General features: G+C 52.0%; 1 protein-coding gene across 2 annotated transcripts; it reads right to left on the bottom strand.

Moving 5' to 3' along the window:
- Positions 1 to 68,987: 68,987 nt before the first annotated feature.
- NLGN4X (neuroligin 4 X-linked) lies at positions 68,988 to 203,497 on the bottom strand (the record flags this gene model as incomplete). Of its 2 annotated transcripts, XM_084258030.1 has the most annotated exons (6): positions 68,988 to 69,837; positions 77,223 to 78,012; positions 81,931 to 82,116; positions 138,246 to 138,398; positions 141,955 to 142,014; positions 203,026 to 203,497. In XM_084258030.1, 6 exons carry the CDS (start codon positions 203,495 to 203,497, stop codon positions 68,988 to 68,990), a joined length of 2,511 nt encoding a protein of 836 aa, XP_084114156.1. The 2 variants fall into 2 exon arrangements, with proteins under 2 accessions (XP_084114156.1, XP_084114157.1); XM_084258031.1 differs by lacking the exon at positions 141,955 to 142,014.
- Positions 203,498 to 265,379: the final 61,882 nt, after the last annotated feature.

Raw genomic sequence — 265,379 nt, forward strand, 5'->3', positions numbered from 1 at the left:
GGGAACCTGCAGAGAAACACGCCGTCAGCGTGTCCCGGGAATGGTCTCCACGTTCCAATGATACCGCCTGGGCCGACAACCCGCGGGAGACGCAGCCCTCTCTGCAATGAGGAGGTGCCCGGCAGGAAGGCACAGCCCAGAGAAACCCATAAGTCCCTTCCGAATCGTATTTATTTACTTTTTTTTTCAAATAGTATTTCGCAATCATTTTTCTCCTAACTTTCCTCTGTCCTTGTCCCCAAGGAGAGGGAGCTGCACAGTGGAAAGGCAGCTCCAGTCTGCTTCAAAGGCTCTACCCACCGCCAGTAAGTAAATAGTTGGTTTCTAGGAAAAATAACAGAGGGGCGAGAGAGGACACTTTCCTTTTATTTCATTCTGAAGGAACGTGGAGATCCCTTCGGGCGTCTCCCCAGGAATCGCTCAGTCTATAGTCTTCGATCGATCGTTAAGGGGTTTGTTGATTTTGAGATGACGGACGGACGCGTGCGGAGCGGGCATGACAAGTGGCCATTGATCTTTGGGAGCGGGCTCTGCTTTTTGCGTGCGGAACGAGGTCGTTTGCCTTGAAAATCAAGTCCACGAGACCCACAAATTCAGTTAGTTCTCAGAGATGAAGTTAGACCCTCAAAGCCAATAACCGGACTATTGACTGCCCAGTGCCCTGCCTTATAGAGGCTTAATAAATGCCTTCCAGGGTCCATTTAATAACACAATATCGAGTTGGAGGGGGGAAAAGGAGAGCCGTCATTTTTCACTCTGCATTAAGCTGACAACTACAGAAATAATAGAACACATGAGAGGATAATGCCACCCCATTTCACTTACCTTGCACGAAAAGGTCATCTTCTGAGAGTTTTCAAATGCAGCCTCTAGATGCCCAAGATGAATATTTTAAAACTGAAAAAGTGGAAAAAATTCAAAGGGTGGCCGTGTTCTGATGAGGAAGGTCTTGGTCCTGATGCAAAGTGTCCTCAGATCGTTTGGATAAACGGTCGTGATGCTTTCGCTGTCACTCGCTCACGGAATCTGAAGAATGAGGTTTTTTTTTAAGGTTTATTGATGCATACAAGAATTGGGGTGCGGGCCAGAGTGTGGGGGTGAGAGGACTCCCCAGAGACAGAGTGGGGAGCAGAACAGGTGCATCTACTGAAATCCACTGCTGAGGGGAGCAGCAGGGAGACAGGAGAGGTCTGCTGCGCCCTGTGGGCTGCTCCCTGGCCGGGGTTCGAACTCATAGCTTCACAGTGCTGGGCTTAACCCCTGCGCCCCCCAGGGAGGCCCTGAAGTCCTTATTTTATCATCTGGGTGGACGTCTCTGCTCCAGTGTCTTCTGCAGGAAATGGGGGAGGAGCTGCAGGACAGAGTTGAGGGACAAGTACAAGCGTGGACAGATCCCGGAGAAGCAACAGGTGCCAGCAGTCCCCTGGCAGGAGACACACAGCCCGAGTACATTTCGGCACATTTTTGCTTTTGCTTACGTCACCCCCATTCAGAATTTGGAAATCGGTGCCCATGACGGGGTCTAGTTGCTGAAGAGACTCCCAGAGAACTCAAGGGAAGTGTGGAAAGCTCTCAGACGTCTGAGGGGCCCTGGTTGTGAGCATTGTGTGATCCCACATATCTGAAGAGGTGTGATCCTGTGTGCGTTGGCCACAGGCAGTGCAGGAAACCGAGAGGATCTCCGTAAAAATAATACATATGGGACCAGGAAAAAGAATAACTATAAGAAAGTGAAAATCAAAATCAACAAAAAACTATGAACCAGAGACACTCTATGGGGGGTGGGGGGCGGAAGGGGAGGGATTGGGGTCAAAATAAGGGGGTTGCAATTGTATGGGGAATATAAAAATAAAATTTATTATAAAAAAATAATACTAAGTCAAAAAAATAAAATAAAATAAGAAAAATAAATAAATAAAATTAAAAAAAAAATACATATGTTGACAAAGAAGCCCAGCATCGCGACGTAAACAAAAGCACTGAGAAAGATAAACGTCGCCTTAGGTTGACGTTGACGTCTCTTCAAAATCACTCTTTCCGTCACTGGAATTTGAGGGGCACGAAGCCAAAGGGTGGCCTCAAAGAACAGCCGCATGCAAATTCCAAGGATGATGGATGCGTTATTCCCGCAAAGAGAAGAAAATGTTGTTGCTGCGAAATAAATTTTGAGAAACATTGAGTACAATGAAAAGGTCAGTTCTCCGTAGGTGAGTTATGAGTCGTCTTATAGCTTTGGAAGTTTAATTTTAAGCAGTCGTCGTGGACTTTGAGCGGCAAACGTGTATGTTATGACTCTCAAGCATCGGGACAGACGATCGGATACTTACCAGATAGTGGGTCGGGCCTCCCTGGTGGCGCAAGGGGTTAAGACACAACCTATGAAGCTGTCCGCAGCCTCTGCAGCACGAGTTCGGTCCCCGGCCAGGGAGCTACCCACACGGCACAGCAGACCTCTCCTGGGTCACCTGCTGCTCCCCTCAGCAGTGGGTTTCAGTCGATCCACCTGTTCTGCTCCCCACTCTGTCTCTGGGGAATCCTCTCACCCCCCCACATCTCTGGCCTGCACCCCAGTTCTTCTATGCATATATAAATGAATATTTAAAAAGCCAAAGTAGTAGGCAGTTGGCAGTGACCACGTGTTTAAATGTAATAGAGAATTGAAGGTCCCTGCTTGCCTTGGCCTCCGCGTGAGAAACAAGGGATCGAAACCTCCACGATCCAAACAGAAAGAGTCGGGTGGTGGATGGAGTCGGCTCTTGCCTCCTTAGAACGGAGACACTTTGTGTGAATGAACGAATGTCGCTCATGAAAAATTGAGCCGAGAGCGTTGGTAGGGTTTCGTAATTAAGAAGGGAAGGCCCTTGGGGTCTGGCGTTGCTGCATCTCCCGGGTGGCCCCTAATTCCTTTCATTGTAGATGGGATATGCCTGTGCAAGAAGGTCGTGGGTGAGGGGGGACAGGCAGGAGGGGAGAGCAGAGAGAGAGAAAGGAAAGCTGCAGAGAGAGAGTCTGCATTGGATCCGAAGGAAACCACAGAAATGATTTGGGCGTTGACTCCCTCAGATGATGCACCCGGTTGGGAAGTCAGGATGATGCTTGTCATCCCCTGCCTGTCAGCTCCCTACTGGCTGCTTGTTAAGCCGTCACCGTAATCCACAGAAACTGCAACGTCCGCCCAGGCTCTCCGCCCACGGGGGTCGTCCTGCTGTGGATCAGATGACGGACACCCCTGGACACAGACCTCAGCGCCTGTAACTACGATAGTCTTCAGGATGCGGGGTCTCCAGGGCGGCGAGTCTCCCTGATGCCTGGCAGGGGAAGACATGGCTTGCGATTCCCATCACGCCCTTGGAGAGACCAGAGCAAACAGCTTGGGAAGACGGAGCACGCCCAGCGGGAGGCTGGTGGGGGCTCGGGGGGCCAGCAGGCCTGCAGGCAGGAGGCTGCTCATCCGGGATGACCCTTTGCTTTCTGGGAACTTGGGGCTACCTCTCACTTTGCCTCCGCGGAGACGCCGGGCCTCGTGAGTCGTGCTTCAGGACGGAAGACACAGTGGTGGGCCTTGGTGTCCTTCCTCTCTGCTCCCTGGACACGGGATCGCGGGGTCGCGGCTGAGCCTGCTGACCCTCCGTGGGATCCTGCTGGCTCTTTCCTCATTGCTGTCGTCAGCACTGGTGTTGCGCAGCCGGCGCGCTGCCTCGCGTGGTGTTTTCTTGCCTTGCAACTCTTTGTTTCTCTCTCATCAAATTCATACTATATCCATGAGCTGGGTTTCAGGGGTTCCTCACTGAGGATCCCCCACACCGCCCCGTCAGTAACCATGACCTGGTGTGAGAATACAAAAGTTTTGACACCAGCTGTGGCATCTCACAAGATACACGAGTGAGTTATTCTTCTATAGCCTTGAGGCTTATCCAGGGATGCAGGTTGTGCAGTTGGGTAAAACGCAGCTGTGACATATTTTATCAAAAATGTGCAATTTTATCCTCTTTGACGTGCAGTTTTATCGACTCGGATGAATGTTGGCCAGTGAGCAATGGCGGATCTTTTTGTGCAATGCCGGGTTATTATGCCCTGATTTGGGGGTAATTTCACGCAAACCCAAGCAGCCTCACGATGGGGAAAATACAATAACGTTCCCTAAAGATCAAAACCATCCGGCAGTTACCTCAAAAACAGCAACCAATACCCTTTTTGACGTTCTGCTCAGCCATGTAAGCCATCGTGCGGTTTGCAAGAGTGAGGAAGAGGGTGGAGGTTGTCTGGCGCGATCACACACGGTTCCTGGACAAAGGACTTTCTGAAATCTGCACAGCGGCTCCAGCGAGGACCGTTGAGCGCCTGCTGCACCTTCTCCAGCTGCGTCGGGCACCGCGTCTTGTTGAGAGGCGTGTGCTTGGACGCCAGGCTCAAGTCTGTAAAGGATCATTGTTAAAAGCCATCGTGGTAAACTGTGTCATCACCACCCTTCATGGTAAGAGATCAGTTTCTATATTTATTTAAAAAGCAAATAAACGCTCAAGTCTGTAGAATTCATTCCCTCGATATGTCAAATGTCTTAAAGTGTCAAATTCTTAGAGAAAGCAGGTGAGGGGCAGGGCTTGGGACAGAGGGTTTGGGGAGCAAGACGTACAGGAGGGGGACATGAGAAAGTTCTGGAGACGTGGAGTCCGAGACGCCCCAAAACCATCCTGGAAAAAATGGTTGAAATGGTAGATTTTAGGTCATGTCCTCAAAGTGTATTATAAGTAACGTCAGCCTGTCCGCAAATTTCCCCAACGTCATCCACGGGGAGATGAAAGAGAAACAGGAATGTGTGCACTGGTTTTTGGTTGACGAAGCCTCAAAGATGAGTCAATTATTATTTTTTTAATTTTTTCTATTTCTATATTTTGGACCCAGTCATTATCTTTGCTGACATCACTGAAACCTCCCTCGCCCCACCGGCCCCGTGCCCAGCTGAGTCCGCAGCGCCGCCCCTCGGGGACGCCGTCGGAGAATTGTCAGACTTTCATTGAATCGCGGGTCTTTCCACGAGCGTCTTGCACCCAAAAGTCCATCCTGCGCATTTCTATTCAGGCCAGAAGCCGGAGAGCTGTGGGGAACGTGTTCTTCATTTCTCATTAAGGCAAAAAAAAACCCTGAAGTTTTTTAGTAGCAGAATTTATTCCAGGCAGAAGCAAACTGCCCTTTGTAAGAAAGATCACTTTATCTGAGCTCTTAAGTGAAGCATAAAAATATCTCTGGTAATACCACCTTTCATCTTTATAATGCTCTGGAATTTACATACTGCTTCACCAGCATTTTCTCTTTTTATTCTTGCAGTGGAAAAAAAAAATATCGGAGGCGGATAAGCATTATTAGCTGCGTTTTGTAGATGAGGACAAGCAGGCCCAATTCATTATGAGTCTTGTACAATCTGGCCCTAAAGCTAGAAGGAGCAACCAGGCTTTCTTGGACAATTTTTCCCCCACTCATCTTTGGCCCCATTCATAAAGCAAACTCTCCTGTGTACCCCAATATTGCTCGGATTTTGTAGCTGTGCATTCTGCTTGCAGAGTCCTTCTTTGTTACCCACCGCATGGTGTTGGGTGAATGTTGGGTGTTGGGCGAGAGGTTGGGATGAAGCTATTGGTTGCACGTGGAGACGCTGTCCTGCTGTGTAAACGCAGACGTGATTTGCAAAGTCATCGCCGGAGAGAGAATGTATCCTGGACCGGGCAGGTTGGGTTGGGAGGCAAATCAGCATCTTCCAGACAGCAGCTCAGTCACGCAGGAGGAGCAGACGTCGTCAGAAGGACAGGGCAGAAAATCAGGGGCCGGTTCCTGGAACTAAGAGGGTTGGCTGGGGCCAAAATCATGAGCCACGATGACTTCAGACAGAAGGGCAGCTCCTTCCTCTTCCACGCGTTACCCTGAGATGTTGATGAGTCGGTTGCATTTACTCAGTGGGTAACTCTTGCAAACTGCCTGTTTGTTGATGATCAGTAAAAAGGTCTCAGCCATAAAGCAGAGCCCGGCCAAGGTGTGGTTCTAAAATTCCAGGGAATCACCTTCAATGTTGGTGCTGACTTGCTCTTCGCCGTCTCTGGGCTCGCTCTCGTCAGCCGCCAAGCGCTACGCAACTTGATCCGGGGTGTTTCTTGCAGAGAATATAGGAATTGCTTTCTTGAAAACAAAGAGGATAGAGCAGGGGTAATAACAGGGTTTCGTTCCCAGACTGTTTAAAACGAGTCACGTCCCGTGGAGCTATTCTTTTTCTATTATTATTATTATTTTTTTTTTTTTGCTTTGACAGTGTCTTGGCCGCTTTTGTACTTACTAGTTCTTCCATCAGGAGGAAGGGAGAGGAGCTGGAACTATCACCTGTCAGTTTGAGACACGGAGTCTCATATTACACCTATCACTGCTGCAGAGTGTCTAGACAAATTCCACTCCCCTGAGGGCCTTCCGAGTCTCCAGTCCTGCAATTTCTCTACAAAACCACAGTCCCCGCCGCACAGAAACCCAACACATGTACCAGGGCGTGCTTCCTTCCCTGTGTGGTCACTGCATTTTGGCTTTGCCCGGTGGATGGCATGAGAACATTACAGTAGACGGGTTGGCAGTGAAATTACTAGAGACACTTATTGGCTAATGTGGCTGCCGTCTGAAATATAATGCAATGATATGCAAACAGGGAATCAAAAATATTTCATGAAGAAAAGATAGTCTCTTCCATAGATGGTGTCAGAGAAACTGGATAAACAGATATGAAAGAATAAAGCTTGCAGCACTGACAAAAATTAATCAAAAGGGGTAAAGGCTTCCCTAGGATACCTGAGGCCGTAAATATCCTAGGAAAGAATACAAGGGATGAGTTCCTTGATAGTGAGGTTTTGGGTATGTCACTAATGGCTCAAGCAGCAAAATTTAAACGGATACATAAAACCACATCCAACAAAAAGTCTTCTGTGTGTCAGAAAAAGCCACAAACAAAAGACATCGAGGGCTTGGGAGAAAATTGCGTGCAAACCACATTTCTGCATATTCTGAATATACGTCCAAAGAATATGCTTCCAAAAATATATAAGGAAAGCACACAAGTCAACAGCAAAATCCAAATAATCCAGTTAAAAATTGGACAAAGTTCTCTGATGGACAGTTCTCCAGAAAGACATCCCAATGGCCGACAGGTGCATGGGGAGGGGTGTGGCATCTCCAGGTATCAGGCAAACGCCACTCAAAACCACCATGAAGTAGCATCACAATCTGTTGGGATGATTTTTTAATAATTTTTTTTTAATTTTGACATCACTGTTCAGTTTTAAATAATATTTGCTTCCCCCACCCCCTGAGGTGTAATCCCTATTGGATTTCCTTCACCAATTGCACCCCTGCACCATCACCTCAGTCCTCTATGCTCCTCCCTCCCTCCCTCGGATCCCTGTCCCTCCTCATCCCCTGCAGGGTGTCTCTGGTTTACAATTGTCTGTTTTTGCTTTCTTCTGTTTTATACTGTTATTATTTTTTTACTCTCTTAGGATGACTCTTGTTTAAAAGGCGAGGGAGATCCAACCACTATGGAGAGCTGTGTGGAGACTTCTTGACCTACTAAACATAGAGCTTCCATAGGATCCAGCAATTCCACTCCTAGGTATTTACCCAAAGGACACAGAAACATCCATTCCAAAGAGCACCTGCACCCCTATGTTTACAGCAGCACTGTTGACAATAGCTAAGCTTTGGAAACAACCCACATGCCCAAAAATAGATGACTGGATCAAGAAGATGAGGTCCATATACACCATGGAATATTACTCAGCATTCAAAAAAGATAAACACATGCCATTTGCAGCAACATGGATGGCGCTGGAAGGGATCATGCTCAGCTAAATAAGCCAGAAAGAAAAAGTAAAATGCCGGATGGTCTCACTCATAGCAGGAATCTAGAAAACTTAAATAAGGGACCAGGAAAAAGAATAACTATAAGAAAGAAAAAATCAAAATCAACAAACAACTATGAACCAGAGACACTCTATGGGGGGTGGGGGCGGGTTGGGGAGGGATTGGGGTCAAAAAAGGGGGTTGCAATTGTATGGGGAATATAAAAATAAAATTTAAATAAATAAACAAATAAATCCTAAAAAAAAAATAAAAACAGACAGGGAGAGGTTTGTGAGTAGGAATACAAGTAGAAGGCCCTGTTGAAACATGGGGCGAGCACTCAAGCACTTAAAAACGCATTGACCATGTGATCCCCCAACCCCAGATCTGAATATGCATCCAAAGAATATGCAATCCCTACCTCAAAGAAATATCTGGGCCCCAGTGCACTGGAGTATTAGATACAACAGCCGAGACATGGAGCCAAGCTGAGTGCTCAAAAGTGGTTGAGTGGAGAAGGAAGCTGTGATATGTGTAACTCATTATATGTCGATATTTCTGTAAATATACATAAATAACATATACACCCACGTACAACACACGCAGAATCCATGAGAAATGGGATAGATAGCTACTTCATACATGTGCGCATCACTCTGTATGAGAGTGGCCTGTTGGAATATTATTCAGCCATGAAAAAGAAGCCAGTCTTACCAGTTGTGTCAATATGGGTAGACCTCAGTAGTCCTCGAGGGTGTTCCGGTAAGGGAGATAAATCAGAAGGAGAGAGACAAACACGCCCTGATACCACTTGTATGGGAAAGCTGAAAAAGAAATTTAAAAAAATTATGAAATAATAAAAATACACAGTATTTTTTACTTGGAAGGGGCAGCTTGGGGTGGGGGGAGTTGGTCAAAACACCCAGACCTCCGGGTAGAGATGAGCAGTCCGCAGGCCAGCACGCCCAGCTTGTGACCGTGGTTGTAGGGTAAAGAAAATGTCAGGCTTTTCTGCCCTCCCGCCATCAGGATAGATGATGGATCCTTGTCCTGAATGCATGCCTGATGGCGGGCACCTGGAATAGGGTGTGGGCCTAGGTGGATGGGATTCAGCTGAGCTAAGACTGTGCTTTTAAGGGCGGCGTCATGGGGACGCCAGCAGCAGCAGCAGAAGGAGCAGCAGTAGAACCCGAAGCAGAAGCCGAGAAGCAGCAGAACGAGCGCCAGAGAATCCAGATAGAGTGAAGACTTGCTGGGGGCTGGGGGGCCTGCCAGCCCCCCAGCCTCCCAGCCAGCACTGTGTCCAGTTCCTGGCCTTACAGTGGTGAACAACTTGTATACTTGAAATTTGCTTAAAAGCGCTCACCGAACACATAAAATGGTAATTAGGTGAAGTGATGGATGTTTTAGCTAACGTTATTGAAGTCAAATATACTGTATGCCTTAAACTTCTGCAATATTACAAGACAGTGTCAGCTAACCCTCAATAAACCTCGGAAAAATGACAAATAATTAAATTTCGAAGCCGGCATCTGATGGTCAGGCCCTAAACTTTGTAATTTTAATGGAAGCTCTCCGGGTGGCTAACCAACAGATGGAGCCAAGCTTTCAGAACTGCTAGGAAGACGCATTAACTTGGGGTGGGGGGTTGCTTTCAATCCATTTCCTTTGCAAGTTTTGTTGAACGGCAAACAAAAATTGCGCTAAGATTCGTAAACGCACAAAATTTTCTCAGGGCACCACCTCATCTCCAGCGATAGTTCTATTCAAGGTGTCCTAATTAATATACGTTCGTTGGAAATAGTTGAGCTTTGAGACATTTTCCACTAGCGCTAATACGTGTAATGAGCTTCCTCCCACAAAGGATTTCATGCAGACGCGTGAAATAGCTGTAGTCACTCTCCAGCAAGAGATCCGAGTTCTAAGCGGCAAAATTGAACACTGGGCTTGTCAGCAAGTGGGGTAAACGTGGGGTAAAATCTCTTCACCAGCACCCAAGAGCTTGGCTGAGAAGGTTTGTGGGTTTGTGGGAAGAAACTTTCCTCCCTGAGATTCAACAATCACGCAGCAGCCCCATCTGAAAGACCTGGGGTTCTTAGGGTTGCCCAATTGATTGGAAATCTGTGTCTCAGTAAGATTTACAATAAGTCAAACTGAGTTTAAAAAGAGCAGAAAACACAACTTCTGGGAGCAGGGAATATATATTTGGGGTGACAGCAAATGGAAGAAATGTAGATTACCACTTCTTATTAAAGAGGGTTTGGTTGATGGACTACACCTGACTTGTTTGATTTTAATTGTTTAATTTGTATTGAGAGAACATTTCCATTTGATACCATCTGCATTTTATTTTTTAAAGATATATTTATTGATGCATAAATAAATGCATGAATGGGATGACCCAGTGTTTGTCTTTCTCCTTCTGATATTTCACTCAGCATCATCCCTCCAGTTTCGTCCGTGTTGTTGCAAATTGAAGTCATCTTTTTCATGGCTGAGTAGTATTCCACTGAAGCCTGCAATCCACTCATCTGTCAAAAGGCACTTAGGTTGTTTCTATAACTTTGTTGTTGCCAACAGGGCTACAATGAACGCAGGACTCTGTGTGTGTGTGTGTGTGTGTGTGTGTCTCCTTTCAATTAGTATTCTCCCATCCTGTGGGTAGATACCTAGGAGTGGAATTGCTGAGTCATAGGGCAGCTCCATTTTAATTGTTCTGAGGAGCCTCCATACTGTTTCTGTGGGGTTGCCCAGCCCACATCACCCCCCCCACCTGCCCACAATGGACGAGGCGTGTTTTCCCCACACCCTCACCAACAATTGCTGCTTCTGATGTTTTGATAGGGGCCATAATTTCAATTATTTGAAATTCTAAAAAATAATATTTCCCAGTAAATGTCCCTGCCTCCCTCATCCTTTTGGAAAACAACACTATGTTCAAATTCCAAAAATATCTATAAATCCCGCCGTTAGATTTGCTGGAGAAATTCAGGCTGTTTCTCCATCCTCATTTTGGATGTTTTTCGGTGAGCACTGAGAAGCATGAAATTTTAAATAGTAATATTTCAGCATGGTTTATGCCAGGGGCCATGCCATCCGTTGCAGGACAGGCCCTAATTGAGCTTTCTAACCTTACTTGTTTTTCTCCAAGCAAAATGCAAAAAATGACAATAACCACCACACGAATACGTGGTCACTGCGTGACTTAGAGAGGAATTTCTCATAAAGATTGAAGTCAAGGTGGACATCAAGGAGAATAAAACTTAGCCAAAATTCCTAATATTTGGTGTTTAAAAATATGATAAATTGCTTGATAGGATGAGCGTCCGAGGAGGAAAACATCTGCATGTATACATCAAGAAAAGATTGGAGGAGCTGAAAGCCAGGAGGAGCCAGATAAAATCCATTTCTTGCAGATGCATTTGAAAACTGAGATGAAAAGGGTGATGTGCTGCGTGTGCATGTTTTCCCCCAGGAGAAGTAGAAACTGGAAACTGACTAATTATAAACTCCCCGAGAGACCCAACCTCATGGCCGGCCTCACCCCGTCTCCCCTCCAAGCCAGCGTTTCCAGATGGTCTGACAGCTTTTCTCCATGAACACAAGATTTATCTGCGGATCGCCACGCTGGCTGAGAACATAAAAAAGGATTTCGAAATCGTTCCCAATTTTTATTAGGAAGTGAGCATGGCATGGCCGTGAAATCCAAGAAGTTGGCACCGACGCGCACCCACTGACAGAAACCCCACACCCACGAGCCGGCAGATCCAGGCGGCGGGAAAGAGAATGCAAGTTGCTGAAATGATCTGTGCGTGTCTGTTCTCAGTTGTCCTGCGCTCATTCCTGCTCCACGCTGGCTGCTGAAACAACCACAGCCGGGCATGAGCACCGCTCAGGGATGCCTGAGCCCGTCTGCTCGTGCAGGTCAGCGCCCTGCTCTTGGGTTTGCCGTTCCAAGGGGACAACCCACCTGACAGAGCCAGGCCTGCAGGTGCCTCATTTTCTATCAGTGCCGTGTGTGCCTTGGACATGCGGACGAATAAGTTGTGACACATGACACAAGGCCACATGGTTCAGCCTTAGAAAGGAAGGAGGTGATGACACCTGCTGCCACGTGGACGACCGTGGACGTTGGACATGATGGTGGGGAGAGGAGGGGGGGCTGGAGAGTAGCTGGCGGGGCAGGGATTGGGGAGCGGCGTGGGGAGCACGTGCCGCTGATCTCTGTGTCATGCAGGGATGGACAGTTCATGCTCAGAGTCGATGGAAACCCCAGACACCACCTTATTAAAAGCACGTCTTCCCTACGGGAAATGCGTCCCCATCCTAACGGGCCTCTGCGTTGCCAGCAGGTGAGGACGAATGACCAACAGGTGGTTTTCCCGCCTCCTCCCTGCTGGGGCCGCCCTGTGTGTCTCAAAGGTGACGAAGGAGGAGAAGAGGGTGAATTGATACTGAGGGGAGTGTTCGCTCCTGCGCGGAAATGAGGAGAGATGCTGGAAGAATGCAGCTCGTGGCAGGCACATCTCCAATCCCAGCTCTGAGATGGACCTTTTGAGAACAGAATGGACATCACAGAGCAAACACACGTGCTATTTAAGGTGGTACCTGGCGCGATACCATTTGCTCTGAGCCAATACAATCAATTTTGCTGCCGTTGGGGCCCAACAGCGAGAATTGCATCGGCAGCAGAACAGGGGGAGGTCACTGACTTTTCATAGGAGTGAAAGGCAGGAGGGAAATATGAACAGGAGCATTAAGGGGCGGGTGAGGCGCTTCACGATGGCCACACGGACCCAGTGCAGGACGCGGGACGCCTTCTCCCTCCCGAGGCGGCGAGTGCACGTCTGAAAATTCTACAGACTAAATAATGCAACTGGCGCAAATTGATTTATGTTACTGTCCCAGAATTCCATTAAAGGGAGATTAAGGGATTTTCCATGCACACTATCAAATAAAAAATGAAAGTCTAAACAATTTCAGGGGGGGAATCAAGCCTTCAGACAAAGACGGGGTTCTGAGTGAAATATGGATGAGACGCAGCCTGCAGAGCCTTCCAGACGGCAGGAGCAGCTTGGGCGGGGGGCACAGAGAGCTCACCCTTCACTGAGAAATCTGCTTCGTTTTCATGGACTCAATTCTGTGACTCATTTCCCATCGTTTCACTGAAATAATTAAAAATAAAATAAGGGGAAGGGGCTGGGACTGTCCTTTCTCTGTAGCTCTGCGTTCCAGGGGAAGATTCCCCATTTTGAGGTCAAAGCACAGCAACTATTTCCAGGCCACATCACTGCTACGTTTGCCTAAGGTTTAGGCAAATCAGGGAGGAAACCCAAGATGCTTTTTTCTGGGGTGACTGTCTTCGGAGGCGTGTGTATTTCTGATGAATTGAAGTTGTCTCCACTCGCGCTCACGTGGAAGGCGTAAGGACCAAAAATAAAGTGTGCTCTTTCTCCATCTTTTTTTTTGGTCTAACACTTATTTTTAACTTCACAGAAATATATATGATAGGATTAACAAAACACCATAGAGACAGCTGCTGATGTGGAGGTGGATATTTTAAAGAAATTGTAAAGCTTTTGTGGAAAGTAGAACACGGTTCCGTTTCCACCACCTGCCTTACCTGAATGCCGCGGCCCTCAGTAGACGCACCTGCTGCTCCACGGCTCCGCGGGGCGTGCGCATGAGCACGGTGCTCTGTTAGGACACGTCTGTCACGGGGTCGTGGGGTGATGAGCAGGTTGGATTGCTGTTTTCTGGGGCTGACTTGACATCTGAGAAATATTTTTCTGAAATAGCCGTTCCATCCAATTCCCCCTGCCATGGACAAGGTGTGAGGTTGACCAGTCGGACAAATGTCGCGACAGCCTTGGTCTGTTCCCAATAAATTTCATTCCCGTAATACAAGGGAAGGTCCGTGAGTGGATGGGGTGCTTGGATAGACTCTACAATGTGGGGTTGTGCAGGAAAGTAGCTTTCAGGGGTTCCCTGCAGGTAAATTATTTTTTTATTTAAGATTTATTTATTTATACAAGCACTGGGTACAGTCAGAAGCACGGGAGGGCGAGAGAATTCACCAGAGCCAGAGCGGGGAGCAGAGCAGGCAGAAGGACCGAAGGACACTGCTGAGGGGAGCAGCGGGCGGCAGGAGAGGTCTGTGCGCCATGTGGGACCCTTGCCTGCTGGCTGGTGCTGCAGAGGCTGCGGGCAGCTTCACAGCCCAGTGCTCAACCGCTGCGCCACCAGGGGAGGCCCTGCAGGTAAATTCTAGAAACAATTCTATACCGAGCATCAGAGTGTCTACTCCGAGATAACGGACTTGACTTTTAGCTGAGATATTGATTAGCCCGTCCCCCCTTGACACTTAACCCAAGTGACTCAAGATTTTCTGGGCTTTTCTATGTATTGCGAGCTTTTCTCCACTTTTCCCCTCTCCACACGTAGACCAGGCAGAAGAGTCCATTGTCTCGCTCCGTAGTATTTTATCTCCTCTCCACGTCTCAAGTCACTGCGCATGGACTCTTGCAAGGGCGTGTCCCTGAGGATGTCTTCTTAGCCACAGTGCAGACCAGCCGTGGGGACCATGGAGAAGGCACCGTTTCATAGGAGAGTCAGGATGGTCTTGTTGTGTCATGGCAGACGCCTGGGTCATGGTGATGGCCTGGAGCGAAGGCGAGGCGAATCCCCTGCCTATAGATGTCAGGTCGGGATAGATGGTCGAGGACTTGGTAGAGAAGCCAGGGGTCTTCTTCTCGTGGCAGAGCTGGAGCTGGGCCTGCCAAAGGCCTTCACACACCTGTCCGGATCCTTTTCCTTTCTTCAGCTGCCCCATTTTCGTGACCCATTTTCCTCAGACTCATTTTCCTCCAGACTCATCTCACACAACAAATGATGAACTCCCGGATGAAAAGAGAAGGTCGTTTTACATTTGCCCAAGAAATGGCCGCTTCTGGCTCGCGGGTCGGTTTCCATCCGGTCGTGTTCCCTTCAAGACAACTTTGTGATGATTTCTGGCGATTTATGTTTCCCTGGCTAGACATGATGACAGCTTTAATGTTTGGGATATAAAACAATTTTCATTTTCCATCTTGTTTGAAGGGTAATTATTTTGCACACAAATGTATCCAAGTTGTTTTTTTTATTTCAGCCTTTTTTTAATCAAGTACCAGTTTCTTTTTTTTTCTTTAAGATTTATTTATTGATGCATGCAAGAGCTGGGGTGCAGGCCAGAGCTGCGGGGAGTGAGAGGACTCACCAGAGACAGGGTGGGGAGCAGAACAGGAAGATCTACTGAGGGGAGCAGCGGGGAGACAGGAGAGGTCTGCGGCGCCATGTGGGTTGCTCCCTGGCCAGCTGGGGATGGACCTCGTGCTGCAGAGGCTGCGGACAGCTTCACGGTGCTGTGCTTAACCCCTTGTGCCACCCGGGAGGCCCACAGCACCAGTTTCTTGCATCCTTGTTAATTTTTTGACAGTGTCGGATTTCTCCCCTCAGCTTGGTCACCCCCTGCTCTCCCAGCACCAAAGCACCCGGGTCTGGACTCGTGTCCCGTATTTCTCTCCTGAGTTCTGGTACTTTGTGTATTCCTAGGACTGTTCCCGTTTTGCCCCAGATTTGCGAGCCGTTGGCCAGGGTTTTCTTCTGCCAACATTTCCATCCCGGTCACACCAGCATTTTAGGAACGTGCTTCTTTATTCCTCCTCGGTCTGTCCAGGAAAAGGATGGTCCATTGTGTTGATCTTTTCCAACACGCGACTTTCGGGATGTGTTGATATTCTGTATTGATTTTCATTTGTGTGTTTTGTTGCTCTCCACCGTCTTCCTTATTATGATTTCCTTGTGTTATTTTTGCTGAATGGCAGTGCTAGGTCGACGGCTCTTTTTTTCCCTTTGGAGACATGTTTTTATTCCTAACAGAAAAAGCGAGAAATGGTCATTTAATGCAACATGTCAGAAAACGCAAAGGGAATCCAGCTAATGAAGACGTGGCGCTTTAAGCCGACAATTTGCTATGTAGAGAGAAAGACTTTTCTGGAGTTTATCTTAAGGGTCAATCCCACAAAAATGACATCTCAAGAACACCCCTTGGAGACCAGGGCGTTAGGGGATGTATGGAAAAGTCTCAGCAGATTGCAGACAACTCCGGAGAAAGTCGGTATTAATGAGGCAACAGACCGTCGGCTCTCTGAGTGCACGTGAGTTAGGTACCTTCACCAGTCCTGTCAGAGCCATCAATCAGAATTTTTTGGCCAGAAATTTCATTTCTGGCGACCCCTTAGATCTGATCTTATAAAATCCCTACTCAAGTTGACGGTATCAAAAACAGCCACGAAGCTCATGTGTCCATGGCATCTAGTAAATTCCCAGGACGGTGATAATTTAGTCATTTCAAGCATTTCAAGTGAACCATTTTTCCGCCCTCTTTAAGTTCTTTCCAAAGAAATTTACCTCTTTTTTTTTTTTTTTTTTCCATCATGGCTGTCCATCTGGGGCAGATTTCCAAAAACGCTGCATAATTGAAACCGCCGCTGTATGATAATGAGGAACATTGCAATCACTGGGGAGTTTTTGCAAGAAGCAAATGAAAATGGTTCTGATGTAAAAACCACGATAACAGACATTCATGAAATGCTTCTTTGCATCCTTTCCCCTCTCCGAATCCTCAAAGCAACTCTCGGAGGTAGGAGTTGGCGTTGGTTCACGCTACGCAACCATAGCCACGGATCTGAAATCTCAGCTCAATGATTTATACCTTTTATGTAAAGAGATGAACAAAATAAGCTCCTTGCTTGTTCTGGGCTCGTATATTTGTGCATCTGTTGAGTGAGGACAAAAGCAAGACCTATTTTTCCTTAACCATCTTCGCATCTCATAACAATTTATCACAAAATGTGTCAAGGCACCTGCTGCTGGAAACTGGGGCTCCCTCTCATTGAAACTTACCTATGAAATGAGTGTGGGGTGACAGAAATTAGCTGCTGGTTCTTAATGAAACAGTCAGTTGCTGAATAAATTGAAGGAAAAAGAAAATAGGAGAAAATCTCCAAGTAGAAGAAGTGAAGATAGAAGTTTGGAAGAAAGCAAGCAGAAGGATATTTAATATTACATCCTTGCTCCTTTTCAACCAGTGTTAGCGTCCCCCGCTCCCTGATGCTGTCCCCGTAGAATTTCCCCCACCATTGCAGTCTGCACCATCACCACAGTCCCCTGCAAGCTCTGAACGGACAGCGTTCCCTGGCCCTGGTTTGGGGACCAATGGGGGATGCAATTGCACAGGTGTTTGACTGGGCTGAACCTCAGGTTTTCTCACCTGTGTAGCCGGAGGACGTGATTTATGATTGTGTTTTTTTTTTTTTAATTTCTGCCCCAAAATACTCTATACTCTCTCCTCCAGGTGTCATTTTCTGCGGTCCAGCTTCCCCGATTGCTGTGGGTGCCAAACCTGACTTGGTAATTGCCGTAAATAATCATCCGCTCCCATCTTTGTGAATATCTTGGTTTCCTCTGAGCTCAGGAATGCTCGACCGATATTTTAGTCAGCGGGCGTGCATGGCCCTGAAGGCAAGTCACTAAACACCCTGTATCAGGACTTGTTTCCATGGTTATGCTTAATTCTTACCAACACATTCTATGGGTTTATTAGTATCAGAGCCCCCACCGTAAACAAAAGTAAGACAAAATGATAGAAGGTTATAATCAGCTTTTATCAAAGGGCAGGATGGAAGCTCTCCTCTCGGTAAATTCAGGATTTTAATAATCACATTTCGAGTCAGGATACATGTTGCTCTCAGACATTCAAACACACTGAATTATATCTGGAGTGCACAGAAGCACGCTTCGGCTGATTTTTTCTTTTTTTCAAGTTCATTTTTCTTTTCTGCACAGGCTTTGAAACACCCAGTCCTCGGCATACTTCTAATTTTAACACATCACAAAGCTCACGGTGACCTTCAAGGAAGCTATTTCTGGTCGCATCAGAGGTGCAATATGGAATACAAAATTAAAATGTGAGATGTGAAAATATTGAACCATTTATCTGCCACGGTCCATCACTCCCGGGCACTGGGCTTCTTCATCAAAGTTCTAAATGACTACCTGCATGCGAGCCGGCCTGCCCGCGAGGAATGGTAAATTAGCAACGTGCACGAAATTCATTGCTTCTCCACCGTCACTCCAATCCCTTTATTAATTATCTCCCGGGAGGGCGGCCATTAGCTTCCTCGCTTGCAAAGAAAGGGAACGCGAGTAAAATTGGTGAGTCATCGCCACCTGCTTCCCCAGGACGATCTCCACCGAGGGGGCTCCGTAGGGAGGTCCGTGCTAAGCCGGGTCCGTAGACCAAGTCGGGTGGAAACAAGTGTTGAGTCTCCTGAGTGACTTGCGTCTAGAACAAAGGGAAGGCAAGACTTTTCTCTACTCATGGACGCTAACACCGGCTCCAGCTTGTTGGGCAGCCAACGCTTCATCTCCTTGAGACAGAACACGTGGTGACTGGGAAGCTGTCGGGGGCAGGCACACACCTACGTGACTCACACCCAGGGGCAGAGTCTACCCAGGACACAGCGTCCCGTCCACACCAGGGAAGGTGGCCAGAGACAACAGAGACAGCAGCGCTTCTTCCACGAGCTTCCCCAGCTCAAGGCGCCGCCGTGGGTTTCACACGTGTCTTCATTTTCTTGTGTCCGTGCGTGACATTTAGGTGGGGGGTTTGCCTTACAAGGAACCTCACGGAGGTTTTCCTTTTCTTTTTTTGAGTCAAGAATGAGTTTTTATGCACGTGGCCGCAGCTCGACACTTGTGAGTCCACAGGGGACGTCTCGTAGACGCGCGTGTGGTGAGGCCGGCTCTGCCGACCTGCTCCGCGTCCTCCTCTAGCAAACCGAGCGGTTCCAAAAATCTTGCTTTGAGAAAGTGGGGCCCGCTTGGCTGTGAGGACCTGTGCGATGACAAGAAGGAACGTGGGGTTTCGTGAGATGGTGTGACGGTTCCCCGGAGAACGCGGCGCAGATCCCGCCCGCCTAGTGGGCGTCTTCCAGGACGGAGATGCTGGACACCACCGACGCCTTCTCCGCGGCCTGGCCATGGGCAAGACGTGGCTGTTGTGGAGAAGTCGGCTGTGGACTTCGGCCACCTCAAGTTTTTTGCGTCTGATTTCCCATATTCTCTGAGCAGACGCCTGGCCGGGGTGCTGCTGGGCCCGTGATTGCCATTTTTCGCTGGTCAAGGGATCGTCATGCCGTTTTCTTTAAAAATGATTTGCATTTTCCTTATAATCAGCTGCACATTCTTCCCACACCGCTCGCCTCCCTGCCACCGCCCAGACTCCACAGGCCCGTCCACATCCTAATGGCCGACGGATGATTTCTACACGGGCTGAATTTCACCATATTTTTTTAAGAAGCTACTTCAGCAGCTAAAACAGAGCAGCCTCTTTCCCTTTCCCTGCACTCCTGCTTCTAGGCTGTGTCTCCGTTTATCCCACTTTAATCAGACGAGTCTCGACAGCTCAGGTTTTGCCTCCACGGCTGCGTCTCCCCACCGAAGCTGCACAAGAAGAACATCATGGATGCTTCCTTTTGGCTGCCACCCGGAAAGTTCTCTCCGCCCCCCGAAGCCACCTGCCGCTGACCGTCCACGCGGCCACACACCTGCAATTTCTTACTTGGCAAACGTCGTCATGGAGGTGATTCGAGAAAACGTCCTTGAAATCAGGTCTGCTCTCCCCTCCGGGGCTCGCGGCGGGATTTCATGACAATAACTAGGTTTCTCCGTGCCTGGCGGGCACCAGGATGGAAACTTGACGACGAAATTTCATTTGGTTTTGTCCCCGCCATCGAGAGGACCCGGCCGTGGGGCTGCGGGCAGGTGGGTAGAGCAACGAGCAGGGTCGGGAGCAGGGAGGTGGCGGGCAGTTAGGGTCCAGGTGCCGGAGGACGGCTGCTGTCCACAGCCAAGGACCTGGAGGTGGATGCACTGAAAGGTCAGGTGAAGGGCGGGGAGGCGTGTTGACAAGTATGGGGGGCGATGCTGGGTTCTTCCCTGCACACCCGCAGACAGTCACCCCCTGATCTGCTGGCTGCCCCGGGAGGCTGCCCAGGGCGTTTGTTTCTGCCTATTCCATGCAGGAGTGGAACAGGGTTCCGTCCCAGCTTCCCTCACACTCAGCGTTTGCGTCGATTTCCCCAGTGGGGAGCTTTGCTAAGAGATCAGAGGACGGGGGTGAGGGGAACATGAGTTGAGGCTTTTATTGTCCTGGTTTTCTCCCTGTGATGCGTCTTGGGTCTCCCAATCAAGGGCAGCTCTCAGCAGCAGCCCCTGCCTCCAGGACAGCCTCCACTCAGTCCTGGCAGATGCTCCTGCCTTCTCCCTGTTCTGTTGACACAGCCGGGTCTCTGCCATCAGGAGCACTTGCTGCTTCTCGTGATTCCCCAACAGCCCTTCCACCTCTTTGCACACGGCCCTTCCGATAGCTCAGGGGGCCGCAAAGCTCTCATATTCTCCCCTAAAGCTATGGCTCTGCAGGGTTGCACCCGGAAAGGGGCTGTGCTGATGTGATTAAGGTTCTGGGTCTTCAAATAGGTCTGTTGAATCCACAAAAGTCCTTCCAATGGAGGTAGGAATGTCAGGGGGCAGGAGGATGTGGTGATGGAGGACGAGGTGACATGTGGAACAAGGAGCATCTGAGATGGAGCAGAGGCCACGGCTGGGGCATGTGGGCAGCCTCCGGTGTTGGAAGAAGGACATGAATCCCAGGACCCGCAGAAGTGCAGCCTGCCCTCAACTTAGCTGGCTTCTGCCCACTGGAGTGGCAAGGTAGACTGACCCAGCCCCTGAGAAGCTCTGGAGGTTTGCCAGGATATCAAATGTAGATTGGGCACGTGACCCAGCAATTCCGCTCCTGGCTGCTGACCCGCAGGACACTGCCTGGAAGGTTCCCCAGTCTGGTTCCCCAGCTCTAGTCACCGAACCAGGTTACGGGAATGAGCCACGGCTGAGACCGAGTAGATGGGAGACGTGGCCTGCAGGCTGGTGGGATGCTCTCCCGTCAGAAGGAGATGAACTCTCGCCATCCACGTGCAACAGCCCGGTGGACCCGGAGGGGCTGGCGCTGCATGAGATAAAGCAAGAGACTGGCACTGGGTGGTTCCCTCCCCTGCAGCACACGGAAACCCAAGGAGCAGACAAATGAGACCAAAGAATCCCTAGAAATCCGGCTGTGCACTTAGGGTACCAAGGGGATGGTGGTCTGTAGGGGAAGGTTATTGGGGTTTGGAGGTGAGTGTGATGTGCTCTGCTCACACACGCAAGGAGGCATGAACCTGTCCCCCTAAATCATACAGCGCCGCAAACCCAATGCCACCTCCATGAACATATTCATCTCAAAAAAAAAAAAAAAAAAAAAGAAAGAAAGAAAGAAATTCATGTGAGTTCAGAGCAGTGGGTTTTCTTTTTCCACTGCTAGGATGGGCTCCTCGCGCTGTCAGGGAGCTATTAGGGGTGCTGCCCTTTAATGCTGGCCTCCCCCATGGCCTGTGACATGACGCCTACCTTTGTGACCGCGTGGGTGACATCACCACCACAGCACTGGTTACCAGGGAGACTGAGGCTGGACGGAGCGTCTGGGCAGTGAGGGCAGACGGCTGAGCAGGACAGGGGGGGACTAGAGGATCCCCCATGTGTTGAACGCAGGTGAGTTGTGTCTGAGATGCCGCAGAGGCCTCCGAGGACATGGGGGCTGGCAGGGCTCAGTCTTTTATGCCCGTGACCGGGGAGGAGCAGACCTTTGGGGGTTCCTTTCTCCTACTGAGCCAGTGGCGACTCTCTCAGAGCTGCTGAAGTTAACAGTTTGGAAAGGGGAGGCCAGGGGCAGACAGCGGTGGACACTGGAGGCCAGGGGGAGAAGTAGGTGGACACAGAAGGCCAGGGCGAGACAGCGGTGGACACTGGAGGCCAGGCGGAGAGGTAGATAGACAGTGGAGGCCAGGGGGAGACAGGGGTGGACACTGGATGCCCGGGGGAGAGGTAGGTGGACACTGGAGGCCAGGGGGAGACAGAGGTGGACACTGGAGGCCAGGTAGAGAGGGAGATAGACAGTTGGGGGCCAAGGGAGATGAAGGTCCAGCTCAGACTCATGGTCTCTAGGCCAGCGAATGCCCAGGCTACCTGCCAGCACTAGACCAGGCAAGTAATATTCATCCTCAGGGCTTTGCAAGTGCTGAGATTTGGGGTTTCTGTGTCCAGAATGGTGAGCGGCTCCTGCTGGCAGGTCATGACCATCACCCGGGAACAGTGCCCTCCTGGTCCCCTGCTCTTACCTGGAGACCCAACAGTCTCCAGCACTCTGTGGAGCCCTCGAATACACCTTTCCCCGAAACCCTCCACACCCGCGCCCTGGTTGGCACACCTGGCCGGCCGCCAGGAGCACTCTCGAGGGATGCTGCCCGAGCAGCTCCCGCTGACGGCTCTGGAGACACGTGGCCCCGCGGGCGTCTTGTGGTCGGCGTTGTCGGAACATCCACCTTCTTCTAAGTGTCTTTAGCACACGGCAGTCACTGCACAGGAGCTCCAAGGGCCTTTCCAAACACGAATTCGTCTCGAAAATGGTAGGCGCCGTTACTTTCTCCGACTCTCTCAGGAATCCGGCAACTCCTTTCTCTGCACCGAAGCGGTTCAAGAAACAGGGGACGTTTATTCATAAACATGAGCTCTCGGGAGGTCACCGTGCGCCCAGCCCTGGAATTATGGGCTGTTAGGTCTCGTCCCAACCCTCTTCTTCCTGCCGTCGCGTTAAAATAGCCCTTCAAGTGTGATCCATGTGCCCTTGTATTCCGCAAATTCATAAAGAGTTGGGAAAATATTTATGTCTGTAGCATTGCAGGACGCCTCGTGCAGCCAATAAGCAGGAGAGTCATTTTGCACGCCCGGGAGCGGCCGGCCCTTGGCGAAAGGAATCACCCTTTGAATGTTGCGTGTCGTCATCCGTCCATCAATTCTATATTTCGTCTTAATTCCTCACGCACCATCTTACGTGCAAAGAAAGATCCGCTTCCCGAGAGCGATGAAGATTAAACCCCACCACGGCTGCAGACGTGCAGCCGCGGTTTGCACGAGTGCATGGAGCCGCGCAGGCCGCGCCGTCAAATCCCTCGAACTCAAAATAAGCGCAGACGCCCATTCGCGGCTGGTGCGATGGTTGAAGCGTCTCCTCCGGGCTCCACGGCTGGGGTGAAGGCGACAGCCACGGGCGCCCACCTCGCCTGCAGGCGTTCTGAGCTCGGGGCCAGGAATGCACTGTGCGGGGCTCTGTGTTGACCTCCAGGGGCCGCCTGCCCGGCCCCAAAGCCTGTCGGTGGGTGACACTCAGCCGAAGGGATCTGCAGATGGGCCGAGCGAGGGGTCCGAGCTGGGGCGACGAACGTGCGTTATCCAGTTATGCAGAATGAATGTCCAGCGTGCTCCGCAGACGGAGGTGGTCGGGCGCCGGGGTGAGGATGGAAGCCGAGGTCTGAGGGTGGGCGTTGCAGACGGAGCTGGCCAGGCAAGGGATACGGATGCTTGGGAAGCGAGGAGACATGAGGGAGCGTTGGGAGCAAGCTGGGGTGTAGCCAGGGATTCCCAAAGCTGCCCACTTGAAGAGCAGACAACCACGCCCTAGTGCCCAAGATCGTCCACAGAGAAGGCTCCACCCAGCTAGTGCCATAGACAGAGGAGGGAGGACAGGCTGCCAGGACAGCCAAAGGTGCCCAGTTCGCCCCTGGGGACCCCACAGCTCTACAAACCCACACCATCTGGGCCCTAGGACTTAGGGGTGGGTGGGGAGACAGCCCCTCCAACACCCTCCCTGATCAATGCCCAGAGCCTCTTCCTCCTCGGGGATGTGGTGGTGGATCTGTGCCTGCACCGGGCGGTCACAGCAGCCCCAAGACAGAGGGCCCCCCAATTTCTCCAGGCACGCAGCCCCGGTTGGATGGCGGTGCACTGCCTCGCCCTTCCCAGCAGCCCCGGGCATCCAGCCTCTGCCACCTGCTCCCGTGTGATTAAGGCCAGGGCCCCCCATTTCTCCTGGCACGCAGCCCCATTTGGATGCCGGGCGCTTGCTGCGAGGCCCACGCCATCCCCAGCCTCTCAGCAGCCGGGGGTCGGCGGGTCTGCTGAGAGGGCACCTCCCCGTGCAGGCTGCACTTATATGAGAGATGCAGGCGCCCCTGGTGCCCCAGCAGGTGAGTCTTTCAAGCACACAAGAGGCGCCCCAGTTGGCCCTGCGCACGCCCAAATAATTTCAGGCTGGGGAAAGCATATTCTGTCTCGTGCCTGTGTCTCACACTAAGAGTATTGAAGCTCTTCCCATCGAAGCTCGTATGCACCAGGTTATATTTGTGCTGATGTGGCCGGTGGTGGAAACTATTTAGAGCAGGCAGGTTTGGGAGTGCTGGGGTGCCCCTCCCTGGGCTGTAACACACCCATCCCATTGTAACCACCCCTTGTGCACAGGGGTTTGTGTCTACCATTTCCATCTCGGTGCAGCTGTGCAGAAATACAAACACGACGTGCATCTACAAGCTCAGAGGTGGGCAGAGGTGGCCGGGGTGGGTGCATTCCCGCCAGGACACACCCCTTCCCCAACACCCTCCCCGGGGTGTCCCCACCGATCCCCTGACCTTTCTCGAAATCGCTTATTCTGAGTCCTCCCCACGGGCCTTGCTGTGGAACCGGCATTTGCAGAGAAAGGCTCGGGGTCTGCCACGTCCTTGCTCTGACCTTCACCGCAGCGGCGTCCCGGTCGTGTGTGCGGAGTGACCGCTGCCCTGCGCTGACCACAGACCCGGCCGGAGCTCCGTGGCCGAGTGTCTTTTTCTTCCTTGAATGTCCGCTGCGTGAGCAGCTCCGTGCACGTCTCCAGCTCGGCTGCTCCACGCACGTCCCCGAGCTGAGCGTGAGCACCGCGCTGGCCCGCGTCCGGCCACGGGGGATTTGACTCTGGCTCCGGATACGGCGTGGTCCGTGGTCACTAATCGTCGTTTCCTAAGCGAGAGGCTCCCCACCCTCCACGGCGCGCTCAAGAATGGGTTTCTAGGTGGGAAATGAAAATGTCAGCTCCCCACCACCTCGCCGGCTTCGTGGCGTTGTCAGGAAACAGCACGTGGAGAAGGAACACGTGTAACCACGTGTAACGGTCCCTTCTGGATGTGGCTCCAGACCCCGTTCTGGATTTTGTGGGAGGAGATCACGTCTGCCAAGAGCAGTCGGCCATTCGGGGCTGAGCCAGCATTTTCTTAGAAAACGTATTTCTTGGGATTTTTTCTTTTTTTCCCCGCTGTGGGGACGAGGGGCTCTGATGAGGGTTTCTGCAACACGGGTGGGTCCAGGGAACCTCTGTAGGAGCGGACACCCAAAACCACATGAACACATCTGTCTGTTCAAAAGAGAAAGAACCGGATACCGGAGACGCCCCAAAGTAGCCCTTCACCCCAAACTCCTGCCCCAGGCTGCTGCTTTCTCCCCTCCCACCCTGACTGGCTGCTTCGTTTCACTTCCAGGTGACACAGAAATGCAACTCCAGGTGGTCCCCACTCACCTGCGCCCTGACGGGTCAGCATCAGCCCAGCAAGTGCCCCCACATGCTTCCAGCTAGACACACACACCCCTGCCATCTTGGACCAAGTCTCCCAAACCGTGGAGGAGTGCATGGTCCTCCCCAAAGACGTCTTCTGGGCTCAGGCCACAGCACACCTGGGCAGGTGTCAGGTGAAGGCGGCGGATGGAAGCGGGAGCAGGTGTGTGTGCTCCGCGTGGACACCAGCGGGGGAAGAGCAACTCCAACCAGATGGAGCCCCGGGGCACAGTGATTGTGGATGAGCCCCGGCTGTTTCAGAACCACCGTGGTGAGCATCGATCTTATTTCCTACCGGCAGGAGACAGGATGATGGGCCGTGGCAGAGATGCCGTTGATGCTACTCCGTTCGTCGGCCACGTGAATGTGCCACGTCCATCCAGTTGATGGTCACCATCAACTACAAGTCACTAAAAAATAAATGTGGTGCTGATGCTGCTCTTGAGGGTCGGGAGGAAGAAGCAAAACAAGGAAAAGGAAAACCAGCTGCCTTAGAATCAAGACTTGATGTCCGAGTGGAATCGCTCGTGAGAGGCTGTGTGTGGCCGCGCTCAACCAAGTTCAGCTGAAGCTTCTTCAGCGCAAGCCACCACGGGGCTCCCCTAAGGGAGGAGAATTTCTTGTAAGGAGAGGAACCCCGAAGATGGGGTGTCATGCCACATCCGCGTGCCTGCGTTGTGCCGATGGATACCATTGGGCGGGTTTGAAGTCTTTTTCCCGCGTCAAGGCATCGGCACGTTGCAATCCTGGGCCGCACGTGTGCAAATCCCCCTGGAAGGCGTGTCGCTGAGCAGAAAGGACTCCGCTTCGTGCTCACCCCGACACCTGCTTTCCGAGTAGACTCCAGACCAAGGTGTGGTATTTGGAGCTACCCAGCGGGTGGGGCGCTGGAAATCACAGAACCAGGTCAGGTTTGAAAAATTCAACTTTATTCTCCAGTCTAAAGGAGTCTCAAGCAGCATAAAATGAAATCTTAGCCAAAAAAAAAAAAAAATTGGAAAATGAAGTTTTAGCCTCAGGGGAAATACCAGAAAATAACTAATGTGATGAAACAACACAGCTCGGATGGAGAGTGAAGGAAATACAGAAAAGGAATAAAATCGCTCATCAAAAATGTATGACCTCGTTCTCAGTAATAAATGATGTGTGGACTCGGGGCTGATGTGTGCTGAGGTGCGGGCTCTCGGGCTGCCCACCTGGGCAGGTTCTTGACCGTCCACCACTGGCAGGGACAGGGGGCTGGACTCGGGCAAGAGGGTGGCTCCTGGGACCTGTGGCTGGAGTCCACGCGGAGCACACACACCTGCTCCCACTTCCATCCGCCGCCTTCACCTGACACCTGCCCAGGTGTGCTGCGGCCTGAGCCCAGAAGACGTCTTTGGGGAGGACCACGCATTCCTCCAAGGTTTGGGTGAGTTGGTCCAAGATGGCAGGGGTGTGTGTGTCCAGCTGGAAGCATCTGGGGGCACTTGCTGGGCTGAGGCTGACCCATCAGGGAGCAGGTGAGTGGGGACCACCTGGAGTTGTGTTTCTCTGTTACCTGGAAGTGAAACGAAGCAGCCAGTCAGGGAGGGATGGGAGAAAGCAGCAGCCTGGGGCAGGAGAGTTTGGGGTGAAGGGCTACTTTGGGGTGTCTCCAGCATCTGGTTCTTTCTCTTGGGCAAAGGGAGATGCGGTCATGCAGTTTTGTTGTTTAGGTCTCTCCCGGCTATTCTAGAATCATAGGGCAGAGTAATGTGGCCGTGAAACGTACTGCGATGTGGACTTAGTTGTACCTCTATTTACTTTCATGTTGATTTTGTTATTTGATGTCTATGAAATCTAGTCTTTGTGAAGCAAAATGAGGTGCGTCCCTCGGTGATTTTTTATGCATCCCTGTCTTGGTTAATGCCATGAATATTCATCCTAAATCCGTGCCTGATTCTTGGTCTTGGCAAATCACCACAAGTAATAGCTGAAGTCCTTTAGCTGAAATAATACTTGTGTCTATACAGAGTAGATGAATAACAACATATATTGTAATTTTTTATAATTTATATTTAGGGCTAAACATATTAAAATGAAGATATGTTGTTAATTATGCACTGGAATTCATTAGAATTAAAATATATTGTTAATTGTATATTAGAATAAATATATGGTTAATTATTGGAATTAATACATATTTATATACAAGAATGAATTTGAATGAATGCATATTTTATATATTAGAATTATGTTTTATATATACATAATATATATTTATATAGTAGCATTTTATATATTTATATATTGAATTGAGCATTAAAATATATTGCTAATTATATCTTAGAATTAGAATTAATATATATGCTTGAGTATATGTAAGAATTAATTAGAATTAATACATATATTTTATGTACTAGAATTAATTAGAAGTAATATATGGCTGATTTATATACTAGAACTAATTAGAATTAAGATATTTATTAGATACTAGAATGAATTGGAAATAATATATGGTTAATTAAGAAGAAAAATAATTGTTAATTGTATATTAGATCAAGAGTTAAAATACATTGTTAACTCTATATTAGAATTAATATATACAGTTAATTATATACTAGAATTTAGAATTAATATATTTTATATACTAGAGTTAATTAGAACTGATATATGGTTGATGATCTACTGGAATTAGAATCAATATATATTAATTGTATATAAGAATTAGAATTTATATTAGTAATTTCATATTATGTGTATTAGTTATACATGATTATAATAATTACATAATGAGATTGGAGTGTGTGTCAGAAAGGTTGTACATGTAAATTCCAATTGTGATTGATCAGAACTGAAAATAAAGAAACAATCGCATTTAATAAAGAAATGACTGTGCCTTGCAGACACAGCCGGGTTCTCCTCTGGGGCCTGGACAACCTCGGTTACGTTCTCTGCTCGTGTCACCCTCCAGCCCCGGCCCACTCCGATGCAAACTCACTGTCCTGGCCGGACTCACTTCATTGTCCGCTGTGGAAATCAAAGCCCTGAACGTCCTCAGCCTTTGTGGACCAGAAATGTGTGTTAGAATAACTGCGAAAAATCCCATGAATTCAATGACTCTGCTCATCAGCCTGAGCTAGTGGGGCATGTTGGAATATTTGGGGCAGGAAAACCCTCATTGACGATATTTATGGACAAAGATCATCGAAATATGAGTTTGCTGAATTCTGAGCTCGCGCGTCCACCGTTGGGACACGGACAGAATAATCGACCGGCCAGGAGTCCCACCAAAACACATATTTGGACGACGATGTTTTTAATCATCTAATACAGATAAATCGCACGCAGTTAGGGGAGATTTATAAACCTCCAACTTCATTTGTAAGCCTCTGTCCAAGGGGCCCAGATAAAATCTAATCCCTCTGGGTTCTTTGAAGATTATAAATCGCTTCCGAGGCTGCCCGTCCTCGGGACTTGCTTAGTCACTGTCCGAGGACGGGCGATAAGGGCCGGGCCCGTGGCTGATAGCAGAATAATGTGCACAGTTGATAAAAATCAGGCGCCCCGCTGATACCGATGGCGCGATCCCACAGCTCCCGGACACAAATCGCTTCGCAGGGGCCCAGGCATCAAACAAGCTGAGTTTCTTAAGGGGGAGTGATTATCCAGTCTGACCTTCCAAGACGAGGCCGGCCTTCCCGTGCATGAGCTGCCCGCAGGCATCTGGGGGACTACACTGAGCCTCCCGCAAGTCCCAGAGACTTGTAGGGTCCCACTTGGGAAGTCTGCACCTGTCTCCTGCATTTTCTTGCTGTAACAGAAGTGGGGTTCAGAACAACACCAGTGGGTGGGGATTCCCTCCCAGTTTTTGGTCACCCCGTCACCATTGAAGAGTGATTCCTAGCGAGATGGCGTAGCAAAGGACATTGTCAGCGGTGTCCCCTCTCTGTCAGGGGGCCTCTGTGACTCAGCCTGAACTAGTTGGGGACAGGTTGGTAGCTTCTCCCTAAAGAGAGCCAGTTTCTTTCTCCTTTGCCCTCGTTTCCCTAAGTCCTATGGGCACATTTGCGCTATTTGCTTTTCTGACCCAGTCATTGGCATCATTTCTCGGCTTCAAATTGGTGATGGCCTCCTCCTGAGAAATTTGGAGAAACTTGGGAATAGATGGAAATAATGGATGGATGGAGAGATGGACGATTGGTCAAAACATAGAGATGGATAAATAGATATAAATTAATGAATATAAATGAATAAATAGGTGCATAGAAAGATATGGATAATGGATGGATGATGGATGATGGATGGATGATGATGATGATAGATGGATTATAGATGGATGATGGTGGATGGTGGATGGAGGATGGATGATGGATGGATGGATGATGGATAATGATGGATGATGGATGGCTAATGATAGATGGATTATAGATGGATGATAGTGGATGATGGATGGAGGATGGATGCATGATGGATGGGTCAATGGGTGGATGATGGATGGATCAATGGGTGGATGATGGCTGGATGGATGATGGATGATGGATGGGTAGATGGATGGATGATGGATGGATCAATGGATGGATGATGGATGGATGATGGATGGATGGATGGATGATGAAAAGATGGATGGATGGATGGATGGATGGATGGATGGATGGATGGAGATGTCTGTATGATTGGCTATTTATCCATCTACCATCCGTCCATCATCCATCCCTCTATCATTCTATCCACGCATCCATTATCCATCCAACATGCATCCACCATCTATCTATCCACCTATTATCTATCTATCTGTCCGTCCATCACCCATCTACAAGTCACTTATCATCTATCGACAGCTCTCCATCCATCAATCAATCCTCTCTGTATCATCTCTATATGTAGCACCTCTCCTGTATGCATCATCTGCCCTTTTGCACGCTGAGAGCACATCAGCAACATGAAGAACTTTCGCTCTGGAGATGATGTCTATTTCCTCAGCAGGCAGGTGTTCCCAGGAAGATGTTCACCTCCTCTGCACCATGCTGATGAGAACTGCAGGCCAGGCCACTCCCTCAGTGGTCCCTTGGAGGGCTTGAGGGCACCTCTAAGGGACAGACACTCCATTGCCTTTGCTACTAAGCTGGACACGGAGAGAGACGAGCCGTCCACCTCTTGGTCTGGAGAAAAAGCCTGTTTTAAGACCCAGGGCAGAGAAAGCAGCCGGGTGTTTCAGGTACCCATGTTTGCAGGTCTTGCTGGGGAGTGAGCTCTGCTTTGCAGCTGCTGGTGCCTGAGCAGCTTCCCCTCTGCCCCCTCCCTGCTCTGGGCCAGCCGCAGGGAAAGGAGCAGGGGGTTTAGATAGTAAATGATCCTCCCAGGCGCTGCGGGCACGGCCAGCCAGTCAGTAAGTAAAATGCAATCTTGGCGCGCGGCGTGCTGTGCAGGACGGATGTGTCTGTCTGCCTGGAGACAGCCGTCCTGTCCTATTTCAATACGAGGAATGACATTCCCCATTCGATGATTTGAACACGGAATACTGTATTCTTGAAATAATGGCGTGGCCGAGAGTGGTTGAGTTACAACGCCCTCCCCCGTTGTTTCAGGAAAGCTCACGAAGTCAAGACGTAGTCATTCGAGATGAAATGTGGCAGAGAACAGACACAGATGAGCTGGCCCAGAAATGCTGACAGGGGAGCGCAGGGGCTTGTGCGGAATGCAGAAGTAGGAGCTCGTGTGCGGGAGAGACGCAGCCAGCCGGGTCTTCCAGAAGTTTGTGGATCTTAAAGTAGGGGGAGATGAGGCCGGCGGTGAGAACGCAGTGGAGGAGAAAGAGGCTTCGGCTTCCATTTATTTTGTTCCCGTTAAGGGAGACCCCTTGTGCGCTGCTGTCCACGGTTGCCTTCGGAATAATCCTTATATCCGACTTAAATCAAAATGTCTTTATTGAGCTGACATGACAACACTGACCTCCAAATCGGCTCCCTCTGTGCGTTCCTACACCCCAGCTGCCCCTGTACGAGCCACGACACTATTGTCAGAGTTGAAGGGTTTGCTTTTCTTTCGGTGATGTTTTTCCCTTGTTCATAGTCCACCACGGAGTGAAGTCAGACGGGATTTGTCTTTCTCCTCCCGATTCATTTTACCCCCCAAGCGCCATCCATGTTTTTGCAAACGGCAAGAGTTTGCCTTTTTCATGGCTGAGTAATATTCCACAACGGCTACATGCCACATCTCAATCCACTCATCGGTCTTTGGACACTTGGGTTGTTTCCATAGTTTGGCTACTTTGAATAGGGCTGCAGTGAACATGAGGGTCCATGTATCTTTTGGGATGGGCATTTGCTTTCTTCAGGTAAAAACCCAGAATTGGATACTTGCACCCACAGCTCATGTGCAGGTTTGTAAACTAAAGTTGCCTCAATAAAGCGATCACACTGTAATAGGGGGGTCCCCAGGAAAGGGGGAGGTTCCAGGTTCCCTACCCCACCCCAAATGGAGGGTGGAGCTGAGCAGGGAGAGAAGCTGCAGAGGAGACTGAGGAAGGAGGGAAGCAGGATGGAGCCAGGAGGAGCCCTGGAGGAGGCGCATGGAGCCGAGAGACACGTGAAGAAACTGTGCTTGTCTTTTGGTCGTGGACGGGGTGACACAGATGTGGGTGAGACCCGTGGGGAGGTGACCATCGCAGCTTTTATCTTGATGTTGATTTTGCTCTTTTCCTTCTGGGCTTGTCTGGTTGTTCCTGACCCTTTTCTGTGGGTCCCCACTGGAAGATGCTTTGGACTTGGGGCAGGCTTTGGGGCCTTGCTCTGGGCCGATCCCATATGGATGGACTTTTACCCACGAGGGGACGGGTCACTTCGGGTGCTTCATTTAGAAACTAGACTCTTTGCCTTTCCTGTCCTGTTTCCTAATTGTATTAAAGTTCCTTCCCACTAAAGTCTCCTATGTTTTGTGTTGATGCGGCGGATGGCAGAACCCATTTAGACCAGGCAGGTTTGGGGGGGTCTGGGCTGCCCCGCTCCCTGCCCTGTAACAATACCAGTTAAGGAAAGACGTGTTGGAGAGCAGACCTCTTAGGTATGCCAGTGTTCCTCAGAGCGCTCATTCTCTGGAGCTCACGCCCTTGGGGTTGGTCTACGAAGTCATCCTCATTTTCTTACCAGTGGCTCATCATGTTACAGGGCAGCCCCGATATTGAACGGGTGGCCTGGCTGTGGGTCCTCACCCGCGCGCTTACAAGGGCCTTATGAATACTCCACTGCAGGACACACAAAAGGTTCATAAAAGGTTTATTTACAAGGGAAAAGGAAATAAGGAAAATGGACAACTCAGGGAGAAAACAGGGAAATAAAGTCTTTCATGCGTCCTACCCGATCCGCCGACCTGGAAACCCAAAGGCCCTCTCCGAGCTGGCCGGACGCTGCGAGCTGGCGGGGAGCCAAAATGGGGGACCCCCCCCCAAAGCCCACGTGTCTGGCTTTATCCCCACCTGGCTGCTGAACCCCACCCTCAGGTCCCAGCCACCTTCCCTTGGGTGGGGATGGGATGTGGAGTCCCCAGTGTCTTTGGCTTTGGCCTGGGGTGGGGGTGAGTTCACAAAGCCTGTATGGGATTCGCTTTAGGACAGCCTTTTCCCCCTAACAATCCGTCTGCCATCAAGGGGGTGAGGGGGGTCGAGTCTTACAGCAGAACAGGACCCCCAGCTGGTGTGATGGTTACTTGTGGGGGGAAAGTCTCTTTCTGTCCCCCATTCCAAGCCCTGGAAGACATTCATTGATGGGCTGCAGATCAATAAAAGTGCTGCGTACAATAAGCACAGAGCTGTGCCCCATCGGTAGCATTTATTGCGAGGAAATTTACACAATCATCGTTTTATGGCATTGTAACGTTCTGTAGGATTCCGCTGGGCATCCTTACAAAGGTGCAGGTGTTATAGGACAGGGAGAGGGGCAGGACCACCCTGTTACACAGGGACGAGGTTCAGGTCCTCCCCAAAAGTCCAATTCTGCCCTCCTCCCTAGAGTTCATCCTTCACCCCACTTGCACCCTCCAGCCTCTTCCTTCTAGCGACCACTAATCCCCTTATGGCTTCACAGTTCATGCTGCTCTTCCTCAGTCTCCATCTGTCGGGGCCTTTCTTTGGAGATGTGGGGGTCTTTGCTTTCTCCTCTGCCAGTTCAGCCAGCGGAGCCCCCCAGGTCCGGGGTGTTGCGGCCAAGGCGGGGTGTCCCTTTTCTCTGGAGCTGGGCGGCACCCGCCCCTCCGAGTCACACCTCCTGCTCCCCCTCTCCTCCGAGCCTGCAGGCCGCCGACTTGGGTCGCCGTTTCCAAATGCTCATCCATCAGCGCCGCCTCCGACCGGGAGCTCAGGTTTCTTTGTCGCCAATTTATGGTTTCAATCTGATTTTACGCGCCGGATTACTGGCCGCGGCCTGCTGTGACCCACGGGGAAGGAAGCGGAAGCGCCGGCTGAGGGATGATGCAGATCAGGTGTTTCTTGGCGGAAGGCAAAGTTTTATTGTGGGAATCATTGCATCTATTTCTTGAAAGTCACAGACTTCAGAAAGATGAAAGTGGTGTGTTGTAAGCCAGATTGACTTTTCTCCTTTTCTTTTTTTTCCAGCATTGCAGGTGCGGGACTAAAGCTCGGATCCCTGGCGCTTTGAGGCTTCCTCCTGGAATGTGGTTTTGGGGAGAACCCCCTTTCCAGCAGTGGAGTCCCCCATACCTCCCTACTGAGCTCCTTTGTCTTGCAGATGCTGGCGGCTGCGCCCACTACCATTCATTACTTTCCCTTCCCCCACCCCTTCTGCGCCCAGGCCTTAAATCCCCCTTTTGTGATTCAAATTCAGCAACAAAGAGCAAGCCGGCCGAGCTCAGGCTCAGCCACACGGAAGCCACCTACACTCAGGCACACCCCTCATCCAAGGGGCTCACCCGGGGACCAGCCCCTTCCTCCACCCCAAATTCCTGCGGATCATTGCTGAAGGGCATCTCGCAATCCTAATAAGAACCCTAAGAGCTGGGCCCCTGAGGCTTAACAAGAAAGAGAATCCCTGGGAAGCTTACCTGCACCAGGTGAGTGCCCGCAGGCATCTCTAGTTGAAGGGACCTTGATCACTGGTCAGCAAGTCCCTTCAGTGTTTGTTAAGCACCTATAGAAGCTGCTGGAAAGGAGAGTCTAGCCCTGAATTTCTCATTCAAACACGAACCACCTTAACATGAGCCTTAATGGATTTGGGGGAGTCCCCAGGGAGCCTTAGACATGGGGGGGCGCTCGGGGCTCAGGGGACCTGCTTTGGGCCACCCCTGCTTGACTGGACATTTGCCCGCGAGGGGATGTGTAATTTGGGGTGTTGCATAGGGAAACTTTTGAGCTCCACTGTTTGCGTTCTCTCTTTTGCACACTCGATGCCTTAAAAGTTCCTTTCCACTGAAGGTCTGACCCACGGAGCATGTCCGCCTTGATGAGGCGCAGGTTTGCAGGTCCAGGGTGCCCCTGCTTGAAATGTCACTGATGATGCGCTTCTACAGAATGGGATAAGGGTAAAGGGGTTGAGAAAAGTGGGGGTGGGGGGCAAATCTCCCCTCTTTTTGCTGAGTTTCTCCCTGGCAGCATCCTTGAGCAGACACCAAAGTCCAAGAGTGAACTGAGGCGCCTTTGCAGTCGGGCCAAAGTCAAGTCTCCGCTCAGGGCGGCTGTGCCACTGGCTGAGTCATCAGTCCCTACTCCTGTGAGTCCTCTTCGGGCCCCAAAATAATCAAACAAGCCTCAGACAAATGGATAAGAAAAAAGTCAGACGTTTAGTGACAACGAAACCCTCCTGTCCGCACGGCAGACACCAGCCTGACTGAGCAGGACTTCCGAGGGCATCTTAACGAGCTTAGCACAAAACAGAAGGATTTGGGGGTGGTGGGGGGCAGAAAGGGAAGGTCAGATACCGGGTTTCTAAAGGAAGCCACAGCTGACAAAACAGGTGCAGCTTTTTAGGTTCTTTTCCCATTGAAAGCGCTAAGGAGGTTCCCGCAACCGCAGCCGCCCTAGGCAGAAAACCTTACATACACCCCAAGTTTTCCAGAGCAGCCTCCCCTCAGCATTCAGAGCCCTTTCCGTGAAATCCCCTTCTGCTCAAAAAGCCATATTTTGCAGAGGCAGATCCGGGGTCCCCGACCATAGAGTCTGCCTGCACCAAGGGTGCCGCCATATTGAATCGCCTCTTGCACCCCCATCCTGCCTCCAGTGCGCCTGTTTCCTCTTCCCGCCCTGGTAGGCTGGGCTGCCAGAAAGTCCCTGCATCTGCCGCGTATCCCTGTGCTCTGGAGATGTCCGTCCTTATATGTTCTAGATGAACGGGCAGGTGAAGAAGGAATGCCAGGGCGGTGTGTGTAGAGGGCCCTCTAAACGCTGCATCTGCTGGTGCCTTCCCATGCGTGCAGCCCCCTGCCTCCATCATGGAACAATAGCTGCACTTTGTCGAATCGCATCTGGTGCCAAGAATGTCAGCTTCATAGCTCGGATGCTCACAAGGGCCCAGAAAGTGAGTGGAGTTTAGAGGTTGGGCGGTGAGGGCCAGCGCCGGGCACTAGTGCGGGGTGTCTGGCTGTTGTTAAACCTGGAGGGTCCGGGTTCATCCATGGTTCTTTGGGGAGCTGCGGGAATTATTTATTGAAAAACGGATCCCTATAGCCCCAAATCACCGTGGTTCAATATAATGAAACCCTGAGCTAGTCAGCGGGAGTCCAGAAACCTCCTCTTTGTTCCAGCCACAGCACCTGCTCCGACAGCCTGTTTATGGCCTTATTAACACGGGTTCTGCTTTGTACGGCGCCGTTCAATGTCTCCTCCGAGGGACAGGTGTCCCCGGGTCCAGGTTTCTTTGCTCGCATCAAACAATGAAACCGTAACGACCATAGACTAGTCACTGAACACAGGTGGGTAAACCGTTTTCTGGTGCTGGCGGCTAATTGTTTTTCCCTTTGGTGTCTTTCCAGCATCTCGAGGGCATCAAAAAATGTGAACTTTCGGAACGCCGCCTGGAATATTAGCACATTGTCCTTGTCCTGTGAGTGATTTACAGCCGGTGGGACTGAAACCCTGCCGAGCGTTCGTGGTGCAGGGATGTTCCCAAAATTTTGCACCACCGAATTCCTTGCCTTTGCTTTAAAATATGTTTTTTGTCAAAGCCAGAATTCTCTAGTAAATGGCCCAAGCAACAATCACCGTCGGTGCAGCTCACTTTGCTTCTAAGTAATTTATGAGCCCCGGCGCTCCGTAATAAATGAAGTTGGGAGTTAAATTCAAGACACTTGAAATCATTCCATTTGTATTTTGAGAGGGTTCCCAAGATGGATTTCCTATTTATCTAATTTTGTCATAATCCATTTGATTCTCTCCTCTCACCCTGATTTGCTCGGACTTCGCTCATCTATTAGAGAAACCGGAATCGTTGGGAAATTATTCACACCCCAGGTGATAATGAGAAATTAATATGCCCCGATAAATTTTCTTTATTTCTTCTGAAGTTATACTCCAAGATACAGATGAGGGGCCAACAGTCAACGGAGTTCGGAAAGTAATTTCCTCCAGGCGCATAAAGTTGATTAGCGATGGGAGTTTCTTGATAAGGAAGAGACTACTGGGGTCTGGGCTTTTGTTCCTATCAGCACTTGCTTTGGTTCTATTTTTTTTTTCTTTTTTTTGGCTTGTATTGGGAGCACGTGGCGGCGACATGAGCTCTGGATGTACTTTACGGATGCACATAAGCCAGAGAAGACCCATGTTAGACAACAGGTGCCCCCTGGGATTCCATGAAAGCTGCATTTTTAAATTCAATTACAATTTTTTAACTCCCTTGATGACCCCGAGCTTAAGAGAAAAGTAGAAGCTTATTCCATGCCCCTTTGTTACGGTTTTGTAGAGGAATGAATTTCCTACAGCTGTTTTCTAAAGATGACCAAGCTGCACTTGGGGTGGATCTGAATTGAGCTCCTGCATTTAATCACGTTTGGCGACTCCTGATATCAATCAAGTGTCCTTCTTGTCGGTCAGAGTGTGTCGTTTCAGTCACTGTGACTCCCATTCAGGCTGGCACTTGAGTGGTTTGGGCACTATCTTGGAAGGCCTGGCTTTCCAGCAGCCTCCTGAGTGAATAAGGGGAGTTGGCTTTAGAGAAGCACTCCAAGCGGAAACGGAACATGGGTAAGATCACTATTTTCAGCCATTTATTAAGTAATGGATGTATGTAATTGTTAGGGGGAAAAGGCTGTCCTAAAGCTAATTCCATACAGGCTTTGTGGCCTCCACCCTCACCCCAGGCCAAAGCCAAAGACACTGGGAACTCCACATCCCATCCCCACCCAAGGGCAGGTGGCTGGGACCTGAGGGTGGGGTTCGGCAGCCAGGTGGGTATAAAGCCAGACACGTGGGCTTTGGGGGGGTCCCCATTTTGGCTCCCCGCCAGCACGCAGTGTCACAGCTCGGAGAGGGCCTTTGGGTTTCCAGGTCGGCCGATCGGGTAGGACGCATGAAAGACTTTATTTCCCTATTTTCTCCCTGAGTTGTCCATTTTCCTTCTTTCCTCTTCCCTTGTCAATAAACCTTTTATGAACCTGTTGTGTGTCCTGCAGTGGAGTATTCATAAGTCCCTTGTCAGCGCGCGGGTGAGGACCCACAGCCAGGCCACCCGTTCAATATCGGGGCTGCTCTGTAACAGCATGAGGACACATTCTTGTAAGAGCCCCAGCAGGCAGCCAGGCGTTATGTAAACCCTGTGGGAGAGTCCAAGACCACTTTTGAAGCAGCCTTGCTAAAAGCTAGGACTTAATTCTGGCCCAAATGGTAGCTCTTGTGTTGGTTAACCCTTGAGCAACATATAGATAGATGAGGGGCACCAAACCCTGTGCCGTAAATAATCCATGTAGGACTTTTGGCTCCCTGAAATTTTCACCGCTGAGAGGCTATTATCAATAACTCCCGGTGAACACGTTGTCATGTTGTCTGCACAAATTGTGTATTGTCACAGGAGACTAAAACAGATAAGAAAATGTCATCGAGAAAATCATACATTAGGAAAAAATATATACTATTAGGTCGCCCCTATTGATACTGAGAGTTTATGATGCCTGTGCACGAGATAACTTATGTATAAGTGGACCCACCCAGTTCCAACTCACATGGTTCCAGTTCCCGGGTCACTGGGGTCATCCTTGCTGACATCACCTGATAGGGAGTTCCAGAATGGCAGTGGTCCACTAAGGTCTGATAACTTGAAGCAAAAGGCCCTCTGCTTTATTCTCTATATCAACCCAATTTGCCTATTTTCATTGTTTTCCTTGGTCTGTCTTTCTTTTATTTTTCTACTGCAGTCATCTCTGTTCTCAACACTGCAGATGATTTGGGGGTACAGGGTCATACCTCTTTCCATGGATGTCCCCAGAGCATCCCCACCACCAGCACCCAATCATCCTCCACCACAGTCCATGGTGGCCCTCCCTCCACCTCAAGTCTGCACTCAGATTTCTGAGGTTTTCTTGTTTGTTTGCTTTTGCCTGTCTTTGTTTGCTTCCTGTTGCATTTGTAAATGAAATCACGAGGTATTTGTCTTTCTCTTCTTGTTTCAGCCCCTCAAATGCCAGCCATGTTGTTGCCAAGGTAAGATCTCATCTCTTTTATAGTTAGTCATTAAAATCCATGTTTTTTATTTGATTTCACCAATTGTCTCATTGCATAAATACGCCAGCACATTCTACTAGAGGTTACCAGACTTCGCTTTGTTTTTATGCCTCTAGTCATCCATCGGGGGAATACACAGCATTTATGTGTTACCATAACGGCGACAGGCACCACACATTTTTTAATATTTTTTTTTCCAACCGATAAGGAATATAAACCCCGTGACTGTTAAATACCTGTTCTGTATTTTCACAGAAATTAATCAAATAAGTGGCTATATTACAGATAATTTATCCAGCCCTGTAACTCCAGACACTAGACAGCTCAAGTGTCTTTTATACACTACAGGGGAGTTAATGTCCTTATTAAAAATCTCATCCCACCCCCAACCTTTCCTTCGGGAATTCCTGAAATGGAAAATGTCATTCCACTTTTTGCCAAGTGAAAATTGCGTTGCTATCTCATCCAGAAAGGATAACAAGCAAACAGAAAAATGAAGTGCAGCAAACCTCACCGATATGAGATGGGATCGGCAGCCCCGTCCAGCAAATGAGACGTTTAAGCTTTTAAAACGCGATGTATTAACGCAGGCCTCATGTTCATAAAGGCACTTGCTTATTTCTGATTGACAGCGGTATATATTATTGTGTTTCTTTTATGATTTCATGGAAATTTGGAGGAAATTAATATGTAAAAATGAGTTGAAGACATTCACCCTCTAATTTTCCTGCGAACATTTAAAAGGTTAAAGACCACTTACTATGTATGAGTTTGTCAGTAATAGGAAATTAACTACTCATGCAATTAAGATCTCTGCTTGGTGTTCTCTGTCTGACTTTGAAGTGCTAATAAGACAAAATTACTCAAATCCAGGAAAGAAATTAAGAAATGTAAAATGTTAATTAAATTCAGAGCGAGAACTAATAGGAAAACCAACGTGAGGCAGAAATGAAACAACAGGAAATAAATATATATGTATGTACGGTGCAGCTCTAAATTACAGAATTAAAAATAGATCTTTAAAATGGCTTCGAGTGATTTTGTCCACTTTCAATAAATTCGATGATGGTTTCTGAGAAAGTAAATAAGCAGCTCATTTCAATAATTCCGTGGATGTTTCCTTCGCAAATCGAAAGTCCCGTAATCACATGAAATTAACACGGGGAATCAGCTTCTTGGAGAGAGTGTTTCGTGCCTGTTTTGGGATGGAATTTGCTGGCTAGGATCCTTGAGAAATGTTTAAATTTCCTTCCAAAAGGGAGACCTGTTGTTCTAATGAAGCATCGTGAACTGATGTTTCCGCAATAAAACAATACACATTTTTTAAAAAAAAAGAGAAAAAGACTAAAAGTACAGAAGTTGTGTAAGGGAGCTCAGCTGTTTCCCTCTCCAGGAAACATGACGATGGAAGTTTCATGAAGTTCCCCAGCAACTGGGCTCTGGAAAACACTTTTCTAAGCAGCGTTTGGGGTTCCTGACATGATCACTGGAGTCCCCCATCGTAGGTCAAATCCATGTTTAACTTTCAAGGGTTCATCTGTTATTGGCCCCTGGTAAGCAGAAAGAAAACACAACCAAACCCACACGTTTCCCTCCTCCTTGTATTTCTGGCCAAACTATCATCAATAAGGAGGTTGGATTATTTTTCTCAGGTTTACCACTTCATGAATTTACCGAGATGCATCAGTGATCATGAGGCTGCAGCAACGTTTCATGCTAACTCTACCTCTTCCAGGAGTGTTTGTTTTAATTTTCATTTTGTTCTCTACGTGGTCACTATCCATGTCCGTGTAGGAAATTATATTTAAATCAAAAATCTCACGTTTTGCTATTTTCCTCTTTTATTTAGGGACAGCGAATATGTGTGTGTAAAAGCTTCGGGATCTCCCCTCAAGCATCCCTGGGCATCCATGTTCCAGGCCATGTGTCTGGCCTACAGGTGCGCTCACAGGTGCGTGCGGACAAGTCGGTATTGCTCCACAGGTGATGGCTCTGCAGGGCCGTGGAGATGATGGATGGGGCCTGCAGCTGGCCCGAGAAAATTCTACAAAAGAAAAATGAGACTTGGAGGCTGAGTGCGTGGAAACCAAGACCTTTGCCTTTCCAAATATGTGAGTAACTCTCTCCACACACAGCAAAAGTGTGATTGTTTTTTTCCCCAACCAGTTAGTAAACACATGATAAATCTCACGACAAAGTTGGGTTTTATTTGTACAGTGTTTGGCCATTTTTCCACTCCCTACCTCTTGTTCTCAGAGTGGTTTGCCCAGACTTAACGGGGAGGGGAAATATCTCGTTTGATAAATGTCCACATTGCATGGAAAGCAAGAATGGGATGCTTCCCTGTCGGGCGTTTCAACCATGCTCGTGTTCTACTCTGTATTTCCCAACTCAAATCCTATTTGAGTGATTGAAGCTATGCATGTGGATATATGTGTTTAATTTTGTGTAGATAAGATGTAAACCGTCCAGCTGGCGCCCGTCTGAGGTACTCGGTGTCGCTGGAAAGCGGTGAGATCCCGCTGACACAAGTCGTCTGCGTGTAACACAGATACACAGAGCAAGCCGGGCCACTCCACAGCCCCCCCAAGACATGGGATTGTGCTGTGTTTCCACGGAATAGTGTAAAATAAATTTAGTCAAAGATTTTGTGCCAAAGTTGAATACGTGGACTTCTTCCTCTGGAGTCCATTGCACGCTGGCTTCGTGTTAATCAGGCAGGGTCAGCAGTGTTGAACAACGAAGTGTTTTGCCCCTAAATGCCCAAGTTGTACCTCAAAACAGGTGTATGAGCTCATGGTGAATACCCTGAAGTCTCTCAATGAGGGGAGTGTTGAGTGGGTGGTCAATTCACAATGGCGGCCCTTTCTGGGGTGTCTACAGAAGGGGGTGGAATAAGATGGGTTTATTGAAGGACAGGACATTTTTGTGTGGATGGGGGCTCAGCGGGGATATGATCAGCCAATGCTGTGACTCAGAGTGGTCATTTCAGGAGACTTCAAAGAGGAAAAAGGTGGGGGGATGCATGGGAGCAAATTCCAATAGGATTCGATTTGCAAAATAAAGTCGATTATTATTAGCATCTCGAAAGAGCCGACAGGAAAGCGTGCTCTTCTTCCACGCATTGTGTACACCTGTCAAAATGAGACATTTTCCCCTCCCTGTGAAGAATGGACATACCTTTCTGAGAAATATGGGCAGAAAATGGACAAATTTCCAACCTGAGAGGACAAATAAAACAACTTTGTCATGGGATTTATCACGTACCTGTTAACTGGCTTAGGTAAAATTCCTTCTAAATTTCCTCTTACATTCCAGATGGTCTCACTCACAGCAGGGATTTAGAAAACCTAAATATGGGACCAGGAAAAGGACGAATTAATACAGAGTAAAAATCAAAATCAACAAGCAACTATAAACCAGAGACACACTACGGGGGTGGGGAGGGGCGGGGAGAGGAAGGACTAGGGTCAATATAAAGGGGGGTGCAATTGTAGGGGGAATATAACCAAAATGAAAATGCATACATGGTGCAAAAATGAAAAAATGATGTAACAATTATATAAAATAAAATATTAATTAATCAAAAATAAAATAAAACAGCTATGCCATAAAAATAAATAAATGTCCTCTTACATCTAAAGATTTATAGGTGATTATAATGAACCGATTTGATTCTATTTTTTTGTACTGTAACAGACCTTCTTCGATTTGTTTTCCATCAGGCAGAAAAAAATTTGATCATAGGATACGTTCTCTAAAAATCTAGGACTATCTACTTTCTTCCACATCACACTTACCTCCAGGTGAGCAAACACCTATGAAATGTCTTTTAGAATATTTCAGTGGGATTTTTTTTTAATTTTTTATATGATTTTTTAAAATTTTTATATTCCCCATACAATTGCAACCCCTTATTTTGACCCCAATCCCTCCCCTCCCCGCCCCGCACCCCCCATAGAATGTCTCTGGTTCATAGTTGTTTGTTGATTTTGATTTTCACTTTCTTATAGTTATTCTTTTTCCTGGTCCCTTATTTAGGTTTTCTAGATTCCTGCTATGAGTGAGACCATCCGGTATTTTTCTTTTTCTTTCTGGCTTATTTCGCTGAGCGTGATCCCTTCCAGCGCCATCCATGGTGCTGCAAACTGCATGCGTTTATCTTTTTTGAATGCTGAGTAATATTCCATGGTGTATATGGACCACATCTTCTTGATCCAGTCATCTATTTTTGGGCATTTGGGCTGTTTCCAAAGCTTAGCTATTGTAAACAGTGCTGCTATAAACATAGGGGTGCAGGTGCTCTTTGGAATGGATGTTTCTGTGTCCTTTGGGTAAATCCCTAGGAGTGGAATTGCTGGATCCTGTGGAAGCTCTATGTTTAGTAGGTCCAGAAATCTCCACACAGCTCTCCACAGTGGTTGGACCAGTGTGCACTCCCACCAGCAGGGCAGGAGAGTTCCTTCTTCTCCACACCCTCGCCAACATTTGTTGTTGCTAGTTTTTTTTTAATATGTGCCATTCGCACTGGTGTGAGATGGTATCTCATTGCAGTTTTGATTTGCATTTCCCTGATTTCAGGGTAATCAGTTGGATTTTTTAATCTATCCATTTGGGCAAAGTTTCCCAGCTGCAATTTATACACCATGAACACACAGATCTATCTGTGTCCACGCTGTTCTGGAAAAGAAGCAGAACTTTGCATTCTCCCAACTTTCTGGAAGTTGCCAAGAGAACGCCGTCTTTATTGTCAAATTTGCTTCCATTCTGTAAAAAGAAAATAGCTAAACAATGGAATCGGTCTAAACAACTCACGTGGATGTAGGAGACACGTGTGAAATAAAAATATGGGAAAGGTGGCACTTTCTGTCTTCGTTTATAACATGGCTTGTCATTCACACAACAGGTTGGTTATTTCTAAATATGTCGTCTCGGAAATGGCAGTCAGCTGTCACGAAAGTATGTGATGATGTTCAATTTCAAAGTCATTTTTAAGTGGAAGGAGTGGCTGCAGTTGGAAAAGCTTTTAACAAAAATGCAGGAAGCCAGCAATCGCGGGACCGAGTTATTTGTTCCGCTGCACGCAGTGAAGGCTGTTGGTGATAATAACTGATTTGGGTCTGGAGTGGTAACAATTGAGTAATAGCCTGCGTGACTCGGAAGCAATTGGACAGTCAAGTGTCCCCGCCAGGTTTGGGGAAACAGTTAAGGAAACACATTAGAGGTAACTGAATTATGGGAGAACATTGGCATCACGGGTCTGTGGGGATATCATGGGTCCTCTGATCTAACAAGCGGTCAAGAGTGGAATGGAGTCACCATCTTGAGGCGATGTCAACTGCAGGCTATTCACATGGACGCATCTAAGTATCCGGGGACAGGAGAGCAGATAAAGAAGGTGTGAGAGAGATTAGAAATAAATATGACATATTTGTGGACAGATAAATAGGTGGCTGGTTGGGTAGGTGGGTGGGTGGGTGGATGGATGGATGGATGGATGGATGGATGCATGGATAAAGAGACAAACAGACATGATGGATGGATGGGCGGGCAGATGGACAGACATGGGTAGACATGTAGGTAGGTAGGTAGAGAGAGAGAGAGATAGGATGGACAGACAGGGACATATGATGGATGGCTGGATAGATAGGATGGGCAGAAATAGACAGGCACCTATGATGGATGGATGGATAGAGAGACAGACAGGTAGGTAGATAGGTAGGATGGGTGAAGAGAGAGATAGGCAGATATGATGGATGGATGGATAGATGGACGGACGGACAGATAAGTAGGTAGATAGTCAGATAGATAGGATGGACAAAGAGGTTCATATGATGGATGGATGCATAGACAGACAGGATGGATGGATGCATAGACAGAATGGATGGATACATAGACAGCATGGATGGATGCAAAGACAGGGTGGATGGATTCATAGACAGGATGGATGGATGCAAAGACAGACAGGATGGATGGATGCATAGACAGGATGGATGGATGCATAGACAGACAGGATGGATGGATGCATAGACAGACAGGATGGATGGATGCATAGACAGGATGGATGGATGCGTAGACAGGATGGATGGATGCATAGACAGGTAGGTAGATTGATAGGATGGATGGACAGACAGAAAAGCACATATGATGGATAGATGGATAGACAGGATGGACACACAGAAATAGAGCCACATGTGGAAGCATAGACAAACAGGTAGATAGAGAGGCTGGACAAACAGGATGGATGGACGGACAGGCAGATATGATGGCTGGATGGATAGACCAACAGACAGACAGACAGAAATAGGCACATACGATGGATGGATGGCTGCATAGACCGGTGGATAGACAGTCAGATTGGGTGGATGGATAGACAGGATGGGCAGACAGATAGCCAGGCGCATCGGAGGGCCGGCGGGCTGGATGGATGGGAAGAGAGAGAAAGGACTATTTTCCGTCTTCGTGACGAGGGACATCCTGCCATTTACAAATGACCAAACGTGTAGTGAGTCACACACCACCAGCGGCAGCTCAGAGGTCGTGCAGGATCGCAGCCAGCACCGCAGTGAGCATCTCGGGGTGGCCGTGCGGCCGCAGCTCCAGGCAGACGCGGTCAGCTCTCGCGGCCTGTGAGTCCGGCAGCAGCAGGCTGACTCGGTTAGTGCGCGGGGAGAGCTCAGGGAAGCGCAGCCTGAGGGAATGAGTCCAAAATGCCATGAGGGACCCATGAGATTTCTGGCCTCTGGGCTGCGAGTCAGCAGACTTACTTAAGCTCTTGTTTCGGGGCCTGTGGGGACACCACGCTCTGTCCTTGAGTCCAGCGCTGTCCTGGTCCAGGGACTGTCCCTGTCTGCGACCTCAGGCTCCCGCGGGGTGTGTAAATGCGTGTCCTCCTGCAATGTCCCCGCTCCCGTTCCATCAGTTCCGGCCGTTTCTCTTTTGTTTTGTTTTTGTGAATCCGTCGATCCCAACATGCATTGAAGGGACAGGCCCTGGCTTCATGTTTCAACCCCAGGAAGTTTCACGCCAGTGTCCATCTTGGCCCCGTCTGTCCTCGTCCTGCCTGAACAGCTCACCCACCTTGTGCATCCCGCCCTGGGTGGCGATCCCTTCCCCACCAGCCTCTCCCGGTGCGTGGATGGTTTCTCCTCGTGTTGCACGGAATCTGTCATCATCCAACTACGCAAGAAAGTGCTCGTGCAAGATTCCACTTTCTGTTCCATTTCCTCCCCACTCCCCTGCCTTGTCTTTGACTTTGACTTTGGCGTGACCTTGAGACTTTCCGTGGTCCTCCGTAGAACACGAGCTGCGGTGACGTGCGGAGGGCATGACAGTGTCCTGGTGGCTCATCCTCGGCCGCCAGCGGGTCTCCCTGCCCGACCTGGCGGGCTGCAAGGAAACAGAAGTGTGTGTGACCCAAACCTCGTCCCCAGAGTCCGCTGGGCCCCGCCCGTGTCCTCCGCCTTTTCTGAATTCAGAGGCAGCCGCGCAGGAGCTGGGCAGGTGCAGGCGTGAGCCGTGTGGCCGCCAGCACTGCCCGAGGGGCTGGCACACGTCTCCGAGGGCTGGCTTCTTGCCCGACGCTGTCCCCCGCATCTGTGCCCAGCAAGTTACTGCTTCAAAGCGGGAAAACAGCAGTGACCGGGATGCGCCATCATGCCTCCCGGAGGGCCGAGGAGCTGACTTCATGCAAGTGCACGCCCTCCCCGGTCCCCGCTCACTTCCGGAGGCGCCGCCACTTTAGTTTTGACCTTTGAAAATATCAGGGCTGCAGAAGAGGCGGGTGAGCCCCTCTCGTGAGGATGAAAGTGGCTCAGATGGTTTCGTTTTTTTCAGAATCGCGGCCAGCGTTGCACATCATAATATCCTCCCTTTTCTCTTTATTCCTGCCAGAACTTCCTCTTTGGTTCTTTTTTTTTTTTTAAGATTTATTTATGCATATGAGAGCTGGGGTGCAGGCCAGAGGTGCGGGGGCTGAGAGAATGCACAGAGTGGGGAAGAGAACAGGTGGATCCACTGAAATCCACTGCTGAGGGGAGCCGCGGGGAGACAGGAGAGGTCTGTGGCGCCATGGGGGTAGCTCTCTGTCTGGGGATCGAACTCAGGCACCAGTGGCTTCATATTTTCAGGAAAACAGGCATTTAAATCAAGGCCAGGACTAATGCAACAGCTTCCAGTGCCCACGGTGCACCTGTTCGCCGGTGTCACACACCTGGATGATTTCATGCTCAGTCGTATGTTGGGTCCAGTGGGGGGTCTGCATTCATGTTGGGGGTACTTAGAATTAACAGGGAAATCAGGGGGAACCAGAGCTTGGGAACAGGGCAGCGTGAAGGTGTCCTTGAGTGAGGATACCTGCTGACCGCCAGCGCCTGGAGCATTGGTGACACTCCTGGCCGTGGAGCGTTGTCCTCTGGACCGTGTCTTTCCATATAAACTGTTTTCAATCCAACCGTCCTTGTCACCCGAGACAAGAGACAAGTGGTCCTGCCTGGGGTCATCACTGACCAAGATTCTCTTGGTCCAGTCAACCTCCAGAAGGTCAACCCACTGGCCAGCACATCCAGGAGGCCGCTCAGCCCAGAAGGACCCTCCATGCGTGACTGCAGGGGTCGGCAGCAGCGGCAGGTGTGAGAAGTGGCGCAGGCTGATGCGCAGAATTCAGCGACCACAGGGAAGAGGGTCGCGTGTGGAAGGAAAGTGAGTCCCGCCTCCGCTCTTGGGAGGATGCTGGTCTGTCCTTAGCGTCTGAGACTGCACGGGGCGGCCCCCACGTCTCCGGAGTAGTGGGGGACAGACACGCTGGAGGCCCCGAGATTTCTCTTCAGTGGAATATTCCTAATGCCTCTTATCTGCTTTGCACACGCGCGTGCTGCGATTTTTTAAAAGTGTAATAGGCCACCTGCCACCTTTGTAAAAATATAATTATTTTAACTTTGATATCTGAGGTTACAAAGGACTGAATGTGTTCTCCAGATAGGGGTTTTGAATAAAACATATTAAAATAACTCGATGGAGACACGAATAAGCGGGGATTACAGGACGGTCTGGGAAATTAAAAGAGACCATTGTGGGAGCCGTGAGTGGCCTTTTTCCTCCTGTGCTGCTACATCCTGGAAGACTGAGCACAAATAAAAGCGTTTCCATTATCCGCCGGGCTGGGAGGTTGTCAGAAAAATTAAAGACTTTGGGCTTCCAGGTATAATGCAAGTGTGGGCGGGTTGGAGACGGTAAACAGTGCATTCCTTTGTGAGGTATGTTTGAGTATGGAAATGTATGATTTGTACAGTATGTATCATGCATTCATATGCATATCACATATAATTATGTATGTTTATATGCAAATCAGTAGAATGTATTATATACTTATTATACATATTCTTGTATGCATATATGTGTGCACAAATGATATACACTTATATATACATGTATGTATGCATGAATACCGTCACCAAATACATATGAATATTCTCATATATGCACATACAGCGTGTCCACACCATAGACGATATATCCATGTTGTTCACCTACAGCAAATAATAAGGGTACCTGTGTGCAAATTATCTATATAATTATATTCCATGATGTCAAATGAAATCTGTCTGTAGCTCAAGTTTTATGTTTGCTCTATTTTCCCTAGTCGGCATCTACAGAGTAGCCAGAACCCCTCACCTCCCGTCCAAAACAATACGGCGTGTTCTAGATCATAGTTATTATGGACAATTCACAGTTTTCAGGAAATAACCAAAGCTTCTTAGACTCCCAAAGAGACAAGCTGCCCATGTGTGAGCAGTGGCCTGTTTTTATGTCCTGACCCTTGAACTAGAGAAGGGAGCACAAGAGACCATCAAGGAGGGAAAGACGTGTCGAAATCAAAATTGGGAAGAAACGGTCCAGAGCCACATGAACTGGCCACGCGGATTAGAGCACTGAGCAGGGGCGGCTACACAGGACTCAGGTGCCAGGTCTACACTGAACGTCATAGGGTGTGTTCTGCCTGCGAGCAGGATGGGAGGGTTGGTAGGCACCTTGTAGGGGTCTTCAGGCTTTGGTCAAGTAGCACACACTGAAGACAGCGGCATGGCAGGAGAGCTGATGTGGACAGATGACAGGTGGACGACAGGTAGATAGATTATAGATAGACGATGATAGATAAATGGATATATAGATGGATGGATGATAGGTAGGTGGATGGATGGATGGATGGATGGATGGATGGATGGATGGATTGATAAATGGATGGATGGATCGTCGATAGCTTGGTAGGGAGATACATGGACAGACAGATGACAGATACAGATGGGAGATAGAGTTGATAGACATAAAGATAGATTGTTCCAAATGACAAATACATGCATTGGGCCAAGCCACACCTAAACAGAGCACAAAGACTCAGGGGATATATGAAAAACTAGTACAAATTAACAATAAAGAATGAGTGATCTCAGAATGGGCTGCAGACGTGAGCGATCATTCACAATTCAAAATTTGAAAATGGCCCCTAGGCCCATGACATTTTGCCGCCCATGAAGCAGAGGCCACACTCCCGGATGATCTGAGTTATAAACACTGATGGCCCCCAAGATGGGGCAACACTGACAGCAACTGGGATTTTTGTACTTTGCTGACAAACATCTTCTTTGGGAAAGTCCTCGGTAGTTTTGTACAAGTTTAACTACGTCCAATTTACAACTCCAGGCATCCCAAGCAAAGTGATAAACCCTGGCTGTCAGGACGTGTGGCCATAAATGTTTCTGGAACCCATTTCTGCAGTCACCAAAACCTGGAATCACCCCAGTGTCCATGATCTGGAAAAGAAAGAAACCACATACGTTTCCCCAAAGGAATGGCTCACGTGCCAGAAATGATCTATCGATACGCACGGCACTCATGAGTCCCAGAAAGGTTGTATGAAGTTTAAAAAATGAGGGAGAAGCATATGGTGTTGTCCAACTGATTAGCGGCTGCAAGAACTGGGCAAACATTCCATGGCTTTCTAGAAAAGGGTTACGTCTGGGTGGGAATTCATTGACACCAGTTGGCACCTACGGGCACTTTCGAAGGCAATGACATGTGTCCTGGCTCTCCGGGAGCGTGTTGTGAGTAAGAGTGTGGCTGATGGACAAAGTCTGTATTTTCTGTGTGTGAATGTGGCCTCCGCAAAAATGTATGTGCTAATCCCACTCTCAACGCCTTTTTGTAAAACTTCTCTCAAATAGACGAAGGAAAAAAAAAAGGGCAAATCTGTGAAGCAAATGATTTTGTATCTCCCGCAAATTCTACTTAATAGCCAAATGCAAATTGAGTGCAGGGGCTGTGACGCCCTTGAGTGTCCGGAATGAGAGCTGGTTTGCACAAATAAAAAGTAAATAAACATCCCAGTTTCAACCTGACTATTGTCTTTAGGGAAGTTTCCATTTTTTTCTCCAAATGGTGCGTAAAAGCAGGAGCTGGCACGCACGTCTCCATTTTACTAGAAGGGACCAAACAAAAAAATTCACTGGGGGGGTTCAGCCAAAGGGGAGCAGATTTAGTCCCGGATTCAAATCCGCCTAAATGCCATCCTCTTTTTTATTCAAGCCAGAGCAGCTTCAGTGGAGTTTATTGTGTTCTAATTTGAAGCCATGACAAACCTCAGCGGGGAAATGGTTTCTTGTTGGCGTGAGATGACAGAAAGGATAGAGCTCATCATTTCGGAGGAAGCTGTGTGTAGTAGACACTCCAGGCAGGAGAGAGGCCTGACCCCCTCGCAAGCCTGGGTTGTAGCTGATAAAAATAACAGACCAGTTTACCACCGGCAGACAGACATGGAGCCGCAGTCCTACTTGGAAATGTCAGGGGAAAACGTTCGGGGACAAGAGGCGGCTGCCGTGCAGAGATCGTTAAATTGAAAGGTTCTGTCTCTGACTGCACCACCCGGCACGCGGCTGGGGATGGGAGACGCAGCCTTTCGGTCTCATGTGAAGCTCTGGAAGTTCCAGATTTAGCATGTGTGAGAGTTGAAGGGGGGAAATGCACCTTCATGAATTTTCATGCTTTGAGTAGGCTTCAAAATGAGCCGCCCCTGATTTAACTCAGCACACCGCGGGGGCTGGAATTGAAGACGCAGGGCAGACACCCAATCGTGGATGGTCTCCAAAGAGTCAGAAGTCTCGCATTTTTCTCCCAAAATAAAATTATTTAAGATGGCAAAGTCGTTTTTGTTGTGCTGTGTTTCTGGGTAGCCTGTGTTGGAGGTAAGAGGATTAACTCAGATTTCTAGGTGACTCTATATAAGGAAATTTACAGTTTTCTGTTTTGTTGTTGGTGTGAATTTCAAGGTGTGTCATCTCAGTGTCCACATGAAGACTCAGCTAATCCCCTCTAGGTGGGCTGGAATGTGGCATCGTCTCAGTGAATGGTAAGAGGGAAATTATGAAAAGCTGTGTTCTTAGCATCGTTGAGAAAATAACCAAAAATATTAAAATGTTGATTTCCAGTCTGAAATGTAGATAGATAAATGGATGGATGGATGGATGGATGGATGGATGGATGGATGGATGGATGGAGGATGGATGGATGATGAATGGATGATGGATGGATGGTTGATGGATGATGGTGGATGATTGATGGATGGATGATGGATGATGGATGGATAATGGATGGAAGGTGGATGTATGGATGATGGATAGATGATGGGTAGATGATGGATGATGGAAAGATGGTTGATGGATGATGGTGGATGGATTGTTGATGGATGATGGATGATTGATGATGGATGTGTGATGGATGGATGATGGATGGATGATGGTGGATGATTGATGGAGGATGATGGATGGATGATGGATGGATGATGGGGGATGGATGGATGATGGGTAGATGATGGATGATGGATGGATGGTTGATGGATGATGGTGGATGGATTGTTGATGGATGATGGATGATGGATGCATGATGGATGATGGATGGATGATGGATGATGGATAGATGATGGATGGATGGTCGAATGGATGATGGATGATGGGTAGATGATAGGTAGGCGGCTAGATAATAGATAGATAACATAAGAAAATATAATTGGATTTACGAAAGAAATTTTGTGACATCTTTGATGGGATTCCTGTTTCCCCACCTCTTCTCCAGCACTTGTGGTTGGGGGGGGGTTCTTTTTAATATGCACAAAGGTGGCATCTTCATGGATGATCCATGCAAGGGTTGAAAACCCCCAACACAGTATTATGTGCTCAAGTACACAGGTTCCTCTTTCTGCTCAAGGTCAATAATATTGACCAGTTATCCACAGAAGTTTGTGATTGAAAGGAGCATCATCACTGACACCTTGTCTGACTTTGCTGATATCTTGAGAAATGTCCCCCAAAATTTCTTGTCGTTTAGGGAACCCATCTGTCAGCTCTTAAAATAACAACCAGTGATACCTGTTTTTAACGGCAGCAAAGATTTCTGTAAAAGTTAAGAAATCAACATCTGACAAATTCCTCAAGATCCACACTGTTCAAATCTAAGTAGAAAATATAATGAAAGCAAAAACAAAAAAACTCTGCCCCATAATTGAATCCACATAATGGTACCCCAATTCTTTCAGACTTATAACTAAAAAAGAAATGTACAAAATACATCCACGGTGTGTTTTTTTTTTAAATTGGGACAGATGAAGAATGACGTATTCATAAATGTCTTTTTGGGGTTAAGATTACTTTTATTAGTCTTATAATTTCCTACTTTCACAGGATAGTAAAATAGTTTCCAATTTATTGAAATTTATTATTCCACGGAGCTTGATTACTTCATCAGGCCACCGTAGGATGAAGATGCTCCGTTTTCAATCTGGTCTCTGCCAAAATATCTAGTGAGAACATTTGGGATTACAAATCTTATTTAAAGAACCGCATCATTTGAAGCTGAAATTAAATATGTAAATGGTAATGATTTATTTTATACAAATCAAACTCACATAAATAATTTCATATTAACATATGTACAAGCAATTTGCTCTTATTGATGCTGGTAGATTGATCAGCTCTCATAAATGTTGAATTACTTGTATCTCACACGCACACGCTCAGGCACATTTTTTCTTAATTGTGAAACTACAAGCAGGCTTTGATTGAATTCCGTCTCAGCTGTAAGAAATGACTATAATTTGAAGGTGAAACTGGCATTTTTTTTATTTGCTGGCAAGAAGAAATGCTCTGGGCACAGAATTTGCTGGACATACAAGGACCAGGGGGGGAAATAATGGGATGATTTACTGAGAATAACTGTGGTTGTTTGACGCCCCTAGAGCGTTCTGGCTGCCTAAGAAATCACATGTGACATTGACTCGGGGAGCCAAGTCTCCCCTGGAACTAAAACCAAAGGCAAAATGAATAAGGGGTCTCGTTTCGGGAATAGCCAGCGTCTCCGACGTGGCCCTGCTTCTCTCCGTAGCTTTACTTAGCGCCCTTCCTGAGTAACCAGCTACGTCCAGCGGCCGAGTAGTAGCCAAGTTCACTCTTGGAAAGTCCTTCAATCTCGAGAGTTTCTTCTTCTTGGTTCGTTTTCCGTCTTCAAATTTCACAGCAGGTTCACGGTCTCCAGCAACTGACCTCATCTTCTCTGCCGCCCCTCCAAGCTTTCCTGGAGCACAATCCTTTATATTTTTCTTTGTAAATTTCTGTGCACCCAGATGCTTCAATTGGTGTTTTCTGTCTTGTGATTTGACTGTTGTTGACTCTTGGCCTTTTCTCTGTAGATGGCTTGAGGACAGACACTGTGCTTTTTATCCTGAGATACTCAGCGCCCAATTGCACTGTCTACCCACAGGCTAATGTTGAGTGTGAGTTTTGTAAGAACAAGATGAACGATCACTTCATAAATAAATATTACCGAATGTCTGTGTTTCTCTGTACTGCACATATACGAGACCATCTGGCATTTTTCTGGCTCCTCCTGAGTTATTTTGCTTAACGTCATGGCCCCCAGTGCCATCCATGTTGACACAAATAGAAAGAGTTCGTCTTTTGCATAGCTGTATAGTATTCCACACCCCCCACATCTTCCTAATCCATTCCTCTGAGTTCGGGCACGTGTGTTAACTGCTCTTGGGTGCTATGTTTCTACAGTTTGGCCATTGTAAATAGGACTGCAAAGAACACGAATCAATAATTTTGTATTCTTCACAGTGAAATTGCTGGATTTTATGTCAGATCCATTTCTAATATTTTTAGAATCCCCATCCTGGTTTCCACAGGGGCTGAAACAATCTACTTTCCTGCCAACCGGGTTCCTTTCTGTCCACATCTTTTATGTAACTTGGGAAAAGCTGTTTCTGTTAAACCTCGCGACATTTACTTGCTCGAGTGGAATTCTATTTGCATTAATAATTCTTGAAATTACCTCAGCTGAATATTTTATTATAATGATCCTTGGCGTTGCGAGAAAATCTGAGCTTTCAACGGTTTCTTAAAAAATATTAAGACTTTGATTAATCGTATAATTAGAACCAACATCATTCTTTCTTTTCTTTTCATCCTGTTTTGCTCCTGCCCCCATCGATCTGTCTGTAGTTTCTTATTTCCCAGCAGCTCTCGCCCATCCTTGTTTCCCGTTTCGTAGATTTACCTCTGACGCTGCAGATGGGGAGAAATTAGAACGCAGGCGTCATTTAGTTTCGGTAAGGAAAGGCGGCATAACGGGGTTGCTTTTTGGTTCGAGAAAGAGGGTTAGAATTTGAGTCCCGTTGATCGGTGCCGTGAGGGCGAGCCATTGCAAAGGGGCTTTATCACCTTATGCACGGCCCAGGTATTATTTGATTATTATTCCTAATTTCTGAGAAGCTCTTTATAGTTCTAAGTGAATTGCTTCCTGAAATTGAATGTTAAGACAGACTTGGAGAACTGTGAAAAGCTCCAGCGAGGTGGTGCTTGCCTGGATTTTCTCAACTGGGGCCTGGAAATTCTCCCACTGCGTGTTATTATTTTTCTTCCTGACTCCCCAGCGGCTGCTTCATCGAAATTCCACAGGAATTCTGCTCTCGTGGCTTACCGACCCTTCTGCTTACTGTGGTTCAATCAACACTCTGTGTCCTCGATCAAATGGGTAAACTCAAGTCCATGATGAAAGAGGACCAGGGTGGTGTTTAAGGTTTTCAATCTTGAGATGCACTGACGTCATTTTACTAACTTGGGGTTAGTTTTGTGGATGCTCTGGGGACCTGGAGCCTCGGGTGAAGCAGGTGGCTGTGGATGGGTTCCAAATGGACGCCAACCACAGTGGTCAAGAGACCTGTGGATTTTGAACGGAAAGAAGATTAAAGGGAACATGACAACCACTTAAAACTATTTGTGGGATTGTGATTTGTGCCATGATTTGTCAAATATTGCATCAAAAGGCGGAGCCTCCGGATGGGACATCTGGAAAGCAGCAAAGAGGTGGACTCTCTGGGAAATGCATGAGGAAAAAGACTTGTATATTTCAAGCAAGGCTGGACGCCAGCTTTTGCAAACAAGCGGAGCCTATGAATGGAACCCGGCAAATATTTTTGAATACATTAAAGAATGAATAGGTAATAAAGCAGAGGAGCCTCATCTGGGGCGAGACAGAATGCGCTTACTCAGTAGGCAGCAGATGAGATTTTTATTATCAAGATAGAGCCAGATTCAGAAATGGCAATGGGAATGATCAACTCTTAGAAAGGAGATGCAATTCCAGGGGAAAGAGGCGAAAAGCAGCATATTTGGGTTCTGGCACCGTCAGTTCCGTGGCCGCCACCCTCCTTCGACTACCCCCAGGCAGCTCCTCTGAGCCTGCATTTTATTCCGGGAGCTTGAAATACCGCGTGGCTTTGGCGTCAAGTCAAGCGTTGGCCCTGGATCACGGCGGCGGCTCCTGCTTTGCTCACTAAACCAACTTTCCCTGAGAGACAGGTAGACGGAAAGACGCCGGCAGCTCCTTGGGTCACATCTTGGTTTTCAAAGTCACATTTGTTTTCTTGGTCTTGTTTTTTTAAAGATTTATTTATTGATGCATACAAGCGCTGGGGTGCAGGCCGGAGGTGTGGGCTGGGGGTGAGAGGACTCCCCAGAGGGAGAGTGGGGAGCAGAACAGGTGGATTGCTGAGATCCACTGCTCAGGGGAGCTGCAGGGAGACAGGAGGGGTCTGCTGCGCCCTGTGGGTAGCCCCCTGGCCAGCCGGGATGGAACTCCTGCTGCAGTGGCTGGTGATAGCTTGACAGCGCTGAGACTTAACCCCTGCACCCCCAGGGAGGCCCCAAAGTAACATTTGAATCTCACATTGTTGACAGGCAGACCCAGGGGGATCCTGGAACCCCCAAACTTGCACCCTCCTAATGGGTTCTGCATCCACCACAAAAGGACGAAGCAGAGACTTCTTGTGCAAGAACTTCAGCAGGCTCGGTGTGCAGACGGACAGGAGGGGAGAGAATCGTCTCCGGATGCTACACCCACAACTGCCCGTCCCCTCTGGGTCAATGCCCAGCCCAACAGGGTTGGCCCAAAGCAGAACCCCTGAGGCCCCAGAACTCGCCACACGTCTAAGGCATCTTCTGGGGGGGACGCACAGGAAAGGGGCAGGCGGGGCCAGGCAGGTCCGGGAGGAAAGGAGCAAAATCAAACCACAAAGCGAGGTCAGGGCCGCCCCGTCAGCTCCCCGCGGCCCTCACCGCGTCTCTCCCGAGCGTCTGCACGTGTCTCTGCTCCACGCGTCTCCCGCTGCGTCTCTCAAGTCCCTGGAGCGAGTCCCAAGCTGAGTGGCCAAGCGCGTCTCCTCCGTCTGGCTCCTCCCATGCCCCTCCCCGTGTCTCCCCTGGCCCCTCGACAGCCTGGGCAGGGCACAGGCCTCTCCTGTTTCTGTGGAGACCCTCTGTTCCAGAGTCTGGGGCGCCTGCCGTCCCGGGTCAGCCGAGTCTCCCAGACATGCCCCCAGCCCTGCTGCGTCTAAGATCCCCTCGGCCACGGCCCCCAGCTTCAGGGACGCCCCAAGACAAAGGTCTCAGGCCGCCACACCTGGACTCGCACCCCAAGAAAATAAATGCGTCTTCACCCCTATTTTGTTGTGATGTGGGGTGCAGGGCTGGATGCCACCCAACAGGCAGCTGCAGACGCGTGCGCCTCCGTGGCAGGCATGACCGAGGGCAGATGTTCCAGGGAAGTGAAGTGTAGCAGCTGCTGGCCCGGGGCGATGAATCCGAAATGGGGAGCGCTCGGCAAAACTCAAATGCGGCTCGTTCTCTGCTGCAACGTCTGATTCTCTGCCGTTTTCTGCTTCGTTTCTGTCTGCTCGGCTCATCGAATTGCTGTCGGCCAAGACAGCCCCCGAATTTGAGGCATCGCGTTTGCAAACGCAGCTGAATGCAGTGGTTTCTGGTTTCTGGGTCTTTCCTGTCGCCCCCTGGAATCTTTGGCCCTGGGGCGCTCCCCCAAAGTCAGAGCACGAGTCGGGATAGTTTGATGCTGGGACAAAACGCTTGGGTGGCTGCCGTGGGGTGGGGGGCTTGGGGTCACGCACGGAAGAAGCAGCCAGAAGGGGTTCGTGGGTGTCGACGGGTTAGAAGGAACCGCTCTGAAGTGCAAATGAGAAATTCTCTACCTTCATCTGATCAAATTATTGCTAATTAGGTCTTTTCAATCAACAGGAGGAGCCATACGTTCTCCAGGCGATGAATAAATTCTGGAACAAACTTATGCAAATAGTGATTTTGCTCCTTTAATCAAACGGGCTCTGGTGGGTGAGCACTAAATTAAACATTAAATATCTGCGTTCCTTTGATGTTGGAAATCTCTTGTTCATTATTGCAACAGCAAGTTCAACACAACTCACTACAGGAGGATGAAAAAGACCTGAATGGTGATGAGTCGATTTAACTCCGTTTTGCCCATTAAGTCGCAAAGGAGACTCGGGGCTCATCTATATTTCAGCAGGACGTGTCTGTGGAAGCCGAAGCGCCGCCGCTGGCATCTCGCACCAGGCCAGGCGGAGCTCGCGGAGGGCAGGGCTGTTTCTTTTGCGATCGCGAAAGACAGAATGAGGAGAGTCGGTCTGAAATTTCAGCTCAAGCGAGCTCAGCTCGACTTCAGCCAACGCAGTTGGCACAGACGGGCACACGCGCCCTTGGCGTGTTGCACAGCAGCGGCAGCTCTGTCAGCTCCAGCTCCATGCCGGGGAAAACACGGGATCCCAAGCGCTGTGGTTATTCTCTTCAAAATCTGATGTTGAGCCATATTTCACTTTTTTAAAGAGATTTCTCTATTTATGCATGTAGGGACTGGGGTACAGGCCAGTGGTGCAGGGGTGGGGGAGTGAGAGGACTCACCGGAGACAACGTGGGGAGCAGAACTCAATGTCACCGTTCCCCAATTTTTATTGAACGCAGTGAAAGTATTTCCAGATTGAGGTGGAGAGAATGGTAACGAAAATGGGGTTCACGTGTCCTTGGGGTGGGTTGACTTGGCTCCTGAGTGCGAGGACTCGCCGGGGCTGTTCCTGGGCTGCTTCTGGCAGGTGCAAGGAAAGGGGAGCCCATGGGACTAAGAGGGGTGCCATGAGACCATAAATTCACCCTCATTTGAAAGGGTCTCAACAGCCATGCAGGTGTGGGTGCGGGCGGTGGTGAGGGCTTCCTAGACCTCAGGAGGGTCTCACCTTTGGGGTCACACCGCCTAGGTGGACACACCGCCTTGGCCACCATCACCACCACGTCCTGTTCCACCTGAAACGGCGCTGCCTCTTCTGACACCAGCACAGAGCACCTCCTCCTGGCCCTCCGTGGCTCCCTGGAGGCCGCACCTGCTGCAGACGGGCTCACCCCGAGTCTAACGCTGATACCATGCGGGATAAAAAGAGAGAAATGAGCAGGTTGATAGTATTTGCTCATTCACGTGACATTGTTGATATAAACAATGTGGCTCAAATTGTTTGACGAAATGGACCAGGTAAGTATAGCCTCGAGGGTGGAAGATGTTTAGATATTTAGTTATCACAGAGGCGCAGCCATTGAAGCAATCGTTTGAAGTGTGCTGGGCACACACCAGAGACACATCCCCCAGCCATAATGATGATTGTGCATGTATGTGTGCACGTGTGTGTGTGTGTCCTTAGTGAAAATACTTGCTAAAGCAGGAAGCAGAATCCGGCCTTTGGGTTTCCTCCAAGACAGGCTAGACATCGCACCAACTGGCCCGGGGAAGCTTTGCCCTCAGGGCTATCACCTTTCCATGTTTGCAGCGATGGCTTTTACGTTGTCGGGTGGATAATGAGGAGAGATTTGCCATGGTGGATGCCAAGGTAACGCCAAAGGAAGGATGACTTTGGTGGGTGTCTTTGCACCAAAGAGTGTGCAAATCATCCTGAAAGTCAAGATTTGTGTTCAACTCTTATCTATATGACTGCATCAAGAGGATGTGGTATATATACGCAGGGGAATATTATGCAGCCATCAAAAAGATAAATCCATGCCATTTGTGGTGACAAGGATGGAGCTAGAAGGGATGATGTGATGCTCAGTGAAATAAGTCAGAAGGAAAAAAGAAAAATATTGGAGGGTTTCACTTATAGGAGGAATACAGGGGAGTCAAATAAAGGCTCAGAAAAATATTATAATAATAAGGAAACAAAACTAGCAGGCCACCATGCATCAGAGACATTCTGTGAGGGAGGGGGAGGAAAAGGCATCAAAACTGGGGAGAGAAGATCATAAGAGACTATGGTGATGGCTCACGGGTGAACTGGGGGTGGGGATTTTATGGGGACTACACAATGATGTAAAAGACATAAATAAAAACACATATATTAAAAAATCAAATGTTATCTAGTGCATTTAGCAATGAAGAAGTGTCCGATGGTCAAGTTGGAAAGGCGAGTTTAAAGTCGACCTGACCTACAGGTCTTTGAGTATAAAACACCTAAAATATGCATTATGTCACGTCTGATATATAGGAAAGGCAGCTGAGCCCTCACTACTATGTAAAAATAAATATAAAGACGTCCTGCTGATGAAGAAATTCAGGGGAAGTTTCCCTGCATCTTTGTGCTCCATAAAAATCTTGGGGAAACTGTGCAGCCCCTATTTCTCCACGTCACGGGTTCTCTTTGCACCCCAAAGGGCGAACAGGGTTTAAACTCTTAGCACAGTGTGTGCGTGTGTGTGTTAACGACGAGGGCGACTGCTTTTAGTTTACTTCTGCAGAAATCCGATCATGCACCGAAATGAAAACAGCGTGCCCGACCGTTTGGTTGTGTTTACTGTTCTGCAGGGAAGTGTCTTGTCACGCGCGTGCTCGCACACCCATCTGGACAAAGAGCAGGGAGACGCCTGTGAGTCGCTGCAGACCAGACACACGGCCCTTTGCTCCTTTTTTTTTTTTTGGTTGCAAAGTCATCACCAAGAGCTCGATTCTGAATAAAGAGTCGAGGAGACGCCCCGGCGAGGGGTATGTTTTTGGGGTTTTGGTCCCCACTTGCAAACTGCAGATCACAGGGTCTTGGTGGATTGTGAAAAGCAGGGACATTCGCAGCTGGTTCTGAATGGAAGGCGCAACGAGAGGGGACCAGCACAACTGTCTCCTGTTTTGGAGCAACTATTTCCAGAACTGACCGTTCATCTTCCATGTTCGTTGCAATTGATTACGTGACAAAATAATGTGCTTGTTGCCCATTAAAATCTCGGTGGTGTTTGTTCAGGCCTCAAACAGCATCAGGCTTGGCCTCCCACTCTTGTTTCGGAGAGTTGCTGACACGTATCTGTTCCGGTAAGTCAGCAGGGCGGAAGGATTGGCCTTGCCAGGCCCACTGGACTGGTTACTGGGAGGAGATTTCTTTTCCCCTATGTCATTTTGACCTTGGACTTGGTCTTGATGAAAGCTTAGGAGAAGTCAGAGACTGTCACGAGGAACTTGTGGGTCTGCACAGCTCACTTGGGATGGTGGCGGAGGTTGTGGGGTTTGGTGGAGGATGTGGTGTGGCCCCGTACACCTGAAGACGGTGAACCTGAATCCCTCGACCACAGACAGTGCTGTAAACCAACATTCGCTCAATTAAAAATATATATAAAATGAACAAATAAAACGTGGTTTCATCACACGGGCGATTCCAATGTTGAGTATCACAAAACAAACCTAAAATCGTTAAGTCGATACTATAGCTAAGATAAGGAAATAACCTCAGTGCCCCCAACCAGATGAGTGGATCAAGAAGATGTGGTCTCTATACATGGTGGAGTACTACGCAGCCATCAAAAAGGACAAACTGATGCCATTTGCAATGACATGGAGACATCTAGAAGGGATGATGCTTAAGGAAAAAGATAAATATCAGATGCTTTCAATTAATATGAAATGTACAGAAATCGAACAAAAGGTCATGAAAAAAACTCTGCAGTGTGCTCAGGTGTGAGGGGGGTGGCATGGCGTGCAAGGGTGAGGTCGTGAAAACGGGAAGCTGTCGGGTTCCTCAAATTCCCTAAAGGGCACTGGGTATCTGTGCTACCTGGGCATATCCGAGAGTCACTGCTAAGCTCTGAAGGGCAGAGCCCTGTGGCTTCCAACCCTGGCCGTTTCCTCTCGGTTGTTCAGTTTGAGCCGCTAAATCCACGTCTGTCCTCACGCGTTGTCATCAGTCAAATGGAATCGTCGACACCAGGGCAGTAGAGCCGGATTGAAAGGCCTGATGCCTGGAGCTTAGAATTGATTTGACAATCGAGCACGACTGATTTGTAAATGATGAGCTGAGGCCGTGAAAAACAAAACTCTGAAAGCGTTAGCTCTAAGAGCGGCGCTGTAAGCGGCGTGTGCCCTCAGCCAGGGTCCCGTGCTTCTCGTTATCATGATTTGGAGAAAGTTTCCTTCAACGTGAGCGGTCACATGAACGCCAGGAAACGCCTCAACGAGCACCTCACCGTACCTGAGTAATTCATACCGTCAAGAGCAGGGGCAGCCGGAAGGTGTCTGTTGTCAAACGGGCCCATGAAATTCTCTCCTTATAAAAAAGGGAGACAAGCAGGAAATTGAGGGCCACGAGAAAGCTGTCAGTGGACGCGTTGAGGAAAAGGGGGTGCAGATCTCACTCCCAAGCACAGGATGCTTTCCCAATACTGGACATGGGTCTGGGTCTGACCCCCCCAGATTTTATGGGGCATTTTTGAGAGTTGCATGTACGTTGACTGCCCCATTTTCTTCCTCCGTCCACGGAAACACCGAACGTCCCGGGATCTTTTCGGCCGTCAGCCGCAACTAGTGGTCTCACTGCAGAGGCTCCCGCCCACCCTCTCAGGGATAATGACCTTGAAGTCTAAGGACGTTCCTGTACTAGATTTCACCTGTTTCTTCCAGCCAGCTTTTTGCCTCTTTGGCCAGATGTGGATCCGCAGGCATGAGTGGGTCTTAATACCGATAATCACTTTATGGGAAGACGCAGATCAAAGGGCTTTCCCTCAAGACCATCTTTTAAAAATAGAATAAAGAGGATCGCAGACACGACGCTATTTTACTTCCCTGGAAATACTTTTCTCCAGGCAGTCCAGAAAACACCAGGCTGGAGTTCGTTTCGAGGAAATTCCGAGACATTAAAAATAGCCGCGGTGGCTGGCTGCTCTGTGAGGAGTCTGGTAATTAAAGGCTTAGTCACGGTGGGTTCACGGCGCTGAAGCGAGTGGAAGAATATTAACCTCGTGGCAAGGTCGAGCACGCAGCCAAGGATGAGGGGAAAACAAGGACAAACTGCAACTCCTTTAAGCAAAAACAGGGCGGACCCTGCGCATTCTCGGCACCAGTGTCGGCGGCTCCTTGTCCTGCAGGCCCTTCCCGGCACTTGCTGTATCTGGTCTCGTTGATGCGAGTCTTTCTCACAGGACGACGTGGCATCTCACTGTGCTTTGAGTGGTCCAGCCCCTGTGGAAAGCAGCATGAGGGTTTCTCAAAAGACTAAAAATGGATCTGCCAGACGACCCAGCAATTCTGCTCCTAGGCAGGGACCCAAACAACATAAAAAGAGGAATTCAAAAGGAAGCCCGCACACCTGCGTTTATTGCAGCCCGATTTACAACAATCAAGATAAGGAAACAACCTAAGTGCCCCGGGACAGGTGAGAGGATTGGGAAGACGTGGTCTGCGCACACAGCGGAATACTACACAGCCATCAAAAATGACAACCGCTTGCCATTTGCAGCAACATGGATGGAGCCGGAAAAGATGATGCTGAGGGAAATAAGCCAGAAGGAGAAAGATTAAAACCAGACGATGCCACATCCAAGTGGACTAGAGAGAAACCAGGCAAACACGGGCTTTAGGATCAGTGTTTGAAAGCTGAGCACGCGTCTGAGGCATCCAGATGGTACCAGGAGGGAAGGGGTAAGAATGCGGGATGGCTCCGAGGGAGAGGTCAGTGGAGTATGGTGGACTCTGGGTGCGAACGTGGTGGGAGAACTCACCTGACAGGAGAATCCTGTGCCGCGGATGAAGAACAACATGGATAACTCAGCTCCCGGCTGAAGGGGATGGACGTCCAGCCGTCCTCAGCATTACCAAGCCAGAAGGAATCCCTGCTCCCCCAGCCTCCTGACGCCACCGAGGGCAAATACGATCCTTGTTGAGACTCTCAGAGGCCCCACCCGAGGGCGCTCCGTGACCGGCTGCCCCCAGGCTTCGGGCAGTAACTGGCTAGTTCACTTCTGACCAGCTGAGGATGCAGTGAGTGATCTCTGCACCCTTGGATGTCCCGGGCTGTCTCCACCATCATAGGTGGCTCTGGCTGCTGCCTCCCTGCTCCCCTGGGACCCCCCACTCAGATCATCTCGCCACCCCCAACAGTGCGCCCCAAACACTATGCGTTAGGTGGGAGCCAGCAAGATAGCCAAACCCCAGGCCCACCAGATTCCTGGGCTTGGAGATGGCCCCAAACATCAAGGGCCCCTCGAAACCCTGCACTGTGGCCGCCATCTCCTCTCCACATGTCCTGCTTTCGAGGGGCTGCACCAGCTGGATTTCGTCTCATGCGTCAGCCTGCACTTTGAGGACTTGGGGACGAAGCCATGAGCCCCGGCTTATGACATCTGACTTGGGGTGTGCGGTTCTGTGTGCCCAGGACCTGCCAGCCATCTCCTTGGTGCCTCCACTGGGAGAGACATGGCTGAACCCCAACTCCTGCCAGCTGCTGCTGGGGGTGGGGGCATCCCCAGCACCCAGGGCCTCTGCCGTTCTGCCTCACGTTCCGGAGGAGGAGAGTGTTGTCGCGTTTTTAACAGGGCTGGGGAGACGGAGACCTCAGGGAAGCTTGATGAATGAATGAATGAATGAATGAATGGATGGATGAACAAATGAGTTGAACGCACACATTTACCCTCGATTAACTTGGAACGGCCAAGCGTGCACAAAATGGTGAAGAATACAGTGGCCCTCCACGCAGTACAGGTCACATGCGCCTGTATCGATAAAATACCACATCTTTGCCAAAATTAATAAATATTTATGTTGTTATGCGTGAGAATAGAAATGCAGGCTTACATCTAGAACACAAAACGTGAAATATATGCATTTTACATAATCTATAAATGTGTGATATGTATGATTTTTATTTATGTGAAGATGTGTTGCAGATTCTATATGGCATGATCTATTTTAATGTGTATCATGGGTCTTCATGTAGGTAATGAAATATGGATTCTATTTTGTGCATTACCTATTTATATGTGAATATACATAATTAAAGCATATACATAATATATATATTTGATTTGCATATTTAGTCTATAGACTGTTTATGTCAGAGACTTTATAGCCTATAGCTGTTATTGCAGGTGGATATAGATTATATCTAGCATTTATCTACCCACCTAGCCTCTCTATGTATCTAACTATCCTTCCGTCCAATCATACATCATATATATCCTTTATCATCTGTCTATAACCTACCTATATCATCTATAAAGCTATATATTCATCTAATTATCCTTCCATCCAATCATCCATTATTTACCAATGCATCCATCATCCATTCATCATCTTCCTGTAACTTATTATCTATGTATCATCTATCTACCGACCTGTGTATCATCTGTCAATCATGCAGCCAGCCATGATGTATGTATCTATCTACTCCTCCATCATCTATCTATAGGTTGTATCTATCATTTATCTATCCACCCAGACTATCTGTCTAATCTATCTATCAAATCATCCATCCAGTCTTCTATCTCATCTTCCATCCAAGCATCGATCTATCATGTATCTATGCATCTGTGATCCACTTATCATCTATCTATAACCTATCTATACTGTCTGGATATCTAGTTATCCCTCAATCCCAACAGCCATGCATCTCTCTCTGTGTGAATGTATGAATTTATCCTAACAATACTTCCATCCAATCATTCATCTACTCTAGATCTATACATCTACCATCCAGTAATCATCACCTATAACCTACTTATCTTTACCATCTATGTATCATCCATCTACCCTCTATCCCTCTACCCATCTATCAATCGATTGATAATTTTCCTTCCTTCCAAGCATCCAGTGATCATCTCTCCATTCATAATCTGTCATCTATCTATCCATCCATCCATCCTCTATCCATCCATGCATCTATCTATCCATCCATCCATCCACCCATCCATCCGTCTATCCATCCATGCATCTATCTATCTATCTATCATCTATCCATCCATCCATCCAACCATCCACCCATATAACCATCTATCCATATATCTACCCATCCACTCATCTATCTATCTACCTATCTGTCTGTCTATCCATGCATGCATCTATCTATCTATCTATCTATCTATCTATCTATCTATCTATCTATCCATCTATCATCCATCCATCCATCCATCCATCTAACCATCTATCCATCCATCCACGCATGCATCTATCTATCTATCTATCTATCTATCTATCTATCTATCTATCTATCTATCGATGGATCGATCGATCTGCCTTCCTACCTACCTATCCATCCATCCATTGGTCTATCTATTTATCTATCTATCTATCTATCTATCTATCTATCTATCTATCTATCTATCTATCTATCTATGTATGTATCTGTCTATTTATCTCTATCTGTCTTCTCTGAGGCTGACATACGGCAAAAGACATGAGAACACTTCGAAAAATGCAGACACACACAGCCGAAGCCCACCAAGGGCTATTGTTCCCGATCGCATGACCAGCTGACCAGTGGGTGACGAGCCTGCACCCGAGTTAGAAACAGCAGCACACGCTCTTGACGTGATTTAATCCCTGCTGCTGCTGGTTGCACGTTTCCGAGCCTCACCTTCTTGCACGTTAAGTCAGGACTCAGCGGGACTAAGAGACATCAGGTGGGAGCAGGGCCTGCTAGGAGGGTGGTCCCAGCCGTCAGCTCTCACCAGGTCACATCGATCTTCCGCCTCGGGCACTGTCCAGTCGAAGACCTGACTCTGCTTGAAGACTGGCCCCAACCAGGTTGACAGCGTGAGGAAGTGACTATGTGCGCCCAAGCCCCACAGTGGAAGATGATGAAGCCAGACGGAGCTGCAGACACCCCCTTTCCTGGGGAGCTTGTCTGCACCCCGCAACCAGCAGGGCAGAGGGCAAAAGCAAACGGGGTTAAACCAGCTACGAAAGAAGGAAGGACGCGTAATTATTTGCACAAAGCATTAGAAAATACTGTGATATTTTATTATTAAAAATGCTGCTGAAAAGTTTATACATATGTATCCAGCCATATATATCTTCTATCATTACTTAAGGCAAAATGAAAAACAAAACCGCGAAATAATAACCCAACAAACCACTGAACCCTGCGTGCCTGTGGAGCTTGAGAATAAAAGCTTACCAAAGTTGTGGTTTTTTTTTTTATTAATTTTTGACTTATCTTTTTTCTCATTTTTTTGGTCTTTATTTCCTCTTTTTTATAGATAGCAAGTATATTTTATGCTCATAGAACTCTATGAAGATTCTATAACTTCTTTCCATGTAGAAATAAGGTATCGTTGAAGGTGTATTAAATTGCTTTTCGTCATAATCCTCTGTAAAAGCTAAAGTTATTTCACTTAACAATGACTGTGTTTTTTTTTTTTTTCCCTTACCCAAATGTCACAAGCCTGATAAGTTACTGTGCATATTGCAGAAGACAAGTGGAAATACTAAACAGATTCACATCACAGACATACCAACCCACGTGGTGGCCAAGACCGTGTCCTGGCGGGCCGGGGACAGACAGCTGAGAGATGGGTGGAGCAGGGGCCGAGTGGCCGATGAGCTTTCGCGGGGGACGCAGTGGGGACGGGGGTGGGGGGGGGTGGGTCTCCTGCAGGACAGCTGCTGCCTGGGGCTCTGCTCACGTCGGCATGTGCAAAGCGTCGCGCTGGGGGCCAAGCCGGAGAAGGAACGGAATGCGGGGAGTGACCGGGATGCTTTTCTAAGAACTGCGTTTCTAGCGGGCACCTGGACAGCTGAGCTGTGGGCGCGGGGGCAGCTGCTGGACGACACCCATCCTGGCCGGGGCGAGGGAGGCCGGCGGTCGCCTCCAGCTCAGGCACGTTACCTGCCCACTGAGTGTACACGCTGCAAGGACTTCCGCCGGGCCAAAACAGCAGCACGGGTCATCCCTGCCTTTCCCTCGGACCCCCTCCCACGCTCCTGGAGGAAAATGAGATGAGAACATGGAAAGGTTTGCGGAGGGCACACCTCGGCCCCCGGGACGCCCACTCGAAGTGGGGGAGTCCTTCCCACGGTCTCTCGGGAGACCGCAGCCCACGCCCCTGCCATTGTTTCCCATCGATGGTGACGGACACACAGACCCCACACAGCCACCCCCTCAGACCAGCGCCGGCTGGATCCCACAAGGGGTAGGAAGAAGTAAGGAAACAGCCCCCCGACGTGCTGATCAATGGCGGCCTCGGGGACCACACCCAGACACCCACGTCCGCTCCATCGGATCAGGGAAGCCGAGCAGGTCCTTAGTGGGCACAGCCTGGCGCAGCTGCTGGGAACCCGACTGCCTGGGGCGCCCGCAGAGCCACAGAGGGGCCCTGGCATCGCGCTGCCTGCACCGGGCCCCTGAGCCCCTGAACCTCGCAAATGAATGGTGTCCTAAGAATGCCGTGCATGCAGCGAGCACCCCGCGGGGCGCGCCCGGAGACCCTGCCTGCCCCGCCCGCCGACGCGAACCCCAGGTCTCCGTTCACCGCCGGGGCCTCGGAGGACTGAGCTCCCCCGGGCCGCGTGTGGCTGGGCAGAGCTCTGCTTTTATATACAGATGGAGCACATGGAAGCACAATCTCGCTAGAAGCTCTTTCAAACGGAAAACACCAATAAAAGCTTTGTTTTGTTCTGCCTCGTGTCCCCTGTGTGTGTCGGAACGCACAGCTATGTACACTTTCATTTTTACAAAGTTTCTTAAATAGAGTCCAGACCGGCGAAGCGTCTCTCCGCACAGAAGCACGGGAGGGGCAGAGTCAGGTCTCGCACGTTCCGCACACGGTCCCGCTCGCCCTCCTGTCCGGGCGACAGCGCCGAAGGCTGGGGGCGCCGGGACTCGGTCTCCGCGGAGGCAGAGCCACCGAGGGGTGCGCACGGCACGGGAAGGACTTTCTGTATTTTCAATCGAAATTAAAAAAACGAACTTGGGGAGCCCCGGTTGAGTTCCAGAGCGTGAAGAGTCTCTGGTGACCTCGGGCACGGCCAGGACCCGGCCTTGAAGCGGGACTGCACCTGTCGCGGGCGCCGGCCGCATGTCATGGGGTCACACGCGAGCTCGGGGCAGCCCCGCGGGACGGGTCCACGGGTGGGGGGAAGAGGAAGTGGCCGCCCCTTTGCTCTCCCGTGTTCTCGTGTCTGAAGTCAACGGGAAACCCTCTCTTGCTCGTTGGGTGGGGCCCGGGGGGCACGGAGGGAGCGGAGGGCCCCGCTGAGCTATACCCGCGTGGTGGAGTGTCCGTGCGGCAGGTTGGTGCTGTTCTGGCCTCCGCTGAAGGTGTTGAACGTATGTAAGGGCTGCATCCCCGTCAGCGTGTTGGGGATCATGGTGATGGTGTTGGGCGTCATGAGCGGGATGTCGTCGGGAGAGCGCCGCAGCGTGAGCGTGTAGTCGGGCGGGCAGGTGAGCCGCAGCGTGTCGTGCGCCTGCAGCGACTCGCACTCGTGGTCGTGGTCCAGCTGCTTCATCTGCAGGGACATGATCTCCTCGTTCTGCAGGTGCGCGATGTCGTTGGTGGTGTTCCTCTGCGGGCTGGGCCGCCGGTGCGTCTCGTGGCGCCGCTTGTCCTTCTTGTAGTAGAGCGCGGCGAACGCCAGGATGTTGAGGAACAGCAGGGAGGCCCCCACGGCGATGGTGACGCTCAGCTCGGTGGAGTAATCCCGTTTGGTTTCGATGAGGACGGTGGTGTCCTCGGGCCCCGGCTTGTGGGGGTCCTTAGCGTGCTTGGGGTTGTTGGCGGGGGTGATGGCCGGGCGCTTGGTCGTGGGCCAGATCTTGGCGGGGGAGCGCCGGGTCCCGTAGGGGAAGGAGGTCATGTCGGGGGGCGGGACCTTCGTGGTGGTGGACACGTACTGGAATATCTCGTTGAGGTTGTGCAGGTGAGGCACCAGCTCCAGCCAGAAGGCCACCTTGGTGGCCCGGTAGTGGTCCCTCACCCTGGGCTTCAGGCCAATGTGTAGGTAGAGCTGGTCTTTGGGGTTGTATTTGGACCAGGCCACTTCCTCGAAGCGATTGGGTTTTGTGTGGATGAACTTGGTGTCCTGAGGAACGGGCTGGTTGGGGTCACTGGGGACAGAAAAAGAGAAAACAATGAAAGCAAGTTCTGGGGTTTCTCTTTCAGGTTTCTGGGGTAAAGCTCTTCATCAGATAACATAGGAGATGCCAGTGGCCTGGACTGGTAACAGGTGCAATCTGCATTTATCCTACACGGCTACCATGTTGTCTCGTCTTTGTAATGTCCTCTTGCCTTTATTTAAAAAATAATCCCTGTAGCCTAGTGCCCTAGAACAGATGAGTGGATCAAGACGATGTGCTGGATACAACACACACACACACACACACACACACACACACACACACACACACACACACACACGGAATACTACGCAGCCGTCAAAAAGGAAAACATACCATTTGCAGCAACTTGGATGGAGCTGGAAGGGGTGGTGCTGAGTGAAATAAGTCAAAGGCAAACTTGAAAAGTGACCACAGATCTGACGCATCCAGGAGGGAAGGGAGAGGCAGAAGCAAGAATGGGAAGGTGGGAGGGCACCATGGACCATGGCGGGGGACCATGCGTGCCCTGGGGATGGGAGAGCTACGGTGACCACGGCTGTAGGGAGAATTCCCAGCCTGTGAAAATAGTAACCTGACTATAAAATACTGGTACCCTGTTCAAAATAAAACATTTATCAAATGACGAATTTCTAGAGATGCCTGAAAGAGAAATAATTCCCCTTCGCAGGCCCTAATATTTCTAGTATTTGCTAAAACACGCCACCCTCTTCAATGATTTTCAGGATTTCAAATTTTACTCCTTTTGGGCCTCCCTGGTGGCGCGAGGGGTTGAGCACATCACTGTGGAGCAATCTGCGGCCTCTGCTGCATGAGTTCAATTCCCGCCTGGCCAGGAGCTACCCACAGGCCGCAGCAGACCTCTCTGTCTCCCCGCTGCCCCCTTCAGCAGTGGATTTCAGTGGATCCACCTGTTCTGCTCCCCGCTCTGTCTCTGGTGAGTCCTCTCACCCCCACACTCTGACCTGCTCCCCAGTTCTTGCATGCATCAATAAATAAATCTTTAAAAAAAAATTAACTCCTTTTGAGGCATGAATCCCAACAAGGCGTGACTGGACCTCGAGGAGTTATCTGGCAATGTCTGTAGATATTTTTGTTTTTATGCAGGCAGCCTGGGCTCTGAGTGGGCACAGGCCACGCAAATGCTCCCCCAGGGAACTGGACAGGCCGCCCCCACCCCAGCATGGAGAACTGACCACAGATGTCAACACCACGGAGCTGATAAATCCTGACTTGGAGGCTGTTGTTCAAAAACGTGGCTGGAAATGTGCCTCCTTGGGCAAGAATGGCTTCTGAGGTCAATGACTTTTAACAATGAAAACAGATAATAAATTATACTAAGTAGATGTCAATAGAAAATACACTATAATATACATTAAAATCCATCAAAAACCGCCTTTGTGATAAGAAAATGCGCGTCCAGGGAAGCAGGCGCCGTTTGTCGGCTCTCTCTGCCGGAGAAATCTCTGTCTTAGCAAACCCTTCGAAGGCTCAGGCCCCCTCAGATCCAGCCTCATTCCATGAATTCTCAGAGGTTGGGGTGGACACGTTTAGAAGAAACACCAGATGCAAGAAAAGGGCCCCCCAACTCTGCCATTGTAGCACTCATGGGTTTTTATTTGTGTTTATTTTTTGTCTGTTAAATCTTTTTAATTAATTTTGATGCATTTACTGTTATTGAAATGAGACGAGCAAAGGTAAAAGAAAGAAAAGCCGGATTATTTACAGAACTAAGTACGGGTAGAAGGAGACTCGCCGAAACGACAGAATATTCCACAAAAGGTGGAGTTTGCAACATCTCTGCAAGCCAGTCTTCACAAATACCAGCCCCCCAAAATGCCAGCCCCCCCCCAATCCTGATATTCTCCACGTAACCCCCGCGTTTGGGTTATTTGGGGCAACACTCAAAGATCTTTGCCATTTTGTCCACTTTGTTCCTCATATAACACCCTGTCCATGTCCCCCAAGAACCTTGCGCATGTCCCCCAAGATCAACCTTGTCTGTGTCCCCCAAGGACAACCTCATCCACATGAACAATGTTTGTGTTCCCCAAAAAGCAACCTTGTCCCCCAAGAACAACCTTATCTGTGTCCCCCAAGAACAACCTTGTCCATGTCCCCCAAGAACAACATCCATGTTCCCCAAAGAACCTTATCCATGTCCCCCAAGAACAACCTTGTCCATGTCCCCCAAGAACAGCCTTATCCACATCCCCCAAGAACAGACTTATCTGTGTCCCCCAAGAACAACCTTGTCCATGTCCCCCCAAAACAGCCTTATCCACATCTCCCAAGAACAGGCTTATCTGTGTCCCCCAAGAACAAACTTGTCTATGTCCCCCAAGAACAGCCTTATCCACATCCCCCAAGAACAGACTTATCTGTGTCCCCCAAGAACAACCTTGTCCATGTCCCCCCAAAACAGCCTTATCCACATCTCCCAAGAACAGGCTTATCTGTGTCCCCCAAGAACAAACTTGTCTATGTCCCCCAAGAACAGCCTTATCCACATCCCCCAAGAACAGACTTATCTGTGTCCCCCAAGAACAACCTTGTCCATGTCCCCCAAGAACAGCTTTATCCACATCCCCCAAGTACAACCTTGTCCCCCCAAGAACAACCTTGTCCATGTCCCCAAAGAACCTTGTCCCTGTTCCCTCAAAAACAATCTTGTCCACAACCCCAAAGAACAACCTTGTCCCCCATGAACAACCTTGTCCGTGTCCCCAAAGAACCTTCTCCCTGTTTCCCCCAAAACAACCTTGTCCACAACCCCCAAGAACAACATTGTCCATGTCCCCCAAGAACAACCTCATCCATGTCCCCCAAGAACAAGCTGTTCATGCTCCCAAGAACAACCTTGTCTGTGTTCCCCAAATCCATGCCCCCCAAGAACAAGCTGTCCACGCCCCCAATCTCCAACACACCACTTGCAGGTCTGCTGCCTCCCCTGGCGCACCCCCCGGCAGTCGGCAGCCCAGTGCCATCACTTTCCAGAGTCCGGCACATGTTGTCTTTAACACTCGAGGTCCCCCTGCGGCCCCTCAGCTGGCACCCAGTTCTCACAGCACCCCACAGCGTGCCCAGCTGCAGCGTCTGTTCCTCGCCCTCCACGAGGTGCTTCCCGTCTGCACCGGGACCCGCGTCTGTCTCCACGGCAGGTGAGAGGCTCATCACTCAGCTGCAAATGGGGTCACCTTGACGGCTCTGCAGCGACTGTCTCTCAGTGTCCCCCCAAGTGTCACCTCCTGCTCCTGTGATCACAGCCACGGCGGGATGGAAATGAGTCCCTGATGCCCGTGGCTCAAAAGCAGACGAGGCAGTGGCTGCAGGCAGCAAGAACCCCAGTCTCCTTGGCTTCCCGGTCTTCGAAATGCACACCCCAACATTATTTTCTGGGATCCGACAAAGCACAGTGTGGGCACAGCATATCCCAGGCGTCATCTGGGTACCCCACACGCTCATCTGGGCAACGAGCAGCTTCCCCCATGGCGTGCAGGGTCCCCGCAGTATCCATCGCCCATGTTACCTCAAGGACACTCAGCAGGTGCAGCTCTTGGCTCAGGTGAGGAGCTTCCTCCAGGCTGGCCTCACGCCTTCCCCGCCTGCTCAGCTCACCTGGCACCTTGCTGAACGCTGCGGCACCGTGAGCACGAACCTCGGGGGCGATGGACATCCCTGAGCTGACGGGGCCCGCGCCAGTCCACATTCTCTGCCTAGAAGGCAGGCGCCGGGCAGAGGGGGTTTCGGGATAGAATCAGGGTGTTCAGAAGCACCAGCAGCACTAGGTGGGGTCGCCCACCTCCCCGATGCCTCCCTAGGTCCTGGCTGCAGCTCCCTTGCGTGCTGACGGTCCTGGAGATGCAGGAACTGCCTTGGTCTCTCGTCCCTTTCCCCAGAGCACACAGCCTTGGGCAGGCAGGGGCACTACCGAGGGGTAAGGGTTTCTTTGGGTTTCATGATGGCGTCCATGGGTCGGCGGAATCCATGATGGATGGAACCAGCTTTCCGGTTAAGAAGGTCCTACAAAGTCCACGTCCTGACACACCAGGGCAGAGAGAGCCCGAGGCTTGCCAGAAGGCGGCCACGATGCGTGTTTAGGAAGGACCTGGGTGGGGGGTGTCTGGATGCCCACTTAGTCACCCCACCTGCGCTCCTCTGGGGGCCGTGGGGGTCACTCAACTTACAAGACGAAGATGCAACTTTGCAGGGACCAGAATCACAGCTCTCGGCTTGAGGGCACCATCGGGCAGGGCCCGGCCTTCCCCCCTGAAATTTAGATGCACCGAACGCCAATAGCGGGGACCTGATGCAGGCAGGGCCCTAATGGGGTAAGGAGGAGACTCCCCAGCACCCTGCACTTAAGAACACAGATTCACGGGGCGATGTGATGACAGAGGGGGAAACTGGGGTGCTCCTGGTCACATGAAACCGAGATCGCTCGGCTTCTAAGCCTGCAAGTGTGACCCCATGAGTCTCTGCGGGAAGCCGGACTGGTATGTGGCTGCATCAGATGCACTCGGCAGCTCCTAAACCAGGCGGCTGCAAAGACGACCTTGGCTTGACCTCGGCCAAGGCCCAGTTGGAGTAGGAAGCGTGTGGTAAGAGCAGGCCTCTCTCTCTAGTGCCTCTCCTTCTCCCTCCCCCAGCTCCAAATTCTCAGACCCATTCCGTAACCCCCAACAGCGCAGAGCACTGATCCATCCAGCCAGTACATCTGTCAGTCGCTCAACAAACACAGTGGTCCTTCATCAAAGATGCAAAGCGAGCCCACTGTATTCCAAAGGCAAGAATGTGAGGAGTGACCTTAAGGAAGGGGAGCTGCTCCCCCCGGTGTGAGAGCATCGTGTCCCGAGGGCAGCTGAGACTCAGGTGCGGGCTCCAGGGGGGGAAGGGGGATGGATGGCGCCCAGGTGCGGCGGCGCTTTCATTTGGGATTCAGCGTGAGAGGCTCAAGGTTAATGACAGAGGCACAGGCGGGCACCACAGGACGGTACCTCATTAATTTGCACAATTATGTTATGAGACAAGAGAAAATGAAGTGACAGTGTGATGTCTGCAGCTGACAGGCGGGGAGGCTGCTCTGCCAGCATCGCTGCAGAAGGTGGGGGTTGTGTAGCGGTTGACCCTGCTGGACACGGGTCTCTGGCACCTGTGGCCACCGAGGTTTCCTTTGAGTAGTGACCACAGGGTGACATTCACACTCAGGACACACGCGTGACTGTGCTGACATCATCCATCCATCACACACACAGACACAGCTCGTGAGCTGGAGAGATGCTATGGGTGTGGACACAAAACGCCCGGACACGTAAGCCGCATGTGCATGAGGGGAGGCATGGGGTTAGATGCATGCACGGATACCTCATGTGTGTGTATCTGTGTGCAGACACATGTGTGTACAGATGTACATGTGTGTGTGGTTGGTTTTGGAAAGATTTATATGTAGAAGCATATACATACATGCAAGTGCAGGGTCCACCCTTTAAATATCTCTGTCTCCATTGTTCGCCATCCATCTAGCCTGTCTCTCTCTCTATCCACCCATCCATCCATCATCCATCCATCCATGTAGTCAGTCTATCTATCTATCTATCTATCTATCTATCTATCTATCTATCTATCTATCTATCTATCTATCTATCTATCTATCTACCTATGTATCTCTCTATCTATCCTCTCTACCTACCAACCTGTCCATCCATCCATCCATCCATCCATCCATCCATCCATCCATCCATCCATCATCCATCTATCTATCTATCTATCCTCTCTACCTACCAAATTGTCCATCCATCCATATAGTCTGTTTATCATCCATCTATCCACCTACCTACCTATCTACCTATCCAGCCAGCCAGCTATCCATCCATCCATCCATCATCCATCAATCCATCCTTATCCATCCATCCACCATCCATCCATATCCATCCCCATCCATCCATCCATCCATCCATCCATCCATCCATCCATCCATCCACCTTCCTAGTTACCTACCTGTCTGTTTTTCCAGGTGTCTATCTCTCTGTCTGTCTGTTCATCCATCCACCCACCCACCTGACTATATATCTATATATCTATGTATGTATCTACATATCTATGTATCTACGTATCTATCCATCCATCCATCCATGTATCTGTCCATCCACTTATCTATCCATCTACCTATCTATCCATATGTCCATCCATCCATATGTCCATCCATCCATCCATGCAATCTTCCATTCATCCATCCATACGTCCATCCATCCATCCATCCATCATTCCATCCATCCATCCAATCTTCCACCCATCCATCCATTCTGCCTACATATGTATGGATCTATCTATGATCTATCTATTATCTATCAAGTCAATTGTCCATCCATCCACCAGTCCGTCCCTCATCCATCCATGCAATCCTCTGTCTACCCACCTACCGACCCATCCACCCATCCATTTCCCTGTATCTCTACTTACACACACAGAACCACTCCACAGTTGTCATGAGATTAACTTCATTCCTGCAGACACACAGCAAGGACAGCCAGCATGCCACACACGTCTGTAGCTGACTCTGTAATCTCCAGAACAGGCAATATCACCTCTACATTGGAAGCTCGGCCACCGGCTCCCAGCACATGGTGCAATGTGTGAACGCTGCCCCGCCGGGAGGTGACTAAAAACTTTCAACACCAGGTAGCCTGCAGTGAGGGTCTGGTCTCCAGCTCCTGAACACCGGGTAACTCTTACTCTGTGTGCAGGTGTGTTTGTGTGTGCAGCTGGGCTGTGGACGTGCATGTGTGTTCTGCATGGTTGTGCGTGCAAATGCAGGTGTGACCCATGCACAGATGTTGTGTGGTCTGTGCCCATGTGTTCCTGCATGCACCTGTGTTGCACTGTCATGCATCCATGCACATGCATATGGTGTGTGGTGGCATGCACATCATGTTGTGTGGGTTTCCATGCAAGTGTTTCCATGTACACGTGTGCATTATGTGGCTGTGCACTTGTGGCCCACACACGGGTATGCATGGTCATGTGATAACAACACACATGTGTTTTATGGTCTGCATGTATGTGTCCTTGCATGCACCTGTGTTGCACAGGCGCATGTCCATGCACATACATGTGGTGTGTGGCTATGAGGACATGTGTGCTGTGTTGTGTTGTGTGGGTTTCCATGGAAGCATGTGTCCATGTACACACATGCATTGTGTGGCTGTGTGCCCACGACCCACACATGGGTGTGAATGGTCCCATGTTAACACATGTGTGTTGTGTCTCTGTGCACACGTGTCCACCGTGTGCACCCGCATGTCCGAGCCCCTAGGATCCCCACTCATGCAAGCCCCCCATGACGACAGAGCAGACCCCCAGCGGGCAGCGGCACGTACCCGGTCTTGGCGAAGTTGGTCCAGTAGGTCATGACCACGGCGCTGAGCATGACGTCGTTCTTGGAGAAGTTGCAGCTGAAGAGCTCGGTGGGGCCGATCATGGGGATGCCGAACACGTAGGGCACCTCGTCGCCGTGGGCCGAGTCGGCCCAGCTGGGCTTCATCTCGCTCTGGCAGTGGTGGTAGAAGGCGTAGAAGTAGGTGGGCGAGCCGTACTGGGCGTGCAGGTCGGCCGTGGCCACGGCCGGCGCCACCCACTGGTGGTCGGTGAACAGAGCCACCAGGGTCTTCCTGCGCGTCTCGGGGTTCTCCTTGTCCGCCCAGTCCGTGTACATGAACTTGATGGTCTCCCGCAGGGTGTCCTTCCCCTCGGGGTAGCCGTACAGGTTGTCCACGAAGTTGGACACGGAGAAGTCGAAGTCGTTGGAGGTCACCCCGTCCTCGTTGTCCACGATGCCGTCCACGAACTTCAGGCCCTCGCCCTGGTTGACGCCCAGCATGATGTCGTAGTTGAGGAACTCGCCCTGCTCCATGAGGATCTGGGGGTCGTCCGGGATGACGTCGCCGTCGATGACGGGGCCGAAGGCGATGTGGTAGGTGGCGGGGGTGATGGTCTGCTGGATGAGCTCCTTGTGGTTCTTATTCCGCAGGCATTCCACCAGGTCCGTGGTGTCCAGCATGTTGCAGCCGACCTTGTCTGCCAATATCCGAGTGTACTTGGCAGGCTGGTAGTTGACGGCCCAGCTGGACAGCGCCGTCCCGCTCTGGATGATGGCCTTCTGGAACAGCCCTGCAGGTGCAAAATCGTGCAGAGGGAGATGAAGCCCCAAGACAGAGACGCAGCTTTGAGCTCGCGAAGAAGGCGCCGATTGTCCGGCGGGGCATGTGAGTCTCCGCAGACGCAGGCATTCAGCCCTGCCAGCCGCTCTTTTCACTCCTGCATCTCCTCACCCCCGCCCCCCTCTGCCGGCCACCGCTTTTATGGGGCGCTCCCTCCTGCTCCCTCTCTCTCTCTTTCTCATACACACACCCCCCCCCCAGAAAAACTGTAAGAAACGAAAGTGCATTGAGCGCATGCAATCGCTTCGCCCTCCCGCCATCAGCTGGAGTATTTCTTTCCTGGGCTGCAGAGGCTGCAAATGCAAGCTCGCCCCGCCGCCCCCCTCCCCAGCCTGTGAAAATATGCGCCGCCCCCATCTGAGGCCAAAGGCTGCCTGCCTGGCTTGCGCAGCCAGGTGGCGCTTCCTGGGGCGGGGAAGACCCCGCGGAGCCGGGTTTCAGAGCACGGAGGCCGGGCTGGGAGTGCTCAGGCAGTGCCCGCCCTCGAGGGAAAGTCTTAGATTCAGACAATGGAGACAGTCATTGCATCGGCGCTTCTTGAAGGATCTGCAGGGGAATGCTGGGCCCGCAGGGGTTTTTCCTCCAAAAAGCATCGATTTCAAAATGATGCCCGTTCAAAATCCAGCCCGGGGAAAAGGATTCTCCCACTTGAAACTCATCTGCCTGCGTGGGGCGGTCTGCGGCAGTTGCGGGAAGATTGATGTTTGCTGCCAGGTCACATGAGTGCACGGCTGCCTGGGGTTGCGGGGAAATGAATCCTGTGTTTAAATACCGCAGGACAAGCGGGTTCAGGCGAGTGGCGCCGAATCTCCCCGGGGCTCCCTGCAAGCCCAGGAGCTCCCGCTGGAACGCCTCGTGGCAGCTGGAGAACACGCGCGGGCGGCCACAAGCCCACTCGCTTTCAAGCTCAGGCCACAGTCAAGGCTGAGACCTCCGCGGCCACCGGCAGCACGCGGGAGGCGGGCATGACCCAGCGGCTCTGCCCCTCGCACCAGCACACCCACCTGGTGCCAGCTTCCTAGGGTTTATGACTCTTTCGGCAAGTGCAGGGCTGTCTTGTGTCTTTGGCTCTAGAGTCTGTTGAGCCGTAGAGAAGCGATGTCAGCACTTCAGCTGTCGAAGGCGTCGGCAGGTCAAAACGGTTATGACCAGAAAAGGCCGCTTGAATGGTCCATCCGTCCACCCAATTTCCTACGTATCCATCTACCCACCTCTGCACCCACCTAATCTTCTCTCCGGCCAGACATCCAGCTATTCAATCTTCTGTCTACCCATCTATCTACCCATCTGTCTGTCTATCCATCTATCCATCTATCTGTCTATCCATTTGTCTGTCTATCTATCCATCTATCTCTCTCTCTCATCATCCATCCATCCATCATCTGCAAATCCTATCCATCCATCTATCCATCCATCTATCCATCCATCCATCCATCCAATTTTCTATCTATCCGTCTGTCTGTGTTTCTATCTATTCATCTATCCATCCACCATCCATCATCCATCATCTATCCATCCATCCAATCTTCTATTTATCCATCTGTCTGCCTACTCCATCTATCCATGTATTCATCCATCCATCCATCTATCCATCCATCCATCCAATCTTCTATTTATCCATCTGTGTCTAGTCCATCTATCCATCCATCCATCCATCCATCCATCCAATCTTCTATTTATCCATCTGTGTCTAGTCCATCTATCCATCCATCCATCCATCCATGCATGCATCCATGCATGCATCCATGCATCCATCCATCCATCCAATCTTCTGTTTATCCATCTCTGTCTAGTCCATCTATTCATCCATCCATCCATCCATCCATCCATCCATCCACACAGCCAATCTTCTATTTATCCATCTGTCTGCCTACTCCATCTATCCATCTATTTGTCCATCCATCCATAATCTATCCATCCAATTTTCTATTTATCCATCTGTCTGCCTAATCCATCCATCCATCCATCCATCCATCCATCCATCCATCCAATTTTCTATCTATCCATCTGTCTGTGTATCTGTCTATTCAACTATCCATCCATCCATCCAATCTTCTATTTATCCATCTCTGTGTCTAGTCCATCCATCCATCCATCCATCCATCCATCCATCCATCCATCCATCCATCCAATCTTCTGTTTATCCATCTCTGTGTCTAGTCCATCTATCCATCCATCCATCCATCCATCCATCCATCCATCCATCCATCCAATCTTCTGTTTATCCATCTCTCTGTCTATTCCATCTATTTATCCATCCATCCATCCATCCATCCATCCATCCATCCATCCATCCATCCACACATCCAATCTTCTATTTATCCATCTGTCTGCCTACTCCATCTATCCATCTATTCGTCCATCCATCCATAATCTATCCATCCAATTTTCTATTTATCCATCTGTCTGCCTAATCCATCCATCCATCTATCCATCCATCCATCCATCCAATTTTCTATCTATCCATCTGTCTGTGTGTCTATCTATCCATCTATGCATCCATCCACCCATCCATCCAATCTTCCATTTATCCATCCGTCTGCCTAGTCCATGTATCCATCTGTTCCTCCATCCATCATCCATCCATCCATCCGCCCACCCAGCAACCCACCTATCAAACTCTCATCCCTCTATTTCCTAGGGAGGTAATTATGCACCATCCCTCTCTCTATTAGAAAGTTATTGTGTATCTATCTGTTATCTGGGGAAGGCACCATATGATTCCATCTACATTAAGGAAGAAATATAATCCCAGATAAAAATATACAAGTCAGATAAAGAAAAACCGTCGCTTCTAATGCCTACTATGAAATACAAGTCACTTGCATGTCTCAGTTTGATTTGCACGGGGCAGCCCTGGCCCCACGGTGTCTGGTGTCTGCTGACAGTATCCACAGCATTGTTCCTTGTCATCTGGGGTCGCTGCACTCTGGAAGCCCCACTCCTGACAGTCACACTATCCTCTGAGCTAATGCACATCCACCTTCACGCTGGGACCTTTCAGTTTTTTGTGTGAGCCTTTGCTACGATACTACCGTGATGACCTCTTCACAGACATGCACTTATGTGCACTCTGGGATTTCCACGTCGTCAGCAGCAGCCCTCGGCGCTAGCGCAGGTCATTCTGCTATTCCTGAGTCGTTCTGAGGAGCTCTTTGCAGAAGTGACCGTGCCAGGCATCACAGCTGGACAGTCACCTCCAAGTCACTGATTTCAGTGTCTGACACTGTCCGCCCAAGAGCGTGCACTAGCCTGGGACTGGCCATTGGTGGACACGGTCCAGATTCCTTTCCCCACCGAGAACTGCGTACGCATCGAGAAAAGAGAACGTGTGGGTGTCTTCTGCTCCGAGAATTGACAGTCCTGTTCTCCCCTCTTTTACAATAAAGGGTCGGTACAAATGTCAGCCCATAACGGCAGCTCTGGCTGGACAGGACGCTCTCTAAAAACAATTCCTTAAAGACATCTGCGCTTTTCTCGCACAGTCCAGAGCGGATGGAGCCAGCTCGGGCATGGAAGGATGCAGAAGGGTATGGAAGCTGGAGGTGGCTGGGACGTGCTCCAGGCTTGCCGCGGCGCCCTGGGGCTTGGATTTCCTGCTTCGGGAGCCCCTGAGGGGAGAGCCGGAGAGCCCAGGGCGGGACTGCACTCCCTGAGGACCATCTCGGACTCTCCCATCCCATTGCGCGGCCAGGAGGCCGGGAGGCAGCGATGGCCAGGAGGGGTGCAGCCTGGTGCAGCCTGAGCCTCTCCTGCAGGGTCCAGGAGGTGCTGGGGTTCTCCCTCCATGACCCTCCATCTGTCTCTCCATCCTGCCTCCCCTGCCCTCCATCCCGACACCCACAAGCCCAGCTTTAGCCCCCCTTACCTTCCGAGTAGTGCGACAGCGTCAGCAGGCTGACACAGGAGGCGCCGGCGCCCGAGCCGAAGATGGTCACTCGCTTGGGGTCACCCCCAAAGGCCCCCACGTTCTCCTCGATCCACCGCAGCGCCTGGATCTGGTCCAGGAGGCCATAGTTGCCCTTGGCCGCCTGGTCGCCGGTGCTCAGAAACCCTGCAGGGAGGACAGGGTGGTCAGCGCGCGGGGTGGGCGGCGGGTAGCGCACGAGGGCGCCGATTCGCTCCTTGGCTCCCGGGGAGAAGCCGCTGGCTGGACGCCACTGGGGGGGCCTCCTGGTAGCCCTGGACACCTGCGGGGGCCTCACCCCTACCTACGCGAGATGGACGCAGACACTGATGATGCGGCCACACCCAGGGCACAGCGTGCGCTGCCCGGGGATGGACTCCGGGGCGTGTGGGCTGGCGGGGAGGGCCTGCACCCCCAAGCTGCCTGCACTAATAGGTTCTGTGCCCGCTGCATCAACACAAGAGCTTCTATGGAACAGAACTTGAATATCACGAGTCTCCAAACCAAGCTTGCAAAGTCGCCATGCCCTCGGGGGTCAGTGTCCAGCCCAGCAGGGTGGCCCAGAGCAGAGCCCCTGAGCCCAAAGAGTGTTCCCCACATCTAAGCCTCCTTCTGGGGGACCCACAGGACAGGGGCTGGGGGGTCAGGCAGGGCTGGGAGCTAAGGAGCCAAATCCAACCAATGTCAAGACAAAGTCCGCCGGGGTCACCCCCCACGGGCCTCTCCCCGCGTCTCTGTCTCTGCCAAGAGTTCACGCCACGTCCCCGGGCAAGTCTAAGGCCGAGAAGTCGGGGTCTCTGCCCCACGGGCCTCCCCCAGACCTTCTCCTGCCTCCCCATCCTGCCTCTTTCCTTCCCCAGGCTCCTCTCCAGCCTCTACTCCCTGCCCAGCTCCCCCTCCCTTGGCTGGGGACCCTCCCTGCTACACACCGATGTCTATTTTCTCTGGCAAAATGCAAGACACCCCCGTTTTGCAGGGGAAATAAAGGGGTGTCGGGGGATATTTTGCATGGGTGTCTCGTAAGATCGTCCACAAACATGAGAGCTTCTCCCTGAGGGTTCCCTTCCTCATGACTGCCTTGCTCTGAAGTAAATACCACTTTCCATTAAATCTTTCCATGAGATTTAAATACGCAGAGTCTGGAGCAATAATCCCCGTAAGGCTGAAGCTGCAGACTCAATCGGAGACTCGATGAGATCCCGTCTTCATGGCGTGGGGCCCCTCAAGATTTATAGATGCAAAAAAAAAAAAAAAAATCCATGGCGCACAGAACCTGGAATCCTTTGATCTTGGCCCCAGAGCCAAAGCGTATTCAAATCTCCTCAAGGGTGAGCTGCCACAGACACGCTTTATTTCAAACAAACACACAAGGATTCAGTGAACGGAGCATCTTGGATCCGTGCCAGGTGCAAAATTCTCAATCCCAAGAAGTAAGGCGATGTGGGGTTTCATTTATTTTTGTGCAAAGATTTATTTAGTGATGCACACAAGAGCTGGGGTGCAGGGCAGAGGTGTGGGGGGTGAGAGGAGTCAGCGGAGAGAGTGGGGAGCAGAACAGGTGCATCTACTGAATCCCACTGCTGAGGGGAGCAGCGGGGAGACAGGAGGGGTCTGCTGCGCCGTGTGGGTAGCTCCCTGGCCGGTTGGGGATGGAACTCGTGCTGCAGAAGCTGCGGACAGCCACACAGTGCTGAGACTTAGCCCCTGGCACCACCAGGGAGGCCTGATATGGGCTTTTATTGAGGCAAACGGGTGGGTCTTATTTCCTCGCTCATGTCGCTAAAGATCTCCACCTGGACAAACGCCGCCCTCTGGTATCGACCCTGCAGAGGCTGCGAGTGTGCTGGAATCCAGGGCCGGGAGCCTCTCCTGAAGGGCCCTCCAGGGCCACTCCTGGCCCAAACGTCCACCCAACTTTATGAGCAGATCCCCGTGGTCAAGGCCTCCTCGAAGAAGCCACGTCTTCAGAAGCCCTCGCCACCCACACTCGGCTCCGCTGCGGAAAGGCCCTTCCCTTCCCGAGTCTCCACTCCGTGGTCCACCTTCATCCCTGGGACGGAGATGCTTGCGGCAGACGGAGAGCGTGAGGCTGAAGGGACTCTTGAGACGCACCCCCAGGCAAGCAGCAGCAGCCCCGAGCGCCTTCTTGACCCTCAATCCCCGTGGACTGAGGGTGCAGGGCTGGGGGGCGTTCAGAAATGGATGCAAAGGCAGAAGAAAGGCTGGCTCTTATTTTTGTTTTGAAATTGCAACATGCAGGGTCTCCTCTCCCCAAGAGATGCAACACGACACCCCACAAGGGGTGCCTGAGGTGCTTGGGACACAGGGGCGAGATAATGAGTTAGCAGCAGGGAAAGGGGCTGGTTGTCTGCAAGGCCTTTGTGGGGTGAGCTCTGTGATGCAGACACAGCCGTGGCGATGCCAAGGCTGCACCCCAGAACCCCCAACACCGTTGCACGCCAGCACTCCATCAATGAAAAGCTTTGCAAATGCCGAGAAGCTTGAGAGCAGGGGGAAGGGGAGCAGATCAGCTGTGGATGGTGGGAAGCAGCCACCCGCAAGCCCTCTCGGACTTAATTAGCAATTACGGATTCGTGCGGATGCCAAGGCAGCGCTCGGCAGCATTCACCGCCGAACCTTTCTGCAAGGTTTCCCATAACAAGAAAGGGGCTTGGCGGGGAGAAAGCCCCTTTTCATGCAGGGCTATGTGGGGGCCAGGCTGGGGAGGGGGCGGTATAATTAGCTCTCGTTAAGCCCCTCTCGCCCAGGAAGGAGGGAGCTGACTCAGCCGGATGGCTCCGGGCTCCCCAGCAGCACCGCCTCGCCCCAGGGCTCCCAGGATGACCGTTTGCGGATTTGTTCCAGGGGGGCCGGGAGGGGCCCTGCAGCCCTGCACCAGCCAGGCAAAGCCCAGCAGCCTCCACGCCTTGACAAGCAGCCCCAAGGCTGCCTCGATCACACGGGTCCTCTCTCCAAGCATCCCCTTCTGGAGCCGGTGCACGGCCCGGCCATTCCCCAGTGAGGTGACTCCACAAAGAATACAAAAGCCACTATTTCAAAGGAACGTGTGCACTCCTAGGCGCCGCGCAAAACCACTGACGACAGCCCAGTTATGGAAACAAGTGCCTAAGGTCCAAGAAGTGGGTCAGAACGAGCTGGTGGAATACTACTCGGTCATGAAAAAGGAGGGAATCCTGCAGTTTGTGACAACATGGTAGAACCGCAAGGGGTGGTGTTGAGTGAAATAAGTCAGGGCAGAAAGACACAGCTGGGTGGCGTCATTTATATGTGGGGTTAGAGGCAGAGGCAACAGCCAGACAATCAAACTGTAGTAAATTGTCACTATCCGGCTGGGGAATTGAGGCAACAAGATGGGGAGGGCCGTGGCCCCATGGCGGAGAGCTGACAGGGCACAGCTGGTGGCCAGCCGTGGCCTCAACGTTTGTAGAGGCTTGAATTCAAAGAGCAAAGCCGACGTTACCTTCATCGGCACAATTTTGAGTTTCCATTATATTAATTCCCAAAACTAAAACGTTTCCAAGCTCCCTCCGGGCCTCAGTCCTCAACACAGCAACTGGGGGGCGTGAATTTCTGCTCTTGAACCTGCCGCTTGATACGGAAGGGATCTCTCCGCGCCGAAGCGGTGGCAGTTATTGCTGGAGCGAGATTCGGATTCAGACCCAGACCCTTCTTGGATCTGGATGGACGCCAAGTCCTCAGGTATATTCCTTAGAATGTCGACGCCCCGCCGGTCTCAGCGTGAGGTTGACCGACCCCCAGGCTTGCTCGAGGGGCTCAACAAATACCAAAGCCCGGTTCCCGGGATGCGGCATATGGCGGACAACAGAGGTTGCCGAGGAGACTTGGGGATGTCGCCGACACACCGCCAAGGGCAAACTGATGCCCCTGGAATAGGTGATATGGGTCCTCGGCAACGTGGACGAGGGGACACTCCGTTCAGAGGCCCGGGGTTCTGATCCTGGGCGAGCCGGGCACCACGCCGAGAGTCCGAAGGCTGCAGCCAGCTGGAAGGAGTCAGTCCTAGAAGGTCGCCGTCCCCTCCTGCCTCCAGCATCAAGGAGAGGCCAGCAGAGCAACTGGAGTGGACGGCATGGAGCCAGAGGACGCATATATAATTAAAAAAAAAAAACTCTACAGCTCCGGGCGGCCATGAGTGGCTGTTATCCGGGGGGTGGGCGGGTAATGACGACCAAGAATAGGGTGCAGAGCATCGTGTTTGATTTCTCTTCACCCCAAGAGGCAGCCGCCATGTTGATGTTGCTGGTTGACGAGACTGAGTCCATTTGAGGAACGTGGTTGCTCAAGTCCACGGCCATAGAGACCACGTCAAAGTCCCCACCCACTGGTTTCTTCTCCGGTGACCGCTATTTTGTTCTCAGAGTCCAAGGGGTCAGTTTTGTTCCGTCTAGTCTTACGTTGTGCTTCTTTATATTGCACACACGACTAAGTTTTGCTGCTCTGCCCGAAGCTACTCACTTTGTGACTTGCTCCTCTGACATTTCTCTTCGCATCACCCCCTTCAAGTCTATCCGCATCCTGACAAATGGCGGGCGCGCTCCTTTTTCATGGCTGAGTAGTATTCCACTGGGTTGACCGATCATACCTTCTTTATCCAGTCACCTGCCTGGGTCACTTAGATGGTGTCCACGCCGCGGCTATTTCCGATAACCTTGCAATGAATACGGGACAGTGTCTGTGTTTGTGAACGGGTGTTTCTATATTCTTCAGGCAATCTCTCCGTGTAGAGCCTTCAGGATGGACACAAGTGCTTCTGCCAGCGAGAGGCATTTCCAATAAGACCGTAGCAGAAAGACAAATTAGTTTCTCTAGTTCCCCACCCACATATAAACGTGCATCCGTGTCTGGGCACCTATGACCTCTGCATCAAACGGTTTCAACGGCCGGAGCACAGCGGAGTCCCTCGCCACCGCCCCGGCCGTCCAAGGACAGCAGCAAGGGCAGGAAGAGCTAAAAATAGGGACTCGGTGGAAGATGCGCTCAGTCCCTCATGCCCGGTCATCTGAGCCTCAGGGCGCTTGAGCCTCTGACTGTGGAGCATCTGACTGTAGCTGCTACGATGAAAGCGAACCAGCCGGGAGGTGTCGCCGAGGACCCGAGGGTGCGGCCGCTCCATGCTTCGCCGAGCTCACCCGGCAGGGTCAGCGCCCATCTTGCAGCCACAGGAGGGTGGGTGAGTGGGGCCACCCTCTCTCCCAGCCCTTGTGGCTCGAGGAGGCCAGGAGGCCGAGGGTCTTGGAGAGCGCGTGGAGGACTCTCTCATCCTGGTGTTTTGTTCTTGACGCCCAGGGCGGGTCCAGCTGGGGCTGCCCAAGACGCGGCAGCCCCTTTCATCACCCGCCCCGTCACCGCTCTTCAAAAGACAGGAGGAGAAGGGCAACGCTTTCTCGTTTCCAGAAATAAAAATCCCTGCACCAACCCAGCGCGTCTCCCCTCTTTGTCCCCCTGCTTTCTGTTTCATCTGCGGGGCTGTGAAGTCGCAGCCAGGCTCAGCCCGGGCACCTGGATGAGTCGGATCCTTCGTGTCTCTGTGGCGGCGCCTGATGGCCGCCTCCTTCCACAGTGGCCCCGAATGGCAACGCTCTGACATGAAGCAGTAAGTCCCCCCTGGGGGAATGCTTGCCCCTGCCCTGCACTGGGTGAAACCATTTGATGAGCCACGACGCCTGGACCGGAGGATCCAAATCACGCGTCCTGCTGGTCCCACTCGCGCCGGAGGGGGTGATCGCATCCAGAGCCTCCAGCCCCGGAGACATGTGCAGCTCCAACGCTGACTCGCCATGGGATGGGGTTGGGAGCTGGGGTTTTTGGGGGGTGATGAGGGTTACAGGAGCTCACGATGGGCCCCCCAGGGAGGCAGCCACACGCACTTAGAAAAAGTCAGCAGATTGGTTGGTAGCATCAGGCAGAGATGCTTCCCACATGCTGATGAGGATGGTGACAAGTCAACTTCTGGGGCCCATGCGCCCCCGGTTCGTAGGATTTTCTGGATCCTCGTTGGCTAGAGGAACACGCCCTACATCTCCCCACGTACAAGCCCCCTTTGATTAGTCGATCTCGCCAACGAATAGTCCCCTCCCTGGGAAGTCCCCGAGTCAGCCTAGAGGACTCTGATCCTCAGCTATCGGCTGAGCGCGGACTCACGGCCAATGTTCCACACGATGCCTGTTAAACACGCAACCACATTCACTCTCCAAACGCCCCATTATGCCGAACACGTTTTCCTTTTCAGGGCTAAATTCTCTGTTCTGGTGCCTTCAGAGGCTTTCACGGCAAAGAGTGAAATGGGAAAAAAGTTCCCCCATTGACCGTCCCATTTAGATGGAAACTAAATTATACGTGTTCGTGCAAAACACCTTATAATTTACAACGCTTTTACGCATTGCTTAAAGTGTTTCGCCACAAAAAGCAAGGTTCCTTTGCCTTGTCAGCATGGCCGCCCGCATTTCTTTTGAAATCAGAGGATAATGCCAAATATTTGACTAATACGAAGGTGTTTTGTAAGCGACAGCAATTATGCAGCGAAATCATTTTATTGCTCTCCTGAGCTGCGCCACGCTGCCCACCTGCCAAACTCGGACAATTTTTTTTTTCTTTGTCCTCCCCTTTGACATAAAACATCTGAGAGATTTTAAATAACACTCGAGTCTACTCCTCAGTGATTAAGATAATCAATTAGCTGCTTTGGGGTGGGTATAGCGGACGTATTTGTTAAAAATTGCACAAGTGATTCGGATGAGCCGCCCGTGATGGGATCTACTTATCTGGAGAGAATGCAAAGAAAAGTAAAGTCCTTTCTTTCCATTTTCTCCTGTCATCGCCGCCTTGAACATCAGCAACTATTTCTGTGCAGGAGCAGCGATTCTCAAAATTCAGCAGGAATAAAACCTACCCAGAGCAGATTCTGCCCCAGATTTCTGACTCGGGAACCCCTTGGTGTGGGCAGCAGGTGGGGGGTCTTGCTGGTCGGAGCCGTGTTTGAGCAAAGACATGAAGCGTGTTTTGGAAAAGGCTGCTCCGGGCTATGGTGAGGGCTCCCCACCGAGCCAGTGCACCTGGTCACGGCTTGGAGCTCGACCTTCTGCGTTTGCTAAACTTCCCAGATTGGATGTGATCCTGTCGCTCTTGGTAGGCAGGGACACTGCGGGGAATGCTCTTGACTGTTCGGTGTCTCTGTCAGGAAATGCATGGTGTCCAGGGAGGTTCTCTTTAAGTGTCTGAAGAGTGATGGCCACTGGTGCTCAGGTGGGAGAAAGTCCTCCTCTGTCCAGCTAACTAGCTTGTTTCATCCATCCAGCCATCGTCCAGTCAGCTTATCAATCAAGCAATGAATCAATCAGTCTATCTATCCCACCCACCTATCCATCCATCTTCATCCACCATCTATGTATCTATCAATCATCTATGCATCACCCACTTCTCTCTCATCCATCTATACATCCATTCATCATGGATCCTCTACCTACCTACCTATTTATTTATGTAATTCAATCCATCCACCTTTCCGTGTATCTGTTTATATAGTCATTCATCCCTTCCTGCAATTATCTATATCATCCCATCCATCCATCCATCCAATCATTCATCCATACATTATCAAATCACATCTATCAATCACCTACCCATCCATGCATCCATCCATCCGTCCATCCAATTATCTATTTAGCTAGCTACCTAGCTAGCTATCTCCATCAATCCACCCATCCATCCATCCATCCATCCATCCATCCACTCCTCTATCTATCTATCTATCTATCTATCTATCTACCTCTCTATCCATCCATCCTCCATCCATCCATCCATCCGTCCATCCAATTAATCTATTTAGCTAGCTACCTAGCTATCTCCATCCATCCACTCATCTATCTATCTATCTATCTATTTATCTATCTATCTCTCTGTCTATCTTTTTATATACCTCTCTATCCATCCATCCATCATCCATCCATCCATCCATCCATTCGTCCATGCAATTATGTATTTAGCTAGCTACCTAGCTATCTCCATCAATCCACCCATCTATCCATCCATCCATCCATCCACTCATCCATCTATCTATCTATCTATCTATCTATCTATCTATCTATCTATCTATCTATCTATATTTTTATCTACCTCTCCATCCATCCATCCATCCATCCATCCATCCATCCATCCATCCATCCACTTATCTATCTATCTATCTATCTATCTATCTATCTATCTATCTATCTATCTACCTACCTACCTATCTATCCACCCATTCATCCATCCACCCATCCATCCATCATCCACCTTCATCCATCCAATCTTCTATCTAACTATCCATCCATCCATCCCAAATTAACAACAATGTTTTCATTTTCTTCAAGTCCCTTTCTTCATTTTGACCTCTGAATATGTCTAAATTCACAGCATGGAAGATGTATTGCGCGAGCAGTGAGACAATTAGGAAAAAAGGTAAACTATGACACATAGAGGAGCTATCTTCGGACATGGAACTTAGAGATAACTCACACATAACATGTTTCATGGCCTCAGGGCAGTTTGAGGAAGCAACAAAAATGCACTGAGAGGTCTGCTGTTGCGTTTTCAAGACACTTTGGATCGACTGTACTTTCCGTAGCCAATCAGGGAGGCGGTGGGAGTGAATGATACGTGGGGCTGAGGCTTGTGTGCACACACTTAAAGAGAAAATCCTGAAGTATTACATTTGCAACGCAACCTACAGCAAATATTTCTGCTTCATGTGTGCTCAAGCAGAGGGGTAGTAGAGGAGGGTCTGTATTATCCATGCATGTGTCCTCACAAATGCCCCCAGGGGACAAGAAAGTGGGGAACGGTGAACTGACATGAATTCCTGCAGCTTTGACTTGAGTCCGTCCATGAGGCTCCGCTCCTGGCCCAGGTGTGGGAATCAATACAACTCACTCTCCGTCTGGTAATAAGCGCAGCCGCTATAGCTTATCTATTGTCAATAGGGCTGCAATAAACATAGGGGTGCCGGTGTCCTTCTGAAATAATGTTTTTGTGTCCTTTGGGTAGATCCCTAGACGTGGAATTGTTGGATCCTATGGAAGCTCCATTTTTAACAGTTTGAGGAAACCCCGCACAGCTTTCCATAGCCAAATGCCCAAAAAAATATAGATGACTGGATCAAGAAGATGTGGTATAGATACACAATGGAATATTACACAGCAACGAAAAAGGATAAACTCAGCCCCAACCGTCCCCAACTCTGTGCGGTGCCCCCCAATTCCATGTCTGGACTAAATACCACGTCAAAGTTTGTTCCTGAAAATGCTGTTTATGAACCTTCACGTGTCACCTACTGTGTGTTGACTCTCCCCCACTCAATCAGGCTAGTCCTGCAAACCAGGTGTTCTTTTAAATTGCATCTAGGTTTATTTTAATGATCGTTCTAACCATTTGTTTTGGGCAATTTTTTTTTTGTTTATTTAAAGATTGATTCATTCATCTATGCCACCAAGAGCTGGGGTGCAGGCCAGAGGCGCGGGGCTGTCCTCCTGACATCTCCGTGGCACAGGACACTCCTTGGAGACCTGTGTGGCTTGTGAGTAGGCTTCGGGGAGTTGAGAAGGAGCTTCCTCATGGCAAGATGAGGTTTAAAATGAGGTGTCTGTAGGCACCCGGGAGAAACTGGCTCGAGTGAGCGTGGGAACACGGCTATTTCCAGCTGCAGCCTGATTCTCCAACTCCCCAGGTCTGCGAGGGCAGTTCCGTTCCAGGGTTACAGGTTTTGCACGGCGTCACTTAGCTTGGGGCTGTGTTATTTATGCAGGTGAGGGTGGGCGGGCAGGACATGGATGTTGTACCTTCCGAGTGAGAGGCGTGCGGTGTGAACAAGAGTTACGACGAGGTGGACAAGGAGGAGGGGCCTCCCTGGTGGTGCAAGGGGTTAGGACACAGCACTAGGCAGCTACTGGCAGCCTCTGCAGCACGAGTTCGATCCCTGGCCAGCCAGGGAGCTACCCACAGGGCGCAGCAGACCTCTCCTGTCTCCCCGCTGCTCCCCTCAGCCGTGGATTTCAGTAGATCCACCTGTTCTGCTCCCCACTCTGTCTCTGGTGAGTCCTCTTACCCCCCACACACACACTCTGGCCTGCACCCTGATTCTTGTGTCCATCAATAAATAAATCTTGAAAAAAAGAAAACAGGGTGGAGAGAGTCAGCAGGCTGGGACTGGTGTGATCCCAAGGCTTGGGGGGGAATTTGCAGAAGGTGAAACAGACGGTGTGGGAATGTTTTGTGCAAACACGTCAGGATTTAAATTGGGGCCACGATATATTTTGCATGATATGGGGTGAAAAATCAAACGTTGCAGGGGAAGCAACACACACACACACACACACACACACACACAGAGAAGCTCCTAATATGTTTGTCTTGGTTCAAGATCAACTTTTCTCTGCTCCAAAGCAGTCAAGTCTTCCATTGTCCAGGGCTAAATGACCACCTTGCAGCACCCCCAAACCCCAATACCCCTTATGCCCCACCCACCCCCTTAACGATCGTGCACTTGATGTCTTCTGACTTCTGCGTCTCACAAAAGCATGCAGAGGTTGTCCAGTTTCCCCTCCTGTATGGCTTTTTCTAATTGCAATTTTCCATCGAAATGATGCAAGAGATAAGGACCCCCCTGCACCCCAAGGCGGGCCAGGACAGGCAGAGTAAAAGCAGACGTCACCTTATCACGCTCACTAGCTCGGGGGCCCCCTGCAAGGAGCCAGGAGCAGAAGCTGCCACAGTCGATACGCTCCAGCGCATCATTATCTCCCAGACAGTTCTGCTATTATCCCGGCCCGGGCAATGAAAACCCGTCATGCCGCTCGGAGAAAGCAAGACGCCGAGCCTGGAATTAAATCAGAGCCTCTAACTGGACGGTCAATGCCTTCGACTCCTCCAGCGCACCAGCCTCGAAAGCCAATTCCGTATCTCAGAAGCACATTTGTGTGACAATGTCTGTTTTAGTCCAATTCTTAATAGGGCTGCAATTTAAGAGACACTCGCTGAGGGTTACCTAGGGGAGGGGAGCTCCGCCTCGGAGTCGGTCTTCAATTTACTCTTAGAAGAAGGTGATTCTGTTGCCTTTAGGAAAATGGTTCAATGGCTATTGTGCTGTTAATAAATGAGGGGAGAATCCTCTCCTGGAGCAGATTTGCTGCAGCCAAGGATCCCCCATTAATGTTCAATCCATTGCTCGGTTCTCTTTTCTAGGAAAAGAAAATTCTTTTAGCTGAGCAAAATGGGGGGATCATCGAGATGGCCTGAAAATGCCTTTCTTCTAGGAAACCATCAGGACCTCACATTGCAGAAACGGTGCAACGCAGGTGACTGAGAGATTGAACCCACACACCTGAGGACTCTGGGAGGCACAAGCCACAGGAATCGCAGAGGCAGAGACAATGTTTTGAAAAATGACTGTCCTGAGAGAGAGTTTAAAGAGACCTTCACGTTCAAAGCCGTATTTCTTAAATTGCAATTAAGGCTGCGCCTGAGCTAAGCCAACAATCTGGACAGCTGAGACAAACACCAGGGACTTTGTGGGGGTCAGGCTCAGTTTTATGAAGTTTCTGGTTTCTGACTATCCAGAGCTGTCTCCTTTATTTATTTTTATTTTTATTTTTTTTTGCATAGAAGAACTGGTGCAGGCCAGAGGCGTGGGGGGGGGGTGTGAAAGAGCAGCTCCTGGGGGGCTACACCAGGGTGATTTGAGGGTGCAGGCTTCTGAGGAAAAGGCACTGGTAGGTGGACAACAAAATGAATGGCTTTCGGCATTTCGCGTGTTATAAATACGGCAGCGCAGAGAGCAGGGTCGGCGGCCACCCGCGCCAGAGCTGAGCGTCCTTCTCTGGAGAAGAAGCCGCCGAGGCTGGTTACACAGCCCGGGACACGGAAGATGCAGGAGTCATGGGCACAGCTTCTCGGAGGGGCTCATCCCCCAGTAAGTGGCGGAGCTTACTGGCCAAGAGTCCAGGAGACTTTGACCGATGCCCAAAGCCACCTGCCAGGGGTGCTTCAACCAACCGCAGTGTTTGTTTCTGACGGGGAAGGCGGTAGCGGAATTCTAAAGGCACCCCCTCTCTCCCCCACGACGCCTGTCCTCCTGGTCAGGATCAGACATGAATCTAGATCCTGCTGAGCGGGGATCTGCAAAGTAACGGGAGGCAGTAGCGGGCAGACGTGAGAGTAAATGATCCCTGAACTCTCCAAGAGGGTCCGCATAGTCTTAAAAGCAAACGCTGCTGACAGCACAGCAGGGATGTGTCCTCAAAGAGGCTGAGGTTGAGGGCCTGGGGGCGCTGAGCATGATGCTCAGCTGAAAGCCACAGGGACAGCGGAGCCTTCAACCCATGTTGCTCAATCAACCAACATTCTGAAAACGAGGCCAGTGTTGTTGGAAGCAGATTCGCCCCGAGAACAGAGCCCAGCCCACAGCTTCGGGTCGAGGCACAGGAAGCATCCAAGTGACCTAGACTGCTGGTCTACGAACGGTGAGGTGATCAAAGTGGGTTGTTGGAAGTTACCGAGGTGGAGCTATGAGCAACAAAAGCCTCTGGAAACAAACGCGAGGGAATTCTGGGTGGGGATGTGCGTGCTCATCCCCAAGGATGCACTGAAGTTGCAAAGGACGTTTGGCTCAGAAAACCAGGATGGAGTTTTCTCAAAATGTTTCAAATGGGGGCCTCCCTGGTGGCGCAAGGGGTTAAGACGCAGCCTCTGAAGCTATCTGTAGCCTCTTCAGCACGAGTTCGATCCCTGACCAAGGAGGTGACCCACATGGCGCAGCGGAACTCTCCTGTCTCACCCGCTGCTCCCCTCAGCAGTGTACTTCAGTCAATCTGCCTGTTCTGCTCCCCACTCTGTTCCTGGTGAACCCTCTCAGCGCCCCGCCCACACCTCTGGTCTATACCCCAGTTCTTGTGTGTATAAATAAGTCTTAAAAATATTCAAAATGGATCGACCATACAATCCAGCCGTCCCACTCCAAGGTGTCTACCCCCAAAATGAAGGGATATGTGTCCTCCCATGTTCACTGTTACACTATTCACAATAGTCAAGTGGTGGGAACAAGCTAAGTGCCCAAAGGCAGAAGAGTGGACTGAGAATGTGTGTGTGTGTGTGTGTGTGTGTGTATAGATAGATAGATAGATAGATAGATAGATAGATAGATAGTGGCGGAATAGTATACAGCTATGAAAAAGGCAAAACCTTGCCATCCGTAACAATGCAGGATGGAACTGCAGGGGCTCATGCTAAGTGATGCAACTGAGAAGGAGCCAGACAAATACCAGGTGATTTTCATTCATATGAGAATATAAAGAAAGGAAACAAAAGAACAGACAAAACTGAACCGAGACAAGTCCTAGAGCTTTGACTGTAGAACAGAGGCTGCCCGAATGGATATAGGAAGAGGGAAGATGACTCAGTGGACTAGAAAGTAACTTTATGGGGTTTTGGTAGTGGGTGTGGGGTGATGTACCTCTAAAAGGTGTGGCCCTGTACCCCTAAATTATATACCATGTGGCAAAGCAACAATACCTCAATAAGAAATAGTATAATGAAAATAAGAAAAATACACTTCCATGGAGTGTATGTTCTTGGTGCCTACTGGGTGGTAAACCTTCTAAGTGAAAGATCATTTTCCTTCCAAGTGAAAGATAATTTCAATGTACTGAGTGATCATCTGGTAATAATCACTGGGCTTTCCCGAGAAGACAGCCAGCTTAGCTGTCACGGGCAGCCTGCCATTGCTGCTCAGGGGCAGAGCTGCCTCAGTGCCTGGCCGGCCACCTCCAGGCAGCACCAGGGAAGAAAACTCAACAATGGCAGCACCTCCAGCCACAAAGGTTGTCAGTATCATTCCACATCTTTACCCCTAGAGGAGGTTCGAGGAAAAAGCCACCTGTTGGGAGACACCCCACCTGCAAGTCATCATCCCCTGTCGCGCGTGAGCCAGGTAGCTCAGCTCACCGCACACACTGAGGGAATCTGTTGCAGTGTGCAGTGTAGCTGTGAGCCACGCCACAGGGTCGTCCAACAGCAACAGAAGGCAAGACAAGGATCTGATCTTGGTCAGGGACAGGTGAGATGCTCCAGGCTCTGCTTCTGTGGCTGTCCTGATGGGGCGACACCCTAGAAACCCATCACCACCAGGTAGCAGCAAAACGGAGGCGAGTGCTGCCTCTGAGCTGCTATTAATTTGGGGATGCCTGTGTCAGTGATGCAGCTTGACCTCAGACGCCCCTCTGGTTTAAAGGAATAAATTGATTTTAGGGTCCCCCCTGGTGGCACAACAGGTTGCTATGAAGCAGCCACTGCAGCATGAGTTCGATCCCCAGCCAGGGAGCTACCCACAAGGCACAGCAGACCTCTCCTCTCTCCCCACTGCTCCCCTCAGCAGTGGATTTCAGTAGATCGGCCTGCTCTGCTCCCCACTCTGTCTCTGGTGAATCCTCTCACCCCCCACATCTCTGGCCTGTACCCCAGCTCTTGTATGCATCAATAAATAAATCTTTAAAAACAAAAAGAAATAATTCAATCCAGTAGGAAGCAAAGCAACGTAGGAACACGTGAAGGGAGAGAAAGATGGATGGATCCGTTCCCGAGTTATTAAAAAATCGAACTTCAGGAGGCCGACTCTCAGGAGAGCAGGTAAAGGCAGTGGTGACAGATACGGCACGCAGGATCGGGCCAGGATCCCAGGGAAAAGGGAAAGGTTCCAGAGTCTTTCAGGTTGGAGGGACAACATGCATGCGAGTTTATGAGGAAGGCAAACAAAAGTAATTCCAGAGGATTTCAGACCCCAGGGAGGGCTTGACAGTGGAGAGAAAAGAGCGATAATCGTGCAGGGGAAGGAAGATGTAGGATGACAATTTATAGGGGCTGGCGGCGTTGCACACACATACATCTACTTGTAGGTCTATATTACAAACCCCTTAGTTTGTATATATTACATAGAAATATATATATAAGGTAATTTGTATGTATATGTTATACAATGTATCGTATAATGTAATTTGTATGAATATATTCTATATAAAGTATCATAATATCTTCCACCAACACACAGGTGTGTTTCAAACTGTCTGGTAGGAAAGAAAGACACATTTATGAAAAGACACACGCCCTCTGCAAGAAGATATATACATTTACATCTATTTGTATGTATGTATTATGCATAATGTAGTTTGTATGTATATATTGCATACAAATATATTATATTATATATATAATGTGGTTTGTATGCATATAATGTATCATGGTATCATCCGGCAACACACAAGTGTATTTCAAGCTGCCCCGCAGGAAAGAAAGACACATTTATGAAAAGAAATACACTCTCTGCAAGAAGATACACGGATCCTTTCTTTCTGGACCTGTTATCTTTGCAATGCAGACATTTGCGGGAAAACTTGAGCCCGAACATGGTAATAGGTAGAAGCAACAAGAGAAGGAAATAAATATGCCACTGAATCCTTTTTCAGGCAGACGGGGAAGACTGTGAGGTCTCCGTTGCGACTTTACAAAAAAAAAAAATAAAAAAACCTTCAAGAATAGCTGGGCATCAATGGAACAAAAGGAGGCGGCAGAAATAGAAATGAAGGAAAAAGAGTTTCAAACTCGCTCGGAGATTAAAGACAGAGGCAAACTGTGCATTTTGCAAATTGTTGTTTGCGCTGGGAATCTGTTTTGAAAATTTCGTCTTGTAAAAATAGATCGTGTATGACTCAAACAATGGAAAGCCAGGGATTAGAAGGCAAAATAAAAAGGGAGCTTGCAATTTGCATTTAATCATAACAGAAAGAGAAGGGGAATCTATTATAATAATTACATCCTTGACCTTTTGCTGTACAATGGAAATGACACTATCCCAAGATTATAAATAACACGCACCTCTGAAATCCGCGCTAAGTATCATCTCCCTGAGGACGGAGAAGCGACAGATGTGTTTACTGGGCTGTGATTTGCCACTTGAAAGGACAATACAAATTTGCATGAAATTGCAGGATGCGCAAAGTTATGTTTTCCCCTGCTGGAGTCTGGATAAGTTAGTCTCTTAACTTATAAGTTAGTTTTTTTTTTTTTTGACAGAAATTGTTATTTATCTGTGTTCTTTTATATATGTATATATATATATAAATTGTTCATTTTTTTACAATGTTTGCTTTCTCCTCTCAGGTTTAGTCCCCATAGCACCAGTTCCTTCCAGCTCCCTCCACGTTGCTGCGAAAGGCATGAGTTTATCCTTTTTGATGGCTGCGTAGTATTCCATTGTGTAGACAGACCACACCTCATTGATCCAGTCATCTATTTTTGGGCATCTGGGTTCTGTCTACCATCCCATTTTGCTGGTCTCCATTCTAGCCCAGCCCCTCAAGCCCGATACCCTCTCCACAGCTGTCTCCAGGTTCCATGCACCATCCGGTCCAAATGTTTTAGGTTTTTGTTACAACTCCCTTCTACTCTCGAACTCTGCTGTGGATAATGCTGGGGAACAAAACAGCCCAAAGGGAGACTTAAAAATACAGCCTCTGTGACTGTGTGGGTGACTGGGTACATTTCTCTATTTTTCTCCTGGATTCACGTCAGCTGTTAACCCTCACTTGATTAGGTAAGACCCATCGCCTTATGGAGGGTGATGTGCTTCACCTGAAGCCAACTGGTTGTAGATGCTGACCTCACCTCCAAGACACTTAACTTCAACACTCAGCTTAGCTTCTGATGAAACAACTGGGCTACAGAATATCCACGGCATCACAAGCAAACGGCCAATTAAATTTCCACGACCCTAAATGAGTTATCTGACCTTGGGCTCCTGTCACAAATTCCTCGGAAGTATTATACGAAGACATGCCCACTGGTGTTCCCCTGGCAGCTTGACACATTTCTCCTGGGCAAATGCAAAGACCATCCCATACCTTGTACTTGCATAAATTTCCCATGAGCCCACATTCTGGTTTCATTTACGTTGCTCTGACACTCTGCCCAAAATTTGGTGAAAATCAATGTATCTATTTTTCTGTCGTCACATTAATAGAACGGCAGAAGGTGACCTTGGCATATACGTGCAGGAACACAAGCTTCCTGCTCGCCAACCACGGTCGGGGCAGTAATATCTCGAGAGATCTTTGGGGTGCCCTAGTCCTTGAAAGGAGTCTTTGAAAGCCCAGCAGTTGGGGAACTCCATCCAAGAGTCAGACACTGTTGGAAGAATGATTTCTAGAATTCAAAATGGCCAGCTTTCCATTTCACATTCTTTTGAACAAAGCTGGAATATGGCTCTTCTTTTTTCCTGGTTTTGAGTAGTTTATCTGGAGAGAGCAGAGGTGTGCTGAGCTGTGAGGAACGGGTTCAGTTGGCATCACCAGTGAGGAAATGTTGTAGAGTCTACCTGTTACCTGTCCTCATCCCTCCTCTGATGGGACCTGAGTTTAAATAACACTCAGACACACTCTGCACCCACAGACGCAGCCGTGGGGTCTCGGCGAGCAGCGCTGTGTCTGCCCAACCGCACCAAGCTCTAATTTATGCCCTCACCACACAGCCCCAAGGAGAGCAAGGTGTTGGGGTTCTGCCAGGGATTCCAGGCACTGGGGACATCTACATCTGCTGTACACAGCCATGTGGAGGTTTCTCAAAAGTTTAAAAATGGATCTGCCACGTGACCCAGCAATTCCACTCCTCGGTATCTACCCAAAGGACACAAGACACTCATTTGGAGGAACCTGTAGTCTTGTGTTCATTGCAGGTCTATTTACAACAGCCTACAACCTGAATGTCCCAAAACAGACAAGTGAATCAAGACGATGTGGTCCCTATGAATGGTGGAATACTATGCACCTGTAAAAAAAGATGGCCTCAGGTCATGTGCAGCAACGTGCATAGAAGCAGAGGGCATGATGCTAAGAGAAGTAGGTTAGAAGGAGAAAGGTAAAAGCCAGATGGTGTCACTACAGAGAAACCAAGCAAAGGGTCAATCAACCCTTTAAAAACAAGCTTTGAAAGCTGACGTACAACCAAGGCATGGGGCTCTGAGTGGTGAAAACAGGGTCTGGAAGAAGCACACTGGACTATGCTGAAGGACCCTGGGTGCTTGGGTGGTGGGGTACAATGGTGGCCTCACCTGAGGGGGAAAATCCTATACATCCCAAACACTAACAAGGATATAAACCAATGGTACTTGGAAAAAATATACATTCCATCAATCTCAATTGCAAATAAAATATTATCTGTGTTTCCTGAGCTCACGCTTTGCAACGGACACCGCTGTCTCTGAAATAGCCCAGAACTCACTCTCTCGGCAGGAGAATTCTAGGGCAAACACCAGGGGAAGCGGAGGCTGCAGACGCTGCATTGGTAAGATTTTCACCCAAAGTCAGTGCACAAACGCTGACACTTAGCCTGATGACACCGAGAGATTCCTTTGCATTGACACGCTCCGTACCCAATAACACGCTTAGCAAGAAAACCTGCCGTGACGTGACGGATTCACTTAAACATTCTAACTCACATGTCTCCCATGTCTACACCCCAGCAGCCACTGTCCAGATCCTGGGTGAGGGCCCTATGGGCTCACCCCCATCAAGCTGTCCTTTATGGCCACACCACAAAGCCCCAAGAAGAGGAACACGTTGGGGTTTGGCCAGGATTCCAGGTGCTGTGGTTTGGCCAGGATTCCAGGTGCTGTGGACAGTTGTGCAAACCCTGGTTCTAAACTCCAGGTGAGCGGCTCAAACAGAGCCGGTGACTGGTGGGGTGGATTCACAGGTGATGCGCGATGCCAGGATTTCCTGAATTTATTCAGAGAGCTGCCCCCCAGGCAGAGACAAGAGCGACACATAAACCTCGCAGCAGAAACAGCTTCGGGACGACGCCACAGCACTGGAGACCAACACCGGCTCCGTGACAGGGAACTAAAGTCTAGACATTCCCTTTCCGGCTTCCAGGGAGTTGCTCTGAAATGGCCATGTCCTGTTTTTCTATGACCCGAGAGTAATAAAAGTCATTTTTCTACATTTACTATCCTAGCCTAACACCTTTTGCCGCCACCTCCCTGAGAAAGGCGTGTATTAAACCCGTCCTCTAAGCCACATCTCTCGGACTTGTGCAACGCAGCTCAACGAGGGCTGCTGAGAAACCCCATTAGCTCCAGGGTCAGATGTGGTGGGGGGCAGAGGGCCGTGAGGGACGGGTCAGAGCCTTCTACTAAAAGAGAACGGATGCCTTTGAGAGGGGTAGTAGTCACTGGGGACTTCGACACATATTCTGGGGGAAATACGAATTTAGACATTTTCTGTCCTAAAAGCAGTGATATTAGTGATATTAACTATCTCGGTCTCCATCTCGCCGACTTCCTCCCGCCCAGCATTGCACCACAGACTCACCCAGCTGCCCCTCTTCATCCATGCGTCTATGTCCACCCAGACACCATGTCCCCGGCCACCCATCCATCCACTGGTCACTAAATGAAGGCAGTGGCCATTGGTGGAGAGAACGTACAATGAGCGGGACTGTTCAGCGAATCACAAGACACTCCCCCGACTCCTGCTTCGGTATTTGTAAGTAGAAAGGAAGCACATTGTTGCCAGTTGAGGGCTAAGGAGGGGTGGTAAGGCCGTGAACTTGGGGCATTTGCATATCACACCAGACACTGGCCCGTCATTAGCGTAACCTTCAACATGACTTTCTCAAATAATTAGGCCTCCTAAGCTTGTCGTGGAGCATGAGAAGCTGCACCACTGTCGCTCACCTCCAACACTGCTGTTTTTCCCTGTCCCCTAACTTACGTCTCCACAAAATATTCCTCCTCCTCCCGCTCGGTCGTGGTTTATTAAGATTCGCCTACAGCAAATGCGTGTAGCAGCTTCCTGCGCGGCAAGCAGGCTGTGGCAAGCCAGGCGATACAGGATGTTCCTGTTTTATATAACCCAGCTCGTGTTTTCATTAGGTTGAAGCCTTGGGGCAGCCGCAGGCCACACTGCAGGCCAATGTAGCAAAACCCCCTCAGTCGATTTGCTTCTGACAACCCTTAGGTTCAGCAGACGTCACTGTCTCCCGTGCTCTCTCCTGTTAGTCTTGAACCCCAATCCATCACAGATGCTCTCCCACCTTTCCCGGGCTCCCACGAGACTACCCAGTTCATGCGAGCTGTTTGGGACACTTTCAAGATCTGGGCGTCCTCTAACCCCCAAATCTCAAGATCTGTGGCTCCTCTAACCCCCACGTCTCAAGATCTGTGGCTCCTCTAGCCCCTCAGCAAAAGGGATGAGCTGCCACTGAGCTGGCCAGTGTGCACGGAGGGGCACGCCTCATGACCAAACATCTCTTCTCATCCCAGGGACAGGCCTCCTGCCCTAGGAAGCCGCAGGCTGCATCCTATTCCTCTTAGCTCAGGATGACTGGATTGCTTTTGAGTCTCCCGTCTTTGACGTCAAAAATGCAGATAATTTAATTTGTTTGTCTCGGGCTAATCTGTCTTATGTCGACTCAATTATTAGGCCAGCCAAAGAACTGGAAAATGGGATATGGGGGCCCTTTTCTGCCCCTTGAATACCCCGATCCTTTCCATCCATGCACAAATCCACCCATTCGTTCATCCTCACAATCATGAATCTCTCTCTCCACCCATCCAGCCATCCACGAATCCCCCCCGTCTGTCTCTCCATCCCTCCATCCATTCACCCATCCATCCCCAAATCCGTCTACTCAACCACGCATGTATCTCCACCCACAGACACCTTCTCCCCAACCACCTATCCATTCCTATCTCCTATGAGCACACGTGGTCTGTAAAATATTGGAGTAAGAAAACAGCCACATCTTCCTTTAAGACCGAAAAACTCCTATTATGGGGGCGGGGTTGATGCTCAAAACCCTGCCGAGGCTCAAAACCCTCAAGGAAGTTTTCGATAGTGTCTTGGTAGTGGCGTCCTTTGCCTGTTTTAGTTACGAGTGACATTTCCAGTCAGTCCCTGCCAACCATGTGTGAGAACAGTCAGCTGACATTTTATCATTAACAGAAAGAGCTACTTATAGTTGGCACCGTCTGTCCAATTTATTGCAGCACTGTCAAGATGAGTCATTGGCACGATGTGAAGACGGAGTCGCTTGTGATCATTTGCAGAATTTCCACAACATCCCCAAGTAGCTCAGGAGGGAGTTTTGCTGCCACGTTGCTCAACGAGTCCTCCAGCAGGGGGGCGGTGAGATCCCTTTGATGCATCCATGAAGTGGGCCATCGTGCAAGCGTTGCAAGATGATTTCCTTCTGCTAATTTTTCAGGGTAGAAACCCTAATTCTGAGTAAGGCCCTCAGTTTTCACTCTTGTAGGTAGTTTAGGGAATGTCTTCTGAGTCTGCGGAGCTCAGAGAATTTAGTAAATAAAGCAAGTTGCACATAGTAGCATGGCATGACCCAATTTCATGAAAAGACTAAGATAAATGTGTGTGATGTGTGAATGTTTGTGGTGTGTGCTAGAGTGTAAGTTAGGTCCGCGTGCTTCAAGGCAGAGGAGGGAAAACCCTGACGGAGGAAATTAACTGTCTACCGCACACATATTGGCGTTGTTGGGACACATGAGCACTAAACATATTGAAAATGGTTTGAAAAGACATAATCAACTAATGGCACGACGGAAGTTAAAAATAATAGCTGTGGAAATGAGAGTAGATGTACCGTTTTGATTGAGAATGAAAAGAAACATAATCTGAAGAATAAGCGTCCCCAAGATACTCAGAATAGGCTCCCCATGATGCTCAGAACAGACCCCCAGGATGCTCAGAACAGGCCCCCCACAATTCTCAGAACAGACCCCCAATGCTCAGAACAGGCCCTTAAGATGCTCAGAACAGGCCCCCCAAGATTCTCAGAACAGACTCCCCAGGATGCTCAGAACAGGCCCCCCACAATTCTCAGAACAGACCCCCAATGCTCAGAACAGTCCCCCAAGATGCTCAGAACAGGCCCTTAAGATGCTCAGAACAGGCCTCCCAAGATTCTCAGAACAGACTCCCCAGGATGCTCAGAACAGGCCCCCCACAATTCTCAGAACAGACCCCCAATGCTCAGAACAGTCCCCCAAGATGCTCAGAACAGGCCCCTCAACATGCTCAGAACAGGCCCCCCAAGATGCTCAGAACAGGCCCCTCAAGATGCTCAGAAGGGGTCTCTGCAACTTGTTCAAGACAGTCTTTCATAAGACACATCCCACTGGCACGGGATTATTCCGAGCCAAGGACACTCGAGGCCCAGCGGACTCAGAGGGCACTGCCACCCTCTCCTCAACCACCTACAAGAGTGGAAATCGGGGCCTTCCCCAGGATTAGGGTTTCTACCAGAAATAACCCTTCCACGAGGACCCTCTCTCTACAGGAGGGAAGCATCTCACCCCAGAGCACCCCTTGGTCCCAAGAGTCCCCCCGCCCTGGCTAGGAGTCTCCTCCCTCCTCCTTGAGCCCCTGCACCTCGCCCAGTAGGGTTAGGGTTTGGGGTGAGGGTTCGGAGAAGGAGCTACAGCCTGGGCTGTCCTCACCGCTCTCGGACTCCTCACAACGCGTCCCACCGCACGCACAGCAGTGAACGCGGCCTCATCCCCACTCGTCTTGTGACGGGAATCTGTGGCGCACGCAGCCCAAGATCCTGTCTCCCCGCCGGCTCACAAGCTGCTCTTTCTTACTCTCGTAGTAAGACGAGAAAAACGAAGCGTGAGAAGCTGAATTCATCATCCCTTCCGAGCACCTCGGGGAAGCGCATCCTCCCAAACCAAATCCCTCAGGCGGCTCCCAAGGACAAGATCCTCCACGGTCAGCGGGACTTCTGGGAGAGCCGCACCTGCGGCAGGAGACGGGAGTAGCAAGCGTGTGCCCGCTGTTCACCTGCGGCGTCGCGTCTCACCTGCAGAGCCGGTGGGTGTGCAAGCTGAGCTCCGACGCGCCGACGATCAGGTCACGATTAGTGTCGATATTTTATCAAGTGTGTGAATTTTTTACCCCCGAGTCGGGCCTCGTGCCTCGTTCCATTCCGAAGCTCCTTTCTTCTGAAAATGCTTGAAATTGTCACGTTCGTGGCAATTCTCAAGACACCAGGGGGTGCATTTTATTGTACACAAATACACAATCACACTAGAGGGCCTTTGTGAAAATAAGGCGAATTTTGAACGAGGACGTTTACAGCGAGAGGCTGAGTTTCCGAAGGGAAGAGGCATTTGGGGGATGGCACCGAAAAGCTTTGAAAAGACACCGATTGTTGCTCCATTGATAGTTTTTGACTTTTACAGCACTTCTTATCGGAGTCGATTAGAACGACGTCTCCAGAATTCCAACCCTGTTTTCCATAAAGACAGATGTGACTCCAAAGAGAAGCCAAGTTCTCGTATTTGAAATTCATGTAGAGAGAAAGCCCAGGGCTGGCGGGAGAGCTCCGTCTCTGCCCGCGTGTTCTATCCCTTTAAGATCTAAAAATGAGAATGTTCACTTGTTTTATATTAAGATTCCCTGACATTTTCTGGAATATTCAATTCCATAAAAGTCAGCGCAGCCATTTACATAAGACACGGGAGTTTCAAAAGAAAAAAGCTAATTCTGATTTACTAAAATGTCAATGTCAATTTGAAATGCTATTATCGTTGGCAACGGAGCCGTTTTGCCATGGATACTGAAAAACATGAGTCATTTCCAACTTTAAACATGTTTTACATTTCGGCAAACCTCGGAGGTATCTTGAGGTGGATGGATCACCTGCGCGTCGCGCCGCCTCGGAAAATGAATCATTTTCAACGACTCCGAGGGAGTGTTCAAGAAGGGCCTCCTTTTGGGTATGGATTGTGCCCTCGGCGTGCAAAAGCAAAGAGGGGTGGGTCTCCTGTCACCCCACCTTGTAGCTGCTCTGTCTTCTCTTCATTCCCACGTTTCCACGCGCTCGCGTCGAAAGGCACGTTCTGCTCTGAGCTTCAGGGACAAGGCCTCGCAGACAAGACAGACGGACACAGTCCTGATCTCGAGAGCCCAACAAAGCGCTGCAAACCCCGTGGCACTGAATATGTCCCTCGTCTGCAAGAGTAAGGAAGCGGAAAGCTAAACGGATTAGGGCATTTCCTAATGCTGAGCTCTAGGACGCTCGATCAAATTAAGTGCAAATTGCACAAGAGGGCACGTCCAGAGCAGCCGTCCCCAAGTCTCTCTTCCTGGCGTGGGGGTTACTTGGAGCTGGGGTCGAAGGGCGTGCTGCAGGCTCCCAACTCATTGCACCACCCAGAAGAATCAACGCTGATGTGATGACCAGAATGAAGGGCAATTTGTCCCCACTGCAGTATTGCTGCAGGGTAGGTCACAATTCTGGGTAACGCACGAGGATCCTGTCTACGGAAAACGCCCTGTCCTGCATGGCAGGGAGAGGAGAATCTCCTCCTCACACCAAGCACGAGTCCCCGCCTTTCACGCAGGGAGCAGGGAACGCGGTGTGCAGAGATGGGCTCGCGTCCAGCACAGGATAGTTCTGGGTGCACCAAAAGGCACGCGAGGAGACACGTTCCCTGACGGGGAAGCGGTCACTGAGCGGATGGACTGTCCCGGAGAAATCCTTGAACCAGAAGGCCAAGTTTCACGACTCACAGCCGTAGTACTGTGCGGGCCTAGGAACGTCCGGCTTACTCGACTGTGGGGTATTCTAAAAAAAATTAGGACTAAAATAAGTACTGAAATGGGAACCAGCTCAGGAGCAACGGAGGGAAAAGAGAAACCAGTTGAGTGGACACATGACTGTCTCCAAAGAGGAGCAGAGGGCGGCGGCTGCCTTTCCTCGCAGCTGGGAGTCTTGGTGCTCAGGTGTGAGGAACGTGGCGTGGGAGGTCTCCGGTGTGGAGACTTCAAAAGTAATTCTCCGGGTAAGTCCTTCAGCCATAACGACCCAAACGGACCAACCTTGGGAATGACCCGTCACCTGCAGGAAAGTCCATCCCGCACACAAACCCCAGGCGGGTCTAAATCGACGCTATGGAGTCGTGGCCGGTGGTCCTGGAGGGAGCACAGGCGTGTCCCCACCATCGATTTGTTGACTGAAGGGTTATCTGGAGCCGACGGTTTTTATTTCCGTGGCTTTTTCTTCAAAATGTGATTGGATTTGCCATCGGGGGACCATGCATGTCTAGGTTGGGGAACATGACTGTCCCTCCCGCCCCCAGCTGGAAACCAAGCTCGTTTTCCCAGAGTCAAAGCATTAATTCTCTTGGATTTTGCCAGTTTGGTGGGTTATTTAAATTCCACAAATGAGGGAGCGCACGGGCGGAGAAGCCTTCCGCTCCCTGGCTTATGTCCCTGAGCACAAGGAAGCTCCTATTTTTAATAAACCGCAGACAGGGCAGAAACTGGGAACGCAGAAGTTACTCTTTTGTGAGGGGAATTTACATTTTCCAAGGGGAATCTGCATCTGTGAGGGTGGCCTCGCCTTAGTACGGCGAGGGGGAGGATCTCTGGACGCTCTTGCCAATGGAGAGTCTGAGAAGAACCTCCCAGCCCCCAAGGCCACCTGTTCGCCGGGTCCCGGATCTAAGGTGGTGCTTTGGGCCATTTTGGGTATTTCCCGAATCTTCTCAGAGCGTCTCCCACGTGTAGAGGATGGACCCAAGTCAGGGCGCTTGTTGTCCGGTCATCTGCTCTCAGGTCCGGGGAGGGAGGAGCAGGCGCAGAAGGACACTGAGAACATGGATTTTCCTCCTCACAGGGTAAGAAATGAACATATGCTGAATGGAGAGAAGGGACGGAGCTCACTCCAGTGCGCCCCGCAGCACCCCGCACTGCGGTTCCGGAGACTCAATGCTCGAGTCCTCCCATCCTCCGGTTCTCCTGGACTTCAGTTTCCACATCTGCAGCAGTTAATGAAACTTAACGCCTCGTTGGCTGCGAGGAATCCCAGGACCACGCGGAGGTGACTGATGGGTGCTCAGCCTCCCCACAGCGACCGAGAGGGAGAGGCTTGGAGGTTTTCTTCCTGGGGGTGTCCCAGAAAAGGGCGCCCGGCAATATCGCTCAGCGGAGCAACCCCGGAGTACGAGAGCGTCTCCGGCTCGTCTTGCTTCCCAGGCATCGAATCAGCGGGAAACGTGAAGACACAGACTCTGGGTGTGAGTAAGGCGCTGAGTCACGCTCCGGCTTAGTATAAACATTGAGAAACAGTCAGTAAATTAATCATTTTCAGGTTCCACGGCTGCGGCTTGGCGTGCCGGGGCGGACTTTTGTTTTGTTTTTGTTTTTTTATTTTTTATTTATTTTTTATTTATTTTTTTTAGTGGCTCATAATTGTTTTCACTTTATTTTTTATAATAAATTTTATTGTTATATTCCCCATACAATCGCAACCCCCTTATTCTGACCCCAATCCCTCCCCTCCCGCCCCCCACCCCCCATAGCGTGTCTCTGGTTCATAGTTATTTGTTGACTTTGATTTTTTTTTTCTTATAGTTATTCATTTTCCTGGTCCCTTATTTAGGTTTTCTAGACTCCTGCTAGGAGTGAGACCATCCGGGATTTTTCTTTTTCTTTCTGGCTGATTTCGCTGAGCAGGATCCCTGCCAGCGCCATCCATGTTGGAATATTACTCAGCATTCAAAAAATGACTTTGTCATTTCTTCACCAAAGGCGCTTGCACGCCAGCGCCTCACCCCTCCGTATTTACGGCGACGTGCAAATGTTGCCCTTGCAGGTTGGATGGAGGACCCAGGCCGTTCCCTGCAGTGTAGCAGACGGGAACGCGGTGAGGCAGCATCGGACACGTGCCTCGGCTCTGCCTGAAATCCTGAAGACCAGATAACTGCAGAGCGACGTCTGCGCGTCCTCACGTCCCAGGAAAGCATGTTCTCCAAAGATGCTTTTGCAGATGCCGAAAAATGAAAGCAGGATCCCTCCCCATCCATCTTCCACTTGGAAACGACCTCGTGAAGACGGATGCGGGCTCAGAGGTCAAGGTTTGCGTGGAAATTGGCCGTGGCCGAAATCAGAACAAGGACAAACTGCCGTGAGACGCGGCTTGAGATGCCGAGGGAGAAGCCGCCGGGTCACAAAAGCCACATCGGAAGGCAGGTGACAAACCTATAGGATCGTTTCCATTTTTACTATTTCCATAAAACACCGTGTTGCCGCCGTTGCTCATCTGAATCCTGAGCCCGGCAGCGGACGGCGGCAAGTGCAATCGAGATGCCCACCCAGCCGGGCATAAATCCAGGCTGCTGTCTGGGAGAAAGTGAGACCCGACTTGGGCTGACAGAATGAGGCCGTCGGATCGCGGGGGCAGGACGTGAGGCGGAGCTGACGTGCAGAGAGCGTCGTGCCCGGGAGGCCTCACATGCGTCCCCTCCGGGAGCCTGGATCTGGGCTGAGACGCTGGTTTCTGCAGCAGGGAGGCCCTGCAGACTTCACAGCATGGGCGGCTGTCAACGGAGCGCTCCCTGCCTCCTGCCGCGCTCCCTGCCTCCCTCCTACCCTAACGCGCCGGGTAGCAGGCGCCCGGGCTGGGCAGGGCGAGGGACGGGCACTTATTTCTTCTGCCTCTGGGCCCCAGCCCGTGCCGCTTTCGCTGTGGACACCACAGCTGGCAAGGCACGGAGAAGACGCTGAGTCACGCCGCCCCCTCTCTCCCTGCCTCTGCGTCTAGCTTGGGGTGCAGGCCGCCAGCCGCCAGGAATGGGGTTCTGAGAACAGAGTTTTTTGTGTGCATCGGCAGCGCCGAGCCTGCTCACGGGCAGAGCAGGGGGACGCAGACACTGAGGGTCTCCCAGCAACCCCCCCCCCCCGCACGTCTCCCCGCGAAGCAAAGAAAACCACTCGGAGGACACGCAGGAAAGCGACGCCCTGCACGAGCGCAGGCCTGCGTCCCGGGGCCCCGGGGGGCTGTTTCTTGTGCTGCTCCGAGATGCCGGATGAAATGCGACTTGCCACGAGCCAAGCCCGCCCCTGAGACTCTGATTCTCAGCCTGGGTTCGGGGTCAAGGAGCCTCTGTGCAGAGCCTGCCTGCAGAGCGCCACAGCCCACGGAGGCAGGCGTCTCCCCCCGACACCCGCGTGCTGGGGACACAGCGTGGCCACCGGTTAAGAGGCTGAGCAATGATTTTTTTTTTTTTTGCAAGGAAGGGATGCGTGAGTCACGGTGAAGGGGGCTGGAGAAAGCCCTCGTGTGGGCTCTTGTTCCAGGTCCAGGCTCACGGCGGTGCTAGAAGGTTCTTTCTGTCCCGGCAGGAACAGACATGAGAACAGAAATGAGACTGGGCTCCTGCACAGGGAGCTCCCTCCTGCCTCCCCTGGGGCTTTGCATCTTTGTTTTAGCGCCTCGGCTGGTTCTCTCCTGACCTTGTGCGGGCCAGCTGGACCCGCCTGGGTTCCCTTTGATGGTGCTGGGGTTGAGAACAGGCTGAAAACAGGGCACCCCGATAGGTGGGGTCCCTGAAGCAGAGTTTGAGGAAATGGAAGCAGAAAAATCCTACTTCTCTCTGCCCCCTGCGAAGGTCACGAGGCCCCGGCGTCCTCCCTGGACCCGCAGGCAGCGGGTGTGTCCTTGTCTCTAAGGGAAATACAGCGGCGAGAATCCCAACGTCCTCCCTTTACCTCAAATGCTTCGAGCTCACGAGCTCCTCAGAGCCGCCCACGCTTCATCAGACGCAGCAAAAAACGCTCACTTCTGCCTGTCTGAGTCCCCAGGTCCTCGGGCCGCCTCCCGCGTCACCGAAACCCACACCCGACAAGCCCGCGTGCTCTGCCCTGCTCACCTGCTGTTTCCAGCTCCATTTTCAGACCAGCCGCGGCCCCAGCAGATCCCGGGACACGGTCCTCCCACCGCCGTGCGCGTGCAAGAGGCCGGGCTGAAATCCCAACCCATCTCAAGAAAACCAACTCGTCGGGTTCGTCACTGAGTTCCCGGAGAGTCGTGCTTTCTGGGTTCCCATGCCCCATGCGGAAAAGCTCGTGGTCTTGAAAAGCATCTGTACTTCACGGCTGCACCTGCCCAGAGTTTAATAAAATGCCTCCTCGGGCCTCCCTGGTGGTGCAGGGGTGAGATCTGAGCACTGCGAAGCTGTTCCTGCAGCCTCGGCAGCACGAGTTCCATCCCCGGCCGGCCAGGGAGCTGCCCACAGGGCGCAGCAGACCCCTCCTGTCTCCCCGCTGCTCCCCTCAGCAGTGCATTTCAGGGGATCCACCTGTTCTGCTCCCCGCTCTGTCTCTGGGGAATCCTCTCACCCCCGCACCTCTGGCCTGTACCCCAGTTCTTGCGTGCACAAATACATCTTAAAAAAATGAAATGCCGTCTCCCCTGCCCTACAACCCCACCCAACTCGTCCCCAGAGCCAGCGTGGCCGCAGCTGGGCCCGCCTGGAGAGTGCCACAGGATTCGACTTGCTGAGAAAAATACCCACGTCTGTCCCGAAGGCCTTTTCTGTGAGGTCCACACTCGAGGAGAAGCTTGTGATCCTGCCGTCCTGTCCAGGAATCGGAGGCCTGGAACGTGGGCACTTTTCTCTTGTTCGTGGGTCAAGGAAGACGCCCGCAGTCTCTCCTGAGGCCAGGATGTCTGCTGAGCGTTCCGGAGAGGCCCTCCGACTCCGGTTCTGCCTCTCACCAGTGGGCCCTGCTTGCAAGTGCAGCCGTCGAGTCCGCGCCGACAGGCCCGCAGCTAAAGTCCATTTTCTATCGACGCAACTGGGAATAATCACAGCGATGATGACAAGGAGGCTTTTATAGGAAAGGCTCGGCCGATAAAGGCGCTTGGGTTGGCGGCAAACCACGGATGTCGGGCCGTCCAACGCCTTTTCCGAAAGGGGAGGTTTCTCCAGAACCATCTCCCTGACTGCTTGTCCAGCTTCTGCCGAATTCCCTGCAGGGACAGGGAACCCGCTCTCTCTGCAGGACCCGGGGCTAGTGCGGGGGCGCGAACGATAAGGAATCATCTGTAGTTGTTGCCAATGAAAACCGGTAGAGATCGAATGAGCGTAAGCCGGGGAGGCCCCCAAAGCCAGGGAGGGTTTACGTTTAGCGACTGGTCAGCCACCATCTGTCTAGTTAGAAAAACGCTGCTGCCAGGCGTATCTGCACACGGGTCTCACCGGCCCGCCCCTGCAGAAGCAAGCCGTGTTTGATGATGACTGCGTGACGGCACCGCCCCAGAGTCGTCTGACCCCACAACACCCAGGAGGGACTCAGGCTACTTGCGCAGAACACCCGCTGAGCTCCAGCCCCCCGAATTTTGCTCCAAGAACCAAGACAACTTCCTCTGCAGCTGCCTCCTGGGGTCCCCCGGCTGCGGCTCTGGGCGCGGGTCACGGCCTCCTCGCTAGCCCGGCAGGTCTTTGTAGACCCCCAGCGGCTGACGGGAACATTGTCCACCATCCTGAGCCCGATCAGGGCAGCGTGAACGCAGCATTGCCGTCGCCCAGCCCAGCCTCCCCTGTTTGCTCGCAGACAGGCACCCCTTTAATCAACCGCGTCTCCACGCCAGCTGTGTCCTCACTGGGGTGTGAGATCTGCACAGTGGCAGACAGGATCGGCCTCAGGCCTCAGGGGGATTCTGTGAGAAGCAGCCGAGCTCCAGAGGCCGTCGTCCCGCTGGGAGGCCCGGCGGGCCCCCTTCTGAGGCCAGAGGGGGAAGCTATTAAGTGGATCGTAACGTGTGTCCGGAAAGCAAAGACCTTTCTTAGCAGGAGGCAAAGACAAGGGGGGCAGGCTCTGGAGACGGGACTTAACATTTTTCTGTTTTAACGTTAAATCCTCCTCCAGACACAGGCATATCTTTCAAGGTGATGGATTCGTTTCTGCCCGGGAGTCGCTTCCTTTAGAAAACGGTGCCCTGGAGCCCTGCATGGTCCTAATAGACACTACAGAGTGAATGACGGGGGTTTAATATGCACAAGGCAGGTGACAGGCGACAGCTCAGTCCGCACGGGGAGCTGGTGCTTATCGGGTTTCATTCTCTTAGCTTGAGTCACCCGCGATGTCTTCTTTTGTTTTTTTTTTTTTTTCCATATAAGAACTGGGGTGCAGGCCAGAGGTGCAGGGGGTGGTGAGAGGACTCCCCAGAAACAGAGTGGGGAGCAGAACAGGCAGATTGACTGAAATCCACTGCTGAGGGGAGCAGCGGGGAGACAGGAGAGGTCTGCCGCGCCCTGTGGGGAGCTCCCTGGCTGGGGACGGAGCTCAGGCTGCAGCAGTGACAGCCCGAGACTCATCCCATAGGCCACTAGGGACACCCCAAAGTCTTCCTGTTTAAGAGACACAATGCACACCAGCAAACTAGGACTAAGTCTCTGGAAGGTGCAGCTGACTGGCAATAAGGAAGGGGCGATAAGGTCCCCCAAATCTTGCAACCCTGTGCTTCCCCAAGCTGCCCTGTTGCTTTGCATTTTTCATAGAAATGAGTATTTTGAGGATGGCTCTTGACTGCTGTTCTCCAACTGAGAAACGAGAGACTAGACGCTAAAAGTTTAAAGAAAAAGCGCTTCTCCTGGGTTTCTGGGCCACTATTTACAATACTGAGACGTGAAAACAACCCAAATGCCCAAAAACAGACGGCCAGATCAAGAAGATGTGGTGTGGCTCCACCGTGGAGTACTATGCAGCCATCAAAAAGGATCAACGCGTGACCTTTGCAGGAACATGGATGGAGCTGGAAGGGCTGATGCTCAGGGAAATACGTCAGAAGGAAAAAGAAAAGCGTTGGATGGTCTTCCTTCTAGGGGGACTCTAGGGAAACCAAGTAATGGATCGGGGGAAAAAAGACATAAATCAGAGACATTCTGCAGTGGGGCTGGGGAGGGGGATTAAACCGGGCGGGAGGGGGACGAGAGACCACGGTGATGGTTTACGGGTGACCTCGTGGTGGGAATTTCACGGGGACGACACCTGGGCGAAAGCCAACTCTACAAAAATGAATCCTGGTTCAATTATCATTATATAAATAATAGAAAAACGAAACAAAAGTGCTCACCACACAGCGGTAGAATAATCCATCACTGGACATTTAGGAAAAAGGAACCGGGCAGAGAATTTAAAATCAGGAGGCGGTCCGCTGGACCTGCTTCCTACCCGGGGGCCTCCGAGCACCAGAGCCTTGTCCTTGGATCCGTGTCCAAACGCAGGAGTGGGGGAGTCCATGGCTGGCTCCCAGGCCAGGGGAGACCCGCAGGGCACCCAGCTGTCCGGCGGAAGGTGCTGCCTCGCTGCCGTGCTGGGCGCCGTGACAACAGGCCTGCCCAGGCATGGGGGGTTCACCCGGCCCCTCTGGGACGTCACACAGTGGGGAGCGCGGGAGGAGGAGAGAACCTGGGCAGAGGGGAGGCCCCTGCAGAGCAGGCTCCGGGAGACACGGTGCTGGCCGGGACAGAGCGAGGCTGTGAGTCCGACACCAGGATGGCTGATGCTGGAGGGGCTGCTGTCGTCCCTACGGGAACCGGGATGGGGGAAGAAGACCCTAGAAATTGTCTGGGTGCGGGAGGAGAATTCACCACCCCTCTGGGTGCAGCATGAATCATCAAGACCGACCAGGTGGGGGAGCAAAGGAACAGCATTTAATAATACGCACGTGGAGAATTCACAGGGTTGAGAGCTCTCAACAAAAATGGCGCAGACGGGATGGTTATCCCATGTTTGGGGGCCTGGGGCATCGAGGACAGAGGAGGGACTCACAGACAAACAGGAGGGGGAGCTCAGCCTCACCCTGAGAGTCAAGAGGAGATTCTCAGGCGCAAGCACCTGCGCCTGGGGGAGACCCCAGACTCTCCGGGGTCATCGCAGTGCATGGGGTGGCACCTCTGGGCAGAGGAAGGGCAGGAGCTCGGATGTGGGGCAGGAAGGGGGTGACTTGGAGAGGCCAGAGCTTCTCCCACCTGCAGGGATTTCATCTCCGAGCTGCAAACACTCTGCCTTCTCTAAGGAGATGCACTCCCAAGGCTCACGCCTCTCCAGCGGCCTTCAGCCCACAGCACAGGACATTGACTGGAACAGACCAACGTGGGGCATAGTGAGAAAAGCCAGTCTGACCCTTTCGGGGAGACCCACCCCACAAGCCAAAGTCCCGAATTGAGTTACAGCATCAGGTCTGTGCGTATAAGCACCCTGGGAGCTTCAGTCTCCTCAAATATAAAATAAGACGGAATCTCTAAGGTGGTGAGGAGCCCCTAGAACTCCACGGGCTGAAAAGCCAGAGAAAATGCTAGAATCGAACCCCGGTCAGCGGCGTCATTGATCAGAATGGGAAATGCTACCAACCCTCTGCCAGACAAAGGACGTTGTTGTGTCGCGTGTTGAGAGAGACGGCCTGCTGCGTTCTCCTTCTTGGCCGAAACGTCGTGTTTCTGTCATTAGTGTTCGCATCAGAACAGGGGGGACCTGCTAACGGCCACACTCCCCAGCTACAGAGCCCCAGCCGGCCGTTTGGGGACCCCGGCGCTGCAGCGACCCTTCTGGGGAAGTCTGTGCCAAAGAGGGGGATGCAAAGGAAATTCAAGCAACCACCAGCGACCAGTTATGATGAGGTTCCAAGCAAACCGCACCCCAACTCTCTCCAACAGACACACCCTCCTGCTGGCTGCAAACACGCCTGCGCGCTTAGGATGGCGGCAGGTGAGCGGCCCGTGTCTTCCCTTGACCCAAGGCCAAGCAGATGCAATCAGCCAAGGCTGAGGGCGGATCCTTGCAGTAAAATGAGTCAAGAGAAGGAAAGTGGAAGCTGAGGGTCTCCCTGGCGGCCGGTCCGTGAAAACAGACGCCAGAGGAGCTCACGTGCCAAGGGAGGGAACTCGTGATGGACTCGGGTTTGCAGAGGGGCTCGGAGACACCACAGGTGCTCACCCTTTGGCGAACGGGCTCCCCCTGCTCCCCGAAAGGAAAATGCACGGGTTCCTTGGGTAGCGGGGATGGGGATTGCACGGGGTGGGGAGCCGAGCGGGACGGCGGATCTCAACTCTCGACACTTCACCTTGCACCGATGTTTTGAGAAGATGTGCGCGTTGCTCAGTGCAAGGGACTCGATTCTCTGTCTCCCTGGGCTTCGCAAAGAGATGCAGGGGCTCGGGCCCCGCTCCCTCGAGTGACGGAGAAGCAGGGCACGGGGAGACTATCCGGGTTGGGTTTCTGCTGGTGAGAGATGAACAGTTGCACCAAATGCCTGAACGCCGTCTGCGTCCCCGCGGCCTTCGAATATTTAAAAGACGCGTCGGAAAGCGCGGCCTCCTGATTGCCTCGTACATAGGAGGAATATTAGTAAACATGTTTTAAGACAGACCTACTTTTTCTCCGCCTCAATAATTGGCCCCGTGTAGGGGAACATTAAACTCACATTAACAGCGGGATTAAAGAGAAAGACCCGCCGTTCTGCGCAGACCCATTTCTGGCTTTAATATCCGGCCTCTCTCGTTGAGTTAATTCGCCTTTTATAAGGTACATGATTATGGAATTTAAATTATTTTCTGCCTAATCACATTGATTATTTAGGAGAGATGCAATGAAAGCAAAATTGGTTCCTGCGCATGAGTTTCGAGGTACGCCAGCCCGGGCGGGGCGCGTGGGGGTCAGGGAGAGAAACCGGACAACGACACCTCAATAAAGTTGGCGGGAAAAGTCTTGCGTCAACGCAAATGCACAGCCACACTGACTGCGTCGAATCCTTTCGCTCAAAAATTGGACTCCTCGTTAATTTCGAAATTAGCTAGTTACTCTTGAATCATCTTGACCGAAGAAAAGCATGTCCTTTGAAGACATGAATGATAAAAACTATTTTCTCCCCTGTTTTCATCCTTTAATAATTCTAACTGGAATGATATGATGTGATCGATGAAAAAACCACGTGCAGGGTTTCTTTAAATAGTGATTAGTTTTCTCCAGGACGCAATCTGGTGGGCACCCAAATCTTGTGGTTAATTCTCCCTATAATTAATAATTTAATAAATTTAATAATAAATTAATAATTTAAAATTATTAAATAATTTAATAATTTTAAGCAACTGTCTCGGCCCATCCCGTTAGAACAAGCCTGAACACTTACAAATGAGTTTCCAAATAAAACTCAATAAACAAGCCATCTGTCCAACCGACCCTGGATACTAACGGCAATAGGCTCTATTTTCTTATTTGGGGCGTGATTATTTAAAAGTGCTCATACAAGAGGAAATCGAACAGGGAGAATTAATCGCAAGATTTGGGTGCCCACCAGATTGCGTCCTGGAGAAAACTAATCACTATTTAAAGAAACCCTGTACGTGGTTTGTTCATCGATCACATCATATAATTCCAGGCCAGAGAGAACCACTCACTCGATGCAATTCTTGGGGAATGCAGTGACGCAAAACAATGCAAACACTCTAATTCAAAGGAAAATGTGTACCCTGGTGTTCACTGCAGCCCTATTTGCAGCAAGCAAGCTATGGAAAGCACCTAAGTGCCCAAGAACACATGAGGGGGTCAGGTAGGGGTGGTCTGTGTGCACAGTGGAATACTACGCAGCCATCAAAAATGATAAACTTGTCATTTGCAGCAACATGGATGGAGCTGGACATGATGAAGCTCAGCGACACAAGTCACAAGGAAAAAGACAAATACTACATGGGTCACTTGTGGAACACACAGAAGCCAAACAAAGGGTCACTAACGCCCAGCTCACAAGTGACTGTAGGTGTGAAGCCACCAGAGGCAGAGGGGGAGCTCAGTGGACTGTGGTGGAGGACATACTGGGTGTGGCATGGTCACAGCATCTGCAGGGGGAGCTCCTAGAATTAATTCCTAGATTTATAAGATACAAACAAAGCTGTAAACCAATATGACCTCAACGACAACAACAAAATAAATCTCTCTTTTTTTTTTTTTTTTTCAACGACAATACACGTGCTTTTACGGAAGCTACAAAACTCCCTGCCTTCTCTGGAGACATCGATTATTTGCACAACTCAAAGCAGCTGTGACGGAGGAACTGCCATCTACCGGACGGAGGCCAGAGACCCAGGTCATCACCCTACAGTGCCCAGGACAGTGGGTTTTTCAAAATGTCAATGGTGATGCCGCGAGCAACCCCTGCTGAGGTTTATGCAACATGGTTCTGAAACCGGAGATATTAAGCACCATCTTAATGCACACAGGAATCTACCCCAAGCATGCACCCCTTCCCGGACTGCCCCTGAGGGACTGGGGAGGACTCGGGGGGTCTAGGAGGGGCCCCTGGGTGTTACTTTGCACCAGGCGCATTGCAGAACTGGCTTAACACTGAGCCAGCTCCAGGGTCCTGCGTCCCAAGCTCCCACTGTCCACTGGAAGACCAGATCCCGAGCCAAGAAATGATGTCTTCATCTATGCATGTGGCCATAAGAGAATTCCCTAGACCGGAGGCTCAAAACACCAGGCATCTCTAGTTCCCAGCTCTGCAGGCAGCAAATCCAAGTTCAAAGAGCAGCATAACTAGACTCTGGGGAGGGGGTGTCTCCTGGCTCACAGGTGGGGTGTTCTGCTCCGCCCCTACCTGGTAGAGGGAGGAGGGAGCCCTCTGAGGTGTGTATAAGGCCACTGACTCCATTCGGAGGCTCAGGCCTCGTGAACTAATCACCTTCCCAGCAGCCCGACCTACAAATGCCCTCCCGCTGGGAGTCAGGATGCAGGATGTGGGGACGGCACGTTCAGTCTGTAACACCTGCCCCTAGATCCCGCACGAAGAAGATGCTCTGGAATCGTCTACCTGGCGCATTCCTAGAAGAATCATCAGCAGGACCTCAGCATATACATCTCGGCATGAACAGGAATCCCCTTTGGAGACATCAAATCCCCTTTGGAAAAGGAAATTCCATTCAGTCGCGTTTTCCACTTTTTTCCTCAAGAGCACCCCAGCTCGCGGAAATTTTATTTTTATTTTTTAAAGATTTATTTATTGATGCATATAAGAACTGGGGTGCAGGCCAGAGATGGGGAGGAGTAAGAGGATTCACCAGAGACAGAGTAGGAGAACAGGTGGATCCAGTGAAACCCACTGCTGAGGGGAGCAGCAGGAGAGCCAGGAGAGGTCTGCTGCGCCCTGTGGGGAGCTCCCTGGCTGGGGATCGAACTCTGGCTGCAGAGGCTGCGGAGAGTTTCACAGCGCGATGCTTATTAGCTGCTTGCTCCACCAGGGAGGTCCTCATGGAAATTCCAGGACGCGACAAACGTGGTTTCCAACGAGGGTGGAGACTGAAGGTTTCTCTGATGTCCTTTGATTCTCTCTCTTTGCAAAAATTTCACATCAAAGTGGGACAAAATAAGCGAGGTGCTGCTGGATCCCGTCAGACACGAGACAGGCCAGCAGGAGGGGAAGACGTTTCACGACACCTGCCAGTGCTTTCAGCTCACCCGCGTGCCGGGTGACTGTCTTGAGAACGAAGCAGCTCACACGAATCGACCCCGTGGAGACAGAAGCACATTTCCTTACGTCGTGCTGAGTGTCCCCCACTAACAGTGTCCCACACGCGCCTTCTGCATGTTGCTCAGAGTTCTCACGCCACAATGGAAAGTGCCAGATTAACTCAAGAGTCTCAGATGCTCTCCTCAAGTTGGCCTGGAGAGTGTGTGGGGCCGAGAACCATGGAATCCCTGGAGGCGGGAGCAGCTCTGTCCTCCCTGATCCTCCCTGTCTCTCAAGGAAGACAGACCCTCCCGTTGCAGCGAGACCCCCACCCCTGCCCGCTCTGATGACCCAGAAGAAGAGTCTGGGTCTCCTCCAGGCACAGGTGCACGCAGGACCGTCCTCTGCACCCGAGAATCTCCTCTGGACTCTCAGACCGAGGCTGAGCTCACCCTCCTGACTGTGGAGTCTCCCCCTTGACACCCCAAGCCCCTAAATACAAGATAAACACCCTAGTCTGCTCATTACCCTTTGGGATTTACAAACAGGCACCTTCTCCAGACGCGTGCTGTGAAACCGGGCCCTGCTCTGCTCATGTCTGTGGCGCGCATGTTCGTCCGCCCAGGCTCCGAAGAATCCAGATGCGGAGGGGGTGCTTCCCCTGGGCCCATATTTTATTTCTACATTCGCGTTCCGAAGCGCCTTTCTGCGATGGCTTAGAGAGAAAAGACAACCGAGCAAATAAATAACTAACACCCTAATGGCAGATGACTGGAAGGCTCTGTGCGGGGAGACTGCCTTGAGGAATAGCAGCATTTAGATGTGCTCCTCTGCTGAAGGATTAGCATCCTGCTCTCTCCGTTCTCTGATCTCTACTTTGCGCTGAAACATTGATCAAAGTTGCACTCCGGCTCCACCGACTCACAAGTTTCCTACGTTGACGTGGGAGGGCTGCAGAGCCCGCTTGCATGGAATTAAAAAGTCACCGCTCTCCCAGCACCCCAGAGACCCAAGCGCCACGGAAAAGTTGGTTTGCAGCAAGAATAAATCAAGTCGATGTGGAAAGGTTTCCAAACGGAATCAAATATTCCAAAGGATCGATATAAAAGCTTCCCTTGGCGTCCCTGGGAGCATATATTATTTGGAATATCCCAAGAAATTTTAATTTTAGCATAAAATATGCCATTCTTCTTGGATACTGTGACTGGACTGGAAACATAAATCCCGGGCGATTGGCTGGATCGGTGCCTCCTTGTCAGCAGGCCTATTATTTATCGAGGAATTCACAGCTATATAAAGAAGCTTTCTGGGTCTTTCACCGGCATTTTGTCATTTATTTCCCGCGTTCAGGCTGCCAAGTGAGTAGCGTTATGGCTGGAGGGGAGATTTAGCTCAGACACACTCATGAACAGCTGGCAAGAGGACCATCGCTCATCTTTAAGGTCCTGATCTCCCATCACATTATGTAAATATTGACAAGAGCATTTGGATGGCAGAAAAGTAAATATCTGAATTTTCAGGACGAGGCCGGCTTTCCAAGTCGTGCACCCAAGGCGCAGGAGCTGATTTCCACTAAAGGCCGGAAATCACGCCTTTTGAAAGAGCAAAGAACTCAAATAAACCAAAAAATGTGCACGCAGATTCCAGAGGATTGAAACATGTCAGGCAACTTGTGAGAAACCGAGAACCTGCCAGAGGGTTGGCTCGAGAAATGTTAATGAAAATATCTTCTCATCCATAACTCGGGCACCGGCATAAATCCTAATTAAAACCCCAGTTGCGTGTGCTGTCTTGTTAAATGATGATTAACTGTCTGGAATTTCTTTGAAGTTTGATTTGTTAAGAGTGCCTCCTTTATGCCTGCAAAATACAGCGCTAATCCTCGGAATTCTGCACCGCTCCGGAGAGAACAGAGTTCTAATGAAATATCTGCATCGTCCCGATCGATCGCAATGTCCCACCTACCTGTGTCTCTTGAAATGAGCATAAATCAAACACCCATGTCTTGCACAAGAGACGGGTGAGTCCAACCAACCCTTTTCATGTTGAGAAGAATTAAAATTTGTGTCACTGTTAAAAATCATTTAAAAGGTTTACCCTAAAATCCAGAGACCTGGCCCATCGAAGTGGAGAAGGTGGTCGGTCAGCACGCACACAAGACCCTTCCGTCCTAGGCCTTTGCCCAGCATGGGCGAGACCAGTGGCTTCCTCAGCATCGTGATGTGGGAGCAAACGTGCAGCCCCAGGGCCTGCTGAGGTCTGTCATGTCCTACGTCCCTCCCAGTCTTTCCTCCCTCCATGGGGCTGAGGCTCGGAGTAAATACGAAAAAACATAGACCTTCAGAGACTAGCTAATGTCTCAGCAATGCAGGGAACATCACTGGTGACCTTGAAGGAGGAAACTGGCTGGAATTGTATCCAGAAGGAGTTGCCATTCAGCCAAGCATCCATCCATCACTGCCCTTCCGTATGAACACAACGCCCGGGTCACCAGCTAACCCCACACATCCTCAGGAAACCACCTGTGACGCCAGCAGAAAAAACAGCCACTAGCAAGAGGCTCCCAGCAAGTTCTGGGATTCAGGTGGAGAATCTTCCAAGAAATAAAAACATGCATAGAAATTTTCTGCAGGGAATGCAAAGAGCAAAACCGAGGAAAAGCAGCATAGAATTCAAACGGGGATTCTAGACCAGAGGATCGAAGGAATGAAAGACAAAAGAAAATTAAGACATTGAAGGTCAACTCCAGGTGGCATTAAAGCCGAGGTGATAGGAAGAAGGAGACTGTAGAAAAGAGTTGAAACAGGGAAAACAAAGTGGTGAGGTCGACGAGGGCAGAGGAAGACGCCAGGTGCAGGGAGTTAGACAGTGATTTAAACACGGAAGACTGAGCAACAGCCCCGCCGATGATGGAGATGAGCGAGATACACCGGAAGGAGTTTTCCAGAAAAGGAGGAAGATCGTGCTCGGGAAACAATAAAACAGAGAATCTCAACAATGCGTGATGCGTAGGAAGGAGCAAGTCCCTCCTCAAGTGTCAAGAGTATTTGTAACAAAAGTATGAATTGGATGCATTGTCTCAACCAAATCAGATAGAGCAGAGAATTTGTGACATAAAGCAGAGATCTAAAGACAGCGGCACCCACAATGAGCTTGGAAATGAAATCAGATAACGAAACAATAAGTGGGTTCACGGGGCGGAAGCTGATGAAGCGAGGCAGCTGGGTTTGCAAAGGAAACGCGTAAGCATTGGCGGGCGCTCAGGAAACCCTCCTGCAAAAGCTGAAGCTGACTAAGGGACTCTAATCAGGTAAATGAGAAGAATAGAAGAGCTCGACGCATCAGAGGAAAATGGCAGAAATTCAAGATGCAAGGAAGCTAGAAGTCTCCACGGGGCAGAGATCTACAGAATGAATTATCGTCACAGGAGCAGCGTGATTTCTTGATGGCTGCAAGAAAATAATTGCAAATTAAAATTCCCCGAGAATATGCTGCAAGAGTTTCCTAGAGACACGTGCGGAGGAACCCAAGTTTTCACAACGCTCATGTTTGGAACATGCCTTTTGGAACCTCATCCATTTTTCTCAAGACAACATTCATAGATTAAGCTCGAGGCACGAGAAGAGGTAGAAAGGATAGAGCTGTGGGGAAATCAAAGCTAATGCTGACAACATCCAACAAACACGCGTGTTTCCTAGGAGATTCCTAGAAAATATGCAAAGTGAAAGGGCAGCAGTTAAGTCAGCTGGATGGATCTGGGGCTCAGATGTCTGGATCACTTGGTACTTTCAGAGAAGCGGCCGATGTGTTCATTAAAATTAGCGATTATGTTACGTGCTGGAATTTCCAGTTCTCTCCATGGAAAGCAGCGATGGGTAGAGGAGATTGAAACAGGTATTTCAAAAATTAAATACAAGTTGTTCTAAAATTAAAAGCAAAGATTCTCAGGCCACCGTCTATACTGATAATAACACACCACTCAGGACTGGTCAGCAGAAAGACGAAAGTGAAAACGTGTAAGGATGGTTCATTGAATTAGCCGTGAAAATATGATGATGGGAGTATGAACAGAACAGAGAGGACAGTCCAAAACAGAACAGAAATGGAGGGTTCCCTCAAAAGTATGAGGATTTCACATGAGAAAGATTTGCCACAGAGTAATAAAAATTCCACTTATCACCCACTGAATGGATAAGCCCATGAAATACACAAGACAGAAATTTAGGAGGGGAAAAAAAAAAAAAACAGAAGTGAGAAAAATCAATATAATCACGCTGGGAAATTCTAAGTCTTATTTTAGTCACTAGACACCTAGACAAGCTATCAATGAAACTATAACTAGGAGGATGGCAATGATTCAACAGCTTCAGATATTAAATGTCTACGGGACATTTGCAGCCAACACATGCAAAATATACACTTTCCTGGAGACGGCAAAATATTGACAAGAAGTGAAACTAACACCAGAAAAAGCACAGGTATTTGGAAAATGAAGTAAGTTCTCTGAAAACTTCCCTAGTCCAGGAGAAACTCAGAATGCACAACTGAACAGTAACAGAGGGATCCTTTACCCAATAGGCAGGACACAGCTCTTCCAGTCCTGGAGCAAAATTTGCAGGATATAGGAACATAAAAAGAAAGCGAGGGTATCTGAAAATAAATAAAATGGGCTTTTGTTTCGAGAACACTGTCTAAGCAAAATGAGATTAATGAGAAGGAAATGAGAAAAGCAGGAAAGAATGAGTAGTTTAATCAACACCCAGAAGTGTGAAGAATGAACCCAAAGTTGGTTCATTAGAAAGTATAATCAAAGTCGACGGAAAAAAAGTGAGAACACAACTTATTTTGGGACCGATTGTAACAGAGCACCTCCAGACACTTGCTAACCCAAGAAAGATAAAAGAAAACAATTAGCTTCTGTAGTGTGATAAATTCAAAACCTTGAAAGCAATGGAAAGATTGCTAGAAAAATAGATCACACGGAAGTGACTGAAATCAAAAGCAGCCTCTCCACACTGCGGAATACTACGCAGCCAGGAACAAAGGTGAATGCCGCCATTTTGTATCCAAATCAAAGGAGCTGGAAGGCCTGATGTAAAGCAACTTGCAAAAAATAAAGAAAGTAAGAATTCTCAGTTGAAGAGGTAGAGGGAGGAAGGAAGGGTGACGGGGTGTCAGAGGCAGTGCAGAGGAAAAATAATGATTATAATCCACCCAAAATGATTCCCAGTCACCCTTTTGTAGCAACTACTACTTAACCTCGGCTTTTCTCTAACGAACTAAGTGAAACAGAAAACCTGAATCACTCCACAAACCCTCAGGAAAGACATCAAATTTGTTGTCAATTCTGGACAGATTAAGCCTGGCCGCCAGTCTCAGCCTCCTCAGGACACCCTAAGAAAAGGACAGTTTCCATTTTTTTATAGGTGAGTGTAACAAGTACCCAAAACCATCAGGGAAAAGGCTTGAGAAACGGTCAATCCATTGTGGACGAGAGTTCCAGGAGCGAAGCCACCAAATCCACCACCACCAAGCTGGGTTTCTCTCCACGGGCAAAGATGTACTCAGCAGAGCATATAAATAAATTCCCTATGATTTATGCTACATTTTAGACACAGGGCATAGATATATCTCAGGAAAAAAATAATACAGGAACACAACAGTGGGTGAAAATGCCCAGCTCAGTGCATTTAGAAAAAATGGTAATAAAATAAAACGTCCATGGGCAAGATTTGATGGAGCAAACGATAAAAAGGAACTTCTCTCCCTGGTGCAAGATCTCAAGCAAAGACCCTTGGTGGAAATTATCCTGGTTGGTTGAATGCTGGACACAAGGTCCAAAGAACCAGAAGCATAAAAAGAAATCACCGAATCTTAGTTTTATTGGGTGTTGTACGGAAGGTCTTATTTATTGCAGAAAGGGAAGAGAAACTAGCAGAGGCGGAGAGGCTTTATCAATATCGCTTTTGTTCACAGATAAACGGAATGTATAGATCCCGCAGCTCAAACAGAATGAGAACTGGGTAAATTGGCTGATTGTAAATTGAGACAAAAGTAATATATTTTATATTCTAGCAATAAGTTAGCAAATGAAGATTTAAGTAGGTCTGAAAGATCAGTTCCCGCGCATCGACTGAACAAAGCAGGTAAAGACCTCCTGTCGGAAATATTACTGGGGAAAAAAATAAAATTCCTACACGAGTGTTAAGAATATACCATTTTTTTGCACTGGTCTCTTCAGTATCAAAAAATGTCCACTAAGCATGATCTGGCCACGGGGTTAATTAAATTCTTAATTAAAAACCAGAAGTTTCTTGGCTTTTTATTCTCAAGGGGAGATTCTCGACTTCATGCAAAATTGCAGAGTTTCAAAAAAGCCAAGACGCTCTAAAAAGAACAAGCAGAAACTTGTTAGAGCACCTGTTGTGAATTCTTATGAAATCTAATTTTTAAGAAAAGATGATATTATCGCAGAGGTAGACAAAGGAAAAACAAATCTCCAGTGAGAAGGGATAATTTCTCCAAAAAGCGGTGCTGGCGGTATTTAATTTCGCACCAGTATTCACGCTCACGTATCACTCCAGGTGGAATTTCAATGTCGAGGACAGAAATAAGCTGACAACACGGCAAAGAACAAACCAGACACCTCACCTGACAGGTGAGCTCTGGAAACATCTCAAAGAACCAGCGAAATACAAGACGAGTTTCCAAATGTACCCACTGGGCTGGAATGAGAAAAGAAAATTCTGATACGGCCAAATGCCGGTGAAAATATTTCTCTTCAAGCTTAGACTTAGGTCAACTGCACCAGCCATCCTATAAAGGGTCTCAGAAAATCTACACTCGTGAGAAAGGAGATGTTTCCAAGGGTAACAAGGCCGGGCTCATCATGGCTTCATCAGCAGAAACACTGCAGGATAAACATCTCAGGGCCAGAAGAACGAGGAGACCTATCTTCTTCCTCATGGGTTGGCCAAACCAAGATGGCGGGGGGCCTCCATCACAGAGGCCACCATTGTGAGGCTATCACCGTCTTCCTCCCCCTCTTGACTTAATCAACACAAAATGGCGGGGCTATGACTCATGAGTGGGGCCACAGGGAAGAGAAGGGATATGTCATATATTTCAACCAGTGGGTAAGTTGACAAGGGATGGACGGCTCCCAAGAGAGGGAGCTTGTGAGTACGGGATCCTGAAATGGGTCTTTTTCAGCTCATCTCACAATCACGTGAAAACTCACAAGCTGAAGACAGGGTCCTCTTAGCAGAAGGACGCCGGCAAGTTCTGGCTCCTGTGTGGTGAGCCAACAGCCAACAGCCAACAGCACCGCACCTGCCATGAATGGTCTACGGGGCTGGACCTTGGCAGGCACTAAGACGCTCTTCGAGCCACGGGAAGATGAAGCAACGTGTCCAGGATCACAGACAGGATCCTCCCAACTAGTAGCCACGATTAGGACTCAAAGACCCAGACCCAGAGCCGCCTCCATCCAAAGCAGCTTAATGGGAACCAGTAACAACCGCGTATCATAAGCCAGAGTTTCCCAACCTCCAACCATCGGAAAATGGTCATTTCAGGATCTGGATGAGTTACCGTTGCCTGAACTGATTCACTCATTAAAAGGAGGGGCACAGAAACCTGTTAGTCAATTTGAAAAAAAAAAAAACAAAAACAAAAACAAAAAAACCAAAAATGACTGGCTAGCATGTGAAAAAAGGCTAAAATGTGTTTGCAGAATATCCCGAAAAACATCTCCAGGATTTCCGAGATGCCAACAAACAAGCAGAGGGGATTCTTTTTCCCCAGCAGCCGAAACGGCTGTAAAGAAATAGAAAATAAAAATCACCCAGTGAGTTAAATCTGTGGGTTTATTTGCTTTGGAAAGGCACAGCTCTTGACAAACGTTAAGCACAAAAATAAACAGACACATCCGTACGAGATGCAATTGCTCAAAGATTTTGCCAGCGCTAGACGGTAAACAGTTTATCCAGTTCATTGGAAGGATGCAGTTTAAATGCCGTGGCTGCCGTTTAATAAAATGCAAGTGCAGATAACCCAGTTAAGCACACGCTACTGAAAAAGCGGCGGAATTACGCACTTGCGGCTGTGAGCGATGGCCTCTCTCTCCCTCCTGCTCATGAACAGCCTCACGAAAATGTTGGAGACAAGGTTTGAGGGCAGATTTTTCCGGTGCTGAGCCGCAAAGCAAACAAATACCCCAGTCGGCTCACCAAGAGGCTCTTGAGCCAGCATCGATCTTTCCTGGATAAATCAGGAGCAGCTGGCCATGAAAGAGGAGAAACAGGTATATTTTGCTTTCTGTTCTGCCCACCAGGCCATGCCTGCCGGCTCCCTGCACAGCACGAGCACGCTGCTCCGTGTATAAGTCCTTTCAGCTACCCTTTAAGAGCCTAGGGATGAAGGCAGCACCTGGTGGAATACTACACGGCACCGAAAAAGGAGGAGCTCTCTTTTTTATTGTATACCCATTATTATTATTACTATGCAAGTATTTATTTTCAATGCTGCCCTCAATTTTCCGGATGCTCTACTGAGTGGTCGGCACTTCTGTGAAGACAGCAACGATAATCGTGCTGGTATTTCCTGCCCACTGTTACTTAACGGTGATTGTCTGGGATTTCCTTTGTCCGCCTCTTGGTTTACAGGAAAGAATGTTTCCCCATAGCCGTACAACTAGGAAATTATCGATTCTGTGATGATCCTAGGAATGAAGACTCTGGAGTCCCTGAAGCTTCAGCTCGACGTTCTCATGTTGGGGTTTAGCGCTCATGATGACTTAGTTGATTTTACTTAGGGTCAGTGAATGGTTTACGGCCTTGCTAGTGTCCTGGAAGTCCAGGATGTCCCCTCAGGCGTGGTCAGCGTAGCTCTCCCCGGGAGCAGCTCACTGCAGCTGTCCTCAAGGGTGGCCGTTCAGGGAATGAGATACGTGAGGCATCTAAGACGCTGAGTCTTTTCTTTTCTTTTTATTTTTTTTAACAGGTTTTCACCTTACATTTTGGGAGGTACACACCGAAACATTTTCTTTGGTGCTACAGTAAATGGTACTGATTTTTCTCTGCCAGTACATAGAAATATAGTCAGATTTCCCTATTTTTATATCTTGTGAACTTGCTAAACTTATTTAATAACGTATTTAATAACTTATTAAATAACCTATTTAATAACTTATTAGTTCTAGCAACTTCCGTAGCTGTCTCTGAATGTCCCATGCAGACAATATGGAAATCGTTTTATTTCCTCCTTCCCTATGTAGGAGGGTAAATTATGAACAACTTAAAATCTATAAATTCAACAACATAAAGTCTTTAAATTAGATAAAATAGACATACTCGAAGGATACAAATTAAAACTAAAACTTCCTCAGGAAGAAACAGATACCATAGATAGTCCTGTGTTTTTAAAAGGAATATGTATCTAAAAACCTTCCAAAAACAATAAGAGCAATAAAAAAAAAAACTCCATGTCCACATTGTTCCAACAGCTGTTCCTTTCATTCAAAGTCCAGCAGTCGCTACAAAACCTGCAGGCATTGGAGGACGTCCCTTCCTGAAGGGCCCGGACCCGCTGGGCAGGGCCTCGGTCCTGAGAGGGCATGAGCCCTGGTGGCCGCCCCCAAGTGGGGCTTTGGTCAGGGCTGGGCACTGATCGCACAGCTCAGGGAGGAGCAGGAGGGAGCACAGCAAATGGGGCCCTCTCTGCTTAGTCTGGGCTGCTCTGTCATTGAAGAAGCAACGCTGCAGCCTCTGAATGGCTGCGGGGAGACACGTGGGGCCGCTTGTGGTGCAGGAAAGCCTTGTTGCTGATGGCCACGGGGCTGGAAGTGCAAGAGGACCCCCAAGCAGGTCACTTCACAGCTCACACCCGGGGTGATCTAGGAATGGGTCCGGGTGAGGAGTGGCAGGATCCACCCTCAGCCCAGAGCGGAGCACCGGGAGGGAGACGCAGAGTCCCTGCACCCATGGGTATTCCCACTGCAGCAGCCACTGAGAGGACCCTGATCCGGTCAGGGCCCTGCACCCAGGACAGCGTGCTTGGACGGGACAGATGAGGAGATGCCGACACGGAGGAGGAGCCTTGGACTGGCCTCCTGGGCCCAGCCCTGGAGGACAACACACTTCCATTGTTTGAATCCCCCCATAAGGTATGCGTCGGCCCGAAAAAACCCGAGACCATGAGATCTGCAGATCATTCAGACACTCTCCAGTCTTCTGCAAAGATTTAGGGCAGTTCTGGGGCACGACAGCCATCCAAACGGCTTAAGACGCCCGCAGAAGGAGCTACAGAACACAAATCTGTGTTCTCGAGACCTAAGCTTCCTCCGGAAAGCTGATCAAGGAAACATTTAAGACCTGCAGACTCTCAGCGGTTCTTTCAAGCCCCGAGGTGGCGACTCCAGAGGAAAGCACGGAGCCACCCGACACCCACCCGGGGAGATGGATGCCGAACTGATGATCCCGGCGTCGTAGATGTTTTGAGGAAAAGGAAGCAGCTGCCGAATGCAAGATGTGGAAATAAACAGCATTTACATGAAACCAGGCATCCAGGCATGTGACAAGCGGGCGCCCCCTCCCCACGGCGCTCATGCAGGTTCAGGGAAACACACGCTCTCCTGGTTCATCAATTAGCCGTTGGGAGTCAAGAACATGGGTGCAGGGACCCCCGGGAAAGGCGTGAGCTGCGAGACAGCACGAGTGACCCTCAGGGCCCCGGGTTCAAGTGCACAAGAGGAGCGAAGACACGCCGGCAGGCTGGGCGGTTTCCTCTCGGCAGTGGGTCTGAGGAGCAGATGGAGTCCAAACGCCGGCTGAGATCACGAGGGAAAATGTGCTGTGGGTGCGTGCAAGGACAGAAATGAAATTCGGGCGAAGAGGTCAGCAGGAGAGACGAGAACCGAAGCACCCCCACCCTCCACGTGGGCAGCGAGTGCCGGACAGCCAAGGCGCGCACGAATAGGGGCGCACGGAGCTCAAGCAGAGACGCCGGAGAGGCAGGGCCACGAGAGGAACCTACCGGCGACCGCCAAGAAATTTAACAACAGCCCTTGACAAAGTCTTTAAAAGAAACTGAAGAGGATTTAGTGTCATAAACCAATTTCTAAAATCAAGCAAAAAAATGAACACTCTGAAAAAGAAGAGGGAAATGTTTCCCCTTCTGACGAGAGGGCTACAGCGTCAGCTTTTTACGGAGGCAGAGGATGAACTCCTCCAAAATAACACAAGCGGGCCGAATCCAAGGTCAGCTGAATGTCCGAGAAGTGTGTGATTGAAGGAATAAATCACATCAGCAGGGAAAAATAGGCAGAAGGACATGATGGCGTCCTTTAGAGCCAAGGCGAAGTGGACCAAGTCTAAACGAAGATCTAAAGGAATATAAGTTGAGTAAATAAATAGCCCGTGGGTCAGGCAGAGTTCTTAAATGCCACACAAAAGAGCGAAGACAGCCAGATAAATTGAAGAGCAAATATAAAAACATTCCTGTCTCAAAGGGCAGCTTGAAAAATCAGGGTCCTCTCTAGAACGTTCTTTTCTGGTATAGATTGAAATCCTGCGGGGGGTTTGCAATGAGGAGGGATGGACGCTATTTCTAAATTTGAAGTTTGTGTTTGGGGAGGAGGCGGGCGTAACAGTGAGGGGAAAAGTCTCCCAGAGATTCAGAAATATGGGAAGAGGCACTGTGGGGTGGGGTGTCCTCGATGTAGTTAAAAGCACGGGGTGGGGAGGGAGTAGGAAACATACAGAAGACATATTTGTATCTATTTTTATGTTAACATATGAGAATAAATCATTTCTTATCATTAGCTTCTCCAGTTCCATCTACACTGTTGTAAATGGCGGCGGTTCATCCTTTTTCCTTGCTGCATAGTATTCCATTGTGTGAGCATACCACAGTTTTCTGAGCAATGCTTATTTTTGTCTGTCTTTTTGACTGCGGCCATTCTGGAGGGTATGAACTTGTGTTTTATGAGAATAAAATATATTTCATAGCTACCTACCATAGGCATTCGTCAAGACAGAGAGAGAGAGAGAGAGAGAGAGAGACTAAATGGTGTATATTAAAACAGGTTATTGTAATCAAGAGTCAGGGACCACTCAAAATGCAAGAAAACATCTCTGAGTCCCAACCAGATGCAAATCCCTCCTTCGAAACTTGTTACCAGCCTCCCACAGCACAGCCCACGCTTCTTAGGTGGACTTTCTGGGAGGGTTTCTCCAGGAGATGAGGACATACCTAGGTCTACACTGAATCGCGGGTCTTTATAGCAACGTCCGCCGCCTGCGTACTTGTTTCTGTCTCCAGCCATTTACCGGGACACAACCCTCTCCCCCAAGTAGCCAAACCCACAATAAAAGCGGCTTCCCTGGAGGCGTCGAAATCATAACCTGCAACCTGCATAATTAAGGGATGCCTCACTGTGCTTGATCCCCAGACCCTCACCCCTCGGCTGCTGTGCCAGCCACAGACTGTCGCCTCCAGGGTTTGAAAATAGCCGGTTTTCACCTACGGGTGGCTGCACGCCCCCTTCAGGAACCCTCTTGTTATTCTGAATCGAAGGGCAAAGGGTGCAGACAACCCGTTGTGATTTTATTGGTGGAAGACGCTATGTGCGGGGCCACCCGCGAGGCTGCGGGGACATTTTGCTCCTGGCGACTTTCGCTTTAAACCTCTGCCTTCACCCCCAGACCCAGCTTTCGGACGTGCACCTGCCGGGAGAATCTGGGCCAAAACACAGGCTCCTGGGAAGGGGGTGCCAAAGGTTTTAAGCTCCCCACTTGGGGGGGCTTTGTAGAGCCTTTCCGATTATAGGACTGGAAGGATTCTTCCCCGAAAAAGGGGAGCTGGCCAGCACGTGGGTCTTCATCGTCCGAGGATTGTTTACAAACCAGAATTATCGGGGGGAACTTCATCCCCAGGGCACCCCCATCAGGTTCTTGGTTTTAGGGGTTCTCCCTGGAACTTTTCAGCAACCCCCCAGACACCAACCCTTCTTTCCTTCCGTCTCCTGTCTCCACGGAGACAGAAACCACCTTTCCAGGCAACCCAAAAGGCCGAATCCTCCCCCACTCGCTGAGAAAACGTCTGCTGCTTTGGGAATCAATAATCTTTAAGAAACTCCGTCTGGGAAAGAAAATTTTCCAGGAAAGGATCTTTTGTAAGCTCTCCGGCCCGTGCATTTATTAGCTCAAGCTTCAGTGACACCCCAGAATCAATTAGCTAGAAATTATGTATTAATATGTATAGCGTGTATTAATGGATTCTTCCACCAAGCTGGTCGGAACATTTGGAGGCGCCGTAAGGGGATGCATGGAAAAATAACACTCGAGCGTCTTTTAAGAAATTCTCAAGCTCACGGAAAGGGAGCAGGGAGTCGCCACGGCAGGTCCACGCCGGCGCTTGGCGTGTGAGGTGGAAAATGCAATGTTCCTTGCATCGCGAACCTATTGCAAAGCGGCGCTGATCTTATCAGCAAAGTGGCGAAAGATGCAAGAATTCACAGACGGGAAAGCTGAACCGAGATGAAAACCAGGGATATCAAAAGGGCTTTAATTGAATTTCCGCTGCTCCCAGGTTGAGCCAACTCTCCGCCTGTGATCATCTGGGGGCACGTTCAAGCCTCACCTGCTGGAGAGGCTTGAATCATAAGCCTTATTTCAGGGATACTCTGGTCAGTATCAAAAGCCAACATTTCTGTAAACCAAACCGTGCATGTTACGTGTCTATACCCCCGTCTGAAAACGCACACGTGCCAGAGCTTCACAGGGCAGAAAATCCCAAGCTCTGTTTCGTAAAATAAAAAACCGCGATCTTTTTCAAGAAGGCGTTTCTTCCTTCTGCACAAAGCCCGCCAGGGTCTTCTGCACACAGAGCCCCCCAAAAATGCGTCCACATCCCCGATGGTGCCCAACTGCTGTTGTCCATTTTCCTCGCAGTTCGGTCACCCCAAAACCAGGGACCGGCCTCTGCTTGTTCATGCCACGGGCTCCCTAAAGGGCCTGTTCCCTGTCCCGGAGCAAAGTCTCATCTCAGGACACGGCTTTCCGCACCCCGAGCAGAGCGCGGGACCCACAGCCGGCTCGGTGGGCAAAAGCGAGGTGCAGTGGGCATGCCCAGTCACCAGGAGGCAGGAAGGAGATGTCCTGGGTCGCCGGCGGCCCCATCAGGGTCCCCGAGTGACCAGTGCGTAGAAGTCTACTGAGCTGCACCGGGGAGGCGGCAGCTTGGAGGGCAGAGAGGAAGCTTCTTCCCTTTTCTGTGGCTGCAAACCCTGCTGAGAGCAGCTGAGTCCCCAGGGCAGCCTGGAGGAGGGGGCTCTGCGGGACTGTCTGCTGGACCCCACCCACCCCAGAGAAGCCACAGGAGCCAGCAGGGCCCAGGGAGAGGCAGGACCCAAGGCTGATTGACCACCTGTCACCCCCCACTTAGGGCTCAGGTCCCGGACCAGGAATCCATCTCGGTCCCTGTGCCGCCTGCACACACGTCCCTGTTAAAATGTTTCATGGCCTGGCGAAACCTCCCCTGCTGATCCACTTAGCTTTGCCCGGCTTTCACTGCCCGGCAGCTTATGCAAGTACGTTTTTCTCTGAAGACACAGAGAGGGAAGCTTTGCAGGGGGACATGCAGTGGGAGAGTGGGCAGGGCAGGCAGCGGGGTGGACATGGGAGGGGGCATCGATCCGCCGGGAGCCTCGAGGGGGAAAATGATGGAGAAACACAAAGCCTGCTCCATGCACTCCCATCACAGATGGACACCATGGACACTGGGCGGCAGGACACGGCAAAGGAGAGCTGGGCTGCTGTGCAAATCCCCAGGGGGCATGAAAGGCCGTCAGGGGAGAACTGCATCTCTGTGGCACTCTGCTCACAGGCTCGACCTCCCCCGTGGACAAAGGACAGCAGAGGGTGGACATTAGCAGTCAGACACCCGAGTGGAAGAGAAAGCGCTTGGTGAAGGTACCAAGGAGTTTAGCCGTGTACGAGGCCACCCTTGGTGGACAGGATCAGGGTGTCCGCACATCATGAGCTCCTAAGAATGATAGAGGGCGCCCCCCCCTGAAGGGAGCTGGTGAGGGCTGAGTGCCTCCCGGCTGCACAACCGGGTCTGGCCGAACTGCAGTCTCTGCAAGGGCTGGAGACGTAACCAGGTAGAAAAATAATCAGAAACCCTCGCGTCGAGATCCTTTCCGTGATTTCAAATCACAGGCGTGTTTTGATTCTTTGTCGTTAAGGTGCTTCAGTGTGGGGGGTGGAACCAGGTAGACATTAGCATCCTGGAGCTGGCCAGCGGCTTGGGTTGTTTCTCTGGGTCACCAGGGGTATTGAGACCAAGTAAACTGTCCGGTGAGAACCGCCCATATTAAAAAACCCGGCAACAATAAATGCTGGTGAGGATGTGGAGAAAAAGGAGGCTCTGACGTCGCTGGGGGGAATGAGAGCTGGTCCAGCCGCTATGCGGAGCTGCGTGCAGGTTCCTCAAATTACTGAAAATGGAGCTACCCTAGGACCCAGCAATTCCACTCCTAGGAATCGACCCACAGGGCACAAAAACACTAATTCGAAAGGAAACGTGCACCCCTGTGCTTACTGCAGCTCTATTTACAACAGCCGGGATACAGAAGCAACCTAAATGCCCCAAAATATACAGATGGATCGAGAAGATTGGGTCTGTGTGCACAATGGAATACTACGCAGCTACGAAAAAGGTTAGCTCATGCCATTGACAGCAGCTGGAAGGGATGATGCCAAGGAAAATAAGTCACAGGGAAAAAGAAAAACAGCAGATGGTTTCACTTATATGAGGAAAACAGGGAAACCGAATCATGAGTCAGAGGGAAAAAAAAGGCAAAATTAGCAGGAAAATTATAGATCTGAGGCACCCAGCTGGGTAGGGGGAGGGAGCGGGTCAAAACAGGGTAGGGGAGAGTGCAAGGGGTGGTGGTGAAGGCCACAGCTGTGGTGTGGGGAGATTTATGGGGTATCCAACTAAGGGTGGACATCAAATACTGTGCAACAATGAACGGTGATGTAAGAAAAAATTAAAAATATAAACTAAGACCACGGGCACGGATATAACCGCGGGCATTGGAGACAAGCGGGAAAGTCACAAACAAACCCCTGTGAACACCTGCAGGGTCTTCACGACGTGTGTTCAACAGCCTCGCCGAGGCGGCCCCTCCGGCACGCCCTGGGGAACAGTGTCAGGAAAATTCACCAGCAAAAAAGTCTCTCCGAAGACGGCACATCCCGACAGAACCCGAAGACACAGGATTTTCCATCTCGATTTCTCCTCCCCAGTGCCCGCCTTTTCACCGCCCCCCAAGACACCTTGTTCACCCTCTTTCTGGAGTCGAAACAGCATCTGACGCCTCCTCAAAAAATAAGCACGTCCGCAGGAAGGAGAATGGCCGCCCCATAGGCACTGCCCTTTCCACCAGAAAGAAAGGCCACATGGTTCAACCTTTGGCTGCCAGCACAGCGACTGTATCCAAGTCCCTCCTCACCAACCCTTTTCTGAGTATCTGGGTGCCTGGACTTAAAAATGTCTCCTCTCTGGTCATCGTGATTCCCCGCAAGGGACGACACAGGGAGGTTGGGCAGGGAGATGGCCGAGGGCGGTGCCGCAAGATAAACAGACACGACTCCATCACCAGAATCAACGATGTTGGCACCGTCCTCTGCGTCCCATCAAGGGGGTGTGTGGGCTCCTTGGCACTGCCCAGCGCGCACGCTGGAATGTAAATAGAACTGCCCAGAGACACTCACCACCCCTGGGCGCTCCCTCACCGCTCCCTGGGCCTTCCTTTTCAAAGGACCATCTCCAAGGCTAATTCCTTTCCAATGAGGAGCGGTAGAAAAGCTCGTGCTTTGGGGGGGCAGATGACGGCGTGCACCCACATTTCCACACTGCTTTTCCAGATCGGGGATTCACCAACAGGGGAGACCGGTCAGAAATCGCCATGGAGAGGGGCTGAGTCCAGATCAGTTTTTAGGGGGGTGAAGGTCTTTTGAAACCTAACCTTTTGGGGCTGTGCGCGCATCGGGGACACTGTGGGGTCGCGCAGGGTGGGGCTCAGGGGCGCAGCGCTCCGTGGTGAGGGCTGCGCCGTGCGCCCCCTGCGCCCTGCATCCCTGCGCGCCCTTCCGCCCTGCGCCCCATGCGCTCCCTGAGCCCCATGCGCTCCCTGCGCCCCATGCGCTCCCTGCGCCCCATGCGCTCCCTGCGCCCCATGCGCTCCCTGCGCCCCCTGCGCCCCATGCGCTCCCTGCGCCCCATGCGCTCCCTGCGCCCAGCGCCCCTGCCCGCCCTGCAGCCCTGCGCCCCGAGCCCCCTGCGCTCCCTGCGCCCCCTGCGCTCCCTGCGCCCCCTGCGCTCCCTGCGCCCCGCGCGCCCCAAGCCACTGCGCGCCCTTCCACCCTGCGCCCCATGCGCCCCTTGCGCCCCCTGCGCCCCGCGCCCCCTGCGTCCCCTGCGCCCCGCGTCCCCTGCGCCCCGCGTCCCCTGCGCCCCGCGTCCCCTGCGCCCCGCGTCCCCTGCGCCCCGCGTCCCCTGCGCCCCGCGCCGCCTGGCACCAGCTCCAACTCCCACACAGTGCGCTCTTTCAGAGCCTCTGTGCAGGGGCCTTCCTGCTGGTTTCCTCTCTCACCTCTTTGTCAGAATGGGCCTTTTGTCAAAGATCAAGGGGCCCACTTCCTGCTCCAAACACTAGCGGCCACAGCCTCCAGCCAAAAACCGCTGCAAAATACTCAGAGGCGCGCAGGCCTCCCCAGGCGGAACCAACGACGAGCCCCCCCCCCAGCCCCCCGCCCGCCCCCAGATTGGCTCCAGGAACCCGGCAAAGAAGAAAAAGGCATAAAGCCCCGATGAGGGGGGTCTTAACTCTGCGGCTTTGGGTTTTCTTTCACGTAAAAACCAACAGGAATTTCGAGGACCTGCTCCCCAAAGCGCACGTTTGCCAACACGCGTTTCTGCAACTCAGCAGCCCCCTCCAGGCGCGCACCGGCGCTGGGTTCTTGGATAGGTTCGGATTTTCAGGGGAACGGGGAAAAAAAGATTCAACATATGCTTCCGATTCCAGGCTGGGCGTCAGATGTCCTGGGGGGTATTTGCGCATCTGGAGAAAAGCTTTCCTGCCTCCTGTCTTGCTAGACAATCCCTGTTACTTGCCTTTGTGTATTTTCCATCCCACACTGGTCACCGCACTGGTCACCACACCGTTTTGACCCACGTCTGCCTGCACGGGAGAGCTGGGCCCAGAACTGCATTCCGGGGTGTCGCCAGCACAGGGAGAACCCGAGAAGGGGCCCGAGGCCGTCACCCCACTGTAGGTTTTCTCGCCGCACCACTGGGGAGAAATGCAAAGCAGCCAAACCATGGCGTGACCGACTCTCACGTCCTCGCAAGATTCCCCTGAACGTGCGTCTTGAACCAGAAACTCCAACATCCCGGGACGGCCGCTTCCCGCAGGCGGACAGCAGCGCAGCGGCCTTCCCCGCCGTCCGGCCATCGCCAGGCCAGCACGAGGATGGACACGGAGCTCAGCTCAACGGTCCAGCGCCGGCTGTCGCCAAACCGGCCGCCCTCAGCGTGCGCACAACTCGCGGGTACCCCCAAGACCGCTCCGTCTCCAGAGCCACGCGGGCCGCCGAGCGCCAGCCGGCTGGCTCCATCACATTTCATTTAACTCGATGACCTCGCAGGCCAGTTGGGTAAAGAGTCAGTGGGGGACCCCAAGCCAGCCGGCGGGGTGACAGGGCTGTCGGGAAAGGCAGCCTCGGGGAGGAGCAGACTCTGTGGTCGGGAGAGACGGATGCCCCGCGGGGAAGCCTTCGCACAGGGCCGCACCCCGCCCAGGAGGCCCCCAGCCCCGTGGACGCCCCGGGGTCACCTACCTAGGATGCCCAGGCGGTAGTTGATGGTGATGACGATGACGTTGCCGTAGCTGGCCAGGATGCTGCCGTCGATCATGTTGCCGGTGCCCTCCATGTAGGAGCCCCCGTGGATGTAAACCATGACCGGCTTCCGGCTGTTCTGCTCGTGGATGTCTGCAAGACAAGCCGGTGAGAGACGGCAGTAAAGGACCGGGCTGCTGAGCGGTGGGCGTCCTGCTGAGCCCAGGACACGCTGGGCTCCCGCCCCCATGCCCAGAGGTCAGCTGGGAAGGACGGGCGGGGCGTGACGGGGGGCGTGCGTGTCTGTCAGGGCAAACGCTCGTGGCCGACGGAGTAAGGCTCTCCCGAAGGGGGATGAGCTCCCCGACGGCTGGCTGGACGTCAGGACATGTGGGGACTGCCAAGTGCATTTCTCCCATCATCTAAGTGTCCAGCAGCTCCCAGGATGGAGTTTATTGCTCCTGGGACAGTCCCCTGGATCCCCAAGAACTGGCTGGACTTCGGGACACATGGGGACTGTCCCCAAGTACATCTAAGTGTCCAGACAGCTCCCAGTATGGAGTATATTGTGCCTGGACTGGCCTCTGGATCCCCGAGGGCTGGCTGGACATCAGGACACGTGGGGACCGTCATCAAGTGCATCTGAGTGTCCAGCAGCTCCCAGGATGGAGTTTATTGTGCCTGGGCTGGCCTCTGGATCCCCGAGGGCTGGCTGGACTTGAAGACACGTGGGGACCGTCACCACATGCATCTAAGTGTCCAGTAGCTCCCAGGATGGAGTTTATTGTTCCTGGGACTGTCCCCTGGATCCGCAAGAGCTGTCTGGACTTGAAGACACGTGGGGACCGTCACCACATGCATCTAAGTGTCCAGCAGCTCCCAGGATGCAGTTTATTGCTCCTGTGACCGTCCCCTAGACCCCGGACCCCTGAGAGCTGGCTGGACATCAGGACATGTGGGGACCACCACTAAGCACATCTCAGTGTCCAAGAAGCTCCTGAGATGGACTACACTGCACTGGGACCGTCCCCTGGACCCCTGAGAGCTGGCTGGACATCAGGACACGTGGGGACCATCGCCAAGTGCATCTAAGTGTCCAAGAAGCTCCCAAGATGGATTATATTGCCCTGGGACCGTCCCCTGGAACCCCGAGGGCTGGATGGACGTCAGGACACGTGGGGACCATCACCAGGTGCATCTAAGTGTCCAAGCAGCTCCCAGGATGAGTTCATTGCTCGTGGGACTGTCCCCTGGGGCCTGAGGTGAGTGTTTGTACCAGGACAGGCACAGGCAGAGGCGGGAAGGAAGACTCGGGACAGATGGTTCAGAATTACGCACTCAAAGGTGTGAAAATGAAACCAAAATGGAAAAAAAAAATGTCCCAGGCAGCCGCGGCCGGGATCTGACCCCGGGAGGTGGAAGAGACAGACGAGAGGATGAAAAACGCGGCAGAAGGTCCCCACCGCAGGGGCCTGATCTCCGTCCCCACCTGCCACCCAAGGGCCCCTCGGGCATCACGGAGCCACTTGAACGATGATGTAAAAACTGCCGTCACGTCCTGGAAATGGAAGCCGGAGCCCCCGTCCGTCCGTCCGTCCGGCCGGCATTTGGGAAACAGTACGTCGAAATCGGGCTTCTGTACGGTCGAGTGTCAGGCTCACTCTGAGGAAAACAGGCCTCCAGGGGGCTCCTTCCGGGGACAGTTCTAGGAACCTGCATGACCAGCGTGTCCGGGCACAGGTGGCCTTGAGGGTCGGGCCCTCCCTGGGCAGAGACAGGGCCAGACGCAGGCTGGTCACTCCAGTCTGTGGGTGCTTAGAGCAATCAAACGGGCCCAGGACTATGTTTTTCTTGCTTTCTTTTCTAAGTTTATTTCTGCATAAAAACTGGGGTGCAGGCCTGAGCTGTGGGGGGTGAGAGGATTCAGCAGAGACAGTGGGGAGCAGAGCAGGTGCATGTACCGAAATCCACTGCTGAGGGGAGCAGCGGGAGACAGGAGAGGCCTGCTGTGCCCCGTGGGTCAGCTCCCTGGCCGGGGATCGAACTCGGGCCGCAGCGGTGACAGCCTGAGACTCCCCCCCGAGGCCACCAGGGAGGCCCCTTTAATGCTTTCTTCAATAAGGACTTTTCTGCCCATTTTCTGGGCTGGAAGAAATTTTAACGAAGGGAGACCCCTTGCTGGCGTGGTTTTCCCTAGAGCCAAGGAGACCCCAACTTCAGACGGGCTCATGGGGTCGGCTCCCCAAAGCCGCAGGCTCTTGCTCATGATCATTACTAATTAATTATAACTGGCTATTAAATCTGGGGTGATTGATGGCGTTATGTCTCATCACAGTCCACCTGCAAGTTCGCCTCGACGGCTACCACAACGGGCTGCGGCGTTTCCACGCCGCACTCTCTCCCCGTCCTGGATTTGCTGCTTTTGTCCCTATGGTTACGCCAGAGGAGGTGCCGGGGACGTCCTCGGAGAGCTTTTAGGGGCTGCTCCGGGGACACGGGAGGGTGTTGTGTCTCCCCGTCTTAACCCAAAGGAGTTTGCGAAGCAAAACCGCAGGCCGCTGTGTCCCAGGCGCCCAGGACGGTGTTTTCACGGGGAGAGAGGAAGTAAATTTGAAAGAGAGGCAGTGCTCCCCAAGATGGAGGGGAGCAGGGTTCAGTTATAGGCTTAGTTTTTCGCTAGTGTCAAAAGGCAGGTGTCCTGGGGGATCCCCAAAAAAGGAAGGAGATGAGAAGAGTCTGTCACCCTCCCCAGAGCACAGTCAGGGCCATCGTGAGGGGTCGGCAGGACAGCGGGGTAGGAGAAGAGAGTCAGTCAGGCAGCTCTGGGGACCCCTGGGTGCCCCACCCGGAACCCAGGGGGTTCTTTGTCCAGAGCATCCTGCACCAGGGGGACAACTGAGCCTCTTTCTGGTCCGTCACGCGCCCGGGACTGGGGGGTCCATCAAGAAGAAACGTCTCAAAGCAGCGCAACATGGGCGGGAGGGAGAATGTCGTGCAAACGGCCGGGGCGTGAGAAGGAACAGAGTCAGGGGGAGCTGGGCCGTCTCCTACGCGGGGACCCCCCTCATTAGTGTTCTCGTGAAGGGCAAGGGAAGGCATCTGCGACTGTGTGGTCTGAGGCCCTTTGCAGGCCCCAGAGCGTGAGCCAGAGAGTGACTCAGCAGCCTCGTCTGGGGTCGGTGTGTTTGCAGGGGATCCCCAAGGGCCTACGGGGAACGCCAGCCCCCCAGGAGTGACCCCGGCCGGCGGGCGCGGCGTTGCCGTCTGCAGAGAGAACGCAGAGGCCCCGGGCCGCGGGCCGAGCAGACAGCGTGAGCTCCCAGCGTGGCATTTGGAAGGGAAGACATCACCCATGCACGGCTGACAACTCCACTTTCTCTTCTTGCCACCGAGCCCCAAAAATAAAAAAAAGGAACAAAAAGAAAAAGGAAAAAGGTGAACCCGCTGGCCGGTAAGATGGGGTTACTCAAGTCAGGTCGAGAGGCGTGTAGGTCTGTCCCCGCGGGGATCTGTATCATGGACACAGGGGGTGGGTTTAGATTCAAAAACAAAACCAAAACCACAGCGGTTGGCAAGGAAAAGGGAGCACAGCGCGGTGTGCTCGGTTCAGAGCAGGGAGGAAAAAGAGATTGAAATGAAGAAAAAAAAACAAAAATAGAGAGAGAGGGATCATGCATCAGGGTCGAGCTTGGAAAAAGCCAAAAAATACCTTCGTCTTCACCACGGTCATTACTGCTTATATCATCGGCATTTTTCTTTGTGTTGCCTCCTGGGGTCGAATTGAGAAGAAAATAAAGGGGGAAAAAGAGAATTCAAAAACAGCAGGTTTGCAAAAAAAAAAAAAAAAAAAAAAAAAACTAAAAAACCAAAAAAACAAAAACCAGAAGAGAGATTCTACCCAGTCAAAGAAAAAAAAAAAAAAAAAAAAAAAAGTCACCCAAAAAGTTGACATCCGTCCCATTTGGAGTTCCAAAAACATGAGAAGGGCAGGCGATGCAAAATGCAAACTAAGAGGGAGATGTCCGGATGCAGATGTTACTTGCCGGAAACATGAGCTACCCTGTGGGGATGCGGCTGGGGGACGGGGTTAACATGGTACGACTGCCCCCAAAAAGAAGAAAAAAGAACCAAAAAACACAAGCGAATGTGATTTTCAAAAGAAGAAAATTAAATCGTTGAAAAAAGGTTTCCCAGATTCTTAAAATAAATGTGTATGAGGCGGTCACGGCTTCGAGCCCTACCCACTCACATCCAGATCACCCTGTGACATGTCTACACCGGGCCGGGAGGAGACGGTACGATGCACACGGAACACACTTAAACCATAAACATGGAAGGGGGATCATCCAATGGTCCGAATATTGACATTCGTTTCATGCACCGGAACCGAAAAACACAGAGTTTCAAACAACACAAGCGTCTGGAATTTAAATCCTGCAGATTCACGTTCACGGGTGGTTTGCGAACGTTTTGTCTCGTCTTTTTTTTTTTTTTTCCATTTATTTTTTTCTAGCATGGATCATTTTTCAACAATATCTGTCTTGTTTCCGATCCACAAAGACTACCACGTCCAATCAGGATCTATGGAGTCAAGATCGAACATGCTAAGGCGTGTTTTCCGTGCTTGAAACACCTGTCAGATATTACTGGCATGTTACTGTCACTGGAGTTTGTAAATAAAAATGAGAATGGGACCACCTACCTTTAGCCCCTGAAACAGAGGCCACACAGGACATTCCACGTAGCAAAGGCAAGGGAGGCTCCCTAGGCCACGGCAAACGCCGCTACGTTCTCTTTGGGAGGGCGCCATTTTGTTTTTTCCCATTTTCCAGCTACCAAGAGGCCCCAACACATTCCTTATCCCTTGGGTTGCTGACTTACTCTTACTTAGCTCAAGAGTCTTCTAGAAAGACAGACACACCCCAGGGGTCATGTCTCAGCTGTGAAAATGGCTCAATCCGTTGGATCGTTCTGTGCCTCCCTATGGGGAGGCAGGTAGACAGGAGAGCATAGAGCTCGCTGGCCGGCGTGTCTGAAGAACATTCCTCACTTGTCCCGAACTCAACGGGGCTTCTCCGTGCTTGGAGAGCAAGACTTGAACTTGTTTTCTTCGTAGATCCAACATGGGTTGACCCGCGGTGCGTTTCACGTGGCTCAACGTGTTCTCACAAGCAGATGCTGGGAGGTGGGAGACTCGACTCATAGCATTTGTTGAATTTTCAAGCGAGGAGCGGGAAGAGGTGCCTGGAGCCTGGACATGCCCAGGTGGGGGCAGTTTCACTTAATTTACCTCCAGGCAGGGTTGGGTCTTGTAGGAGGCGTTGAGTTCTCCTGAGGGCACATTTAGTTTAAATGCTAAAGAGGATGAGGCTGCCGAGCTGGCTGGTATCCGATGAGAGTCATCAGCTTGTATCATAATTTGCTGGTGTCCAAGAATCTGACAGCGTTTAGCTATCTTTAGCAAAACTGAATTAATCTCCCAGAGATTAGCTCCACCTTCTTGTAGGTGCTCATTGTCTGGTTGACCAGGAGAACGTGCACTTCACAGCCACCTGGCGGGGGACACTGACGTCTCAATTGCACTAAGAAGCCAGAAAGGGCTTCCTTTGTTGGAGAAATTCACCATGTGGATGATGTACTAAACCATTTCTGTTACAAATCGAGGCTTTCTCATGTCTGGGTGGGGGTGGGAATTCTACTCCTTCATGGAAGGTTCTGTGTAGAACTCACTACAGAAGCAAGACCAGGGCCTCCTGTGGCGACAGCACGGAGAGTTCTCAAATATTAACAAGCAGGTCTGCCACGCGACCCAGCCATTCTCTCCCCAGCTGTCTCCCGAAGAAGGCAGCGCCATCCACAACAGCCAGGGTGTGGGGAGGAGCCGGCCTGGGCATGGTTCGTCCCTGATGAAATTTTAAATATAATCTGATAAATATTTCAACATCCTGCATTGCTCATTCTCTCTCCCGTGTCTATCCACCCATTTAGTATCTGTCTACCAATCAGTTATTCTACCCCCTGTCATGTCTGTGCCTGTATCATCTATCTATGATCTATGTATGTATATTTGTATCTAAATAGCTATCGAACATCTAGTATTTCTATCAATTTTATCCATGTATTTCTATCTCTCCTCCTATACATACATCCACCACCCATCCCTCATCCATCCATCCTCTTATCCTGCCCATCTACCTACTACTACCCATCATCTACTTATCCATCCAAATTTCCACCCATCCATCCTGCCGACCTACCGACTACTCATCATCTATCCATCCATCCATCCATCCATCCTCCATCCACCCATCCATCCTGCCGACCTACCAACTACTCATCATCTATCCATCCATCCATCCATCCTCCATCCACCCATCCATCCTGCCGACCTACCAACTACTCATCATTTATCCATCCATTCATCCATCCTCCATCCACCCATCCATCCTGCCGACCTACCGACTACTCATCTATCCACCCATCCTCCATCATCCATCCGGCCAATCTTGCATCTTCTCAAGTACTTAGATGCAGCATTAAATTGAGTGATTTGATGCCAAACATCATCCCAAGAACTTTCCAGGTACGAACTCATGTGTTCCCCACAACCACCCTGTAGATGGTGAGTCAGCAACATCCCCCTATCACGCCGTTTATAACCTTCCTTCCAGTGACTGTGCAGGCATTTTTAAATGTCTATGTAGTGACATTTGCCACTAATTCCCTCTATAATCTCGGTTGCTGATGTCTTTTATAAAAAAAAATGATTCTTCCTTTTATCCAAAGACTGAAAATACTTGGCCATATTTTCTTTTGGTGTTTCAAAGGTCTTATTCACAGGTGAAGTATATTTGGAATTTATTTCTCTACGGATTCTGGTTCAACACACTGCCTTTATTACTGCTTTCTGTGGTGACACCATCTGTGAACCTTCTCGCTAATGTGCTGCGTCAGAAGCTCCAGTAGGGTCTGCTCTTGTCTGTCTTGCCCTAATTCTAAAAATCTGAAAATTTATTTTTCTGTGCCCCATGACTGCCTTAATTTCTCTAGTTTTAGACTGCCTGTTTATATATATATATATATATAAATAGCTTAATATATTTATATATAATATATATAATATTTATATAATATATAATATATATTTTATATATATAAATAGCTTAATATATATAAATACCTTATAAATAAATAGCTTTATATATAAATATATATATACACAGCCTTATATATTTATAAATATATAAATTTACATATATATATATATATATATATATATATATATATAAAGCCTCCCTGGTGGCACAGGGATTAAAGACAGCTCTGTCAAGCTACTGCCAGCCACCACAGCATGAGTTCGAGCCCCGGCCAGCGAGGGAGCTACCCACAGGGCGCAGCAGACCTCTCCTGACTCGCCCGCTGCTCCCCTCGGCAGTGGATTTCAGTTCATCTGCCTGTTCTGCTCCCCGCTCTGTCTCTGGTGAATCCTCTCACCCCACCACACCTCTGGTTTCCACCCCAGTTCTTGCATCAATAAATAAATCATTATTAAAAATAAATATGTTATATATATATATAAATATGTGTGTGATTATATGCATCTGTATATGACAGCTCAGGAGACAGAATTCACAAAGCACACAGTGCGTCCTTTCGAAACGCGTGCATCCGTGATTCTGCACACACCGACAGATGCCGTCATCAGCGCTACCCAACTGCAGAGGAGTAGATCCCTCACCCCAAGACACTGTTCCCACCACATTCCCTCTCCGTTCCCCGGCCCCCGAGGCCCCACCTGCACCTACTCTGCCTGTGCAGCCAGCCGACGCCGTCTGTTCTGAGCGTGGGCGAGAGCCGCCGTGTGCTCTGGTGGGTGGTGAGAAGGCTCGTGCGCTCACACGTGTGGCCTGGCGGCCGGCGAGGAGGCCCCTCCACGGGGATGGGGGACAAGCATCCCTGAGCCGCCAGCATCCCATGACCTGGAAGCTGATCCAGCACGAAGACCCGCCCGCTGGGCACATGCCACTGCACCCCACACAGCCACGGGGGCCATCTGGGATGGCTGCACACACTGAGCAAACTCTAAGTGCAGCAGCGGGGCCGATGGGGTGCAGATTCCGGTGTAGCCTCCCCTGGGACTCTGGCTACCCAGGGTCCCCACCTCAGCTTCCAAGCTGCTCTTGCTTGGCGTCCACGCTCCACACATGCCCTCCCCTTCATTCTGCAATTTTACACTCCGTTCCCTCAGAAGGGGGTTCCCTCGTCACCCCCTTCTTTTGTAACAGGACTCCCTCTAGCACCCGCTGGAGCAAAGCTTCTCCCCTGCAGACGGAGGACTCAGGGTTTAGTAACTCCCAAGATCTGGGTCTGTTCGCTTGACCACCGCACCGCCAAGTCCCCGCCCGGGTCAGCCGTGCGGACAACTCAGCCCGGGTTTGTGACCCCCCAGCAGCCCGGAGCTGGCCGGGGGCTGCCACGCCTGGGGGGAGCCAGCCGCGGGGACGGCAGCTGGTCCTCGCGGGCACAGACATGTAACGTTGCGTTCTCTGACTTGATTTTTCCAACTGCTGCGAGATAATTTATCATCCTTTCTCCAAATTAGGTTGTTTTTGAACATCCGTACACAAGATTCCCGCGCCTTCATTATCTCGGGGTGTCACTGGAAGGAAATTGAAGGCAGATATTTATGCTCCGGCCCAGCCAGGTCTAATTCTCACTCTCGACCGGGTCCATCACAAAGATTCATGGCAATAATGAAAATAATTGGGTCGGGGGGGCCTATTCCCCTGCCTGCCCCTGCCTCGCTCCGGAAGGCGGGCCGAGAGCAAGACGCGGAGACTCAATTCCCGTTCTTGCTGGGCTGGAATTAGGGAGAATTGGTTCCGCGCTGTCTTTGCGTGTAATCAAATAAATTTTAAAAGTTTATAGGTCCCTGAGTTATTCCTGGGCTCCTTAATAAAATCTCAGACACAGCCTTACATCTGCATATACGTTGCGAGTTTTGTTATTGAAATGTTGCTCTTCTCGGGAATAAGAGACAAATCCCATTAGATCTATACACGCATCTCCCCTGTTTTTATTACAATTTCAGCTGATAGAATAGATTACATTCCAGACAAACTCCAAGCGTGTGAGATTAAATCAAAACGTATTTAAAAAACCGGGAACTAATTTAATCTCGAGCCATGCTTGGTGTTTTTTATGCCTCCTTAGGTAGAAACGTCAAGTGGAAAATGAAATTGACTTTTATTTGCCCTGAAACACCCCAGAAATGTAGGAGAAGTGAGTAAATCTCTGCAGGGGTGTGTGTGTGTGTGTGTGCATTCACCTTGCAGGGCATTCTAGAAGAGTCTGAGCTCTACTGCCTGATGGAAAGCTTTTCTCTGTAGTCACAACACACCTGCTGGCTAATGGGAGGCAAAGGCTGTTCTCTTGGTGCTCAAAAATGAGCACAGCCTTTTTCACAGCCTGAACCATGATCGAGGCCAACAGCAGATTCAGTAGGATTATTTTTGGAGTATGGGATGGAATGACGGGATTGGAACCTGCCATGCTCCTCCCTTTGCTGTCTGTGTCAAGAGCAAGGCTCTCCATCTGGAGAAAGAGGCTCCTCCACCGTGACCAGACAAGTAGGTCAAGCCTCGCCTGTGTATCTGACATGGGTACTGGTGTATCGTCTCTCTTTAAAAAAAAAAAATTAGTGTAGATTTATACAAAAATCATGCCAGGCTTCGATCCCTATGTCTCTCCTGCCAAAGATGCAAATCAAATGGCCTCAGTTCAGGACCCTAAAGATAGAGTACATGAATAAATAGATGTGCAGACAGACAGAGAGGATGGATGGATGGATGGCTAAGGATGGATAAGGATGGATGGATGAGTGGGTGGATAGATAAATGGGTAGGTGGATGGAAGGATGGATGGATGGATGGATGGATGATGATGGATGGATAAGGATGGATACGGATGGATGATGGATGGATGGATGGATGAGTGGGTGGATAGATAAATGGGGAGGTGGATGGATGGATGGGTAGGAGGGTGGATGGATGGTTGGGTGGGTGGGTGGATGGATGGATGGATAGAGGGATAGACGATGGATAGATGGATAAGGATGGATAAGGATGGATGGATGGATGGATGGATGGATGGATGGATGGATGGATGGATAGATGATGGATGGATGATGGATGGATGGATGGATGGATGGATGGATGGAGAAGGATAGATGATGGATGGATGGATAAGGATGGATATGGGTGGATGGATGGATGAGTAGGAGGGTGGATGGATGGGTGGGTGGGTGGATGGATGGATGGGTAGAAGGGTGGATGGATGGTTGGGTGGGTGGGTGGATGGATGGATAGAGAAGGATAGATGATGGATGGATGGATAAGGATGGATGGATAAGGATGGATGATGGATGGATGGATGGATGGATGGAGAAGGATAGATGAGGGATGGATGGATGGATGGATGGATGGATGGATGGATGGATGGATGGATGAGGATGGATAGATAAGGATGGATGGATGATAGATCAATGAATGGATAGATACATGAATGGGCGCATAGATAAGACTGCACGGGTGGATAACATATGCACAGATGACAGGTGAATCAGTGGACAGACACACACAGATGCAGGACAGACAGGTACAGAGATACACAGATAGAGTTTAATCACCACAAGGGCATCCCCATCTTTGAAATGCAAACACATTCTAACAAACAAAATTTCACCACTTTTCTTCTTGTCTCCCCATATCTGGTCAGGACTCTGGGGTGATGCCTTCCTCTGCCCTGCTAGAAACTAGAGGGTGTAATGATATAAACAACAAAGATGTAGGAACAGAAAGAAAACAGCTCTCACCCCCTCTGCAGAGTGATTATGCCCACTCAACGCCGCCTCTGGAAAGACCTCTGTCATTTCTGCAGAATCTCCATTACCCGCGTGATTTATTGCCCAAAGTCTCCCATTACCCAGCTAGATTTACAGCCCCGAGTGCAGCGAGGGAGCAGGAGGGAGCGCCGTGGTTACTGGGCATCAGAGAACAACCAGCATCAGACACCCCGGCTTCTCCCTAGACCCAGGAGCACATCGGCCATTCTTTAATTTTGAAATCAGATACCAGAGTCGGACCGAGCCCTGGATTTCTCACGGGCTGCCTCGCAATTTTCAAGGCAGCGTTTACAACTCTCCGAGAGGAAAGAAATCCAGGAAAATTGATGTTGAGCTTTCTGCCTCTGTAGGGATCCTGCACCCCAAAAACCACAGCCCTGCAAATCCAGGATTCTGGAGTCACTAATTCTAGATCACGCTCAAGGCAAGAGGATGCAAAAATGATGCAAAAATGCATCAATTTTTGGCATCAATTATTTGCATCGATTTTTTGGGGGGGTGGAAATGAAGTTAAATGATACTTAACGTTTTAATGACAGTCGATGTAAACTACATCCTTATTGGTTGACGAAACGTATTTCTTGCCACCACTGGCATATGAGACTCTGTCTGCTGAGCCCAAAGTGACCCAAATCTATATTCTCAACGCTACGTTGACCCAAAGTTCTTAAAGGAAGAGAAACGTGCCTTTGTTGGTGCAAGTTGCTAAAATTTTGGAGTCTTTCAACAGAACAAGTAGCCTGAGTTGGCCGTTCTGAGCCATTCGCTTCTCCGAATGAAACCAACTCTCTCTCTCTTAACCATCGCATGCAGATTGACCCCCCCAAAGGCCTCAAAGACACCCCAATGCACGAAGAACAGCCCCTTAGACCAGACACCCACTGGGTCCCCAGATGCTACTTCTAAATCAAACCCAGGCAGATGGGTTTCCCTTAAAATGCTGCCGTCCCCTTGGGGAGCTCCATATTGGTGCGTACCTGCTATAGAGGGAATATTTCTGTACTTGGCCCTGACAATCAGGGGTCACTAGTGCCAGAAGAAAAAAAAAAATAACATCAAAGAATGAAGCACCTACGTACTGATGAGGACGACACCTGAAAATAATCCCGACTAGAGTTTGTTGGCACCAATCCCGGGACACCATGATGGAAGAAAGAGCTGCAAAGGTTCCGATACCTCAACTATCCCACATGGGCCTCCTGCCAATATCACCGCTCAGCCCCCCTGGTGGCGCAAGGGATTAAGACTCAGCACTACGAAGCTCTCTGCAGCACGAGTTCGATCCCCGGCTGGCCAGGGAGCTACCCACGGGGCACAGCAGATCTCTCCTGTCTCCCCGTTGCGCCCCTCAGCAGTGTTTTTCAGTAGATCCGCCTGCTCTGCTCCCCACTCTGTCTCTGGGGAGTCCTCTCATCCCCCACACCTCTGGCCTGTACCCCAGATCTTGTATGCATCAATAAAATAAATTTTTAAAAAAACAACAAATTTCACCACTGGCCAAATATCTCGCCGCACTTTGCTGCCTCCCGGATTTGCCCAAGGCCGCGCTCTCTCCCTAGTGTCTGAGGCTGGGGTCTGCCGAAGCTCCCCCTCTCCAAGGGTCCCCACACTTTTATTTGATGCTTCATTTTCATTTCTGAACATCGTGGCCAGCATTTGGCGCTCCCAGTATTTGTAACAGGGGCCACTGTCACGGGTGTGAGGCGGGATGTCGTGGTGGTTCTAGATGTCGTGCATGTCCCTGAGGACAAGCCATGTTGAGCAGGTCTCCGTTTGGGAATTGTCTTTTTAGCTCTTCTGCCCATTTTTTGATTGGGTCGTTTGCTTGTCTTGTTGAGTTGCGCCGGGTCTCTGTAGATCTTGACTATCGCTGCCTTCTTAGTTGTCTGCTGTGCAAATATTTCCTACCGTGTCATGGGGCAGCTCCTCATTTTGGTGCCTGTCTCTGGAAATCAGATGTTTCAGGCCCCAAAGGTCACAGCCTCTTCAGGTACGAGTGACACCATGAAACTCTACCCAGCTTGACCGAAGCACATGGACGCCATCATGGCGAACGGAAGACCTCGAATTGCATCTTCAGGCCTATGTTACGGCAGCCCCGCGTCACCCCGAACACCGTGTCACCTCGAAAATGCCGCCCGCAGAGAGGGCTTTTCTTGAATGCAAATGTTCAGCCCCAGACGCGGCTCGAGAATCCAGGCCGATCCCTTCACCCCACGGCAAATCCATGGAACATTCGCTGCTGGCGGGGCTCGCCGCTTACCATCTCTCTGGGTGTTTACAGATTCCGGCTACATGAATTCCATTTCTGAAAGCATTTAATTTTGAGATCCACAAACAAAGTCATTGCCAGCCTAATGGCTTCGTTTCTTTTGCAATTATAGGCAATCTCAGGCATTTATGAAAATCTCTCCAGGTTATGGATTTTGGGTTTATTATTATTATTATTATTATTACTTGCAGTGGAATAAGGAGGGAGTGGTGGAATCCAAAACATTTCAAGGCATAAAAAGGAATTCATCAGAAAGCGGTACATTGTGTGAAAATGTGTTCACGAAGCCAGTTTGCAGCAGGGAGAGGCTTCCTCGCTCCTGGGGCCAAATCTGCTCATTGGCCGCGTTCCAGGCTGGACACATCCCGTCTCTCCAGGACGCCCGCCTGCGGGGCGAGGTGTCTGAGGGCCCACAGGTCGCATTCCCTGGTGAGAATCTCACAACTAAACCCAGAGCTCAGGAGCCCCCCGGCTGCGTTTGGCCTCCACAAACCTGCTAAGGAGGCCAAAGAGCGTAGGGTCTACTGGGGTCTCCTAGGACGGGTCCACTGGGCGGATTCTATCAACCCAACTGCGAGGAAATCAGGGGACACTCGGGATTCCCAGGCGCCCCACACTAAGCCACCATCTCAGAGAATGAGTGTCTGCCACAGTCGGGAGTTTAGCAGCCTGTGTGTTATTTCAAAAGGCTTCTCAGTACACCTTCGAGTCAAACAGATTTGATTCCTAAATATTTTGTTGATTGATTGATGCATGCAAGAACTGGGGTGCAGGCCAGAGGTGTGGGGGGTGAGAGGATTCACCAGAGCCAGAGTGGGGAGCAGAACAGGTAGATCCACTGAAATCTACTGCTGAGGGTTGCAGGGGGAGACAGGAGAGGTCTGCTGCGCCCTGAGGATCAGCTCCCTGGCCGGGGATGGAACTCAGGCCGCAGTGGCTGGCGACAGCTTCACAGTGCTGAGGCTTAACCCCTGCGCCACCAGAGAGGCCCCTTTTTCTGCCTCTATTATTGATATTATTGACCATTCATTGAGTCACCACGAGTGTAGGGAACAGCCTTTGTTTTAAAAAGTAAATCAGGTAAACATGGGAAAAGGTGTTGCTGTACTGAGAATTAATTACGTGACGTGGCCTAAGGATGATGTGACATAAATGGACAGAATCAACAGCCCCCCAAATTTCAAAAGAAGCTTCTACCCAATGAGTATAATGAATGCTCCTGCAAGAAGCCAAAGCAACTGACCTACAAACTCAGTGCAAGATTCTACAATCACACACCAGAGCGAGCATCAGCCTCAAAAGACCCCAGGCCGTCGACACGAGCAGCTCAACATGGCTCGGGAACACCTGCCTCCTTGTGAAATAGCACGAGAGATGTTCTCGCTGGAAACTGGTGCCCAGACACACAGGGACAGAACTCAAGGACAGACATCGGCAACTTGTTTTCATCTGCTGACTGGTGCAGAGCAGCATCTTCTGCCGTCCCCCAGGTTCTGAATCCCCAACCTCTCTCTCTACACTGAGCGAGCTGGTCTGTTCCAGAAGCAATCAGAGACCTTGACACCAGAACAGGTCAACCTGGAGGCGGTCAGCAGCCACGAGACCACAGGCTGCAGCTGGGGGGGCCTCAGAGCCCCAGCAAGAAGTAGACCCAGCTGGGAGGGCCCAGTGGCCACGGCCACGTCCACCCTCCCGGCCTCCCAGCCAGCACAGCTCCGTTCCTTTGCCCTCAGCCCAGCCCCAAGGCCCCAGAACCCCCTGTCCTGGCCCCTTGGGAGCCTCTTTTGTAAGGGGGGGGCTCCCCGGAGCTCGCTCTTGCTCTGTGGCTCCTCAATGGATCCTTCCTTGAACCAGCATCTCGAGTTCCTCACTCTCGTCTTACTCTCGAGACACTCAAGGCCCCAAGTGTCTTTTGGGGATCCAACCTGGACCAGGATTCTGGGCTCCTGATGGGCCGAGGTGGAGCTGGCCATTGCAGGGACTGGGTGGGACACCCCCTTTCTGGTTACCAAAGCACTAGGACACAGGATATTGGGGTTTTCCGCACAATCTTGGACATCAAAGCCAAACTGAAAAGCAAAGTCTTTCAGGAATGTGTAAAATAAAATACATAATTGATGTCTGTAGTTCGGAGACATGCATTTAGATATGTAGAGGATCTGCACACAATCATACACAGCGGAAGCGTGGCTCAGGGAGAACAACCTTTTGCTCTACGACTTTAAATAACCACCATCTGCTGTCGGCAGGTGATGCAGGAAATGCGTTCAGGACCCTCCAAGGTGTGACGGAAACGCGAATGTATGTTTCTCCACGTTGCCCACAAACGAACAGTGAAGAACTCTATGAAAATTAATTACTGGAAACCCAAAGTAACGACATACGAACAAAGACTTATTTTGTTTCAATCCTATCGTCAAATCTGGAATATTTAGCCACCTTGTAAAAACGACCTAGCTGGTGAATGCCAGTGATGTTTACTTTGAGCATCTGCTGAAGCTGGAACTATGTGGTTTTGAGGACAAACCTACCAAGAAATTCTTAAAAAATGAAAGGCTCCAAGGACATCACGTTGGATCAAGACTGAGCATGTTTTTCGACATACAAGAGAGTTTCCGCGCACGGGACACGCCTGTCCGACATTTTTGTCTACGCGGACAAGCCGAGATATGCTTTGCCAGCGGCGTCACCTGGTTAAAAATAATAAAATATTTAAGGGGGACGCCGAGGACTTCATGGGAGGGACGCGGTTGCCTCCCGGTGAAGGATGCGTCGTTAATGAACGCTTCCGATTTGGAAGAAGCGCAAAGCCCAGACACCTGGGCCGGATCAATGAAAAGATCAATCGAGGAGCGAAGAAAACAATCCAGCGCAGCAAAGAAAACAGAAGGAGCCATAGGAGGGCATCGACGGAAAGAAATTAGGTTTCGGGAGGAGCTCGGAAGTACGCGCCGGATCCCAGGGCGCTGAAGAAGGTGCGTTGGATTCTCTTGTAGATTGGGATGGATCCCAGACAGGCAGCAAGCGGGATCTGACTCAGCTGCCATGGACGCCCCACCAAGCAGGGCAAGAGAAACCGACGACCCGCGTGGACGGATGGAGCCGTCTCTCAGCATGAGGGCGGGCACGTCTGGGAAGGAGCCGTCAAAACAGCGGGTCACGGGAAGCAAACACCGCAGCTTACAAAGGACGGGGCTGACAGTCAGAACACACACCCCGACTCGCCCCGAAACGTCAGCCCGTCTTCCCCAATTCTTCACTATTGTCTGAAACCCACAATCAGCACCTTAAAACATCTGTGTTGTCTTAATCACTAATTGTCTACCCCACACGCGTGGCTGTTAATTATACGGCGTCTCATGCCCTGATTGCACCCCTATTTTGGGCTCCTCAACAAAATGTAGTTTGTCTGCAAGAACCACAGGGAAACCTCTCCCGGGGCCTCGCCTGGATGGCGGATTTACCTCCAACAAGTGCTTCTGAAGGGATGAGAAGCAAATCGTGAGACGCCTTGGGGGCTGGGAAGGGACAACCCAGTTAGAGCTGGACCCCCCGCCATACACACGAGATCGTGAGCCACACGATGAGACATTGAAGCAGCCGCTGAGGGTGAGAACACATCTTGGGCTCGTTCTACCTGGGCGATACTTGGACTCCTCTAACTGACTTGCGTATCACAGAGTGGTCTTCCCGGGTGGACACTGGGTTGCCAGCAGCGCCGAGTGGCTTCCCGGGCAGCCGACGGCTGGCCGAGGTGGCTTCCTCATGTGGCTCTTAGGGAGAAGTTGAACAAGGCATGTGTTTCTTGAGTCTGAGCAGATATTAAGCTGCGGTGTAAGACGGTTCAGCATGGAGAAGACCAAGCTGACCACTTTTGCTTCAAAAACCAATAAACCTTAACAGAAAGGTTTCCTCTTCCTTCTGTCTCTGAGGTTGAGGCTGGGCGAGCCCAGGGGGGCCAGAGGCCATGGAACTGGGTGTTCCTTCACCATCCAGGTTGGGTTCACCTCTTCATCATCTCCCTGACCCTATATGGACCACCCACCTCTCTCCCGGGCATTGCATGGAATCTGGAAGAATCTACCTTTGACTTTAGGATTCCTTCCACTCTTATTTCCCATCTATCTATTTTCAAAAAATGAAAAGTTGGACACTGGTTGCAATCTCCCACTTTTGAGAAACACACATTTAACCTAAGACTCCAAAGATGGCGCTCGCAGGCTAACCCATAAGCCTGGGTTCTGTTCCTCTCCAAAGCTAAGAGGAGAAAAACACTATGCAATTAAAAACCAAATCAAAACAAATGTCCATTGGCAAATGCCCCATAAGCAGTGCCCCCCGCTGCCCATGCAGCTCTGAGATATCCTGGGCTCTTTATATGATCCAGTCTCTTCTGTAGGCGTTTATGTTGACACATAAAATCATAACTGATCAAAGGCCGTGGTCATAGCTGGGAAGTTTCAGCAGTGTGGAATGGAAGCACAATCGGCGGGGAGGGGGCTTATCCCAAGAAAAGAGGGAGACCTTTCTCACCTGACAAGGCCACATCTGTTCCCTCACCCACACTGGGCAGGACAGTTCTCCCTTGGTGAAATGCTCAAAGCTCCTGAAGATGAAGACACAGGTGAGCCACCCTAGGTCTGAGGAAGAGGGACAGTCGGTACCAAATGGTTAGGACCCTTTCATTAGAGGAACAGACCCGTAATATTGCCCAGGTGTCTCCATGGCCCCATTCACCACTCCTGCTCGCCCAGGATGCTTGGGAACGTGTGTGAGGTCAGCTGGTGAAGGAGAGTCCAATCCACAGTGATTTGCTGTCACAGAGAAATCCTGTGTTCATGTCTGAGGTGCACTGACTTAAGAGTCAGTCATGTTCTGCCCCCAAATAGACAAATTGATCAAAAAGTCGTGGTATGCACACACAGGGGAATACTACACAGCCGTCAAAAAGACCAGCACCTGCCATTTGCAGCAACATGGATGGAGCTGGAATGGATGGTGCTCGGTGAAATAAGTCAGAAGGAGAAACATAAATGCCGCCTGGTCTTTCATATGTGGCATACAGAGAAATCAAGCAAAAAGTTGAGAAAAAGTCAAAACTTGCAGGCTGACCATAGATCTGAGGCATCCAGCAGGGGAGGAGGCGGGAGAAGGGTCAAGCCAGGGGAGGGAAGAGCATGGTGATGGTTCACAAGGGATGAGATGCTGGGAGACTTACAGGGATTTATTCATTTATTGCACAAAAATGAATACCAATGTGAGAAAGCAATACATTACAAAAAACTAAAATCAGAAGAATATTCCTTTCTTTCTGATGCAATCCGGGCTCCATAATGTTTTCCAGGAACAGCACCAGCCCAGCACCAGCCTCTCGCCTTGTTAGCAGATAACGATGTCTGTATTTCATCCGCATCGCAGCAGGAGCTGACTTCCCCGTCTTTCCCAGAGGCACGGATCGCGACGCTCTGTGGAGACTTGGGCTCCACAAATCCCGGGCGCTGGAATTAATGAGTCATACAGAAGGACAGCACCAGCACCAACCCATCGATTTAAAAATAGGATAATCAGGGCAAGGCTGGAGATTTACGGTGGGTTCCAGCATTATTCCCAGGGGGGGAATTCTGGCTTAGCGGCCTCCCACCGTCCTTGCCAAATTAGTGTCACCGAGCACTAACCAATGAATAGGGGCGCTCGCGAGGGGGGATTTATTGCCAGGGGACAGTGTTTCATGCCTTGGAGAAGCAAGACAGCAGGGTGTCCGTCACCAAGAAGGTATCACGGCCAGGCAAAGAAGCCAAGTCCACAGGATGGAGGCTGGGGCTGGGGGACGAGGAGGAGCTGATAGATAGTATCTACACGGCGCCACGGGAAGGAGCCGAGTGAGGAGACAGAGCTCGAGTAAACACAATATGCGGTTAGGGGAGATCAAGAAGGGTGTGTGGAAAGTGGCGGAGAGGAAGAAATAAAGGGTTTCCCAAGCAGGGAAGATCACGGCGCAATTGTGAAGCCAGTGTTCTGTGGCGGCAGGTCTGATCCTGGCCCTGGACGCCCAGTGGCGTCTTCTGAACATGTAGGAAGCCCCACGGTGGCGGCCAGCTCAGCAGGGCGCAGGCAGGACGCGGAACACGGCAGCAGACATGCTGGAGCCGCTTGCACCACGGGTGACTCCTCCAAGACAAGGAGACAAGGCCTCTACAGGGCCCACCGTCAGCTGTGGGTGCAGAAAGTGCAGGCTTCACAGAAGCCGGCGACCTCCTCCGAGTGCCCCCTAAGCAGAGAATCCCGGGCTCCCCAGACGGTGGCGTCCCCATTGGGAAAGCCCAGCTCGCAGTTGGCTCTGCCCAGTCCAGACGCAACTGACCAACATGGCGGCCGCGTGGATGGTGAGCCCGAGGGCCAAGCGCCTGCTGCCAGGGAGCCGAGCGGGCCATGTGACGGGGCTTCTCACCCCACGGGGTACACCTGCCCGCACCCTCTCACTCGGGACATGCAAACGTCTGAGCTGGTGCCGTCAAGGCCAACGGCAGACACAGACGAAGACCCCAAGAGCGAGAGAAGGGAGGGAAAGCGGCGTGATCGTGCGGGGAAGGCAGCGAAGGTGGGGATGATGGGGACACAAGGAAACCCGAGGGCCAGGAGGCGGGACGCCCAGCTGGATGCCGGACGGCGCGGGCGCGGGCAGCGCTGGGCTGGCAGGAGCAGTGTAGACGCACGTGGATACGGAAACAGCGAACAGAACACGAGTAAGAGCCTTCGGAGAGCACGGAGGGAGGGGGTCGCGAGCCCCCGACACACCCAGCAGCGGGGGACAGAGAGAGCACGAGAGGGAGGCCTCGGTCAGTATCTTGAAGGGGATGCGTCTCAGCTCGCTGGCCCACGACGGACGTGGACGTGCACTTGATTGACAAACGACTCAAGTGTTTGGAGCTGGATAACGGGAACCCCATTTGCACTTCTGAAGAGCACCCTAGGGCACGCGCCAAAGGGGAGCCCCAGGGTGGGCCTCTGGCTCCTACAGAGAACGAACACAAGGGGACTTGAATCTGAACCGAATCAGGGAGAGCAAACGGGGCAGAGAAGCCCCGAGACGCTCTTCGGAGCTGGCCGGCTCTCCCGTGGCTCTCGCGCCGCATCGGGCGGTCACTGAAGCCAGAGAAGCAAATCGCGAGACTCGTGTCCTGCATCCACCCCTCAGCACCGACGTCACCATCCGCCTGCAAGCCTGACCTCTTTTCCCTGCAAAATCTCTGCACAAGCCCACGTTTAGTGGACGAAGCTGCATGGCATGGGGTCCAGAGCTCCCTGGAAAATGCAACTTGAAGCCAAACGTTGGACAAGGAAACCACGTGCTCACATGGCGCCGTTACGTTTCCCTGCAGAGCTGGGGGCTGCGTCTTTCCCATGAGTTTTCTGACAGAGCCACGTGCAAAGAAGGGACATGTGGAGACCTACTGGGCGGCGCGTCTGCACGGCACATGCAGGCAGCGCCTCAGCAGCCGGGTGTCTGCAGAAAGGCGGAACGGACACTGGTTACCCTGCGTAAATATCGCCACAAGAACTGACATTCTGACTCACAGGTTCCTGACAACGTAAAGGCAAAGCCTCCAAAACAGGCCAATCCACGGCCCGATAAATGGGCCCTACGTCACGCAGTCGACGAAAAGCCACGCGTGCTCTCGCATGTGGGAATAAAGACTGGGTTGCGTATCTGGCTTTTTGCTTCTTCCTTTGTTTCTTTAGATGTCCACGGACGCAAACCCCTGCTCCGTGCACGGTGGTGTGTTCTGCTGCTTTTGGAAGAGCTACACGTGGCGCACCCACGCTGGATAAGAGCTGAGCCCCCGCCGTGGGCGGCCCTCACCACGTCCCGGTGCCCTCCACGGCCCATCGCGACATGGAAGCTGCGTGTGGAGATGCTGGCGTGACGCCGGCTGTGGAGGGGCGGAGGAAGGAGCCTCCCTGTCTGGCTTCAGCCACCAGCCGATGCGGAAGGCAAAGCGCAGGAGCTGCAGAGAGCGCTTCTCTCTCTCCACTCCCGCGGGATGGCGCCGCCGAGATGAACCCCCAGCGGCACTGGCCCCACACAGCTGCCTCGTTGCTCAGTCACGGGCCGGGGTGCGGGGAAGAAGGGAGCGGGAGGTGCCCCCCAAGCCTCGAACCGTCTCTTCAGTGTGTTGACCTCAAATGGACACCAGAGGATGCCTCCAGCATCGTCTGCGCACGGAGCCTGAAACAACAAAGCCCTGAATGCTGTTTTCTAGGTCCCATATGTTCTTTCATTAAAATTCCAAATTTGACTCCTTTAATTTTACCTTTTTCCTGCCGCGCCCACTTTCACGCAGAAAAACAGCCGCGCACCACCTGCCGCTTCTTCCACAGGTGCGCGTGCGGGGAGAGTTCTGCACACGTCTTGCTACCCAAGGCATAAAAAGGAATCTGCGCCGTGTGTCTGCGATGTATTTTTATATGATCTTTCTTGCTGATTCGCTTCAAGATGCATATGATCACCTGCCAACTTGTTTGCCCTTCTGGAAACACAAAATGTCTTCTCGTTTCGCCCGAAGACGTTGGATCCATTTTCCATCGGCGCACGACCCCGCGCCCCTTCCCATTTGTCGCTACCTTCCCCCTATGTCAGATACTCCGACTTAATTCCCCGACCATCCACCCCGCGGAGCAGAATTGGAGGTTGACGCAGAATACAGCCTTTGGCAGAGAGTCCTCCGAAGACCCGTCTTTGCCAGTGTCGGTGAATCCCTTCCCGTGGCCGATGACACACGGTGAGCGGCGGTGCACAGCCGGCTTCGGAAACTGCAAACGGGATTTGTACCAACACACCCCCGCCTAATCCCACCAGTCACAGACGAATCTGGCTTCCGTACAGCGTGAATTCCTGCTGTTCAGTCAACTGAGTGTCAGCAAGCGCGCAAGCACGGTCACGTGGCCACAACACCAGCGTTCGGGCCAGAATCTCTGCCCCAGTTCCCTGGGTTCAGATCACTCATCCCCATCAGGCCCTCGCCTGGTCTCGACACCTGCAGGCCACCCACCATGTCACCCACAAGTTACTACTCCCGTCCCACGTTTCTTATTTTTCCCTCAAAGCTCTTACTGCAATCTCTGCGATTCTTCACTTGTTTTTCTTCTTCCACCCCCGCCAAAGAGGACGGATGACGTGTGTGTTGACTAACGTGGCCTTAGGGTTCAGAAAAACGACCCCCTTATTTTTGCTACACTCATTTTATTTGTATTTAAATGTTTTAGGCAATCTAAGAACAAATGTACAAGTAAAGATGCAGTAAAAAAGAATTGCTTGGTATCCATTATGTCATGTACATCAAGCATAGCAGTCAAACAAAAACCCCGTGTATTTAACTTTTTTAGGTTTTTTTTGCTTTTGTGATTTTTTTTTGATACTTGCCTAACATGCATGTGCTGTAAAAATAGTTAACAGGGAAATACCTCAAGATGATGGCTAGCTTTGTTTAATGTCTTATGGAATTTTCATGAACAATTCAAGCATAATTGTTAAGAACACGTGTATTAAGTTCATGTAAGTGGGATAAAAGTTTTATGAATGGACTTTTCAACTACTTTCTCTACAAGCTTTTCATGTAAATTAGTCTTTTGGTTCTGAAACTTCACTAAAGGAAAATTGTACATTTAAAAAAAAAAATAGTCACGGAGTGAGGGAATGAATGGGTGAGGGAATTAATGAATGGAGGCGTGTATGGATGAGTGAGTGCGTGCGTGAATGCATGCGTGAGTGAGTGAGTGAGTGAACGAGAGAATGAGTCCGTCAGTGGCGGACTCCTGCAGGAAGAAGGCCGCCGGTCCTCCTCCACCCACTTTGGATCTCCCGTGACACCTCACGTCTCCCCACAGAGCACATCCACTGCGCCAAGGTGGCTGCCGGGGATGACGTGGTTGGGTTGTTTCCTTGACGATTAAGAGCAGCTCTACCAAGAAACTCATGAGACTGTTTCAACTCCAGGGTCCACCACGCCACATCCAACCATCCCAGCCCCGGAGACAAGAGCCATCATTCCGTAGTTTGTTCCCGATGACAAGCACGTGAGTCCTCTGAGAGTCACGCCCCTCCTAAGCGCATTCACCGTCACCTCCTCGCACCTGCTTAGGTGCCCCGGGAATCCCAGGGGTCTCCGCGGAAGACCCTGTGCGCTAAGCTATGTCCGGTGTGAGCTGAAGGCGACAGCTGAACACCAGAGCTGCCAACGCTGGGGATACGGGAGCATCTGGATGGAGCAGCCGACGTCCGTCTCTGCAGCCCCCACCGGCTCCTCCGGGGCCGGGTTTGCTCGCAGCACGCAGGCAATATTGACGCGACGCAAACTCGCAATTATTGGGGAGGAATATATTTAGCCTAGAAAGCCTCCCGGGGAAAATAAGCACCACGGAGCCTTTCTTTAGAAAGGAAATTGACCCAGTTATGCAAGATGATAGTATTTAACGCCAGACTCAAACCCAGGCCACCGATGGCCTCGTCTCAGATCCCTGGCTGTGCACCGGGGGGTGAGGGGTGAGGACGGGGGTGCCGAGGTCACCCCTCTGTCCGTGTGCCTCCCGCCCATTACACGCCGTCTACATAGAGGAGGCGCCTGTCAAGTCCGCTCCGGGGCGGGGGGGAAGCGAGGGACCCCCATCAGGAGCCTTTCAAAGTAAATTTTTGTCTCCTCTTGAGCAACAGGAAAGCATCATCTCCCGTTCCCTCTAGTGACCTGTCAAAGCTCTACAGTATCACATGAACTACCTGACACGCAGGGGGCTGAAGTGGCTCCTGGACCTCGCAGAGCAGAGAAGGGAAGACGCACAGAGATGACAGCCCCTTGTCTGAGGGGAGGGGGACAGATATCCCTGGGCGGGTTTCTTCAGGCAGGTGTTTATAATCACCCCAACACACACACTTACACGCGTGTCCCTGTGGGCCTCTAGAAACCACCGCCCATCGGGCCCCTCTCCTAAGAACAGACCCAAAAAGCGACTCTTAGGTCTGTCCTCGTGTTTGAGAATCGCAAGCGGGGACCAGCGTGCACCGCTGGGACCCGGAGGAGTGGCAGCACACGGAGTGTGTGATAGCATCTCCCCCTCTGCTGCACTCCATGCCAGCGCACACTCGCAGGAAGCATATGGTGCCTTCGACTCGTTCTGTTTTTGCTACGTTGTATTTGTTCTCATCGCACTTTTCGGGCTTAGGGAGATGCAATTAGATGCCTGTGGAATATAATAAAAACGCTAGGCTGGGGGAAAAACAGCCACCCGATCAACTAGCGTGACAACTTGGCCAGTGAAGGCAATGAACATACTCTGTGGTTGGAATCAAACTTTCCGAAAGACAGTGATCGCTGCACAGTTCCGTAAATAAGAGTCTACCGGGTGTGCTTCTCCAACGGTCGCAAACTTGTTCTTCGCCGGCGGAAATGAGACGCGGGGCACACAGGTCTACCCGCGTTGGAAAAGAGGCTGCAGTTACCTTCAGACTCCGAGCGTTTTTGAGAGCTACGACTTCATACTGTGGCCTGCAGCGGAAGATTCCAGAATCACCGCTAGATGGTCAAGCTAAAGACTCAGGTTTGAGAAGGCACGTCTGTGCAGGACCTTCCTGCCACTTGCGTGTGTTGGGGGGGGACGGGTGCTGGATGACAAGGTCCCAGCAGCAATGGGGAGGGTTGCATCCCTGGAGGTAGGAGCTGGGGCGGGTCAGAGGTGAGCCAAACAGAAGCAGGGCACAGAGATAATCCAGGACTGGAGGGCATGTCTGCATGTCGCTAGAGCGGGTATTCTCCTCTCCGCACTGCACACCTTGTCCGTGAGCTGGAAACCAGCACATCCCAGAATTGAGGGATCAAATGCAAGGACATTCAAGGCAAGGGAGAGCAAGAGCTTGCTTTTCCAAGAGGGGATGGTGTTGATGATGAATAGCAGTGACCACAGGAATTTCTCTTATTAGAGACTGAAAAACAAGGCACGGATCCTCCACTGTGCAATGAAGGCTCTGAGCATTCACGTGCCACCTACTGCCAAACCCTCTGTGCGTCGAGGGAAGGGATAAACATTTGCACAGTGCGTTGGAAGATTTTCCGACATAAAATAAGTCCCCCCTCCTGGCCCTTTTTGGACTGAATTCACCCAAGGGGGTGATGTGGTTCTAACAGGCTACGATTTGGCAAACTGTCATGCCCTTCATGTATTGATCAGTCTGGAAATTATTTGCTAAGTAATATTTGAGAAAAATAAAAGAGCTAAGCACCAGGCATCAAAGCTATCATTTTATCTGTCTGTCTAATCATCCATCATCTGTAAATCCCATCCATCCATCCATCCATCCATCCATCCATCCATCCATCTATCCATGTATCTGTCCATCCACTCACCACTCATCCATCCATCCATCCATCCATTCGTCCATGTAATCATTGATCATGCATCCATCCATCTATCCATCTAGCCTGTCTGTCAATCAATCTATCCATCTATCCTTCTATCCATCCATCCATCCATCTATTAATCTAGTCTATCTGTCTATGCATCCATCCATCTATCCATCCAGCATCTATCAATCCATCCATCGATTCATGCATCTATCTATTCATCCATGTAATCATTTATCATGAATCCATCATCCATCTAGCCTATCTGTCAATCTATCCATCCATCCTCCTATCCATCCATCCATCCATAATCTACCCATCCATCCATCCACCCACCTATTAATCTAGCCTATCTGTCCATGCATCCATCCATCTGTCCATCCAGCATCTATCAATCCATCCATCAATTCATGCATCTATCTATTCACCCATGTAATCATTTATCATGCATCCATCATCCATTTTCCCATCTAGCCTATCTGTCAATCTATCCATCTATCCTCCTATCCATCCATCCATCCATCCATTATCTACCCATCCATCCATCCACCCACCTATTGATCTGGCCTATCTATCTATCTACCTATCTATCTATGCATCCTTCCATCCATCCATCCATCCGTCACCTATCAATCCATCCATCAATTCATGTATGCATCTATCTATCAATCTATCTATCTAACTAGGCACCCAGCCATCACCTTTCTTTATCATCTCTTGATCAATCATCTCTTTATCCTTCCACCTATTCATTCATCCATTTCTCCATTCTCTTCCATCCACTTACCCACCCACCCATCCATCCAACTATCCACCATCTACTTACCTACCCTCTATCCCTGCGTCTACAGCAATCAGAACACAACCCCAGCGAAAGGACAAGAGCTGCAGAACCGCACGCCCCTAGACACTCCTCAAGAAAACGAAGGGGAACTGTTCGCTACAATAAGTGCCAGGGACCTTCGCAGATGGAGAGCGGGGAGCTGCCATCTGTGCCCAGCTTGCCGGAAAGCAGGCTCGGAGGCGGAGCGGAGCGCAGGGTGTGCTCAGGGAACTGGGAGCAATTTGTTCTGAGGGGTGACAGCACAGGGTGCACAGGAGGACTTGGGGGGACCACACGACAAAGACAAACTCTACAGGCCCTCCTGGGGCGTCTTAAGGTCTTGGTCCTCCCGGGGACAAAGGGGGAGAGAGAAGTGCTGGCGTGCATGAGGCGCAGGTTGAGGATGAAGACCCCAGCACGGTGAGCCCGTTAGCAGGGGCAGGAGCTGGGGCGTGGAGTGGAGAAGACTCATCTGGGTGCTTTCGCGGGGCACAGGGGAAGGGGCACCGACGGCCGTTTGTAAGCGCTGAGGACGCACCAGTAGCGCGGGCCGGGGTCTGGCAACGAGGACCAGGAGACGCCGGCCCCGCGGAGCTGGACTCTTCCAAGGAAGGGTCTTGGTTCCGTCTGAGTCCCGCGAGTGTCGGTTTGGGGGTGTAACACCAAGACCCCAGCAGGAGGACCGAGGACCCTCAGCCATGACCAGGGCCACACGCCTGTGCCCTGCAGACACCGCGCCACGGGTGGGCTCAAGGCAGGGCCCACGCGGAGCTTGGACCCTGCACGCGTGGACACGCGGCCCGGGGCAGGTCCCTGGAGAGTCTCCAGCACCCTCAGTGAGGATGGGGTCGCCCATCTCCGCTGAGCTCCTGCCTGGCTCTGGGGGTGGCTCCCTGATGATGCGGCGGTGTGGGGTGCAGAGACCAGCCGAGAGACACTGTGCATGGCGGGACCAGGGCAGGCTGGGCGCGGCCTGAGTGTGTGGCGCCTCCACAGCCTCCCACCGCCGTAAGGGAGGCACCGCTTTTCCGGGTGCTTGGGATTCTGCCGGGTATTTCGGGACCGTGTTACTTACCAAAAGCAAGCCAGGAAAGAGTCAGCCGAACACTAAAACCACCTGTTGTTATAACTGTTACTCTTATTTGTTGGAAGGCAGAGATGATTCTGTAAATCTCAGCTGGAGGGGCCTCCCTGATGGTGCAGGGGTTCAGTCCCAGCACTGTGAAGTTATCCGCAGCCTCTGCAGCACGAGGTTGATCCCCAGCCAGCGAGGGAGCTACCCACATGGCACGGCAGACCTCTCCTGCCTCCCCACTGCTCCCCTCGGCAGTGGATTTCAGTAGATCCACCTGTTCTGTTCCCCACTCTGTCTCTGGGGAGTCCTATCATCCCCCCACTCCTCTGGCCTGTACCCCAGCTCTTGTGTGCATCAATAAATAAAATAAATCTTTAAAAAAAATAAATAGATCTCAGAGGGAAGCTGTCGGACCCCCCCGGGTGACAATGAGGTTGTAGCAGGCAGCTTGCTGGCTTCAGGGAAGACATAACAGTAGGAGACGCAGGGGAAAAAGGTCCAGGGAGAAAGAAGATGGTTTCAAAGGTCAAGGCCCTTTCAGGACGAGGCTGGTCTAAGGACGAGACATAGTAAGTAGCTCATTTCTCGAGGGGGGTCCCCCAAGCCAAAAAAAAAAAGCAGCAACAGTAAAAGGCAACAAAGCAGAAAGACCTGCAAGACACGCATTTCCCTGAATCACAAGCCACCACACAGCTTCCGGAAACGTCTGGGAGGCCTTCCCCGCATCTCAACGCTGGGCTGATGGCACAATCTCAGTGACAGGCCATCCATCTTTCTCCCCAAGTTGAAGAGACAGATCATATTTGTTTACAAGAGTGGCTTCCCTCCACGCAGGGCAGACCGCGACTAAACTGATTTGGGCAAACATTCTCCCAGCACCGCGTCCAAATCCCAACTTCACTAACCTATTAAACCATCTGGTCCCCCCATGATGTGTCACACAAGGACACCCGGAGAACATTCAGGATGATTTTTTTTTTTTTAAATTCACAGTAGTGAAGAATCCAAAAAACGCAAAAGTACAGCAGTTAGACATTTCACCTCCTGAAGCCCTGCCTCTGCCTCGTGATTTACTCCACTTTTTCGAGGTAGAGCTCACCACTCTGCTGATTTCTGCACTTTTATCTATGCCTACATATAACATATTTATGTTCATATATGTGCATGCATGGAACACCTTCATGCACACCTGGGCCCAGGTGGGTAAGCATACAAAGACACACCTGTGTGTATTCCTGTGTCTGTAAACACACAAGCATCTCTGAATGCCTGCAGAGACCGAAGAGGTTGTATCAATACTATGTATCTTCATATATTGCTCTTCTTCGTTCCCTGGAAATGGCAGCCATCTTGTAGGGGTAAACAATGATTCATTCACTCCCTCCCCCCGGTGAGAGAAATCTCAGAGGCAACAGTGATGTCCACATCTGCAGCCCCTCAAAATCCCTACCTTGCAATCTTCAGCACTGATGGGATGGTACTAAGAGGTGGGTCCACGGAGGTGGTGAGGACATGACAGGGGAGTCTCATCAGTGGGATGGGTGCCCTTTGAAACACCCCACAAAGCCCCCTAGTGCTTCCTCCAATGAGGTCCCAGCGGGCAGATGCTGTGTATGAGCCAGAAGTGGCTTCTCACGAGACACAAATCTGCCTGGATCTTGCACTTGAGCTGCAGAACCACGAGAGATCATTTCTGATCTCTCACCCTCCTGGGCTGTGCTATTTTTGTTTTAAGCAGCTTGAATGGACCAAGGCAACCCATGAGTGTGCAATAGATTCCTCAAAAGAAAAGAGGCTCCTTTTAATTTTATTCCATAATAGCCAATGTCTTTCCAAACCCTCCACCGGCTCATCCTGCAACTGGCCAAGACTGGGGAACCTCCTTTGACTATACAGAGGATAGACGGGGTTTTGCTTCACGGTGAATGAGTTAGGGGGAGTCCTACTGCTGCGTTTCAGGCCCTTTATTTCCACTGTGAGATTCTAGATCACGTAGACACAGACGTCTTCAAGTTACGCCTCCCTCTCTTTGCTGCAGGTGAATTTCTCACCTTCATCCTCATCCACACACAATTTCCGTATCTCACGCAGCCGACCATTTCCGGAGGGGAGACATCTCTGCACGAGCCAAAATTTGCAAGCCCAGGAGAAGGGAAAGATGAAGAACAGCCCCCTTTGGAAACAGGCCCAAAAACACCAGTGAAAGTAGGTCTGTCTCCAAGTGACACCGGTCACGCAACATTTTAAATTGCACAGCTGACCTTTTTAACAACAGCAGGAAAAGCCCAGAGAAAAGGCATCCCTGTCTGCTTTCCCTCCTAAGCCCCCAGGGCAGCAATTCTTCATGGTCCAGGGCCACAGCGTGCGGTAGGTCTGTGACAGGCAACCCCCCAGTCAGGGGACACGAAGGGACACCGTGCATGATCCTAGGGAGAGCTCCCTGCCGAAAAGGTCATCGCTTCCACCTGCTGTGTGCAGCGTGAGTCCAGGCAGTCCCACCGCCAGTGCAGGAGCAGAACTGGGGACTTTCAGGCTGGCAAAGGCAGGAGGTGAGACAGGAAGGGTCGCAGGCTGGGGCAGGACTCGAGGACAGGACCCTGCTGGGCGTTTTTGAGCTGCCTCTCCACAACTTATCAGTAACCCTGGTGCAGAAGGAGTCACGGACCTTGAGAGCAGCCCAGTGGGCCCCAAATGCGGGCACACGTCCTGCAGGGGGTGCCCTCAGGAGGTGGTCAGGAGCCGGCATGAGCCCAGGCTGCAGCTGGGGCCTCACAGCCGCAGCAAGAAGTGGACCCTGCTGGGAGGGGCCAGTGGGCACAGCCACATCCCCTCTCCCGGAATTCCAGGCAATGCAGTTCCGTTCCTGTCCTCGGTCCAGCCCCAGAGCCCCAGAGCCCCCTGGCCTGGCCCCCCCTGGAGCCTCTTTGTTGCTCTGTGGCTTCTCAATGGATCCTCTCTTGAGCCGGCACCTCGAGTTCCTCATGTCATCTTAGTCTCGAGGTACTCACGGGTTGGGGTTTTTGTGTTTTGGGGCTGGAGGGTGCAGGGTGTAGGGTGCAAACTCTCCAGGTGTTAGGCCTGGACCAGAGTTTCTTGGCTCCTGGCAGGTGTAACTGCAGGATCAGGCAGCCAGGGACCAGGGGAGACACCCTCTTTCCTGTCACACCTGTCTAGGTCTGTTATCACTGACCCTTCAGGATTAATCAGACTAATTCTCAAGGAAACCTGCACTGCTGTGTTTACTGCCACACCACTGACAATCCCCAAGATGTGGAAACAAAGTAAATGTCCCCAAAACAGACGAGTGGATCAAGAAGATGGGGTCTAGATATATGCAGTGGAATACTACGCAGCCGTCAAAAAGATAAGCTCATGCCATTTGTGGTAGCGTGGGTGCAGCTGCAGGGGACAATGCTCAGGGAAATAAGTCAGTAGGAGAAAGCGTAACACGGGATGGTTTCACTTATAGCAGCAATATACGGAAAGCAAACAAAGGTTCAGGAAAAAGACAAAACTTGCAGGCTGAGCACAGATCTGAAGCATCCAGCAGGGGAGCGGGGGGTATTGGGGTTAAAACTGGGGCGGGAAGAGCACAAGGGACTGTGGTGATGATGGTCACAGGTGATGTGCTGGTGGGAGAATTACGGGCACTCCACCTGACGGGGAGGAACCAGTTATGGTCCAAAAATGAACACCAATGAAAGAAAATACATATTTTAAATTTTAAAAAAATCCTGGGGGGCTCCCTGGTGACACAGGGGTTAAAGTCTTAGCACTATCAAGCTATCCAGGCCTGAGTTCAACCCCCAGCCAGGGAGCTACCCACATGGTGCAGCAGGCTCTCCCGACTCACCCGCTGCTCCCCTCAGCAGTGGATTTCAGTCAATCCACCTGTTGTGCTCCCCACTCTGTCTCTGGTGAGTCCTCTTACCCCCCCCCCCACACACACACCTCTGGCCTGCACCCCAGCTCTTGCATGCATAAGTCAATAAAATAAATCTTTAATAAAAAAATTAATTTTTAAAATTTTGTTAAATCTACCCAGGAAAAAGTAACCTCATCCCTTCCCATCCACACACCACACATGTTCAGCTTCTTTTTTAGTTTTTAAGCAACAGAAAGTAAAGGAGACAGAACCCGCAACAATGAAGACAACGTGTGCAGACGGTGACTTAAACACGCAGCTAAATGAAAATTAATTCACTATAAAAACCAAGATCGAAAATTTTACATGAATCCAGTGTCCCTTTATTACTTGAACCATTTTTTTTTTTCCAGGCCAAGAGACTTCAGGGTCTACGTATTTGGCAGGAAAATAATTTCTCTCTTCCAAAACCTTGGGGGGAAATTACACAGTAGGAATTAGAGTCCTAAAGTGGGAATGTCCGTGTGAAATGAAGGGACGCGGGCTCTAAAAATTCTGACATTCTATTTGGGACACGTATCCCCACAATCTTTTATTTTTCCCAAATGCTGATTCAGTGTTTTTTCTTAATTAAAGGCCTCCAGGCTTCCTGTTCCCGGATTCACCGGGAAGGCAGGAGACTGTGATTTGTCACAAACTGGCCGTCGCCAGGCAGAATCTAGGGGTGGAAATTTTCAAAGCAGAACTTGGTATCAGAAATAAGTCATGTGCCTGTGTAAGGCTGGGCCCCAATATCTCCTCCTTCAGAGGCTCCCCACAAACCAAACGAAAGGTTCAAATTGCTCCTTCATTTCCCGAGGAAAGCCCTGCGGGCGTGAACCCCTTTCAGGATTAACACAGGTCCCGGCCAAGGTCACAGCCCCCAGAGCAGCAAGGGCAGCTTATCTTTTTGACGGCTGCGTAGTACTCCACTGCATATATTTAGACCCCATCTTCTTGACCCACTCATTCATTTTGGGGACAGTTAAGTTGTGTCCACATCTTGGGGAACACAGATAAGACATAATTTTTCATCAAAACTATTAATTTTTCACCGTTCATTTTAAATGAAAACGCTCCAACCCCCTTCGCTTCCCAGAGGACAAAGATCACAACTCTGCAACCCCCATTTCTGCATCATGAGCCCCAAACACAGCACAGCACCTCCAGGCAGGACTCCCGGGTTAACTCAGGTCCAACCTGCTGACAACCGCATCTGTCTGGCTCAGCGTTCTTGGCGCTGAGCTGTGTTTTCGCCCATTCATTCATCAAGTCGCGATTCAGCCATCAGATCTGGAGGCCGCAAGGCGGCTGCACGGTTTGGTCACCGAGTCGCCAAGGAATCTATTCTACCACGTCGGCCTCGCACCCAGCTGCAGCCTCAGCCCACAGCTCCAGCCGCTGCCCAAAGTCGGCCACCCCTGGGGTCCGGTCCCTCAAGGAGAGCGGGGAGCCCTTGGCAAGGCCAGAGAGAGGGATGGGGACACGCCCTCTCTCATCTCAAGCAAACATTTGTTTTCTCTCTGTCACTTGCACCCTCACTAGTGCAGCAGCAGGCAAATAAAATGTGGGAAACCAAAAATTTGCCAATTTTTGTACCATGTTTTATGATTTTTCTTGGAAAGCTGCATCTGCAGATGTAATTTTTTTTTTAATTTTATGTATGTTTACATCATTTCTCTGCAGATGTTGTACTTTAAATTAGTATTTATGGGGCCTCCCTTGTGGTGCAAGCGTTAAGCACAGCGTTGTGAAGCTACATGCAGACTCTACAGCACGAGTTCGATCCCCAGCACCAAGGGAGCTACCCACAGGGCACAACAGACCTCTCCTGTCTCCCCACTGATCCCCTCAGCAGTGGATTTCAGTGGATGCACCTGTTCTGCTCCCCGCTCTGTCTCTGGTGGATCCTCTCACCCCCTACAAATCTGGCCTGCACCCCGGCTCTTGGATGCACAAATAAATCTTTAAAAAACATAAATTAGTATTTATGAGCCCTACAGCAGTTTATTAAGGAAGATTTGCATGTTGTCTACTATGTTTTCATCACACACGCATTGCTTGTTATTCCATCACAAGGAAGTTATTATTCTTTGAGCAACATCTCACAGTCGCACCCCGGGTGTGAAGGAACAGGACTCAAAATGTCGGCACGGTGAGAGCTCGCCGAGGCCTAGAAATCACTAGATGGAGCCTGTCGGATTTTCCTTTCAAATACTTATCTACCATTCACATTGATTGATTAAAACAATTTTAGGTAAATATATTCTACATTTTATCCCCGCGATTCAGAATGTAGACATTGTTCTCTGACTCCACATAGAGTGTCTTCCCCTTTATGACACGGAACGTGCCCCAGGATATCTGTGTTACGCAGTGATTAAGTGGAAATAAAATCGCTAACTCATCTTTCTGTGATGACCGAAAGTCCTCGCTTATATAGGGAGAAAGCAAACCGTTTCCCTCAAGAGTAAAACCGAGAGGAGAGAACATGAGTTTTGTCCCAAGAAACATTCTATCGCACACCCGTCGGCTCTCCTCTGGCATGCGGACACCATGACGCCTTAAGGCACGGCCCTCCAAGGTCCCCAAACCCTAAATAATGAGGCCACATGGAGGAAAAACCCCACGTTCTTCACCATCTCAGTCCAGACGGGAATTCGGAAAAGGGACAACTGCATCAGCCTCTGCTCCCGGATCTGGTCATCCCCGGGGCTTCCCGCCAGGGGGCTGAACCAGACACACCACAGGGGGGTAGGGGGAGCGAGTAGGATCAAAAGGAGGGGGGTGGGAGCTGTGCAGGGAGTATATAAGCAAGATGAAAGCGCACACATTGTGCAAAAATGACAGATGATGTGAAAATAGATAATAAAAAATTAAATTAAATTAAAATGTTAGTACTACACACACACACACACACACACACGCGTGTGCACACAAATAAGGAGAATTCCAACAGTCTTTAGTCCCCTGTGACCCCTGATTTCTTCCCCAGGTATCTGCAGCCCGGACACCTCGGAGGAGGCAGCTAAACGGTGGGCACCCATGCAGGGTGCAGCTCTCGGCAGCCCCCGCCCCGCCCTTCGGCTACGCTGGGAGACACTAGTGATGACTGAGCGTCCCCAGCAGAAGCGAGACCCCCCAACAAATCAACACTGGAGGAGTGTCATTCGCCAAAAAACACAAACAGCGCGAGCAGGTTGATGCTCATTTCTTCGCAGCGTCCTTGGGGAGCTCAGTAGTCACGGCGACGTGGCGCTGCGGCACCCCTGCCTAATGTGGAGCACCCCGGAACCCTCCTGGCGGGTTCTGTTCTGCTGGGGAGCTGCATTATAGAAGCAGAGCGAAGAATCCTGCCCTCCCTGGGGAGGGGCGATGAGCTCGTAGGCTCGGAGCACAGGAGAACTGGCGTGTGCACAAGGATCTCATGCTAGCGCCGTCGAGACCGTGCCAGGAATAAATACTCTCTGCGGATGGGCTTCAGCCGGTAAGTTGTATTATAAAGCAGCGAAGGATAGGAGAGAGGCGGACAGAGAGAGTGAGGGGGTGAGAGAGGCTGGGGTGCAGTGACTAGCGTATGCAGCTGAGCCACGGGCTCCACCCCTGACTGGGTGGGTCTGAGGTTGCACACGCTTCAGCGACATCGTCCTCCAGAGAAAACATGCCCTTCTGCGCTCCTGTTGACGCCAGTTTTCAGAGAAGACGCAAGATAAGAGCATCGCTGGGCGACAGCAGAGTCACAGGAGCCTCCACGCGACGTATAAACCAGTTCAACTCAGAAGTCGCGGCTTCCTAAGCAGCTGCTGGGTGAGGCCGTCACCAGCGCTGAGTCGCGTTACAGAGGCGCTGTGCCTTGACCTGCTGGCGTTGGCTGCTCTTTCCTTATCGGGTTGCATCATAATTACAGGGAGTATCAATAATGACCCAAATTAAGGCGGTTTGTGTACCGTCTGGGGCAAATTCTAAGTAGCAGTGCTAGAGTGCAAGAGAGTGAGGGCCCAGCTTTACCTTCTCAGCTGAAATCTGAGAGATGTGGTGATATTTCTGGTCATCACAACTGGTGATTGAGGGAGGGGCAGCTACCGGTGTCAAGTGGGGACAGCACACGGATGCTGTTGACCACCCCCCAATGCATGAGACATCCCCCATCCCGAAACGTCAAGGGGCCATGGTTCAGAACTGGAACTGGGGAAGACATGGAGGAAAAACCAAATGCACCTGCCCAGGTTCCCGGCACCCCAGAGAAGTAGCAGGTGAATGTGACCCTGGAGCCCCCCATTATCCAACGGCGTGGAGCCTCAGATGGGACATCAGAAAATATCCCTCACCGTGAAATAACTACAGACAGATGGAGGACACTCACCCCCCAGAAGGAGTGGGAACAGCCTGCATCCATCCAGCCCGGGAAGAAGCCACGTTTTACCGTCAAGTGCACGTTAGTTAAGAACTCCAGAAACGGATCCACCATATGAGCCTGCAATTCCACTCCTAGGACTCTGCCCAAAGGACACATAATCACTAATTCGAAAAGAAACCTGTGTTCACGGCGGCTCTGTTTACAATAGCTCATGTATGGAAACAAGCCAAATGCCCCCAAAGAGATGAGTGAATCAAGAAGCTGTGGGCTGTCTACACAGTGGAATACTATGCACCCATCAAAAAGGCAAAGGGCTGCCATTTGAGCCAACGCGGATGGAGCTAGAAGGGAGGATGCTAGCTGAACTTAATCAGGAGGGAAAAGATAACTATCGAATGGTCTCACTAATAAAGAAACCAAACAAAAGGTCCAGGGAATGTCAAAACTAGCGAGCCAACCACAGGGCTGGGATCTAACTGAGGACAGATGCTGGAAACACTCTTTTTTCGGGCTTTTCTTTTCACAGTGCTGGTGGTGATGCTCAAAAAATAGAACAGAACAGACAAAATCTAACAAAGTCTAGCGGGGACTAGACCAGAACAGACGTCTCCCCACTAGGTAGGGACTAGGTGTTGGCCAGACTACAGAAGGGTGGGATTCTGGACACCCCCCCTTCCCCCAACTCCAGCCTGCGAGGCTTCCTGTGTGACCCCAGAAGCAAACTTCAGAGACTCCAATCTGAAGACAAGGCTTCGCAAGACAGAGAGAAATACTGGAAGACGAGACACAGAAAGGGAGCGAACTCTCAGCTTGTGCCACACACACGCACCACAGTCTCTGCGTGTCCCAAAATAGCGCCTTCTTCATGGATCATCCACGGAGAAGCACCCCCGTGGCTCCCGAGGTCAGGGCTGTGTCACACACAGCAGCTTACATGGACACACACCTCAAACCCATCCAAACGGAGCTTCAAGAAACGTGTTCAGCTCAACATGCGAGTCCCAGTGTCCTGCGCCCTCCCCGCCGCGAGCCCAGTGGTGAGCCCTGGTGTTCTGGCCCATCAAGAGATAAACCAGAAGGAACTGGATTAATTCCAGGTCTGGTCACCCCCGGTGGCCGGTTGAGGTCCACGAGCTCCCGAGGCCTACTGATCGACACCGACATGCTACCGGTCACTACCTGTCCGTCCCAGACACCAAGATGGCGCCGAAGACTTCAGAGTAGCCAAAGGCGGCCGCCTCAGCCCGGACTCTGACGCCCCGTGATGACTTGCTCTACCTTTCAGCTGAGCTGCGCCCGAGGGGGCAGCAAGACTCCTGTGTTTCCAAGGGCTTCCCGCGGACCCACCCGTCGCTCTCCGCATTGTGACATCATCAAGAACTGGTGACATCACCAGCGGGCCCTGGGAAGTCACAGGCTTGGCTTGGCTCAGCTGCTGGCCTAACACCTGGCCCAAGCAGCCTCGCTCTGGGGACGCAGGGAGGTGGGGAGTGCCTTCCTCGCCCGCTTCATCGGTCACTTCTGCATCACCGGCTTCTGCACAACGTGGGAGTGTCCGTTGAGGCTCAGCGGAGGGCATGTTATGTGGGGGTGATGAAAAGCCAAGGGCTTCGCTCAGCCAAGTCTTGGCATTGGGGAGGGTGAGTGTCAGAAGGATACGCAGCAGGCTGTGTAGACGCAGGTGAGTTTCGGGGGGGGGGTGTTCATCTCTACATGGGAGCAGGTGGCAAAGTGTCTTGCAGAAGGAGCTAAGATCGGCCCTGACCTCCGAGGATGGACGGAGACCAGATGAGGGAAGGGCCGAGAAACATCAGCCTCACCAGAGACGGCGTGAGGCTTCTCCTACCTGTGAACCCCAAACAGGGTGATGATGAGGACGACGCAAGTGTCGGGTGGAAGAAAGTCCAGAGCACACTCCTGCGGGGCGGAGCCTGGGGGAGCGGCAGGCAGGAAACACACGAGAAGTAGCGACCTGCCCGCTCAGTAACCTCCCTCCTCCGCCCCTTGCCCCTGGAACCATCATGAATAACCCCTGTTTCGGAAGACAGGGGGTGTAGGAGCTGCAGGAGCGCGCTTATGGGGGTCATCAAGGAGGGATGTGGAGGGAAGATGAGCAAACTGCTAAGAAGAAGCGGTAAGTAAAACATTAAAACTACAAGGTTGAGGCCTCCCTGGTGGTTCAGGGGTTAAGACACAACCTATGAAGCTGTCCGCAGCCTCTGCAGCACGAGTTCCATCCCCAGCCAGGGAGCTACCCACAGGGCGCAGCAGACCTCTCCTGGCCCGCCGCTGCTCCCCTCAGCAGTGGATTTCAGTGGATCTGCCTGTTCTTCTCCCTGCTCTGTCTCTGGTGAATCTTCTCAGCCCCTGCACCTCTGGCCTGTACCCCAGCTCTTGTAGGCATGAATATATAAATCTTAGAAAAAGATTCAGAAATGATAGAAAGAAGGAAGGATGGATGGATGGATGGATGGATCAATCGATCAATCGATTATGGATGATTTGATGGATGAATGGATGGATGATCAGATAGAGAGGGATGGATGGATGGATGGATGGATGTGTTTACAAAGGATGGATGGATAATTAGATAGATGAGTGGATGGATGGATACATGGTTACATGGATGGATGGATGGATCGATCGATCGATTATGGATGAGTTGATGGATGAATGGATGGATGATCAGATAGAGGGATGGATGGATGGATGGATGGATGATCAGATGGATGGATGGATGTGTTTACAAATGATGGATGGATGATTAGATAGATAGATAGATAGATGAGTGGATGGATGGATAGATGAATAGATGGTTATATGGATGAATAGATGGATGGATGGATGGATGGATGGATGGATGGATGGATGGATCAATGGATCAATCGATTATGGATGATTTGATGGATGATTAGATAGAGAGGGATGGATGGATGTGATTTACAAATGATGGATGAATGATTAGATAAATAGAGAGAGAGAGATACAGACCATATATGATTGGAGAGGGGCAGATATGCAGATGGATACATAAATAACATACAGATGGGTGACAGATACGTGGATACACAGGTAGGTGATAGATGATAGATACAGACAATGGGCGGGTCAAGGACAGATGAGAATGGACAGATGCCTGAGAGAGGCCTGAGAGACGACCGATCCAGGCCAGATGACAGAAGATACCCAGACAGAGAGACGACAGAGCAGACTGCGATGAACGCATTCCTACCCCCTCTAAAATCTACTCAATGTTTTCAGATCCTGCCTAGATCTGCATTTTAGATTCCAAACTTGCTAATGTCATCCTAATTTTCACCTCCTCCGCAAACTTTCATAAAAGAACATTTATTTTCTACTTAGTAATAATCAGCTTAGAACATTCCTGGAATTTCAGGCACACACAAATTTCAAGAAACACAAAAATGGAACCTGTTTCCACGTGAGAGAGAGACATACTGCCAAATCGCCGGCTTCCTCTGCGGCCTCCAGGTGAGGCCTGTGGACAATCCTCTCAGGCGACAGAGTCTCTGTGGGCACCTGCTATTCTCTGCTAACCTGGAGGGTTTATCTCGGCGTGCGCGTCTCTCGCTTCTTTCCTCAGTCTCTTTTTCTCTCCATCTCTCCATTTCTGTCTCAAAGTCTTTGTCTCTTTCTCTCAGTCTCTCTCTGAGCCTCTTTCTCGCAGCTGAGACGGCGGAGCTCGAAACCAAGATGCAAAAGAAACTTGGACCTGAGAAGTGGAGAAAAACTTCTCCCAGGGCTGCTTTCATCCTCGGGGATGCTTCGATGCAGGCAGAGAGCACAGTTCCAAGAGAGGAGGCGACATTCAGCTTGCTGAGACCCCCAGAGGTAAGCATGCCGGAGACACACACCCCGAAGCTCTCCACACAGCCCCATGGGGTCGACCAGCCGCCCCTCATTTCATTTCTCCCTCCTCTGTCGCTGCAACTCCCTGATCTCTCCAGCCCTGGCTTCAGACTCACACTGAACTCAAAGAAAAGTCCGCCGTAGGTGGCTCTTTCAGGAGAATGTGTGCCAAGAAAATACTTAGCCAGGGAGAACTTTCCGCTTGCGTGGCCCCCAAAAGAAACAATCAGCTCAAAATGGAGCAGATTTTGAATGTTACAGCCTCACAGCCACATGCAACACTCACATCTCAAGTTCCAAACCCCTGGAGCCCTCCGCTGACGTGTATCTCCAACAGAACTTTGCCTTTTTGATGGGTGCGTAGTATTCCACTGCGTAGACAACCCGCAGCTTCTTGATTCATTCATCTCTTTGGGTGCATTTGGCTTGTTTCCGTACATGAGCTATTGTAAACAGAACCACAGCGAACACAGGTTTCCTTGCGAATTAGTGATTATGTGTCCTTTGGGCAGAGTCCTAGGAGTAGAATTGCAGACTCAGATGGTGGATCCGTTTTTAGTGTTCTTAACTAACGTGCACTTGACGGTAAAACGCAGCTTCTTCCCGGGCTGGATGGATGCAGGCTGTTCCCGCTCCTTCTGGGGAGTGAGTGTCCTCCATCTGTCTGTAGTTATTTCACGGTGAGGGAGTTCCTTTATCACAAAATGGCTGCTGATCCAAGAGGTGCCAAATAAACACAGGAGAAACGTAATTCTCGGTTTGGAAAATCAACTTTCCGTACGATAAAAGGAGGCCGTGGCTGATTTAGCATGAGGATTTCGTTAGAGGCCAGTCCCTCTGCGCACGCAGGTTCTGGTCAACATAGCGCTTCCTCCAGGAAGCCTTCCGGGCTGTCCCAAAGATCAGGCTCCAAGCTGGAACCGACTGTTTGGCCAACGTGAGCTGAAAACACTTTAGACTCGTCCTCAATTTCAATACCCCACTGTGATTTCACGGCCTTCTCTCTAAGCCATAGGCCTTCAGGAACCGAGAGCGCCTGGCCATATGAGTGGGGCGTGGACATAGCTGGGAGTCTGGTAAGGATGGGGGTCAATATATTAGACCAAGAATTGCCCAGAGGTGGGGGACAATTTGCACCTGCCTGACTTTTATTACAAGACGCCATCAGCAGATTCCACCGTATTATGGCAGACGAGTCCTGATACCCAAAAGGATGGATGCTTCAATTCATTGATTCACTCTTTTGTCAATGTCGTGACTTCTGCTTCTGGTTCCCCAAGCAGAGAAGGCGGAGACCCAGGCTGACAGCAGAGCGGGTGGAGGTGGTCCTCCTGGGTCAGGTGAGTGAGGTCAACCTGACGTGGCCATGAAGACAAGGTCCCCCAACTCCTCGTTCTCCCTCCCCACAGTGACCCTGGTCGATCAGGAGCAAAAGATCACACAAGCGTTTCTGAGATGTTGACTGAGGATCGTGTACGTCCTACGCACAAGGGGCGTCCTACAAAACCCCTGGCCAGTCCCCCTCGGCGCAGTCAAGGTCACAAGGGACAAAGAACGGAGTAGAAAGGGCCAAGGTCACAGCAGACTAAGGATGTAGGAACATGGGAGACAAGAGAGCAGCTGATAAAATCAGAAAAAAAACTGAACAACGCAGGGACTCGCATGGACAATACCGGGTGGGTCAGTACTGACCCGTTCGTTCCGGCCAGTGGTCGTGACTGCAGCTAAGTCACGCGGCTGACAGGCTGGGGGTCCTCCCTGCCGACTGTGTCGTCAATAGAGAGTCCAAGTTGATTGGGGGTAACACTCTCTCAGGAAAACAATTATTCCACCAGGAGAATTATTCTGCCAGGAGAGTGATTCGAACATGGGCCCAAGTTTCAAGAAATACCCTTAAATCTTACGTTGCCGTTGATGCTGAAAATTGACTGGAAGAGATAAATCCCTACTTCTTTACATTTCCACACTGGAGAACCCCCTAAGACGCAAAACCTCACGCTGGAAGGTGGTGCAGAAGGTGTTCAGAAAGGAAATAGGTCGCACAAGTGTTAAAGGTAGGCCGGCCTCCCAGAAAAACAAAATGTAAGTTTTTACAGCATGGCAATAAATCCCAAATCCTGGAACTAGCAAAGTGACAAGATTTATAGTCTCTGATATGATCTGCGTCCTCTCCAATGTCCTGGGCTCCAGCTTGGGTATTAAGGGGTAACTGAGGTTGAAATACATTTGCTTCTCTAAAAATCAAAGGAATATATATATATATGCGCATAGGAGACATGAGTCATACATAATACATAAGACACACCTGACCATGTCTAGTGTATGCTGCATAAAATCTGACATAATACACAATACCATAGGAATCATTCATAAACACGGATATATGATTTTATCTATGTGATTCCATGTATATTTGAGGGCGTCCCTGGTCGGACAAGGGGTTAAGGCTCAGCACTACGAAGCGATCGGCAGCCGCTACGGCACGAGTTCCACCCCCGGCCAGGGAGCTACCCACAGGGCGCAGCAGACCTCTCCTGTCTCCCCGCTGCTCCCCTCAGCAGTGGGTTTCAGGGGATGCACCTGTTCTGCTCCCCACTCTGTCTCTGGGGAGTCCTCTCACCCCTGCACCTGCTGCCTGCACCCCAGCTCTTGTATGCATCAATAAATAAAAATAAACCTTAAAAAAAAGATGGGTATCTGAAGAATGCACACAGAGCTGGGTTATTAGAGATTCCTGCAAATCCACAGCTAACCCGAGGAATCTTGGTTAAACCGAGGAATCTTAACATTTTTCTTCGTGTGCAGGTCCGTGGCTCTCTCCTGCAGCACACGGTCCTCAGGCAACATCTCAGAAACTCTTAATGGCTTTTGGGAAGAAGCTCGTGGGCAGCTTGGGCAGGTTGGTGGCATTTCTGTCAGTTTCGATTTATGCAAACACAGGCCAGCGCCGGGCACCCCTTGCCAGCGCAAGAGGCACTCCCGGGGCGATGGGCCTGCAGGTGCCTTGACCCCAGGAGGTGAGGTGTCCCCACCGCCGCTGAGGTCTAGCGGAGTCTCCCTTGAGGGCAAGCCGGGGTGACGAAGCACCTCCCGATTCTCTGCCCGGGAAAGTCACAGACGCACACTCACGCTTCCGACACGCGACTCTTCCACGACTGAAGCTCAGTTTCTTCTCGTTGGCTCCGGCGGCGGCCGGTCAGGGGATCCCGGCAGGAGAGGCTGTTCCCTCATGCACGTGGCCGTAACGGGGGGCCCCAGAGAAAGGGAGGTGCCAGGCCCCCGGCCCCACCCAAAGGAGGGTGGATCTGGACACGTACCCACAAGGGGACGGGCGATTTCGGGTACGTGACTTGGAGACTCCACGCTCCGTCCCGTGTGCATCGCACACACGCGTGTTGAGCATGCTCTGCATGAAAGGTCTCTCTGTTCTGTCTTGAGGCAGAGGATGGCGGAACCTATTTAGAGCAGGCAGGTTTGGGGGTGCTGGGGTGCCCCTCCCCGCCCTGTGCCACAACGAGACAACGGGGCGTAGGGGGCGACTTCACCAGGCACGTGTCTGAGCCTCTCCCGCCTCCCCGCAGTGCCGCTGGGCTGAGCCCGTCCTCCCGCAGACACGCCGATGCCGGCCGCCTTGGGGGGACGCCCCTCCCCTTTGAGAAACCCACGCCAGCCACGGCCACGTCTGCAACATGGATTTTTGTGACAGCCCATGGTCTAGACAGTCTCCACCTTCCAGGGGTCCGAGGAGGAAGACCTGGTGCAGGAGGAGGCTGGGGGCCGAAGGGCCGTGGCCGTCGTGGCCGAGGCACCTCCGGGGAGCTCAGCCTCGGGGCCCGGGGCAGCTGACGACCAGGACGGGCAGGGCCGTGGCTCCGGGCACAGCAGGAGGACGCCAGGGGAGGGTGGCACGGGCAGCTGTGGGCAGGGCCACCAGGAGCCGACGTGACCCATGGGGGGACACGCACGGCCCCCCGCAGCTGCCCGCGGACACTGGGGCCCACACACTCACGGGGCGTCCGGGAAAGGCCGAGCTCAAGGCCGCATGGCCCTGGTGGGGGCGCCCCTGACCCGCACAACCTCGCAATGGTTAATAAAATTAGCCAGCGGCAGCAGGAAGGACGAGCAGGCCCAGGATTTGCATAAATTATCTCATTAGCCTCACAACAGCACTGCGGGGCGGCTGCTATTATTAGCAGCCCCTTTTCCCAGCGCTAGCTCTGAGGCTTGGGAGCGAAGGGGCCTGCTCAGCGTGGGGGGAGCCGACCCCGGGGAGCAGCGTGGAAGCTGGGCTCGCCCGCCCCGCGCCCCAGGAGCACAGGGATGGCGTCTGAGTCCACTGGGGCGAGTGTGAGTGAGCTCAGGAGCCAGATTTCCGGGCGTTGTGGAGAGAAGCAGAGGGGAGTGTTTGAAGGAAAACAGGGCCGCAGAGACAGAGGAGCAGGGATGAGCCAGGGCTGCGGGAGGTGAGGCAAGCCAGGGCCGGAGCTGGACACCAGCTGGCCCCACAGTGGCCCCGCAGCGGGTGGGACGTGCAGGGAGAGTCCCAAGTCGCCAAGACCCGCGTGCGTGGGGAGCACACGCGGCTCCCAAGACGGAGGCGTCGAAAACTACAAGTGAGGAGCCTCCCTGGGGGCGCAGGGGTGAAGTCTCAGCTCTATCAAGCTATCGGCAGCCTCTGAAGCGCAAATGCGATCCCTGACCAGGGAGCTACCCACAGGGTGCAGCAGACCTCTCCTGTCTCCCCGCTGCTCCCCTCGGCAGTGGATTTCAGGGGATCCACCTGTTCTGCTCCCCACTCTGTCTCTGGGGAATCCTCTCACCCCCACACCTCTGGCCTGCACCCCAGTTCTTGTATGCATCAATAAATCAATCTTAAAAAATAAAAGCTACCATTGAAATAAAAACCCTGGTCCCCTAAGACTCCAGGTCGCCAGAGCCAGAGCATGGGAGTGTTTGGATCGAGATTTTCGGGCGACCCAAACCCACTCCGTTCTCCTGCCCCCCAGGCTCAAGGCAGGTCTCCGAAGCTGTCGCCGGATGATCTCACGAAGGGCACGGCGAGGCCAAGAGAGCGTCACCGACAGACGCAGACATCGCCAGAGGCAGACGCCCGGCGGGAGCGCGGACAAGGAGGGGCCCACACTGTTGTGGAGCTGTTGGCCCACACGCGAGCGCGGCCAGATGGAGACGCGGAGGATGTTGTCACTGAACCTCCTCGACGCCAGAAGTGATTCCTGTTCCCTCCCCCAAGGACATCTGCAAACAGCTTCGCGGTATTGACAGACACAGGGATGCGCCGGCGCCTCTCCACACGCAGGGTTCCACGCCGTCTCGCACAACATGCCGCCGCTCTCTCCGTGTCTTCGGCCCAACTAGTTCCCGTTTTGGGAATCACTGCCCACGGCCACGGGAGCTAAGTGCAGGCGGGGGGGGGGGGCTTATTTACTAGCACAGTGAAGAAACACACACGGATCAAAGGTAATAAATCGAGGGATCCAATTACAGCTATGACTTATGCCCCCCCCCAGGGCATAAGCAGGAAATGGAACAAATTGTCAAAAGGGAGGCGTGGAGCAAGATGGGGAAGGCAAACAAGAGCCACATACTGAGAGAACGGGCTAGGAAGAGAGGGCCCCGTCAAAGGGGACCTGACTGAAGGTTGGGGTCATCTATGGGGTAGAGCTTAGGGGGAGTTGATTGAAGGTTGGGGTCATTCTATGGGGTAGAGCTAAATGGGGAGTTGACTGAATGCTGGGGTCATTCTATGGGGTAGAGCTAAGGGGTAGTTGACTGAAGGTTGGGGTCATTCTATGGGGTAGAGCAAAGAGGGGAGTTGATTGAAGGTTGGGGTCATTCTATGGGGTAGAGCTAAATGGGGAGTTGACTGAATGCTGGGGTCATTCTATGGGGTAGAGCTAAGGGGTAGTTGACTGAAGGTTGGGGACATTCTATGGGGTAGAGCTAAGGGGGGAGTTGATTGAAGGTTGCGGTCATTCTATGTGGTAGAGCTAAGAGGGGAGTTGACTGAAGGTTGGGGTCATTCTATGGGGTAGAGCTAAGGGGGGAGTTGACTGAAGGTTGGGGTCATTCTATGGGGCAGAGCTAAGGGGGGAGGTGACTGAAGGTTGGGGTCATTCTATGCGGTAGAGCTAAGGGGGGAGCTGACTGAAGATTGGGGTCATTCTATGGAGTAAAGCTCAGAGGGAGTTGATGGAAGGTTGGGGTCATTCTATGCGGTAGAGCTAAGGGGGAGTTGACTGAAGGTTGGGGTCATTCTATGGGGTAGAGCTAAGGGGGGAGTTGATTGAAGGTTGCGGTCATTCTATGTGGTAGAGCTAAGGGGGGAGCTGACTGAAGGTTGGGGTCATTCTATGGGGCAGAGCTAAGGGGGGAGTTGACTGAAGGTTGGGGTCATTCTATGCGGTAGAGCTAAGGGGGGAGCTGACTGAAGATTGGGGTCATTCTATGGAGTAAAGCTCAGAGGGATTTGATGGAAGGTTGGGGTCATTCTATGGGGTAGAGCTAAGGGGGAGTTGACTGAAGGTTGGGGTCATTCTATGGGGTAGAGCTAAGGGGGGAAATCCCCTAAAAGCTAAACTGCAGATGACATAAACATCATCCTCGAGAGCAACAAGATGAAAGGTGGAGATCAGGCAGGACGGCTGAGAACGCCCAAGAACGGAGAAGAACGTGAAAGCGATGGGTGGAAACACTGGCCAACGAGCGTGGGCATCGATGTCGGTGAAAACCTTCAGGACCAAGTCGCCTCACTTTCGGGAACAGCGAGTACGAGATAATACGGTGAGTCCTCCAGCGAGAGGGGAACAGAGTACTGCAGGCGCAGGGAGGGACACTTGGTTGAGGTGGGCTTTCTCGTGCCCGTACAGGACAAGCAACCCAGGACAGACCTGACTTTCAACACATCAGTGAGAGAGCAATGAGTCTAGAATATTTGTATCCAAACGAAGGATCTTTTTAAATAAAAGCACTAACGGTATTTTCAGGTATGAAAACTCACACCAGGCTTTAGAAAACGTAAATAAGGGACCAGGAAAAAGACTAATTACAATAAAGTAAAAATCAAAATGAACAAGTAACTATAAACCAGAAACACAGTACGGGGGGCGGGAAGGGGAGGAAGGATTAGGGTCGAAATAAGGGGGGTGGGAATTCTATGGGGAGTATAACCAAGATGAAAAGGCATACATTGTGCAAAAAATTAAAAATGATGTAAAAATATATAAAATTGAAAAAAATTAAAAATTAAAAAAGTTACATTGGGAGTCAACGTCAACTTCCTTTAGAATCCAGATCTCTGTAGCGCATTAGAGGAGGCAGCCAAGAACTGGGAACAACCCAAGTGCCCGTCTACTGACAAAGGATAAAGATGTGGTTTATATACGCGGCGGAATATTAGTCAGCTGTGAAAAAGGTGAGCCTGTGAGCAACGACCCTCAGTGAGCTGCTGCACAGAGAAAGACAAACAGAGCATTAATTCACCGCAGGACTTCACGCAGGTGAGGTATGTAAACAACCCAACAGATGATCAAAATAAAACCAAAATGAATTAGACATCAGACCCATTAGTGATTATTTTACTAGGGTGAGAGTGTGCAGGGGAAGCATAAATGGGGTAAAAAGCCTGGTGAAGGACAGAACTGGACGTTTAGAGCTAAACTGAATGTCGTATAAAACCACAGAGACGAACACCTGACGCATACAGCATGTTATGACGCGATATAACTTCATAATAAAGAAGAATCTCTTGTGGTGCAAGTGGAGGCAAGTGCAGGATGAAGAGAGAGCGAGGCCCAGACTTAAGAACCTTTATACATTTTTCTGGGTGAAATTACAAATATTGGGCCTCCCCGGTGGCGCAGCGGTTGAGCGCTGGGCTGGGAAGCTGCCCGCAGCCTCTGCAGCGCCCGTTCCATCCCCAGCCGCCGGCGAGGGTCCCACATGGCGCGCAGACCTCTCCTGCCACCCGCTGCTCCCCTCAGCAGTGTCCTTCGGTCCTTCTGCCTGCTCTGCTCCCCGCTCTGGCTCTGGTGAATTCTCTCACCCTCCCGCGCTTCTGACTGTAGCCAGGGCTTGTATAAATAAATAAAAATAAATAAATCTTTAAAAAAAATTACAAATATTGAAACATACGACAGGTCATAAAAGCTGGGACCTTACACTAAAATACGACTCCACAATATCACTTTCCAGCAAGTCCCCTTGGCCAATCTCACCTATTTTCACAAAGAAAACAAAAAGAGAAGAAGCTGTAACGGTGGAGTCAGCCACGGAAGCTTCGTTACACCAGAGAAGTTGGGAAAAGCAGAGGAAATAAATATGAACCCAGGCAGCGTGATCACCACGGAGAGCAGAACAGAAGCCACCTCAGACTCTGCAGAACATAAGTAGGGGAAAGTGATAAAACAGGATTGGCAACGGCTGCGAACATATTGCTGACTTCAAGTCTGTTTCAACAAGGCTCTACCAGCTTGAAATGAACAGAGATCGAGAGGATGATCTAGCGGATAAATGTGGCTGAAAAATAAGGCAAATGCAAACTTGAATCGAGACAGAAACCATAAATGGCAAAATCGGCTATTAAATACGGGAAGGAGCAGATTCAAAAGATAGCACAGAAAAATGACGGCGGCCAGGAAGAAACGCTCAGACTCTTCAAGAGAGGAGAGATGACGGATTCTCTGTACGTGATACATGGATCCACCACACGGGGAATGTTTATCGTCTATTTATAAATGAGATTTACTTAAAACCATCAGGTTTCATGTTAGTTTGATACTGTATAATAGACATGAAATGGTGGAGGTCTAGGAAAAAAATGAAATGTTAGATAGAGCCTTAGAAGATCATCTTTTGGGGACCTCCCTGGGGGTGCAAGGGGTTAAGTCTCAGCACTGTGAAGCTATCGGCAGCCTCTGCAGCATGAGTTTGATCCCCGGCCGGGGGCTACCCACAGGGCACGGCAGACCTCTCCTGTCTCCCCGCTGCTCCCCTCAGCAGTGGATTTTAGTCCGTCTGCCTGTTCTGCTCCCCACTCTGTCTCTGGTGAGTCCTCTTACCCCCCGCATCTCTGGCCTGCACCCCAGCTCTTGTGTGCTAGGTACAGTCGGAAGCGCGGGAGGGTGAGAGAACTCACCAGAGTGGGGAACAGAACAGGCAGACTAACGAAGTATGCTGCTGAGGGGAGCAGAGGGCGCAGCAGGAGAGGTCTGCGCGCCATGTGGGACCCTCACCCGGTGGTCGGGGATCGAACTGGTGCTGCAGAGGCTGCAGGGCAGCTTCGCAACCCAGCGCTCAACCGCTGCACCACCAGGGGAGGCCCTGCATCAGTAAATCTTTAAAAAAAACAAGCAAAAAAAACAAAACAAAAACAAAAAAACCCATGTCATCTTTTGGACAAGGGCAGACTTTGGAAAACAAAGGACAAAAGTAATTAAAGATACAGAACATTTTCAGTGAGACATTCGGTGTGATTTGATATAAAGATGATTGCCCGTATCCCCCAACACACACACACACACACACACACACACACACCTGTAAATATCTGCTTCATGTGTCAGTGCACACACACACACCCCTATAAATATCTGCTTCATGTGTCAGTGCAGCTTTCAAGTACACGTGGACTATTTACAAAACTTGTAATAAAAGGTACTTTGACAAAGTACAACATATTCTTACAAACAGCAACATATGCAGCCCATCCCACAACAACATATTCTTCGACCACGGCTCCGTAGAAGGGGACAGGAAATGCGAGCGTGTGTCTGCGATCGTTCAGGATCCACATACAAAAACGCGGGCGACAGGTCCCCAGAAGGTTTGCAGGGATAATTAAGACTTCAACTACATTTACGACATCGCAACGAAGATTGGAAATAAATGAGCCGTGGAGGCAAATCCAAACGCTAGGATAATAGAAGCAGAGTAAGTTCAACAAAATGAGAAAATAAGATATGATCAAGAGTAGAAATCTGTGAAACAGGAATCAAGAAACGTCAAGCTAATTATCCAAAGGCAAGCTCGTGTATTGAGAAGAGCAATAATATCAACAAATTCTTGGCAAGATTGATCAAGCCAAAGGGAGAAATCATGAAATTAAATAATCTCGCAGAGAGGGACATCACTGAAACAATCGTAAATAAAATGGAGTCCCGTGAAATATTCACTGATGTCAGAGAAACTGAATATAAAGCAGAGAAAAACCTGATAAACTTGAAGGCAAATACATGTATTTAGCTAAACGAAAGACTGTAATGACCTGATTTAGTAATTAAAATCTTCCCCATAAACAACTCACCAGCCAAGAAAAATGTTCAGCCAATTTCTAGTCACCCCCCCCCTTCACATTTGTTTCAGAAAACAGTCAATGGAAGGAAGCCACCGAAACATTTTCCTAAGAGGAGCTGAACATCGATGTCGGAAGCAAATACGGGCCATCCAAGAACAGAAACGTGAAAAGCGAATCAAATCTCCATCTACAGTGTGAACCGAACCCATTCGCGAAGGCAGAAGGGGGGGTTTCAGAGTGAGGATGAGCAAGACAGCGGTTTTTTCAGCGTCCACATGATGATCAAAATGGGAAAGTTTCCCTTCTCTGAAGAGGAAATGCCAATGGCCAACAGGCATATGAAAAAATGTTCAACATCCCTTGTAATCAGGGAAATGCAAATCAAAACTACCATGAGACACCACCTTACACCAGTGAGAATGGCACATATTAAAAAAACTAGCAACAACAAATGTTGGCGAGGGTGTGGAGAAAAAGGAACTCTTCTGCACTGTTGGTGGGCGTGCAAACTGGTCCAACCACTGTGGAGAGCTGTGTGGAGATTTCTGGACCTACTAAACATAGAGCTTCCATAGGATCCAGCAATTCCACTCCTGGGTGTTTACCCAAAGGACACAGAAACATCCATTCCAAAGAGCACCTGCACCCCTATGTTTACAGCAGCACTGTTTACAATAGCTAAGCTTTGGAAACAGCCCAAATGCCCCAAAATAGATGACTGGATCAAGGAGATGTGGTCCATATACACCATGGAATATTACTCAGCATTCAAAAAGGATAAACTCATGCAGTTTGCAGCAACATGGATGGCGCTGGAAGGGATCATGCTCAGCGAAATAAGCCAGAAAGAAAAAGAAAAATCCCGGATGGTCTCACTCATAGCAGGGATCTAGAAAACCTAAATAAGGGACCAGGAAAATGAATAACTATAAGAAAGTAAAAATCAAAATCAACAAAGAACTATGAACCAGAGTCACTCTATGGGGGGTGAGGGGTGGAGAGGGGAGGGATTGGGGTCAAAATAAGGGGATTGCAATTGTATGGGGAATATAAAAATAAAATTTATTAAAAAAAAAAAAAGCGATTCCAACCCATCACCCAGACCAAATGAATTGAGAGGGATTATTAAATTGATGATGACTCCCAAAAAAAAAAAAAAAGGGAATGTTTCCAAAAGAGGCGCACAGCCACGTTCCTCGCCACGATGCATCTCGATGGGTAGAAAAAAGGGAGAAAAATCACCCCGAGAAGTGCCGAGAAATTATTTTCACGCAACCTGATGTCTATCCTTTTTCTGAATTTGAACACTGGGAATGGAAGGAAATTCCGTTCACGTGCGAATGGCCAAAGACACCAACTCTCCCCAACATCCCAGCCAGCGCAGCGAGACGCGAGGGTGCGCAGCCTACAGGGCCACAGCTCGGGGTGTGAATTTCGCCCGTCTCGGCCCCGGAGGCGGCAGCGAGGACAACCCACAAGAAAAAGGCTGCGAGCCCCAACCCAAAGACGGCGATAAAGAGCTTGTGACAGACACTCTGTTTGCCCGTCTCGCTGAATCACGTCCTCTCGTGGCGTTTCAACGAGTGGAATTTCACGCTTGTATCGCGCCTCTAACGATGGCACCAATGCTGGAGCGTTACAATGTACTGTGTCCTGTTTTGGGGGCAATCCTAAGGCCCCCCCAAACAAAAACTCCTCCATACTCATGCCAGTTACCAAATAAGGGTAGACTCCCTTGAGGGCGCGTCTTTCTGGTTGACACGTCAAGCATCGGCAAGCGACTGACACGTTGTCTTCCAGAAAGATGATTTCTCGTCCCATCCACAGCTGACAGGACTTTGAAGAAGAGTGATTTCTTGTGCTGTTTTGAGCGGTAGTTCGAGGAATCTCCATACTGTTTCCCAGAGCCTGGACGGGTCTAGAGTCCCAACACTGCACGGGGGTTACATTTTCTGCACACCCTCGCCAAGAATTCCTGTCTCCGGTCTTTTTTTAACAGGGTGGAGAGTTCTCGAAATCTTATAAATGGACCTACTCTCTATATCCAGAAAGTCCAGTCCTACGTATCTACCCAAGGAACACAAAAGCACTAAGCGGAGGGGATACAGGCTCTGCTGTACTCGCTGCAGCACTATTTACAATAACTAAGCTGTGGGAACAATCAAAGTGCCCAGAGAAAGAGGAGTGGGTTAGGAAGATCTGGTCTATAGACACAGTGGAATACTATGCAGCTATAAAAAGTACACACGTTGTTGTGTGTTGCGTTTGTGTGTGGTGCATTGTTGTGTGCTGCATTTGCACACAATGTGAACAGGAGGGAATGATGTCAAGTGAAATAAGTCAGAAAGAGAGAGACAAACACCAGACGGTGCCTGTTCTAGGCGGGATATAGGGAACAAGAAAGGGTCAGAGAAAATCAAACCTAGAACAAAGCCTAGAAATGTGACTGTGGAATTGAGGGGGAGGGAGAAGACAGAGAGCAAAGTGGGGAGAAGGCCTGATGCACTAGAGTAGGGGGTGCTGGGTGGCTGGGGGTGAGCCCTAAACCTCTGAAAGGGGGCCCTAGACCTCTACCCCATGCACAATGTCGGAGACCAACATTACGTCGATTTTTTTTAATTAGAAAAAGCATGAAATGATCGTCAAAAGCTTCTGGGAAGTAACAGTGGCTTTATGAGCAGAGGAGAGGATGACTCTCAACACAGCAGAGAAACCTGAAGTCCTCTTTCCAAAGGGAAAAAGAAACCCCTGGGTCTCAGACCGAGGCCAAGGTTTATGGAAACCTAACTGTTGGGGCGACTGTCGGGGAGGACAGTGAAGAAATCTTTCTGTGGTGCACAGCTGTTGGCCGCGATATAGGTCAGCCCTCCCAGATTGGATGCAAGAGTCTTTCAACAGAAGAAGCAAAATCACACCAGACGCAAGAACCTGCCTGCTTTTTTTTAAAAAAAAAAGATTTATTTATTCATGCATACAAGAGCTGGGGTGCAGGCCAGAGACAGGGGGTGAGAGGACTCCCCAGAGACAGAGCGGGGAGCAGAACAGGCAGACTGACAAAATCCACTGATGAGGGGAGCAGCGGGCGAGTCAGGAGAGGTCTGCTGCACCATGTGGGTAGCTCCCTGGCCGGGGATGGAACTCGTGCCGCAGAGGCTGCCGATAGCTTCATAGAGCTGACACGTGACCCCTTGCGCCACCAGGGAGGCCCGCCTGCTGTTTAGAAGCAGCCGTTTGCCATCCAAAACATGGCTTTCCATTTCTACCTCAAATGTGAAAACAGACACAGCATCTCCAACCAGCCCCCAAGCCCCATCTCTGCATCTCCGCAGGCTGCTCTCTCGGTGGCTCTGACCCCAACGCGACGCTTTCTACCCTATTGAAATCCTACAAGAATCTGCCGACATGGAGAAGACCCAACGCGAATCTTTGCACTGTGGTTGCTGAACAAGGAACAGGCGTGCGCTGGGGGGGCGCCTGGCTGCAAGCTACGTCCTCTGAGGGCCCAGCTCCCTCGTTCTTTCTGAGGTTGTTCTGCCCCCAGTCCCCCCCAGCGCGCTGCCGGTGGCATGAATCCCGCCTCCCGGGGCCATCATCAATCCCGGCCGCTGCAGTCTCCTGGCGGTTCCGTAAATCTGGTAACAGTGATGCTAATTGTGCATGAAAAATATATTAAAACTGTAAATCATCGGTATTTCCCAGCAGCAGGAAGAGAGAAAGCAAGCGCAAAGCGCCAATCAAATGGATTTCCTCCGGTGTCCGCTTGACCAGAGGCCAGTCGGGGACAGCACAAGGCCTGGGCGGAGTCTTTTGTCTCTTGAATCGAATGAGAATCATATCAAATGGACCCAACGTCCGAGGTGAGGGCCACTGGGAGAGTCTCCTAATGGTGATGGTGGTTTCTGTTTCCGGGCCGCATGCTTCATGGCGCCTCATGTGGGTATTTTGCTACCAGTTGTATAAAAGGGCCCAGAGACTTCTTGATATTTTCTTCTAGCTAAAACCCTGCAGACCAGGGCCTCCCTCCTGGTGCAGGACTTAAAGACAGGGCTATCAGGCTGTCGCCAGCCACTGCAGCAGGAGTTTGATCCCCGGCCAGCCAGAGAGTGACCCACAGGGTGCAGCAGACCTCTCCTGTCTCCCCGCTGCTCCCCTCAGCAGTGGATTTCAGTGGATCCACCTGTTCTGCTCCCCACTCTGTCTCTGCTGGATCCTCTCACCACCCCCACACCCCTGGCCTGCCCCCCAGCTCTTGCATGCATCAATAAATAAATCTTAAAAAAAATAAAATAAAATATAAAACCCCAAACACAAGAGAAGGAAGCTCATGGGGATTCCTGTGTGTCTCCTAAGACGGCCGCCACGCCCCACCGCATCTCCTCCGCCCCAGAAAACGCTCTTTTTCTGAACAGGGTTCTTCATTTTCCAGTGCGCCCACGGTCTCACCAAGGCACTGAATGTCACACAAGGCAGGTCAAAACCAAACTGAGAGGCTCGTACGAAGCAGAAAGCCCCGCGCCTGCGCTCCCCAAAGACTCAGACGGGACACTTTCTTAAGAGTGACCGAGACGAAGGTGTCTTCTGCTCCTCTCTATGCTGCTCCCCATTTCTTCCGTGGCCCCGATTATTGATGACTAGCTCAGGAAGCTTCTCGTCTGATAAGCCAACTCCCTGGCCTGACTTCAGACAGCCCCATCCATCCTGCCTTCTTCGGCGGCTCCTGGAAACGAGACCCCACAAGCTCCCGAAGATGGCCCCAGAGGCCGGAGATGCAGGCAGCAGAGTGAGGGAGTGGGGGCCGGTCACCTCTCCCCAGAATAAATTAAATTACATCCAGTGGATGTCGACTGGGGCCAAGCTGAGCAAGTTAACAAATAACTGGCAGCCCAGGTAATTAATCTCAAAATGCAAATCACAGCTTGTCATTTCGCTGCTTAAAAATGCTCCTTCCTGGGACGGAGCTGTCAGCGAGAGTATTCCCAAATAGGATAAAAGAGATGGTGCCGGCTCTGCAGCCAGTGGTCTAGACAGGCAGCTCGCTGCACCCTCGGGAGCCGGGTACAGCTAGATCGTGGTGGGTTCCAAGCTGCTTCTGTGGGGCTTGTCCCGCGGGCTCAGGACACTGTTCTCAAGCTGCAGTGTCCTCCTGGGCCCTGCGGGGTGGAGACGGGACATGGGTGGCTGCAGGTCCTACCTTGCAAAGCGCCAGCTGCTCAGAATGGATAATGCCACGGGGTTGAGGGCTGAGCAGGAGCCCAGGAACCACGCAGGCCCCAGCCTCACGGACACTGGAGGAAGTGTGCATACACCGTGAGGAACACCCACGGGTAAAATAAGCAAGCGCAGACATCTCGTGTGCACGCTGAAAACGGCCGTGGCGAGAGTCAGTGCAGTGACGGACGGTGCAGGTCCTTGGGAGGGTGAAGGGTAGAGCTGGGTTTGTGACCAAACACAGGTCGACCCTTAATGGCGTCCAAGCAGATGGTGCTTTGGAACGACACGCCCGTGATCTGCCTTAATTAAAAATTAAATGGATGCCATGTTTAAGAAATAGTCTTGCAGAGTCTCCCTGCAGGGGCAGGGGTTAAGTCTCAGCGCTATGAAGCTGTCTGCAGCCACTACAGCACGAGTTCGATCCCCGGCTGGCCAGGGAGATGACCACAGGGTGCAGAAGACCCCTCCTGTCTCCCCGCTGCTCCCCTCAGCAGTGGATTTCAGTGGATCCGCCTGTTCTGCTCCCCACTCTGTCTCTGGGGACTCCTCTCACCCCTGCACCTCTGGTCTACACCCCAGCTCTTGTATGCATCAACAAATAAGTCTTTTTTTAAAAAAAAAGAAATATTCTTGCAAACAGGAGTGACTAGCGAGATGGTGTTGCAGAGAGAGCTGAGCTGGTGCACGGTTGCGACACTGTCCTGTTTGTCGTCCAGCTGCCTCGCGGTGGGTCATGGGGGGATGTGACAGCGAGACCCCACGTGCGACCCAGGTTCACCCAGGTGGGAAGACCAGAGCCATCCCGGTGTCGTGCCAGCCTCGCTGCAAGAAGGCCTGAGTTAGCATCATCGCTGGCCTCGCTCCAAGCCCGCGTTTCCATGTCAACAGCTGATGCACGTGGCTGCTAGTCTGATCACTCAGCACCGGGACACCAGGTCACCATAGTATGGACCAAGTCTTGTGTTATGCAACGCGAAAGCATCTTAGAGGCCATGCAAGAAGGAAGGCGCCGTCAGAGGGCTGGCCATGGGTTGTCCAACTCCCCAGTCAACGCGTGACACCGAGCTCAGGACCCCGGCTGCCTTCCCAGGCGGCTCATCTCCGGAGACCCGTGTCCACCGTCATGTACACATGGGCCCCCGTCTCTTAGCTGCCACTGAAATTTACATGATTAGCCACCGAGACTGGCTATAAAGAAACAGGGACATTTAAAGAGGGAGAAGGAAGAACAGAGAGGGAAAAGGAGATTGCTTTTTAAAAAAAATCAGTTACAAATAAGCCTAAGGATAAATGCAGGGAGGTTGTTTCGGCCGAAGCTAGGTGGCAAAAAAGAGATTCATTGGTCTTGTCTGGTCACTGTCCAGCGGTGTAGAAGGCTACATTTTTATTTAAAAATAAAAGATCAATCTCTCACCCTTTGTAGGGAAAAAAAATCTCTTTACTATCGCGTGGACTATAATAAAGCAGAATGGAGAGCTGGCTAAAATTTTCCTTCCATAGCTCCAGTTCGTCCCTGCCAAGTTCTGGGTTTGCTGCAGCCAGTGCTCGCTGAGCCAGTAAAAGGATCCGCGTTGGTTCTAGAGAGATGCACGGTACGGAAGCTGCATGCAGCAAGCCATGGTCCAGAAGGAAATCAAGGCAGGCTGGGCCTGCTCTCTGGTGACAGCAACCTGCCGCCTTCATTCACCACCATCAAAAACATCACCTCCAGCATCATCACCATCTTGAGCATCAAAATCACCATTATCAGCATCATCTCTCCCACCATCATCACCATCATCATGTCCATCACCACCATTATCATGGAAATCATCATCTCCACAGCCATCATCATGTCCACTATCACCACCATCATCATCAAAATCACCTCTACCACCACCATGTCCACCATCATCATCTCCATCACCACCATCATCATCAAAAATCATCTCCACCATTATGTCCACCATCACCACCATCATCATGTCCATCACCACATCATCATCAAAATCACCTCTACCACCATCATATCCACCATCACCACCATCATCATGTCCATCACCACATCATCATCAAAATCATCATCTCCACCACCATCATCACCATCATCATGTCCATCACCACCATCATCATATCCATTACCACCATCATCATGGAAGTCATCATCTCTACAACCATCATCATGTCCACTATCTCCACCATCATCATCAAAATCACCTCTACCACCATCGTGTCCACCATCACCACCATCATCATGTCCATCACCACATCATCATCAAAATCATCATCACCACCATCATCATCTCCATCACCACATCAACATCAAAATCATCTCTACCACCATCATGTCCACCATCACCACCATCATCATCTGCATCACATCATCAAAATCATCTCTACCATCATCATGTCCACCATCACCACCATCATCACATCCATCACCACCATCATCATCAAAATCATCATCTCCACTATCACCACCATCATCACCCCCACCTTCATCAACATCAAAATCATCACCCCCTCCAACATCATCACCATTAGCATCAAAATCACCATCATTATCATCACAACCATGAGCATCACCACCCTGAAAATCATCTCCACCATCAAAACCAGCAGCAGCAAATAATGATCTAAATCGCCATCAGCCTCTCCATGGCTGCCACCACCGACACGATCATCAACTCATCATCTTCGTCTCTGCCGCCAGCATCATCGGACACATCAGATGAATCGCCATGACCGTCACCAGCATGTGATCACCATCATCCAAGTCACCCCATCCGCCATAGTCATCACTATGTTTGTTGCTTTCACCATCACCACCATCATCAAGATAACCATCACGTCCACCATGATGGTCATCAGCACCACCACCTTCATCCTCACTGCGAGCACAGTCATCAGTTCTTGTTCATGATCATCATGGCGATCACTCTCAGCAAAATCGCCAGTCGTCACTGTTACTATTGTCCTTGTTACCACAACATCATCTAAACTCATCTTGGGGTTGTCGGTGTCCTTTGGCGACTGGTCAGAGAGGCCTCACACACGCGGAAATGTTACCCAAGAGGCCGCAGTAACTCAACCAAGTAAGGGCTCCGGAGGGCACCCATCTGGGCTTACAAGAGGTGCATAAGAATTGAAGACCAAGTCCTACCACCACCCTAAAGACCCACCCGCTTCAAGCCCTCACAGACCAGTCCATGGAGCAGGAGGACCCATCTGAGCGAGACCCTGTGTTTGCCGGGGAATCCCCTGCATGAGACCTTGATGCCAACTACAGACATTAGCCCGGTGCCCCGGGACTCGTTTCTTCGCGGCTTTGTCCAGGCTCTGCCACTGAAGGCTTAGGCTGAAAATAGCTCCCTTCAATTTCTCTCTCCGGGGTCAACTCTAAATTGGCTGAAGCTTCGGTGAGTCTAAGTGTCCAGCTGGACTCTTAGAAATGGCAAGAAGCGGGCAAAGCGGTGAGCTCAGAGCCTCCCCCACTTCAAGTCAAGTTCTGCATCTGGAGTTATCGCTCCTGCTACCTCTGCGTGGCCAGAGCTGCCAGCTTCCAGACCCAGAAGACGAGTTTCCCCGTCACTGGATCCCCGCGTGTCACTGAGAGGCCCAGACGCTTCCAAAAGGCAGCGCCAACCATTACTAGGTCAAGGATTTTGTTGCTGAAGGGAAATGCTGCGGAAAGGTCGGGGTCATTTGCTGCTCCGTGAAGCCACAGCTTTCTTCTGTGGCCGCCGTCCCTAGTATGAGGGCGCAGGGGGACCGCAACCTGTGGGTTCTGCTCGCTTTGTACTCTTGAGAGAAAGACTTAGTCACCACCCAGGATAAGCCAGGGTGTAGACCCAGCTCCCATTTCACCCACCTTTCCTCTCCACATCCAGAAACGGTTCCCCAAAGAAGGCTATGCCAACCCCAGTTTCCCCTCCCTCTGGATAGGACGCGGAGTTGGCTGGGACCCAAACGGGCCCATCCGGCACCACCCCAGCCTCATGCGCTTCTCTGCGCTCAAGGGGCTGTGGGGCTCGCTGATGAGATTTGTCCCCACCACGTGGAGTCAGCCTCTCGGAGGAGGCCAACAGAAGCACCAAGATGGGCTCAAGTGGCCAGGAGACCGATGAGAACAGTCCAGAGGCAAGACCAGCACCGCCGAGCTGCGTCCACAGCTTCGCTTCTCACTCCGCGGACTCAATCAACCCCTTGTGTTGTCCCCACCAGGACTCGACGTGGGTGAGCAGCACGGATTGTCGTGTGCTATGGGGTGACGCAAAAGCCCCTTTGCTGGAGACACATCGATACTGCCGGGGTCCGGCTGTGGAGGGGCAGGCGGGGTCCCGGGGCGCACCGAGGTTGGAAACGCACTCCCGCTCGGGCACAGGAGGGCGTCGCAATGCAGGCGGGGCTGGAAGGGGCCACGCAGACCGTGAGTTGAGTTCTGGGGAGCCCTGGAGACACTTGCTCTCATCTGACGCTGAATGTTTCCTCCAACACACACACACCCCAATAGTGAAAGTCTGTCTCCAACACACACCCCAAAAGTAAATGTTTCTCTCCAACACATTGCACCCCCAAGGGCGAATGTTTCCTCCCACACACACCCCAATAGTGAATGTCTGTCTCCAACACACACACCCCCAAAAGTGAATGTTTCTCTCCAGCAGTGAATGTCCGTCTCCAACACACGCACCCCCAAGGGCGAATGATTCCTCCCACACACCCCCCCCAATAGTAAATGTTTCTCCCCAACACACACCCCCCAAAAGTAAATGCTTCTCCCCAACACACACCCCCCAAAAGTAAATGCTTCTCTCCAACACACACACCCCAGTGGTAAATATTTCAACAAATGGCTTCAACACACACATACACACACACCCCCCACAATGGTACATAATTCTCTCCAACACACACACACGCACACGCACACACCCCAATGGTTTGTTTCCAACACACAGCTCCAGTACACACACATAAACACACACACCCCGGGCCTCCCTGGTGGTTTAGGGGGTCAGGATACAGCACCATGAAGCTATCAACAGCCTCTGCAGCACGAGTTCAATCCCCGGCCAGGGAGCTACCCACAGGGCGCAGCAGACCCCGCCTGTCCCCCCGCTGCTCCCCTCAGCAGTGTGTTTCAGCGGATCCACCTGTTCTGCTCCCCACTCTGTCTCTGGGGAGTCTTCTCACCCCCCACAGCTCTGGCCTGCACCCCAGCTCTTGCATGCATCAATAAGTCTTAAAAAAACTCATCATGGATAATGAAGGTAGGAATCTGCGCTCATCACAGTATTATTCTAAAATTAGAATAATAATAATAATAATAATAATAATAATAATATTATCTATTATTCTAAACTCTCCAACCCATTGTTCTCCGCCGCTTCAACCTGTCCAATGCACAGGCCGCCTCTATCAGAGTCCACTCCGGCGGCACTCACCGAGCTCACAGAACACTCAATTATTCTCCCACGAGTCCACGTCGCAGAGGCATGATTCCATCACGGCTCCCACGGCCTCTCCCTACAAGCGTCTACACCTCACCAACCCGCCAAGCAACGCCAAAGAGGATCCTGCCACCCGCTGGACGCAGCTGCCCGCCGGCGCGCACGGGCACACACATCTGTCTCGCTCAGCTGCCCGGGCTTCCTTCTCCGGTTCCGGCGGTTTCCCCGGGAGCTGATACAAGCGGCCTGTCTGCGACTTGAGCAGAAAAGAAGGGAAATTAATTCGTCCTTCATCTCCCGTGGAGAGCCCCGCGCTGTTGTCTCGAAGCGTCCACGGGGCTCTTCCCAGAAATGAATTTTCACGTTTTCCCGAGAATCAGTTTCTGGAAGCCACAGAGGACGCTGAACATGCACTGGACGGCTCCGGCGGGAGAGGCCGAGGCGTGTTCGGGAAGAGAGCAGAGCCGAGGAAGAGGCTGTTCCGTGATGCTGGCACGGGCGCAGCAGCGGTGATGGCACTGCTAGCACGTACCAGCTGTAGGGTCTCCCGCTCCCGGTGGGGTCTCCGCAGCACCCCTTCCACCCTCTGCCTGCCCCGCATTCCACTGTGCCCTCTCTCCACCTGTCCTCACCCTCTCCCCTGGCCCTCGGGTGCCTCATTCCGCGTGACTCTGACCCTTTGTTGGGTTTCTCTCGAGTCCACCAACAAGTGACACCATCTTTCTCCTTCTGACTTATTGCGCTTAACACCATCGCCTCCAGTCCTACCCAGGTTGTTGCCAATGGTGGGAGTCCGTCCTTTTTCATTGCTGTGTAGTATTCCATTGTGTATCTAGACCTATAAGTGACACCATCTCGTGTTTATCTTTCTCCTCTGACTTAACTACACGGAATATCACCCCCTGCAGCCCCACCCAGGTTGCTGCAAACAGCAGGAATCTGTCCTTTTCATTGCTGTGTAGTATTCCATCATGTATCTAGACCTGTAAGTGACACCATCTCCTTTTTATCTTTCTCCTTCTGACTTAACTACACTTAACATCACCCCCTCCAGCCCCACCCAGGTTGCTGCAAACAGCAGGAGTCTGTCCTTTTTCATTGCTGTGTAGTATTCCATTATGTATCTAGACCACATCTTCTTGGCCCCCTCACCTGTTTTTTGGGACTTTGCTTGTTTCTATAGCTTGGCTGTTGTCAACTCCATCCCCTCGGAATTCCCCCTTGTTGAAATCAAACTCGGAACTGTCAGAAATGATGGCCCCTTGCGTCTACTTCTTGAGCTAACCCGTCCACGACTGCAGCGAGGACTCCTGTTACCGACAGCACACATCTGCTGTACGCTGGAGTCAAAAACTCACAAGACCCCGGGAGGACATGCTCGGGGAAGCGGCTGCACGTATGCGCCCCTCAACCGAGATCCCACAGCAGTTATCCCTGTGGGATTCTCCTCTCTGCAGCCTCCCAGCACGTCTCCATTTCACAGACCAGGAAACTGAGGCAGGGAGAGAGGGGTGGCGTGGGGACCCCACGGATTTCTGCTGGCGGAAGGTACAGGTTTGGATACTCTCAGGCTGTCACGCTATGATTCCCGGTGACACACGCCCTTTGATCTCAACGTCGGGGTCCACCCTCCAGCACTGAAATCGCCGATCTGCAAAACGTCTCCCCACAAACTTGAGCCAGTACCGCCTCCTGGATCTGCGCGGGAGACCTTCTAAATGCCCGTTCTAGAAGGTCCGTCCTAAAGCCCCAGTGTCCAGAGCAGCACGTTTGCTGCCGAGGATTCTCGAGCTCAGAAGGGCAACAGGGGAGCACCTCGGGATGGGGGGGCCCAGCAGGCTCCAGACGGCAAAGACTTGGTCTCCAGCCAGAGCAGCCAATTGACTGAGGGTTTCGGATACGAGTCGAGGGTGAAAATCTCGGTATTTGATGCCGATCGCCTTGGCAGCTATTGCCACGGGCGTGGAGGCTCAGGTAAGGTGGAGCTGCCAGTTCCTGGGGTCCCAGCTCCACCCTTTTATATGACATTTGACACCAGGGGGGACTCGACCAAGCCACGGGCTGCACGAACCCTGGAAAGTCATCCTTTTCCACCCACACCTTCCTCATTAGCGACAGCCATGGGCCCGACTCCCCCCGGACTGGGTGCACAGACTTGACCTCAGGGGAACAGCTCTCCAAGGAGGAAATATGAACTCAGATTCCTGATCCGCTGGCCTTGTAGACACCAGGGAGAAATGGCTACTTCGTGAGCACGCAGGCCTCTAAAGGGCGTGGACGAGGCGGGATTAAGTTATAAAGAAACACCCTAAATTATAAAAAAAAAGTCCGAGCCTTCATCCCCTGCAACGCCCCCTGATACAAACAGAACCACCTCTGCCCAGACCCCTGTCGTTTATAAATTATGAACGTAAAAACACCTCCAAGGTCACGCTCCACGCAAACGGAATGTGCTCATTGGCTGGAGAGAAGCCGGCCGCGGAAACCCCGCTACCGAAAAATCCTAAATCGTTTCCCGCTGCAAGTTATTCTCAGACCTGAAGGTAAGTGGCTGGAATCAAGCCTCCTTCTCAGCCCGTCTATTTTTAGTACATCTCCACATGATGAGGAATTAGAAACAGACATCGGAGCCAATTTGGTGGAGGCCGCAAGACGACTCGGAAATGTGGGATCCGGGCTCCAGTCAGGCAGCGGGTCCACGGCCGACAGTGAGACACTCAGCTCCCCTCTGGCTGAAGGGATGTCACTGTCTTTTCCTAAAACAACACGAAATGCTAACCCCACAGGGTGAGATCTGTGCAAACACGAGGTGTGTTTCTTCGTGGGGAGACGGCGGCTTTGCTTCCAGAGGGGGGCGTCCAGCCCGGCCATCCAGAGTGTCTCTGTCTGGGGCGCACCCTCAGGCCCCAGCTGACTGCGTGAGGTCCTGCCCGCAGGGCGGGCACCGTGCATCCAGCATCCCCAGCGCCTGTCGCCCGCCATCCTGTTCAGCTGCCAGCCTCACGGGTGATTGGCAGAGCTCGTCACAGGGAGGACACGACCCTGCGGGCTTCCCAGATGAGAACCCTGGTTGGTTTGGGGGCTGCGCCCCCTCCCTACCCCGGAGGCAGCTCCCTGGGGGGACGGACCTCCCCACGTGACAGCACCGTGGTGTGTTCCGTTGCCGTAACGACGAGGGCCAGACGCCAGAAATGAGTAATCTCTTTCTCTGGCTGTCCTTTGTGATCCCCGCAGCGCCCAAGCCCGGCCTGGCTTTGCACGAAGCTGCGCTCCCGGCGCTGGTGGTGAGCGTGGACGCGGAGACAGAAGACCACGGCAGATGACATCAGGCGCTGGCAGCCGCTGAATAATGGGATTGTTTAGCGTGGACTTTCCGCCAAATCTTACTGGAAAACACTTCGCCAGGATGAAAAGGAAAACAAGGAAATTTTCCATAAAACGGCCAAGGACACTGTGGTTTCTGCGCTGGGTGAAGTGTGGGATTCCAGTAAGATTTCATGCCGGGCTGCTTATCCTCTTGCCAAAACTAGCACCTTGAAGGGGCAGCCAGGGGATGGTTTGCATGGGGACCGCCTGCGTCTCTTTCTAGAAAGAGATTTATTTGAAATGTGCCTGGACACGGCCACAGCAGTGACCAGCGTTGGGCCAACCGGCCTCTTGCGCGTTATCAACTGGACAGACTTTCCCTTTGGTTTCTTGGAAAAGGGCCTCTGTCTGCAAGCGGGACGTCCTCTTCCGAGTAGCTGCGGTCGCCATCCTTGGCCCCAGCCCACAGGGGACACTGGCCGGAGCGCAAGGGACCCCCAGGAGCGCAGAGCCGCACCAGCCACCCCTTCCATGAGCTGGCAGCGGGTGCGCTTCGCGCAGGGTGCTCTCTGCAAACGCCAGCAGACACGCCGGCGTCTCCAGGCGCCTGGCCCTAGGGAGGCGGCCTTGTAACTCCCATTTGTGAGCGCTGGATCCGTGCGTCTTTGCGCGCTTCCCTCCCCAAGCGCCTCCAGTGCGCCAGGGCGCGCGCGCACGGCTCCCCTGGCCTCCGGACACGCCCCAGCGCTTAGACAAGCCGCCCTTAGCGGCAGGATAAGTGGGCGCAGAGTCCAGGGGCCACAGCCACCGCCTTGGCGAGCTCACCGAGCAAGGGGCGGCCGCGCGCAACGCGCAAAGGGCGCGCATGGGGCAGCCACGGCCCAGCCCGGAGCTGCAGGCCGGCTGCGCCCTCCTGCGCTACTCACCGTCCTCCGTGGGCACGTAGATGTTCAGGTAGAGGCAGTCCTCGTTCTGGTCCTGCACGTAGGTCATCAGCGTGTCCAGGTTGGCGGTGAACCAGATGGGCAGCATGTCGTGCAGCAGCGACCGCTCGTCCAGGTGCTGCGGACACACGGCGGCGAACTGCGTGGCGTTGCGCACCCCCGTCCACGAGGAGGGGGGCTCGGGGGGCTGGAACCGCCGCTCCCCGGTGGGCGGCGAGGCGTACGGGACCCCCAGGTACTGCTCCACCGGGCCCAGGATCTCATTGGGCAGCGGCGTGCGCAGGCCCCGGATCTTGCCGTAGTTGGTGTTGACCACCGGGTACTGGGCCTGGCCGTGCAGCAGCGAGAAGTGGGTGGCCAGCGCGGTCAGCCACAGCAGCAGGTGGGCGCGCAGCATCACGCACGCCGGGGTGAAGCTCAGGGGCGGCCATAACAGTCCCTGCGGCCTCGACATGGCTCAGTCCCACATGGGCCAGTCCGAGCGAGGCGGGGCCGCGCGCCCAGGGCGCACGGGGGCGGGTGAGGCCCGGGACGGCGCGGCTGGTCCCAAGCACCAGGCGCAGCTCACGGTTGGGAACGCGGCCAGCGGTCTTCGAGGCAGCCCATGGCGAGGCGGGCGCCCCCCTCCTAGTGATGCTGGACCCCGACTCCGGAGGACGGAGCGCCAAGGCAGCAGCGACCCTCCAACGCCTGCTCCCGGGACTCCTCAGCAACGCACCGGGCAGGAGTGGTCAGCCTGGGGGGAGAAAGCAGAAGGGTCAGTGCAGGCCAGGGCACGGCAGGGCGCCCTGTCCACGCGCCCTCCATACCCCTGCGCAGCTGTCACCCAACCCCAGTGTGTCTCCAAGCAGCGCACGTCGCCAGGATGGGGCTGCGTTGACTTCAGCTGCTGTCTAAGCTGCAGAAGCCCCAAGTGGGGAGCGCTGGGCAAGGCTGGCGAAGGAACACCGCGCCCAGAAAGTTCCAGAACGTTGTGCCAAGGGACCCCCCGAATATTTGCAAGAGGGGCCAGTTCCAAGGACACTGTGGATTTCAGGCTGCCCCAAAGATTTGCAAGCTGTGAAGGTTGTCAAGGACGGGCAAAGGGCAGCTCAGATGGGCGACCGGGCACAGGGCAGGGAGCGGGAAACACACGGAGGACGATGGACGGAAGGAGGGACACGGGGGACACGCGCCTGTCCATGGACACGCGGCCTCGCCGTGACTCTGACCCAGATGGGGCTTTGCAGGAAGATGCTGATAGCAGATCGGGACCTCATGTCCTCTTGACACGGCCAGGGAGGGGGCCTCCCCGGCCCTCAGTCTGTGGGCAGCTGGGTTGCGCCCCCTGCAGCCTGGGGTGGGTGGACTCTTCATAGAATGGACACCGCCTTGAGCACTGGAAAGGTGGCTCGTTTGCAAAAAGGACCTGCTACTAAAGGAGACCTTCCAGGGCCAGAATCATCCACCCCAGAGGACAGACGGGGGTCGCGGCGGGTCACTGTGGGGTTTTAAAGATCATCTCAGAGGCCAGCAGGCACAGCTGATGGACATGATGGACATGGACAAACAGAAACGCAGACATCCGTGTATGTGTGTGTTTTCGACACATTCAAGTCCTTACGGCACGTTCAAGTCCTCGCGATCCCGAAAGTTTTAGGACAACGAGAAACGCCGGTTTTGGAAATATTCCTGGTCGGTGGACATGAACGGCATGAAGAATTGAACCAGCCGATGTAGTGGACGGTAAAGGATGAAAAATCTCGGTGGGAATGCCACAGACTAAAGGGGTGTCACAAGAGGAAAGTATGTTTCTTGATATAAATATAGAATTAAATGTAATTTTTATATAACCCACGCACTCACTTCATATACGAGACACGCGCCTAGATACTAATTTTGTAGAACGTACATCCTTCCAATAAATATTTTGTAGCACATCCATGTCCAAAAAAACCACATTTGTATAAACTACGTTTTAAAAACAAATCGATTTGTGTAAACTATGTTTTAAAGATAATTGAACTGTACAAAATATGTTTAAAAATAAATTAAGGGGCCTCCCTGGTGGTTCAGGAGGGATTTCTGTAGATCCACCTGTTCTGCTCCCCACTGTGTCTCTGATGAATCCTCTCAGCCCCCACACCTCTGGCCTGCACCCCAGGTCTTGCATGCATCAATCAATAAATCTTTAAAAATAAAATAAAATAGAAAATAAAAATGCATCAATCTGCAGAAAATACCGCTCGAAAGGAAACATAAAATACAGAGGGAATTTCACCAAAAGCATTAAAAAAAAAAAATCTGCATGGGAACAATTAAATTTTGCAGTGCAGTGATCCTGGCATGACAAATAGCTGTAGGAGGCATGTTCTGAAATGTTTGGAAACGCTTGTAGATAAACCGATGCAACAGAACTCGAGATGCTGTGAATCGTGGCTACCCCCTTCCGTGTCTACATCTGCGGAAGCCGAGCTGGGGGTGTCTCTGCGGCTTGCACGGGGGATCCAGGAGCACCTCAAGACAGAGTTAAATAAACTCAAGGTAAAACCCACATGTGAGGTGGATGAGGGACTTGGAAGCCATTTCACAGCTGAGGTTCCACGCTCTGGAAGATCATCTCCGAGGGGCATTTTGACTAGATTTACACCTGCCTGGGGATTTGGGAATGACCCCCCCACGGGGCACTCAAGCCCTCCGGGGTTGTCATGAAGACAAGGCTCCAACTTTTCAGCACATAAACGGTCGAGGATAACAAACCCACAGTCGCCCTCCCGTTGAGCCCAAGCAGCAGTGGTGCGATAAATAGGCGACCCACAGAAATGTTGTGGGCAACGCCTCGGCCCCCGAAATGTTCTGGGTCCCGCAAAACCAACACAGAGCAGTTTTCCTTCTTCACGGTTCTTGTCCTCGTAGCGAAGAAACCCGCTTCAGTTTGCACAATCAAAGAGGAACGGAGGTCTTTCGCAAAAGCAAAATGGCGGAGCTCAAGTTTTGGAAAAGTGGGGGTCACAGTACGTATTCCACACGGCCTCGGTTTTATCTCCTCTACGAGAAAGGCCGGGGTGTTCTGTGTCTTCTGTGCCCTCGGATGTCGTCTGTGGCACACGCATCTGCCGAGTTTCTACCTGTCCTCCACATCGGATAGTGCGAAAATCCACCATTTTGAAGCGTGAAGCTTCGAGAAAGCAATTGGGAGCAGATAAAATGCCAGGATGCTCTCTTGGGGTGTCTGCCCTTGCATAAAGGCAAGGCATCAACTCCTTACGTCCCCCGTCAACGACCTTCTTCGAACAAAGTTGGCATGTCTGAGATGTCGTGGTAGAAATTGGGGTTTTCAGCAGGTGGGTTTGCAAAATGCAGACTGAACCCAGAAGAAAGAAATGAGTTGCACCTCGTCGGTCTAGGAACAAATGGCTCATGGAGGTGGAGATCAGGGATCTGATTGGGAATAAAATATGGATTTTTCCAGCCTAAGCAACAAGGGTGAGAGAATAATGTCGCACAATCCATGGTAATAAGGAGGCACCAAAGCCCAGTCGGGAGCAAAGCCCCCAGGTGGTGCTTCCGTCATCCTGGGGAGGGTCCCTGAGAGCTTGGAGTCTTTCCTCATGCACGTCCTTGCACGAGTCCTCAAGCGTGAGCCTGGCATGTATTAAAAGCTCATTAAATGCTTGGCTTTGGGGTCAGACGCAACGATGATCACTATGAGCTCCAAATCGAAATCAAATAACTTGCAAATATCTGCAGGGTTTGTGTGATTTCATCGGAATCAATCATTTATCTTCAGACTGTCACGGCTCCAAGAGCTCTCCCGGCCGCCGCTCGGGAGCTGCAAAGTCTCCTTTCTCAGGCCTGCAGCGGCCTCCGCGGCTCCACGCCGGAGCTCAACACCCGCACTGTGAACAATCCACTGATGATCGCGCTCTCTGGTCTACACAGCGCGTGTCCTTCCCAGAGCGTCCCGAGTACCCGCGTGGGAGGGGTGCACAGATCAGTCCTCCGAGTGGCCGAGGGAAAGAGCTGGGAATCCCGCAGCCATCGGTCAGCGGAGGAAGGGCGAATGAATTTTGGAGCATCGAAACGCAAGAGTGAAAAATCCCATCCCGATGGAGGGTCAAGATGCGTGATGTCCAAAGGAGAAAGCAAGTCAAGAAGAACACAGAGAGTGATTGGACCTGGGGAAGCGCAATGGGTCATGAGCTCCCGTGGAAACACGGTGCGGGCCACGCTGAGCCCCAACACTGTCACGGTCCCTGCTTCCGAGATGCGGGAATAGAAGCAGGATGGACACACTCATCAAAATGTGCCATTTTTTTCGTGGAGATGGCAGAGCAAGAGAAGGGGGGAGAAGGCAGGAGGAGCAGGAGCTCGGAGGCGTGAGAGCTACACAGGGTGGACATCACGTCGCACTGCACGCCCAGCTCATGTGAGGAAACTGTGGCTAAATAACCACCCTGAACCGATGATGCCCCCCGTCCGCCCACCGCCCTTGCCTGTGGGGTCTACGTCTCGTGTGCATGGAAGGGCAGGTGACAGCTGCTTGTCCTTGGAAGAGGAAAGTTGCTCGGCCAAGGCAACGTCATGGAGAGAAGGAGAAAAGGTGTGGAAGGCAGTCCGGAGGAACCTGGGCAGGAACGGCAGAGAAATTACTGGGATGAGTCTTTGGGACACTTTCCACCACTCTGTGGGTGCCATTGTGAACCTCTCAGCTGCGGCGCCACTCCAGGTCAAAACATCAGCAACCTACTGGCTCCACGAGCTGGGGGAGTCCACCATTATGACGAGAAGCGGAGGATTCCATGAGCTGTGGTGATTCCACCATCTTGGAAAAAGAAGGTGGTTTCCATGAGCTGGGGGATTCCACCATTTTGGAGACAGGAGGGTTCCACGAGCTGGGGGATTCCACTATCTTGAAGAGAGAGGATGGTCTCCATGAGCTGTGGAAATTCCACCATCATGAAGACAGAAGAGGGATCCATGAGCTGTGAAGATTCCACCGTCTTGAGGACAGATGGTCTCCATGAGCTGGAGCATTCCACCATTTTGAAGAGCGAGGAGGAGGGTTTTGTGAGCTGGGGAATTCCACCATCTTGAAGAGAGAGAACCAGCTCCATGAGCTGTGGACATTCCACCATCGTGAAGAGAGGGGAGGGTTCCATGAGCTGCGGGGATTCTACCATCTTAAAGAGAGAGGATGGTCTCCATGAGCTGTGGAAATACCACCATTGTGAAGAGACTTCCATGAGCCATGAAGATTCCACCATTTTGATGAGAGATGGTCCCCATGAGCTGGAGCATTCCACCATCTTGGAGAGCGAAGAGGAGGGTTTTATGAGCTGGGGAATTCCACCATCTTGAAGAGAAAGAACCAGCTCCATGAGCTATGGACATTCCACCATCGTGAAGAGAGGGGAGGGTTCCATGAGCTGTGAAGATTCCACCATCTTGACAAGGGATGGTCCCCATGAGCTGGGACATTCCACCATCTTGGAGAGAGAGAACCATATCCATGAGCTGTGGAAATTCAACCATCGTGAAGAGAGAGGGAGGGTTCCAGGAGCTGTGAGGATTCCACCGTCTTAAGAAATGGTCCCCATGAGCTGGGGGATTCCACCATCTTGGAGAGAGAGAACCATCTCCATGAGCTGTGGAAATTCAACCATCACGAAGAGAGAGGGAGGATTCCATGAGCTGTGGGGACTCCACCATCGTGAAGAGAGAGAACTGGGTTCACGCGTTGGCACAGTCAAAGGGTGAGTCCTCAGCACTTCACCAGCTTGCACAGCCCAGGAAGAAGGACTCCAGGGAGGAACACGGAGACATGCATGGTCCAGCTGCTGCTGCTCCGCCCCTGTCCTGAGCACACCCCAGCTCCATTCCCGGAGAAAGACACAGCAGAAGGCACATGGTTCCAGGAGGTGGGGTGATGCCCTCACATCCCCGTCTTCTGGCCTGTGACCCCGGCCACTTTTTTTAAGACCCCCGCACGTGCATTTTCTTAAATTTATACGTGACCAGAGCTTGCTCCCTCCCCATCACCTCTCCGTACAGATAAGGCTATAAAAAGGTTGGTCCTTTTTTTCTTTTCACGACAGTAACCAGATGTCACAGATTTTCTGCAATTAATGCTTTCCTTGGCTATTTTCAGACTTCCTATTAAGAGCTATTCTTTCTCTCTGGCCTATTCCTCTTAACCCAATTAAACCCAATTAAATCCTCTGCCGCGATTGTTCTATTTCCCCCATGTTTAATTATCCCTTAACAAGTCTCAGTTTCTGCATGCTCTCCTCAGTCGGCCCACCCCAGACGGTGTTACTTAGGGGATGCAACACAGACACATCTACAACATCCTGATGTTCAATTATCATCTGGCAAATTCCCCCGAGTGGAAATCTACCGGCAGAGACAGACTGAGCCATTTTAAGACTCGGTATACCGAGTGCAACTTCAGTCCTGGAGCACCAGAGTCTGATTGCGTCAAAGAGGCTTGAAAAACAACAAATATGAAACAATTTGCCGCTACCCAGCGTGTCCTTTGAATTAATTAGGTCATTAGGAAAACACACGGAATTTATGGCATCCAGAGAGCCGGCCTTGGAACCTACTAGCAAATAATGCTGCGTTCCGAGTGGGCATCTGCTGTCCCCCCAAATTCTAGCGAGGAAAACACCCCCTTCCAAGGAGGACACTCCAACATCTACTTGCATGTCACAAATTAGAAATGCACTAAACAAGTCCAAACTCCACCGGCTTTAAGGTCATTGTGAGAGTAGAGGTCGGAATAAAACCTGAATAAATGTCAAGAAAAATATAAGAAAGAAAGAATAGCTCTTAATAGGATGGAGAAGCAGCAGATGGAGAAGTTGGAGATGAACAGGTCAGAAAAGACCCCCCCAGGACACGTAGAACAGGCCCCCCAAGATGCTCAGAACAGGCCCCCAAGATGCTCAGAACAGACCCCCCAAGATGCTCAGAACAAGTCCCTGAATATGCTCAGAATAGGCCCCCCAAGATACTCAGAACAGACCCCCAAGATGCTCAGAACAAACCCTTCAAGATGCTCAGACAGGCTCCCCCAAGATGCTCAGAACAGGCCCCCCAAGTTGCTCAGCACAGATGCCCCAAGATGCTCAGAACAGACCCCACAAGATGCTCAGAGCAGGACCCCAAAGATGCTCAGAACAGGCTTCCCAAGATGCTCAGAACAGATCCCCCAAGATATGCAGAACAGGCCCCAAAGGTGCTCAGAACAGACCTCCCCAAGATGCTCAGAACAGGCCCCTAAGAGTCCACAAGAGCTCCCCAAGATGCTGGGAACAGGCCCCCAAGATGCTCAGAATAGACCTCCCAAGATACACAGAACAGGCTCCCCAACATGCTCAGAACAGGCCCCCCAAGATGCTCAGAGCAGGCCCCCCAAGATGTCCACAACAGCCCTCAGATGCTCAGAACAGGCTTCCCAAGATGCTCAGAACAGACCCTCCCAAGATGTTCACAACAGCCCCCCAAGCAGTGTGGGTGGCATCAGCTGAGGTTTCCCGCGGGCTCAGGGGAAACGTGCGCACTCCCTTATCTACCTGGAAGAGCGAAAACTGGGGCACATTCCAGAATCAACTTTTACCAGAAATGGGGGACAAGCCCATGCCTGCCTGTGTCTGTGATAGGGAAACATCCACGGCATTTGTGTTGGGGGTGTCCCCTCGCCCTGTGAGCCCCCCACCCTCCTCCAAGCCCTGCTTCATCCCAGTATGAACCTTCACCGTGTTCCCAAAACTAGGAGAATCCACACCTCTGTGGGTTTTCTCCGTAAGAAAGTAATGAAATGTGTCTTTGTGCCCCCATGGTTCATGTTCATGTGAGGCTGGAGCACCCTGGAGAACTCGGGGGGTCGAGAGGGGGGAGTTTCCTCATTGCAGCTGCAACAGCTACAGGGAAAGATTCTGGAGAATTCTCACAAGCCGCCACCCCTGTGTCCGCACAGTCACCCAAGCTGTGCACATGTCTCCCAGCAGAGTGCCATATAACGTTTGACCAAGAACCCCTATTGTGACACAAACATTAATTCAAAAGGACACCTGCACCCCCATATTTATTGCAGGTCTATTTACAATAGGTAAGCTATGGAAGCAACCCAAATGCCCAGAAATAGATGACTGGATCAAGAAGATGTGGTCTATACATGCAGTGGAATGCTATACAGCCATCAAAAAGGATAAACACATGCATTTGCAGCACCATGGATGGATCTGGAAGGGATCATGCTCAGTGAGATAAGCCAGAAAGAAAAAAACGAAAAATATCGGGTGGTCTCACCCATAGCAGGCATTTAGAAAACCTAAATAACGGATCAGGAAAAAAAAAAAAACACTAATTATAATAAAGTAAAAATTAAAACCAACAAGCAACTATAAATCAGGGACATACTACGGGGGGGAGAAGGGAGTAGGAGCAGAACAAGGGTGGCGGGAATTGTACGGGGACTAGAACCAAGATAAAATGCAGACATTGTGCAAAAATGAAAGATGTCGTAAAAATTATAAAATGTAAATTGATGTTGAATCTTAAAAAAATTCCAAATAAATAACAGGATGAAGGAAAGAAGAGAAAAAATAAAGAAAAGAAAAGAAAATGGACAGCATTAAAGAAAGAACCCCTATTGTGCATCCACCCTGCATCCACAGGTAGTATTAGGGTTTATCCTCGGGGGGTGGTGAGTTTGAACACAAGGCGGTGACGTGTGTTCATGATCCTGGTGTCACACAAGCAAAGCTAAGTGTCCTAAAAGTGCTCCAGGCTCCCCCTGGCCTTCATCCCCTTGGCCGCCCTTGGCCACCCCCACGTCTGCACTGGCTCCATAGTTTTACCTCCTGGAGAACGTCATCTGTCTAGACACACATGTTATATGCATCTGGGGGTACTATGCAGTCCTAGACAGGCCCCCCAAGATGCTGTTTGCAAAAGGGCTTATTTCGTGTAGTCGTCTGTCTCCAAGTTTTTCCGTGTCTCCTCGGGGCTTGATAGCTCATTCCTATTTAGTAGGACTGAGTAGTATTCCATCAGCTCGTGGCTCATTCCTTTTAGGGTTGTGTAGTATTCCCTCACCTGAAGGCTTTTCTCTCTTCAGGGCTGTATAGTATTCCTTTTCTGTTGGTTCCTTTATTCTTTAGGGCTGCATAGCAGGCAGAGGGTGCTCCCTCTGCCTGGCTATGTGGAAACATGTTGTCTAGTGACTCATTTCTCTTCAGGGTTGTGTAGAACCCCCTCATCTGAAAGGTTCTCTTCAGAGCTGTATAATACTCCATCGCCAGTGGCTCCCTTTTTCTTTAGAATTATATAGTATTCCTTCACCCATTAAGATGGTTCCTCTCACAGTCTGTATGGTGTCCCATGGCTCGTTCGTCTTTCGGGCTGTATAATATTCCCTCACCTGAAAGGTTGGTTTTCTCTTCAGGGCTGTATAGTATTTCATTTGTCTGGTGGTTTTTCCCTCTTTGTGGGTTGTGCAGTATTCTCTGGTCTGAAAGTTTGACGCCCTCCTCCGGGTTGTACTGTATCCCGGGCGGGTGTCTTGTTTTCTTCTTTAGGGTTGTGTAGTATTCCATCGCCTGCTGGGGTGCTTCCTCTCACTGGCTGTATGGAATTCCATTGTCCAGTGGCTCGTTCTTCTTTAGGGCTGTACAGTATCCGCTCATCTGAAGGTTTTCTCCTCTTTCAGGGCTGGAGTCTGCTGGCTCTTTTCTTAAGGGCCGTATAATATTCCATCGTCCACTAGGGTATGCCCTCTCCCTGGCTGTATAGTATTCCGCTGTCTAGCGGCTTTTCCCTTTTATGGGCTGCTTAGCAGTCCCTCATCTGAAAGGTTGAGACCCTCTTCAGGGCTGTATAGTATCCCGTGCCGGAGTCTCTTTTTTTTTCTTTAGGGCTGCATAGTATTCCAACTTCCACTCGGATGCTCCCTCTCCTGGCCTGTATAGTATTCCACTGACTGGTGGCTCGTTCTTTGCGGCTCTGTAATACACCCTTGTTCGGATGCACCTCGGCTGATTTATTGCTTCCCTCACTGAGCAACACTTATGGTCTCCAAGATTTGTCATCGACACGAAGCCGCCATAGACACCCACATGCAGGTTTTGCGTGAACGTGAGTTTTAGCTCCTTTGGCTTGACCCCAGCGAGCATGACGGCTGAAATGCACTTAACTTTCAGCCCATAAACCGGAAGAAGCCAGTGCTTTGCCTATTCTCCAGCGACTGTGATGAGAACTCACTTCCCCAAATCCGCATCCTGAGCACCGCAGCAACGCCTGTGCCGAGGGGAGTCATCAGATCTATTTTTGGAGCTGCATTCCCGGCGCTGAAAACAAGCCCCAGCCAGGAGGCGCGTGGAGGCTCCACTCCCCGCAGCAGCCGACTGCCCAGTTCTCTGGGGAGGCAGAGCAGAGGACGCAGACACAGGCACCCAGCAGGGCCACGCAGCAACTCTACTGGAAGCTTCCGGAACCCGACACATGCCAGAGCCAGAGAACCCTCATTCCATGGCACCTGCTCCGGAGTAAACGCTCACGATGGGATTTTCTGCCCGTCTAACCCCAAAACCGGAGGCCAATCGCACAACTTACACGAGCGACTCTCTCTCGTCAGCAAATCTGAGCACGTGGCCATCGGCCACCTCCGGTTTTGGAGACCCCGGGCCGGGCAGCCACAGCACTGGCCAATCAGGGTCCTTCGGAGGGGCTGGCCACCGAGGCGGGGTCTTGAATCGATGGGATGACTGGGGAGAGCCCAGAGTGGGTGGGTTCCCTGAAAAAATGGGGTTCGGGACAGTGGGATCATGGGGCGGCACTGGAGTGTTTCAAGACAGACCAGAAGGCGGGAGAGTTTTGTGGGCACCTCGGAGGCCCCAGCCTGGAAAGCTCCGAGGTCCCTGAAAGGCCGTGAGATTTAACTGGCTTTATCCTTCGGCCTGTCTGACCCAGATATTCCAAACGCCGCCTCATCTGGGGCTGAAGGTCCTGTCACCAACCACGTCGAGGCCACGCAATACCTAAGCACGGGCCACAGAAGTGATCTTAAAATTCCCGCCAAAGTCAACTGACCGTGCGTTGTGATTCGCGCTTTAGGTGAAATCCCTGGAATCCTATTTCCAGGCGTAAAGATTGCACGATCGTAATTATTCACGACGCGTCGATTCATTGACTTCCGAGCAAGTCTTCGCCACACACGTTGGGTTGAACAACTGAAAAATCACGCCGTGACTTTTCCAGCAAGACACTATTTTAAAAAATACGACCACGGCGTCCACGCACAGAATTTCACGCCGATTTTGATCCACCGATAATCGTAAAGCGCGGAAACGGATGGCTGACCATAAAGGAACTCAGGGAAACCAGTTCCCATTTTAAAGTTGAACTTCATTAAAAATCTGGCGCCTGTGAAAGAGGAGAAAATACGGGACAGAGAGGTTCCTCCTTCCTCTGACACCATGAGTTTATTACCTGGCCCGGTTTTATTTGTTCACCTTCTCCCCAGAACAGCATAATTTGAACAAGCCAATCAATTACCATTAAAAGGACAAGCGAAAGAGTCGGCATTCCCCAAGGAAGGCTTAAATTTTCTAAGTAATTGAGAAGAAAATATAGCAGCTAAAATACTAGTCCATTTAGAGGACTTAATTACAGATAAGTCGATGCTAAGTAATTTATATCCTTCAGGGCACATGGAAGGCAGAACAAATACCAGGGGGGAAAAATCTCCAGAAATGGCACGGCCGGGCTTCCAGGTTGCTACGACCTATAGAAAAATGACATAAGAACTGCTGTGCTTTGCTTTTTCCCCATCATCCCTTAGACGACTGAGGGCCTTGGTCACTCCCCCCTCACTCTCAACCTCAAAACCTGCACCACATTTATTAATGTCTATTCATTCGATAAGTACTTGATCAAATTATCGACTATTTAAACGCCCAGTATTTGCTTCTGTCATTGTGACTCGCTTTGCTACACTGGAGCTCCTATTTTATTGTAAATGGCTACGTTTTGTCCTTGTTCATGGCTGTATAGTATTCCACAGTGAACAGACCGCACTTCTTGATTTCATCCTCTATCCACGGGTACGTGGCTTGTGTCCATGTTGCAGCTACTGCAAATAGCAAAGCAATAAACCCTGTAGGGCATGCAGTTTGGGGGATTAATGTCTCCACGTTGTGTGGACAGATGGCAAGGAAGTAGGATGGTGGGGCCGTAAGGTGTTTCCATTTTTAGTTGCTTAAGGTAAAGCGAGATCACCTTCCGTGGCTCACACCCCACCAGCGGGGTCCACGCTCCTGTTTCTCCGCGTCCTCCCCAGCTGTTGTTGGGGATCTTGTGATCACAACCCATCTCACGGGTGTCTCATAGCAGTTTCGGCCTCATGTCTCTTGTTGAAATTCAGCACCATCCCACGGATCTAGCGCTGCTTTTTCTTTCTCTTTAGCCAGATTTATGGAGCCATCACTAACTCGGGTCAGAAGAGCGTGATTCTGTCCAGCTGACGTGACCAAGTTGCCGAGGGTCTTCCGCACAACGAGAAAGAGTCAGATGAACTCAAAAGCGGATCGATTCCAGACCAGTACGAAAAGGCGGCTTCCCAGGGAGAATAGGATCCTCCCAGACTGGGACGAAACTGCCCTCACCCAGGCTCAAGCCCTTACTTCTCGGGAGAGCGGGCGAGAGGTCCACGCCCACCTCGCTTGTCCTCCTGGGCTGCTAAGTCATAAGCGGCCACTTCCCTCTACAGAGCTGAGCTGACGCTCCTTAGGGTTCACATTGAGAAACAAAGTCAACCATCCCCTTTCCAGATGCATCCAGCCCCGCGTTCAGGGCACCCTCAGTCCCAACAGCAGCGACGTGGAAACAACGCAAATCCCGCGGTAGGATCTGGGTCACCAAATGGTGATCTAGCGATACGGTGGAATATTACACAGCCGTGAAAAGGGATGGCATCTTGCCATATGAGATGCTATGGATGGGGCTCGGAAGGGAATGTTGCTGAGCAAAATAAGTCAGAAAACGAAAGATGATAATAATAACCATTTGGTTTCTCTCGTGTGAGATACAGGTAAGCAAAGCAAATGGACAACAAGTCACAACAAAAATAACTGTTGAGACTGTGAGAAATAGAACAGGTGCCTGAAGAGCACGGGGCGGAGGCGGGATGGGGGAGTAAAGGCACCAGTGAGATGGCGGGACTTTGGTGGAGGATGAGGTGAGCCTCATAGAGGTGAAGACAGACGCGGGACGGTTAAAGGCATCACAACCAGCGGTCAATAAAATGGTATCCATTAGTGCGAATCGTCTTGCACACTCGCCGAGGACAGGGAAGGAGCCGGGGCACGTGCCCGGAACTTTCTGAGCCCCCCCCCAACCTTAATCACCTACAACTGAAATACAGTTGGTCGATAGTGACACGTCCCAGCCACGTCCCCCAGCAGGACAGAGGAACGCAAGTCCAGTCCACCCCCAGCAACGTTCACCACCCGCTTGGAGAGGCGAGCCGGGTCCGAGTCCCCTTGTCTCTCGCTCACACGCACACAAATCAAACACACGGCCCCACACGCCAATCAAATCGACGGGCTGTTCGGTTTGAACTGATGAAAATCGCGCTTCATGAAAAAGGAAAATCACAACCACTTCTTGCACTGAACCAGCCATGTTGCCTGTTCGCCCACGAAACCCTCGCAGCAGAAAGCGCCAAACCCGCGAGCCTGGTTCCGCTCGGTCCACTTGCTCAAGGGACGCGGCTTCGCTACGGAATGGGGTCATTTCTGGCCCGGTCCAGAAGAACCACGCCCTGTCCCAAGTAAGGACCCGCAGATTCACCGAGAGGGCCAAGTAGTAAGAGTTTGAGGATCTGCGGATTCGGGGCTGCGGCGCCGCCGTCAGCTCTGGGGCGGCGGTGTGGAAGAGGAGGCACAGGAATGCAAATACTGGGGTGCAGCGCCCCCCGCTATAAAGTAGGAGACTCGGCCCTGACGGTGGATCCGAGAGCAGCCGAGCTCCTCTGCATGAAGAGCTGCTAAGTGGTGCAAGTGGATCCGCTTAGGTCAAAACCCTTGCGCCTTGTTCTAGGCTGAAATCTTCCCTTGGCTTCAGACGCGGGGCGGGGGGCAGGTAAGCAGGAGGGTTTGGGCCCAGACGACATGAGCACGGGTCTGGGGAACAAAAGGACCAAATATGTCCGAGAAAACACGGAACGCGTCTGTGCCTCCGCGAGCATTGAGGATTCGGGGAGGCCCACATTGGGATTGTTGATTTTCTGCCCCATTATGCCATCTTCTTGTTGTTGTTTTTAGGAATCGGGGGCCTTTGGTTTATCCTATTCTGGCTTCTCCATCCACACCTGCTTTTCTCTGCATCTCTTGGGCGGGCTCACATGGCTGCACAACAGCGTGGGGGGTGCAGGGGAGGGTCCAGATCGAGAACCACGAACACCTGCATTGACATCGTTGGGGAGACTGCTCCCCCGTTTACATCTCTCTCCTGGGGGTTTGCTCTACATCTGGTTTCTTTTTTTAAAAAAAGATTTATTTTTATTTATTTATACAAGCACTGGGGATATCAGAAGCGCAGGAGGGTGAGAGAATTCACCAGAGCCAGAGCGGGGAGCAGAACAGGCAGATGGACTGAAGACACTGCTAAGGGGAGCAGCGGGCGCAGCAGGAAAGGTCTGCGCGCCATGTGGGACCCTCTCCGGCGGCTGGGGAGCTGCAGAGGCTGCAGGCAGCTTCGCAACCCAGTGCTCAACCGCTGCGCTCCGGGGGAGGCCCTCTATATCTGGTTTCCAGGCAATCAAGGACCCCAGGGGCTCAGGGGACCCCCAGGCTTCCCAAAATCCCAAGTCCCACAGCCTTTCTAGCTCCCAGCCCGCAGGGGTCGCGAAAACTGAGAAGTCAAAGCCACAGAAATGCCACAAAGCTCAAGACCACAACTCTAGGCCGCTCTTGTGCAACGGGCTCAGCCTCCACCACTCCCAGCGCACCCAGCGGATGAGGCTCACGGTGAGATTTGGCCGGGCTAGGGGTGGTCAGGGAGGCTGACCCCCCAGGGCATGCCCCAGAGAACCCCCTGAGCAAACGCCAATCAGTCCCTGGCACCTCTGTCTGTTCCGCACAGACCTGGAAGCAGCAAAACCCTCTCCTCGTGCACGGGAGCTGAGAACCAGATCCAGCGTCCCCGCCCGCTGGACGGGGGGCGACTTACCATCCCACTGTCCCCTCCGAGAAGGCGCCCCTAGAGATGCGTCCGCGGGCACCTGCTGCACTTCTGCGCCATGTCAGCACTCGCGTCCCTAGAAAAGAAGGAAACACCGGTTGCTCCAGCAGGTGCAAGGCACCAGCGTGGCTTCAAAGACATTCTCACAGGCCTGGCATGCCTTCTGGGCCGGGACCAGAACCGGCTGCCAGGAGCGTTCGGGTCACTCCCAACCAGTTTGGGCTGACAAAGGGCACACGACGCAGACTAGGCAGCCCTCCGTGGACCGTTTGAGGGTTCAGCATGAAGACACCCCCCCCCCCGCTGGCCACGCACACCCCACTTGAATGTTCGCCAGGGCGCGGAGTTCGGGCTTCCGTCGGCGCCAGCTCACTGCAACCAGGGCCTTCGTGCGCAGCAAGCCGGGGGAGTAAGGTCAGACACTTGCAAGATTTGTTCCGCAAAAGAGCCAGGACACACGGGACATCATGGCCCGGGGGGGACTCATCCTGAGCCTCGGGAGTCTTTTTTCCGAGCCGCAGCCGAGAGTCACGGCGACTTGTCTAGACACGGAGCGCCCAGCCTGCCTCTGACACGCAGCAGTTTACACGTCCAGACGGCGGGAGAGGGAGCAACCACTGCCTGCGCGCGGGGAACTTCAAGCTCGAGACCAGCGCGGTCCTGTCGCGGAGGGGCTGGGGGCTGGGGTCCGGCTCACCAGCCAGGCCTGGTCTGTTTTCTGGCAATTTTTTTTTAAGATTTATGGATGCACAGCAGAGCTGGGGTGCAGCCAGAGGTGTGGGAGGTGAGAGGATTCACCAGAGACAGAGTGGGGAGCAGAGCAGACAGACTGACTGAAATCCACTGCTGAGGGGAGCAGCGGGGAGACAGGAGAGGTCGGCTGCGCCCTGTGGGGAGCTCCCTGGCCGGGGATGGAGCTCAGGCTGCAGCGGTGACAGCCTGAGACTCACCCCAAGGCCAGCAGGGAGGCCCCTATTCAGGTCCTGTCCTAATTCTGCTTCCAGTTACTCACAACCCCTGGCCCCTGAGCTCCCCCGAATTTGTTTTGTCAACACTGTGGGTTTAAAAGATGCTGGTGGACATGAACGTAAGTGACAGGCAGGCTGCGCGCTGCACGGCCTGGAGGGGGGCGTCCCTGGTTGGCATTTAGAAAGGGGGCGACTGCCGTTGGGTCAAGCACTGGGACAGGCAGAGCTGAGTGTCCGCCACGCCCAGAAGCTCCGCCCCCAGGGTCAGGCAAACCCAAGAGGCAGAAGAGCGAGCCGGGGGCTCAGCCTGGGATCAGCCAGACGCCGCGGGGACCGATTCCTGCCTTCCTCTCCGCGACACGGACGGTGGGGACCGGGTTATGGCCACTGCTGAGCCACGCGGAGACCTCGGCCAGCTCGCGCAAGGTCACGGCACGGGGCAGCTGAGCCCTCCCGGGCAGCCTCGCCTGGCGCAGCCGTCCCTGGCTCGGGCTGGCCTCTCCCCAGCCTCAGCCACCTGCTCCGGCAGGACGCGTCCCAGCGAAGGGGGCGCCTCTGTCACCGTGACCCTCGGCAGCCTCGGGAGAGAGTCGGGGGGTCTGATGTGACAGGACCGTGGAATATAATCCGTGTCTGCTGCACTGAGACGGAGCCCTGTGGACGCACCGATCCTGGCACACGCGTGCGTCCCCTCCCCAAGCTCGTGCTGCTAGAACCCGGTGAATAAAATACTCGCGTTGTGCAAGGCGGAGGGGCTGCCCTGGGGTGAAGCAGCAGCTCCGGGCCAGGCGACCGCACCCTCCCGGGTCCTGCTCCGCCTCCGGCTTCCTCTTCCCCAGCGAGGACAGCTCTGACACACGGACAAGGTCAGGTGCCCGTGTGGTGCGTCTCTCTGGCTTTCCTAGAGGACAACCTCAGGGCTGGGTCCCACGCGTGCAGCAGCCCCCGCGTCCCGGCTAAGACGGAGCCAGGCGGTTTCCTTAGACACCTGCCGGCTGCTCTTCCGCGCCCAAGACCACGTGCGCCAAGGGCAGGAGCTGGGTCTCCCCAAACCCAGGAGTCCTGCTCTGTCCTTGCGGCTCATTCCCGCCTCCATGCAGAGGATAGAGGGGGCCGGGGGCCAGAGGACACCCCGTGGTCCTCTTTGTGGTACGTTCTCCGCTGCGGGGTCCGATGTGGGACGCGGTGACGTGGGCTCGTTGCACGCGCTGAAGCTCGCTCGCAGGCACACCCACGGGGCGGAGACATTTCCGCGGCGACGGGATAAAGTCACGGGATCACCACACCGCGTGGCTCTGCTCAGCTCTGCGTGGGGTGAGCCCTTCCCGAAGGCTTTAAGACCCCAAATATAAGAACCCGTGGCGGAGCCTTTTGAAGTGACGATGGAGTGGCGCTCTGGGGTGGCCTCGCCTACAGGTGCACCCCGCCTTCCACGCAACACGTGCTCACGCGCACGCTAGACCCACCGGGGTATTGAGCTACTCGGAAAACACCTTCACCCACAGTCATGGATTCTCAATAAGCAGAAGGCGGTGATTAGGCCAGTATTTATGCACCGCAAGTGTGCAGGGGAAGTGAGCAGGGATACAGACCTGTGGAGATCAGGCGTGGAAGCCAAGGACGTCCGCACTAGGACAGGGTCTCCGGCAAGGCTCTCCGAGGACATTCATCCTGACAACGGACCGGCTGGGCTTGCACGGAGACCTGGACAGCCATTCCAGCTCGCCCCGGCAGGAGGTCACGAAGGTGCCTGGAACGAAGCACAAGGACGTCAGTATTTTCAAGGACGGCCGCGTGGGTCCGCCTGTCAGGACGAGAGGACGCTCGCGAGCTGGGGCCTTCACATGTCTGTCCAGTGGAGAGTCTGGAACCCCCACGGGGTGTGTTTCACGAACACTGAGGCGTGCATGAGACGCAAGGACAGAGAAGGAATCCCAGGGATTGGGGCTCCACAAAGAACGTGGTCTTGGGCAGGAAAAACAGCGACCGAGCAAGCACAGGACCCCCCATTCGACATTCGTAGGGGCCTCCCTGGTGGCACAAGGGGTTAAGTCTCAGCACTATCGGCAGCCACTGCAGCACGAGTTCCATCCCCGGCCAGGGAGCTCCCCACAGGGCGCAGCAGACCTCTCCTGTCTGCCCACTGCTCCCCTCAGCAGTGCAATTCCACCTGTTGTGCTCCCCACTATCTCTGGGGCATCCTCTCATCCCGTACCTCTGGCCTGCACCCCAGTTCTTGCATGCATTAATAAATACATCTTTTAAGAAAGCCCAAGTAACTCCAGAGAGGATTCCAGCCTCTACAGCAAAAGCTAAGAAGTGAAACTAAGAGTTGGTTTTGCAGTAGCTGCCACAAAGTCAGCAGCATCCCTGCCAAAGCCAAGCGGCACCGAGCTCCGGGCTATTTTGATAGTGTTCGAGCAGGACTGCCCTGTGCTTGTGGAGGCTTCAGGAGGCCCTGAGTAGGTCGTGGGGGTTATTTTTCATGCCTGGTCACACTCACGGACATGCCGTCTGAACGAGTGCAAGGCGCCTGTTTGCTTTATCTTTTTCCCAGCCTAGGAAGCAGCGAGAGCTGTGTCTACACTGGCACAACGGGAGACTCTTGCTTCTAGTTGCACAAGTTCCCTCGCCGGCGATCAACCCAGTGGGCCATCTCGGAAGAGGTGACGGCTCGGACAGCCGCGCAGGGGGCAGCATCAAGAAGGACCTTGCAAGGTGGTGGAGAAAAAGGAACTCTCCTGCCCTGCTGGTGGGAGTGCACACTGGTCCAGCCACTGTGGAGAGCTGTGTGCAGATTTCTGGACCTACTGAACATAGAGCTTCCATAGGATCCAGCAATTCCACTCCTAGGGATTGACCCAAAGGACACAGAAACATCCATTCCAAAGGGCACCTGCACCCCTATGTTTATAGCAGCACTGTTGACAATAGCTAAGCTTTGGGAACAGCCCAAATGCCCAAAAATAGATGACTGGATCAAGAAGATGTGGTTCATACACACAATGGAATATTACTCAGCATTGAAAAAGGATAAACACATGCAATTTGCAGCCACATGGATAGCGCTGGAAGGGATCATGCTCAGCGAAATAAGCCAGAAAGAAAAAGAAAAATACCGGATGGTCTCACTCCTAGCAGGAATCTAGAAAACTTAAATAAGGGACCAGGAAAATGAATAACTATAAGAAAGTGAAAATCAAAATCAACAAAAAACTATGAACCAGAGACACTCTATGGGGGGTAGGGGCGGGGAAAGGAGGGGTTGGGGTCAAAATAACGGGGTTGTAATCGTATGGGGAATATAAAAATAAAATTTAAATTAAAAAAAAAATGAAGGGCCCCAAGGCGTGGCCGTCACTCAGCACCAACATCCGCATGCACAGTCGTGCAAACACACGCGGAAATTGGAGAATACACGTCGTTTTTTAAAGCCTCCAACTATGTCCCAGGGAATTTGAAATTTAAAGTACATCCCTAGGATTTTGCATCATTCCTTTGGGATTCTTCCGCCACGTTTCTAAATTTCTATTAGGAATTTCTAAAAGAAATTCTCAATGTCTAAAATTCTCAATTTCTGAAAGAAAATTAAGTCTCTGCAAGAAATTTCTCCCAAATTACTAATTTTCTATAAGCCATTGCTGAGGGAAATTATCAGCTTCTGCAATGCCCCATTGCTGAAAGAAAATGAAACCTCTGAAATAAATTTCTGCTCAATCTCTATACGCCATTTCTGACACTCTCCATTTCTGAACGAAAATTAAATTTCTGAAAGAAATGTCTGCTACATTTCTGGAAGAAATAAAGAGGCAGAATAATTTGAATTTTGGTCGATTCTGAGTAGCTAAAAACGCCATGTTCAGGCGAGAAGAAACCTAAAATGGGTTCCGGGGGGTCGTCCTGGAAATGTCCATATTTGTGTACAAATGTTCAAATTGACATAAATGACCTTGATTCGCGCCTTCGTTTATCTATGCCAGGGTTTCTCCCTCTGTCCAGCAGGACAGCCTGACGGAAACCCACTTTGGGGAAGACGCACATTTCATGCCACATCCGTGTTCTCTGCTCATTCTTTGATTTGCACCATTACTCAAGTTAAGGGGGGGAAAAAACCCCAAAAAAATCCGTTCATAATCAGCTCCATCATCGGTTTTACACAATTGCACCCCTCCCACCCCATCCCAGACTCTGGTGAGTTCTCCAGAAGCCCATTTCTTGTCGCCGCTGTTAATTTTCACCCAAATCTTTACGACGAAATTAAAAAGTGCACTGAGTCATCCATCCAGCGAGCAGTGGAAATAAACAGCGGCTCACAGCAGATTTATAGCGTTAATGTAAGACTTTCCATGATTAAGCTCCCAAATCCTTGACAGTCCTGCAATTTATCACTCTCTGTTTTCGAGGCGTGGACCAGAATGGAAAATTGGGCCCAGCTTTTCGGTGGCACCGTCTTTAAAATATAGACAGAAGGAACTAAAGAACTCTGGACACATGAATGCAGGCAAAGATTTGAAGAGATAAATAGGCCGGGAGCAATAAATCAGCCCCGGAGATGAAGTCCATGGAGTCATCCATACATTTTCAGTAAGTCGTGCTGGCGTGTAAGTACCAGGCTCAACGGCTCTTGAGAACGCAGCCTCCCTGCAAGGCGCAAGACAGGGTCCTTCTGCAAAATCGGCTCGATGCTCGAAAATATTCTTCTCCCGGGCCTCCCTGGGGGCGCAGGGGTTCAGTCTCAGCGCTATCCAGCTATCTATCGCCAACCTCTGCAGCACGAGTTCGATCCCCGGCCAGCCAGGGAGCTACCCCTCCCCTGGCTCGCCCGCTGCTCCCCTCAGCAGTGCATTTCAGTGGATCCACCTGTTCTGCTCCCCACTCTGTCTCTAGTGGATCCACCTGTTCTGCTCCCCACTCTGTCTCTGGTGGATCCTCTCACCCCCCACAGCTCTGGCCTGCACCCCAGCTCTTGTATGCATCAATAAATAAATGTTTTTATTTTATTTTAAATATTTTTTATTTATTTATTTATTTATAGAAGCACCGGGTACCGTCAGATGCACAGGAGGGTGAGAGAATTCAGCAGAGCCAGAGCGGGGAGCAGAACAGGCAGACTGACGAAGTACACTGCTGAGGGGAGCAGCGGGCGGCAGGAGAGGTCTGCGCGCCATGCGGGACCCTCCTCCGGTGGCCGGGGAGCAGCCGGGGATCGAACCGGCACCTCAGAGGCCGCGGGCAGCTTCGCAACCCAGCGCTCAACCGCTGCGCCACGGGGGAGGCCCAAATGTTTGCTTTTTTAAAAAAATTAAATCTGGGTGGTTCGTGTGACGACACCAGCATTACCAACAAAAACAAAACACGTACGTGTCTGATCAGTGAAATAAACACAATGAAATGATTGACTGCAGCCCATAAGAATACGCAAAAAAGAGGTGCAGAGGAAAAACAACCAGTGAGCACCCCAGTAACCCAATTTTGCAGAATTCAACTCTTCGTAGCTGTTGGTTCAGAGTCGGCGAGACGGCGGCTACGACGCCGGCCCCCGCGCAACGAAGCGTGCGGTGCTGACGGCCATGCTGGCACCGCCTCGGAAAATGAGCGATTTTGGCGTGATCACTTTATTATCCAGCATGCAGAGGGCGCCCGCTTAGTACAGGAATTTCAGACTCTACCAGCACAGAACCGGAGTGAAGCCACTTGTGACAAATCTTACACGGCGCGCCCTGGGGTCGGCGGTGCTAATTGCGAGCTGCGGAGGTTCATGCCCCATCCACACGCATCCTTCACGCCCTCCCGCCCGGCATAGCTCCCTTCTTCTTTTGTTGGAGACTCTGATTTTCCTCCATCTCGGTGACCGCTGGAGAGAACACAGCGCTTCCAGAGAGTCCTCAGTTTAATTTTCTCCGCAGTCTATTTAAGGAAGGTCCCTCGGTGTCCACGGTATGTCAGCCAGGGGCAGCTGCCCCCAACCCGAGCTCCGCGGCGCCAGCAAGTCACCTTCTCCGCACCAGGCACCTGCTCTCTCCAGCAGGCGCTTTCCTGCCGCAGCCTCGTCTGTCCGGGCGCGGGCTGAGCCGGCGGCCTCCCCCTGCACCGAGTGCAGAAGACACTTCTGCAGGATTTCCCGCTCTCTCCTGCCTCTCTGTGTCCCTGCCGTGCCCACATGCATCCATCAGTCCCATTTTCCATTCGACGGGGCGCGTGGCAGGAGCTCTCCCCGCACAGCGCCCGGAGGCTCAAGACAACGGACACCGCAAAGCACGATCGTGCAGTGGAAATCCTGTCCTGCCCGGCACACGTGTGCCCAGGGGCGCCGAATCCCGAAGGCATCCCTGGGTCGGAACTCGCGACAGGGGTGGCTCCTCTTAGAACCGAGACTCTTCGGCGGGTGGCTTGGAGCTCCCGGGGAGGCCGGAGCGGCGCTGGGCGGCCCAGCCGGGCGCGGGGAGCGGCCGGGGATGCTGATGGACAGTGTCCTTTGCAGCCGACGGGGAGGAAAGAGCCGGCCGGCCCGGCCACAGCTTCAAGGTCGGTAAGAGAGATGAGCCCCAGCCACGTCAGCATACATGGAAGCGCGTTCTGAGTATGACAGACTCTCGCTCGTGTGCAGTGTCCCCCACTGGATCCCTCTGCACGGATTCCAGGCACTAGTCTGAGAGCCTTGGTCGAGGCTGTGCAAGGGTGGGGCAGAGACACTCACACGCGGACACACCCACAAACCACACACGCAGATTTGCAGGGCGCGCCTGGCTTTTCCCAGCGGAACCACGCTGTGGGGAAGCGGGTGAGTCATTCCTTCATCTGGGCTGGGAGTGAAATGTCTGGTGACCGTCGCTTTCTGCAACGGTGCAGCCACTTCCCCGGGGGGTCCTCTGTTGTCACACCACGCACGGAGCTGACTTAGGGGACAGGGAGAGCCGTGGAGGTCACCGGGGGTGTCGGGGGTGGAGGACAGAGGCGATCCCGGCTCAGGAGCGCGGCACCCCTGGTTAGAAGGCGAGTCAGCGAATCTGAGCCAGCCTGGAGGCCGTCAGCAGAACGGCTCACGCATGTGGGAGGTGCTGAGAGGAGACATTACGCGTCTCACCACTAGGAGAACGTTGCTCCGCGCCGTGTGGCCCTCTGGGCAGAGGATGCACCGAAAGACATTCATGAGGAACCACCTTGACGTGGCATCGGTGTCAAAATCTGGGGGGCGGCCTCCCTGGTGGCTCAGGGGTCACGTGTCAGCTCCGTGAAGCTATGGGCAGCCTCTGCAGCACCAGTTCCATCCCCGGCCAGGGAGCGACCCACAGGGCGCAGCAGACCTCGCCTGTCTCCAAGCTGCTCCCCTCAGCAGTGGATTTCAGTGGATCCACCTGTTCTGCTCCCCGCTCTGTCTCTGGGGAGTCCTCTCACCCCACCCCCCACACCTCTGGCCTGCACCCCAGCTCTTGTAGGCATCAATAAATAAATCTTAAAAAGAGAAAAAAAAGATAAAATCAGGAGGGCCAACCTTAGCTTGAGGGCCCGCTGTTGACTGCTGCTCTTTCTTCGTCTTTCTAAATATTATAGGTGCAGCAGGGCTCGACCAGCAGGCATGGGCTGGTGAACCCTGCACTGGCAAAGGGAAAAATGGGGTGCATGCGTGTGCGTGTGTGTGTGGCTGCGCGTGTGCGTGACAATGGGACAGACGCCACCTTCTGCTGGTCTTCCTCGCTCCCTCTGGAGAACCATCTACGTGCCGGGCACCAGAGGGACGCGGAGCCCGAGCGTCCGCGGCTGCCCACACACCCCTGGCAGGCTTCACGCGGCTCCCCCGACAGCCCGTGACTAAGACCCAAGAGCCCGAAGCAGAATACTCGCTCACGCTCCTCCGAAAAGCACCGAGGACTGCATTTTGCTGATGCTATAACCTACTTTCCCGAGGCAGGCGAAAGAGAAAGCCGCTCCTTCCACAAGCGCTCGCGTGGGGAGCACCGAGGGGAGAGATAGATGCAACAGAAATGCAGGAGACAAATCAGCCTCCCGCGACGCGCAGACCTTGGGAGGGCGCCAACCACCAGGCAGCCGTTTTTTATTTTTATGACTTGTTCCTTGATGACCTTGAGAGATGGTTGGTATTTCAGCTGTGGTGAAAACACAAAGGTTATGTTAAAAAATAATGGTTGTTATGTATTTCGAAGCACCGAGGCAACGAGGCGGCCTCCGATGGGTGCACGAAGCCCCACGGGAGCCGGGGCGTGGGTGAGGCTAGAAATGAAAGATGAGGCGACGCGGCCCAAGTGCTGAAGGTGAGAGACGGCGCGTGAGAATCTTTTATTCCTTTTTTTCTGCTTTGCATGGACCTGGGGTGTGCAGGAGCAAAATACTCCGTAAAGATCTCACGTCCACACGCGTCTTTTTTTTTTTAAAGGCTAAAAAAGACGACTTTGAATTCAAAAGGCTACAGCAAAAAAATAAAACCAAGATTAGCCCATGTCCTTCTGCTCAAGGAAGTGGCCTCTGCACAGAAGATTTGAAGATAAGTTACGGACTCAAAGTCACCCCAAGACTGCGAATGTTAAGGACTCAAAGTCACCCCAAGACTGCGAATGTCGAAAAATAAAAATGGCCGGTCAGGACACAGCAGCCTGCTGGGAGAATTCGTCATGAAAAGTGATGTTTAGGAAGATCTGAAACAATTTTAATGTGGTTTCCGGTGGGTTGTGGGAATATATTTGAAAATGGTCTAGAGGGAGGGTATGAATCTGAAATGTAAGTACGTACACGTACATTAGATCTTCATTTATATGATCACATCACTCAGACTCTAGAGCTATGATAGAGACTCCAGAGTCATAGACATGATCATTACCATGTTCATCGCTATATTGATATTGATAAGGGGATTTGGAGAGACATATATGCAGATAAATACACACACACCCACACACACAGGTACAGGCGAGTGCCCATATACACAACTATCATCTGTCAAGAGTATGAAGAAATTTAAAAAAAAAAAGAAAAAAAAGAAATTGGCAGCGGGAAGAATAAAAATCGCCCAGCACTGGGTTACAGAGGGATGATGTATTTTGTCCAAAATTTCTCTATTTCTCTATAATGGCCTTCATTCCCTCTCCGTCAGGAAAAACACATTGCCTTTAAAAAAATTCCCTGAAAAGACGACCGTTTTATGGTTTGCTGAAATGACTTATTCATAAAATGGCTCCAGTTACCAGAATTCAAAAAAGAAGGCTTCTAAGATGCACTTAAGCGAACGCCATTTGTACACATATTAAAATTTCATATCAAAATACACATCGTGGCATGAAGAGGATGAGAACACTTTTTAAATATTGATCACGGTGGAAAGCAGCACCCAGCCACCCCATACTCTACCCTCATCAATGGGGAGCTGGTGGGCCCCTTCGCTGGTCCTTCAGCCTTAGGCCTAGGTTTTCCAAATATCTTAGGATGAGTTGTGGGAATTCCGTTTCCTGGACCAGGTTGCAGATAAATGCAGTGAATCAGGCGCACAGTGAAATTGGCAGTTGGATTTTGGGTCGGAGATAGTATTTTTTTTTAATTTATTTATTGATGCATCCAAGCGCTGGGGTGCAGGTCAGAGTGTGGGGGTGACAGAACTCCCCAGAGACAGAGTGGGGAGCAGAACAGGTGGATTGACTGAAATACACTGCTGAGGGGAGCAGCGGGCAGACAGGAGAGGTCTGCTGCACCATGTGGGTAGCTCCCTGGCCAGCTAGGGATCGAACTCGTGCTGCAGAGACTGCGGACATTACATAGGTTGCGTCTTCACCCCCTGCGCCACCAGGGAGGCCCAGGAGATAGTATTTTTTGTAAGCTGTTCACTCCTGGGCCTGAGGGGAGACTAGAGTTTAGGGGTCTAAACAAGGACACTGAGTGAAACATCAAAGTCAGCGATCCTGGTGCTGTACATCTGCCAACAGGATCCCCATCCAAGTTCTAGCCCTGGGTGGAAGTTTTCTTCTAGTGGTTCTTGAACTTAGTGTTCTCATGTCTGGGCTCTAACAATGAAGGGCGTTCTCAGCATCCAAACGATGGCAAGAAAGTAGCAAAATAACTAACAGTGATGTCATGTGGGGTTGTATTTCAGTGTGCTACTGGAAGGATGCACTACCCCTGTGTTCCTACAAATATAAATGATTGGGGCCTCCCCGGGGGCACAGCGGTTGAGCGCTGGGTTGTGAAGCTTCCTGCAGCCTCTGCAGCGCTGGTTCCAACCCCGGCCGCCAGCGAGGGTCCCCCATGGCGCGCAGACCTCTCCTGCCTCGCCTGCTGCTCCCCTCAGCAGTGTGCTTCGGTCCTTCTGCCTGCTCTGCTCCCCGCTCTGGCTCTGGTGAATTCTCTCACCCTCCCGCGCTTCTGACTGTACCCAGTGCTTGTATAAATAAATAAATAAATATTTTAAAAAATACAAATGAGTGGCTTCAATAAATAAATCATAATGAATACAAGAGAAGGGCCAAATGTTCTTTACGGAGGAATTTTAAACACTTTACGAGGGAGAAGTCTGACAAAGACTATCCAGGTAAGTCCTCCACTGGATGTGGGGTACCAGGCAGCCTGTGAACGAGCTTTATATTTTTTTTTGCCAAATCTAGAACTATTTTAAACCAAAGTCTATTTTTACGCAATGAAAGGAGCCTTTGAAAAATGTCCAAAGGGAAAAAAAGGAGATGAAAAACAGACAGATCTTGCAAAATCCATCAATATGCTAAAATCAAAGTCGGCATCGTTACCAGGGTAAGTCAGGTCTGCGAAGTTCCAGCTCGGAAACTTCCACCCAATGGGATAGAAATCAAGTCTCCGGTGTCAATCCCGCAGAATCGAAGCCCCAGGGCAGAAGAGCGATAACCACCGAGGTAGAATTTTTTAAAATGCCTCGTTGAAACAAGAGAGGATGCGCGTGCGGCTGCACTGAGGTGTGGGGGTAGCGCAGTGACAGCAGCCACAGAGACATCTCTGCCAGAAGCAGCAGCTCCGCACTCGGTTCTTAGGTGGGAGGCAGGAAAAATATATAGAAGGGTGACGACAAAGCCATCAAACTGCCCGACAGTAATTAATTCAGGTGCACAGAAAGCATCTGAGTCAAGACACTAGAACTCTCCAAGTTTCCGCGTTGCCGCAAAGCGTTCTCCAAATACGGGGGGCGGGGGGTCGGAAGTGGGGGTGCCGGGGCCAGATCAACAATCGGCCTCAGGAAGGCGGCAGCTCCGGATTATGGGAACCAGCCCCTGGGGCAGTGACTTGGTATAAAAATACAGATTTCAGCAAATCGCCGCTCACTGGAGGATCCAGAGACCAAGCACACGCTGCACCCAGCCGGCCCCTCTCCCTGCTGACGCCGCCAGGGTTCCCCAGAAACAAGCGGACCCCAGTTCTCTCTGCCTCCAGGACCTTTTGAGGTCATCGATTTTAATCACAGTAGGGGCTGCTGTTACTCTCCTCTTGGTTATATTGCAGAGAGTAGTGATAGATCGATGATGGGGCTCCCCAGGGCAAGGGGAGGTTCTGGGTGCCCTGCTGCACCCACGGAATGGGGAGCTGAGCAAGGAGGACAAGCTGGAGATTGGGAAAAGGCTGGAAAGAGGCCCTGGGGGCACAGACAGGGGAGAGGCCGCGTCCTGTGCACCACGACCACCGCGCCAAAGACTTCCCTCAACTGTGCTGCAAACCATCCCAGCTCTTCACGGAGGAAGGACAATGTGGCTCTGAGTCCGCAACAGGCCTCCCGTCAGCAGGCGGCGGCTGCTGGCACAGGCTGGGCAGGCTGCGTCCCCCACGGCGGCCATCGGCCCTGCCATCAGGTGCCGGCGCCGCGTGCAGCTCCTGTAAACCGGCCGGTGTCTGCTCTCCACCCAGCAGCCAGGCCTGCAGATGCAAAGCTCCACAGCTGAACCCCAAAGTGAGAATGAACGTCTAATATTTGGGGCTATGTGGTCCCTCGGTATTTTTTTTTTTGCAGAATTATTTATCAGTGCATACAAGAGATGGGGTGCAGGCTGGAGATGGGGGGTGAGAGGAGTCAGCGGAGACAGAGTGGGGAGCAGAACAGGTGGATCTGCTGAAATGCACGGCTGAGGGGAGCAGCGGGGAGACAGGAGAGGTCTGCTGCGCCCTGTGGGTAGCCCCCTGGCTGGCCGGGGATGGAACTCCTGCTGCAGAGGCTGCGGGCAGCTTCATAGGTTGTGTCTTAACCCCCTGCGCCACCAGGGAGGCCCCTGCAAGGCTCTGAATGCTTGAAAAACGTCATAGATGCTACTCTGAGATTTTACAATTTTCAAAACTCAGCGACATTAGCATTCAAGGTGCCGTTGAAGCCCACAAAGCGCTGAAATATCTAACAGCTATTAGGAATTTTTTCACTTAATTACTTCATGGAGGACCACAGGACACCACGATTAATCAGGAAGCTTGTTCCACTGCCCTGAGCTGAACAAACCCAGGCTCTCGTGGGCACCCCTGGCTGAATCGGGAAAATCCGTGTTTGTAAACCGGCGACTCCTCTCAGTGGCCGGACAAGGGTGTGAGACACGCCGGGACAGCACCCTGCGTGGGAAGCGCCTCGGTAAATCATCGTGCAAATGACTCTCGGGACTCAGCTCTTTCTCCTTTTTCCCTAGAATTCATGGGGGAGGCCCGGGGGGCAGAGACAGGGGAGCAGGGCGCGCGTTTCCCGGCCTTGGACTTGCCCGGGGACTCGGGGGGGACACTTGGCAGGGACAGAGACGGGGAAGAGGCCCGTGGGAGGTGACCCCGGCGGCCGCTGTCTTGACTTGCATTGGATTTTCTCCTTGGCTCCCGGCCCTGTCTGGCCCCTCCTGCCCCTCTCCTGTGGGCCCCTCCTGCCCCTCTCCTGTGCCCCCAGAAGGAGCCTTAGATGTGGGGGACGCCCTCAGGGCTCGGGAGCCTGCTTGGGGGCCACCCCTGCTCGGCTGGACACTGACCCACGAGGGGACAGGCGACTGTGGGCGTCTGATTTGGAAACTGCATTCTTCCTTGCACACTCATCCTATTCAAGCTGCTTCCCATCGAAGGTCGTCACAGTAGGGTGTGTTCTGTGCTGACCCAGGGGATGGCAGAGCCCACTTCGAGCAGGTTTGGGGGCCCCGTCCTGCAACACGCCCTCCTGTAACAAACACGCCCTCCTGCAACACACCGTCATGAAGGCGGCGGATGCAGGACCAGCCAGGGACCGAGAAGCTACTTCCCAGACTAGGGTCACTTTACTGAGCCCCTGAATTTCTTCCTGGCAAGCACCCAGGGGCTCCCTCCGGCAGCTTCCACCATGTGGACCCCCCAGAGATGCTGCAGCAGGTGTCTGAGGATGTCTGGCAGCTGGGCCAGGCAGTGGACAAGTTCCCCGGCTGACTCGGGGGGACACCAGACTCCAGCAGCACAAGCATAAGCAAGAAATAGAGTCCGTCTCTCGGGGTCTCCCCAAAACACAAGCCCAGCACCCCGGGGTCTCTCCAGGGAGCCCCACCAAAGCGTCTAAGACAAGGTGCTTCGCCCCCTTGTTGAGCTGCCCAAAAACGGACCGGGTGACGCGTCGTTGCCTGACAGCCAAGCGCAGTGGACCCCGGGCGTGATGGCACAGCCAGGATGCCCGCCGAGCGCGCGTGCACAAGTCCCGGCCGTCCTCGGCCAACCCGGCTGACCAGGCTCTGAAAGCTCCCAGGAGCCCAGCCTGGATGGCCCCGGGGAGCGCGGCGCCCACGGCCACTCAGCAGCGTCGTATCAAGGCGAGGAAAGGTGGGCATCGCAGCCGGGCGGCAGCGCCCGCGGACGGGGCGTTCGGGAAGAGCTGACGTCCCTTCGGGAGAAAAGTCTCCGACAAATGAGGGTCTGTCCTGATGGGACGGCGTCCCCCGAGCCCTGCACCCCAGCCTGCGGCCGTCCTGCGGCCTCCGGCGCCTTCGGAGAGGAGCCGGGACTGGCCCTGCCTCTCAGGACACAGGACACGGCAGAAGCTGCCGTGAGTGTGAGGCACGTTTGCCCGGATGGTCACGTGTGCGACCCTGCTAGAGGGGGCGCCGCCATGCAAAACCACGCAGTAAATCATCATTCCTGCTTTGCAAATAGGTCTATTCGGGCCTCCCTGGGGGCCCAAGGGGTTAAGACGCAACCTATGAAGCTGCCTGCAGCCTCTGCAGCACGAGTTCGATCCCCAGCCAGGGTGCATCCTCTCACCCCCCATCTCTGGCCTGCACCCCAGCTCTTGCACGCATCAATAAAAAAAATAGGCGATGAAGATTCATCATCTGTTAGACTAATTGTGTACAAATACGACGATCTAAAAATATCCCCGCGCCACTGAATTTATGGAATAATAAGAGCAATGTGATTCATGGTAACCAAAAAAAAAAAACGTAAATAGACGAAAGAGTAAATATAGACATAAATTCCCACACGCATGTGCCGGTTGGCGCGTCGAGATGAAGTTGCCGGGTACAGACAATGACACAAATGCGCACACGCAACAGCGTCGGAAGCAACCCCCGCGGCGGGAATATATATTGAGATTTCGGCGCTTGAGAGGACAGGCTTTGCCCCCCCCCCCCCGTTCCATCGGTGCGTGTGTGTGTGTGTGCGTGTGTGTGTGTGTGTGTGTGTGGCTGCAGGCGACACGGCGGCGCAGACGTCAATTTTAATTAAATACGTGGCGCTTGGCTCTGAGCTGGGGGTTCTCCATCAGCCGCACCAGGATTTCAGGGCAAATCCCCAAGAACTCGGCAGATAAATCCCCAGTAAACGCCTGCAGGTGACACTGGCCGGTTCACATCCCCAGAGCACCTGCCCCAAGGCTCCTGTTGGCACGAAAACACTCTGGTCACCCTGAGGCTGCACCATCCCGAGCTGTGTGTGCGGCTGAAGAAACTTCAAGCCTGGGCGGGGACACCTACAAGAATGGGGGCTCCCACCCCCTCCCCCAAGAAGCAGAGAGAGGGTCCAAGCTGAGCCGGGCAGGGGGGGACTCGCCGGGACAGACACCCGGGTCTGAAGACACCCACCTCTGAGCTCCCCCACCCTGGGGCTGCTGAGGATCCGGAGCACAAGCAGCGTCGGTGTCTGAAGGGCTGATGATACCGTGAGCCCCGAACCGGTCGGGGAGGTGCACTGTGGGTGCACGGGGCGGGGGGACAGCTCCGGGCCACATGGGGCTGCCACGGCAGGGAGCGGGGCTAGGACAGGTGAGCACTTTGCAAAGGGCATCCCGAAGGAGTGAGCAGGTCGTCCGTGCCCGAATGCAAGCTGGTGCAGTGTGGATGCTTCTAGAAGGGGGTGTTCTATCACGGAGCTCGGAAAGAGTTAGAGCCTGGCCTCCCCGGTGGCGCAGGGGTCGAGTGTCAGGGTGATCAAGCTGTCGCCAGCTGCTGCAGCCTCAGTTCGATCCCCGGCCAGGGAGCTGACCCACAAGGGGTGCAGCAGACCCCTCCTGTCTCCCCGCTGCTCCCCTCAGCCGTGCATTTCAGTGGATCCACCTGTTCTGCACCCTACTCTGTCTCTGGGGATCCTCTCACCCCCTGCACCTCTGGCCTACACCCCAGTTCTTGGGTGCAACAATAAATATTTTTTTAAAAAGTTAAAAAGGGAACAGTTTCCTGCTAGAAAAGATTTCTCCGATTAGCACAGAAAGTCTCAAAGACACAGGGAAGATGCAGGTCTGGCCCTGAGCGTGCAGGCCCCGTGTGACTAGGGCACGTGTTTAAGGTCTCTGCCCTCAAATGAGATGGTCCAGGCAGGGCCAGGTAAGCGCATCAGGAATGTCTGAATACCAGACACACAGGAGGGGCGCAGGCACGCGGAAAACACTCATCAGGGACAACCCTGACACCGACCGTGACAAAGTCTCAGATTAAAAAGACCAGAAACAGCAAGGGCTGGGGAGGGTGTGGAGAAAGAGGAGCCTCGTCCGCTGCGGGTGGGGATGCAGGCTGGTTTGTACAGAAGAACCTCAAAATATTACAAACGAATCTGCCACAGGACCGAGCGATTCCATTCCTAGTATCTCCCGGAAGACACGAAAGCACCACTTTTGGGGAGACCTAGGCTTACTGCAGCTCCATCTGCGACAGCCAAGATAGGGACACCCCCTAAGCGCCCCAGGGAAGAGGAGCCGAACAGGAAAATGCAATGTGCGTGCATGGTGGAATACTATGCAGCTGTGAAAAAGGATGAGCCGTGATCTGCAACGATATTGATGAAACTGTTGGGGATGATGGGAAAATAAATCAGAAGGAGAAAGAGAAATCCCGATGGGCTCATTTATAGGTGGAAAATGGGGCAATATAATAAAGGTGCCACCCCCCGGTCCTGAAGCCAAAGTCTCAGCAGACACAAGAAACCCTGAACACGCAGGACCCAGCAGCCCGAGAAGACGCCTGTTCTCATCTCTGCAAAAATAAAGGCGCCTCCTCTGCTTCCCAGCAGCGCCGCCAGCCTGGTTCTCCTTGGATTTTCGTAGGGACCCCGGAACTCATCAATCTAGATCAGCGCAGGCGATCCAAACCACCCTAGTCTCTCCCTTCCTCAGTGCACAAAAATAGCGCGTGCGGCTCCCTCGCTGCAAAATCCGTGTCTCCCCCAGGGAAGCAGAACCGACTGCAGAGACAGCAGCGCACCTGGGGCTGCCAGGGTCTGGGTCTGCAGGCCCGGGGTCAGGTTCTTGAGAGCCAGGAGCGGCCGGGGGCTGGGGGAGCCCGCTGGGGGGCTTGGTGAGAAGGTGAGCTGTCTTACAGGCGGCCCTGGGGTCAACGTCGTGCCAGGTTGGTCGAGAGGGTGGGTCTGGGGCTCAGGGGCTTGAAGATGCAGCTGTTGGAGGCGCATTTTGCATCAAAGCACCCTAATAAATGTCCATCCCCCCCACAACCCTTCAAGGAAGGGTCAGGAGCGTACACACGTCCGTCGGCCGATGCAACCCTCCGGACGTGAGGACGTGCGGGCTGCAGGCTCCTCACCTCCACCCAGAAGTGCACACGGTCACGTGCGTCCCCCCCGGGATCCGTCCGGCCACTGCCTCCTCCCTGGCGTGTCCAGCTTTTCTCCCTTGTGGGAAGAACACAGGTTGCTGGGCCACAGGAGAGGGTCATCCTGCAAACTGACCATTCCCGGAGGCAGGTGCAGCTCTGGGGTCTACCTGGGACAGGTGAGGGCCGCCGTCGAAGCCCCCCAGTTAACTCAGCACCGTGGCGGGGTTCTGCGTCTCTCCACCAGCCCCCTGCGGCCACCCCTGGCAACACCATGGCAAGCACGGAGGGGACACTGAGCTCACGCCCAAAGGCCAGCAGCAGCAGCAAACTTGAGGCCAGTCCCCGCTCTGCGGTTCCCGCCTCCCTGAGTCCTGCTCCGCCCCTCCCGGGCGGCCATTCATGCCTCCCCGAACACTGGGGCCTTTGAGAGGCCGGCGAGGGTTGTTTAGAGAAAAATGACAAGACTGGAAAATATTCATGGAGGGCCTGGCCAGGAAATGGTCACCCACTCAATGGCCGCACCACGTGGGCTGCAGGCCGAGGTCGGGCCCGCTGGGGAGGGGCGGGCGGGTTCCGAGCTGGGAGCCGAAGCCACCGGGTGGGACAGAAAGCCCCGGGGGCCTCTGAGCAGGCCGGGGAGAGGCTGGAGAGATGCAGAGGGGGCGCTGACAGCTGATCAAACTGCTCCTTGGGGGAGCGAGGAGCCCCCCCTAATTCAGAGACCAAAAATCCTTGCCATGCACTTGACTTTCGGCCACGAGACAATCGGCTCCCGCCACGTTCGGGATGTCAGGGTGTTGCCGGCAGCTAAGCCGACCTCTGCCGTCCAGAGCGCCCTAGGTCTGCTACAGGGAAGGCTGGGAGGGACCCCAGGAACCCCAAATCTGCCCGATGTAAACAGGCTCTGCATGCGCTGCATCAAGACAAAGCTAGTCTAGCGCTTCAGAGCTTCCGAGGAGAGGGACCTGCACGCGCCGAGCGTGCGGGAGAGAGAAGGGGGATAAGAGGGTTTCCAAGTCAAGCACCCAGATTTGCCATCGCCGCCAGGCAAAGCAGGACCCCTGAGCCCCAAGAGCGTCCCCCACGTCCAAGGCTCCTTCTGGGGACCCACAGGAGAGGGGTAGGAGCAAAGGAGCAAAGTCAAAGCCAAGGCAAGACAAAGGCCACCGCGGTCCCCTGCCCGCGGGCCTCTCCCCGCGCCTCGGTCTCTGCCAAGGGCCCCAGAGTCCCTGGACAAGCCCAAAGCCGGGGAGTTGGGGTCTCCGCCCCACAGGCCGCCTGCAGCCTGCCCTCTCCCAAGAGCCTCTGTAACTTCTCCCTCCTGAGCTCCACCCTCCCTTGCATGGGGCAGGGATCCTGCACCCCCACTTTCCCTGGGGACCCCCGTCACCTGTCTACAAGGCCGCGTTGCTGCAAGAAAATAAATCCTGCCACAAGGTGCCTGATGGACCAAGGACAGGGGTCAAAGCAGGAAGGGCCAGTCGGCCGCAGAGGCCACGTCTCCGGCCCGGGGTGCTGACTTGGGCCGAGAACTACCCCGGGTGAGACCCAGTGCAAGGATTCCAGGAGCTCGGCAAGTCCCCACCTTCCTGCACACCCCAAAACACTCCCTAGTAGCCAGGGCCCAGCCAAGGCAGAGCCAGGCCCCCACCAAGAAAAGCACCCACACCCCTATCCCCACGCTGCCCCCCAGACCAGGGAAATAAAGGGGCTTCAGCAGCTGCCCAGCGGATTCGCTGCAAATTTCACCCCAAGGAGCGCCGCGTCCCCCACCCTAGACACTGGACACGTCCCTTTTCTATTCTTAGATTTCGGTCAAAAGGAACCGGGCTGCTGTTTTGGGGCCAAATGTGCATTCAGCATGATTTTATTTAGGGGAAAAAGCACCAAGGTAAGCAGGAATCTGTCCACCCCAGAGAAAGGTGCAGCACAGACAGCCTCCAAGCCCGGCGCTCGCGCCCGCAGGCAAAGCGCAGGGGTCGCCAAGCCACTTCCACGCGCGCTCCGGCTCCAAATCATGCAGGTTTTCCCCAGGCGCAGTGTAGACGTGTCGTGTGAGTCCAGGGATGGCAAAGTCGGGGTGTCATTGTGCACTCGGCCCTCTGGGGAGCTGCTAACAAGTCAAGACAGCCCCGTCACCATTCCCAGCTGGGCGCGCGGACGTGTCCCTAGAAACACGCGCCGCGCACCCCTAATTCTCCGGAGACTCAACTTCTCCTGTGGACAAACGTACATATTTGCAGGGACTTTTGTGAAGTTCTTCGTTTGGGGCAGAGTCTCCAAATGCGCCTTTCCTTTTCTGCACATCAGGGGTCGGCGCCCCCACCAGCCAGCCCCCAGCCCACCCCGCGCACCCCACAACCTTCAGCGCCATCCACGCCGGAAAATCCAGGCTGAGGCTGGCAGAACGGCCGCGAGCCTCCTCCTCCGGGGGATTACCGGGGTCCGGATCCTTCTCCACCGGCCCCCGCCAAAGCGCAGCCCCGCGATCCCGCCCAGCGCCCCCCGGCGAGCCCTTGGCGCCGGCGGCGCGCGCTGCGTTCCGTGGGGACCGGACACCCGGTCCCTTGGCTGCCGCACGAGGCCCCCCGGGACGCGGGCACCGCCTGGCCTCCCGCGGGGACGTCTCCAGAAAGCGGGACCCGCGCGCCCTCCCCAGCATCACGCGCCCTCCCCAAACTTTTCTCTCCTGCCCTCGCTGCTCGGCTCCCCCGGCCCCGGCGCCGCTGGCCAGTGCGCAGGCGAGCAGGGGGTCGCGGCCCCCGCCCCCGCCCGGAATCGGCTAACCGCGAGCGCCCCGGACCCGGCAGCCCTGGGCCCCCGAAGCGCAGGAGCCGCGCGCGCCCGCCCGCGCCCGCAGCTGACCAGCCGGGCAGCGGAGCCGAGCCAAGGCCGGCGCCAAGGAGAGGCCACACCACCACCTTGCGGGCTGCGCGAGCCAGCACAGCACCTGCCTGCGCGGCGACCCCCACCCGCCGCACCCCGAATTCTCAAGTTGGGATCGGGGGACCGGCGGGAGCCCGCGCCCCGGCCCGGCCCGGCCCGGCCCGCGCGGCCCCGGCTCCATCCCCCGCGCGCCCGGCCCGGCGCCCGCCCCGCTCCCGGCCCAGCCGCCGCCGCGCCCCGCGCCCCCGCCCGGCGCCCCGAAACGGCAGCCCGGCTCCGCCAGGGCGCCCCGAGGCCCAGCGCACCTGCCGCGCGGCTCCGGGAGGCGTCGGGAGAGGCAGCCGCAGTCAGACCCGCCGGGCCGGGCGGGGGCCGAGCGCTCCCGCGGGCGCCCCTCGCCCCCAGCCGGGGGTCGGTCCCGGGGGGCCCGGCCGGCGCCGGGGTGCGGGGAGGGCGTGACCCCGCTCCCGCCCCCGCGCGGCCGAAGAAAGGGCGCTGTGTCTGCGGAGCCGGCGCCGGAGCCCGCGCCCGGCCCAGCCCCGCGCGCCCTGGGGCCCCGATCGGGGGGCGCAGCGCCCGGAGACCGCGCCGAGCCCCGGCGACCGCCGCTCGCGCCGCCGCAGGCTGGGGGGCGGGCGAGGAGGGGCGTCCTGGGGAGGCGGCGAGCGCGCCCGGCGCGGGGGGCGGGCGTCCTGGAGCCGAGGGGCGGGGGCGGCGCGGCGGCGCGCGGGAGGGGGCGCCGGCGAGCCCCGACCCGGCCCCGCGCCCCCACACCCCGCCCGCGCCCCCGCAGGTCAGGCCCGCGAGTGCGGGGGGCCCGGGGCGCCTCGACGCGGCCTGGAAGGGGGCGGACCCCAGGCCCCGCTCCTCCCGCGCGCCGGCCCCGCGCCCCCGCGCCCCGCCCCCGCGCGCGCCCCTCTCCGGGCTGCGGCTGGGCCCGGCTCGGCTCCGCGCGCGCGACAGGGAGGGGGCGCGGGGGGTTCGGGGGGCGCGGGGGGGCGCGGGGGGGCGCGGGGTCGGGGCGATCGGCGCGGGGGCGGGCGCGGGCGCAGCCTGGAGGGCTCGGCGGCAGAGGAGGCCCCCCCACCCACCCCCACCCCGGGCTCGGGGCCCCGGCGGAGGGCGCCCGCAGCTACCAACTTTTGTGGGTCCTCCGGCGAAGCTGGGGTGCACGACGGCGCCCCTCGGCCAGCGCCAGGCCGAGCCACAAGCTCCCGAGGCGGCAGAGCCACCCCCCTCCGCGCCAGCCCGCACCCCCTAGTCGCACGCACGGGAGCAGGGGGGGCCCGCGCCCCAGCTTGGCCCCGGCGCCGCGCAGCTCCCGTCCTTGGGCTCCGGCGGGGGGCCCGGCGCCCCGCGCCCCCCCGCGCGGCGAGCCAGGTCCTGGGCAATCACGTGCGCGGGTTCGTGCCTGGCACCCGCCGTCACGTTACCGCGGCCGGCCCGGGAAGGGGGCGCTTCGTGCCACGCCAGCCGGCCCCCCACCCCCGGCCGCCCTCCTCTCGGGGTAGCCCCCACCCCAAGCCAGCGCCCGCGATGGGGGGGGGGGCTGGCCGCTTCCCTGCGGGGGGACGGAGCCCACCAGGCCCCCGCGCCCCTGCGCGCAGCGCGCGCCCCGGCTCCGGGCCCGGCTCGGGCAGGCAGGCAGGGGCGCCCCGCTCCCGTCCTGGCACTGCAGAGGCGCCCCCCGGCTCGCCGCGCTCCGGGCCGCGAGTGGCGGCGGCGCTACTTGGTAAACACATCACACCCGGCCCGCGGCCGCGCGGGGAGCTGGGGGGGCCGGCGCCGGCGCCCCGGCGCGCGCCCGGGCTTCCCCGGAGCCCCCGATCCGACCCAGCCCGGGCCGCCGCGGACAGTGCCCGGCGCCGGCCAGGGCGCGCGGTCCCCGGTGCGCACCGCCGCGCGCCCGGCCGCGGCGACAGATGGACAAAGTCCTGGCCAGCGTGGCGGCGGGTGGGGGAGGGCCGGCTGCCAGGTGAAGTGGGGTGCGAGCCCGGCGCCCCGCGCCCCGCGCTGTCCGGGCGCCCGCGCGCGCGGGGAGGTGGCCGCGGCGCGGGCTGCACAGCCCGGCCGCGGGGCTGTCAGGGCCCTACCTTAGCCGCGGAGCAGGAGCCCGCGCCGGGGGTGCGCGCCCCGCACAGGCAGGCGTCCCCGGGGAAGTGTGTGCGCGCCGGGGTTCGGGATGGCTCCGGTCCGGGCGCGCATCCCAGCGGGGCCGGCGCCGCGGCGGGGTGGCGGCCGCTCCGGGGGAAGCCGCGGGCCCGGGGCGCGCTCCGGTCGGGGCTGGCGGCGCGGGCGGCCCGGGCGCAGCGGGCAGGGCAGCGCGCACGGAGGCGAGGGCTGTGCGGGCAGGCGGGCGCGGGGCTGCGAGAAAGAGCGAGCTGGAAGCCCCGGGTCCTGCAGGCGCTCGCCTGGCCGTCCGCGATTGGCCCCAACTCCGGGAAATTTACAACGCCAGCAGCCAATCGCGCGGCACCCTCGCCCCATCAGTACGGAAACCACCGCCGCGGCGGCGAGCGGGTGCGCAGAGCAGCTCAGCCCAGGGCAGCGCGGCCGGAACGCACCGAGCCCCGGGCCCCGGCCGCGGAACAGGTGGGCGACGAGTCCCCGCGGCCACCGGGCCGGGGCGCGCCGGAGGGCGCCCCTCGGGGGGGGGCCCGGGCTGGGCGCGCCCTCGCAGGGGCGCGCCAGCGGGGCACCGTTAACTCTTTGGGGTCCCCCAGAGTGTCCCGGGAATGAGGCTGGCGGCTCGGTGGCCACTGTGACTGTCCCCCCCCACCACCCCGCAGGCCCTGCTCGCCGGGTTGTTGGTTTTTATTTGGGGGCGCAAAGTGAGAGGGGGCAGGGGGAGGGCGAGGCGCACGGATAGGTGGGTGCCTCTTGTGGGTTTGCGTGGGCGCTCACGGCCTGGAGAAATAAAATATTGCAGAGGAAGCTGGATTGAGCCGGGTTCCCTTCAATGCCCTCTGCGCCCCCCCCCCCTCGGGCCCCGGGTTCACCTGCCCTACCCAACTTTATTTGGTTTAGGATTTATTTATGTGTGCATCCAACAACTGGGGTGCAGGCCAGAGATGTGGGGGGAGAGGAGGCACCAGAGACAGAGTGGGGAGCAGAGCAGGCAGATCCTCTGAAATGCACTGCTGAGGGGAGCAGCGGGCACACAGGAGAGGTCTGCTGTGCCCTGCGGGCAGCAACCTGGCCAGTGGGGCCTCGAACTCGGGCCGCAGTGGCTGGTGACAGCCGGATGGCACTGCTTTTAACCCCTGTGCCACCAGGGACACCCCAGCTTTCAAGGTGGGGATAGGCCTGGTGTTCGAGGGAGCTGGCTTTGCAGCGTGACGTCTGAAGCCCCCACTTGGCTAAGCAGGAACAGGCTTTGGTGGTGTGGCCGGGAGCACCCCTTGGCGACAGATTCCAAAGCCAGAGAGCGGAGGCCCTGCCCCCCTCAGCCCCCACTTAATTCTGCAGGGAGATGCTTGGCCTCTGCTTTGCTGCTGTGAAATGCAGGAGATAAATTGCCTCTTGACAACAGTGTAGGGCGTGACCCGCGCGTCCAGCCAGCCGCGTGCCTGGGGAAACCCTCCCTAAGCGTTTGCCTTTCTTCAGGTTCCCTCCCGAAGCTGTCCGTGTGTTTGTGGCACAAAAAGGCGCCCCCCAATGATTCCCGCATTTAGCAAACGTGGGCGTGTTAGCCTGTGTGGTTGTTTGGGGTGCAGGTGCAATGAGGGCTTCCTCAGGAGGCTGAGACCGGACGTGGACGATACGGGGGATTAGGGATGGACACCCCCTAATGAGTTTGCCCTTGTTGGGGTGTCCACTGTGCCCGGGGAATCTCAGCGAGATGATAGGTCCGTGGAGCTGAGGGGTAACACAGCACGCTCACCCGTGTCGGTGCAACATGTCTGTGCAAGAACAGAGCAATGCTGACCTGTCTGTTTTCTCAAGGCGGGCGTGAGGAGTGCTTGAGGCCTAGACGGACGACGGACGTGGACCAGGCAGTGGTCTCCCGCCCTGTCCGAGGGCTGAGGTGCTCACGTCCTCCTCCGGCGGGGACGCTGGCTCAGGCACACGGCCCGCAGCAGGTGATGTCCGGGCACCATCACCATCACACTACGCCTCGGTTCCATCCCCGGCCGGCCAGGGGGCTACCCACAGGGCGCAGCAGACCTCTCCTGTCACCCGCTGCTCCCCTCAGCAGTGGGTTTCAGTAGATCCAGCTGTCCTGCTCCCCACTCTGTCTCTGGGGAGTCCTCTGGCCTGCACCCCGGCTCTTCTACGCAGAAAAGATCCAGTAAGATACTGCAGTGTCTTCACATTGCTTTCCCCCCACATCCGTGATGTATGTGTCGATACAGAAATACACGCCAGGATGTAGCCCAATAAGAACAAGTTGCAAAGGTGCGCAAAAGCCCGGATGGGGTGAATTTATAGGGATTCCCCCGTGGGGGCGTGGAGAGGATAGGGACAAGGCATCGGGAGCTCAGTTCTCTAAGCGCGGGCAGAAGAGACATCGATTGGGGCAGAGTGGGGGCCCCGTGGGAGGGGTGACGGCAGAGCAGCACCGGCCACACGCGGGGCTGGGTACAGAGGGGATAGGCCAGAGCGGGGTGTCCAGAGTGAAGGGGAGAGACATGAAACCAGAAGGTGAGACGCACCTGGGGCCTATTTATGGAGGCTCCTGAAGGTCACGCTGAGGACGTGGGATTTATCCAGCGGGTGGAGGGTCAAGGACATATCTTGTTTTATTTTTTTAAGATTTATTTATTGACGCATACAAGAGCCGGGGTGCGGGCCAGAGATGGGGGTGAGAGGACTCCCTAGAGACAGAGTGGGGAGCAGAACAGGCGGATGCACTGAAATGCACTGCTGAGGCCTGCTGCACCCCGTAGGTCAGTTCGTGCCGCAGAGGCTGTGGACAGCTTCCCAGTGCCGGGGTGAGCCGCTGGCGCCGCCAGGGAGGCCCAGAAGTAATTAGAATGTATCATTTCATGCGTTTTTATAATTTTCTCTCATGCGTAGTCTCTCACGTCAGCCGTGACGAAATCCCAAGCAGGCCAGACGGTTAAAGCAATGAATGCAACCATAGGGTTTTAAACCCAAGACTCGTCAAAGAGCTGCAGATGAGCGGCAGGCCAGGCCCCATTGGAAGTAAATTCTGGAGAACGGTGGAAATTGGAGAATATCAGCGAACCATAGGATAAGAGGGGCTGAGGGTGTAGGGGCTGGGTTTGGGGAACGAGAGTGCCGTGCAATGGCTGTTGGTGTGTGTCCCTCCCTCAGCCACGTTCTCAGAACACGGTGTTGATGTTACGGAGCTGACCCCGTCCGCAAATGCAATCTGGGTGACGCCAGGTGCCCTGGAGGAAGATGAGAAAAATCCATGAGAGCTGAGGTTCCAAGGGGAATTCAAAGGCCCAGGGGGGGAAATCATTCGAGAGTAGCCAAGTGTGGAAAAGACAAACACAAGTGGCAGAGGGAGAAGTTCTTTGGGGCTCCCACTTTGCGCGTGAAGACATCTGTGGTCTTGCAAGCCCACCAACGCCAGGATGCAGGGCTGGTCAACCCTGAGGCAGTTGTAGGAACCTGCATTGTTAGGGTCACCTTCTCAGTGAGTCTTTTCCTTGAAATGAACCCCAAAAGGCTGAAGGTGGTGAGTTTAGGGGAGGTTCTCAGCGTTTGTAGAGAAGAATAAGGAGACATGGGCCAGGTGACAACATGGAGGACGGGGAACATGATGGATTGGAGTCACCGTTGCACGGGGCAGAGGAACAGCTGACCTTTTAGGGGATGAGGGTAGATGAGTTGGTTGGGAAGCTCTTGATGGGATGGCTTTCCTCAAGAACGCTCTAGAACAGGAGAGAGCGGTGCCTCTACTTCTGCAATGTCCATAAACCGAAGTGAGGCCGGAGACTCTTTTAAACAATAACAACAGATGGGGGACACAGAGTTGCCCCCAAAATTAGGAACTAGGATGGAAGGAAAATGAAGACATTGGCTTCGGAGGGGGAACGGATGGAGCGGGGTCTTTGGAAGAAGGAGATGTCGCCTCCTTTGGAAGCTCAGAGTAAGATCAATAGCTAGGAGAGCTCTTCCACTTTGCCCTTAAAAATTTGGTGTAAAAACTTCAGAGATCGGTAGCTTAAAAGGAGGGCTGGGGCTTGGGGGATGCAACATGGAGTAAGTGACCAAGTGGCCGCTGAGATGAATGGGCTGAGGTCTCTGGTAATTCAAGGAAGCAGTTGGCCAAGAATCAACGGTGCATAAAGATTTTTAGGGCCCAGGAGATGGACAAGCACGATTGCTCGGGGGAATCAATAGATTATTGACAGCCGTCAACCGGATGCTTCAGATGGATGGATGAGTGACGTCCCGATGAGGAATCCGAAACCCTGGCTATCGTTTGTAGTGAAAGAAGGAAAAAGAGAAGAGACAAAGTCAGAGGGAGCAGGGTTGTTTGGAAGTAGCTCGCTGACCGTCAGTCATAGTCATTTATTTAATGGATGGAAGTCTGAGAACTCTTGGGCGTTTGAGGAAGTCCTTGAAAGAACAAGGCTGGCTAAGTAAGACGTGGTCTGTGCCCTCAAGCCACTCGTTCTAAGATGTTTTGCTCAATGACCTTCCTTATCAAAGCAACGCGCTCCTTTTAATGGGATTTATTGATTTATTGTATATTTCATTTCACTTTGTAGACAGTCTTGGAAATATGGCCGTGACAATTTTACGTGAAGGGACAAATATCTTGGGTGGTTGCAATTATATGAGGCCAATTCTAGAGCATGAACTTTATTAAATCTGATAAAAATGGGATTAGAAATGATGTTTAGATTGTATCTAGATAGATAATTGATGGATGGATTGGTGAGTGGGTGGGTGGATGGATGGATGGATGGACAGGTTAATGGATGGATTTGTGGGTGGGTGGGTGAATGGATGGATGGATGGATGGGTGGGTGGGTGGATGGATGGATGGATGGATGATGGATGGATGGATGGATGGATGGATGGGTGGATGGATGCATGGACGAGTGGATGGATGGATGTGTGGGTAGGTGGGTGGGTGGATGGATGGATGGATGGATGGACAGGTAGATGGATGGATGGATGAGTGGATGGATGGATGGATGGATGGATGGATGGATGGATGGATGGACGGGTGGATGGATGGATGGATGGATGGATGGATGGATGGATGGATGGATGGATGGACGGGTGGCTGGATGGGTGGATGGATGGATGGACGGACGGGTGGATGTGGACGGTTCAGTGGATGGAGGTGGATGGATGGATGAGAGACAGATATATATTACACATGACTAATATACCTGGAGTACATAATGTACTCAGAATATTCATATTTATCCTAAAACTGGAATTAAAGGCTATTTCCGACTATAAAATAATAGCAGATCGAAAACGACAAATACACCAAAGACCTTAAAAATATTTACTCTCTTGAATGTGAGCAAATTCCATTCCAACTAATTTCATACTCCAATTTTGCTAAATAAGCTTTGCCCTTTTGCTGATACGACATAGACTTCAGACCAGGTGATGCCGAACTATCATAAATTCCAAATTAATGTCAATCGTGGAAAGATGTTCTTCTCCCGCACGTTGGGCGTGTGTGTATTTTCTTAACGTTTCTATGTAACGATAACAATTTCTTTGGAAGAGGCTGACGTTCTCAGCTGTCCCCATCGTTTTTTTGGAAGTGGAGTATCTCATGAGATTAATAGAACATTAAGGAAATAGAGGACAGTGTTTGTTTTCGAAGAAGATGGTGAATTCCTCAAATTCATATGTAGATCTGAGAAATAGGAGCGTGAGGTCCTCTGCAGGGCTCTGCTCCCGTGTCCGGAAGCCTCTGTCCTTCCGACTCAGGGCCGTAAACCCATAAAACACCATAAATTATGTAAGATGCATCCACATTACAGCTGTCTTTCCATCTGATAGTTTAAATTCTCCCCTTGGTTATTATTTCATCATTGGGCATGATTAGCGTAAATGACTTTTAAATGGGCCTGATTTCTTAAAAAGTGCTCGAGCTCCTGAATTTCACTCCATTCGCTGGGGATGAGAAAGCCATTAAGTATTGCTTTTGTCTGAAAACCAAAGCGATTGAATCCCAATACGTGGCCCCAAAGAGTGAAGAGTTCAGTTTTAAATGAGAGCTGGATGCAACTTTCCAGTTATTTCCAAAGATATTTTATGAAATTCTTACTCCAGATCCAGATCCCTTTGACTAAGAACACTTTGAAATTATGAAAATATACACACAAAACTCTCTCTTTCCAAGCAAATAAATATATGTGTGTGTGTGTGTATAATATATATATGTAGTATGTGATATAATTATTATAGTATATATGATTATAAGCATATTATAGACATTATATAAATATAAATATACATATTACATACACAATATAGGAAGATTGATTATAACATATAGGGTCATATGTACTATATGAAATCATTTTGTATTATATGTAAATATATGATTTTACTTAATAGAGACACATTATGTACAACTTATATAGAGATAGAAACATTTTGCATTTTATATATCTGCCTATAACATGTATATATTTATACACACACACACACACACACCCCTACATGATAGGTGTGTATCCATCCATCATACACACACACATATGTTAGGACTTTATATTCCCAGAATGTTTGATTTATTCCCTATTCTGTCACTGTATCATTTTCCTACTTTCCTACCTTCGTACCTTATTCTTCTGATAACCTGCATTTTAAAAGGAAGATGTCTAGGGCCTCCCTGGTAGCACAAGGGGTTAGGACACAACCTATGAAGCTGTTCGCAGCCACTGCAGCACGAGTTCCATCCCCGGCCGGCCAGGGAGCTACCCACAGGGCCCAGCAGACCTCTCCTGTCTCGCCCACTGCTCCCCTCAGCAGTGCATTTCAGTAGATCCACCTGTTCTGCTCCCCACTCTGTCTCTGGGGAGTCGTCATGACCCCCACATCTCTGGCCTGTACCCTGATTCTTGCATGCATAAATAAATCTTTAAAAAATAAAATAAAAGGCAAAAGTCTAAGTGTGTAGGTTTCTTAAAATGTTAAAAATTCATCTACCCTATGACCCAGCAATCTGGATCCTGGGTATCTCCCCAAAGCATACAGAATCACTGATTTGAAGGGATAGATGCGCCCCATGTTCACTGCAGCACTATGTACATTAGCCAAGCTAAGCTCCGGGAATAACCTACGTGCCCATTGGCAGGTAGATGAGGGAGATGGGGGTAGATACACACTGTGGAATACTACTCAGCTCTGAACAAGATGAATATGTGACATTTGTGCAACGTGGATGCAGCTGGAAGGGATTATTCCAAGTAAAGTGAGCCACAAGGGTAAGGATAAATACAGGATCGTTTCATTCCTATGTGGAATATAAACAAAGCAAAGGAGCAGAAAAAAAAAATCTGGCCGTAGGATTGAGGTCCCAAAGAGGGGATGGGGTCCAATGGACTGCAATGGAGGATGATGCGTGCCTTGGAGCTGACATATTTCTGAAGACGTGTGATCCTAGACCTCAAAAGCATCACCAGCATTGTCCATCCATGTCCCCTCCATAAAAATAATTCTCTGAAAAATATTCCAAGAAAGCAAAACCACGTAAAACTGCCATGACTACAGTTTTATCAGCGCAAAGGCCCTTTCTCTGTCGATGACCTGGAGCAGTGATGCCCGTAGAAAAATGGACGCTCTCCAGGGAACGTGACATGGTTTCTAATTTCAGCTTGCTTAACACGGTCGTGACAGAAACATTATTAGGACACTGGTTCTCTTTTGTGCTTTGAAACCCAAGCTTCAGTTTGGAATCTCAATTTTTCAATAATTATATTTTTCTGTTATTCATTGTGGCCGCCATCTTGCAAAATGGCGGTTTGCATGAGACGTGCCTACATAGATGCCTGTATGTGCCTATGTACATGCCAGGGACGTGTCTACCCATGTGCAGAAAGGAAGATACCGATTCCCGCCAGTGGACGTCTTTACAGTGGGGACAAGTGACCGTTGAGTAGAAAGCTGTGGCGTGTTAGTAACACGGTCCTACTTCTGGACCGCTGCCCATCCAGCCTGCATAGAGAACAGCTGCTCTTGTTGCACCGTCAAGAAGTACACAAACACACAAGCACACACATACACACTGATGGGGTGTGTCACAGACAGCCCGGAGTCCCTGAGGACGGACGCTGTGCAATCTGATCAATAAAATAAACAAAGCAGCATTGGATTATAACCCAACGTTGAGTCTCATTCTCTACGTCTCATTCTCTACGTGATAGAAACAAATATTTGAATACATAATAAACACAGCGGGCGCGTGACGCGGGTCAGTCTGCTCAGAGCCGTGCAAAGAATGTTTGCAAATGCCCCGCCCTGCAGGAGGGAGAGTGGAGATGTGCACGGGATGCTGTGGGCGAACCCTCCTGCCTCACGGGATGCTGTGGGCGAACCCTCCTGCCTCGGGGCCACATGCAAACAGGGTGTGGCGAGGGAACTGGGCAGTGGAGACACTGCTTCAGGCGGTGACCAAGGTGGACGTGGACCCTGGTGAGTTCCGATGACCGGCCCGTCTTGGTCTCAAAGCCCCTCAGCCCCAGCCCCAGCCGTTGTCACAGAAACGCGTCTGTGGAGGGCAGGAAGCCACCTCGGATTCCAAATCCCGTTGTGCCATGAACTGGACTTCCCGGGCAGGGAGCTGCTGGTGTTCTAGGGCAGCCCCGATATTGATGGGATTTGGAGTCCCCAGTGTCTTTGGCTTTGGCCTGGGGTGGGGGTGGAGTCCACAAGGCCTGTATGGGATCAGCTTTAGGACAGCCTGTTCCCCCTAACACTAGGAACGAGGGGGCAGCTGAGCAGCCATGGTTAGTCTAGACCTGAACACGCCTGCGCTGGGGCTTCTTCTTGGCTCTGCAGCCCTGCCTGGCACCCCTGGGAGGAAACGCATGATGGAGAGACACACGGAGACGCCTGGAATGAGCCACGGGTGAGCCTGGGATGGCAGCTGCCAGCTTGACTTGTATTTTGTATCTGTCCTGCCCCAGGTTGGCCGAACCCCGTCCTTGCTGTTCCCCGAGAGAAGGTGCCGTCCACGTGAGGCTGAGCCCGCCGGCTGGCATTCGCCCCCGAGGACACGGGTCACGTTTAGGGTTTCGTTAGGAAGATCCTTTCTTCTCTGTCTACGCCCATGAGGTGAGCGAGCATCTTGCACCCTCAGACTCTGCTCCTTTTGGACTCTGTGCACGGCTGGCAGGGTCCCTTTAAATCGAGCACCCCTTCATAATTCGGGGTCCCTGGTACTTCTCAGTCACATGCAGGCTCCATGAGAAAAACATGCCGGCTGAGGAAACGCAAGCCACAAAATGCCTGACTATCCAGAAAACTGTCAAGGTCACCGGAAAAGCAAGGAAAGTCTGAGAAACCGGCACAGTGAGAGCAGCCCAGGGGGAGAACTGAAGACGTCAGGATTGTGGGTTCTGGGACACAAAAGGGGGTGAGGAAAGAGTTGGCCGGTGAGCAGGGGGTGATGCTAGGGCTAGTGACCACTAGTGACCGCGACGTGGCCCTGTCACGGTGAGATGCGCCCCCGAGGGATGCAGGATGTCAGTCATGGGGACACAGGCCCGTGCGGCCTGTCACGCTCTTCAGTGCACTTGGAACTGTTCTAAAAATAAAGCTTATTAAAATGTGCGCGTTTCCAAACGTACGTATCTGTGGAATAATTGCTGCAGCGGGAGGTGGTCACGCTACGCAGAGTTTCTTTAATGAAAGTCCACTTTGCGTTTCCGCATCATGAAGTCGCAGCCACCGGCGGGTTAAGGGACGGACGTTGTTTTGTGTCTGGGCTGGGGAGAGGCTCTGGGTGGCCTCCCTGAGGGTGTCTCTGAGAAGGTGCAGGAAACCCAGCTGGAAAATGCGTGTCCGAGCAGCAGGGACATACACAGATGGACAAACGTAAAGGGAATATGCGTAGCCCGCCAGGTCGGAGGCTGGGCGACCACGACTCTGTGGCAACTCATCTCTGTGTCGCATCTACTTAAATTGGGGTTTGCTTGATTTTTTTTTTTAAAGATGGATTTATTGATGCATCCGAGAGCTGGGGTGCAGGCCAGAGGTGCTGGGGTGTGTGTGGGAGGACTCCCCAGAGACAAGTGGGGAGCAGAACAGGTGGATCCACTGAAATCCACTGCTGAGGGGAGCAGGGGGGGACAGGAGAGGTCTGCTGCGCCATGTGGGTCAGCTCCCTTGTGGGGTGCGGTTGAATTCACGCTGCAGAGGCTGTGGACACCTTCACGGTGCTGAGCTCAACCCCTTGCAGCGCTGAGGCCCCGTCCCTCTGATTCTTACCCCAACCTTGACCGCCCTGGGGACCTGAGACCTCTGTGTGGGCGCCTGGGGCTGACCCTCCAGGCCACCAGGGCACTACAAACACTTTCCAGACCTGCAAGCAAAGGGTCCACATCAGGAGGGGCCAGCCAGGTGCCACCAACCCCCCACACCCAGCCTCCACCCCCCAAAGGGATTTGCAAGCAGCACCGCATTAGCATAAACCCTCAGGAACCGAAAGTTTTGCTTTGAATAACAAGAGGCCCCTTTCACCTGGGGCTCAGGAGCTAATTCGGGGACTGGGGCTGGAGAGGAAAAGGCATCACAAAAGTGGCTTCCTCTGGCGCTGGGCGGCCCAGAGTCGGGGCACTGGGAGCCTGGACCTGCAGGGAGACCAGATCCCTGCTTCTGAGAAATCCCAACGTCGTAGGAGCTTCAAGGCGCGTTCCTGCTCCCGCACGGAAGCAGAGACCACGGAAGGCTGAAGGAGCATCCCGCAGAAGATGCTCATATTCTTGGGTTCAGCTCACGAGGAAGGTAAGTGGGTCAGGCCGAGACTAAGGTCTAGGGCAGCCTCTGCACCCGGAGTGGGCTCTTATCTGCCTCCAGGGCCAAAAATTGGTCCTGGAGCTGCAAGCAATCCTTCCTCTTTTTATATTCATTGTAAAAATTATTTTAAAGATTTATTTACTTGTGCATGCAAGAGCTGGGGTGCAGGCCAGAGGCGCGGGGGTGAGCGGACTCCCCAGAGACAGAGTGGGGAGCAGAACAGGTGGTTCCACTGAAATCCACTGCTGAGGGGAGCAGCGGGTGGCCCAGGAGAGGTCTGCTGCGCCCTGTGGGTGGCTCCCTGGCCCCCTGGCCGGGGATCGAGCTCATGTCGTGCTGCAATGGCTGCAGGCAGCTTTATAGGTTGCTTCGTAGGTTTCGTCTTAGCCCCTTGCGCCACCAGGGAGGCCCCTCCTTCCTCTTGTTTTGTGTCAATATATGTATTTGCATAAATATATCAAAGGCAGAATGTGTTGGTGGCGTTGAAACAGCACAGGGAGGGGAGTTGAAGGATGCGGATGCGGGGGCAGGAGCTGGTGGTTTGAACAATGGGTTAGTCAAACCCTCCTGAGGGCACTAAACCCAACAGCTGAGGGAAATATTCCGAGTTCTCTAAATAGCGTCAGCCTTCGCGGGGAGCAAAAACCAGTAAATAGGAGTTGACAACAAATATGGACTCAGGAGAAGGCGACACCCGGTGTGTTGGCGGAACGTGCTCGTGGCTTGAAGGATGATATGCTTGCAGCATAAGGCGTGCAGAACAATATGTATTTTTTAAAGATTTATTTGTGTTTGTTGATGCATGCACGAGCCGGCGTGCTGGGCAGAGGTGAGAGGGTTCACCCGAGACAGAGCGGGGCGCAGAACAGGCAGACTGACCGAAGACGCTGCTGAGGGGAGCAGCGGGGAGGCAGGAGAGTCTGCTGCGCCCTGTGGGTAGCTCCCTGGGCGGGCCGGGGATGGAGCTCATGCTGCAGAGGCTGCAGACAGCTCCGCAGTGCTCAGATTCACCCCTTGCACCCCCGGGGAGACCCCAGCTTCTGGTAGTTTTTCACAGGCGTCCGTGTGATGTGCTTTGGCCGTGATCCGACGTCACAGATGACCCTTGTTCTGCTCAGACTTGGGGCGGCTCTTCCGGCCTCTCGCTAGGTCATGTGCCTGTGATTGCAAGTTTATCCATAGTTTGCTGATCGTGTTTAAAGGTCCTCCGAGCACTGGAGAGAGCCCCTTCTGCAGCTAAATATGCAGCCGGCATTGGCTGCACCCGCTCACCCCCTGGGCACAAGCAACCTCCCCAGGAATTAGAAATTCCACCCGCGGCCACCACCACCACGGAGCCCTAGAAGCATCTGACTCCGTCTCCAGCGGGGTGAATTGTTATTCTGAGCCATGTGGAGTCGCCCGGAGAACATTCCGCAGCTGTCCGTGCAAAGCAAGGCCTGGCAAACTTTGATTCTGGCGGGAGGGCAGAGGCGGCACACGCTCCCGACAGGATGTGCCATGGCAGAGCCTGGGCTCCTGCGCCTTCTGGAGGTTCCGGCTCCTCTGCCCCGTCACGGGGTTCCTAAAGGCCACGCAGGATTTCAGTGGCTTTTACTGCACCTTTGATAAGATTCCGATCTCAGAGCAGCCCAGGTTCTCCCGCTGGAGTGGACGGTTCAGAAAATACCGTGATTGGCTCGGGACGTCCGCGGAGGGTGAAGAGCTGGTTTTCACGGGGGAAAAACACAGGCAGGAAACAATGTGTGCAATGAACGACAGGAATGTGCCAAATTTGATTTCTTGGGGTCAAGTTGGACGTTGCAAAATACTCCGGGAAGAGCCGTCGCGTGTTTCAGACGCTGGGTCACGCCTGGGTTTTCAGCTGGGGGTTTTCCTACGAAATGTCAAAGTTCTCTCAGCTGCTTTTAGGGCCAAGTTCATTTTTTAATTGTGTTATCGGGGAGCGGCGATTCAACGGGATGCCTAGCAATTTTGTGGGGATGTAATGGGGGTGCTACAGCTAAGAGAGGAGGGGTTTAAAAATCCCCAACGCTGGAATCTCAGCACGCGTGTGGGTTGCAGTGATGTCAGCCAGGATTTGGTGGTGATTGGCAGCTTCCAGAACAGGTACTGGGTGCACAGTGGGTGCATCCGTCTCGGGGTACAGACACTATTTGGTCAGGTGCAGACAATCTCTTATTAAAGATTTATTTACTGATGCATACAAGAGCTGGGGTGCAGGCCAGGGATGGGGGTGAGAGAATTCACCAGAGACTAGTGGGGAGCAGAACAGGTGGGCCCACTGAAATCCACTGCTGAGGGGAGCAGCGGGGAGACAGGAGAGGTCTGCAGCACCCTGTGGGTACGTCCCTGGCTGCCTGGGATCGAAGTCGTGCTGCAGAGGCTGCCGATAGCTTCACGGTGCTGAGATCAACCCCTTGCGCCACCAGGGAGGCCCCGGTGCAGACAATGCTGAGGTAGCGGCCATATCCCACCAGCTGAGCCAATCCCGGCCTGCTTCCTGCGCTTCCCAAGTGTTTGGGGTCGGGACTCCCTGAAAATGAGGTCAGTGTTATAGGATCGTCTCCCTCCTTTGCATTCGTCAAAGCCCTGAGGTTTGAGACGGTCGTTGTTTCAGCCGTTCACAGCTTGACTTACCCGATCGGCTCAGTCAGGGCCGTGTGGATAGAGCTGAGATAGTCAGAGTCTCAGGGAAGAGAGAGGCAGAGAGGTGCTGGCTGAGCTGCAGAGGTCCTGGACCACCAGCAACCAGAATGGACTTGTGAGGTTGCCCAGTCCGGGGAGGACACACCCCCTGCCTTCTGGATCTTCAAGCTGCTTTGTCCTGTCAAGGGAAAAATAGCTCTCACTGACTGCAGCCCTTGGAAGACTGCCTTCCCTGGGGAGGACAAGGATAAATCATCTCTTCCTTTGCCGTGTCACCTTCAGAGACTCTTCTTGCTGGACCGCGTCTTGCAGGGAGACCACCTTGGAGCCCTGACGTCTTGAATGGGGTCAGCTGGGACCGTGGGGGGGTGCAGAGACATGGGGTAGGCATGCAAAGGCAGAGCCGGTGGTGGTCGGGTTGGGGGGCTCAGCTCCCACACGCCCCTTTTATGAGGCGCCCATCGGTGCCTCTGGCTTCAGCCTTCGGCCGCTGTGAGGTTCTGCTCTTGAGAGTCTGCGGCAGCCGCCATCTTGAGCTCACGGCGGGTACAGCTGGGGTGTTGGTTTCTCTCGTCCTCTTCAGCCCTGTGGGTCCTGAACCACCTCGTGTTTATGTTTCCTGCCAGGACACTTCCTTGGGTTCTTTCTCCTGCTGCTCTGCCTTGGTTTTTTCCATTTGGCTTCACGTTTGCCCACAAGGGGCTGGTGTCTCAGAGCTGGGGAGGGAGCAGGTGTTTGCAGACCCTTCACTCCGGAGCCTGCTCATCTGTTCCCTTGGAAGCTCTCACGGATAGAAATCTTTGCGCTCATTGGAGTTGGATGACTTTGCCTGTGTGTGCCGCCACGGTGCAAATAATCCTCAGGGTGGGCAACTTGAGTTTCTGCCTTAACAGTTTGGGGGGTCCAGGGCACCCCCCAGTTTTGCCCTGTAGCAGAAATACCATATTATTCTCCATGTAAACCCAGATAGAGCACAAGGAGAGACACGACGAGAACTGGGGGCTTTGTCCAAGCCAACCTGGGAGCAAAGGTCATCGGTGGATGCTCCTTCCAGGTAAGTCAGAGGCAGCGCAAGGTGCAAGTTCAAGTTTTGTTTGTTTGGTTCGTAGACCTGGACGTCTGCCCCGCTAGGTCTTCAGTCATCTAAATGGAAAACACAGTCAATTTGTTGTGGTCGACCTTGAAATTGAACAACCAATTTGGCCTGGCCATTAAGTCAGCCTTGATTTGCTCTGGGCATTAAGACAAGCGTCAACCAATTGGAATGATTTAAAAAAACAACAACTTTGAAACTCCCTCTTCGGCTTTGCTCAGGAAAAGTTTTGATTTCAAGACCAGGGGAAGAATCAAGAAAGTGTGGTGTGGGTTTGCCCCCGGAGAGTAAAATAGGAAAGACGAGGTGATGAATTCCATTTGCAAAGGTTCATCTCCACCTTCATGGGTTTTCCACGCCATGCAAATACATATATATATATATTTTGAAGACTGAAATGCAAAGAATTAATATATATTGATTAATTATTGGCATTAATATATATATAAATTCAGAATTATAATATGTATATTAAGTAATTAATTCTTGGCATTACTATATATTATATATAGTAATTAATTGTTGGCATTAATATATATAAATTCAGAATTAATATATATTAAGTAATTCTTGGCATTAATATATATATATATATATATAAATTCTTTGCATTTCGGTCTTCGATTTCTGTAGAGAAGATACAACAAATCTCCCCTATGTGGAGAAATCCACCACCCCAGAACATGTATTTTTTGGCAAAAGATCACTTCATTGAAGGGACTGACACCGGATGGAGGTTGCTTTAGGTATTTGCATGGGAACGCCTCTCTGTCTACCGTGGTAGACTCCCCAGCTGGCCTTGCCTCCCCCCCGAAAAAATCCCCCCTTGAGCTGAGCTATTTAGGATGCCTTGAAGCCACGTGGGTGAGTCTGCCCTGCTGGGCCTCTCCCTGGACACCGGCGGTGGATGTGCGATGATGAAAGTTCTCTCCGGCTTGCTCTCAACCATCTGTCGGATGCCTGCTTGAAGGTTTGCCAGCCTGGAAGAAGCCAGGGAGGTAGGGGTGATTTCCTTGGCTTCCCGACGCGGCGTTAGACCGGGATTTAAACAATGAAGTCGTTTATTCCAGCGAGGATTACTTTTGTCAAGCGTGATCGCGCTGTTGTCTAAGGAGCCGTTGCATTCATTATTTAGCATCATGCCCGGTGGAAAACACAGGGAAATCGCGCCGTCTGCTTCAGTCTCCGGGCAAAGCGTGCAGCGCGAGAAATCGAGCGCCCCGATACGTCTCCAGCTCCACCACAACTGGCCTTTCACATCGTTAACACGCGTTTGGGTGGAAGGCCGGGCTCATTCGACCGCCATAAATTCCAGCTGATGGGGTCCAGATCATTGTAGTTTCGGGGAGCACTAGAATTACACACGTGTGTGCTTAAAGTATCTGGAGAAGTTGACTGTGGGAGTGTGTTTTTTTTCATACCCAAAGGAACAAGGGTAATGAAGGAATCTTTTAATTAACAAAAAAAATTAAATACCTTGAAATAAAAATGGCATCAAGACAAACTGAGCATCGTCAATCTTCCAAGTCAACTGTTTTACAGGCGTCCTCGGCAGGCGGGCCGCCTGTTGGTGGAGGCGGGTGGGTGTGGGCACAGAATTGCCGCCCAGGGCGAGGGTTGGGGGGACCGGGGCTGGAGAGGGCGGGAGGGAATTCCCAGGCAAGCCAGCTTCCTTCCAGCAGCCGCCCTTGGATCCGCAAGAGCCTCTCGCTTGGCGATTTAGTGCAGATCACAACTACAGAGAGTAATTTTCACCTTGGGGTGTTGCGTGGCGGTGCGTGCGTAGAACGTGAGCCAGTTGGCACCGTTTACATGCGTGTATGTCTTCGTGGCTTATTCATTTTCACCTCGGGGCATTGCATGATGGTGCGTGAGCGGCAGAACGTGAGCCACTTGGCACGGTTTGCATGTATGTATGTCTTCGTGACTTATTAATTTTCACCTCGGGGCATTGCATGATGGTGCGTGAGCGGCAGAACGTGAGCCACTTGGCACGGTTTGCATGTATGTATGTCTTCGTGACTTATTAATTTTCACTTCGGGGCATTGCATGATGGTGCGTGAGCGGCAGAACGTGAGCCACTTGGCACGGTTTGCATGTATGTATGTCTTCGTGGCTTATTCATTTTCACCTCGGGGCATTGCATGATGGTGCGTGAGCGGCAGAACGTGAGCCACTTGGCACGGTTTGCATGTATGTATGTCTTCGTGGCTTATTCATTTTCACCTCGGGGCATTGCATGATGGTGCGTGAGCGGCAGAACGTGAGCCACTTGGCACGGTTTGCATGTATGTATGTCTTCGTGGCTTATTCATTTTCACCTCGGGGCATTGCATGATGGTGCGTGAGCGGCAGAACGTGAGCCACTTGGCACGGTTTGCATGTATGTATGTCTTCGTGACTTATTAATTTTCACCTCGGGGCATTGCATGATGGTGCGTGAGCGGCAGAACGTGAGTCAGTTGGCACATGTGTATGTATTCATGACTTACAAAAAGGCAACATGGCTCAAAAATACAGTAAATGTGCTCAAAGGTCTCTTCTTTCTCCCGCTGTCTTTGTTCTGCACACGTTTCTGCACACGTTTCTGCACACGTTTCCTCATCGGAGGGCCTGTTGGTGGAATAAGACGTCCCCCCATGTGCCCTGTGGCTTCATCCCTGGCTGGCGTGTGGTCCTGTTACCATCAGGTGGGTTATATGAGAAAACCCCAAACTGAACCACACACGGAAGGGAATCTACAAAGACCTGGACTCCAAGGTCAAGGAGCAGACCCCGGGGACCGGGATGGGGCTTGGAGCTGCGGGGACAGAGGAGGGGCTCACGGCGAGCGGGCTGCGCTGTCTCACCGGGAGTCTGCACCGTGACGCTCACGGACAGTGGCCAGTGTGCGGGGGATGCCGCTTCTGTGGCTTCTCATTTCTGAGACTTGCACGTTCCCCGGCAAATATACCCCGCGGTGGCTGCTTTGCGGGAACCCAGGTTGTTCTTTGGGTGATGTTTCAGTTGCCGCGCCCTTGCTAAGGGCCACTCGCAGGCCTGCAGGTTGGCTTTTCACTCTGTTTCCTTTGCCGATGCTTGACAGGGGCTCCCTCCTCAGCTAAAGAGGCGCTTCGGGGACAGCGCGGGCTCATCCTGGCTCTTTAGGCTTGAAGCGCTGCAGTCAGCCCTTAGGTCCGCGCCACGGCGAGCTGCCAGCTGGGGCCGATCCTGGGTTTTCAGTGGGATTTTTAAAAGACGGTTATTTTTTCATTATTTGCGTCTTCCGGTGGGTGTTTTCGCATCCCCGGCTCTATCCCCGCTTTCTTTCATCGTCAGCTCCGTTGCGTCCAGTTGTCTTCATTTTGCAAAACTGTTGTGCAGTTTCATTTGTGTGGTTATCGGGGTTTCCTCAGGCCCCGGGAACTAGCTTAGAGCCGGGGATTCCTTTCTCCCGTTAGATTTAACCGGGTCTGAGAGTCCGTGTGAGACGAGCGTCGAACCCCCGGTGTCGCCTCTGACCCCAGCCAGGATCGGGCACATCCCTGTTCCCTCGGGTTGAAGGGTCGGCCCACGTCCCTCCGCGCCTCTTACCTGCTTTGCTTTCCTCTGCCTTCCTGGCCTGCTGATTTCATTCGTGTTGCTTCATGTATTATTTCTTTCACGCTCATTCTTTCAAATCTCCTCCTTCTGCTCCAAGCGGCACTCACAGCGTCCAGCACTGCTCAGGCCCCTCACGCGCAGCCCATGCATGTCAGCATCGCTGCAAACACGCATGTCAGCTTCTCCGGACAGTGAGGCGCTTGCCGGCCAGCGAGAGGCATTTGCAGGGTAGCCAGCGTCTTGCAGTGGACTGGAGAGAGACGCTGACCCCGGCTCCGTGAGTCCGGGGTGCTGACCACGCAGCTGGGAGTCTAGGAGAAACTCCGCCCGCGTGTGCCTCCGTGGAGGCGCTGGAACTTATACTCCATCCTGCTGGTGGACCCTTTCTGGACCCTTCCTGCTGCTGGCACGGCCGGGAGGGGAGCAGCTGAGACGGGTCTTCCCGGTGGCCGGAGACGAGGCGGCTCTGAATCCCGCAGACACTGGGAAGTTACTGCTGGCAGCAGCCCTGTCCAGCAAAGCACACAGTGGCCAGGAGTCTGTGTCCCTGCAGGGCACCGAGCTCCGTGTGCATTCGAGCCGCCCTGACCTTCCTGAGCTGCAGAGACTGTGAGCTCCTACGAGGTTCAGCAGCCAGTCCCTGGCCGGTGCTGCCGGGGGGAGGCCACACAGCAGCCGGCAGCCAGGGCGTGCGCCATCCCATTTAATATCGGAGCCCCGGGCTGAGCGCCTCGGTTTTGAGTCCAGATTTGCTTTTCTCCAACTCGGGCTTCTCCTATATGATCGGGGTGACCAGCAGACCTTCCGTCCCCAGCTGGCGTGAGTGGACGACATTGGTTTATCAACCCCTTCGCGGAGCGCGTGGCCTGCAGAAGCTGTTTCAGGAGCTTCCCGCTTGTTGCTGCCGCTGTCCGAGGAGGCGAGGTGCACGGGGGGCCGTGGCTTTTCTGCTTTTAGGAGCAAATGTGGAGATTTCCTCGGACAGGAGGCGCTTGCCTTGAGAACTGCTGCCTTTGGATCGTCGGCTGCCGTCTGGGTGTGTGACGGGTTTAAATATCAGGTCTCTGCTCTCCGGTCTCTCTCTAATTATGCGCTGTCTGCGCTCGCCCCGAACCCCAGCAATCTATCGATCTCTGAAGTGCATCATTGATTTTTACTCTCCTCTCATATGACGGCTGAAGGCTTTGAATAAACAAGCGGTGGACTCCAGTGACCCCATGGACGGATGTGCCAATAGGGCATCACCCCGACGGACGGGGACCATCACTGCAAGGCCCCGGCTGCCAGGCCGCAGGGGACGGTCACCCCGGCCAGAATCTGCAGTGGATTGTTCTCCTGTCTTTCCTGATCAAAATATGTGGGCACTGCTGTTGAGCTCCTCATGAATGTTGTTGTTTATTAGGGTTTCTTAGTGGCCCCCGCATGACTTGGTCATGGGGTAGAAGGAAATCTCGCTCTCCCGAAGACAGTTTCCGCCGAATGATCCAACGAGAAAACCACAGGCAAGTCCCAGAGGTAGATGCCGGGGGCTGAAGGGCATCGTGGAGCTGCCGTCCGCGCTTTGCTTGAAGGGGCGTCTTCAAAAACCCAATAACTGTGCGTGCGGTTCACATGGATCCCTGGGCCAGGAAATGCTTTTGTTTCCTCCCCACGGCTTGCATTTATGATCGCAGAGTCCTGCAGCTCCGGGGCCCGGGTACGCTCAGGCGGGTTTGCCTTTAGGGCCTCAAAAGGCTGCCGTTAAGGGGCCGCCTGTGCCGTGCTCTCATGGAGAAGATCGGATGTGACGGATCCATCTCCAAAGTGCCCGGATCACTGCGGAACCCACTTCCTCCAGCGCTGATGGGAGGCCCCGATCTTTGGCAGCCGATGCCGATGTTCTCTGCCCCGAGGGCTGTCTGCCCTCCCCAGAGGCCGCCCACTCACCGACTCTTGGGTTGCCGTGATGGGCACCGTGTCGTGCGGAAAATGTAGAGGCGGCTCGGTAGGTTAAATTGTGGGATTGGTCCCCCCAAAAGGGTCAGACAGACTTTGGTCAACCTCCCAGAGTCTCCTGTGCAAAAAGCCCAAACTTGGGGTGGGGCACCAGCCCCTCCAGTTCGATCCATGTTGTTGCAAATGGCAAGATTTGTCTTTTTCACAGCTGCGTAGTATTCCATGATGACCACAGACCACATCTTCTTATTCACGCCTCTGTCTTTGGGCCTTTAGGTTGTTCCATAGCTGGGTTTTTTTTTTTTTAAGATTTTTTTTATTGATGCATACAAGAACTGGTGTGGACGAAAGCGGGTTAATCACACAGTATATGTTAGGAATGTGCATGAGATCCAGGGCCAGGGTCCTTGCTACATTCACCCCAGACATTTGGGTGGAAGCATCATCAGAAATCATTGAGCTCCTACAGTATCAGAATATAATAATATTCCTATAATATTAATAATATGCTATAATATCTCCCCAGCGTATTGTTTTTATTTTTATTTTCTAAGATTTATTTATGGATGCATGCGAGAGCTGGGGTGCAGGCCAGAGGTAGGGGGTGAGAAGACTCACCAGATACAGAGTAGGGGGCAGAACAGGTGGATCCACTGCTGAGGGGAGCAGCGGGGAGACAGGAGAGGTCTGCTGCGCCCTGTGGGGAGCTCCCTGGCCGGGGATTTGAACTCGTGCTGCAGTGGCTGCGGACAGCTTCACGGTGCTGAGACTTAACCCCTTGCACCCCAAGGGACGCCCCTGTATTGTTTTTAAACTTTCTGTCTCTCTAAAGCGGAAATATTGTCTACGGCTGTTGGGCATTTCCGTGGACAGTTTACATGAAAGATCCCATCCCGTGGTAAAATTAACAAAACCGCCAAGTACGTGAAGTGACCCTCAGTGTGGGGGGCTCCTGTGCATTGGGCCTGGGTCATGGCATTAAAAATCGCTCGTATCCAGGTCAAGCCGGCTTAGAGTCTAAGTTAGCTTTTGACCTAAATGTATGTATTTGGGACAGCTTCGTTTGAGTGAACTAAAAAAAATAAAAAGGAAAGGAAATCTATAAATCATGCTCCGTTGTGTCGTCGTGTTCTGGCTCCAACTTTCTCTTTTGTTCTCAGTCGCTGTGTAATTCTGTGCCGAGGAAGGTTTCTCCCTAAAATGTTGATGTTTGTGGTCTGGCCTGTTCCCTGCTCTCCTGCTTCCTTCTTTCCTTCACGTTCCAGGAATTTTATTCTACTTTTTAACGTGGTCCTGCTGGTTGACAACACTGTGTTTTAGGGGTGCATGTGCACCCCTTTTCACATGTCCAGCAGCACACCACACCCAGCACCAAAGGGCCAGTAAATCACCCCAATGTTGACCTGCTGCCCTTTTAGCTCCCCAGTCCCACCCAGCCTCCCTCGCACGCTGGTAACCTCGGTTCCTTAGTGGGACCCCAAGGGCTGGCTCTTGTGTTCTTTTGTCTCTTTCCTTTGTTTCTTTGTCTTGAATCTGTGACATCGTTTCTGTGATATCATTTGATATCATTCTGTCTCCTGAATGACTTCACTTAGCTCAGCCCCTCCAGCTCTATCCATGTTGTTGCAGATGGCAAGAATCGTCCTTTTCAGAGCTGCGTAGTATTCCACGGTGGCTACAGACCACATCTTCCTATTCACTCCTCTGTCTTTGGGCCATTAGGTTGTTCACATAGGTGGGTTTTTTAAATTTATTTTTTTTAAATTATTAAATATTTTATTTATTTTTTTAATTAATAAATTTTTTTTATATTCCCCATACAATTGCAATCCCCCCATTCTGACCCCAATCCCTCCCCTCCCGCCCCCCACCCCCCAAAAAGTGTCTCTGGTTCATAGTTTTTGTTGATTTTGATTTTCACTTTCTTATAGTTATTCATTTTCCTGGTCCCTTATTTAAAAATTTATTTATTATTGATGCATACAAGAACTGGGGTGCAGGCCACAGGCTTGGGGGGTGAGAGGGTTCACCAGAGACAGACTGGGGATCAGAACAGGCAGGCAGACCAAAATACACTGCTGAGCGGAGCAGGTGGGAGACAGGAGAGGTCTGCTGCGCCCTGGGGGTAGCTCCCTGGCCAGGGATCGAACTCGAGCTGCAGTGGCTGTGGGTAGCTTTATAGGTTGCGTCTTAACCCTTGTGCCACCAGGGAGGCCCCCATAGCTGTGTTATTGTAAACGCTGCTTCAGGGGACATAAGAGAGCAGATCACCCCGAGAGTGAGAATTTCTTCTGGTTGACCTCCAGGAGTGAAATTGACTTTATTTCAATTTAATCGCTTCTCCCTCGAATCTGGTCATCGAATCTGGTCACATTCTGAGCTTTGTGGGCTGAGCTCTTCCACATCAGACTTTTGAAGAGGAGCGAGTCGGCCACAGCACTAGGGAGTCCCAGGGAACAAACTGGGGCTCAGGGCTGTGTGCTCGGTGCCGGCGGGTGCCCCCTGGATGCTCAGAACTTGGGGAAACAGTGACTCGATTCTGCCGTAAGAGCTGGCTCAGCGCTGGAAAGAAACGCGCCATATCTGTCACCTCCAGTCGTCAGCTGTGTTGAATCCTGCCGGAGCAGGTCCCGCGTAATCGGGTGGACGTAAATTATTCCAAGCCCGCCTAATCCAAGTGGCTTAGCTCGATTCCGAGGGTAACGAGTTCAAATCTGCGTCTCATCCTCACCCACGCGGCATCCTTGGCATCTGTTCCTTGGGAAGGCAGCGCAGTTGGATAAACACAAAACCCTTTTCTGGGCACAGCTCGGACACATCTCAACAATTGCCATCTCTGTTGAGCGGCGGCACCCAAAATTTTTGGCGCTTGAGGAGACTTTAAGGGGATCGAGGTTTGGCAGAATGTATAGAATCTGGGTATCGACCATTTCTCAGTATTTCTCTTCTTGCTATTTTGTGCAACTTTCCAAATTTACCTGTTTTTAAAAGATTTATTTATTGATGCATGCAAGAGCTGGGGTGCAGGCCAGAGCTGAGGGGGTGAGAAGACTCCCCAGAGACAGAGCGGGGAGCAGAACAGGTGGATCCCCTGAAATCCGCTGCTGAGGGGAGCAGCGGGGAGACAGGAGGGGTCTGCTGCGCCCTGTGGGCAGCTCCCTGGCCGGCCAGGGTCGAACTCATGCCGCAGAGGCTGCAGACAGCTTCCCAGTGCTGATGCTAAACCCCTTGCGCCAGCAGGGACCCCCTCAACTGCATTTTCAAATGAGGCCACAATCTGTGTTGCTGGGGGCCGGGGCTTTAGCGTCCACACTTGCAGAAGGGCCCAAGGGAGAGACAAGAGTGCATTTCTGTCGCCCGTGAAAGGAACTTGCAAGAAAAGACAAGTGTTTGTCCGTGGACTGAGCTCTCTCCCCACCCCCTCGACGCAGGTTTCCACGAGGCACTTAGCAGATCAGGAGACTCGCAACCTCTCACCTGCAGCTCCAGGGAGGGGAACTGTAGTGGCAGGGAGATACTTGATCTTACAGTGGACGGCTGGAAGGCAACCGCAACCAGAGGGAGAAGGTCATGGAGGCTTCCGCGCCGCTAAAGATCGCCTCCAGGTTTTCTTTTGTCTTCTGGGGTCTAGAAGCTGGAAAACGCGACCGTGGCTCAGAAAGGCGCCTTCTCCACCTGGTGCTGAGCCGCTGCCTATTTCTTAGAAATGATGGATTGTGTTCAATATCCTGCACGGAGTTTTAAGATTGCAAAGGGCTGCTCCGAAAACCATCCCGAAGAGCACGGGCCGTTCAAATTAAGTGGAGAAATGCAAGAAAAATTGCAAGCAGGCCCTGAGGTTGGCGACGTCTCAGGTCAAGGCTCAGGAGGTGTTGATACGCGGGAGGCACCTTCACCCCAGGCTCAGCTCTCAGCGCCTGGCTGAGGGAAGGGAATAGCAAGGATGGGCACAGGAACTGGGTTGGACACCCCAGATCCTGGTGACCTCGACCATTGCAGGGATTTAGAAAAGTCTTTCTGAGATCTTTCTTGCATTTTTGTAAAATGGGTCATTTTACAATGACCGTTTGTTCCTCACCAGTCCTTTCACGGAGAAAGTC

This window comes from Talpa europaea (assembly GCF_964194135.1).
Source record: "Talpa europaea genome assembly, chromosome: X".
Taxonomy (NCBI): Eukaryota; Metazoa; Chordata; class Mammalia; order Eulipotyphla; family Talpidae; genus Talpa; species Talpa europaea.